The following is a 254728-nucleotide window of genomic DNA, read 5'->3' on the forward strand; positions in this document are numbered from 1 at the left end:
CCCGCCGTGCACGAGGAGGTAGCGAGAATTGCAGTGACTGTGAAGACTCTCTTAAGGATGAAGCGAAGCGATAACCAGCCCACCTGCTCCTCTGGTCACTTAGGTCAGAGACCCCATTCTGCTTCTTCCTTTTTGCTCTCACTCCAAAGACAAGTCACACGGTCTGCAAGATGAGAAAGGACCACAGTGGTTCCAAATACTCTGTGAAAATAAGCCAAACAGGCAAACAGGCCTTTCATTCTGGTCTGCAAGGGTTTTAACACACCAATTCTCAAATCCTGACATAAATCTTGCTCTACTGAGAAGTGACTATTGTGTATCCCAGAATTAAAATATTTCAGAGGAATGATCAGTGAATAAAACAAAGTGCCAGGAAGACCTCTTATGTAACTCGAATGAAATGAAATCAGTCCCTTTGGAAGTGACTTGGATCTTGGCAAGGACACTTGTCTGTTTTTCTGGTTAGTGATGAGGGACCCAGCGTTTCTAGAAAGAGATGAGAACCTTGCTTCTCTCTCACCAGTTCCTGGTCCTTGTGCCCCAAAACTGGGCTCTGCTTCAATAGACCAAGATGGCTCTGATCCCCCAACAAGTGAGGAGCTTTTTTATTAGTTCTTGATTGCTCTCCTGCATTTATATAACTCAAGCAAATAGCCTCAAGATGCATCTCTAGGTATGTAAGTAGGAAGATAGAGACTACAAGCCCTCTCCTAGAAATAGCCTTTTTTATTTAGTCATTGAGAAAAATTCTAGTAAGCTGGCACCATGCTAGCCTCTAGAAATAAAATGGTGAAAAGACACAGGACCTGCCTTCCAGGAGGAGGAGGAAATGGAAAAGCAAGACAAAAAAGAGGAAATCTTATAACCAGCATGGATTTTGATTCTTCAGTTAGTATCTTTTGGTTTGTTTTGTTTGAAGTTTTTTATGTTTTGAGAGCCTGGCACTGTGCTGGGCTCAAGAAAAAAAGAGTGTTAGGAAAACAAACAGGATCCATTTTCAGAAAGATCATAGTAATTATTGTTAATAGTAATATTGTTATTGTAACTTCCTAGGTTTCGTTTTGTTTTGTTACTTTTTTGTGGCAAAATATACATAATATAAAATTTACCATTTTAATCATTTTTAAGTATTCAGTTCAGTGGCATTAAGGACATTCACATTGTCCTACAACAATCTCCAGAATTTTTTCATCTTCCCCCAACCGAAACTCTGCACCCAGTAAACACTAACTCCCCACTCAACTCTCCCCAAAGCCCCTGGCAACCTCCATCCTACGTTTTTGTCTCTATGATTTTTACTGGCTTATTTCACTGAGCACAATGTCTTCAAGGTTCATCTGCGTTATAGCTTTTGTCACAATAGCATTCCTTTGTAAGGCTGAGTAATGTTCTATGATATGCATAGACCACATTGTGTTTGTCCATTCATCCATTGATGAACGCTCTGTCGCTTCTACCTTTCGGCTGCTGTGATTAATGCTACCCTGAGCACGAGTGTGAAGATATCTCTTCGTGTTCCTGCCTTCATTTCCTTTGGGTCTGTACCCAGATATAAAATCACTGGATCACATGGTGATTCTGTTTAATTTTGCGAGGGACCGCTGAACTGTTTTTCTGCGTGGCCGCATCATTTTACATATCCACTAGCAGTGCACAACGGATCCATTTTCTCCATATTCTCATCAACATATCTTGGTTTCTTTTTTTTTTTTCTTAAAATAATATCCATCTTCATGGTGTGAGGCGACATCTCATTGTGGTTTTGATTTGCATTTTCCTAATGATTAGTGATGCCGATCATCTTCTCGTATGCTTATTGGCCATTCGTCTGTCTTCTTTGGAGAAATATTTTTTTGGGTCTCTTGTTTTGTTTTGTTTTCTTTTGTTTTCTTTTGTTTTGTTTTGTTTTGTTTTGTTTTGTTTTTCATGACCGTATGCCGCTTTCACATTTTGTTCCAGGCACTCTAGCAAGCTCCACAGATACATAATTGCATTTAACCTCATCATAAGGGAATAAGGAGTTATTATCCCCATTTTACAGGGGAGGAAACGGAGGCTTTTCTCATCCCTGCAACCTAGGAAGGGACAGAGAGGGATCTGAGGTGGGCCTCGCTGGCCCCCTTAGCCTCACTGGCTCTCAGGCAGTGGGGACCTGAGAGGCATCCGGGAGGGGAAACCGAGTGCCTCCCTGCCCCGGGGGAGCTAGTCTCGGTGTCTCACACATTCTCTTTGTGCCTTTTGCAGCTCCTTTCTTCTCCTCTGTCTAAATGTCTTCTCCCTTCCTGCCAAAATCTGATAAATTCTTAGCACCTCGGTGAGTATGGCGCCTCCCCAGGAGCCTCCCCAGGAGGATTTTCATCTTCAAAGGCATGAACCAGAAGAGAAGTACCCAGAAAGACCCTCTGGAGTGTCTCCCCTGGGGGCCTGACTGGGAAAGCTAAACCTAACCTGGGCGAGCAGACCAGAGAAGGCAGGAGCCGGTGGGGGCACAGGCTGGCTCCAACCCCACCCCCACGGCCAGGAAGTTTACCCGACTGTTCACCAGTTCTTAATACAATGAATTCTTGGCATAGCTACAAAGTAACTGAGCACCTACTATGTGCCAGGCACTGTTCTAAACACCTTACACATATGTATTCACTCATCTAATCCTCCCAACCATCACTGGTCTCACTGAGAGATGAGGAAACTGACCCTCGGAGAAGTAAAGTAATAATAGGCTCAAACTCCCACAGCTGGTAAGTGGTCCAGGCAGCATTCAAGTGGTCTGTTCCAAAGCCTGCACTTAGCTCCTACTTCATACTGTCTCCAGTTTTATCCTAGAAGAATTTAGAGACAGAGATAGATAAATGATTGATAGATAGATGATAGATAGGCAGATAGATATGGACGGATGGACGGATGGATGGATGGATGGATGGATGGATGATAAATGGACAAGAGAAGGCAGGGAAAGGGGCTTTTTCTCCATTCCTGCCTGATTTTACATACTTGTGCAGTAGCTTTACTATCAAAATCAGCCTCTCTCTGGCTCCCCACTCAGTCCTGCCAAGGGAGGACGTTTCTATTGGCTATTTGTTTGCCCCTTCCCACCAACACCAATTCATTTTGTTCTTTCTACAACCCAGAGAGGCTGACCCCTTGACCAGGGTCCCCTTGATCTCTGGCTTTCCTTTGGGCACAGCGTAAGGAAGGCACCAGACAGTGTCCGAGAGTGAGAAGCATCCTATATGTTGGAAGTTTCTGCTTCCGTTCACGGCCGTGGATCCTGCCCTCTCACCTCCTCCATGGCTACAGCTTCTCCAACCCAAAAACTTCCTGGCATGCTTAGGGGAGGTTAGTGCCTCCAGCCTGCTAGCCGGAGCGCACCACGCATTGCATGTCTGTTCCTTGATTCTGCCCACACCTCTGTAATGCTGCTCCCTTCTCTTTATTCTTCTGGCTCTTCAGACTCTCTCAGGAGGTTCAGACAACAGCCGGTGAACAGGGCTGCTTTTGTTGGACCCTACACACACAGAGACATCTGTACACATATACATGCACACGTACATATATACATACACATACACATATATACATGCACCCGCACACATGCACATGCACACATATATATACACACATATATACACATAGACATACATACACATGCACACATACATATTCATATACCCACATACAACACATACATGCACGTAACACTTATATACACATGCACACACATATACACCTGCACAAATATTCACATGCACACATATACATATACACATACACGTATACACACAGGCTTATATACACGCACATACACACACATACACACCAAATACTGAGAGAACACAAGCCAAAGGGCTCACAGTATTTTTTCTGGGTAGCAGGTGGTTGTTTCTGTTTTTCCTTTATGCATTTCTGTTTTCTATGACTTTATTTTTGTAATGTTTTTTTCTCCCCCAAAAATGTTGATCTATTGGTGAGAAGAGAGAGCCAATGAGGGTGTATGGGATGTATATATTTAGGGGTCAGAAGGTTCTTCTTGTTTCCCCTGAAATCACAGCAGAAAGAAGGGGGTCCTCCTTGCCTTTGCAAAGACGCCTTCCCAGACCCTTTTGCGGCCATCACAGAGCACCAAGCCAGCCTCTTGTGACAAGGCCACCTTGAGGCCTTAAGCATAGGAAAGGCCCTCAGAGCCCTTCCATGTCCCCAAAATGGCCAGAAGTGGCAGCTAGCCCTCTGCCTTGGCCCTTGTCCCCAAGTAGCCTCTGCTCTCCTGTGGACTCCTGCTCACCTCCCAGGCCCCTTCCCCCATCTGTGGGAGGAGCCAAATATGAGGACAACCTGGACTTCCCAGGCAGCCTGGATGAAATCAGGAGTCAGGACAAGATCACCAGGCAAGAAGGGCGAAGGCCCCTTACCCAGGCAGGGGCCGGGCCCACAGAGCCCTCCAGCCCTCGCCGGAGCTGTGCATGAGAAAAATGCATTTCCCATGACCCAGGTCCTCACTTCCTTACTCTCACCATCACCCCACCCAACCCCACGTGTGCTCAGCTCTATTCTCTCTCAGGACCTGCGCTGAGACCCCAGACATTGTCAGGCAACGACAGCGGGTCAGATGGAACAGTGTTGCTGCTCCTACGGGCATTTACATCTTACATAAAGGAATCGCGGAAACGCAGCCCCAAAGAGAGCCTTCAGGGGAGGAATTTCAGGACGCAGTTGGCGCAGTCTGTAGAGACGCAGAGGGTGTCGGGCTCCCCTTGCACCAGACCATAATCAACTTTCTATTGCATTTCGAAGTAGGGTCAACTAGGGTTAGCTGGGTCACTGCTCCTGGCTGCTTTTGAGCAGCAGCTAATCTAACAAGGATCTAGCAACACCAGAGGGAAGATCCAGTTATTGAAATGTGAAATTTGGGTCCAAGCAAAGTAGTCCGCTTCTTCCTTCCCCTGCTCCCCTCTCCACTCCCAAGCTCTGCCAAGCCTCTGCAGGGGAAAGAGGGGAGAGGAGGAGGGTAAAAGGTCCCTGACCTAGAGTTTAAAAAATCCTGTGCTCTGCACCTAGCTGTGTCTTCATTTGCTGTGTGATGTTAAGCAAGACACTAAACTTCTCTGAGCCTTGTGCCGTGGCTGGTAACATGAAGAGGTTGGATTCGATGGTTCTAAGGTCACCTCCAGCTCCAGTATGTTATGATCCCTCTCCTCCCTTCCCTCTTCCTCCTCCTCCCTCACACATACACATACACCCCTGCCCCAAAGAATGCATATCATCAAGACAAGGGCAGAGAGTTTGGCTCGGCTCAGTCCAGAGGCTTCTGGGAACTGCAGTGAGCTTGCAACTCACATTTGGTCAACCGTGGCCAGCTGTCATAGGGACTGAAAGAGCTTCTCTTCCCAGGTCAGCAAAAGGTCCAGGCCTAGATAAAAGGCCTGCTCCCTGCACAGCTAGCTGAGCCGCTCAGCCCGCATCCAGGATTAACCAAGGTTCCTCCCTGGCTCTCTGGTTTCAAAACAAAACTTTGAAAGGGAACTGCATTCAGTGGAAAATCCCCCAGTAACAAGGCCCCTGGGAGCATTATGGGAACACCATCTGTCAAGCATTGCTTTGCACAACCTGTGACCAAAACAGCCTTTTAATGTCAATACCAATCATGATAATCGCACCTCGTGTATTTAGACAGTGCCGCTGACCTTTCAAAGCCCTTCATCTGGGCTCAATTTGGTCTTGTGCAACTTTCTGAAGTATGCAGAGCGAGGGACTTTTAAATTAGTTAGTCCTGTGTTAGAGATGAGGCAATTGAAGCCCCAAAAATAACAGAGGTGGAAAGAGAGGCATTCGAAGCTGGAACTAAGTCCCCTAAGCGAAGTTCAGTGAGTTTCCCCCACACCAATGCATCCCAACTGCCATCTGTGGATGCTGCCCAGCTGACCACCCCACAACCATCACAACCATCACGACAAGCATGGTACTGTTAGAGGTCTTGGATGTAACCCCAAACAAGTACCTGTTAGTTTCCTGAGTGATGCACAGGTTCGAGGACCACTACCCAGCACACTGTGTTCACAGACTCTGGGAATCCTGCAATCTCCAAGCTAAAAGGACCATTTGAGCTCAGTGAACATGATCACCTACTCAGTGAAAATTGCCACCCTGCAGCCCCACTAGGTGCTTAGCATATAGATGCTGCTGTAGTGGCAGAGACCGTGAATAGTAACAGCTTAAATGGAGGAGCGATTAATTCTACCTCACATCACAATTCGGATGTAAACAGTACGGAGCTGATAGGGCAGCTCCTTGGGGTCGGGGACACAGGACTCTTTTCTGCTCTGGGATTTTTAGGGTGTGTTGCAGTTCACCGCCCCCCGCCCCCGCCCAAGTAGGCAGACTTCAAGATGGAGGTTAGCACACAGGGTCCACACCTGCAGATTGAGCAAAGGGAGGAGTCAGGCTGCAACGTGGTCATGGCCAAGGCCTTGGTCAACCCCTTGTGAAGTCCTGAAGCTGCAATGTCCTCTTACAGTTGTCCAAGTTGAGGTGAGGGTTTTATACACATGCAGAGAGAGACTGGTCATTGGATACTGACTCCAGGAAGGAGTGTGACCTTGAACCAGAAGACTCTCTTCAGTTGGAAGCAATTCTCAGCAAGGGCTGATAGCTGAGGGTTAGCAGCTGTGGGAATAAGTCCTTCATTCTTGAAAGGTAATCTGAGCAGGACAGCACAGCATCCACTATGAGGCTATTAGCAGTTGAACCGTGTCTTCCCCTCACCCCCCACCCCACAAAAAAAAAATCTTATATCAAAATCCTAACCCCCAGTATTTCAGAATGGGACCTTATTTGAAAATAGAGTCATTGCAGATGTAATTAGTTAAGTTTAAATGAGGTCATACTAGAGTAGAGTGGGTGCCTCACACAAAGGAAAAATCTGACATAGAAGCACACGTAGGGAGAATATCATGAAGGCAAAAGGTGCTCAGGGTGACTCTGCTACAGGCCAAAAGATGCCAGGGAATGCCAGCAAACCACCAGAAGCTGGGGGAGATGCACGGAACAGAGTCTCTCTCACCGAGGAACAAACTCTGCCAACACCGCGATTTTAGACTTCCGGCCTCCAGAACGGTGAGACATAAATTTCTGTTGTTGAAGCCGCCCAGTTTGTGGCCCTTTGTTACATGAATAAGTAGTTCTGAAATGAGAATAAATTATTTTAATAAATTATCTATTCCCCTGCTATCCAGGGTCATCGATGAAAGACTATATGTGAATTCACATTTTAAACTGCAAAGCACCGTACAATTACTCGCTGTTATTCATTTATATATCTTGGTATACCTTTGCTCATCTTATGAGATTTTTAAGGCAAAAATCCCATAGGTAGGGACCGTGTCTACTTGAATATCTGAAAAGCACCTGGAAGTCTGCTGACCCTTGGAAATGTTAAACAACTCTAAGTTGAGAGTGAATGAACACATTTATTTCTCTCAAGCAGAGGATATGGATTTTATAAGGAAAATAAATACGTTCAAAAAAATTACTCAATTTCTTAACTCACGCTCCCAATTGTCTTTTGGAAAAACTGTGGATGGCATTTAGGGTGATTAACAAATAAGAAATAATTTATGTGAGTGTCTGTGCGTCGCTTCCTAAAGGAGCTGTTAAAAACACGACTGAATAGCATGTGTTTTTCCATTCTCTGGAAAGCAAGAAATATAGCGCTGTTTTTACTCAAACTTTTTCAAAACAAGTCACCTTTGGTGATGGAAAATGTTGCCCTAAGGAGAGAAAGTTTCAGAAAAATTACGAGTGAGTGAAAAAAAACAGAGCTCCAAATAGAAACCCTGTTTAATGAGAACAAGAGCCCCGGCCAGCCGGCCCGGATCCGTCTGCAGCCGGTGCCATTCCGCTGTCTGTCGTCAGCTCGGCACCAGCAGCGGGCAGACTTGGGTTCAGATCCAGCTGTGACTGTCAGGGGAGTAGCCCGGGATATCCCACCCCCCTCTAAGCCTCTGTCTCCTCGTCTGTAAAATAGGAATGAGAAGTTTTCCTCGCAGTCTTCCGAGAAGCGTAAATGAAGTTACGTATTTAAAGCACCCGCTATGTTGTAAACTTTGAATAAATCATTTGTCTGGTTGTGCTGGACATGTATAATCCCACCAACACATTATTAGACTGTCCTGTAAAGCGTCATCTTGGTCTAAGAACCACTCTTTTCCTAGATGCCTACTAAAATATTTCGGTCCCCAAAACTGAGACGTTAGGCCTCTCATCCTGGGATCTAACAGAACAAGGATTGGATAAAGAAAGGTAAAATTATTTTGTTTTCTCATTTTTATTTACGGTTCAAAAAACAATGCCAAATGTAAAAGAAAGATGAGAAGGAACCCTACTAACTACAGAATATCAGTGCTTGAGGCGTGTGAGGTGGGTAAAGTGGGGAGAAGGAGGAGGTAGGGGAAGTAGACTGGGAGCAATGGGAAAAGAGAATTTCAACTTTATCTGTCATTTTAAAGTTTCATTCATATAAAAAACATTTGAGGAAAGTAAAATGTTAGTGGCAATTCAGAATGGCGGGTACAGGGATGTTTGTTATATTCTTTGTACTTTTCTGCATTTTTCACCATCAGAATTATTTCCAACTGAACAAGTTCTTCATTATAACCATAATAAAATTTTTAATGGAAAGAACTTCGCCATATCCTGGCTAACCTAACAATTGATGTCATTTACATCCTGTTTCATTTTCTTGCATTTAAACATGGGCACAGTTATTTTACAAAGTATAATGTGCAATCCATTCCCACTTAGGGATATCCAAGGAAGCCAGTATACCAGCCCCAGGGGATGTTTTCTCGGGCAGTTTGCTTAACCCACATAATAGGGCAGAAACTAGATTGTTCACATTACAAGCAGTCTGGCACCTATTTTATGTCAACTGTGGCCAACTTCAGGAATTGTTGTTTTTAAACAGCCTGGTCTTTGAGTTTGCAAGTTCTGTATCATAACATACCATCTACCTGCTTCAGCTTTTCATCAGTCATTGATTCATCCATTCTTTCCAGATGTCTTTTGAGCACCCCTCTGTACCCAGCCCTGTGCTAGGTACATGACTCGGGTCAGGCGGCCACCCTCAAATAACTCAGGGACAAATGTGAGAGAGGAACAGGTAAGTGGCTCTGCCAGGCTATGCCAGGTGAATGAGGTGTGATGATGGAGAGAAGCAGAGGGACACCGAGGAGGCTGGGGGAAAGGGACAACTCCTCAGCAGAGGTGACAACTGGAAAAAGCCTTGAAGGAAAAGTAAGAGTTTGCTAACATTCAAAACTTAGGCGATTATTTTATGTTATTAAATCCAGATATTTTGGCTTCTCTTTCAATAATCTGAAGATCTGACAGTATTGGGGAAGAGTCTCACCAGGCGAAAATCAGCCAGACCTGAGCAGAGGGCTATGTGCCCAAGCAGAGGAGAGTGTGAGGCGAAGGGGTGCTTTGGCCAATCTCCATCACATTCAGCCGACACCATGTGGTCTGGGGCCCTCACATGCTCCGCTGGTTGTTCTCAACCTTGGGGGGATGGGTGCCCTGGCTCCTCCAGGCAGAGGAGCCTGGATTCAGAAAGGTTTCAGCCCAGAACCTTCTAGGATGGACACAGATTTCAAACTGCACCCTCCAAGAACAAGTCCAGGTCCCCTCTCTAGACCAGAGAAGTCCCACAAGGGAGGAAGATATCAGGCACCAAGGAAGAAAGGTCGGGAGACAGTTTAGGAGGACAGATAATCTAGTTCTCTTTAGGTAATACCTCCTAGCTCACTTCCTTCCCTGTGGCCTCACAGAGAGGTGTTCCTGGGTCAATGAAGGGAGAGAAGAGGCGGCTAGTTGAGACATTCCCAGGCCCAGAGTGAGCTGAAATGGGATGACAGCTGAGAAGGGTAATCAAGACATGCCTTGATCTATTATTGATAAAAAGCCTGCAGAATGTCTGAAATGTTCATAACTCAAACTCAACAGTATGATATATTTTTCGTGGTGGTTACTGTGCAGTGCTAACTATGTACCAGACCTCATTCTAGCGCTTACCACTGAATCCTTATATTAGTCCTAGGTGGCTTTATAACTCATGTTTTAGAGGTGAGAAAGCAAAGCTGTGACTTGTCCAGGGTCATGCAGCTTCTGCAAGGCGGAACTGGTTGTCTGACTCAGAGACCAATGGTTTTTCCATTAACCATAGTCATCTGCCTCCAACTTCTGGGAACCTATCCTAAGAAGATAATTTCAAACTTAGAAAAAAGTTCATTATATACAAAATTATTTGCCCAGGACTATGTAAACTGTTAGAAAAACAGATACAGCCTAAGTATCTAATAGTCCACAGCAAGGGCTCTCAACAGACATCTTTCACATGAATGAAATGAAATCATTAAAGAAATTATGGGCCACCTGCCTTGGTGGAGTATTAGACTCCCTTTACTAAGTGCACTTAAGAAGAGTTTGTGATAATATCTTGCGTGGTTGTTATAATATTGTAGGAACAATTCAGGCACACAATTATACATATTATATGATCGCAATTATGTTCAAAAACATTTTACGTAGACAAAAAGAATGTAAGAGAATATCACATAAGGGCTTACAGTGATTGTATCTGACTGTTAGTTTTATACTAATGAGGATTTAATTTTTTCCTCTAGATTTTCAACTGTAAGTATGAATCACTTTTATAATAAAGAGACAACATTTTATTTTTTTAAAAATCCTGACTTTCGGTATTCTAGTCTCAGGCAAGGAGGACGTAAAACTGGAACATACTAGGGAAAATTGAAAACTGGCCCTGCCAAATGGCCAGCCCAACAGGCAGGTGCCGGAAAAAAGAGACAGCCGCTTTGGGACAAAGGCTCAAAGAAGAAAGCAGAGTGGACAACAGGAATGTCTGTAAGGTAGAAGGATGTTTTGGGGGGCAAGGGTGGTGTAGAAAGGGCCTGGAGGGAGACAGGAGCAGGCAGCCACAATAACACATATGGAGTCAATAGACAGGAGTTTACTTATCTCACTTAACCCTCGTTACGAGTGTGTACGTTCACTTACTTCAGTTTTAGAGGTTAAGAAAATAACCGATTTCAAACCATTTTAGAGGTGAAAACACCTGCAAATTGACTGGTATTGGAGAGTTCCAAAACTAACAGTGTATCACAAATTCTGGGACACTTTTTAAAAGTATGATAACATCACTTGGCCAAGTCCCTCACCTCGGCTAGCAAAGTGGCTGGGCTAAGATGCAAACCTTCTTGTAACCACTGTGACACATGATCTTTGTGAGTTACAGTATAGGGCTCAGAGTTTGGGGGACATCTCTAATCTTCTAGGTTGATGTCATGAAGGAGATCTTGCCTGCCCACAGACCCCCACCCCCAATCCTCCCCAAATCCAGCACCCCAAGCCTGATCTCACCAGTAATCTAGAGTTTTTATTGTATAATTATTTATCCCATGCCCACATGATAGGTTCATAGTTATGAAATATTAGAGTTGGAATATATTTTAGAGATGACCTGGTTCAACTCCCTCTTCGACAGATAAGGAAATTGACACCAGAGGAGTTAAGAAACTTGCCCAACGTCACACAGCTAGAGTGGTGCCTCTAGTTTTAACTGCTAGGACTAGAACCTGAATGCTTTGGCTTCGAGCCCACTTTCCATTTTTCCGTCTCTATGCTTCATTCTCCCAAGTTCCATTTTATTCTTCTAAGAAAAAGAATTATTAGTCCCAAATGGGAGAGAAGTGAGCTCTTTTTTGTCACCTCAAGATTTTATTTCCAATATTCAAGGGATTATTGCTAACGACAATAAGTAATATTAAGTTCTGAAAGCAACCCCATATAAAATTTAAAAAATCTATTTCTCAGAAACTGGCTTCGAAGTCATTTTTCAGGAATTAGAAAAAAATAATAATAATAATAAAACAAAGACTAGAAGCAGGGCAGGAAAACCACAATTGATCCAAACAGAACACATGTTAAGGTCCAGAGCTCAGCCAAAGGAGGCAGAAATAGCCAATTTCTTCCAATTACCCCCATTTTCCATCCTCTAATCTAGATGAAGGCTGTCATTTTATTGGCTTGTCAATTTTGGGAAACTTAAGCCATTCTTCATAGTTTCAATTATCTCCCAGCCCCAGCACTCCAGCTGGAGGCAAGCACGTGGTCCGGCTAACTCGCTGTCCCCTGCGGGGCGCCTCTGTTTTCATTTCACTGCCCAAGGAGCTGCTCATTTCTCTATGTGGTCCCTTTTCATTTTCTGACTTCCTTAAAGTCCACACTCATCCCACCACTCCGGGACTTGGAAGTCAACCCGAAGTTGAGTTTTAAGCCCAGCAGGGCCATCAAAACAACCCAGATAGCCTTATATATTTGAGCTCTCTGAACCTCAGTTTCCCAGTCAATAAAAGGATAATAAAATTACGTATGACTTTTGCGAAAAATGAACAAGATTCTATGTCTAGAATAACCAGCACAGACTAAGCATTCACTCAATAAATGCTGGCTTTATTCCTCCACACCTTGCACGTCATTCATGTCAATCATCCTTTCATTTTAGGATACTTCATAGTAAACATTCAAAATACCACAAAGGATTCCAGGTACTTTAAGATTTAGAGCAGCGGTCCCCAACTTTTTTGGCACCAGAGACCAGTGTCCCTCTGAGAATCTAATGCCTGATGATTTGAGGTGAAGCTAGCGCTGGGGAGCGGCTGCAAATACAGATGAAGCTTCACCTGCTCACCCACTGCTCACCTCCTGCTGTGTGGCCCTGTTCCTAAAAGGCCATGGACCCGTACCAGTCTGCGGCCCAGGGGTTGGGGACCCCTGCCTTAGAGGACACAAAGGGGAAAGAGTTATAAAAAAATAAATGGAAAAATAGTTTTCCCTTGAAGAAAATCAGAATTGGTAATTCTAAGAAACATGACTGGAGATGGAGTTGGATGAGAAATCAACTAAAGGCACTGAGAAGCCCCGCAGAAAGAAAGCTGTGTCCCCTTGCTTAACCAAGCATTTTTTTTTTTGACCTTATTTAGTCACAGAAACTTTTGTCAAAAAGTAATATTTATTTATTCCCAATCAACCTACGTTCTCTTAATACGCTTTTGAAACTGTTAATTATTTTAAGAGTATTAATAGCTATGACTGGTCAAGCTGACCCTGATGTGTTAGGTGTTTGTATGGCTTCATCCGGGGTCACACGTGAGAGCCATTGTTGGCCCTATGAGGCAACGGTCTCTGAGGAGTTGCCCTAACATCACACAGGCGAATCTCTACCCAAGTCTCCCCAGCTCTGAAGTCCATGTCCTTTCCCCCATACCATACACCCTCCCAATTTTGTCATATTTCTATCTCCCTCATCCCAACCTGAGCTGCCACTAATCTTCCTCTCAAAGGTCCACCAAGTCAAACATTTTACCAAAACTCCAGCTTATGTCAAACATTTTACCAAAACTCCCGGACCCAGCTTATGTAGACAGTTTGCCTTTAGTGGGCAAATACACACTGTGAAACTCAACAGGACACTGTCCCGACTTCACCCACCCCTGAACCCTTCCTTCACAGAGCATCTCCTAGGATGTGCCTCCAGAAACGCTTCCTCAGAGCCTCTGTTAGAAGTCACAGTGGAGGAGGAATTCTGGTTGTTTGAGCATAGTCGCATCCTGATTTTCATGAATATGTGACTGCGGTGGAAGTCAGGGACTAGGTTGCCACCCAGCCCTATTTCTAGTCACAGGTAGGTCCCTGAGCAAATCCTCAAGCCTCCTTTCTAGACTTCTGATGGGCCAGCTATGAAATGAGCAGGATATACTAGATAGCTAATCTTTGGGGTTCCCAAAGAGCACTTAGGCAATGAGATAATCTGGGTTTATTGTTTCAGAGAGACTTAGGTTCTAAAGTCCAACTGCTTAAGTTGGAATTCTGGCTCTGCTTCTTGCTGTGTGACCTCGGGCTAGTTACTTAACCTCTCGGTTCCTCTGTTTCTTCATCTGTCAAATGGCGATAAATCAGAGAACCTAATTTGAAGGGTAGAGTGATTAGAACACTGCCTGGCGCCTTTCAAGTACTTGAGAAATGTTAGTTAACATTATTATTAGCAATAGCCTTGTTGCAAAGTGCTGCCCAAGAGCTTACGAATCCCAAAATACCCTGGTTCCTGGACAGAGCTGACCCCTCACCCACAAAGCTCATTTTCTCCTCCCCTTCTCTCTCCCCTTCTCCTCTCTACTCCCTTCTCTCTGCCCCCATCCACCTGCCACCTTCTCAGCCTCAGACTCTGAATCCCTCAAAGAGGAGTCTCCGGGGAGCCTAAATGGAAGCTGCCTACCTGCGGGTAGTGAGGCCAGCCTCTCAGAGCTGAACCTGGCTCAGGGTGACCAGTGAAGCCATACAAGGTCAGGGGCAGCAACAGAGTCACTCAAGAAACTGGACAGGTCACCAGCTTCTTCACTGACCCCTGGAGCGCTGCCTGTCCCCAAGCCTCAGGGCCTCTGGGGCCATTGTGAGGGAGATGTCCCGTAAAGATCCTGGCTGCCCAGAGATGCCCCCAGAGGGGGCTCACACCAATAGGGAACTTCAATGCTGCATCTGGACCCTGGAGAAGCTGGCCTCAGGAAGAGGGGTTAAAGTTAGGGGCAGGGCCAATGGTTAACACACTAGGATTTCTACCATGAGCTGGACTCATTATAATGTTACACAATGATGAAGAGCAAGCACTGGAAAGGGAAACAGGTGAGCTCAAACATGGCCACACGCTATGCCACCCTACATGTCCCCATGTCACCTAGCCCCTCCATGCCTTGACTCACTGAATGGATCAAACGAAATGAAACATGGAAAGCCCTTAGAAGATATGATAAACTCACAATACATCTTAACGATTGCTATCAACAATTATTTGTTTATTCCTCTGAGATAGAAATTACTACCATTTGTATTTTCCTGATGAGAAAACTGAGGTTCGCAGAGCTTGTAAGTTTTTGGAGCTGGATTTAAATGTAGCTCTACCCCCCAACATCCACACCATTGCAGTCACCCCCTGCCCTGGGGTTTAGGACTGCTCCTCTCTAGCATGATTTTCTCTGGTGGAGACAAAGCTATAAAGTTTGCCCTGTCAGTCGGTATCTGGGATGTACCAGGCACTGACTACAGGGTCAGAGATACAGTGTGAAGCAGAAGACACCATGTCTACCCTTGTGGAGCATATGGTCTGAGACACACAGATCAAATCGACAGGCACAACAGAGTACAATACCAACGTGAGACAAATGCTCTAAAGCTTATTCCATCTGATATGGTAGTCACCGGCCATGTGGCTATTTTAATTCAACTTTGAATTAATTAAAATTAAAGAAAATGAATAATCGAGTTCTTCGGTCACATGAGCCAAGTGCCCAACAACCAATGTGGCTCATGCCGACCATGTGCTGCTCAGCACAAAGAGAAAACATTTTTCTTCTATCATCACAGAATCTTCTATTTGGAGAGCTTTTCTTAAGAGGATAGGAACCAGAACTGTGAGGTCTGGGGGTTTAGACACTAAGAGGCTTCCCTGAGGAAGTGGCATTTGAGCGGAAACTGAAAGATGAAGGGAAGGCAAGAAAATACACTAGATAGGGGAAATGGCCCCCGTAAAGCTGGTGCTGGGAGCGAGCCACGTGCCTGGGACACGGAAAGAGGGAGTGTCATGGTTAAGAGCAGAGTCTCCAAGGGGCTGGCTGCCTGAGTTTAAATCCCAGCCCCAGCTCTTCCCAGCTGTGTGTTATTGGACAAGTTACTTGACTTCTCTGTGCCTCACTTTCCTCACTTGTAAAGAGAGGACAATAATAGTACCTTCCCCTCAGGGCTGTCATGAGGATTGAAAGAACCCGGTACAGGTTTAGCACTATATGTGTGTTTGCTGTTATTATTCCTAGCACAAGATGAGGTTGGAAAGGTAGACAGGAGCCGGGCCATGCAGGCCTTGTGGGCCATGGAAAGAGGGTTGGTCTGTATCTTAAAACCAATGGGAAGCCTGAAAGGTTTTAAACACAGAGGGCAGAGGGTGGCTGTGGACAATGGAGAATCACAGGCATCTGAAGGTGCCGGCAGCCTCCACTCAACACCAGCCAGGCACTGGAACGGGGACAATGGACCCAATATTGCCAGGTGGTCCAATCCTCCAAAAGAGTCTGGAAGTACAGATTTTTTTTTTTTTAAATAAAATCTTCTAGCATGTTAAAGGCCACTTATTCTCACATTTTTAAATATCTTGAGAGACAAACCGGCTATCTGCTAGTACTTCTGGTCTACCCCACAACTCCCCATACCTCAATAAAGCAAGTTCATAACTACACCCACATCATCTGATGAGCCAGGTGGTTCCAGGAAGAAACCAATAGATTTCCTAGAACAAAAGCGGGACATCAAAATGGTCACCAAATTACATCTAAACCAAATTGCTACACAACTGGGCTGGAGGCCTTCAGGGCCTGAGTAAAAGGGTCTCATGATAGAACTATGCACAAGCTGCACAAACTTGTTATTTTTATTTGTAAACGTTCTGGTAGTAAAAAAAAAAAAATATGTATGAAAACCAATATTCTCTTCAGTCTGAGGTTGTTAAATGAATGTATTCTCAGCCTCTCCAAGGAGTCAGTCGTTTCTTTCACCTAAAAAATATAGAGAACAGGTGTTCGTTTGGGAGGTCTGTGGTTCGTGTCATTTCCTGGTGCCAGGTTATAAAACCAAACCACTTAGTTAGGACATGGTATTGGATAGGAACAACAGAGGAAAAACTGATTTGGTGACTAAAAACGCTTGAATGAAAACGCTAGGCCTGAGTAGAATCAGGTATTCTAGGATCTCATTCTTGAAATCTTAATCTTCATTAACCACTGCTTTTTCATAAAGTTTTTGCTTCCAAAAATATTTAATACCTGATATATGCTAGGAACCGGGACATAGAGCCCTCGGCCCTGACCTCAGGTAACTTACAGCCATCTAGTCGGTGATTACTGTCACCCCAGATTAAAGAAGAGGCTCGGCCAAGCACTTGTTCTAAGTGGTAAAATATTCATAATAATGAAAATAAAGAAAAATCTGATTGGCTTTAGCATCTTATTGAACCTTTCCTTCCCTGTCCAGTTCCCCAATCAGGAAGGCAAGGTGGCCATTGGGTTTCTTAGGGAAGATTTTATGAATACTCGGGAAAAGCAGAAACTGCCTCTGAAAAGAGGTTTCTAGTCCTTCCTCCAAGGGTCAAGCTTGAGAATCATCAATTTAGAAACACTATGTTGCTCTCTAAAAAGAAAGGGAATTCTTTTGGGTGAAATGTGCCAGTTTGGGCTGATGCTGAAAGGAGCCGGAGACGGGAGCTGAGGCTGCAGGCTCCCAGCAAAAGTCCAACAACTTTTCCATCTTCCCCCATCATTCCACTCCTTCTGCAAGTAACCGATGGAAGGACAGGTTATGGGGTGGATTATGGTGCCCCTATGTCTCAGCCGGCTTTGAAAGCAGAAGGGATGAAAGGGTCATGATACCAAGACACGCACAAAATGTTTCCAGATCTTAGATCAGGGACCTCTAAACCCAGCTAGGGCAGAGATATTAACCCGCAGTCTGTAGAAGGAATTTAGGGGCGCTCCTTTAACTTGAATGAGAAAAAATTTTATCTTGATTTTCATTAACCCCTAACTGAAATGAGATGTGTCTTTCTATTATGAGAGGAGGCAACAAACCACAATGGGAGTAGCAGTACCTGTGACTTTGCCACAGATTGTAATCACAGACATTCTCATATCACATTTCATTTGTGGCAGAAACCTTGAAAGAGCATTTATGTGCATCAGTACTTCAAAGCCATGGTAGTTCTTAGACTTGCCGCTGGATATTGTTATTTGATGCATTGATTAAAAGGTAATGATATTACTATATCACTAATCCACTTTTTAATGCTATTCGAGGCATAAAAAGATTAATGGCCGTTGGAGTAAGGGATGCGGGCGTGGTTGAAGCAGTGATTGCTTGAATTTAAAAGGCATGAATTAAAGCGGCAAAGGAATGAAGTAGAGGAAAGGCATTTTTATCTAGGGAACAGCACTTGGAAAAGCATATGCTTTTCAGAAACTGTAACTGCCAAGGCCTCTTAACCTGGGGAGAGTCGAGGGAATTGAGGTGTTGAGAGTGTGGCTAGAAGCCCATTCACCCTAGACCTCGCCATCGTAATAGGGCCCCAAATTCAGGCTTCTAAATTTAGGAAACATCCTAAATCGTTGTTTCCTAATCAGCAAATGAGACTGTATGACCGTTGAACTTTTCATGCATGTGTTCCAACTGTTAACCAAGACATTTAAAGTACACCACCGTTTTCCCAACCCTATTTTGACATGGCTTTGTTTTTTCTTCAAGGCACCTCTCTCAACTTCTGAAGGAGTGAAGTTGACCAAAAGGGACGGATTTACAGGAGGTGGGAAAGAAGATGAGATCAGCAAAGTAAACAAGAGCCAGATCATGAAATTATAGGGCTTTTTTTTTTGAAAGATTTTTAATGTCATGCAAGTGACAGAATAAGTATAATGCTCACTTGTTGATTTCCCTGCCAACATTCATCCCCTTTCTCCTAGGATCAGTAGCTCAGATTTCAAATCACCTCTCTACAACTCTTAGAGGTAGGGGGAAGGGCATATGACCCAGATCTGGCCAATCAGAGAAGAGACTTACCCGAGTCACAGTGATTGGTTTAGAGGTAAGCCTATCACACTAATCCCATCCTTGTAACTTCATAGGGATTGTTTCAGGGATTGTTATTGGTCCAATCAGAGCGAATGAATCTTGGGATTTGTGTTAATGCTATTGGTGAAAGAGTGTCTTTTTTAGACTGGATTGGACCTGGAAGGTTTAAGCCTAGAGAAAGAGTTGTAAGGTAGTTGTCTTGCTACCATACAAAACCTGAGAATGAAGCCAAAAATGGGAAAGCGGAGTAAAGAGATGGAGAAAGATAGAGTCCTGGAGATAATACTGCACCTCTGGGTAAAGTTGGGCTAGATCGATCCTTGACTTTTCAGTTAAATAAACTAATATATTTTCGTGCTTGTTGAATTGGGTTTTCTGGAACTTGCCATCAAAAGAACTCTAATGGATACAGACAGATCTGGTTTTTAAATGGGCATGTTGTCTGCTGGCAGAACGATCAAGAGGATCCTACAGTGGAGACAGAAAGACCTAGAACTTTCCCTAGGTAAAGCTGCAATAACAGACAACCCCGAGCTGTCGAGTGCCTGGAACAACAAAGACTTGTTTCTCACTCGCATTGCCTGTTGGCTGCAGGCTGACTCTGGCTCTTGCTGAGTGAATTTTGAATAAGCTACATGAGAACTGGGTCTTACCTTCTCGATTCCAGGATCCAAGCTGGGGAGCAGCTCCCATCTCAGTCTCATGGCAGAAAGCAATAGCACAGTAACAGAGCCACATGATGGTTCTTAGAGCTTCTGCTCAATGGCGGTTCTGTCACATGTGCCAACATCCCATTGGCCAAAGCTAGTCTATGGCCAAGCCCGACATAAATGAACGCACTGAGAGCTGTGTGGCAAGACACAGGGACATATTGTCCTCTTACGAGAAAAGCGGTGACTAACTGAAACGATAATAGGATCCACTGCCAAGGCTTTGGAGGTGATTTGGTTCAAGTACCTCATTAGACGAATGGGGAAACTGAGACCAGGATCAGTGAAGTAACTTCCTCACAGTCACACGAGTCGCCAGGGGCAGAGCAAGAGCGAGGACCTGAGAATCCTGGTTCCCAGTCCGAAGCTTTTCCTTGCAGCTCCACCTTGGCAGGTGTGGAGAGATTGTTCACGGTCCTCAGTGTGTCCCCATTCATTCACTCACACAGGACATTTACCAGCACAGGGAGCTGGGCGATCGATAGGGCAGAAGAGAAAATTCTCCAGAATTATTATTGGAGCTTGTTTCTCCCAGGCATCCAGTGAAAACAGAATGTTGGCTTGGGGTGATCAAGTAGAGCCTTGGAAATAAGCACAAGAAATTAGGATTCTGCAATATTTGGGGGACTTTTATAGACTTAGATTTGGAATAGGGGGTTTGGGGTTCCTTCCTTTTATTCTGATATTTTTGCCAGCTTTTAATCTGGCCAAGGAGAACAAAAAGTAATGGCTATGAAATACCTAGAAGGTGTCAGACACTCAGAGATTTGATATATGTGTAAATAACCTTTATTACATGAGTTTTCCTGGGTAATTAGGAATTTTTAAACCCGTACCTTTTCTTACAGCACTCCTGAGAATACGCAAAATATAGGAGAAGCCCTGTTATCACATGGCACTACAATCTAGACTTTTGATCGGCCAAACGTTCTCTATAACATATTTCGAGCGCTAAGTACATAAACTAATTATAGACGCTAAGAATTTCAGAGAAGTCACAGTCTGAAAAACTCATTCACATGGGTACGTCCTGGACTGATCTCCCAGATCTGGGCATTTGGGTTTGTGTTCAGCACCCCCACTCCCACCCCCAGTGTCCTCAGATTCTACTGGACCCAGTGACCTGCATCCCGTCCCAAAAGCACTTCTAACAGAGATTCCCTCAGAGGAATGAGGGGGGGGGGGCCTATGTACCCCAGGCTGACCATTATAGCCAGGTGGGAATCTTCTCCAGTCTTTCTAGCTGAACCTCTAAGTCACTGGTCCAGAAAGAGAGGGTGGACTAGGCAGCCAGTAATGGCTACTAGCTGAGGGAAATGGATGAATTCTACACCTTTCGCTAGCCCTTACCACAACATCCTGCCTCTCTTCCTACCCTCTCCCCTCTGGCTCTACTGCCGCTATTTTCCTTTCTCCCAGAGTCAATTCTCTGAGGGTCTCTCTTCACTGGATTTCTTCATTACCTAGTTCATTAGATCTCATATCCAACCCTCAAGGAAAGCTCCATGATAGTATTACCTCCATTATGCAGATGAGAAATGTGAGACTCAGGAAGAAAACTGATCAATTTTAGCCATACGATTGTGGAACCAGGATTCGAAACCACGTCTGCCAGACTCCAAAGCTGCAGATGCTGAAATTCGTTCATTCACAAATATAGCAAAAACACCTACCGTCGCCAAGTCCTGCGTGAAACGAGAAATAAATGGTGGACAAGACCCAGTCCTCATGCAGCTAATTCAAAATTTACTCAACAAATATCATCTGAACTCCCATTGTGTGCCTGGGCCATAGTAGTTTATAAACTACTAGCAAATGGAGACAGATTCACATGCAACTAACAGTGCAGTTTGCTAAGTCTACAATAGGGTTGTTGAGAACAGGGAGAGGAAAGCCACATTTTCTACCACTTGTACTAGGGTTGGAAAACCTTAGAATAAGCCTACCCAGCCTCTCTCTCCAATTCTAATCATTCCCTTACTTAACAGCTCATCAAAAACAGAGACCTGCTGGGATTTAGGATATACTGGCCTTTGGCCTATTCTTTGCAGTTATAGAAAAATGTATTGGAGCAGTGCCTTAGGCCAGAATCAATTTCCGTCCAAGAAGCCAGGCAGTGTACTCGGAGCTCAGTAATGGGAGGGCGTGGGGAGAAAGTCTGAGATGGTTCTGGAGAAGTCCAGAGATGGCTCTGCAGTCAATTACTGATGGTGAGTGAAAAATGAGGTCAGCTCCCTGACAGCAAGGCCCGAGAGAGGCAGCGAAATACCACAGATCCCCCATACTCTATGGCCCAGAGGACGAGGCATCTAAAAATAGACACACAATAACACTGAATATGCTGTGGATTTCACAACTGCTGGCCCAGCACAAAATGCTTGGCTTTGGCCAAGTCAGGATGCAATGAAAACCAGCCGGGAAGCTAAGCATGACCAAGATCAACATTCACCAGGACAACAGCAACCCCTCCGTCCATCAGACCTTGACCATGAAGCTAAATTACCCACTGCCCTTGCGTCCTGGTTCGACCTGCTCTGCAACTTTACAGAAAACTTGCCTTGCATGCCAGGGACTTTCTGAGACCTTTCATTTCAGGGACACTGAGGCAGAGGAACGTGTGGAAGTCTGCCCTGAGAACTAGAAAATGAGTGAAAAAAATGTCCATGATTTCAGTTTAAAGGGAAACACAACTGCAAGTGTGGGATGTGAGAGGAATGGGATAAGAAAACATTTTAAAGAGAAAATAATTACAAACACATGAGAGGGAGAAAGGGCATGGCCCGGGCTAGAAATGTGTAAGAAAATAAAATGAAAACAAAAAAAGATTTGGCAGTATATTTGTGGGTTTAAAACCAAATTTAAAGTTGACAATTCTACTCTGCTGGCAACTATTTTTATAATTGATGAGATATTACTTACTGAGTAGGTAGCATATGCCAGAAGCTGCTCTCAACCTTTAACGTGTATTATTTCATCTAATCCGCACACCAATCTGGGGGGCAGATACTAAGATTATTCCCATTTTTCAGATAAGGAAAGCGATTTTAAAGCTGGAGCAGACTTAAACAATTAGCTTCGCCAGTGGTTCCTGAGCTGACTTGTACATCGGAATTATCTAGGAAATCCTGCAGAATCTGGGACATTCTTCTGGATACCACGACCCCCCCCCTAGCAGAATGGGGATTAGAGTGGGTGCAAGAATCTGTGCTTACCAAGCACCCAAATGAGTCTCACGTACAGCCTTGTTTGGAATCCACTTGCCAATCCAACTGACTCCTTTGTTTTCCAGACCCCAAAACAGAAGCCCGGAGAGTTCCAGTAACATGTCCGATGGAACCAGCCTGCTGTCAGCAGAACCAAGCCTAGAACCCATAGCTTGTAATATGGTGCTCTTGCCATTGTTTCATTCATTCCTCACTGGAATCCTAAATGGGAAAATAGGTGGTTTCTTCCTCTCCCACGAAATCACTAGATTTGTCATCGCATTCACCCAGCTCTTGCCCAAACCCTCCAGCTGAGCTCAGTGCAATGAAACAAAGTTTGGCTGAGCACCTACTATGAGGTACAAACTGTCTTTGGTGCTAGGAACCCCATGGTGAACAAGACTGTCATGGGACCTTGCCCTCAGAGAGCTGACAGTGTGCTGAGAAGAACACCTTTGAAAATGTAACCAGCTTCCCGAATGAACTAGAACTATCAGAAAGCAATTTTGTTTTTTTCATCACTGTCCCTTCAAACCTGCTCCATTTTCCTGCTCCCTGGAAATCTTAGGTATCTTAGATGGATCCTATAGCTGTTCTGGCTACTCAGGTTTTAAAGAATAGCCTTATGTTTGGGGTAATTTGTAAAGCCCCATTTGGTCCAACAGCAAAGCTACAATCCTTCATTCATCAAGTTAAAATTTTTTCCCACCCTCAGCTTGGGACTGGCTCAGGTCCAGGGGCTGCAGTGGGGACAGGGATTGTATGGGCTCCTTTGCTAATTCTTGTCCTTCTCTCCAACTTACTGTGCTTCTTGAGGCTTCTCTGGGGCCAGGGTTTAGAGCCCGGATAGCAAGAAGCAGAGATGAGAGAGGTAAAGAAGGCAAGAAGGTCTTACAGAGCTAGGGTCGTCTGTACTATTCAAATGTCCTCAGTCGTGGCAGATGTCCAAATGCTGGTCCCCTCTCCCATGAGGGCTTCCTCTCTCCACTCCCTTCTGCTAGGGATGGAACTGGCCTCCTGAGTTCCCTGATGTGGGCCATGGCTCTCCCAGCTGTCTCCTCAAGCCTTCACTTCCCACCATCTATCCTATTCAGACATTCTCTGTTACGGTTGCTTTGTGCCTCATAGGGGATCTCATGGATGGAGACCCCTCTCAAAATGACTCTCAAGTCTGGCTCCCCTCTCATACCAGCAGAATCCTTCTTCTTCTCTTTCTCATCAAGGCAGCTCCAAGTGACCTTTCTCTTTAGACCCTCCAGGCATGAACCATGCACCAGTCACTAAGGCCCTTCCTTCGGTGCCAGGGATTTTTCCAGATGATTCTCAGAAGTCCTCTTCATTTGGCTTGGAGGAAAGGGAGAGAAGCATGCCCCTCCCTTTCCTCACTCCAACTACTAGCTCTCTAATCTCTCTCAGTTGATTCTCCCCATACCCCGCTGTATGTCCTCCATGTGGGTGATGAGTTAAGAATTTTTTTTAAATAAAAACTGATTTCTCAATCTCTTAGCATGTACCACACAGATGGTCTCAACCCTTGGGTACTTCGCCAGGACACGAAAAGTCCAATGTAACATCCTGTTTCACAAGAAATTACAAACTCGGAGTGCAGAGAGAACATACAGCAAGGGTGTTTGGGACTAGCCCACTCTAGTTTACTAAAATCTTTCTCTCACAGCCCTCTGGTAAGGTACCAAGCTCCTCCTCCTCTAGGCCTCAGTGGTGACCAGCTTGCCACAGGGCAAATGAGTAGCTCTTTGCTATACCTCATGACTGACCCATCTCTCTCCTCCCAAACAGCTGTTACTTTGCATTGTATAGTATATATTTAACTTTATACTACTTTTGTAATTACATTTAAAATCATGGATTATAAACTCTTATGAAGGTAGTCTTGGACATCTCTGGAATGATGACAACGATGATGATGATGATGGACGACAGTGATGATGTCAGTTATCAAAGATGACGGTGATTAGGGGTACAGGAGCAAAGAGAAATGATTGGCCCTTACCTCCCCATCTTTTCTAACTATTAATGTACTGTCCAGCCTTCTAGATGTGACTTGAAAATCTAGCACTCCATCAATACCATTCCAAAGACACGAAATACGTCATTACCTTCTATGTGTAAAGAGCACATGGCAGCAGCCAGCCTCCGAGGCAGCCCCAGCGAGCCTCCCTTTCTGGTGCTCGTACCTTTGCACGGTCCACTTCCACATCAAGTAGGGCCACCTGCGTTACCAAGAGAATGTTCTGGAAATGATGGTGCGTGACTTCTGAGGCGAGGTCATTTAAATATAAAAACTGCAATTTCCACCTTGCTCTCTCTTTGAACATTCATTCACTCAGTAGAAAGCCAGCTGCTATGTTGTGAGGATACTCACACAGCCTTCCGGAGAGGTCCACGTGGTGAGGAGCTGAGGCACGTGCAGGAGTCATCTGAGAACTGAATCCTCCAGCTTCGATTCAGCCTTCAGGTAACCTCACGAGAGACCCTGAACCAGAATGAAAGTCCCTTAGCACCCAAGGTAAGCGGCTCCTGAATTCCTTACTTATAGAAACTGTGCAAGTTAATAAATGTCCTTTGTTGCTTCATACCAAATTGTTGGGGTAGTTTGCGATATGGCAATAGATAGCTAATATGATGGTTAAATGGACTGGCTCTGGAATTATAGTGCCTGGGTTCAAATCTCATCTGGATCACTCGTTACTATGTGTGGACAAATTACTTAATGTCTCTGAGCCTCAGTTTCCTCGTCTGAAAAATGAGGAAACAACAATACTTGCTTCATACTCTTGTGAGATTAAATAAATTACATGAGAGGTGCCGTAGGGCACTAAGCACAGGGTCTGGCATAAACAAGGCACCAAACAAACATGAGTTTGTGTTAAGCCCCTCAGAACCTTTCCCAATGTCCTACATAAGATGAGCCCTTTCTGCTCTGAATTCTGAGAGTACTTTGCCCTTGTTTTCCAAAAACAGAAAGGGAATGAGAATGGAGTTGTCATTATCTGAGCAGGAGTCACCATACTGGGGGACTTAACATGTATCATCACATCTGACCTTTGTAAAGTCCTATGGGTGTAACGGAGTTGCTGCTTAGGTATTTAAGTCATGTTTAACCTAATATTTTGACATCTGTGTCTTGTCCAGCATTGATAGGCCTGGCCTGCCAGAAAGCTATTTGTATGAGGGACCCAGGAGCCCCCTAGGAAATACGCCACCTCAAGGGAGCAAAGACCCTTAACATGGGTTGGCCAATTAAAGATGACCATAAATTCTTTGACACTCCATGCATGGGGAGGCAGGATCTACTTCACTTTCCCTGGATCTCAGCTGGACTGTAGCTGTTTTGAGAAACAGAGTATGGTGAAAGTGACCCTATGCCAACTCTGGGTCTAGCCTTTGAAGAAGACTCATGACTTCTTTAGTCTCTTGGGGATGCCAGATCAGACTCTCCATCAGACAAATGCCACCAAGTCATTCTAGTCAAGACCAGCATCAGAACTGTCCAGAAGAGCCCCTGCCTGGATTCCTGGGCACAAATTTGTGAGATATAATAAATGTTGTTGTTGTAAGCCACTGAATTCTGAGGCAGTTTACTATGCAGCAGAAGATACATCTGGCACAGACAGGGATTCCCAGAGTACCTATGAATAGAATTCACGGAGTCTATAAATATGTAGGGGAAGATTTACATCTTTATTTTTACTAACCTATAGCTGAAATACAGTATATATATATTTTTAATTTAGATTATAGGCAGCAAACCACAGTACTATTAGCTGCATCTATGACTTTGACACTGAGAAGGGATTTATAGGCTTTCTCAAACTGCGTTCGTGCGTGTACTCCACACACACACACACACACACACACACACACACACACACACAGAGCTTAAGAAAAGAAAGCTGAAAGAGAGTGCAGCACACAGGAGAGGCCCAAAGGCAGTGGGTCAGTGGTATCAGTGTTGGCGGGGGAGGACAATTCTGAGCATGAGATTCCAGTCCCAAACTGTCTCTGACTCGTGCCTGAGTCCCAGAAACAAGGCGGCTGCATGAACAATGGTCAAAGGATCTGTTTTACTAAAATAACTGTGAGACCTTGAGAGTCCAAAGTGACATTGATACAGCAGCTCAAACAGAAGCAGACAACTCAACAATAGCCAGAGAGAACAGGAGACCGTGGCAAACATCTCCAAGTAGCTGAAAGGACCCTGCACGCATGTTTGATTTTTTTTTGGAGGGGGGTGGAGGAGGAGGAAGCTATTCAGAAATAGTTGGGGATAACTCTGAACTGGTCTGTAGTACCACACAAAACAAGGGAGGAAAGAGTAGAGAAATATTATTTTGGACAACTTGGTGAAAATATTTTCCTCCCACGTTGGAATGTCTTGGAAAACATAGGTTGTGTGACATAGGCCAATTAATCACCCCTTTGCCAGGGCCCAAGGAGGTTCAGTAACTGAGTAGATGAGATTAAGAAGGTAAGTGGCAGAACCAGGATTCAAACTCACGTCTGCCTGACTCCAGAGTCCATGGCATTTCCATGAAGTTGGTACAGTCTCACCACCCGTCTGTCCTTCTCAAGGTTGCTTGGTCTTCTTAATGCATCTCGAGTCCCCAAACATCTGTGTCTCTGCTCATGTTGTTACCCATGCTGACTTTCCTTCCCGAGTTCTTCCTAGCCCCCACTCCCACTCCTGAAAATCCCCTTTATTGAAGCTTTTTTTGTTCACTATCCTCCAGTAAAGGTTGAAGGATGAAGGAACCATTTCTCCCAGCATTCCTTTCATACCAAAAATAACCCTTGACACATAATCCCTCATTCATCATAGATTTTATCACGTTGTGAGATTTGACCTGTTTAATCTCCCTGACTAGATTAATAACAGAATTATTATTAATAATAATACCACGATTCACTGAACAGTTACTAGATACTATTCCAAAGACCTAACATTTAGATCATTTAACAATAAGATGGGTAGTACTATTATCCCTATTTTACAGACATGGAAGCTAAAACACAGAGAGTTGGTTCGACTTGCTCAAGGATACGCAACTACTAGAGGGCAGATCTGGGGTTTGAACCTACATCTGTCTGAATCTGTCATAAGAGATCATGCCTTATCATTCATTCTCTGGACCTGACACAGGGTCCAGCCCTCAGTGTGTGCTCAGTAAATCATCATTCACTGAACGATGGGCTAAACACATCATCCCTATCCGTACACTGCTGCACCCCCGGCTCCAGTTCCTGTGTCTGGAGCACGGGCAGATGCCCACTAATATTTGTTGGTTGACTGACTGACTGACTGGGTGAATAAGTTTATTTTCAGCTCTGATGCCCTGAGATGGTGGGGCAGGAATATAGAAATGAAATTTTCCTCTTTGGTAAGAGTTATCACAACTCTTGATTCTGAAGTATCGACTCTTCTGAGGCCATCACCACCAACAATCACTTTTAATAGCCTAACAGAACCCAAACCCTGGCAAGTTGTTGCTTGGACTGACTCCCCGATATATTAGGGAGTCCAGTGAGTGAATCAAGGAGGAACTGACTGTGTAGTCTGTGAAGTGTCGGGCTAGAGTTATTTCCCAAGCCAGACTCAGAGGCCTGGTCTTGAAGCAAGCCAAAATTCATTTAAAAAAAAAAACCCAGACTTTGTATCCTTGGGCCACTACTTCAGTAAAACAATAATGAGTTGAAAGAATAACTACTTCTATGCCATTATTTATGAACCCTGGCTCAGCTGGGCAGCTTCAGTGTAAAACTTTCTAGATGTCACATGTGACAGGGAAAGATGAGGTGTGACTATAGAGAGAAAAGAAGGCCCATTTAGTTCCCCTGGTTTGCTGGAGGTGTGGGTCCCAGCCAGAGCAACATGACAGCCCATTCTTCCTAACCTGGTATTAATCACCCAACCGAGGTCCCAGGAGCACCTTTCACCTGCCAGGTGCACTGCTAAAGTGGGCATAGGCTGAGGAAAGGCGAGGCCCAGAGGGGGGAAAAAAATATTGGAGTATGCAATTCAAAGTTATTTGGAAATAAAACAATATAGGCCATGAAGTTAAATTAACTAATAACCATAAAAGGCCCAGCCCAACACCTGGCATAAGAGTAAATGCAGAGTAGGTGTGAGTTCCCCTTCCTTCTGCTAATTACAGAGACATTAACCCTGTCGATCTCTGTTCTGAGAATGTGCCTAATACACTGCCTGCAGGAGAGAATGAGATTAGGACATGCTTCATTTAGGGTCCCAGTCAGGGCTAATATTCAGCCAGTATGCCCAGTAAGACTGCACTGGTTGTTTATAAGCATCCCTCCCAATTGGGTCATCCCTCTGCCTTCTAGGTATGACATATTTTGAATGTTACATCTGGTTCCAAGTATTTATTTAATATGTGTACACTGAGTGCCTACGACGTGCCAGAACCTGGTCAAACAGCAGTGGAAGGCTGGGTGAAAAAAAGGTTGGAAATGCCCTCTCTCCCTATGGAGCTTACATTCCAATGGGAGAGACAAATAAAATAAAGTAGCGTAACAGGTAGTTTGGAGATAAATGCTACGGAAAAAACGTAGGAAAGGCATAGCTAATGCGGGAATGCAATGTCAGACTTTTCACTGAAGTAACACACACAAGGAAAAGTGAGCAAATTGCAAGACTTCAGCCCAACAGATTTTCCCAAAGTGAACATACCTGTGAAACCGACACCCAGCTCAAGACACAGAGCACAATTGGCATCCGTAGGGTTCCGGCTGTCACAGTCAACGTCCCTGAGATGTGGGAGTCGCCAGGGCTGTCGACCAAATTATTTCCCGATCGCTGCCTCCTGGACGTGAGGTAAGATTGCACTTCTCTGCTCCCTGTTCGGTGCAGCCATTCATTTGCTCCGGCCTATGATGTGTGAGCAAAAATGATGAGCATCCCTCCTCCAGGGCCCTCCTCCACGGCCCCCATGAGGCCATGCTGGGTTATGGGATCTACCTTGCCACGGAGCCTCCATCGGTCTGGGTCCCAAGGGAATCTGATGAGCAGAGCACCCTTGCTAACCCCCAGTGAGTATATGGCATGAGGTCAAATAAATTTTCGCTGGGTAAGCCACTGAGATTTGGGGCTTGTTCATTACCTCAGCGTAACTAACCCATCCTGACTGCTAATGAAGGCGATGTCTCAGGAGAGACCTGAGGAGATAAAGGAGAGAATCTTCTGGAAACCTCAGGGAAGAACAAGCCGGAGACAGCAAATCCCAAGACCCTAAAACAGGAGTGTGTATGAGGTGTGAGAAACAGTGTCTTGGGATAGAATCCCCCAGAAGCAGGCCCTGAGACAACGGTTTGAATGTAAGGGATTTTTTTCAGCAGTCGATCTCAGAAACACTTAGAAGGGGGTGAGGAAGGGCGACAGGGAAGGGAGAGAAGTCCTGACAGGGAGGGCTCTTTCAAGAGCAATTATCCTTGGGGTTCGGTGCCACTGGGGACATCTGGCAGATGGCACAGACCATGCCTCCGAGCTGTTCCCCTGGGAGTGTGAAGAAGATGAGGTGTGTATCTGCCCACACTGGCTATTGGCTGAGGCTGCTCCCCAGGTGTTAACTCCCAGGCAAGCCAGAAGGCAGAGTTGTAAGTGCCTGTCCCCGCCAAGGTGCCTCAGGCATGAAGTGGGATGGGGAGGGATAGAGGCTGTGGGCAGGGCGCTGACAGCATCTGCTACAAATAACAAGGAGGCCAGTGTGACTGAGGAACCAACATATACACGCATAAAAGTCTAAATTACAGAAACCACCTAAAAACCATTGGCAAGATCTCCAGACTAAACAAATTAGCCAGGCTTACCCCTCCATCAGGACTATACGACCCCCTCCTACCTGTTATCCTGCCTCCAGCCCACCTGGATCGAATCCATTCTTCGTTCTCAACCAAAGTGGTCTATAAAACATGAGAATCTGATAATGACATATCCCTGCCCAAAATCCTTCAGTGGTTTTCCATCTCCGTCAGGATAAACTGTAAGCTCTTTGGTTGGCAGACAAGACCCTGCCCATCTAGACGACTCATCTCCTCCGCTCTCCATCTCAACATTGATGCTCCAGCAACAGCAGATGGTTGACCACCCCCCACTGCCCCTTGTCCTCTCAAAGCCCTACGCCTCTGCAAATGCCGCCCCCTCCACCTAGAGTCCTCCTATGTCTCTCCTCCATCTTCATTCGCCTAGTCAACTCTTATTCATTCAACAAATATTCATCCAGGGCATACTATAAATTATCAGACCGGGCCCCCTTGCACTCAGTGAAGATTATTAGGCGGAAAAGGGGAGTAAATGAACAAGAAAATCAAATAGTAGTAAAAGCAGTGAAGGAAAAAATAACACTGTTACATGACAGAGTGACGATGATGACAGGTGTGAAGCGTGGCAATTTTGATGGGTGGTCAGGGAGAGCCTCCTGAGGAAGTGGCATTTGAGGCAACCGGACAGAATAACAAGAGAGTGTCAGACACGTAAAAACTGAGGAAGAAGGATGACAAGTGCAAAGGCCCTGAGGCAGGAAGGAATTTGGAGTGACGGCATAACTGAAATAAGGTCAGCATGGTGGGACACAGCAAGTCAGGGGAAAAGGGAGGAGAGCTTGGAGGGCAGCGGCCAGGTCATCACGGGGGGTCTTGCCGGCCATAGGGCGGGTGCTGGACTCTCGCCTATGACCTTCAGTTCGGGTGGCACCTCCCGGTGTGTTCTTCTCTATCCCCCCGAGAATGGGGATGAAGGGATGAAGCAGCCACTTCTAGTAGTCTCCGTTTCATACCATAAATGACCCTTGACGCAGAGGTCCCAGCAGTTGGATCACTACAGGCATCTATTCTTTGACCTTGCTGCCTGGCTGCGTGACATTGGGGGAGTTATTCAACCTCTCCGTTGCTAGAATTTCTCCTTCAATTTGTGTCCTATTCCCTGAGTGGTATCGAGCTAACTCAGCCTTGCAGGTAAAATACGAGGACTAACAGAATTTTCTCCTACGAGCAAAGTGTTTTATGAGTCCTCCTGTGTACCACAGTCATCAAGAACATGGGTTTTGAAGTCAAGACAGACCTGATGTTGCATTCTGTTTTCATTGCTTTCTTGTGCAAATTATTTAATCTCCATTAGCCTTGGTCTTCTTAGTTGTAGAATGGTGCTAATAATTGTCCCTATTATGTAGTGTTTTGGGAATGATTTCATGGAGTAAGGCCTTTAATCACTTACCATAGTCTTCGTCCAAATTGAGGCTCAATACATAGTCTCTATAATTTTTGTAGCAATCCTTCCAACACTGCCTAAGCTTAACTACCTCATTGCTTCCTCTCCGAGAACGCTGAGATTGGCATTGCAAGAATCCCCAGACACCCTCGAAAGTTCATCCTCCAATCCCAATGCCATGAAAAGACAGGGGGTCCTAAACTAGGATTCGAATCCAGTCTCAGCCATTGACCAGCTTTCCAACTTCAAGCAAGTCTCCTCTGCCCTCTGGGTCTCACCACATGACTTAAGGCAACGGCTTTTTAGAGATGCCTGTGGTAGACAGAACAATGGTCCCCCAAAGACGTCCACATCCTAATCCCTGAAGCCTGTGACTATGTTACCTTACACGGCAAAAGGGACTTTGCAAATGTGAGGTTAAATATTTTGACATGGAGACATTATTCTGGGTTGTCTAGGTGAGTCCAATGTAACCATAGGGGTCCTTAAAAGAGTCAGAGAAGGAAGGCAATGATGAAAGTACCAGAATGATGCTACGTAAACCTGAAGATGCGACACTACTGGCTTTGAAGATGGAGGAAGCGGGGCGGGGCGTGAGCCGAGGCCTGTGAGTGGCCTCCGGACGCTGGAAAAGATGGGGAGACAGATTCTCCTCCAGAAGGAACACAGCTCTGCCAATATCCTGACTGTAGCCCAAGAAAACCAGTTTCAGACTGCGACTTCCAGAATTGTAATAAATCTGTGTTGTTTTAAGGCACTGAGTTCGTGGTCATTTGGTATAGCAGCTGCAGAAAAACGACGCAAACCCCTCGGTGCAAGTTCTTTAAGCAGCTTGTTTTCACGGCCGCAGCTAACACGGAAGGTGCGCGCCTAGGCAGGTCATCAGGCAGTTCAAGCTCTGGCAGAGGGGGGAAGTATCAACACAGGGCTTTACTGCCCAGGGGCCAAGGGTCACTGCACCTTCCTTAGACCAGAGCCAGATGTCACCGAAACTGAACCGGGAGCTTCAGAGTCACAGCTCCCCAGGACCCCCAGAGCCTGGAGAAGGTCAAGGAGTTACGATCTTTCCAACAAACACTCGTTACGCTTTCCACCCTTACTCAGAACCAAAAGATGTCATCCCAACCAGATCCATCGCGGCAAAACCAGACCGTCCGCAGGAATTTAGCACAGCCGTGGATATTTTGCATGAGAAGTGCTCAGGGGAAAAAAACAAGAGCCATTTGACAGCGTTTCGCCCGTTCTCCGTAATTACTCTGTGTTATTGTTGGGTTCATGCATTTTTCTTTTTTCTTCCATAAACAATGTGATTTGCCATTGCTTTTAAGAGACTTCCTTAGAGAAAGTGCAAAAAATAAAATAAAATAGAATAAAAATAAAATAAAATGAAATAAAATAAAATAAAATAGCGATTTTTCGGGCTCCCTTTCTATGGTTACAACCACTAAGCTTCGGATTTTTCTGAGGAAAAGTTCCATAGACATAAAGTTCTGCCATGAGGAGAACGCTCACCTGGCACCAGGAGAGTTGTTTTTGGAAGCCAGACAGGTCGCCAGGGGAACACCTGCTAAGGCAGGCCTGTCTTGTGCTCAGCAAAGGCTGAGGGTAGATGGAGAGAGAAAAGCAGCTTAGGCCATGGCAGGTGCGTAGGGCAGAAACGAGAGCCGTGGGCTGGGGCTGGGGCTGGGGCTGGGGCCGCCCTGGGCTTAATGGGACACACCTGTTGGAAACTGCCTACCAGGAGAGCCCTTGAGTCCGCTGGGCACTTTCTAAGACCGTGTGCTTTGAAAACGCACATGGAGACATAATGATAACAAAGGAGAAGAGAGTCTTTAAGGAGACAGGAGAGTGGTTGATGAAAGTGGGTAGACAAGGAAAAAGAAGAATGAGAAAGAGAAACTGTGGAAGGAAGGAAAAGGAAGGAAGGAAGGGAGGGAGGGAGGGAGGAAGGAAGGAAGGGAGGAAGGAAGGAAGGAAGGAAGGAAGAGAGGAAGGAAGGAAGGAAGGAAGGAAGGAAGGAAGGAAGGAAGGAAGGAAGGAAGGGAGGGAGGAAGAGAGGAGGAAGAAAGAGAGGAAGAAAGAAAGGAAGGAAGGGAGGGAGGGAGGAAGGAAGGAAGGCGGGAAGGGAGGGAGGGTGGGAGGAAGGAAGGAAGGAAGGAAGGAAGAGAGGAAGGAAGGAAGGAAGGAAGGAAGGAAGGAAGGGAGAGAGGAAGGAAGGAAGGAAGGAAGAGAGGAAGGAAGGAAGGAGGGAAGGAGGGAGGGAGGGAGGAAGGAAGGAGGGAGGGAAGGAAGGAAGGAGGGAGAGAGAGAGAGAGGGAGGGAAGGAAGGAGGGAGGGAGGAGGGAGGGAGGGAGGGAGGAAAGGAAGGAAGGAAGGAAGGAAGGAAGGAAGGAAGGAAGGAAGGAAGGAAGGAAGGAAGGAAGGAAAGAAGGAAGGTAGGTGTGTGTGTGTTAATGAGCTCACTGGGCACATTTAATAAGCTTGTACTTTTCATGGGTCTTGGCTGCAATCAGCCCTGGCTTGGAAGGATATCTGATGGCTCACTCATCTATCAGGAGGCCAGAGGCCTAGTCACTGAAAATATTCAGACACGAGGAAAGCAGAGTTGATGTAAAATCGGTGTGTTGTGGGTGCTGCCAGCAGTATAACCAGCAGTATCACGACCCCCTGCAACGCTGGATGCTCATAAACAACCTTGATTATCTCTGCACCTCAAAGGCTAAGAGCTCTAGGCTGGGAGTTTGTGACTGGCTGAGAACTAGAGGAGAGGGTGTTCCTGCCTTACCTACCCCCCGCCACCCTGCCCCAGATAGAAAGGGTCTTCCAATGACAGAGAGTCTGCTGTGAAATCTTTAGAAACCCAGGTAGAAATGTCAAGTACACATTTAACCAGAGCTGGTCCAGAGCTCAGGAGAGAGCTCTGGGCTGGAGATGAAACCTTGGGGTCCTCAGCCTATGGAGGTGACCTGCCAAGCCCGGGAACAGGTGGCTTCGCCCAGGAAGAGAGAAAAGAGCAAGGCAAAAGGACTGCCTATGGCTACACCGAAGGGAGATAAGCCCACACAGTCCCAAGAGGGAGGCCAAGGGACTGAGAAGAAAACCAGAATCGTGATGTACCATGGATGCCGAGGGAGGAGATGGGCCCCTGTGGTGAACACAGCTGTGAGGTCAAGAGAGAAGAGGACAGAAAGATCTCGGATCTTGGAAACCAGCGAGGACTTCAGCAGGTACCATTCTGACAGCCCAGAAGGGAATTCAGATAGAGGGGCCTGAGGAGGGAAGAAAAGGACGCAGACACAGGTGGCTCCTTCTAGAAGTCTGCCTGCGGGATGGAGGCGCGAGGCAGGCGGGGCGCTGGAGGGCTTCTTTTTCTCTTTGGTTTTTCCTAAACCCAGAAGAGAACCAAGGAACGCTCTCAAAAGCAACGGCAAATTACATTGTCTGTGGAGGAAAAACGATAAACGCAGGAACCCAACAATAACACACAGTAATTACGGAGAACGGGTGAAACACTGTCAGATCCATGTTGGTTTTCCCTAAACCAAGAGAAGGACACGTTCAAGACTGGACCGGATAGAGCCAGGGAGCGAAGAGGCTGACGATACAGGAGATGAGGGGGAGGACGAGGAGCGTCTCATTCTGGGCGGTGGGGTTATTCATTCAACAAACATTATTGGGCACTTAGCTACGTGCCCAGGCACGATGCCACTGTGGTACAGAACACGGCCTCTAGAATGTTCAGTCATTGAGTCTGCCTCTGACTGGCCAAGTGACCTCGGCCAAGTCACGTAAACTTTCTGAGCCTCAATTCCCTCAGCTGTAGAATGCGACTAATAACATACTTCACATGCTCATTGCGGGGAAAAAATAAGTTAAGCACAAAAACGACAATGTTGGCATTTAATAAGCCCTCGTCATGTGCTGAATATTTAGTTGTTTCAAACAGGTGGGTGAATCCAGTCCCTGCGCTCCACCTTAGCCAGACACAGACGTAGAGAATAACCTTTTACTGTATTTTCTTCTAGGATTTGTTTTCTCTGCATGCATTAGCCCCTATAATGTAGACGTGAATGTTGATTTTCAACAAATCTTTATCAAGTGCCTACTTAAAATGCCCTAAGTGCTTTAATCCTGACAAATAACTAACTCTGTGAGGTAGGCACTGTTATAGTCATCTCTATTTACAAATGAGGAACTGAAGCAATAAAAAGTAACTTGCCCTGAGTCACACACCCAGGCAATCCAGCTCCAGAGCTTGTCCCCACGAGCTCCAAAAAATCCAAGCATAATAATAGGAAGTAAGGTAAGAGGTCCACAGCCGACAGATGCAGGAACAGGCTGGAAAATGGGACGCATGGGAGGAGGCTTCTAAACAGGGCTCACCTGCCCAGAGTTTATACTTCTGTGGCTGGCTTTTGGGTGAGTCTGATAGAATTAGAGGCCAGTGGAGATGCACATACACCGAACCACTAGAAATACCATTCATCTCTTAATGCCAAGTTAGACTCTTAATGGTCTCTTAGGACATACTCTCATTGCCCTTGACTTCCAGGGCACCTGTTCAGATGACTCCAGTGGAAAAAGACTCTTCCCGAAGTCAGTGGGGGACCTCAGGACTCCACTGGGGTTTCTAAAGAATAACGAGTCATGTTCAGGGTTGCTGAGCCGAGCCAAAAATGGTTTTTGCCTGCTGACTTCACTTTCTACCTCTGCCAAGGGGCACCCCGAGGCTGCCACAGAACTGCACCAAGCCATTTCTGGAAGGAATTTCCACCAAGGGAAAAAAAAAGGAAAAAGAGGCTCTGTATGCTATTACAAAATGCAGAGACAAGCAAACCACGAATGTGTGGTGTTTGTAACTTTAATTGTTTCTTTGGGATTAAAGCATTCACCCCGACAAGGGCAGAAGCAGAATGTAATGCTAGATTCCTAACTACTTGAGATGGTTTGACATGCGGCCATAAGAGAGCTGTTTTAAGGCGTTTTCCCCATGCTGGATTCACTTAGGGAGATTTGAGCCCCCACAAAAGAAACTTTCCAGCTGTGCACACATCCCCTATCCCCTGTCCTCCTCATCCCCCACCCCTGCTCCTCTGCTTCTGGTTTCTTCCTTATGTAAGCCTATTTGGGGTTCTTGGTTAATTTATTCCAATTCTCTCCTGACTGGATCACAGAACCTTAGAGCTGGAAGGGGCCATCAGGAAAAACTGGGCCAAGCTTCTCGTGCAGATCACAGCTACTCCTGAGCAGTCTGGACCAGACCCTTCAGCTCCTAGTCCTAGTCCTTTCTCCGGCCTCTGCACTACACTGCTCTCTGCTGGCCGTGGAGGAAAATGGCTTTCCAGGTCTGCATCTAGTTTTCAAGACTGTGTTGAGGCTCTGGCACCTCCTCAAGGCAGATTTCTCTGCAGAGTGGCTCCAGAGATTGAGGCTCTAGACTGCGTCTCTCTCAGCGAATCCCACTCGCATTCTCTTGCGCCTTTCCCTACAGTGCTGGTCAACTATAGGAAGTCTCATTTCACAAGCCTCACATTTTCAACTCCCTGCCTTATTATCAATTTTTAAATACTTACTGAGCCCCTTACTATCTGTTGATGGACACTGTTCTAAGCACCTTAGCTGTAGTAACTATTTTAAACGTCACACAACCCTCTGAAGTAGGTGTTATCATTCACTAGCATCGACCCCATTTATAATGGGAAACCGAGGCACAGAGCACTTCTGTAGCTTTCTCTGCGTCAGACAGTGGAACGTGGAATGGCTGGGACTTGAATGCAGACAGACAGTCTGGCTCCAGAACCCAATTTCTTAACCACCAGGATTATACACACAGTACAAGTATATAGAGTGATTTCCATCCTTAGACATTAGGGGATGCTAATTTTGTCACTATAGAAAAGGGAGAGTGTGTGTGTGTGTGTGTGTGTGTGTGTGTGTGTGTGTGTGGACAGAGAACGTTCTTTAGAGACAGACACAAGTGAGTCTGAATCGCGATCCTACCACTTACTGTGTGATCTCAGGGCAAATTAAGGAAACTTTCTTAGCTGAAGTGACTGATCAGCAAATCAGAGACAGCTGTTCTTACGCCCTAGGCTAGTCCCCGCGATTGAGATAATAAATGTGTTCAACCTGACACATGACATAAAACACAAGACACACAGTTATGGGTGGCTGCTACTGTATATGTTAATGACTAAGCATGCAACACTGGACTGAGCTGCTCTGAGGGTCAGTACCTTCCCTGCTGAACTGGCTGGACGTGGGAAGGATAAAGGCCCATAGGACTCTAAGCTTCTACTAACAAAAGATTCCTATTGAAAAAACCCTTTATCATTATACATTTTTAATGGAGTTAATTAAAGAAAGAGTACACAAATTACAAAGTGTTCATGTCACATAAAAATACACTCCTAGGTCTCTTAAATGCTGGTGTTCTTGGTATATTTTAATGGTGCACACTGAAATATGAAGAAATTATGCCTGTGAGCCCCAAATCAGACACTAGATGGCGCTAAATTCTCACTTCAAGTGGCATCTCTAGTTTCTACAGCCACTAGTCCCACTGAGGAGCGGCTACTCCCCAGCTGAAAGTTCAAAAGTCTGAACTACTTTAGATTTGTTACTGGTGCATCCAGGCATCTTCTGAAAGTAAACAGCCTTCAGTTGAGGTTTTACTAGATGTCGGCCCAGACCGGCAACTATCCCCAATAACAAATCTAACAAACCACTGGCGCTGCCCCAATAAGAAAGAAAATAACACTATCAGACAGATGAGAGACAGAAGTCATCCTTGCCCCCCAGGGACTTGCCCATCTGCTCATCCTTTTTTTCTCAGGCCACCTGCTGCCCACAGGAAGCTCCCAAAGAATCATATATGATGATAAAGGCAAAGAAATGTGGAGCTGGAGGAGAACTTGGAGATTATTTTATCACCTACCTCATCTCACTTTACAGATAAAAGGAGAAAGAGGCCCAGAGGGATAAGGTGAATCATCCAAGGCAACACAGGCAAGCCGACTAGGACCAGGACAAGCTTCCTGATCCCAGGTCCTTCCCTGCCTGCCTGCTGTCCTCACAACTCCACAGTGGGGGTGCCCTGCAGGAGAGCACACGGAGACCACACCTGTGAATGAGAAAGAAAGACCTACCCTCTTGAGTTTCTCAGAGTGACTCCATGCGACAGTAAGCACCTTAACACCAATGCGGGGGCAGCTACACACGATTGGTAACAGGCATTTCAACAGAACATTACCAGGTATTTAAACACAGATGGGCTATTGCCCAACAGGTGTTGCTCGTGGGTGTTCGAGACCAACATGTTCAGTTTGGCCAACGTACCACACCCTTCCCACCCAGGACGGAGTTCAGGGCCTGCAGAAACTCAGCTGCCCTGATCCTTTTCTCCCTCCTGGGCATTTCAGACCTTCGCTTAGGTCTAGGGTGGAGCCAAAACAAATAGTGGGGCAGAAGAGAAGGAATAAGGCCGTCTCCTCCTTAACGTTAGTTTGTGAGTTTGGGGAGCAACTTCCTCTCTCTGAGACCCAGTCCTATAAAGTAAGGGAGTTAGATTGGAATCCCTTTCGGCCTCAGCTCTCTACGGGCACACCACATGGCTATTTAGCTATCTATTATTATGAAAACAATTAATCATGTTTAAATATATAGCACTTCATGAAGTATATGGAGGTCACATTTTGTTTTCTGATCAGTGCTATTTTAAACGATAAAAGTGTGAGTTTTTCTCTATGTGTTACTTCCCCCTTTATAAAAATTAATTGCAAAATATTTCTGACATACGAAAAGTTATCAAGAATATGGAATGGATATATATGTGATAAGTAAATATAGAAATATTTATTGTGCTATCTAAGCAGTAGAGATATGAGCTTGTTGGACAATTCTTCCAATTTTTTTTGTTTAAATTTTCATAATTAAATGTCTAGAGGATAAAAAAAAAAAGGATAAAGAATAATATCATGAACACCCAGGTAGCCCCACTTAGCCTAAGAAATCAAACAACTGAATTTGGATAGTCTGTCACCTAGTAATTTCTCGATACTTTTACTATCATAGATATTATTTTGCATGGTTTCTTAATTTTATGTGCATGTTTTCATACCATTTTCTTTAGCAGCTCGTTTCTTTTCACTCTTCATCGATACATAGGATTTTGATTGATTTATTTTCATTGTTGCTTTGAGGTCCATGGTATGAACAAGGGACAATGTAGTTATTGATCAGGTTGTCAGATTTTTTAGGTATTTACATTTTTTTTTATCATACGCAGTGCTGCCATGCCTATTCTTTATACGGCTTCATGTCACCTTATATACATATGAAAGGCGGTACAGTGGTGTAAAATTCTGTGCGGCCTCTGGGGCTTCAGGCACAGCTGGATCCAGATAATTATACTATGTCATCAGGAACCTGTCTCATGCCATCTCCTGGCTCTGCTCTCTTCTATGCTGGCTTTATTCTTAGTGGTCTCTCCACAGGTGGTGGCCCCTCGTGGCTCTGGGCTTCTATCAAACCAACTTGGCAGCCCCCGGGGACTAAGAGCACCCCTTTTGGGAAAGTTCTGGCAGCAGTCAATGGACCAAGTTAGGGCATGTGTTCAGCATGAACAAGTCAAACGGAGAGATGGTGTTTCTCACTGGCCAATCAGAGGTCCTGTGCTCATTCCAGTCAGTCTCATCAGAGCCAGATCAAGAGTGGGGAAGGGGTGATTCTCTAAAGGAAAATAAAGGACTGGATGCTGGGCAGCCAACAGCAGCAAAGGTCCAGGACCTCATCAGCCCCACCCAGATGTACCCCTCTACCATGGCACGGTTCACACTGCACCTGACTTCAGTGCCACTTACGTATCTGTGTCCCCTGTGTCTCCAAGGAGAGGAGTCCTCGCCTTTCGTCCCTCAGAGCAGATGCACCTCAGTGCCCGGTTCATAATAAACAGCTGCTGTGGGATCAGCACCCTGACCGAACACAGCCTGAGGGGCCAGGGAGTAGGGCAGTCAACCCTTTGCCTCAGTGGTTTTCACCTCCACCCACCCGCCATGGACCCAACCCGAGAGGCAAGAGGACGGACATTTCCACCACTCCTCGCCCTCCTTTCAGCAAGATGGAGACCCCAAAAGGCACGCTCCAGTTCGAAAGTCTGTATGTACGCAGACAGCTGCTCTGTTTGCACATCCGGGTGCTGCCTAATTTTTATATATGATGGGGCAAGGTTTAGGAATGTGTTCAGCCTTCTGTGACTATACTAGGAATGGGTGTGCATTTTAATAGGGTGGATTGGACAGTATATGACTTATATGTCAATAAAGCCATTATTTCTCTTCAAGGACTACCAGGCCTTATATGGTGTGATTCCATTTATTTGAAATTCAAAAATGGGCAAAAGTGGCCTGTGGCGACAGCAGTCAGGAGAGTGGTGACCTTGGGGGACTGTTGACTGCAGGGTGCAGGAAGCCTCTGGAAGGCTGAAAGTGTTGCATATATCTTAATCTGGTGGTTAGTTCATGGTATAACGCGTGTAGAAATTCATTCAGCTTATACTTCAGACATGTATGCCTTTACAACACACGAGATATATTTCAATAAAAAGTAAATCCCAAAAGTGCTAGGTGTTTTTAAGTGAAGAAGAGAAACCAGTCCTAGAGAACTTCAGAGCACATGTTTTTAACTTAGACAATCGGACTCTAAATCTTGCTGTACCACTTCCTAGTCTGACTAGTGAGTACTTGGAACCAGTTATTTAAATTTTCTGCCTCAGTTTCTCTATCTGTAAAATAAAGATAATAATAATAGTACCTTCGCTCCTATAGTCATGCGAATGAGTTTATCCTTGCAAAACCTTTGCAACGATGGTGGCTGGCACACAGTAACTGCTCAATAAACATTGTTTCTATTGTTACCAATGTGGGCCAAGCACAGTGAGATCTCTATGGATAAAGCGATAAAAGACACACAGCCCTGCCACCCACAGAGTGCACCATCCTGTGGGAAGACAGACAAGCAAGCAGCCATAATATAGAGGGAGGAGCGTTGTCACACCAAAAAGCCTGGAGGATGGAAACTATGGTTCAGGTAGGGGAAGGCAGGCAACTCTGAGTAGGAGGAAGACGAGGGTGCGAAGGCACTGAGGTGACCAAGCAAGAGGTACCTGTGGAATGGTTCAGCTGGTCAGTGCGGCTATGAGCAGGATCCGCGGAAGATGAGGCCGGCTGGCAGGGAGACAGAGCAGCCAGGAAGTTGCTTCTCAACCACACCATGGACCTGGGATTTTCTCCTGAAGCTGAAGGGGAGACACTTAAGGGCTCAACAGGAAAGGGACACAGGCAGATCTCTTTTGAGAAAGATCATGCTGATCACCTGTGTGGAATTCCCTGAATGGGAGCCGGGGAGGCTAGAGACAGGGAGGCCAGTTAGGAGCTGGTCTTCTCCCTCCAGACACATACTGCAATTTGTACATTTAGCTCTGTTTCTTTCGATATTTACTGCTGGTCTCCTCCCACCTGGACCAGGAGCATCATGAAGGCGGGAACCATGCCTGCCTTGTTCTTAGTCATTTCTCAGATGTCAGGCAGAGTGTTGTTCTCTGAATATCATGAACCACGTTTTGGTACAGTTAACAGGCAGGGGATACAGAGAGGGGAGGCTGCTGCTGGAACTCAAGCACCATCTAGTGATGAAGTGGAGAGAAGGCTAGAAGTGGGATGGGGCGGCTGCATCAGGGCTTCGGCCCGGATGAATGTGCAGAGGCAGGAAAAGGGAGAGGCGGGGAGACAGGGAGTGACTCCTGAGCTTCCGGCTCAAGCAATGAGGGGAGCAAGGGTTCCACGTAGTCTGTGGAAAATGATGACTTCGGTTTGGAACCCTGTGAGATGTCTGATGGGGTGTGTGCGTGGGTCCAGATGTTCCTGGAAAAACAGATCAGTAGCTCAGAGGCACGCTTCAAGGAAGATATAGGGTTATTTCAAAATATTTAACTACAGGCAAAGCATGGGTGCCCACCCATTAGAACTGATGCTGGCCATGAGGCTGGAGCTGGGCGCTGGAGGTCTTTGTTGTGCCGGGATGTTAACCTATTAGTCACTGGACTGTGAGGCGGTCTAGAGGCCCCCAGGGAAGCACTCGGGGGACTCAAGGCTACAGCTATTTACCAAGCGGCACATCAAGTATTTCAATCTTTTAACCTCTGGCTGCGTACAAGCAAGCCCTGGAGCTCATACTACATGCCAGATGCTGTGCTAAACTAAACGCTCTCCACCCATGATCTCATTCAACCCTTACAACCACCCTGTGAGGCATCGTCATAGCAACACCACCACCACCGCCACCACCAGCACCAGAACCAGCACCACCACCCTCACGTCATTCCATTCTAATCCATCATAAGTAACACAGGAAGTGGCAGAGCAGTCTTCTCACCAGTGTGCTGATAGTTTCGCCTGGGAAATTTCACTGCGGCCTCCGACCATGGTGCTAAATCATCTGCCATTGAATCAACACCTTCAATAACTTGTGCACATTCCCCATTCAAAGGGCATGACAACCTCATTTCCTGAAGGTTCCCATCACTCGTGGAAGCATTCCAAGGGACTTCCTGCAGGCCTTTGCAAACCTGTTCTAACCACCCCCCCACTCAACCCTGGCAGAACTGGCCACTCTCTCCTCTGTGCCCCATTTCACCTGGCTGTAGGACAAGTATCCTGTCACGTACATCTTGAATTCACTGATGCTTAGCAAAACACCTATGGGCTCAAAAAAGGTTCATTGAATGAATGACTATACACATGAACAAGACTGAATTGTGATTGCTATTTGGGGTAAGATCCAGCTCCAACTGCCCCAGCATCAGGAACGTGAGTTTATAATGCATTCCTTTTATTTTCACCACTTAAAATTTATATTCGATTATGTCTCTGACCCTCGTAGATGTTTTCTATTCTAGTATTGAGAATCTATTAAACCGCTCCACAGTCTGAGATTACAGATCGCAGAAATGATGGCAAGAAGAAGAGCAAGAATATGCCTGACGCAACCAGACAACCTAAGAAACCAAGAGAATTTAACTGTCTTCATGCATGGGGGTTTATGCTGCTCAACCCCCTCCCCAAATGAGGGCAAAACTAGCTATTAAAACATATATATCAACTCTTAGACTTTAGAATAAAAATACAAATGATTTCTAACACTTATTAAAGGGCTCTCATCCTGATTTTGGAAAAACATCATGCTCAGAGTTATGCAGCCTTGAAGATGATGCCTCAGGGACCTAGAATGATTGACGGAGCAAGTTCAGAGATGAGGGGCCCTCCGGCCAGAAAGGAGAGCATGAAACTACATATGCACTCAGGTCCTGGCCTCTCTCTGCTCCTTGGGTAGGAGAGAAAAAGCTCCTGCAGCCTCAGGCTCTGAAACAGAGGATGGCAAGGGCGGCGGAGGTCACTGTGGCCCTGCAATGGTCCCGGTGGAAGGGGAAGGAGGCTGTCCCAGGTACAAAGAGGGACTGGGCTCAAATCTCAGCCCTGCCACTTCCTAGCTAATGATCTTATATGATGCTTCTCAGCCTGCTGCCTTTCTGTAAAATGGAAAATGAGAACGCCTACCTCCCAGGAATGTCAGGAAGAATAAACAGAGGCCTATGAAGTACTTAGCAAGGTGCTCAATGGACGCCACTTTACAGGTGGAGGGTAACCTGGGAAGTAAAGGAAACATGCCCAAGTTTGCAATGGAACAGTCACTAAGACGGTCTGAGACAGTGATTCTCAAACCTGGCTGCACATGAGCAGCAGCCAGGGTGCCAGCCCTCCTTATATCCACTCAATCCAAATCCACGTGGGTGGGCCCAAGCACTTCTTTAAAGCTCCCCCAAAGATTCTGATAGGTACTCATGGTTGAGACCCTCTGCTGCAACTAACAAGAGTTGAGGTTAAGCGATGACCTATAAACAAACCTACTAACAGTCAGTCGAAAGTATGCCCCTAGGACCAGGAGTGAGGCCATCTTGGTTTTAGAACTGAAAAAAAATAGTCTGAAAATTGAAAATTTACCTATCTTGTTAATCCTGAATACTTCACGTTAATAAAACATATCATAATTACTAAATTCTCAGGAAGTACACACTCTGGAAAAGTCGTAACAAAGCTCAAGTGTTTATTAAGAATTAAAAATACTGTAAATAAGCCATACAGTTCATTTCACAGTAAACTAAACAAACTTTTTTAATCTTTTCATTTTTTTGTTGTTGTTGTTTTCTTTTTTGAAGGGTAAGACAGCCATTAAAGAACAGTACAGCTCAGAGGGAGAGGGAAACAGCAAACTACAGAAAATGCACACGTCCCTCACAGATGGGGGTCGGCTCTGACAGCAGACCTCTTCGTGGACGTCACGGTTAAACGGAAAGACTCGGCCTCCATTCCCCAGGGAGACAGCCGCCTTTGGGGACAGCCCCCATAATCCACTTCCTGAAAGAATCCGAGGACACCCCTTTCAGGGATTCTAAACCTATGTGTTATTTAGGGATCCTACCAAGAGGTGACACACGTCGGCCACGGGGGACTCTGTGGGGTGTTGTGCCTTCGCGTTCAGAACCCTCTGGATTCTTTGCATAGTTGGTTATCTTTGAGATCAGTGGGATGACTCAGGAAAGAAAAAGACACCCACACCAGGGAGGCGACTGTCAGGCAGCTGCATCTTTTCAACTAAAAACACAAGGGGCTTGTCCCTGTCCCTATTCAGAGCTGGTATATTTTTGAGTCTTAACCAGTTTAAAAGTGGAAGACAACGAGTGACATCTCATGAAAACTGCAGCCAGAAGTATAAAAAATAATAAAATTAATTTTTCCCAAAGACAATTAGAAAGAATAATGCCTCCTACACCCCCAGGGTTTTTTGACTTGAAATCTGCCAGCCAGCCGGGCTTTTTTTTGAGGTTAATCTGCTTCTGTTAATCCTCGGCTGAAGCCAGTGCGGTTCTTCTCTGACACTACAGACATCCTGCTGAAAGGCACCTCTGATTCGCAGGGGCTGGGCCTTCAGGAAACCGACCGAAAGGAGAAGCAGAAACCTTGAGAAACCGGTGGTGTGTGGTAACAATGGTAAATAAATTAACCGGGCATGAGAACACAAAATACCTCGGTGTTCCAAGTGGTGTCCACTGCTCTTGACGAGGAACGAGGACGTGGAGGGGGGGGGGGGCGCGACCGCCAGGGAGAAAACAACACATTTTTTTGGTCATGAGAGATTGAACTTTCAATCCGCACCCTGCACGCGCAAATCATTTAGACTTTTTCGTGAATTTTCTCAACTTTCACAAACAACCTATCCAGGTCATTTCTCAGGTCATCGAGCAAACCCTTGGCTGATTCCAGGTTGTTCTCGTTGGTTTCTATTTTCACTGAGTAGGCCACCAAGCTGTCCACGGCAGTCCTGAGCATTTTCAAGTCCGACTCCACCTGGCTGACTGAGGATGTGAGGTGGTCTAGAGAGGAGAGTCTGTCCAGGACGTCCTGAGGCGGCGGGCGGGCCGCCTGGGCTGGGTCCCGGCGCAGCAGCGCGTGCACCTGCTCCTGAACCTCCCGGAGCGCGTCCACGGCGCCGGGGAGCTCGCCCACGCTCCTCTTCAGCTCCTCCACGTCGCCGGAGAGCGCGAGCTGCGCCTCCCCCAGGCTCCGCACGGTGCCGGCCAGGCCGCCGCGGTCCTCCGCCGCGGCGCCCAGGCCGTCCAGGCGCTCCTGCACGGCGGCCAGGCGCCGCTCGCACTCGTCGCCCTTGGCCAGCAGGGCCTCCAGGCTCTCGCTGTGCCGCGCGGACGCCGCCCGCGCGGCCTCGACGCCGCCTTCCACAGCCTGCAGCCGGGAGTCCAAGCCCTGGCTCTTCCTCTGCAGCTCGTCCAGGGCGTCGGCGTTTCCGAGGGCGTCGGCGCCCGGCCCGAGGGGCTGGGCCTTCAGCGGGCGCAGCTCCGCCTCCAGCCTGCGCAGCTCCTCGGGCAGGCGCGCCGCCGCCTCCTCGGCGCGCAGCGCCCTCTCCGCCAGCGCCTGCAGCGTCAGGCGCTCCGCCTCGGCCGCCTCCTTGAACTTCTGCTGCTCCTGTTTGAGGCTCACCAGCTCTTTGACCTCCGTGTAGACATCAGACTCCATGGTCTGCAGAGTGCTTCTCAGGGCCTCTATGTCCTTTTCTTTGGACTTCACAGAGGTTTGCATCTCCTTCACAGCTTCCTTCAAGGCTTTCAGATCCTGCTTGTACCCCTCGGAGCCTTCCAGAGAGGCGACCTTCGCCTTCACGTCATTTATCTCCTTCTGACTCCTCTTCTGGACCTCAGTGAAGATGGCGATGTTGTCGTTGATGGACTTGGTGAGCTCCGTCAGCCTTTCCTCCACTGTGTTCTCCAGGGACGTGAAGTCCCGCTCCCGGGCGTCCTTCACCACATGGATGCCATCCGACAGGTCTTTGAGAATCTCATTCTGGAGTTTTTGCAGAACTTCACTGATCCGGTTGATCTCCGTTTCTCCTTGTTTCACAACTTTCTCTGTGAGCTCTTGTTTGTGTTGGGAGCTTCTCAAGATGGACTCAAAAGTCCCAAATGTGGCTTGCAGAGACTGTACCTGCAACCAAAATCCAGATGTTATTGCTGAGGAGAGCTGATGAGTTCTATACACATACACAAAACTTTTTTTTTTGGTCTGCCCAGCCTCCAGATCCCTCCCCTTCTAGAATGGCACCACAATTTTCCTTGGGAGAACCATCCTTCCACAATCCATGTGGTCTGGGAGACTAACCTGAGGGCCCCTCCAAGTGCTCCAGGGATGGTTTGTAACCCAAGCCTGACCAATCAGCACCTTCCATCCACCTTGCCCCTCAACCTGCAGCCAGAGTGCTTAGCCCAGAGATGGGCATGTGACCTAAGGCAGGCCAAAAAGTCAATTCCAGAACTTCTGTGACATCTACTGGGAAAGGAAACCTCTCTTTCTTCTGGGATTGCTAGCTACAGGGTAAGGGAAGCACGAAGCTGCTCAGACCAGTGAATGAACACCAGTCTAAGAATCAAGACAGAACAGAAGGAAGCAGAAATGAAAGACAGCACGATCAAAATCTGAAGACACAATCTGATCCCCGGATACAGCTATACCTGAAGGAATCTGCTTTTCGACTTTCTGGTTTGAGCCAATGAGGTCTCTCTCTCCCGCCCTTCCTCCCTCTCTCTTTAAGCCTTTGTGAGCTGAATTTCTAGCTTTTGCAATTGAGAGAGTCTCACAAGTTTTCATAGGTAAAAAGCTGAGGCACCTGAGAGACACTGGACCGAGAGGCAAGAAACAAGGGCTCGTTCAGGTGGCCCTGAACAAGTCACTGTCCTCACCTGCAAAATGAGAGCAGTGGACCATATGAGCCCTTAGAATTCTCTGGCTTTGCGTATACATTATGATCCTGTTGGCCATTACACATTCATTCTAAACAAATTCTACCCAAAACAAGGTCTGTCCTGGGAACTACCCCAGGGAGCTGGGTTAATGTACTGAGAGACTAACAGTACAACGACTAATGACCTGGGCTTTATCCTGATGTGACACATGGTGTCTCTTAGAATGCTTTCTTGCAGAAAGAAAAGAAAGAAATGATTGAATCTATCAAGTCTCTCTCATTACCAATTCACAGAAAACAAACGAGAGAAACAGCAAGAGAAGGCGATCAGCCAAATCCACAATGTGGAAAATTCTACAGGACAAATAACCAGGATCTTCAACAATTAAATGGCATTTTAAAAAAGGAAAGACAGGAACTATTACAAATTAGAGGAAATTAAGGTGATTTATCAATCAGATGTAATGTGTGGACCTGAATGAATCCTGATTCAAATAAGGCACTGTAAAAGAGACATATTTTTGAGAGAATCAGGAAAATCTGATTATGGACTGGGTATTAGAAGATAATCAAGAATTATTGTTAACTTGGTTGATATACTGTGTTTTGTGAAAAGAAGCAAGGAAAGAAAAGAACTCTTACCTAGATTAATCCTAAAATACTTTAGGTGAACTAATATGTTAGTCAGGATGAATTTTAAAATTAGTTCCTAGTTCACTATCCACTGGGTCTGCCAGGCAACACAAGCCCTTCAGAGGGCCTAAAACTGAACTAGGAAGCCCTGCGCCCACTTATGCCTGCTGAATCTTCCAACTAAGGACAAGCCAGCCTCTCTGCCTATGCTATGGCCATTCAGAAGTCCTGGGCCATCTTCCAGTACCGAGAGTATCTGGAGAACACAAGAAACCAGGTTGGCACCCAACAGGGTAGTGGAGTAGAGTGCTTCAGAGTCAAACTTATCTGACTCCAGACCCAAAAAACAGGATGGGTGGTGATGGGCTGAAACAAGAATAGAAAAAGTGGATAATTATTGAAACTGGGATTCCCTATATTGACATCTTCTTTTGTTTATACTTCAACATTTCCATGATAAAAAGTTAAAAAATAAAATAATGTGGGCTCTAAAACCAGATTGCCTACGTCCATATCCTAGCTTGGACATTTCCTAGCTGTGTGATTGTGGGCAAGTTACTTAACCTAACTGTGCCTTGGTTTCCTTAGCTGCAGGATGGGAACAAAAATAGTACCTGACTCACGGAATTGTCTTTTGAGGATTGAGTTAATATATGTAAAGTGCTGAAACTGTGCCTAACACATAGTAAATGATCAATAAATTCTAACTGTCATCTTCATCATTGTTTAATATTTCTTCTTAAGTAGCTCAGAAGTCTGGAGATTCCTAGACCATCCTCGGCCCAGTGCCAAAGGAAAAAACACTGCAAGACATGTGGGCTCTGGTTCCAGCCCCGTCAATAACCAGCTCCCTGAGCACAAATAAGTCACACTCACTTTCCAAGTCCCAAGCTCCTTGTCTATTAACAAACAGGTTTCTAAAGTCTCTTCTGGCTTCCACCAGTCTGATTTTAAGACAAATTAGACTGTTTCTCAGGTACTCCAGAATATTAGACAATTTCCCTGCCCAACAAAATATAACCTGAGTCATAAAAAACACTGGAGAGAATTCACCTCTGAAACTAGGTTATGTAATCACACTGCTTACCTATTCTAAGCATAGCGCTCAGAATAGGGGTATGACCAGGTGAGCAGAGTACCTGCAACATGGCAGGCATTCATCGGTGTTTTCTGAATGAATCAAAGAATAAAAGAATTAACAGAGCAAAGCCTGATGAAGAGCAAGCTGGTCCATTTCCCCACTCATCCCTGTCACTCCTAACTGAGGCTGACTCAACAAATGACTAGGAAGGGGACTAGATCAGAAATTATGAAGACAAACCAATCAACCTCCAACAGTATGAAAAGAACACAAAAATCATCCCCACATTGATGCTGTTATGAGTTGTTCAAACATCTTCTTTATAATTAATATACAATGGATGCTTCTGTTCTCCTAATAAATGTGAGATGCCCACTATATTGTGGGTGTTAGGCAAGACACCAGGGATAGAATAACTAGAAGGAGTCCCTGCCTTCAAGGAGCTTACAGCCTTGGGAGTGGGGGAGGGGTTGTGGTAACAACATTCAACAGGGCACTTACTGTATACCAATAATTATGCAAAGTACTTGAGACATCTCATTACATCCTTGTAATAATCTCATGAGTTGGTGGCTCCCATTGACTTCCATTTTACAGATGAGTAGACTGAGAAGTGTTGGAGCTGAGCATCAAAATCCCAGAATATGTGATTTCAGAACCTGAGCTCTTAACCTCTATGTGAAATTCTCAAGCAGAGGCATATTCAAAGTGCACTGAGTGACTGGAGGAGATGCTGCCTAAACCCAAAGCCCTGACTCCTGGTCCAGAGTGAAGATGGGAAAACAAAGAAATACGACCGGAGAACCCATTCTTCTACAAGTAGCAACTAACCTCATTAAACTGTCCCCACTAGGCCTAAGCTTACTCCTACAATCACTTTAGGCCACCCTGGATCTGCCAGGGCAACTGGGCCCTTCAGCTCTGCCACTTCGGATCTGTATGTGACCATGAACAAGTAACACAACTGCTCCACGATCGGCTGACCCATCTGTGAAATGGTACTAATAAATGGTACCTGCCTCCGAGGGTGACTGTGAAGCACTTAATAGAATGCCTGGCATTAATATGTGAATATTAATTATGAATAACACTGTAAGCATGATACTAATTATGAATAACAGTGAATACTAATTATGAATAATAATGCTGTTAATATATGTCTCTGCTAAGAACCAAACCCCACCCCCGGATCAAGCCTCACATCGTGTGAGAAAGGGGTTCAAACTTAGGTTGTCGGAGGACCCATCACTCCTCAACACAAAATAACTTATTTACTGTCTATCCAGAACTACAGACAGAAGTGGCCACACACTGCGGCAAATCCTAATACTGTTCTGGGCATGTTGTGAGTTCCAAGTCGATGAAGAAGCGTCAATTGAACACCTACTACATACCAGGCAAGGCATGGGAAAGATAACAAAATGAACGGATGAGTGGTCAGAAGTGTTCTAGGAGTTAACTGAGGTTTAAATCCTAGCCCTGCCATCTACTAGTTGTGTAACTGTGCAAAGTTAGGGGAACCAGATCCCACACAGTCAAAAATCCACTGAACTTCTGACTCCCCAAAAATTTAACTACTAAGCCTTACTGACAACACGGTCAATTACTACATGTTTTCTATGTTATACATAGTACAGACTTGTATTCGCACAGTAAAGTAAGCTAGAAAAAAGAAATTGTTATTAAGAAAATCATAAGGTAAAATACATTTACAGTACTGTATGTATTTACCGAAATAAAACCTACATATAAGTGGACCCATGTTGTTCAAGGGTCAACTGCGCTGAGCTCTTGGGGTTGCTGTGAAACAGATGAAGGCACAATAACTATGAAGCACTGAATAATAACTTGAGTACACTAGTAAATTAAAAGGTCACTAATGAAATAGTGCTCATTACTTCAATAGTTTACAGCTGGGTGGATTCTCAAAAATCTAAACGGGGCCCTCCCCTCTGTGTAGAGAAAACTGAGCCCCAAAGAGGAACAGCGTACGCTGTGCATAGCTGTGATGGAGGAGTGGGGGGCCAGAAAGGAGGAAATAAGAGGGACAGGGAGGAAGCAAAGAGAATAAAGGGAAATGTCTTCAAACTGGATTCAGGACCGCCCCCGTTTGGGCCTCAGTCTCAATGGCCCCTCTCACAACTTCCTGAACGTTACTCTATCACAGGCAGGGTAGCCACTTGCCTTCCCTTAAACATGCTCAAGATAGTCCCCTGCCTGTGTGTTCTTCACTCCTTCTCGCCACAGTTATCCATCTCAACTAGATCTCAACTGACTCTACCCTGGCCACCAGGATACAAGCCTAGGCCAACACCACACCCTCTCTTCTAGACAGTTCCCCAGTATCCCCCAACGAAACCTACTTACGTGCAGCTTCACAAATACAATTTGTGTCTTTTCCACCTTCATACCCTCCACACGGCCTACGCAGAGCCGTATGACTATCGGACTTCAATAAATATTATGATTGATTAGTAAGTGGGTAGATCATTGGGAGGAAAATGGGAACCTCGTGATTACACTCCAGCAGTATGTCTATTTTTTAAGGATGATTTAACATTCAAGACAGGCAAAGCAGCGCTGCCCACTGAATTCTCTTTCAAAAGTCACCTCCCAAGGCCTGCCACACTGAGCAGGCTGACTCATTGCTCCACCAGTCTTAAGAGGAAATTCCTAGTCCTACATACTCCAGAGAAACTTGGCAGTACCGGCAGCATGCTGGGAAAGGAGGCAGCAGTTCCGGGCTCCTAAGTCGTGGCGGGATTTTTTGTTTCAATCAGGCAATGAACTTTCATTGAGCAATGACATTAGTGGAGGATGGAGGAGGAGGAATAAGATTTGAGGGAGTTGCACTTGGTGTGGAAAAAAAAAAAAAAAAAAACGCAGAAAGGTAGAAGCTAAGCAACTGTGTTGAAAGTTGGGTTCGTCCACACCTGAAATAGGACCCTGTGGACCACAAACTGGCCAGTGGCCTAGACATTCTCATCCAGTCCGCCACTCGCCAGCTAGAGTCTTTATCAATTCACTTAATCTCTCTAACTCTCGATTTTCTGGTCTGGAAGATGGAGTCAAAATTGCCAGTCCCACCTCCCTCCCAGGGTTGCTACGAGAATTAGATAATAAGTAAACCCTCTAAACACCACATAAATGTGCCTAGTGGTCTTATTCACCAATATGACCTAGTATTGGGGGCCTTTCCTCTAAGGCCAGAGTGCAGATTCAAAGGCCTGCCTGGGTACACTGGTCCAAAAGACACGGGGGCCTAGAGATATGTAATATTTCATTTAAATTTCACAAATCCTCAGGCCGCGGGTCTATTAAAAACTGGCTCAGATGTCTCCCACTGGGACAGGCGAGGTGCGTGCGGCCTTGCCAGAGGCTTCCAGGGATGCGCTGGCTTCCCTTCCAACCTCCTTTCACACAACTCTGTCCATTCAGCGGTTCCTAATGCAAGAAGAATGGGCTCCCTGGAGCCTGCCGGCTTCCTTACAGGTCACCGCTAATGTCCTGTGACAGGCCCTTGGCCCATCCTCGCGGCGGTCCATCCGTCCCTCGGGGCCGATTCCTACGCGGCCATTAACAAAGAGGGTCTGGGGACCGCCTCACAACTAGGGGGCCCCTGGGGGCGTCCGGGGAACTGGCCGTGGAGGGCCTGGGCCAGACGAGGGGTCCGGCTCGGAGGGCACGAAGGAGCACGAGGCGGCCCGGCTGTGGGTGCGGGAGCGGCCGCCGGGTGGATGGGGGGGCGGTGAAGGGGTCGGGGGTACCCACCTTCTGCTCCACGCCCTGCAAGCCCTGACCCAGCTCCTCCCGCTGCCGAGAGAAGTCCTGGTGGCTGCGCCGGACCTGCTGGACCTCCTCCAGGACGTGGTGGACACACCAGCCCGAGAAGGCGGCCGCCGCCACCAGGGCGAGGTAGAAGAGAAAGTTGAGCGCCCGGCCGAGCCTGCGCGAGCAGGACGCCGAGGACGAGGCGGCGGCGGCGGCGGCGGCCGCGGACTTGCCGCCGCGGTGGCCGCCCTTGCCGTGCGCCTGGTTCTGCGGATGCTGCGGCGGGTGCTGCTGCGGGTGCGGCGCGGGCGGCGGCGGCGGCTGCTGCTGCTGCGGCGCGGGCGGCGGCTTCTTCGCCACGTCATCCGCGCCGCCCGACGGGTGGGCGCCCTTCTCCGAGGGGCTCGCGGCGCCGTGGCCGCCCTTGGAGCCCCTTTGTTTGGCCGAGGGCATGGCGGGCGCGGCGGCGGGCGAGGCCGCGGGCTGCGAGGCGAGCGAGCGGGGCGCGCGGCCGCGGAACTTCCTCGGGTCCCCGCGGGGCTGGGCGAGCGGCACACGCGGGCGCTGCTGGCGTCGGAGCGGCCGGGAGAGAGCGGGTGGGCGGGCGGCGAGGAAGGAGGCCGGGCGAGGGAGGAAGGAGGAGGGGGCCTGCCTCCGCCGCCGCCGCCGCTCCCGCCGCCGCGGCGCCGACCCCGCCCCCCGGGAAGGGAGGCCGGGCGAGCAGAGCCGGGAGAGCCTGCCACGCACGCGGGGGCCGGCGGGCGGCCCCTCCCCCTGCCGCCACGACCCCAAGGGGGGCGGGCCGAGGGGCGGGGGTGGCCCTGCGGGGTGTCGGGGGCGGGGCGGGGCCAGGCGGGATCCACGCGGGCCGGGTGTGGGCGGCCGGTGACCGAGCGGGGGCCGGGGGGTGAGGGGTGGCAGAACGGGGTCCACGGGGGCCCGGGCAGGCGGCAGAAGTGGCGGAGGTGGAGAGGGCTGCTGGGCGGGTCCACAGAGGCGGGGTCCTGCGGCCGAGGTGGCCAAAGGGTGGGTCGACCCGGGCCGAGACTGGAGACTGAGCAGGGACCCCGGGGATAGGCGGCCGAGGTGGGGGTGGCCAGGCTGGTGGGAGGGAAGAGGGCAGAGGATGACACGGTGCAGTGGACCAAGTGCGAGCCCTCTTCCTTTCTTGACCCGTGCGGAGAGAGGAAATGAAGAGCGAGCACCCCAGGAGTCCTGCCCCTGGGAGTGGGAGTAGGGGGCGGGAACGGATCCCGGATTTCTAGCGGGGAGTTGGGGAATCCCCTCCTCCCCAACCCCACCTTCCAAGCCCGCCACGGGGCTGGGCCTCGGCTCTTTACTTGGGTTTGAAGGCGGAGGCCGAAAGGGCTGTGTAAAATCCAGCCAACCCCAGAGTTATGTTTGGGACAGTTAAGCAAAGATTCTTGGACTGCGTGAAGTCTGCTCAAGGAAACACGTTTACCGAGAGCCCCAGTTAGCCCAGTCGCTCCACTGTCGACGCTGTTTACTTTTTTTCCAAAGCCCTTTTGACTCCATTCTCTCTTTGAGGGTCCCACAGTCTGTCCACAGCCCCTTCTAAGGACAGGCTCTGTGCCGTGTGCTGGGAAACCAGCAGCCGCGCAGACTCGGAGGCGGATAGGATTATCGCCCCTACTTTAGTAGACAAAAATATATAATACCACGACTGTGCTTACCTGTGTTCTTAAAACCTCACAAAAACCTTGTAAGGTAGGAATTATTTCCCTATTTTACAGGAAGGAAACTGAGGCTGAGCCTCCGCCCCAAATAATTGGCTCAAGGTCAAACACAGCCATGACTTGAACCTCCTGCTGCTGCTTCCAGAGCCTGTGCCCCTTAATCAATTCAGAGTGGGAAGGAAATGGGGGCCCAGAGGAAATTAAGCAACTTGCCCATTCTCACTAAGGCTAGTTGGTGCTGGGGCAGGAGCCGATCTCACTCCCCCTGAACCTGGTGTCTGGCAATGCACTGTAGAAACACTTTCTTCTGCCTATTCTCCCAATTGTTTTTAAAAAATATCCCCTTGCCCTTACAGCCTAGCTCAAATGTCACCTCTTTCATGATGCCTTCCCTATAACACCACCTGATACCTTTCATGGGACTTAGAGACAGCAAATAATTACAATGAGAATCACCACACACACACACACACACACACACACACACACACACATTTAAAATAGAGAAACTTTGCTTATGGCCTACTGTGTGCCAGATAGATATCTGCAAAGTATTAGAGTTTCCCATCCTTGAGGACAGGAAGCAACCATTACTTATATTTATCTGTAGCTCACCATATAAGGTGCTTCTAAAAATCTCTAGTGAATGAACACATGCGTGCCTGCCCTCAAGGGGCTGCGGTACGTTTGGAGAAATATGCAGAAACATTTTGAGGGCTAAATTATGTGGTTGAAAATATAACTGTAAAGGGAACTTAGAAAGCAAACCACTGGGCTGTACATGGGGAAGTCTAGGGCAAAAAATTATTGAGCAAAGCCTCCAAGACTAGATTTGCATAGGAGGAGAGCAGGGAGGATATTTCTGTGGCGGAAATGGGGTGCACCCAGGACACCTGTCTGACATGACAGGTGTATGCTTCAGTGTGGGAAAGAAAGAGATGAGCTTGCAGAAATGGGTCCAGATTGCAGAAGTGTGTAGAAGCCAGCCAGTCACTATTAGTGTAGGATGCCAGAGTAAATTATAGCAAGTTCTAGGAATATAATTATTTGTCCTACACACAGGCAGGAACATCCCCACTCCAGCTAAATACCAGGAGCTGTGGTAGGAAACTCCTAATTCAACAGGGCACACAACTCTGACCCAGTGGAGGGAGGCTTTGGGGAGAGGAGATGGCAGAGATAAAAAAGAACACTAACTCACCAGAAGGTGCTAGAAAACCCTTGTTTAAAAACTTCAGCTAAGTTCCGATTGTGTTTAAAAGCTCTAGTGCACACACACACAAAAAGCTACCCTCAAGCAGTCATCTGTGTTAGGGCAGAGACAGTGATAACTTGCAAAGCACCTTTGGGGGCCTAGCCAATCTCTGGCCTGGGAGGCAGGTGCCCTGCATTTTTAGCCTTAGTTCTGCCATTGAACTAACTATGGCCTTGAAAAATGTACTTAACCTCCTTTCAAGATCACGTCTCTGAAGACCTTTCTTACCACTAATCTATTCCTTAGAGAAAATAGTCATCTGATTGTTATTAGAAATAAATATTAAAAATGTTTAAGTTGATTTAGACTGTAGGCTTCTGAGCCCTGGGAGAGGAGAGGAGACAGGAAGGGGACCGTTACTATTTTCAGTATGTCCCCCTCCTTTTCCTCTAGGAGGTAGTGAAGTATGTTGGTTAAGACAGAGGGCCTGGAATAGACTGACTTGGCTTCAAATTCAGCTCCATGACTGAGTGGAGAGTGTGACTCCTCTGAACCAGGGTCTTCCTCTGTGAGATGGGAGTAAGAAGAACTTCTTCATTAGGTTGTTGCGAGGATTTAATGAGGGGCATCATGATACTGGGCATGTAGCAGCGTTCAGTGAATAATGGGTAGCTAACACAATTTGCAGAGTCAACTGAGTGAAAGTATAGCCACACAGACCTTCTATGTCTAGATTTCAACGATTTTCTTTCATCATTATTTCTTGGAGCTCCCAGCACCATATGTGGCTTATAGACCACAGGCTCTGATGTGTTTAACTTTGAAAAAGCAGGCAGTGTTTTCCTCTGAAGCCTGGTTGCACTGTGGTGTTTGGCTGAGGAGGCTGGTAAGTCATGAAAGTGCATCTTCTAGAGCAGGAAGGCACCAGTAGGTCTTCATGGAGGTTTCCGTTCTTCTACCCCATTTTCTTGAGTCAGCACAGCCTGTAGTTAGAGGAAATTTCCCTTCTTTTCCTACTGTTTTATCTTGTCTCTTTTCCTGTTCGTTCTCCTTAGAATGTGTTGGATGGTCAGGACTGTGTAAAGAGGAGGAGCTGAAGACATCTTTCCTTTCCCCGGCCCATGTGCAAACCCGCTTCTGAACGCCAGTGGACTACATGGATCATAAATTACAAGGTAGAACTCTGAAAGCCTGCAGACTTCTTGGTTTTCTGCATTCCCATTAGAATGCCTAAATAGGAAGCCCCTAGTACAGCTGATTGCCTGTTTTCTGTTCCAGGTTGACAGGACCCCCAGGGACAAGGCATGAGCCTGAATGCACTGCAAACAGGTGTGTGTTAGAGATGGGTGCCTCCTTTGTAGTTTGGCTCTGAAGAGCTAGGACCACCCCTCCCAACCTCAGCAATTCAACCTCCCAGGAGTTCCCCAGCTCCAAATCCTGTAGCTCCATGGAGTAGAGGAATCATTACTTAGAGCTCCTAGCACCATATGGAGCTTCTAGACCACAGGCTTCACCTCACTGGGTCCCAGTTTTTATGGAAGATTACTATAGTCCTACCTTCTAGAGGCAATGTGAAGGTTAAATTGATGTTCTCCGTCACATCCGCTCACGCATAGTCTTCCTTATCCCAGCACATGCTGATAACATCCATTTAGTTGCTCAGGAATTATCCTTCGCTTCTCTCTTTCTCTCACCACGCACTATACCCAGTGCAATATATTAGCAACTCTTACTGTCTTTACCTTCATAATGTATCCAGCATTTTCCTCTTCCTGTGACCTGCACCACTACCCCACTGATCCAAGTCACCACCAAGTTGTACTTGGGTTATTGAAATAACATTGTACGGGCCTCCCTGCTTAAGCACTCACTGCCTTGTGGTCTGTTTTCAACACACTAGCCAGAGCAATCCCTGGAAATGTGTCAGATCATGTCATGCCTTTTTCTGAAACCCTCCAATGACTTTCCAAGTCAGTGAGAGTAAAAGGCAACGTTTTTATTATGACCTCCACAGCCCCCATGATCTAACCCCACGCTGCTCTCTCTGATCTCATCCTCTCTTACTCACCCTCTGATCACCGCCATCCAGCCACAGAGGCCTCCTTACTCTCCTCAATATGCCAGGTATGTTTCTACCTTGGACTCTTTGCAATTTTGTTCTCTGCGCCTGATGAACTTTACCCCCAGGTTTCCACATTGAAGTGTCCCGCACTCACTCAACTCAAATGTCACCTCTAAGTGTGCTCGTCCTCGACCATCCATCTTCTATAAATAAGAACTCGAGACAGTGTCCTCTTTCCCTGCTTTATTTTTCTCTATAATGTTCATTTTTCTCTGACGTAACTACATATTTGCTTATTTATTATTGCCTGTCTCTTCTCATTAGACTATAAGTTGCATGAGTGGGGAATTTATTTAGCTCACGCTTATATCCCCTGGTACCTAGAACAATGTCTGGCACAAAGTAAGAAGCTCAATGAATGTTATGAATTTCACATTATTAAAATCCCTCTACTCTGCGTAGAGCCTTCTCTTTCGCAAGACAACCACAACGAAGGAGAGGGGAGGGGAGGAGCCCAGTGAGGAATGACCTCATAGAACTTCAATATCATGATGATGGGACTGATGATGATGGCAATGGTGATGATGATGGCAATGACGATGGGGATGGGGATGACAAAGGGTGATTGCTAACACTGTTAAGCCACAGGGGAGCTATAATATCACAGTAAGTTGACATTTACTGATCACTTACTGTGTGCCAGGCACTGTGCCAGGAGCCGAACGTGGATAACCACCTCCCATCGTCAGTGAGCCTTTGATGTAGGCACCACAGTAGTACTGATCCAGTTTACCGACAAGGGTGGACAACTTGAGAATGGGAGGAATCAGGTTGGAGTCCAGGAGGGTGAACCTAGAACTCACACTCAGCTAGCACACAAATGGACAGACAGATGAAAAGACAAAGTTTAATGTGCTGAAGTTGCTTATCTAAGACCAGTCTTCCTTCTGATAAAATCGGGACTCTTAATAAACATCATGAATCTCAAACTGGGGAGGTTGGGCATGGCCATATCACAACCTGACACTAGTAGTTCAACTCCACAACTGCTCCCTCTCACCATGCTGCTGACAGACATATGTGTCACCCCTTAGGGGTGTTGTAGTTTGATCAGTCGATCAATTGATTGATAGATAGATATGGATGTAGATTGATATAGGTATAGATAATGAGAACCACTGCATTAACATAAAACTTCTTCCCTTTTTATTATTATTATTTATGCCTACAGCACCTGGTCTTTCTAGGTGGTCTCCCATCCAACCAACCAGGCCCAACCCTGCTTTAGCTTCCGAGATCAGACATCAGGCTTGTTCAGGGTGGCATTGCTGTAGACCAGAGACTATGGCTCCACTGCGGTGTGAACCCAAGACCTTCTGCATATAAAGCAACATGCTCACCACTACACTGTGGAACCACATCCCATAAAGTTTAAAACCCCTTCATAACCTGGCCTGTGCTTCTCTCTCTAGCCTCATTTTTCCTTCAAATTCCTTCCTACTCTATAACCAGATTAAGCTTTCTTAGAGGTGCCCTAATTTGCCATATTCTCTGAGGAACTGAGCTTCTTTGACCCTTTTCCTGCACCCACCTTCATCCTGGCTGAGTGCTCCCCCCAGCTCCCAGATGGGTCATACACTTACCATGAGGTGTTGTAATTGCCCATTTACTTAACTGTCATCCACACGAGAGCTTTCAGGGCAGAGACTGAAACCTGCTCCTTTTCTTATCCCCAGTTTGGCTGGACTGTAGAAAGCAATCAATACATTGATGGATGGATAATTGGATAGATATGGCAGTACATAACTTACAGAGTGCTAGGCTTCTGATTCTCAGCATCCCACACTGTCAGGGTATACTCTTCAGGGGGTGGGGTGTTGGGAAAATATCAAAATTTTGAAAGTTTAGTAGAAGTAGGCATTATATCAAAATGCAATGTGTTATGATAGGTTCAGGTAGCATCTATAAATGTATGTTGTTAATTTAACCAAAAAGATGTGTGGATATGATGGGTTCCTAAGCGATCGGGGTGGAGAAGTTGCTTTAAAACCCTACTCCCCAGAGATCATTTTCATCCTGTCCCAGCCTTGTTCAAGAATCTCCCGTATCTCCTTGTTAGAATCCAACCACAATGAAAGGAGTGTGTGTGGGAAGAGGCTGTGGGAACTATGCCTCCTCTCCCCTCTAGGATCCTATTCAACTTACCTCTCCCTGCCCTACAGCCACCTGCGAGCCTTTGTTCTTTATTCACGCTCTTCTCCCCAGCTGTCCAACCTGGAAGTCCTAACCTCCTCCTCCTTCTCTAAGAAAATCTGGTTCCTGAGCACCTGTCCCCACTGCCCTCCCACCCGTTGGTGCCTCCATCATTTTGGTTCCTCAGCATGAGGAAGAATGGTAAGGATACAGACTGGGTTTGATCCTTTCTAGAAAACTAACTAGGTTAGTGTGGTTCTGGAAAGTTACCTAAATTCTCTAGTCCTCAATCTTCACATTTATAGAGTAGCACGAATACTTTGTAAGGCTCATAGAAAGTAATGAATGTGAAAAAGACCATTATAACTGAAAGTTACATATGCGTAATTATTATTAACATGTGTCAACTAAATAAACACAACCTCTCTATAATTCAGAGCCTATCTGGATATTTTCGGCTATAGAAAAAACTAAAATAGTATTTATAAACTTAAACTATGGCTTATAGTACCACTGGCCCAGGGCTGTTGCGAGGTTTCAGTGAAATAATATCAGTAAAGCACCCTGCAAGCTCTGTTTCAACAGGATGGAGATTATTGTGTAATTAGTTTAATATCTTATCCCCACTAGGCTGTGGACCTCTAGAGGGCAAAAACCTGTCTGCCTTGTTCATGGCGCTATCCTCAGTACTTATTAGTGGGTGGATAATTGACACTGAGAAAATATTTCCTTCTATCCATGCATTGAACAAAATTGATCATCTGACCTAGGCAAGGGGACTAGAACAGTGAACAGAGAGTTCAAAATCCCTACCTCTGTGGAGCTCTCACACCAGCAAGGGAGACGAGGCAAGAGCACATTAGTTAATACTGTGTGCTAGATGAGCTAAGGGGGAAAAGTAAGGTGGGAAAAGGAAAACAGGAAGGCTGTGGGATGGGAAGGTAGGTTGCAATTTTAGATTAGGTGGTCAAGGAGACCTCACTAAGAAAGTGACATTTGCATAAAGACCCGGAGGAAATGAAGGAGCCAACCCTCAAATATCTGGAAGAAGCATCTTCCAGGGGGAGAAAAGAGAGGATGTAAAGGCCCTGGGTGCATCTGAGGAGCAGAGAGGAGGCCAGTGTAGCTGGGGTGAGTGAGCAATTCATCCAAGTATTTATGAAGCCCCCACTATTTATTGAATAAATGATTAAATCAAAACAATGCTGGGCACATAGTGAATTCCCAGTACATGTCGCTGTTTTTATCATTGTCGTTATCACTGTTCTCTCTGGATCTCACCCACTACCACCACCCAGTGCCCAAACCAAGACCTGGCACCTCGTAAGAGCTCAGGGGCAGCTTGGTGGGCTGAGTTCACTGTCCTGTGTGGACTGGTGCCCCTAGCTATTAACACCTGGTCATCCCTCTAAGTTTAGCTGCACCGGAGACTTATTGTTTCCTTACTTTGGCCTTTGTTCTGAAAATCCTTAGGTCTTTAAGTGATACCAGAATTGTATGTAAATGTCGTATTACCTCACTTTGGTGGAATTCCTCAGCTTTCAAAACGATAAAGCAGGTAAGTCCAGCAGTTCAGATTCTGTGACTTCATATCGGTTCTGGGCCCCTATTTTTATAGGGGCCCCTTAGAGAAAGGGGTGCCTGGGCTCTAGGCCCAGCATCTTATTTATTTATTTATTTACTTGCTTTTATTTTTTAGGCGGGCAACCGTTGGTTGACCTCACAGATTGCAAGTACCTTGTCAGCTTACAATCCCTTATTTTTTTTATTTTAATTTTTTTACACCTATAGCCCCTGGTCTTCTTAGGTAGTCTCCCATCCCAGTGCTAACCAGGCCCGACCCTGCTTAGCTTCCGAGATCAGATGAGATCGGGCTTGTTCAGGGTGGCATGGCCGTATACTTTGGGCCAGCATCTTCCTGGGCTTTAGAGACCCGCTCTTTACAACTCAGATTATCCTCTGAAAAGGTTTCTGCTTGGAAGAGGGTGGATGAGAGCGAGAGAATTTAGGAACTCACCAGGAAACTTTCAAACACAGTGAGCATCACAGTAATTCAGGAAACTTCTCCAGTATGTAGAAGAGACTGAGAGTAACTAATGATCCAATAAGAGCCTCTGCCAACCTGGAGATTTAAAGTCTCTTAGAAAGGAGGTGTCTTAACGACACAGGATTCTCGTACTTTTCTCAGAGTGAGGAGGTCATGTTGTTACCATCTAATTTAAGCCCCTCTTGTTTCAATAAACCTCAGTCCCCTTGTTCTTTCTTCAAGTGAAAAAAATGCCATCCCTCCCTTGATCTATTTCTCTGATGTCTAACGAAGGCAAAGCAGGCAAGAACCACTCAGGAAGCTTTCGATCCAGTTGCCACGTGACTCTACATGCCCTCATCCCCTTTGCAGCTCAAGCCCATCCATCCCTCATCCAGGGGCTTCCAAGACACCCGTCCTACAGCCTGGGCTTTTTGGCTGTGAACAGTGTACGAAGCGGAAGGGTCCTTCTTTGACTGTCCCTGTGTTCTCTTCCATTGTTTCCGAACATACCCTCCCCTGAGGGCAGGCTGGCCTCTCTCTCTTTCCTCTCTAGTACCATGCAAGTTCTGTCTTCCAGAATGAATGATCTCTCTCCTCTACACAACCAAATGCTGCTCTTCCAGCAAGAGAGCACTGGCTTTGGAGTAAGAAAGACTTTCTCACTTTACGGAAAAATAAGGCTGGGGCCCAGAGAGTTAGCAATTGGCCTAAAGTCACACACCTCATCCCTATCAAGACTCAGGGTTTAAGACCACATGTGTCTGATTCCAAACCCCTTTCTCTTTCCACCTTACTGCTTCTTGGATGGGTGACCTCCAAGGAATACGAATTAGCGCCCAATCCTAAAATAAATTTTGGCGCCAACTTTTAATATAGGGCAGCATGGAAAACCTATTTTAAATGAGTACTTACTATGCAGAGGCCAGTTCCAAAGTAGTTGTCAAACAGAACTGATATCAATAAATATTTATGAGCTCACTGAATGAATATCAATGATATGAAATTAAGGCAGGTGCATCTTCTGAGAAGTAATGGCATTTTCCATCCCGAGAAAGGAGATTCTTTGCTCTATAAACAGATTTACATGAGAATTTTTTAAAAAATGACTCCGCCTGTGTTATTTTCACAACAGCTGTCCTTGGTTTACAGGCTAAGCTGCCCAGGGGCTGGGATTATCTTTGCTACTGAGCCGAGGCAGCCTGTAGTGAAGCCAGATTTTGCCTTTGCCAAGCGTATGAGGTCCAGGGCTTTGTGAAGTTCAAAGCGTCTCTCCATTTCTCTAAGGAAAAAGGATTCCTTTCGAAAAAGGTACAACCTCTTTGAAGGTGTCTGAACCTTCTGAGCTTGACGGATAATGTAGACCTCTTCCTGTTTCTCATCCTGACATGTTTGCGTGTTTGCTGTAGAAATGTCTTGCATTAGTTCATCCCAAGGGCAGCCATGAGGCAGGCCTGGCAAGAACCAAAGGCTCATTCAAGAGGAAGAAAGGAGAATTAATTAAGGTGTCAGGTGCTGAGCCAGGCATTTTATCCTTGATTTCCTTATGAATCATCACAGCTCTATTAGGTAAATAGTATTAAGTCTGTTTAGGATAGAAAAATAAGTCTGAGAGAGGACCAGGGATCTGCCCCAGTACCACAGCCTGCAGGTGGCAAAATGGAACTGAAACCTACATTGGCCTGAGTCCAAAGACCATGTTCTTTCTACTCTGCGCTCAGAGGCTTCCTGGACCAACAACTAAATTCATCTTGGCATTGACACCTCTCTCAGTCTGCTCCCTACTTATCTGACGAACTTTGTTCCCTCCACTTTTCTACATCCGCAGTGCCCAGGGAACTTTTAACAAAAGGATGTTCACTGGCACTAAATCGAACCTGGTAATGGCAGGCTGCGGCCGTGGGTACTTCTTTAAAGCTCCCAGTCAACAGAAATGTTCAAGAATCACTACAATACGTGGACCCTTTATCCTGCACAGACTCTACCTCCCATTAGTGCCTTGTATCTCCCTCCTTCCCCATCATTTCCCAGGCCATTTCCTTAAACTGAGCAATTCCAGTTGCCCTTCGGCAACCTCCTACCTCACCTCTCCATCAATCAAAATTCTCTCGGTCTCCTTTACGAATCAGTGGAGAAGGGAAGACTTCAATAAGTGTTAAATGTTTGGAAAAAATGACCAGTTTAGATGCTCAGCCCACCCACGTACTATGACAAATTACAAAGGAATTAAACCATTGAACACGAAAGTTTCAAGCCTAGGCGAATAGGAAATAAATTTTTTAAATGAAAGGGGGAAAAGCATGGAAGAAAAAGTTTTTATTAAAAAGGGAAAGTATATCAGATTTAACTACATGAAAATTTAAAGTTACTATTTTGAAGAATAAGAAAAGAATATAGGAAAAATGTCTGTTATAAATATGAGAAGCAAATGTTAATGTATTAATATCTTAAAAGGCCATACAGATAAGGGTAAATGCTCTGAAGACTGGAACCCTATCTTGTTTGCTTTTGTATTTTCTGTGCCAATAGATGCTTAAGCCTATAACAGCAACTTAATTAATGTTTGTTAAACAAAGTGATATTTTTAAAAGCCTTGACACTCCAGGAGATACAGAATCAAAAGACATGAAAATAACTCACAAAAGAGAAAATACAGTTATTTAACTCGTAGAAACATATTGCTGCTCTCACTTGTGATATACAAAATAGAAATATTTTAAATGCCAATGGGTTATTTTGTCTATAAAATCAGTTGAGATTACAAATATTTATATAACATATAATGCCACGTAGGTGGGATAAAACAGCTCCTTCATGCTGTCATAGACTCAGCCAGTTCGGAGACTAGCAGAAATGGGGACCAGGTTCTGATAGTATCGAGATGGTTACTGTAATGGGAATTATTGGGTTTGTCCCACCACCAACTCCCCTTCCCCACTTCTGGCAGACCCCACAGTCCTCAGGCAGTGCATCCACTCTCATCCAAGGGGAAAGTACACGAGTTAAGGCTGGTCGCGCCTGCACTGGGATTTTCCAAACCAGAGCTGGGTGGAGGCAAAGCCCTCCTTTTTCTTCGGTTATGAATCAGCAAGAATGTGATTCTGGAAAATACCATCAGCCATATCTCTTGAAATCTGGAGACAGAAAAAAAAAATTGCTTGGTTTGCCAAGAGAATCCTGTTGGCACTAGATTCCCCGCTTCCCATCATTCCTGAGGTCATTTTCTGTGTCCCTACTCTGCGCGCACGTTGATGACTTGAGTCACTCATCATCCCCTTCCCTGAGTGAACACCAGAATGGACTCCTTCTGGCTTGCAGGAGCCTATTGTTAAATTTTCAGGAACTTTAGAAACCAGTTGTTAAATAGTTGGAGCTTAAAATTAGCCTTGGTAGAAGCCCTGACTCTGTGGCCATAGGGGAGTTTCTAGCCCAAAGAAATTTTTTTTAAACACCACAAATCAGGGCTTTTGTTTCCCCCTATGGTAAAGCATTTACCAGCACACCATTTTCCTTAAGGTCCCTGGGCTGGATTTCCATCACTAGCTATCTAAAGGGTTTTGGACAATGCAGCCAGAGATCCTGAGAGCACCTAAATCCTACCTGAGACTTTTATTATCTCTGGTTTACAAATGAAACCTCCACGGACAGACCCCAAGGAAGGCATACTCCAAGGTGGGAGGGACTTTATTTCTAGCCAAGCTTTAGACTGCACCTTAAAACAGAACTAGGATGCATGAAACTGTTCTCCGGGGTCACCCGCTAGACACTTAAGGGGGCAGTCTTCTCCTCCGACCTGCATATTAAGTCAGACAATTTGCAAGGAAATGTGTACATGCATATCCATGAGTGCTCGATGAGGTGGAGCCACAGAAAGATCTCAAGAGAAAGTGCATTTGCCTCCAATGCCAGCAAGGAGCCCTGGCAGAGGTGAGGGAGGGTCCCGGGCCTACTTGCCACATGGGAGAAAAGGAAGCCAAGGGAATGTCTTGGCATCTTCTAGGACTTCATGCTCTGGGTCAGCTTTCTCTCCACACTGCATTCAACAGACTGACAGGAAAAAGAGAAACTGTACCCATCTCCAGACTTCTTTCTGCCCAGGGACTCTGCCCATTGACCAAGATGACCCACCGAGTACCTGGGTCTCTGGTTACTCATATTTCTCTTCTTTCTCCTCCTCTTGGAAAAGAAACAAAAAAAAAAAAAAAAAAGAAGGGTGTAAGGGAAGAGTGTGGAGATAGGAGCCCTTCTTCTGATGCCCTTAGAATTCTTTTGACACACAAGTAGGAGCATTAAAACTGTCGATACCTTCTACATCAGTGATTCCATTTCCGGGAATGGTTTCTAAAGAAACAACACAACATAAAAGAAGAGGTTTATGCAGAGACTTGTTTAGTACTGAGTTATTTAGAATAGGAAAAAAAAAAAAACCCTGGAATCCACTCAAATGTCTAACAATAGGAGAATGATTAAGAAAATTACATACATGAATTAATTTATCCTAGTCATTAAAAACGTTTTGAAGGATTATACTAAGATAGGGGAAAATCCTATATTAACTAGATAAAAAAAAATTAAGATTTAAGTTTTATATTCAGAAAGGAAAATAAGGTGAACTAAACTAGGCATTGACTGAAAACTGGAAAGGTATACTCCAAAATGTGAACTGTGGTTTTCTTATTTGGGTGGTGAAACTATTGATGGTTTTTAGTTCTGCTTTTCTTCATATTTTCCAAATCATGTTCAATAAACTTACATGAGATACGACTTATTGAGTATTACTCAGTATTTATTAGGTTTTAATGCTAAGCACTTTTCATAGATTATTTTATTTAATTCTCCCAGCAACCCTATGAGGTGGGTCCTTAAAACAGAACCAGCTTACAAATAAAGGAAACTGAGGCTCAGAGAACTTAGGTAACTTACCCAAAGTCACGCAGCTGCTAGCCAGGATTTACAGCCTGGTCTGTTTGATTTCAGAGCCAAAGCACATTATCTAACCCACCCTCCCCAATAAGAGAAGAAAACAGACAAATAATTTACATGTATACACAATTTACGTATATATATATATATATATATATATATATATATATATATCAAACTATATAACTGCATACCTATAAACTTCCTTTAAGCATTAGATCCATTCTTCAAGGCTAGTTCCAGGCTTACCTCTTTCATGAAAACTTCTACCTCTTGTCCCTAAACTCTTGTGCTGTTTGCTCCCTTCATTGACTCTTTTGCTGTCCTATGTTAATCTTTTAAAAGCTATCTTTTCATATATACAGGATGTATACACAAATGGAGAAAAACAGAAAGCCTGGGGCAGAAAGGCCATCTTCTCCTTATTCTGGTTCTTTTCTCCTTCTGGTCCTTTCCTTCCTTTTCCATCCGAGATGTCAGGGGCAATCTCTCTGCACCACAAGATAAAAAGAGCTAGAGACTCCCAAATTCGTGTCTTAAGGGAAGTCGGAAAGCCTTGCCCATGATTTCTGCTTACTTTCTTAAGTTTCTTACATTCTTATGGCCGCTTCTGCCTCCAACTCCTGCGTGCACCGAACTAGTTGGTTCAGGATACGGTCTCACCTTTCTGTCTTCGACCAAGATGGAAGCCCAGCCTCTTCCTTGGTTTCTACAGAAAACCCACACTACAAAGCACTCTGAAAGTGTAGACTCTGTCGGAGATATCGAAGGGCAAGGAGAGATTTACACTGTTGAAACTCCAACAACTTCCATGTGACTGTTAACAACCCCGTGCGCACAAAACAAAAGCCTTTAGCTACAGGCCTTGAAGATGTATTATTTATTAGCTGTTTTGCTCTGAATATCTTACCAGATCCTTTCCTCCTCCCTCCCCTTTGCCTTCTTACCCTACCTTCATCCCACACCCAGCTCCAAGCTCTTCTCTCTATTATGCACAGCTATTCAGTTCTCTCAAGCCCCAAACCTCCAGACTGGCTCCTGACCCTTGCAGGTGCTGAGCTGAACAAAAGGACCTTTCATCCAAACCTAATCCACTCTTCTTACCAGGCAGTTGTGCTGGTGGATAGCTAACATTTTATGCTCCTCTATTACACTTCAATCTATGAATTTAATTGAGACCCTGCTTTGTGCCAGATGCTGAAGATACACAAAATTGGAAAAATACACGAGCAACAATCCTTAAGAACTAAATCATTAAGTCCTTTAAGAACTCATAGCTTATAGAACAAGTAAGCCCCATACCAGGTCATTGGTGCTACAATAGAGCTCGGGACAAAGGGCCATGGGACTAGAGGGGATGAAGCAGGTTGTAGATTGGGGGCCCTTTAAGATTCAAGGGCCACCAGACAAGCAGGAGTCTTGAGTTCTGAGTTCCTTTCTCTAGCTTTAAGTTCAGCTGGTGCCTCCACATTTCCCTTCTAAAAGCTTCTCTTTGGCTGTGGTTGCTAGGATTCTTTCCATTGCATTACAGGATGCACAGCGTTTAGGACGGACACTAACCACAATAGCCCGAACTTGACAGTAACCCCAATGTGAAATGTGCAGAAGATTAGCTCTGCATTAGCTCTGCACCACCCTGCAGGGGACCATGAGCACTGCAAGACCATTTGGTGGTTTGAGCAACAGAGGATATTGAGGGTTCTCCAAAGAAAGTCAGCATGTGCTAAGATGCTCAATAAAGTTCATTTTTAACCTAAGCTTCCTGTTTTCTGTCTCATCCCCCTTTCAAAACCAAATGCAAACCAGAGCTCTTCTTTCAGATTCTTTAAAAATATATGGGGGCAGGGAGAAGGCTGGCGATCTCTGTTATCACAAAGGATGTTGCCAGTCTTGACACTAGTTTCAACAGTTCCTTTACAAAATACTGTGACTATGCTTTATTTAGCTCTAGCTTGAATTTTTGAGCATGGAACAATTGGTTGTCAAGACACCCAAACTGCTTGTCATAGAAGTTCCAATATTTGTGGAACACATGTTACATGCTAGTTATTGTGTTAAATATAATATAACATCAAATTTTATCCTCAAAATGAACCTACGAGGTAAATGATATGTCAGATTTAAAAAAAAAAGAAAGAAAGAAAGAAAGAAAATTAAAGCTTTGAGAATTGCTCCAGACCCCACAGCTGGTAAGCAGAAGAGCTGGAGTTTGCACCAGGTTCATTTGAGTCTAAATTTGTATTATCTCTCAAAAGCAATAATCTTTGGAAATAAAATGTCAAAACGATTTTGAGGTCTTTTCCTAGTAACTTGAGACTGGAAACCAAATATTTTCTCTTTTAAGAATGTAATTGGGATTTGCTTTAACCCTAGTATAATACACTACTAATAAGTTTGAAGTTCAAATTGTAATTATTGTTTTATTCTGGGTTGAGATACCTCAAATTGGTCTTTTTGATTATAAAAGAGATATGGTAATTATAAAATTTAAAACTTTATCAAGTGGAAAGTGAAATATGTGTCAACAGCCTACAAAAAATTTGAATAGACACTTCACAAAAGGAGATCTACAGATGGCAAAGAAGTACATGGAAAGTGTACATCATTAATTACTAAAGAAATGAAAAGTTTAAACCACCCATTAGAAGAGCTAAAGTTAAAAAGTCTAATCATGCCAGATACTGGCAAGGATATAGAGAAACTGGAACGCTCATACAGTGCTTGTGGGTCCTACAATAACTTCAGAAACCAATTTTTGCGGTTTCTTAAAAAATTAAACATACGCCTACCATGTGATCCAGCCTTTCTACTCATAGATATTTGTAAAAGAGAAATAAAAGCATATGCAAATACAAGGCTGGTACATAAATGTTCCTAGCTTTATTTGTAATAGCCCAAAACTAATAACAATTCAAATGTCCCTCAAGAGATGAGTGAAAAGTAAACAGCGATACATCCATACAGCATAATGATATTCAGCAATTCGAAGGAATTAACAACTGATATACTTAACAACATGAATCTCAAGTTAATTTTTCTAAACAACAGAAGCAAGACCAAAAATAAAACATATTGTATGATTCCATTTATGTAACATTCTGGAAGATGCAAACTTTTAGTGGCAGAAAGCAAATCAGTGGTTGCCTGGGGACGGGGGACAGAGAAGGAAGATCGAGAGGGATCACGAAGAAATGTGAGGAGACGTGATGACGGGTTTATTCACTATTGTGATTGTGGTGATGGTTTCATAGGTGCACATATATGTCAAAACGTGTTACATTGTACTCTACGACTATGTGCAGCTTATTGTGTGACAATTATACTTCAATAAAACTATTAAATACACGAAGTCAATAGCCCAAAACCCTCTTTCGAAATTACCACTCATATCGCTTTTATGATCCTCTTACATTTGCACAACGAGGATCATATTATACACTATTCTGCAACTCGCTTTTTTCGTTTGGACATTTTTTTTTATGTGAGTACACACAAAACTACCTCATCCCTTTAAATGGCTTCCTAGTACTCCAGTTATGTGAATGTTTTGTGATATTTAATAGGTTAACATTCGGTGCCTTCTAGTTTTCGCTAGAGAATTTTTTAAACCAATATAGTTACTTCCATAGCTAAGAGCACCTGATTTAGAAACTTCTGCTCAAGAAAACAGTCTCTCGCTGGGGCTTTCTCCTAGTCTATCCTTTCTCCATCCCCCCAGCCAGCAACCAAGCTGTTCTGGCCTACTTGCTCCACCTACTGGGCCATGCTGGAAACTGCCAAGCTTTATTATTTTCCCTAGTGTGTGGGACCCCTTGACTCCAGTTGGCCCTTCTCAAATCCATCTTGCCCCTGGATGCCAGAGTGATCTTTCCAAACACAGATATGATTTCTTCACTCTCCTCATGAAAACTTATCACCTAAAATAAACCCCGAGGCCCTTATCGAAGTACATAAAGTATTAATTCTCTGGCCCGTGCCCAGCTCTCCAACCTTCGTTTTGGTAATTTCCCTACCGGTTACTTTGTATTCCAGAAATACATGACCAGTCGTAGCCCTCTAAACACACAATGACATTTCATTAATCTATATCTTGATACCTTCCATTTGCTCTCCCCGGAGTGTTACTCTATCCTCTCCTATTCCATGTTTGCCTGGTAAACTCCTATTCAGCCTTCAAAACCCTATGTAAAAATCTCCTCTGCGTTCTTATCTGTTCCCCGCACATGGAATTCATTACTCCTTCCTGCCATGCCTTACATAAACATCCAATACCACACCTAGAACAGTTGATCGTAATTACCTGTTTATATGTATGACTCTCACCGCACTGGCTCCTCTGCTAAACTCCTTCACTAAACTTCGTCACTAAACTTGAGAGCCTGGCAAGTATCTTGGTCATTGTTGTACCCCTCGCATCTTCCACAGTGCCCTGAACGCAGGAACGTGAGACTTAGTAAACAGACCCGAAATAAATTGAACTGTCCACATCTGCAGCCTAAAGGAAATGGTGCCAGGTGCTTATTTTTCTCATACTTGCAGGGCCTGTCAAAGTTAGGGTGCTGTTGGTCATGACACAAAGTCCAGAGACTGAGAACAGTCAGAAGGACCCTACGCTTTTTAATCTTTACCAAATACATTGTCAAGTGATATCCACCACTTGGTCAAGCTTGAAGATCACTTGAACTATCTCGAACGTGGCTTTCCTCATTCAGTGGTTGGGAAACAAAGAGCAATTTGTTTGCTGAATTAATTTTTGGGTTTGGTTTGTCGTTTCCAGTCTTGTCCCTTTGGCGGTCACGAGGAAACTGTTCCAGCGAATGGCATTTCCTGACTTTTTCCTTATTTCCCCTGGAGAGATATTGTGAGGCCATCACAACCTTCTTTCTATTTCATTTGGGATCCAAAGGAAAATATTTCATTCCTCATTCCATCTACAAATTTTTATTAAATTTTTATAAGTTTTTATTATTTCAGGCATCATTCTAGGCACTTAGGATACATAAGTGAATAAAACAATAATCTCTTCCCCTCAGAGAGCTTAATTCTAATGGAGGAAGAAAGGCAATCCTAATAAGCATGATAAATAAGCACATTTCATAGTATATGAGAAGGAAAAAAAGAGTTGAGCAGCTTAGGGTGTTCTGTCTACAATGATATGCATATCGAAATGTGGAAGCAAACAGATATCGCTGGGCTTATGGGAGATGATGGGCTTAAACATTGAGGCCCATCGAAAATTGGATTTTTGTCCCTCCGAGCTGAAATCATGTAAATGAAAGTGAAGCAGTCACCTTGGCATGCTTTCCTTAAGAACAATGGTTGTCATCCCATAGTCCCATCTGTTCCCTTGGCAGGGAAAAATTAATTACAAGAAGATAGCAGAGTCCAGGTTCCAACTGGGGATTTTCCCGGGGGGTCTTTACGACTCTATGTTCTTACTCGTGCATCATTCTGTTACATTCACCCCAGACGGTTGTCTTCTTACTCTCAGACATGACAGTCAGAAAGCTGCAGCTCACGGTACATCCCCAAGACAGGATTCGGGAGGAACACACCCAACTGCTATGCATAGGCTCTATCCACAGGGAGAGGCCACCAGCACAACCCCAGAACAACCAGCAGCGTCTCTCGCCTGAATTCCTGCCTCTGCCTCCCAACTGGTCTCCCTGCTTCCTTCTTGCCCTATTATATTATCCTCACAGTAACCAGGATGATTCTTTTAAAACATCTGTCACATCCTGTCACTTCTCTTCAGCTGCTTCTCATCACTTACAGGCCCAGTGCAATCTGGCCCAAATTAGCTCCGAGCTCACATCCCACCCTATTCCCCTTCCCCACCACATGCCAGCCGCCCCGGCTCCCTGACGTTTCCTTAAGTATACAAGCATGTTCCCACCTCATTCACACAAAGACATACGTCCTTTCAAAGCCTCTTCCTCTCCACTCCTCTTCTGATTCGTATAATATCCTTACGAAAGCTCGGCTTCCATTTCCTCTTTTCAGTCCCTTGAAGAAAAAAAATATAGAGGTTTTCGTTTTGTTTTTTTTTTAAAGTCATGTCCGTTAGTAATCTGATTAGTGCCAAAGTTCTTGAGCTGTGCCCTGACAGAACTGTGTCCAGGAGAAACTGATAAAAGATCTCGTGAGGCTCTAAGCATGAGCAACCGAGAGTGTGTACAGGGTCGGGGGGGCAAAGCGAAGCTCCCACCTCTGCACTGAGCCCAGCACAAGGCTCAGAAGCTTTGGAAGCATCCAGAGGTTGTGTGTTCAGCATGGACCTTGGCCGTCTCATGGCTTACCGTAGCAGAAATGTCCAAGCATCTCCGTGAGCAGTGGATCTGGATCCACAGGAATCTGAGTAGGAGAGGTGAAACAGGGCTAATGCTATGCAGTGTTGATAAGCTCAGAGGCACCTGTGACCGCTCGGGAACAACTGGGGAATGCTTTAAGGAAGACGCACTTCCGGCAATACAGCTGGTAGGTGCCTGGGCTATCGTAATTTCAGTGTAAAAAGGAAATGTGGCCTCGTTTTCCACTCATAAATTTGTGAGGGCTGGGACTTTTGGGTTATACTTGGGGGGAGGGGGGGGGAAGCATGAGTTGGGAATCAGAGTTCGATATAAAAATGAACCAGGTAAATCAACTTTCAAAGTCATGGAGAAGGTGGAGTCTTTAGTTAATGTACCCCCAACATTTTGCATCTACTTTCTCATTTTCCTTTCCTTAAATTAGTTTTTCCCTCGTTTTTTTCATTGTAACTAATTGGTATTTCAAAGATATCATCATTTGAATAGTGTTTTGTGAGTCGCCTAAGGAACTTTAAGTTCCTTGTGTGTGGCTAGGTATTCTTGCAAAGCATTCCCTGAAAATTCTTGCAACACATTTGTTTATAAACAGAAACTGTTCAACAGTTAGTTGCTTTGTTTGTTTGTTTGCTTAAGCACTGATATCTACTATGAATAGAATGGTCTCGGTTAAACTATTTTCTATGGCCCAGAAATTTCTGCTTTTGGAGAAGAACAATTTCAGGGAAGGAAAGGGCTCCAAAGGATGGGCTCAAGGGTGACCCTTGTCTGTTTGGAAAACGGCATCAATCTTCTCCAGGAAAGTGCTTGTTGGAGGGTAGCCATGACAAAGACCATTAATTCTGACCTTTGATGTCTGAGGGATTAAGAGCATTTTGTGCTCTTTCAGCATTTGGAGATTATCTCTTCCGATTGCCCCAACCTGCCTCAAATGAAATATTACCCACTTAATAGAAATAGCAAATTAGCAAAATATATGCACAGGTGTGTGTGTGTGTGTGTGTGTGTGTGTGTGTGTGTGTGTGTGGAACCAGTTTTGTTCATTTAACCAAAATTCTTTGAACATCTGCTATGGCCAAAACAGTGCTAGAAGAGCTACAGGTGGAATGATGGGGGGATGGGGGGAGGGGGAACAGGGATGCTAACAAAAGTAAGTTGAACTTGAACTGGACCTTCAAGACACTAAAAATTCAGAAGGGAAAACAAACATGAATAGAAACAGATTCAAAAAAGATGCTCTAAGTAACACTTGAGGTCACTCTCACAACTGAGATTTTATTATTCTGTTTATTTATTCAACAAATATGTATTCAGGTCACCTAAGGGAGATTGAAAGAGGACCAAGGATAGGACAGAGAAGGTTAATTACTTCCAAATGTGGAGCTATAGGAGGTTATAATGCAAATGGCATTGAAGATGACTCTTAAATGGTGAGCAGAAATTTGGGAGGTAAATCTGTGGGAACAATGGCAATGCAAGAAAAGGGCAGTGTGTAAGTAAACGCGTGGCCACAAATTCAGGGACCAACGGGTGGTTTAGTATCTCTAAAGCTTAAGTAGGGTTTGTGGTCATTTTAAAACATGTCTACAAATTTTTCGAAGCCCCTGCCACGATGGGTAGAGTTTAGTTCCCCTCCCTTTGAATAGCACAGCTTCCAACTAATAGAATGCGGTGGAAATGGCACTGTGACTTCTGAAGCCAGGTTAGAAAAGGCAACGGATCTATGCGGCATGTGTGCTTTGGGAGCTCACATGCGGGAAGTGCAGCTACTCTAAAGCCACGAGTCTGTAGAGACCACCTGGGGAGGGCACACAGAGAGATAAAGAGATGCCCCAGGAGCTCGGCTATTCGAGTCTTCCTAGCATCAACCACCAGACCCAGGCGAGTGTGTGAACTTGCCAGCGATGCTTACCCTCCGCCTTCAAGTCTCCTAGCTGAGGTCCCAGACATCGTAGAGAGAGATAAGCCTTCCCTACTGAGTCCTGTTCAAATTTCTGATACCCTAGAATCTGCGAGCGTAATGAAAGGTTGTTTGAGGCCACTACGAGACTGGGTGTGGGAATGCCAAGGGCAAAAGACTGGAGCCTGCCGAGGAAATGGGCCATTATTCGGGAGCTGGGCCCTCCTTCCTCTCCAGCGTCATAGGCCCCCTCTAGTGCACATCCCCTACCCCAACTAGAGAGCTTTAATGGAGAGAGCCTAGCAAGGGAGAATACACAGACCGCAGTCTCCGCCTCGGCCTTTTTATGCATCGGGAAACGGAGCAACCGGCTGACCCCCGAGGAGCCTTCCAGAACCCTTCTCCCATCCACCTTCCCTACCAGGTTCCGTCCCCTTCCTGGGCATTATTTTTTTCCGTAGCAGTTATTGCTACCTAAAATCATGGTATATATATATGTGTGAATCGTGTACCCATGTCTTCTCTCCTAAATCGTAGGTTCCCTGAGGCCTGGCCCTTGACCTTCTTGTATCTCTAGTGCTTAGGATAGCCCTTGACACGTGGTAATTGCTCAAAAATGTATGTCACATATTTATTATATATTACACATGGTATAAGTCATATGTTATAATTATATCATATGATTATATATGATAAATGAAGGTATACAAAAGTCTATATTATTTTATATTTATTTATGGTTATTACACAGTCATGTGCTGTATAATGACATTTTGGTCACCGACAGACTGCGTGTATGGTGGAGGCATAACATACAGCCTAGGTGTGTAGTAGGCTATACCATCTATTTGCGTAAGTTCACTCTACGATGTTCACACAACACCACCATCACCTAAGGGTGCATTTCTCAAAACGTATCCCTGTCAAGTGGCATACGACTATATATTACATAGTAAATGAATATGTTCCATATTGATGTTATATATTATATATAACAAATAAAGATATGTATTATTATTTTTATTTATAATAAATAAAGGTAAGGACAAATGCCTCAAATCTAAATAACAGCTTCCTTCTCACTCTCATAAAGTCCAAATGGGTATTCCTGCCCAACAGGCAGCCGGGAACCTGGTTCCTTCCAACTTGTGACTTGCATCTTCTCGGGCCTCCACGTTATCTGCACATGGTCCATGGATTGGGAAGTGGTGTTTCAGGGCCAGTCTGGAAGGTGGCACGCATCACCCCCCTCTCACTCTGCTGACTAGAGTCCAGTCACGTGTTAATACCTAACCATGAGGGAGGTGGTGCACCAGGCGGAGAAGGAAATGAGTGTAAGTGACTAGTCAGTCTCTGGTACATATTCATGTGTAGCTGCCTTCCATTGTATTTTTCACAGGGTTTCCAAGCAATTAGGCATTATCGTTCTCATTTTATAGATAGGATAACTCAGACTTTGAAAGGTTAGGCAGCTTGCCTAAAATCGTATAGCGGATAGGTGCTAAGGACGTAATTCAAATTGAGATTTATTTTAATAAATCCACCCTCTTTTATGCAATTTATGTTGATTTCTCCCACTCCTCCTACCACAGCACAAAGGAAATGCTTAGATTGTAATGTGTCTTCATAAATAGTTCTATTGTTTGAAACACTGCCTAATTAACAACTGGTTTTCACAAAGTTCTGGGTAGTCCTGACTAATCCTTCATCTTTCTTGGTTTCCCGGGGGTTTATTTCAGCTTATCTTAGCCCCATAAAGTCTGTCTTGATTTTTCTCAAGAACCTCTGCTGTCAGCTCCCATGTAGCTTTTGAGCTTCTTTAAAGGGACAATGTGATCTGTTTCCAGTTTAAACAGAGATAAGGGAATATATTTCCTTAATTTTCATAATTAGTTCTCTGATCCCTCTGACTACCTTGTATATTTCCTGGTTTTCAAGCAAAGCCAAAAAAAAAAAAAGTTATATTTAACGTTATCAGAGTAAATTTTCCCTTCTCTTCCCTTCCCCTGTCTGGCTGTGGTCTTAGGGGCTTGTATCTGATGCTAAATCACCCAGCCTTTCTTACTAACTGGCTGTACAGTTTAGTTAATGGGTGGCCCTGGAGGTAGATAGGATGGTAGGAAGAAGGGAGAAGCCCCACTCTCCCATCCCTCCTTCTCCTCTCATCCTTTATCCTTGAGAAAACCTCTCCAGTGGTGGCTTATTTCTTCTCCTACTTATCAGCGCCTCCTTCTGTGGTCTCAGAGTCTGCTGGGCAGTCGCGCTTTGTCCTTTTGTTCCTTTATCTCTAGGGATGGGAGTAGCTAACCACAGATTCTATTATCTGGGCTGTTTCACCATCCTGTAATAGGACTTCTAGAGTTTCCTATCTGTGTATATTTTCTTCTCCCTATTGAATTCCCTCGATTGAACTATGTGGAACAAAATCTTGTTTTTCTGAATGGATCCAGATGTACCAGCCTAATGAGTAGAGAACAGTAATATTCATATTGGTATGTCAGTACTGGATGGTCTGTGGGGCTCAATCATTAGCCAAGTAAGTGGCTCCTGTACCACCAACTTGTTGGATTAAAACTTGTTCCTCGGCAGAATTTTAAACTGTCATATGTCATAGACCTTTAAGTTGCTCTGAACCAGTTGAAACTGTAAATATTAAATCAATACATAAGAAAAGTATAATACTAGTAGCTATAGTTTATGCTAATGTTTCTAGCACTCTGCTCAACTCCTTATGTATATTATCTCCTTTAATTCACCAACAAATTGTGAGGTATTTGTTCTAGTCAAGATTCGTAGTGGCAAATAATAGACACCTACTTTAAATAGACACCTACTTTAAAAAGACATACTAGAATATTCCTGGGTATAGTTCACAAAATTGAGAGGGAGGCTGAAGAACAAGGTTCCAGAAAGAACTACAGGAAGCCAGGCATAGCTAAGACCATGCCATAAGGATGATCCGCTAAGGACACCATGTACTGGACCCCACCACTGCAGGTCTGTGAATCATCTCTACGTGCTGCTGGCGGGCAGCCTCTACTAGGACATGCTTAGGTCCCACGTCCATGGCCCAGCTGTCAGGATCCGGGAAAAGAGTATGACCACCCCGTTTTCAGCTTCGACAGTAAAGCATTGATGCGATGATCATGTCATCCCCCACTTTGGCTTGTATATTAAATGTTAACGATGAAACTCTCATTTGAGAAGCTGGACCACCAAAATGACAAATGGCCTCTGCAACATCATTATCTCCATTTTACACTTGTAAAGTAAGGGCTTATGTATAATGAGTGGTAGAACCTGGCTATGAGCCCTCTGGTCTGTATGAATCCAAAGAAACACCCTCTTTCCACCATACCACATTTGCCCTTTGTATACAGTGAGTTTCTACCTTCATTGACTTGTTCTTGGAAAACTTCGATCTACATAAACTTTTAAATTAAAAAATCAAAAAAGATTTTATAAATTTGCAAGCATAATCAAGGTTGCCGTCCTTTAAATAAGCAATTCAGCTTGAGCGTTACAATTCGCTTGTGCACAATTACACTCTCTTTACCCAGCCTTTCGGGACTCGCTGAGCACGCACACACGCAGGTGTGCTTGTGGCACGAACAGTGCCATGGCCATGGCCGGGAATCCCTCTCAGGAAGTCGGCCACAGATGGCTTGCTGTTGCTTTTTACTCCGGATTTTCTCATAGCAGAATTTCCTTCTTTTCCTTTTCTCCGACTGCTTCCCATATACATGAGGAACACACCAACAGCTTCATAGCTTAGTTGGCAGCATTGTATTCTCCTTGCTTTCTGGAAGGCACAGCCACCCCCGTGCCTGATCCAAGCGCCCGTCCAGAGTCATGGAATGTGATTATAAATACTTTAGGCACGTAGTTGACATAGTGCTGGTATGCTTGTTGACATGTTGTTATGGAAATCAGATAATTATGCCAACAGGTAATACTTTGCGTGTGACTCTGTGTGTGTGTGTGTGTAGAAGCCATGAAGTAAGTGCTGGTATCTATTTTTAACCTGCCAATTCACTGAGTCACTCAATATCCCTTTGGTCACTCATAAACTCTCAGTGCCCTAATAAACTGTAGGGGCTAAAAAAATAATGATACTTTTCCTTCTACCTTCTAAGTTCTTCTAGCTGGGCTAATAATCAAATTAACAGAAACAGATTAACAGGAGAAAATCAAAATTTTAATACGTGCGCATGGGAATTTCACATAAGCATGAAAATTCCACAGACAACGAGGTAAACATTGGGTATACGTGACACTTTGGACAAAGAAGAAAAGGGGGATGGGGATAGGGTAATAGATTTCAGAAGAATAGGCAATTTGCGGTAATCGAGGAAGAGTGGTGCGCGCACGCGCGCGCGCACACACACACACACACACACACACACACACGGCAGGCAAATTTTTGCTAGGCAACTCAGAAACAATGGGACACAGTGGGCATCTCACTAACAGGTCCCCTGCCCAAGAGCCCTCCTATTTTTCATACTTAATTCAAATTAGGCTAAGGCGAACATCCTAAGATTTCCTTTCTGAAGCAGGATTTTTTTGTCTGAATCTCGGGCAGAAAAGGCGGAAGGGTCAAAGTTTTTTCTGAGTCTAGTTTCTTAATATAACAGCTTAAAATCAATATCTCAAAAGGCAACTTCAGGGTGACAAAACTTTGGTTCCCTTCAATGCCTTCCACTAGAACCCACAGGAACGCAGCTGAAGGTTACTGTGTGGGCATCTGAATGCTCAGGGCTCTCAATTTTTCATCCTCAAAAGGTATTATACTGATTTAAGTCCCACACCATTTTGGGAAAATGCCTGTTCAGTTTATCACCAAAGGAAAGAAACCCTTAGAAGTCACAGATTGGGGCAAAGCATGTTTTTTAAATGAAAGTAAATGCCATGCACTTCGACTAAGAATCGGGCTTGAAGGGAACTATGCAAAAAGTAAAGATTATTCTTTCCCTAATGTAGGGAGGAGGAAAAGAACTAAATGTTAAGTCAAGCTACGTTCAGAGACTGCACTATGCTGATCAGCCCTGGCAGCCAGACCTTGGGACACCTGCTGGGATTGCCAACAACCCATTTCCCCACACCGTGAGGGGAAAACAAACAAACAAACAAACAAACAAAAGCAGTCTTTAAGTGGCACACTCCACAAAATAAAGTCGTTCACTCTCTATGGCTAAAACCATGGGGAACCTATGGATCACAGGCTGGGAATTGCCAGCAGGCCTGTCTTGCTACATATTCTTACCTTTCCACACAACATACCCTTATCCTTACTCACTGTAAGTCCATATCAAAGGAAAAGAGGTAAATGAAGTCTTTAAACTATAACTCACAGTAACTAAAGAATGACATATAAACTGGATTCCTCTAACACTCAGGGTCCCTCTCAGTGTCTTTGCTCTGTCTCTCTCACTGTCCTTGTCTCTCTATTGTCCCTGTCCCTCTGAGTCTCTCTAAGGCTTTTTCACTTGCTGCCTTTGAGAGACCGTTCTCTGTCTGTGACCCCTCCTCTAATAAACATTCCTCTGATTCTAACTTTGGTGTATGTTTGAATGCTTGCCTATGCTTTGCCAAGAGCCCTCTTCTCTCTCAGTGCAGGGCCTGAGTCCACCCCCCATTCAGAGAAATTTGCCCTGTTCTGCATCGCCCTTACCCAGGGTAAATAATTTTGACATACCATAGAATTTTAAATTACATTTTTAAAAGAATAAGAGCCTTTTGCAAATCTATTTCTTTCTAGAATTTATATGAAGAGCTCTATTTGTTATCATGACTTTCAAAAAGATGAATAACAGAGAGATGGGAAAGTTATTTGTTGTGCAGTTTACATCACTAAGGTGTATTAGGAGAACACACAATGATAAGAGTGGTATTAGTGACATCTGAATGGAAAATTCTCACTATGAAACATCTTCCAACTTACCTCCTAAACAATTTGGAGGGTAACTTTGTAATCCTTTTCTATGCATTTCATGTATACAGAACGCATATATGTGCTCTCAAGTGCAAATTCTCTCACAAATATAGATGGTATCACCATATAACCATTGTTCTACAACTCATGTTTTTATGTTGAACATGCTATCTGAAAACTCAAGTTTAATTTTTTGCTTTTTCTTTATGTCTTCTAAATTTCACCTCTTATATTAGAAGCTCTTCCCCCACAGATTATTCTAATTGAGTCTTAAAGTGAAGGTCTAAATGTTCAGCCATGGTTGAAAAGGGCTCTGAAGGCATCTAGCAAAAGACTACCTGATGGCCCAGAGGTGAAGTAAAGAGCATGACTGTCTTGGCCAGAGCTCTGAGCTGTCACCTCTTTGGCTTCTCCTAGGTGCTCCCCTTTTAAGCGTCAATTCTCCGTGGCTCCTCCCACTTCCTGCCCAGAGTTGCCTTCACTCTATTTTGTTTTCCTCACTCTATTTTGCTTTCCAGGGGACAACAGTGGTTTCCAGGTAAGTGAAGGGGGCCCATGGAGGCTGAAGGGAAGGCACTAAGAATGCTTTCCTCTTAGCGTGGGAGGGGTCAGGGTCTGGGGATGTGCCCTATTATGAGTATACAAGCAATTGGCATGAAAATTAACCAATTTTATACTAATTCAGTGTAGTGGAATCAAAGGAAAAAAATGGTTTTGGTGCTTGGGAAACTCGATCAAGCTGCAACATATTGATGAACTGTCAAAACTGGTCAATAACCTAAATCTGTGTTCTACATAAGACCACAAGAAAAAAAAAATGACAAAATCTTCCAAGAAGGTGTGGTTAAATTTTGAACATTCAGTGACTAATTATTTGGTTTGTATATTATCCAAATTATTTTTCTTCCTTCTACTTTCTATTGTCTTTTCTCCCCTTACTGAATTTTAACCCTTCCTAGCACCTTAAGATGGACAGGGGAGAGAAAAACAAATGGGATGCCATTTAATCAATTTTTCTGCTTATAGTAGCATCATATCTTATGTGAGGGGTTAGGTTCTAATGGGAGGGCATAAGGCCAAAATCATGTGCAATCAAAATTGTCCTTCAAAGTTCTTTCAATAGGCCACAAGACCTGGGATACACCCAGTGTTTTTGTTTGTTTTTGCTTTTTATTTTTTCATTTGTTTTTGCTTACTGCATTGTAACAGATATACATTTCTTCAACTGAACACTAGATAAAATCATTGCTTTGCATTGGGGAACAAGTTAAGGGAGAATAAGTACCTTTAAACACTAGACTCATAATCTGTGTGGTGAGCTCAGGACCAGCTACATTATTGGTGAGGTCCAGTGCAACATAAAAATGCAGGGCTCTTTGTTAAAAATTATTAAGAATTTCAAAATGGCGGCAGCAGAGCATTAAACCAAGTGTGGGGCTCTTCCAAGTTTAGGATCTCGTGCGACTGCACGGGTTGCATGTGCATGAGGCCAGTCCTGTGAAAGAAGCTTGGAACACTATTAGAAACTTGGAAACTAAATCAACTTAGGAAAAGAAGCCTCACAGGTCTCATAGAGATGATGGGGGGCCAAATCACTGCCAGGGTTTAAATTATTCTTTGTGTTCCCCACACCCTGTCTCTTCTGAGTACTATAGTTGAATTTGCATTAGGCACAAGGTGCAGCTCCACTATACAAGTTAAATGGTTGAGAGGTTGCAAACCCATATTAAAATCAGTTTGAATTTTCTGATTTTTTTTCAAGGATTCATTGTATTTTAAAACTCATATGTAAAAAGAAAATTAGTATTTATATTTCTTTACTGAGTTAAAATTTTGATCTGGCTTTAGTTATTTGTCTAAAGCAATAGATTGGATTGTTTGTTGCATAATTTATGTGGGGAAAACAGACTGCATTACCATGAATTCTCTGTTTCCCCCCTCAAAAAAAGTTAGGAAAATTAGGTATGATAATAAAAAGCTAATCAGTTTACTTACTAAAGAGGTTACCTTTTCAGACTTTTTTTTTTTTTTTGGAAGGTCATGAACATAATCTGAGGAGTAAGGAGGATTTTATTCTATTTCTGCCTAAGCTCTCTGAGCAAGAATGTGATACAAAACTCATTTTTTAAGGGAACTGCCTAATTTTATACAGCCCTATATTTCTTCAAAGTGCTTTTATATCCAAGCCAGGCTGAAAGCAGTTGGTCAGGTAACTGACTAAAAGGTTTCCAGATAGCAAGTTATTTAATGTCAAAGTGACAGAAGATTGTGTTTCCAGGATATTTTCTGTCCCTGGCTTGGGTCTCTGATGTTACCCTACCTCTTCCTCCTCAAGGTTCTCAAATCGGCACACATTGAAACTTGACTCACCTGCTTTGACAAAAATTGCTTCCTTGTGGCTTTGAGAGTTGCATATTTGAGCTTTTAAAATAAGTACCATGCCCAGGGTCAAAGAGTTGGTCACCTGGCAGACTGGACAACTCTCTTGACTCACGCTCACCCCAGCGCCAAGTTATGTAATAGAGCAAAATAATATTTAACAAGCTCCTACAAAGCTAACAAAGGAAACAAAGCTACATGTGTCATTGTCACAGTGTCCAGAAATTTGAGGGATATTTTTGGTTAATCTTTCTATTGCGGAGATTTTAGGGTGTGGATGGCAGTTGTGAGGTGGTTGTTATTTGGCAAGAATCGAAGTTGGAGGCATCTGTCATCCTGACTTCAACATACTGTATAAACAAGGGCATGAAAGTACCTGGAAAGAACCTGGTGGCAACAGCATTTTCTCTTTAATCTCTTGATTTATATCAAGCCGTAAATTATGGGAGACGGGAGGAGAGAGTGGCATAAGGAGACATAAATAAAAATTTATACAGATCGCCAGCTAAGTTTAGAGAAGTTCGCTAAATTGTTTCAATAACTAACGCTAATTGAGTGCTTACTGTGTGCAGCTCTAAAGACTTCACGAGCTTTATCTCATTTCATCCTCACAATAACCCAATGAGAGAGTTATCACTGTTATCTCATTGACCAAGGTATCATGAGTAGTAAATGTCAGAGCCGGGGTTTGAACCCAAGACGAGTCCATATTGTAACACTGAATTATTCCATCTAGGACAATTGGCTTTCTACCCTCCTTTAAAATGTTGCTTGTCTGGTTTCATTTCCAGAAGCAATTTTGCCACCACAATCTAGATGTCAGTTCAGCGCTGAATAGAAATCCTTCCTCCTATAAAAAATTCACTTACATCCCTGCATCAAACTATCTCCTAAATAACACCAATGGTATAGAGCGGCTTTCCTGTGTGAGAGTTGGCCGGGGTATTTCTGCACACCCTGAAGCACGCCCACAGCAAGAGCTGAGCAGGAGGCCTGACCGCACAGAGCCCATCCTTGCACTGCTTATTTACATTAACCAATGTCGAAACTTCTCCCGGACAGAAAGTTAGGTGCTGCCAAGAACCCTAGAGGAAGTAAGATGTTTTATCTTTCGCATGCACAGGAGGTTGGTTAGTTGTCAGAGAGCCTGGATGGGTGGGACTCGCAGGAGTTAATCTTCTGGTCCAGCCGTATGCAAATCTGGACCCGTGTTGATGTGGAAGTGCAGACAGAAACGTGGGTGACACGCTTGGTTGCGGACGTGCATGGGAACGCACTTGCCACGTTGTCGGTTGGGTTGTCCTCTCTATGTGTGGATGGTGTGATAGTGAGCACCCGTCCAGTTTGAATGGCCCCGTCTAGATGAAGGGTGTTCGGGTGGTAAAAGTTCCACCCGCGGCCGGGGAGCTTGCAGCAATGTCCACCCTAGTGCGCCCGGGGCAGCCCATGGGGGTTAGTCCAGCGGTTCACAAACGGATCCGTGGGCTGCTGGGTCGGGTCCCCTGCGCCCTGGCTCCGCCCCTCCTGCCGCTCCCCGCCGGCTCCGCCCCCATCATTCCCCGCCCCCAGCTCCCCGATGGCCCCGCCTCCAACGCTGGGCGCCCCTGGCCGCAAGGCTGCCCCAGTTCCGTAAACACTTCTCTCCCCTCCCCTAGCAGTCCTCGGGCCGCACCACTCCCGGCCCGCGGGGGGGAGCTTTCCCTCTCGCACTGAAAACACCTTCGATCCAAGCTCTCTCCGGCTTCTTTCATCCTAATATGAGAGAACATGTTCTGTAGTAGGTCAAATCTGCCAGATCTGCTAGGGGAGCCCGAAGCGCCTTGGATTCCCCTGTCCCCCGTGCTGTCTTCCCCCCACTCGCTGGTTACGCGATGGTCACGTCGTGGCTGCTACCTTTGAGTCCCTCCCCGGCCCTTTAAATACCGCGTGGGGAGCCGGGGAGGCTGGGGGTGGTTGGACTGGGGAGTTTTGGAGGTTCTAGTGCTGTGCTGGGTGAGGGGACACCCAGGGAGCCTTGACCCAGGCTCGCCCAGTCGCCCTTCTCCTCCGGTCGTCTCCGCGCCGCGTCCGGTGCGTATCCATCCCGGGGGAGGGGGTCGCCGGCCCTGAAGTGATGGGCCAGGGTCGGCGGACGGGGACCCGTCGCCTCGGGGCAGCCCAAGAGCCTCCCTCGCTTGCCTCACAGCAAAACTCCGCACTGGGACGCCGGGGCCAGCGGCGAGAGGGCCCCGTTTCCTGCTCCCCCAATCCCCTTGCTTGACCTCGAACCGCCGTCCCGCGTGGGAGCAGGGCGCGGGCGCCGAGCTGCCACGGCGGGTGTCGGGGTGGCCGCGGGCTTGGGGCCCTGGAGGCGGCGGGGTCGCGGCCGCTGGGCCGCTGTTTACATCCCGCTGGGCCCGTGCCAGCGACCGCTCTGCGAGCGGCTTCCCACCATCCGGCCTCCAGGAGGGTCACCTCCTCGCCTGCGACCCCCGGCCCCGCTGGAGTGAGCGAAGCGAACCGCGGTGAGGGCCGGGCGGGGCCCGAAGCGTGTGTTTGGGTTTGTTGCCCGGGTTTCCTCGGCACTCGGCTGGACCTCCGCTGTCCCCTCCCCCAAGGGTTTGTTTTGACAGGAAACGTGCTGCTGGAGGGGAGAGGCTGCGGGAGGACGTGGGCGGGGTGGGGGTGCAGACTCCGGTGCGGCCCCTCGACGTTACCCCTCAGGGGAAAGCGGCGGGAAGTGCCAGTGAGGCCCGGATCCAACCCCTGGCCTCTCAGGGATGGCTCGTGTTTTCCAAAGCTGCCCCTCTGGGTGGCACCACTGGGGTTAACAGCGCTGATTTGAGGTGGCACGTGGACGAACGTGGTTATGTGTTTTCGTTAGTGTTAGGAAAAGCTGCTAGTAAACGAGAGATTTCACAATGCTACAAAGTTTCCTTTAAAAAAATAAATGTACTTAAATGCAAAAATCTGGTAAAGATAAAAAAAGAAGTGATTGATAAACTAGTGTATGGCTTAGGATGGCAATATGGAAAGAGATGTGAAGAGTGGTATTCAAATGACAAGTTTGGGAAACATTATCTAGGATGGTGGTTATGTTACTTTCACCTTGAAGAAACTAGAAAAATTGTCCTTGTCCCCAGTTGGCTCATCAGTCCCCAAGATCCCGCGGTCTTATGATCTTGTCCCACCCAGAGACATTGCTCTTCGCTGCCTACCAGCCATAATGAGGTTAGGACAGTGGTTCTCCCTTTAGGAAGCTCCCTGCTTTGCCTTTCCCTCTTGCCTCTAGGGATTTCATACATCACCCTGGCACCCGGAGAGGTGGCCTGACTTGAAGTGGCCCAGAGCTAAAGATACCTAGTCATGTGTGGAAGCAGCTTCAATGCCATTTTGTGAGGAGTTGACGACTCCAGAGGGAGAAGCACAGGTACTTAAAACAGGCCAGTTAGAGGTAGGGGGAGATGTGTTTTCAAGTGTGAAAAGTGCCTAGAAATGCTTCTTGATGCTGTCATGTGTAGTGCGAACATCTGCTTTTTAAAACAATGGCTGGTTTGTTGACTTTTATCTAGCTCTTCGTTGGCTCTAATTTGATGAAGACCAGTATTCTCTAACTGAATGGAGCAGGCACCTATCTCTCTGCTCTGTGGTTTTTGCTTTGTAGCAGATAAACAGCTTTTTAGCACTGCCTTTTGAAACTGGTTGTAAAGCAGCATTTTGAAAAAGATGCAGATTTTCCACACCACTGCATTTTTCTTCAGAGCCCCAGTCTTACTGCCAGGCCTCCTTTCCGTTTACTACACATACATCAATGCTTGTCCTGGCACCTTACCTTGATTGGGTCTTCAAAGATGATGCCTACATGTTTCTTGAAATTTCTGTTTTCCATGACATAACCTTAGCTGGATGGGTTCCATCCCTCAGGGCACTGCTGAATAATCCAAATAACTCACTTTAATTTTTATTTTTTTTGACTTGCACTAGTTATAAGCAGATAACCCTTTTGATATTTGGGTTTTAACTAGGAATTTTGCAGTGCTTCCTGATAGAGGATTTTCAGTCACTCTTGTGGAGCGATTGGAAGTTATTTTGGACAATAGACTCTTTAAGCGATGCCCTTCACGGTATAGTCCTTGAGCAGCAGGCACCCCGAGGTAAGGTCAGCTTGCTGCTACATGTGCAAATGTTCACGTGGTGGCGATGGGTTGATCAATTTGTCAGGGTGGGAATGGAAAGAATGAGCACTGCATTTTCTCCAGCCATCCCAGAGTGGTAGAAAACATGGGCTTTAGGGATCCGCTACCTGGATTTGAGTCATGCCTCTGCTGCTGCTGTGAATCCTTGGGCAAGTAATTTAACTTTTCTGAGCGTCAAGTTCTTATTTATAAAATGAGGATAATAATGATACCTTAGCTAGCAAGGTTGTAATGAATTTCAAGGAGATAAAACATTTAAAGCGCTTATCATGGGGTCTGGGTCGTAATAAGCACTTAATAACCATTAGCTTGAGTTGTTATTTGCTATCAGTGGGCTTTAAGAGGGCGGAAAGACACAATATAAATGTTTCTTTAATCGCCGGAATTGTGAATCTTTGCTAGTTTGAATTATTGATGTCTGAGAAATAGGTTGAGGTAGGTACAGAGAATTAAAGAGTGGAGATAGAGCTCCTCCTTGCAAGCACCTTAAAATTTAGTGGGAAGACAAACAATCGTAGTACTTTGAATGACTGTATAATGAGAATATGAGTAATGTGAATGAAGCAGAAGAGAAAGAAAACCTAAGTTGTCTTATGAATAGGTATGTGGCTTATTTTGTTCATCAATGATAATCATTGAACTCTATTCCAGGAAGGGTTCTAAGCTCTAGATGACTAAATTAGGGGAGCGAGTGGGGGATATTAGGGAAAGTGGCTTGGAAGTTGTAACATTTCAAATCTGAACAACAAGGAGCCAATCATGTGATCGAGGAGAACATCCTAAGAGGAGAGAATAACAAGGTACAAGTACTCCAAAGTAGGCAGTTTTGCATGTCTGAGGAACCCAAAGAAGGCCGGTGTGTCTGGAGCAGAAGGGTTAAGGGGAGAGTGGTACAGGATGAGATGGGCAGAGTCCGGATCAGAGGGACTGTCAACCACTGCCAGGAGACTTAGGACAAGGGAAACCACCTGGAGAAGAACTAAAAGGGATAGATTTTTTCTTTTCGGAAGGGCTCTGGACTATTTCCTCTTTTATTTTCTAGGCACTGTTCAAGAACATTGAGACAAGTTTGACTGTCCAGAAGAACTTTTGTAATAGAGTGGCATCTAAGCTATCACAGTGATGGGAACAATCAGAATCTAAAAACTGCAGGAGACTGCACTACTCCAAATTAGACTTGAAGTTTCAGTTCAGTACTTAAATCTCTTTTAGCCTTTTGCTCAGAAATAATTCCAAATCTACAGAAAAAGTTGCAAGCACAGTACAAAAAACTCCCTATCGTCTACCTTTTACTCTTAGTCACCCATTAACAGTTTGTTCAGTATGCTTTATTGTTTTCTCTTTCATTTGAATCATTTGTGCGAAAGTTGCAAACGTAATGGCCCTTTATTCCTAAATACATAGTCACAGTACACTTATCAACTTCAGGAAATTGAATATATAATGCAGAAGTAGATTCAAGTATTGTTACAATGTTCTCAATTGACCCAATAATGTCCATTTTCCCCTCCAGCACAGGATCCAGTCTAGGATCATATATTGCACTTAGTTGTCAAGTCTCTTGCCATCTGGAATATATCTTAGCCTTTCATTGTTTTTATGACGTTGACATTTTTGGAGTTCATAACTTCTTTTAGTGAGAATAAAATAATAGTTGACAATCTGTCAAGCACTTACTAAGAGTTTAATGCTTGACATAGACTATTTTAATTAATCTTCATGAGAATTCTATTAGGTAGATACTATTATTATCTCCATTTTAAAACAATAAATTCCCTGTCTCCAGTCAGTACATAGCGAGAATCAGGATCAGGAGCCCAGTCCAGCTGTCTCCAGAGCCAGTGTTCTTACTGCTTCCGTGACGTGTGCATTGCCACTGGTGGATCTTTGCCATCCTGAACCAGTGTAGGACCATTTGCAGATAAGAGTTTGCCGTAGAAAGGAAATAAAGTTGGCAGTCTGAACACAGATTGAAGAATCAACTAGCAAATTAAAAGCCTATCTTCCCTCCATCTGCGGTGGGACAGAGGACCAGCCCCTTCATTCTCTGCTCTCTAAAATGTCAGTGGTCATAATGCCATTCATTCATCCACTTATTCATTCAGCAATAAATATTTAAGTGTCTGTTGTATCCCCATTGTTGGTCTTGGAAGTAATCGTATAATATTGCATTTATTATTATTAAATATGGAACACTACAGTGAAAATGTGATTACTCTCTTTGAATAGTGACCCACTGTAGTGTTGGAGGCTTTCCTTGGTGTTATCTTCTGTCTTCACCTTTGATTTTACCTTTGGCCAGTGAGTAAATCCTCCAGGTAGGATGAGTTGTGGTCTTCCTGAAAAGTTGTATGGTTTGCTTGTGAGTCACAGCGGAAAAGGTCAAGTAGATCTAAGTTTGTCAGTTTGAGAAGCATTATGTTTCTTAAAGAATCAGCCTGGTTTCATTATCATTGTTCTAAGAGAGAATCCAAAATAGTTTTAAAAGCAGTTTAATTGCATTCAGTGTCTTTTGAGTCAAGTAGCTCTGTCCCCAAATGACTTACATGGAAACCCAAGACCAAGAAAAGTAAGAACAGATGTGAAGGAACTTGCAGAAGACCATTTACACCAGTATGGGCCATTTGCTTTCAGCTTTTATATTTCAAACAAGTGCAAGAGTTCTGTCCTAGGTTAACTGCCAGCCTTGTTTATCTGTAGGGAAACATGCTTTTATCATCACAGGATAAAACTGTTCTTCTCTCTAGTTTTTAATGCCTGAAATGATGATAACAAGAAAAGCAAATAATACTAATACTAGTGAACATCTGTGTCCCGTTTACTCTGTATCAGACACTGTTCCAAGGCTACGTACATTGACTAAATGAAATGTCACTCCAACACTATGAATTAGGTATTGTATGCCTATATAAAGAAACAAGCAATTTTGTAATAAAGTAATAATGGGCATTTTGGCTTCAAAGAAAAGTATCTGCCCAGATGCACTAAAGCCCCATTTGCTATGGAGGCTTCTGCCAACTAAACAAGAGTTTCTAAACCGTTTTAAGCTTTTGAGTTTTCTGTAGCATCCATGGGCCAGAAACTCTACCTTCAGTGAATTGTTGGGGAAAAAAATGTAGTTGCACATTATTAACCATTCCTGCCATTTAATTTTTCAGAACATGTAGCGATGCCTCATGGAACTCTGAGTTTATAGCATTTTAGCAATTCCTAGCAGAAAGGGACCTTATAACTGGTCCTGCCTGCTCAGAAAAATGAGGTGAAGAGAACAGATGTGATGTGCACAAAGTCACATAAATGGCAGACCCAGGCTTCAGACTCTGGACTTCTAACTTCTAACCTAGGTCTTTTATTTTTTAAATCATTGTACTTTGCTGCCTTGTTAAACAATTGAAAAACCTGTGAGGTATGCTGTTCAGCTGGAGTAGGAAACTAAATGGACAGTTCATAAATTCTAATAGATGAATTTATGGTTAAATAAATCCAATGGAGTAATGTATGAATTAATCTAGTTCATAAATTTCCATGGGTGGAAAGCCTTTATTCAGCTTTACTTGGAAAAACAGCCAAGTGAAGAGAAATTAAGAGCAGAACATACATAGCGCAGTTGTTACAGTAGAGTAAAAGGTAATAGAGTGGAAACAAAATTTAAGATATTCAACTAAGAGTGTGATAAAGACTAGGGAATAGTGAGTCTTAAACCTAATAAGGTAGATTTAGGTGGTGGGTTCTCTGCTCCAGTGTTTGAACTTTGGACCTGTCAATGTGTAGTGATATCAGTTTGCAAATGTTCTGGTTGAAGCTGTACCAAATGAGAGAGTCAATGATTCCGATTCAGCTGACACCGAATGAATACTTGTCACATTCTTGACACAAGCAGTGGATGAGACACAGTCCCTGCCTTATTATGGAGAGTTGGAAGTAGCCATGGGAGGAAAATCACTATACAAGGGACTAAGCAGTGTCGTGGAGTGTCGTGGAGACACAGGAGATGTGCCATGGATGTACAAAGAAGAGTGTCCTTAGCTCTGGCCAGAGGGTAGAGGGAGGGCTTCCCGGAGAAGTCGCATTTGCATGAAATGCCATCAGTGAGGAGTAAAATATTGGCAAAGAGGGAAAGCGAGAGAAAAGGGCAAGCATTCTATTTAGGATTTGGAGTTTGGTGAAAGTGAAAGGATTAGAATAGACCCTTTTCTTTGGTCCTCCGCATCCTCCCCTATTTCCCCCCCCAGCACATGGGAGTTAAAGCTCAAATAGAATCTAGTTTGTAGGGGGTAAAGGAGGTTATTTCACCTCTGAGGATGCAAAGGGTTCAGGGCTATTTTACGGCCTGTGTTCATGGTGGTTGGCCTTTGAACTCTAGGATAAGGTGAATGTCCCTACCTGGTAGCTTCCCGGCAGCTACACTCAACTTCTTGTCCTTCAATCTGTAGTGGCAGCCTTCAAGTTAGTGGTTTTCTGTTTGAAAAAGTGGTGGGCCAAGCAAGGGTGCATTTTCTGAGTGGCAGGACTGAAGAAGTTTGTTTAGATAAGGCCAGGTACAGGTGCCCTTGGGTTTTCAACTGTTTATAAGTCCCTTCCCGGGCCTTCCTTGTCTCTACTACCCAAGGGATAAAAAGTGGCACTATATCTCTCAAAAGGCTGGATTCCCCCTTAGTCCCAACCTTGTCTGCCTCTCCTTTCTCATACCTCCTCAGGAAGGCCTTGTTTTTTTTTCCCTTTTCTTGTTTTCTGGCGTCTGGCACACACCGTTTTTGGTAACTGAAGTTGAGAGCTGTGAGATTAGAGCCTCGTTTGTTTTGTTCACTATTACTCTTCTCAGTGCCTGGTACACAGTAGGCACTCAATAAATATGAAAGGAATCATTGAAGAAACTGCAGGTCTTTCCAGGCATACTATTGTGTTTTCTCATTCTGGCAGCTTTCAAAGCTCTGAGCACCTCATTGCATCGGCTGGTTCAGGTTCGAAGAGACTCAGTGAACTCTTGCTACCATTACTCTCCATTCACTATTTGAGATGCCTTTCTGCTCGGTCCCAGGTTTCCCCTCAGTGTCAGCCGACACCATACTCCTATCAAGGCCAGCTTTCTCACGGGCCTGGCTGAGGCTCCTGGGCTCATCAGGCCTGGGCCACCTGTGTGCAGGATGGCCTTTCTAGGGGGTGATCGGTTCCAGCTGCCCCGCCCTGCCCTGCCCTGCGAAGCAATCTGGTGTCCCAGAAACAACAGTGAATGAAGTCAGAGGACTAGTTTTATGGCCTAGTAAGTCCCCTTGGCCCTTGGAGACTGTTTCCCCCACTACCTATGAATTGGGACCTTTCGTGCCTGGTAGTGGGTGCTTCTTAAATTGCCAAGTACAAAGCAAATACCAAGATCTTCATATTATGGCAGTTCACTGGAAGATGGAGAACCTACAGATTTGCCAGCCAGAGATTTTAATTGGCCTTCTTCTTTCCCCAAGAGGCTCACAGACAACTAACAGGGCTGATTTCAAAAATATTTTATTTAAAATAGATGTAGGAACAATAATAATAATAGCTAACATTCGAGCACTGTACTAAGCGCTTTAATAAGATGAATTCTATTTCATCTTCAAGCAACCCTATGAGATTAGTGTTTCACCCCAGCTTTACCGATGAGATAGGTAGTTCAGTGACTTCCTCAAGGTCACATGACAAAAGACCAAATGAGCTTCTAACTTAGGCAGTCTGACCACAGAGTCTCACACTCTTACCTTCCCATGTTTGAGTAACCCAGGAGGAGGACAGTGTGTTCAACACATTGTTTTTTGAGGATCTGTTATTTCCCAGAGTCCACGTTCACACTGAATATGTCCCGAGTAAGCTCACCCCGTGGCTGTGGAATCTCTTTTCTGGAAGGCAGTCTTGAGGGCCTAGTGATAGCCTAGCTTGGATGCTATGGGAAGCATGAGGTAATCTGGGGACCTCCCCAGTGCTGTGACACATGCGGCATGGCTGTCTACACTGGAGGAAGCATCAGCCCCACTGATGGAAGTACCACAGAATGTTGACGCAGGGTCTGTTTGTCTGTGCAGGTACTATCTCTTGACCCACACTCAAGTGACAGAAAATGCCCTTCAACGGTGAGAAGCAGTGTGTGGGTGAGGACCAGCCAAGTGATTCAGACTCTTCCCGGTTTTCCGAAAGCATGGCTTCGCTCAGTGACTACGAGTGCTCCAGGCAGAGCTTTACAAGTGACTCCTCCAGCAAATCCAGCTCTCCTGCTTGTAAGCCGACAGGGGAGCAGAGCTGGGGCGGGGGGGGGGGGGGTTTGTGCATGGTTCTAGATATGTGTTTTGGATTTGAAAACTCCGAAATGACTGAGATTAGAGTACGAACTTCCCCTCCTCTCTAGATGGACCGGACTAGCACTGCAGGGGCACTGCAGCTGCCCTGCACACACCCTCAGGAGTAAATAGCCACCAACGTTTACAACCTGCCCATTTTTATTTTTATCACTGTCTCTGATCTGCTTTGGTGTGACTATAAATCAACCCTACCTGTCTCTCTCAAGTAGTGGAAAGCCACTCCTTCTTGAGATCATTTCTTGGGCCACATTAAAGGATGAATTCAAATTAGTGTGTTCTGATTATTTCTGATTTACATGAAAGGAAACTTGCCTCAATTCCAGGGTCAGGCGGGAAGTGAAATAATCTTAAGAGTTTCCTGCCCAATTTCAAAAACTGTTGTGCAAATCACCCTAGAAAAGGCCCCATAAGAATTACTACATTCAGGGTATGAGAAAGTTAAAAGAGTGGCCCCAGTGACGGGAGACACCTTTTTTCCTTTTTTTGTGTGTGGAACTAGAGATGTGTATAGCAGGTGTGTTTGTCTCTTTTTTAAAGCTTTTTAATTGGCAGATTGTATAGAAAATGTAACACTTAAACTGACAAAGCAAATACAGAAAAAAAACAATGTTTAATATAATCAGATGCTCACTTCAGAAAAGTTTATTTGTATTTATTTTAAGTCCTCATTTTTAAAAATCGAAAAGTTGGGAAGTATAGAGAAAAGACAGTATTGCCTATATCACCCAAAGATGACAGATGGCAACACTTTGTCATATCTTCATTTTTTCACATAGACATATGTGTGTATATGTGTGTGGACTCTTTTCACTTAGTATTATCACTAAAACATTTACTCATGATAATGTATTTTTAAAATATTGTTTTTATGACTACTTACTACTTCAAGTGACAGCACCATAAATTTGTTTAACCATTTATTTGTCATTGGACATTTACTTTGTTTCCTTTTTTTTTTTTTTTTTTTTTGCTGTTACAAATAGTGGTTTATGAATCCCTTGTTGCATAAAGCCTTTTCAGGAATTCCTTAGATGAAATTGGATTATTGAACCAAAGGGTATGGACATTTTTAAGGAGGTTTTTTTCTTTTTTCTTTCTTTTTTTAAGGAGGTTCTTAATGGGATAGGGAATGGCAAAAGAATTTACTAGCTGACCCCTAGCTTACTGTTGCTTTTTTTTACTCTTTATACTATTTACAGGGCTGATGCCTCTCAAAGGGTACCTAGGAATCCTGAAGAAGGGTTTCACTGATTCTGCGTATCCCATCATGCGCTCTACCACCACCACTTCCTCCTTAAAATTATTTTAGGTAGCAAAGTATTGCTAGTGAGTCCTGTTGTTTGAAGTAACAATTTTTAATTAATAGAAGCTGAGAGTTCCAACAGTGATTTCAAAAGGACATGATTTATTTGACTAATTTTTTAGAATAATCTTTAGAAATAAGCAGAATAATAATTTACTACCTACCGAAAAGTAGATTATACAGCTTATTTTATTTTAATTATCTACATTTATTGAGTCTTACTGTGTTCTTTTCCTAAATTATCTTATTTAATCACCTCAGGACAGCCCTGTCAAATCAAATGATAACTACAGTTTGGAAAAACTTAGGACCACATCTAAGCGTTATATTATACTGCCTATGCTTTTAGAAATTATAGTTTTAAAAAATCAGTTATTTCATATTGAATCTGCTCAAATTAATGAGTTATGAATTACAGAATAAAAAGTAGTCTTATTAATTTTCAATATATGACATGTAATAAGTACAAATATAATAGGCACTAAAAAATTGAAGTGATTTAATTTTTAAAAATTAATTTGTGATCGCCTGTATGAATAAGATTATTTCAAAAACATTTGAAAATTTAATATCAATACAGTAACTGAAGCTATCAAAATTTCTTAAAAGTTCTGAAGTCTTCAGTATTAAGATAGAAGAATTCACCTATTTTCATATATAGTCTTCTTACTTGTAAAACCCTGAAAATACGTGTTGAAATAACTTACACTTGGTCTGCGTCAGGAGGTTTTGCTGAATGACAGCTTCCTTCTACATTAACTGCCTTGTTTTTCTTTCAGCAACTAGTCCTCCCAGGATTGTCACGTTTGATGAAGTGATGGCTGCAGCGAGGAACTTAGCAGACATGACTCTCGCTCATGAAATTGCTGTCAATGAGAACTTCCAGTTGAAACAAGATGCCCTCCCTGAGAACAGGTAACCTAGAGGTGTTCGTTGTACATAAACTGTGCTGCAGGTTGTGTGTGCGCGCGCACATGTGTGTGCATACACGCACACATTCACACTGATTCCTGGAAGTTCTCATGTAATAGCCACTGGAAGTAAACATTTTTGATTCCCTAACAAGTCTTATACTTGTTCTTAAAACAATTCCTCTAGGGTACGTGTTACTCATGATCTTTAGGAGTCAGCTTATCTGTCACTCCCTGAGGGAAGCTTTTCCTGACACTCGTGAGCCCACTATATACATTATATCCCCTTGCTAAAGACCCCTTACCTCTCCTTTGTTAAGATACATTGGAATTTTTATGTTCCATGTCTGTCTTTCCCACTTGACCAAAAGCACTATTAAGGGAGGAACTAGTTCTATATCGTTTGCTCCATCCTATTGCCTAGCAGAGTACCTGACATATAATACAGACTCAAGAAATATTTGCGCATTGACTTATTAAAGAATAATATTCAAGTTGTGAAAGATAAAGAAATGTAGCTGAGTTGTCAAAGTGCTAAGACTAGGTGATCCAGAAGCCTCTGGAGGTAGGAATCAGCTGCATAGGCACCCCTGGTTAACCTTATTCCCAAGGGATCTCTAGTCACAGCCACAGTCTTATGTCCTCCCTCACCCTCTCTTGCTTCAGTGGCTGGGACAGAGAGGAGAAAAGGTTTGTGGCTATTACTACAGGTAAATCATCTTTAGAGGTAAAGATGGCTCATGAATGATGGCACTGAATCTTCAACCTCACAGTGCCGTTTATAAACCCAGAGGCATTCTCTCTATCAGTTAAGAGAACTTATAATATTTGATTCCATTCAGAATGTTTTTGTTTGTTTGAAAACAGGAAAATAGTAAATATAAAAAATTTGTTTAATTGAAATGTGGATCATAATCCTTCTGCTCCTAGAGATGTTGTTCATAACAGTCCTTGACATTTTTTGAGCTTACTGGCCAAAGTAGGTGTATCTGTTTGGTTGTCCATTATAACTGCATGTCATTATGCTCATTTATACCAACTCTGCAGCCACACCCTTAGGCCAGGCCACCGTCATCTCCCAGTCCTAACTAGTTGCCCCTTCTCTATTCTTAGTTCTTCCACATCCACACGATAGCCATAGAGCTCTTTCTAAAGGGTAAATCAGATGAGATCATTTCTTTGCTTAAAATCCTTCAATGGTGTTTTAGTCCACTTAGAATACAAATATAAGCTCCTTAGTGTGACCCGCAAGGCCCTCCCTCGCCAGCCTGTCACTTACTCCTTTCCCTCGCTCCTGTTGCGCTTCAGCCACACTGGCTTCCTTGCTCATCTCAGGGTGTACCAGCTGGATCCTGTCCCAGGGACTTTGTCATTCTTTCTCTTTTCAGTATTCTTCCCCAAGATCCTCACTGGCTGCTTTCTTTTCCCTGTTCAAGTCTCAGTTCAAAGGTCACTGTCTCAGAGAAGCGGTCTTCAGCCACTCGGCAAAATCATTGCCCTCTCCATCACTGTCTACCACATTGTCTGACTCTTTCTTCCTCGTAGCTCTGCAGCTGTCTTATTCATTTTTAATGTTTTGGGGTTTTTGTTTGTTTGTTTGTTTTTTGGTTTTTTGTTTTTTTTTTTTGGCCTTTCTGTCTCTGCTAACATATATGCTTTCTGAGAGCAGAGACTTTCTTTTCATTATAATATCCCAAGGTCCACCACATATTGAATGGTAATAAATAAAGAAACACAATAAATAAGTATTTATTGACTGGCTAATAAAAATGGATATTCGTGTGTTTTATGAAGTATAGCAAAAGACAGTTGGGAGACATTTGCAACTTTAAATTCAAAAGTTGCAAATATAGACCCTAGTGAAGCTACTTTAGGATCAGACAGACCCCGGGGTTTGAATCCTGATCTGCTGAGACCATATCTGAGCCTCACATTCCCCAGCGATGGGATGGGGACTACAGTACACACTTCAGATGCACACGCATCGACATACAAGTGCCTTGCACATAAATACTTTGATACTATGAATAATGTGGATTCTGTTATGTTCATTTTCTCCCATAGCTAGAAAATGCAAGCAAGGGGAGCAACATGCAGAGTTAGGACACACAGAGTTATTACCTGTGTTTGAAAATGAAATAGCATATTATGAGCTGGTGATTTTTAGGTGACTTTCCACAATGGCCAAGTTGTTACTTTTTAAAATATGGATGACTCATATTTTACCAAATATTTTCTTTGGGGAAAAATCTTATAAAAATAAGTCAGATTTCTACTACCCAGTTGGAGTGCTTATAAATGATTTAATTGATCTCATCCCTCCACCCCACCTCCAGAAAATCGAAGGTGTCAGAAGTATCTTTTGGCCTTTAGGAAAACTTACATTTAAATTCAGATGTCCCTGCGGGAGCTATAAAGCTGTTTCAGTTCATTCCTGATTGGTCCATTCAAGCCAAGTACATGAGGCTTGTAAAGTCAAGAGCAAAAGTCCATCCCAGCAATGTTTGCCTTTGTAATTGTTCTGTAGTTGCTCAAGAGAGTCTCAAACATTGGAAATGGCATTTATGCTGAACAAGTTTAAGCATTTAAATTTGCTGAGTGGAATATAGTCTTCGCAGTTATAGAAACAGTTTCAACGCATTCTTCAGAAAGCTAATTTTCATTTCTCATAGCATTGTTGTATATTTAGCTATTTGTACTTTAAAAAGAAAAATGAGGAGATGCGCATAGCTATCACATTATTAATTCACACACCGTGCATTTGTCGAATGCTCAGTATATGCTAGGTGCTAGGTGTAGTGGCAGGTGCCTCACAGAAGTGGTGGCCTCTACCTGGGAAAGGTCGATAGCCCTGTGAGGAGATCAAGAATGGTAAGTAGTCCCAGTACAGAGGAACACGTGCTTTTTTCAAAGCTGTTACAGAATGGTGTAGGAGTTCAGTAGAGATGTGTGTATTTTAATGTCCACCTATTTTAGGGCATTGACATAAGGGGTGAAGCAAGGTGGCACCTATTCTATTGTGAGCTCTTCCTAGGGAGGCTTCTATTTCCGCAGTTTCATCTGGCTAACTTTAAATGGGACATCCAAGCTGAACTTGGCAGGCTTTCAGATACATGTCTCCTTGGGGCCAATCTGTTCCGTTCTGTGCCACGAAATTTCAGCTGTTGAGGAAAGAGCAACTTGGCCATCTCGTCTCAAAAATCTGTAACAAGTCTAAGAATGTGTGTAGAAGAGTAGCTAGGTAAACTAGGGTATCTCCTTAGGACAGAATTTTATGCACTTATTGAAAGCTATAGGAAGGAAGCATTTAAAAATCTAAGAGAAATGCTTAGGACAGAATATTAAATAAAACAAATATATAATATTGTACATACTGGATATTCTATGTTAGAACAATACGTTAAACAAGGGAAATCATGGAGTTATGGGCAATTTGTTTTCTGTCTTCTGTAGTTTCTAAGATTTCTACCACGAACATATTTCTTTTATAAACAGAGAAAATAATGTTTATTTTGAAAAACAATCCATTTCACTCCTGTAGCTTGGCCCGCCGTGTGAAGCACATTGTCCACCAGGCCTTCTGGGATGTCTTGGAATCAGAACTGAATGCTGAGCCTCCAGAGTATGAACATGCCATCAAACTGTTTGAAGAAATCAGAGAGGTGAGTTGACCTTGTCTGTATGAATTAGTAATTGTTTTCCCCCAAAGACTGTTTTCATGTCCTCCAAAGAATATTAGAGACCCTTTCTGAAAAACTGAGCTAGTTCAGTCACAGGGAGGGATTTTTCCTGCCCCTGCTGGAGTGGGGCAGAGGCTGGGAAAATAGGGCAGTGGAGGAAACTCAGAGTGCTGCTCAGCGCATGTAATACTGGTTGTAGAAGTCAGGAGCACACACTGGCATTAACCTGGCTTAACAGTGGCCTCTCCCTCTTTAAGTCTCATTTTCCTAAGTGTTTAACAGGGTAGTTGTAAGAATTAAATTAAATGACAGTTATAGTTGTAGCTAACCTCTACAAGACACCTGCTCTGGGCCAAGCATGAGATTATTCATTTATCCTTACTGTAATGCTGGGAGGTAGTTACACCTGTTATTTTACATAAAGGAACTGAGTTCCCTGACTCATGCAGGGTCACACAGCTTTGAGGGATGGAGAGGGATTTGACCTGAGGCATTCTGGCTCAGAGCCTGTGCTCCTGACCACACGCTATGTGTATAAGTACAATGTCTATTACTTATTGAATACTCAATATAGGTTGCTTATAGAATATATAATAAATACTTTATACGTAAAACATATTATACTAAAGAAGCCGATGGGGTGATTCTGTTTGCTCTTCTTTAAAGGCTTCTTTTGAAGCCATGATCTGCAACTTGTTCTTTCTTTGCACGGTTTCTGTAAACTTCTTGAAGTTCTTTCAGTAATATTGTTTCCTTGCCAATTGCATTCATTCCAACAGTATCAATAATTTTCCATGAATAGGGTGGGGACTTTAATTCAGAAGCTAGATCTTCCTTTTTAGGGTTGAGACACTGGAGTGCTCTGATCCACCAGTGTCAGTGTAAACTGTGGCATCCAGGGGATTAAAATATAAACAGAGAACTTGGTCATCTAGACATTGAAATAAAAATGACAACCTTTATTCATGTAATATTGCTGTTGATTTTTCCTTCCTTTCCCTGTGCAGATTCTTCTCTCTTTTCTGACTCCTGGTGGTAACCGGCTTCGCAACCAGATCTGTGAAGTTTTGGACACAGACCTCATTAGGCAGCAGGCTGAGCACAGTGCTGTGGACATCCAAGGCCTGGCCAACTATGTCATCAGTACGATGGGAAAGCTGTGTGCCCCCGTGCGAGATGATGATATCAGAGAGTTAAAGTCCACTGGCAACATCGTGGAGGTGCTGAGGTTAGCACTTTTGTTGCTTATATTTTCTAGAATATCTCTAAGTTCACTCAGAAGGGAAATGCGGAGATTGAGGAACACAGAATAATAACTGGTCTCTCAGAAGAATCCTTGGCCTAGAAGAAAATCAAATAAGCAAGGAGTCAATCATTTACTGTACACGTAGGGTTTTTAGATAGAGTGATCTAATGGTTGTTAGTTGGCATGTGCTGGGTATGGGGGATGTAGAGATGAAAAAGAGACAGTTCCTGACTCCAGGGAGTCTACAGTCTAATGGGGAGACAGGCCTGGAACAAGGATTTAGAATCATGGTAAGTACTGTGCAAGGGGAAGTGGAAGGGATGAATAGAGCCTCCAACAGGGTGACCTAGTCAAGGATCTAGAAAGACTTTGTTATGGTAATGCTAGCTACTATAACACATAACCCTGAATTCTCGGTGATTTAACCAATGAAAGTTTGCTTCTCATTCATATCACAGTTCAAGCCAGGGGTTCTTGGTCAGACAACCTTCCACATGTCATTCAAGGACTCAGGCTCCTTCTCTCCTTAGCTCCACCTTTGCCCAGGTCCTCACAGTTCTTTAAATCCAGCTGGTGGGCAGGGAAGGCATATGCAATGTTTAACCACCTTCGCCCCGAAATGACACATTTCACTGATTATAACGAGTCCCATGGTCCCACCTAGATTGAAGGGGGCCTGGGAAATGTGCTTGCTGTCTGTAAACACATTTCCCAGCCTCGAATCTGCCCACCGGAAAGGGAGTGTGGAGCTTTGCTTGTCAGCCAGCCATCTCTGCCACAGCTTCCCCGACGAAGTGAGGTGAAATCATGCCAGTCTAATCATGACAATCCCAGAAGGAGGAGCCTGCAACACTTTTTGCCATTGAAGGGAACTTTTCTTTTTTGAGGGGAGGTGGGGCGGGGAATACGGCCCCTGTGAGAATTAAGTTTCATGTAATAGCATTGGAAAGGGAGGGGAAAGAAGCTGCATGTAGCAGGTAACTTACTTTATGACCTTGGACATTGATAATGTCTCAGCCACTGTTCCCCATCTGTAAAAAGGGCTTTATGTGTCCTTAGAGGATTTTGCTCAGCTCTGGCAGATTGCAGCTCTTCTGTTGCAGAATCCTCGCTTCTAGTTGTCTTAGTACCCATGCGAGATACCAAATATGTGGTATCCATCTTGGTTTTTTTATTGAGCACCTACTGGATGCCACAGTCCCTTACATTTTACATTCGTTATCTCATCGACTTCACAAAATCCCTCCAAGGTTGACCTTGTCCTCTCCTTAGACAGGTGAGGGGACTGAGGCTTAGAGAGATTGAATAATTTGTGCCTGGCCACAGAGCAGATCGGTTGCAAAGCTGAATTTGAGCCCAGGGCTGCCCATCTCTTAAAGGAAGTATTTTTCCCCTGTGCCTCACTGCCCTGTCCATTTTCTTGGTTTTTTTTTTGTTTGTTTGTTTTTGTTTTTTTTCTTATTCCCTTAGGAACAGAAACCATATACACTATGTTCAGACTCCTTAAAATTTCAGGGGCTTTCAAATGGAAATTTCTTCTCCAATCTTTTTTGTTAAGACTTATTGTGTATACTTCTTGGTGTCTTTCTATCAGTTCCTGAGGGGGTGTGATGGCTCAGCTGGAGGCATTATATTTGCTAAAGCAAATAGTCCTTTGAGAGCTGTGGAGGAATACATTTGGAATGCATATGCAGTGTCTTATCTGAAAAGTGGCCTTGCCACATGGCAATTGGAATTTTAGAACCATTTTGGGGTTTGTTTTTTTTTAACCTGAAAAATAGGTAAAAGTTAATGAATTTCAGCGTAATTTCTTAATTATTTCTCTGTTTCAATTCTAAAATTTTTAGACAAATATTTCATGTCCTGGACCTCATGAAAATGGACATGGTCAATTTTACAATTAGAAGTCTTAGACCACATCTTCAACGCCAGCTGGTGGATTATGAGAGAACCAAGTTTCAGGAAATTTTAGAAGAAACTCCAAGTAAGTATGATATATTGTGTATTTACATTGAAATCAGGTGAATATATGATATTTTTTATTTTTGACATTTTATGTAGTGTCACTAAAGGATTTCGGTCTTTCCATTGAATATTTTTTTAATTTCTAAGATTGACATCACAAACTCATAGCCATTTACTATATCCCAGGAACTGTGCTCAGTAGTATTCATTTCTTCATGCATTAAAAACAATGCAATATTTATTAAGCACCTGCTGGGTCCCATACGCTACTTAGATGCTGTGGATACTGCAGTGAACAAAACAGAATAAAATTGTGACCCCCAAGTAGTTGACATTCTAGTAGACAGACAAACAAATAAATATATGTTGTCAGCTGTGTTATTAAGTGCTAAGAAGAAAAGTAAGATAAAGGGACAGACAGTAAGGGGACAGGAGTAAGAGCAGAAAGTGTTTTTTTTTTTTTTTTTTTTTTTTTTTTTTTTTTTTTTAAGATGAGGTTGCCTGGGAAGGCCTCGCTAAGAAGTAACATTTGAGCAGAGTTTGCAAAGGAAAGAGGAAGGGGCTTGTGAAGTAGCTGCAAACACAAAGGCCCTGAAACAGAAACTTACTTCTGAAGTTAGACAAACACGAGGCAGACAGTGTGGCTGGGATAGACTAGGCAAGGGGAGATGGTTGGAGATGAGGCCAAGAGGTAAACAGGTCATATAGAGCCTCGTTAGGAAATGAGAGGAATTAAAAGTTTATTCCAAATGTGGCAGGAATTCATTGGAGAGTTTTGAGCAGGGGTGCAATATCTGATTTTCATTTTTAAAGACTATTCTGGCTTTTGGTTAAGAGAATAGATTATATGGAACAAAGAGGGAAGCCTGTGGGATTACAGTTGCTTAGGCAAGAAATGTTGGCGGTTTGGTCAAGTGATAGTGGTGAAAGTGGTAAGAAGAGGTCATACGCCAGATGTAGTTTGAAAGTGGGATACGATTTTTTGGTAGTTGGATGACGGAAAAAATGAGTTGATGGTGATTCAGGAGCTTTAATTAAGCTCTGTAGGATCCGAGGATCCATGGGAGGGAAGTAGCAGCCAGCCAGTCCCCACTGTCCTAACAGCTGGAGCTCTTTCAACTTTAGTATGGGCCTCTCTTTTATAATAGTAGGGAATGCTAGCTACATTTTATTTGAGCACTTATTAAGTGCCAGGTTCTTAACTGTGTGCCAGACACTAAGTTTATTAGCTCATTCAGCCCTGTGAGGCTGGTCCTGTTATCATCCACTACTTATAAATGAAGACGTTAAGGTGAAGGTACTTACCCTAGGTGACTGCTAGTAAGTGGTACAGCCTGGATAACCCAGATACGTCTCTGTGCCAAAGCGCGTGCCTTCAAACACTAACACTGCCTGTCTTCCGACAAGATGTTGATCGTTTTGGGGGATTGGCAGAGGGAGCACAGGCATCGGGTGGCATATAAAACTAGATGACTTCTGAGGATCCTTCTACAACAAAAAGCCATGATTTCAGGGCTATGTTGTTTCAGTGCCAATAGGAGAGAGGGATTAAGAGGTGAAGCCCTACATAGAACCCAAGTCTGAAACCTAAACTATGGTAACTTTGTTCCTAGCATTTTCCTGAGACTTAGTAGTTGGTTTCACTTGTTTGCCTATGTGTGTATGTATACACATGTGCAAATGTCTCCATGTTTTGAATTAAGACAGCTTGGAATCTTGACCAAATTCCTTAATGTAGGTTTGAATTAGGGTTTTAATTATCCCAAATGATTTGTTTCTCTCCTTAAAACCCAGGCTTAGTGACCTGTAATTCATTTGCACCTTTCACATTGACTTGACTATTTCCAGAGATTTAAGAATAGAATAATCCAGCTGTGCAGAGAGGTCATGATTGTCCATCTCTAAATATGTTCCCAAAGAAATCAAGAGTCTAGGAAGCAGAGTGTATGTCAATTGTTAATTATATCCTAAGTCTCTCAGCTAAAAGTCAGCCACTGTATCCTGCTATCAAAATAAGAGTCTCACAGTATCGCACAGAAAGACAAAAGTGTTGGATTTTTGTGTGTACGTGATTTTTATAAAATAATTATTGGAAAATTAATATAGAGAAATACTCTGGATTTCTGAATTGGCTCCAAGAAGGATTTTACTTTGCTAACAGATATTTTGTATACACAATTGCCTTATTTAAAATACACCCAGGAGAGCCTTAAGCAACGATTGGGTGCATGTATTAAAGAGCAAAAAGGTAATCACATTAGATCCAACAACTAACTTACCTGTGGAAAGAGGAACAGCTTATTCCTGGGAAGCCATACCACGAGTAATTTTTAAGATACACAGAAAGGAAAAAGGTTTTATTTATTTAGATATCTTATATCTGATAAAATGTTCTCATGAACTTTATTTCATGTGGTCCTTTCAAAATTTGTATGGTACATAAAGAGTTTTAAAAAATACATCAAACTGCATTATGATGGTCTTTGCTTGTCACACAAGGCATTTGGAATATATTTATGGAACATTTTCAAGATGAGCAAACTGATGCTCAGCCATGACCTGCCCCAAAGACAGAAACACATAGCTAATAAGTAGTGGAGCCAGGACTGTAAGCCAGGTCTCCCACAGCCAAGCCAAGATTCAACGAAGTGGCTGCTTTGACAAGTTTCTTCGGATTTTTCAGTTTTGTGTTATATCAGCTGGGATATGTTGCAATCAACAGAAACCATCTGTGGCTGACTTAGCCAAAAAGGAAGAGAATGGAAACATGGAGGCAGTTCACAGAAAAGCTAACATATCCACCTAGAGCAAGGCCAGAAACCAGGAGAGTGTCAGGAAAATGAGGGAAAGCTCCTGGGCTTCAGAGTCAGGGTGGTTTATGTGTACTTAAAAACAGGCCATTCTCGAACACTGTAGTCACCATACAGAGACCCAGGAAAGTGTCTGATGGGCGTAGGACTCAGTCTAACCCCTGGTCAAAGGCTCCTCATTGATATTCATGAAAGAAATCATGAATGAGGGAAAATGGTTTTCTCAAAGAAAATCAGTAGCAAAAGAAGGGGAGATGAGGTGTTGCTAGGCGTAAAAGAACAGATGTCATGGACAAGGGAACTATATTCTTCTCACTGAAGAGTGGGGTAGTTGGCCTGAATATTTTCCAGAATATTGAACATAGAGGCCATCTAAAGCCTTGCACAACAATAGGAGTTCCCAGTGATGTATTCTGCATCCTTCTCCTAGTTTATGTGAATGGTGCCTGCTCAGAATTACACAGGCCAAGAGTGAGCCTGGCCATCCCCCAAATCCAGGATGTAGAATCATCGCCTTTTTAGGGGGCACTCAGATTTCATACTTAGGTACCATATTAGAAGTCAGCAGAGATGGGAATTGTACTCCTTGGTGAATCCATATGGGGATACCTTTGATGCATGCATCTCAGAAAGCTCAAATACTTAACTGGCAGAGTTTACAGAACAATCCTGTGACTGAATTCTTATAGCACTAAATAGCATAATGAAAGGCTTTTACATATGTACAAATTTACATGTGTGTTTAATGTTGATAAAGCTTTATGTGACTTCACCCTGAGTTTACTAGGTTTTTGTTTTAGAGTCAGTGACTGAGTTTGCCAATCCATAGCCCATATCTTTTTCTTGTACACTTTATTGAAGTATGCTATGCATGAAATAAAATGTGCCAACTTAAGGTGTATGGTTCTGTGAGTTTTGACAAAAGAGAGTGCCCATGTAACCACTACTACAGACAAGATATAAAGCATTTCTGTCACCCCAAGGAGAATCTTCATGCCTTTTGCAATTAATCTCCCCCCCTCAAAATTAAACACTAATACAGTTTTTATCACTGTAGATTAGTTTTGTCTCTTTTAGAACTTATTAAATGGGATCATACTCCATGTTCACTTTTCTCTCTAGCTTCTTTCAGTCAATATAAGGTATTTGAGTTTCACCCACGTCGTTGTACATATTAACTGTTTGTATTACTGAGAAGTATTCTATTAAACCACATACGGTGATTATACCACACTTTATCCATTTACCCGTTGATGGATATTTGCATCATTTCTGATTTTAGGCTACAATGAATAAAGCTGCTGGGAACATTTGTGTGCCGGTGTTCGTGTATGTGTATGTGTTTTCATTTCTCTTGGGTAAACATCTAGGAGTGGAATGGCTAGGTCACGTGTTAAATTTATGGCTAACTTTATAAGAAACCGCCAGTGATTTTCGAACATAGTTGTGCCATTTTATACTCATCATCAAAGTATGAGAGTTCTAATTGCTTTACATTTTCACCAACACTAGGTACTATCAGTCTTTTTAATTTTATCTTTTATAGAGGGTATGAAAGTAGTATCTCATTGTGGATTTAATAGACATTTTCCTGATGAATAGTGATATTAAGCATCTTTTCATATGCTAAATGGCCATCTATTTACCTTCTTACATTGTCTATTCAAATCTTTTCCCCATTTTTTTTTTTTTAATGCCTACAGCATCTGGTATCCTAAGTGGTCTCTCATCCAAGTACAAACCAGGCCCGACCCTGCTTAGCTTCTGAGATCAGGCTTGTTCAGGGTAGCATAGCTGTAGACCTTTTCCCCATTTTTAAATTGAGCTGCCTTGCTGTCGAATTGAAGAGCTCTTTATACATTCTGGAAGCAAGTCCCTTGTCGGATCTACATGTGTGAAAATTTCTCCCCCTCTGTGGTTTGCCTTTTTCATTTTTTCTAACACTATCCTTTGTAGAGGAAAAGTTTTTAAATCTTATGAAGTCTAAATATCAAATTTTCCTTTTATGGTTTTTGCATTTAGTAAACTATCTACAAAATATTTGCACATCCCTAGGTCATGAAGAATTTTTTGGATGTTTTCTTCCAGAAGTTTTATAGTTTTAGGCTTATGAACCATTTCAAAGTAACGTATTTCAAGGTTCACATTTTTCCTTACATATCTCTAATTCTCACACCAGTTGTTGAAAAAGAGTTACCTTTTTCTTCATTGAATTGCTTTGGCACCTTCACTGAAAATCAGTTGACCATACATTTGTGGGTCTATTCTGTCAGAAGTTTTATTTTTTTTTATTGAGATAATTTACGTGCCATGAAATTAATTTTTAAAAGTATATAATTGAGTGGTTTTTAGTATATTCACAAGGTTATGCAACTCTCACCGATATTTAATTCCAGAAGATTTTCATCACCCCCAAAAGAAATCCCATCCATACCTATTAGTAATATCTCCCCGTTCTTCCCTTGACAACCACTGATCTTTCTATCTCAGTGGATTTGCCAGTTTGGGACATTTCATATCAATGGAATTATACAATATGTGGCTTTTTGTGTCTGGCTTCTTTCACTAAGTATAATGATTTTAAGATTTACCCATGTCGTAGCACATATCAATACTTCATTCCTTTTTATTGGATTATTTATCCTTTTCCATTGCTCTATGTATCCACTCTTAGCCATCACCACACTCTCCTGAAATCAGGCATGTCAGTCCTCCAGCTTCGTTCTGTATTTTCAAATTTGTTTTGCCTATTTTAGGTCCTTTGAATTTCCATATGCATTTTTAATAAGCTTATCAGTGTTTGCAAAAAAGGCCAGCTGGGATGGCGATTGGAATTATGTTGAATTTATATCTTAATAATATCGAGTCCATTATTCTATGAGCTAGATATTTCCACTTACATATCTTTATTTCAGCAATATATTTTAGTTTTGGTGTACCAGTCTTGTACTTATTTTGTTTAATTTTATTTATTTTATATTTTTGATGCTGTTATAAATGGTATTTTTGTGAAATTTTTATATTCTAGTATATGGAAATATAATTAATTTTTGAATATTGACTGCATCCTGAGACCTTGCTCAATTATTCTCATAGCTTTCTGGAGTATTCCTTAGGCTTTTTTATATGTACAGTCATGTTGCCTATGAGATAGTGTTACTTCTTTTCAGAAAAATCTGCATGCCTTTTATCTCTTTTTCTTGCCTTGCTGCACTAAGAGGCCATTTTTGCCTTTCTAGGGGAAGAATATTCACTAGATATGATATTAGCTGCAGCTGTTCACAGATGTCTTTTTTTGGGGTGGAGGATTGAGGACATTTTCATTAGTTTGCTGATAGTTTTTTTCTAAATGGGTCACATGTTAAATTTGGTCACATGCTTTTACTGCATATACCGAAGTGATCATGATTTTTTTTTTCTCCTCCTACTATGTAATAGTGAATTACAGTGATGGATGTTTTTTCTAATGTTAAACCAACCTCACAATCCTAGGTACTTGTCCCACCCCTTGGTCCTGGCATATTATTTTTACCTTATTACCTTGCTTATGCTTTCTTAAGGATTTTTGCATCTGTATTTATGAAAGATGTTGCTCTATAATTTTCTTATGTCTTTGCTTGATTTTGGTATTGGGGCAAAGCTGGCCTCTTCAAATGAATTGGAAAGTGTTCCCTCCTCTGCTTTCTCAAAGAGTGTGCAAAGAGCTCCCTGTGTCTTTCAGTTCAATTTGCATGAACTATGTACATTAGTACATATTTTACTGGATGAGAGTGAGAAAGGAAGGATAAATACAGGCATATAGGACCAAATCAATTTGTCAGTCTGAAGGAGACTATTTGAGCCAACCCTTAAGCCCGTGGTTGCCTCCAGAGACGGTGAATTAAATAGGAAACCCATTGAGTCTCTTACGCTACTATATAGATGGCAGAGGCTTTCAGAACACCTACTATGTGACAAATACTACTGAAAAAGTAAATATCCGATTAGTTTCCAAAGCAAATGGGTCTACCGAGACAAAGCCAAACATTTCACACATCTATTAAGTTACGCTATGAGCTAAGTCAAAGGAAAGAGAAATAAATATATTGGACTCTCAGAGGTCTCACTAGTGAGATGAAAATGAGATAAAGGCACATGAAATGTTTAATGACTATTTTTGAAAAATAGAGAAGCTGTTTTTCAGTTCAGCTGTTTAAGAGAAATGACAGCCAGATCAAAAATTCAAGGGCAGGTGCTCTGAGAAGGGAGAGAGAAGGATGGATCCAGACAATCGAGAAAGGCTTCTCATGAGGAGAAGGATTTGGGCGGGGCCACTAATGACTGACAGGATTTGGATTTAGAGAACCAGAGATCATTTCAGAGTGGGTTAGACCAATCCTCCTTGGCAGGAACATGTACTGATGGAGAATAAAGTCAGATGCAGCCCTCTTGGGCCCTGCACTGCGCTGGGCAATTCTTAGACAAACACACCTGTAAAGCCATTGCCTGTTGTGTTTCTCCGCTGTGTCGGCCAGGAGCTTCTTGAGCGCAGGGACTATTTACTCATCTGTGTTTCCCCAGCACTTGGTGCAGTACCTGGAGTATAGTGTGCGCTGTTACCATTGAATGAATAAGTGAATAGAACGTCTCTTATTACTGTCCATGTGAAAAACTGAGGGTACAGTTGCCTCACGGGGTTGACCTTGCTTTTGGAGCCACGTACAGCAGTTAATGAACTAGCTCATGGAAGTGAAATCTCAGCAGATCCATTAGAGAAAAGCCGATGTTTCTCTCTAAACCGGTGCTCTTTCTGCTTTACCAGTCATGCTGCATTCTGGCTACATATTCGGATCACTTGGGGTGTTTGAACACAGACGCCTGAGCCCCACTCCAGACTGATTAAGTCAGAATCTTGTGGGGCTGTGCCCGAGATCGTTCTTTTTTATCTTTTTAAAACTCCCCAGGTGATTCTATAATCAGCCAGGACTGAAAACCACTATGCTACACTGTTGCTTTTGAGATAACAAAACGGGTTTCTAAAAATTCTAAAAGTATCGGCTGTAAATGATTAAGCTTGTAGTATAAATGCTTATTACTGCCACATTGTAATTATATCCATGATGATTTCCACACACTCTCTCTGTTGGATATCTTTTAAATAAAAGACTGCAAGTCTTACATCTTATAAACAGAACTAGAAGAACCCAAGAACATTTGCCAACTGAGGAGAAATAAAATTGTGAAATTTGGAGGGTAGTGTTGCTTTAGTGGGACAAACAGAGCTATGCATGATTACTATTGTTTAAGTGCTGGGTCTGAGGAAGAATTTCAGGGAGACTATTCTTTATTTCGTTCTCTGGCTCTTTTTAAAAATCTGCACCTGTGTTCAGTCTGCATTTTTTTTTTTTTTTGCAATTGCCACCTTATAAATTTTACCAAATACCTAATTTTATAAGAAATGTGGTATAAAAAGCAATTTATTTCCAGTGAGAAACCTTAGTACTGAGTCTACAGAAACGTGTGCACAGCAGCATGCACACGTGTTTTGGGAAAGGCATAGCTCTAATTAGACACTCACACAGGACCAGGACCCCAAAATATTTAATAATCAATGCCTTTATTCTAAATACCTTCTCTGCACAAAACTCAAAGTCATGTGTGAGATAGCCTGTCTATCCAGTATTCAATGCCATGTGCTACCACTCTCTTCCCCCTAGTTCTTTATGAACTAGCAAAACAGATTTTCTTGTAACATCTAGAATGTGCCAGAAAATTCTCTCACCTTTATGGGTCCTTGTATGGGCTGTTCTCCTGTCCTGGGGTGACAGCTGTTTCCTCTGTCTGCCTCGTATCTTCAAGTGTCACTTGTGGAGCTCTTCCTCCGAGGTTGTGTCCTGGACAACCTCTACTCTGTCCACTCCCACCGTACCTTCTCGTATTCATTGTCTGCTGCTGTAACTGTTAGTTTACAGGTCTGTCTCCCCTTCTGGACTAAGCTCCTTGACATATGGCTGTCTTTTCATTCATGCCCAACACCTAACACCATGTCTGTCACATAGAATACACAAAGGAAAGGGTCCATCAGCTGTAGGACTAATATGTGGACTTTTCACTTGTAGGTGCTCTTGATCAAACTACAGAATGGATAAAAGAATCTGTAAATGAAGAATTACTCTCTCTTTCTGAGACTGCTTTAACTCCTGGGGCCGAAAACAACTCCAAGCCCAGCCTGAGGCCTACACTGGTGCTAAATAACAGTTATTTGAAACTGTTGCAGTGGGATTATCAGAAAAAAGAATTACCAGAGGTGAGTGATTTTTTTTTTTGTCTCTGAAGTTTTCCGCTATTCTAATTCTTAAGTTCTAACTGTGAACCAGCTGGTCTCTCCGTGTTGCATGTGGTTAAATGATGTTACTGAAACCAGACAAAAATGAGAGTTTGGATATCAACACTGCTTGTTTTACATCTTCATGGTATTGAGTGTCCCTTTCTGTTTTTCCATTTTAAATGAATACGCTAGACACTGATGACAGATGGAGCACGTCTTCAGGAACTGACAGAAAAGCTGAATCAGTTGAAACTTATTGCCTGCCTGTCCCTAATCACCAACAGCATAGTGGGTGCTGTTACCGAAGGCCTGCCTGACCTCGCAAACAGGTTAAAAAGGGTTTCAGCTGTTCTCCTTGAAGGCATGAACAAAGGGTAAGTTCCAAGTGTTGGCATCTGCTCCCCATGTGTTAAGGCTCTGCATGCGTTTCAGAGAACGTGAATAACCTTGGACGTCTGGATGTGACATTCAGGACCGTGCTTTAGAGAAGCTTATCTTACACCTTCTTTTCTAGAATTTCTTTTAATATCTCCGACGGCTTAGATGTCCTTTCATAGGAAGGGAGACGGGAGAGGTCTTTTCCATGACAAGTGCCAGGCTGAGTGTAGTCTTTCCACTGAGGATGGGTGTGTGCAAAAGCTTTTCTTTGACAGTGCTGTGGAAAAAAACAAGCAAAACCCAGAAATCCACCAAGCTCCGTGTTTCAAATGCCCTGTTACAGAGGCTTTCCAAATGGAGTTGTTCTGACACCGTCTTTTTTTTTTGTAATGTTTACTAACTTTACAGGTCTGACCTGCTATGAGGTCTTTAGAAGTAGAGACCTCTCTGTCCTGTAGAGATGTTACATGGGTCCAGTGAAGGTTTTGTTTTTGTAAAATTCGTTTCCCAGTATTGTACCTTTATTGAACATTAGAAGCCTATTGGGATTTTGCATTTAGATCATCCATCCAGTTGGGTGGGAATCCTGTCCAAGCCAGAAAATTCCTAATCTTTGTCAATGAGAAGATGTTTCCAGGGGTTTTCTGTAGGTTAGTGCCTCCTGCTAGTTCCTCCTTCAGGTGTTTTCAGGGACCAGTACTCTACTGCTCTCACCGAGGGAGAGGCACTTATCCTCCCATACTCCCGCCCTCTACTCAGAGAGCACCTAAATTACGGGATGAAATCCTAGAATATCAAGAGCCAAAAGGAGCCCGAGTGGTTACAGAATCTAAATTTACAATTTTGAGCTGAAGTTCTGAGAGAGAAGAGGATTTACCTTGGGCTGCACAGCAAGAAAAGGGCAAAGCGAGGCCTGAGCTCTGGTCCAGCTGTCTAAGGCCCTGCCCTTCCTACTGCTGTTTGTGGCAACCTGCCAGGCTCATTTATTTCGTCAGGACTCAAGACCTATAATGAAAAGAAACCTCTGGTTTTGCAACTGGCCTTTCCTTAGCGTTTCCCCACATTGGGTAACCATTACTTTACAGAAAAACTTTTTAAGCCTTTAGAGAACCCCCAGTGCTGCTTAAGTATTAATGTAAACCATATAGCAACGTGATTACTAAGAGGACAGGCTTTCGGGTCGAAATCCAGGTTTTAAATCCCGGCTCTGCTATTGACTTCGTATGTACATACCCTAGAAAGAGTTTCTGAATCATCCTGAGCCTCACTTCCTCACTTGCAAAAAGGGAATAACATTTGTGCCTGCCTTGGAGCTGTGAGACCTCAAGGTGATTTGCGTGAAACACTGTGCACTGGCACATAATTAAGTCGTCAATAAATGTTAGATTTTAATAACTATTCCTTTATTAAATCATTCTCTTTATAGTTATTCTGCCCATCTGGTGGTTTTATTGTTTTGTTTAATTCCCTTCCCCCCTACCTGTGTTAGGAAATGATTGTAGTCCTCAATTATTCTCATCATGGATGGGGTAATAACATTGATAATATAAATAAGCAGATGGTTTCAAATAGTTGGTAGACCCAGATGTCATTTACATTTGGTTCGATGATGCATTTTGAAAACTAGCAAGAATTTTTGCCTTCTTTCTTATGAATAGAAGAAGTTGGGTAAAAGTCAGGCGGTGAAAATTTTGTCATGAAGAATCTAACTTTTGGGTTCTACAACCCCAAAGGCACGTCCAATGTGGATTTATAACAAATTTCAGTGAAGGCAGAACACCAAGGACTTGTTTCTTACTGTTGTTCTTTTTCTTCCCATTAAGCATATACTACATGCCTGACAATCTGCCAAGAGTTAATATAGTCACAATCACATAACAAGTTTAGTGGTAGAGTCAGGATTTGAACCCAGGTCTATGTGATACCGTAGCTTATGCTGTAACCACTGCGTTACACTGCCTCCTCTCACTGGGCCTTTCTTTCATCCTTTAATTCCAATTTTGAACAGAGATATCTTAAGGCTTAAGGACCCTTTCTGGATAGTGAAATGCATTTTTCAGTTATTATTCCTCAATAGCGTGGACCCAACAAATGCACTTTCCAATTATTTGTTTTTCCTTGCCTATTACTAACCCACTGCTGATTACTTTTTACAATCTTCTGGATTCTGTTTATTTGCATTGTTAATCAGTTACTCGAAAGTAGAAATGAGGAAGAGCTTCTTATTTTTGATCATGGTATTTCAAAAGTTTTAGGTAATTTGTGGTATCGACCTCTAAATATTTCATTTCTTGTTTTTGATTGGTGTTATAAATTCAGTGCTGAGGCACAGATAAAAGAATTGATTTTATCTCATTTAAAAGCTACAAAGAAAAAAAAATCTATGAACAAATCCACTCAGACTAAAGCGTTTAAGAATAAATTGATCTCTTTCTTTTTCTTTCCGATAGCCCTACATGAAAATGGAATTGTAAACTTATTTTCAGGGACCACATTTTTCTATGTATGCTTTCCTATATAAACACCATGTACAGAATTAACTGTTTTAAGCATGTAAAAATCTGCTACAAATAAGAGTTAGTGGTTGGAAGGAGTTACTATTTTCTAAGTTCATTCTAACAGAAGTAATTGTTGTCTGTATAAGAAAAATTGATAGATATTTGAAATAAGTTGGTATATTAAAATATCAACAACAAAACTGAGGAACAAAAGCTCTCCCTGATGGGATTTTGTTTTATGTTTCGCAGGACCTTTAACTTGAAGGAAGTCCTGAATTCCATTGGTGTTCAGACTTGTGCTGAGGTGAACAAGACCCTGATGGAGAGAGGCTTACCAACCTTAAACACTGAGGTTCAAGCTAATCTTTTAGGTCAATTTTCAAGCATCGAAGAGGAGGACAATCCTATCCGGTCTTTGATTGGTGGGTCCTCATGTTTTTGTTGGTATCTGCCTCAAAACCGATTTGCTTTAATTTGCTGGCTTTGACTGATGTGTCAGTCAAAATTTAGTCTTAAACAGATAACCTGCTTCTTTTGGAGAATAAATAATTGGAAATATGAAAAAAGTATTAATATTCTCAAAGATTTGGGACTCTCTGTGTGTATATATAGTGGAGTAGGGGGGATTTCAAGGCCTTCTATCTTACTATCCAGCCAATAAATTTTTATGAAGAAAATAAAATGCCAGTAACGTTAGAATTCCAGATTCAATACAATCCAAACCAGGTGGCAGAATGTTCACGGAAAGTAGATATCAGTTCTGTTGTGAGCTAGCCTAAGCCCCCTGAGGCCCCTTTCTTGATAGGGCTTAAAGAGACAGTGGGGGAAAAAAAAAGGCAGTGGAACTGGGCAGCATGATGGGTGGGCTTTTTTGTACTTGACTTAGAAAGTGAATATCTGGTCGTCAGGGTGTGTTGATGAGTTGGGAAAATGGACAGTGTATCAGTTAGGACTTTTTCTGTTACCTGTGACAGAGAATCTAAACTTCTAAACTAGCTTAAGCAACAAGGGAATATATTTTCTCATATAACTGAAAAAGCCAGAGGGAGGGCTGGCTGCAGGTAGGTACCATTTCATAAGAGCTGAAACTGTGTCCCTGGTACTAGTTTCCCTACCTCCAGGCCCTCAGCACTGCCTTCCTCTGGGCTGGCTGTCTCGCGGTCTCTTCCCATCATAGCAAGACAGCTTTAGCTGAAGCCTACATCTTTCCATGTTTATGTCAAGCAAGAAAACTAGGAGTCGGCTTCCCTGTTAACTCAAATAATGACCCCAACGTTGAATCTAATTTGCTCCAGTTGGGCTGACTACAGGTCATGTCCCATTCTCAAATCAGTCATGGTGGCCGGAGGAGAAGGACCTTGGGCTCAAGATGTATGTTCAGCTCCTGGAGCCAGGGCAGGTCAGCTTTCTCTGTAACACCTGGTCTGAGAAGGGGAGCAATGGTTTCCTGCAAACAAAATGCAGTGCTGTATTCAAAAGAAGGGGTAGAAGTCACAAAGCAAGTGTCTACTGCAGCAGGTAAGGAATAAAGACTAGAAGGAGGAAGAGTGTAGAATTAGAACATACGTCCAATGTTCTAGGACTAATCCGCAGGTATTTGAACTTCCCTAAAATACAAATATGTGTTATTTGAGGCTCTCAAGTTCTTTTCTCCTCCTTATCTCTGGGGACAGGGAATGCCAGAGATCAAGACCACAGAGGCCACTTAATAGCTCAAGGCTTGAACCCCTCCCCCAGATAAGAGCAGTCTGGTGTGCAGCACTGCAGGCTGGTGAGAAGTGACAGCCGATAACAGTAACAAACACAGCATGACCAGAGCCGCCTGTGGCTGAGCCCTGTGCGGCATAACCTTCATTGCGGATGTGTGCCTGTCCTCACAGCCCAGTCTCCGGCTGAACGGCTGATACCTGGAGGATGGCGTTCCTCGGAGGCAGGGGGACAGACTGTCTGCTGTCTGCCACGTACCACTAGCTCACACTGGTGTGCAGGCCTCACGGGCACGGGGCGCATATGTGCGCTGCTGTGTCCTTGTATCACGTTGGGCCCGAAGATGACATTGAGTGAATATTTGTGGAAGGGACGAACGGGTGAAGACTTAGAGTGGTTAAGTGACTCTCCCTTGAGGTCACATAACGAGCCAGTCGCAGAGCAGGGGTTCTTACTGAGCCTGCCTGACTCCGGAGCTCGTATTCTTAACTGCTCCGGTGGGCACTGCAGTCAGAACTGGAGCCCCGCTGTTTGCTGGCGGGGCGCCCAGAGCATCCGGGTGCCCTCTGTGCCCTTGCTTTAGATAAGGGAAGTACTTTCAGTGGTAGGAGGGGGACAGAAGCTGGGGCTCAGGAGATGCCCCACCCGAGGTGGCCTCTTAGAATCCGGTAAAGTAACTTTTTTTCCATGCTATTTTCCTCAGTCCCACTTTCCTGTTCTTTTTTAAATTGAAAACATTTTTAAACGTCATTCAAATTATTGTTGCCTAGCAACTTGAATGACTCACTTGAGCAGCTCTCCTTGGACTCTGGAAGCCAAGTGCACGCCTTGGGCAGGGGCCCTGTTTGGCTGCTCCTAACTGGACAAATGCTTCTGTCACTTTCAGTCTTGGCTTAAAAACTGACTCATCCACAGAGGAGACAGAACCACTCGTCAGCATAATAACAGTTTTGAAAGAGTTGTATTCTTTAAAACAATCTCGCCTGAAACTGTTTGGACCATATTTGTGATGAAAAATAGACCTGGGCTCCGGAGAGTCTGGCAACCAGTCTAACGGGAAATTTAGGACACAATTGATTCTTAATTTTCTGCCCACGGAGGAGTTGGAATAAATTAAGCATTTAGAGTGCTAACCAGCATTCCCCGTGGTTTCCTCCCGGTCCCAGTACCCATGATCCGCCTTCTTTCATTCTTAGTTGATGCATTTTTTATTTACAATGCGAGTACAATGCCCACTGTGTTCTTAGCCTTTTAAAAAGACAAGTTTTCTTTCTTAGATAAGTTTTCTTTCAAACCTTCTTTTTTCAAATGCATACCAAAGCTAGGTAACAATTATTTATAGATTACTTACTGTGTAGATTATTTGCAGGCTTATAGCTATCTACGGTTTTAAATGTAATTTTTTAATTGTACAGAAATTACATACATGAATAACCTCTTCTTGTTGACAAATTTACGGATGAGGCATAAGTAAACTTTGATTGCCATCTCCAGCCCCCATTCCTGACTCCCACTGTTTTCCGTTTGGTATTGATCTTTACAAACCTTTTTCATTCCGTTTTCACTTTGATTCAGTCAGCATTTGTGATGTGCCTGCCACATGCTAGACTAGGGACATAGAGATAGCTGTCACCCTCAGAGAGCTCCATCTCATCAGGAGAGAGACACATTCTCGATTAACAGTACTATGGTGCGGTAGTCTGGCAGATATTGGGTAAAACCCCAGAAGGAGATAACTTTAGGCTTGGCGTTGAAGGATGCTCTGTCTTGGGGCAGAGAGGTAGCGAGATGGAAGAGCATTCTAGTAAGAGGAAACAGTTGTGGCTAAGACATGGACATGGAATATAGGGAACTTTCGAGTTCTAGGTGACATCTGGCAGGAATGTGTGACTTTTGGAAGAAGTGTTTGGAAATAAGAGTTTCATTAATGTCATAGTTGCCTGTATTTGATACAGTTTATTCTCCTCCATAAACCTTCTCAGTTTTCTGTTGCCAAGGCCAAAGAAAGTCCTTGGAACAGTATGGGCTGTAGCGGGTCTGGTTTGTCTGATACCACTTGTCTAATACTTCTGAGGCCTAAGTTATTTATGCATTTGCATGCTTTTGTGCAGTAGTCTCAAACACGTTGAAGCAAGGAAGCAGTAAGAGTAAAGATAGCAAACGGAAATGCCAGTCGAAATGGCCCTTCCTCAGTGTCTCCAGATTGTTGGCACGTGTGGAGTGAATATGTAATTTATTGTCCAAACCAGGACACTTTTGAGAGCATTCCTTTTAATTCTGTCAAGACAACCAGTGTAAACTTCAACCATCCTGGGAAAACCTGGCAGCGTGGTCGCCCTTGCCAGGTGGTAATTCGGGTCTCTTAAGTTTGCCAGATTGCTAGCGTTTTCAAGAGGAACCAGAAATTTGGATTTCTGTGTGAATTTCCCTGATTTTAAATGGTTTTATTTTTTAAAAAAACACAGTGTGGGCCAGACTCGCAGTGCCAGTTTGCAAACTCAGCTTTAGTGTACATAATTAAAATTATGGACATAAGTATTGTGTTTTTGTAAAAGATCCCCTGCTTTACCCCAAAAATGCTCTACATTTTTTATCAGTTAGCTATTACTGCAAAACAAGTCGCCTTCAAACACAGAACTTCAAAAAAAAAAAAAAGTAGCATTGCTCACAAGTCTGTGGGCAGCTGGTCTTGCTGGGCTCACACATGCATTTGTGGTCAGCCGTGGCTTGGGTCGGTAGCCCTGCTGATCTTGGCTGGGCTCTCTCAAGTGTTCAGGGGTCGGTCGGCTACAGGTTGATATACAATGGCCTGAGATAGAAGGGCTGGGCGTCCCTCGATGTTGTCTTTCATCAAGCCCAGGCTTGTTCACATGTTAGGTAGAAAGGACAGATGCAAACCATGCCTCTTGAGGCCTTGGCGTGGAACACACTGGCACATCCGCTGCATTCTCTACTGGCCAAAGCATGTCATAAGGCCAGCCCCAATTCAAGACATGGGGAAACAGAGTCCAACCTTTGATGTAAGAGCTGCAAAGCTACCTTGTGAAGGGCATGGATACAAAGAAGGTAAAGAATTGGGAATATTATTGTAATTCATGTACCATAATTACTATTCTCATTTAAAAAAATTATAGACTTTAATAATGGGACAGATAAAGATATCTTATTTCCCCCCCAGATAAACGAATCCAGCTCTACATGAAGAACCTACTCTGTCTTCCTAGCCCTCAAAAATGCATGCCTCCCGTGCCTGGAGGCCTTGCCGTCATTCAGCAGGAGCTGGAAGTGCTAGGCTGTCAATATGCAAACATCGTGAATCTCAACAAACAAGTGTATGGACCATTTTATGCAAATATACTTCGAAAGCTGCTCTTCAGTGAGGAAGCCATGGGGAAGGCAGAGGCTTCAGCTTCTGCTAACTAAAGCGACTGACATTGGATAAAAGCTTGGAAACCCAGCACTTAGGTACCAAGTCTGTTTCCATCAAAGGCATTGCAGATGTGGCACATTCTCAGTCCCGTCCGTCATGCAGTGTTAACCCGAATCTGTGTAACCCAGTAATATTAGCATTGCAGAAGACACGCACATCCATCCTATAGACTTTTTTCATGCATCATTTTCAAGTTCAGAAGATATGTTTTTCATGAACAGAAAGCAATTTGTAATTAATTTTATTACCTATATAATACTTACGTTTTCTTAAGCATTTATATCTGGCTTATCCATTCAACCCTTAAAGAGTTGTATTTTCTCACTTGTCACTCTCAAACCTAATGATTTTTAATTTTGGTACAACTTAAAGGGTTGAAAGTTACGAGAATAACTAAGCAGATGATGTTCTGAATATATGATATGAAGTAGGTAAAATCGTATTTTAAATGTACAACGAAATTTTGTTAATGTGTAATAGAAACTTACATAATGAATTCTAAAATTCCACAAATGTACCAGTTCACATTTTATAATTCCAATTGTCAGTATTTGCATAGAATATAAATTTATTAAATCTATTTAAAGCTATATGCAAATTTTAGATAAAACCTCCCTTGTTCATTTAGTGAAAGTAGAAACAAATCTCTTCTAAAATTTTATTCTGGAGATTGGTCCATTCTTGTAATTTATCCTGCTCTCAGAGAGAAACAATTTTGCACAAATCTCTTAGTGAATGTCTTAGCATTTCTCAGGCCATTGGTAAAGTTTATATAAGATTTTAATATTTTTACAAAAAGCAGGAATGGTTTGGTTTACTTGTAAGAAGGGAAGCTAATAAAACGAGATGCCCAGGAGATCCTCATTCTCTGTGAAGATCAAAAACAAATAGTTTAAATGTGGATTTTTTTAAACATTATAACTTGCTAAAAAATGCCTTCTGTGCTGATGAAATCCTTACCCCTCTATGACCACGGTGCTCTGCTAAGTATCAGTGCCATTTGACATTCTTGAGCATTAAAGCAAACTTGGCTCAGCTGGCAATAGCTGTCATTGGATTGGAGAGAAATCTGCCTGACCTGGAATCACATGCTTCTGAAGTGTTAAGGGAGGCACTACAGTTTGGGCAGACTCAGTCTACAAAGTGCTCTCTTCACCTACAACAGTTTTGATTGTTTTGTTTTCTAAAGACTCACTGAACCTTCGTAGGCTGGCGGGGAAGAGTGGGTCGGAAGTCAGAGGGACTCCTCCCTTCTCTCTCTCCCCCTTCTCACCACGACCTCCACCATTATGGTGCTACTCCTTTATTTGACAAAGTTCTCGGAGATGATTGCATGAATAAATTATCTTCAATCTTCACATTTTGGAGGGATCTGCCAAAATTTGAAGAAATTTTGAAAGCCAACTTTTTGCCCCCTCACAATGACCAATACGTAAAACAGCCATTCGGTCCACGTAAGTCGCCGTGCATACGTGGAAACTTCCTGAGAGCACGTTACTGGTCTTTCCCATTTCTTCCCCCGTCCTGTGCTTCCACGCTGCCCATGCTTTCCCACGCTTAGAAACCATAAAGGTGCTGAAGAGTTTTGTTTTCATTTTCTCTTAGTTTTCAACTATGTTCACTTTGGGGCTATGGGCAGCAGAGAGGGTCTGACATTAATGTGTTGTGTGATTTTTTTTTTTTTTTTGTCGCTTTCTGGGGTGAACTGTGTCCCTTAACCGGACGACCAGGTGCACTTTTTAATGATCAGATTGGAATCCAGCTGGTATTCTTACATACTTGATTATACTGCATTTGCCAGCAGGAAAACAATGTGCAAACATTTTTTAAAATACACTTAAAATGAAGGGCATTCTGCTTTTTTTTCCCCCCTTTTTTTAAGTGGCAAAGTAAATCTCAATGTCTCAAGTCTAGATTTAGGCAACTACATTTACTAGGATTTTAAAATCTTATCCCTTAGCATGCTGTTTATTTGGTTTTTACCTAAATGTTTACTTCTACTTTTAAGGTTTTCTTAACATGGTCTTGTTTTGTAATGCCAATTTTATTCAACAGCATACACACATTTTCATTCTTCTACTGCTTAAACATGTATTGTGTGCACTGTTAAATTTTAAACATTAAACATTATTTCAACATAGCTAGTGTCTCTGTCTTCTGAACCACCTTCAGGTAGCTCGGGGCTTGTTCTAGAATGATTTTTCTGCTGATCATCAGAGCCTTGACGACATCGGGTCACATTCATTCGGTCAGTCAACAAACGCCTCTTGACATCTACTATGTGCCGAGAAGTAGCCTAGGTGTTGTGACAGATAGATGACTAGACAGACACTGTCCTCAAGAAGTTTATTACCTAGTGAGAAGGACAAATTTGTGAACGATTACAAGAAAGTGTAAAAGGGCTGTACAACAGGTACACGTGGTGCTAGAAGAAAAATCATCAAACTCTTTCATGGAGGTCATTCTTAAGCTTGAACTTGAAGGATAGGCAGGAAATCGCCAAGAAGCTGGGACAGAGAAAGGCCAAGTGCACGGCAAGAACAGGCCCAGGGACCAGCGTATAGTAGAAGAAAGTGACGAGAGGTGAAACCAGAAAGGTAAAACAGTTCTGGGGTGTCGTGCTAAAATGTGTCGTCTTTGTCCTGAGAGAAACAAAGTCATTGACTCTTTTGAAACAGGAGAATGTTATGAATAAATTATCCTTTTGGAAAGTTCGCCCTGGCAAAGAACACTTGCGGTTGGTGCCGGAATATTCCTGTGTGTGTGTGCGCATAGGCATACAGGCACTTACATGTGGACATATGGCTCAAGCAGTAGAAATGGACTCTGGCTAACTGAAGCAGAAAGGAGTTTATTGAATAGATATTCAGTGCCTCACAGAATCTACTTGATCTGGGGAATCAGGCTTGAAAAATGGGTAGGAGCCAAGGCAATGCCAACTCCATCCACGCTGGATTCAGTGTGCGGATTCAGAGATTGACTTCTCGACTGTCCTTGCTTCTCTGCCTCATTTGCTCAAGATTTAGAGCCCCGGATACTAACATTCAGTTGGAAGACTCTAGGTCAAGTGCCCAGGCTCTAATTTGGAGGAGATAAAATGAGGTAAGAGTAGCTAACTCTTAAGACTCCCCTGGGGCTTTCTCCCAAATGGCTAAGGAGCAGGAAAACAAATCCCTTCTATTGTACATTCACAAGGGCTTTACAATTTGAACGTAGGGAATGTGTGAGGAGACCACCCAAGTCAAGCCCTGCCTGAGAATGACACTGAAAGATGATTCATGGATGGCATGGTCACGTGAAGCAGACCGACCTTCATTAGTATGTGAACAGCTGAACAAACAGTGCCCAAGTCACAGTGGCCTCAGCATAGCCTTATATCTCAAATTATAGTTCAAAGCAGGGAGAGGGTTAGTGAGGGTCGTGCTACTCCATTCAGCCCCCTTGTGACTCAGCTGTCCCCGACATCTTCCGTTTTCTCCACTCGCTCATAGATAGGGAAAGAAAAGGATTGCCCACCTCCGCTCATGGTCTATTCCAGAACCGAATCCTGTGGCTTCCTTCATCTAACTGCAAGTCAGGAGAAATGTACCCAGGAGAGAGAGGCTGACACAAATATTGATAATCGTTCAATGTCCTCGAATATGCCCCACGAACCTTCTTTTTCATAAAACTAAGTTTAAAATCATGTGTCTGCTCTGATTTTAGTAGTAGCTCCTCAGAGCGCTGTGTTGAGAGGATTTTGAAGCAAGATCCAGGCTCAGCAGAAGAGAATTCTGTGTCTGATTGGCCAAGTCTGCCATGGGCTTGGGGAGTCCACCTTTTGTACAACATATTTTTACTTCTGGTTTGACCCCTTTTTGAAACTAAAGTTCAGCCTGTTGTACTTCTGAGGATGTTAAGTCGCAAAACATTCCACTCCTTTAGTAAAAGTAACATGGGACTGAAAGTCATAAGACTTGAGTTTGAGTTCACTTTTATGATTTAATAGTTATATGAATTCAGCCAGTCTTTTAATCTCCTTGAATTTCCCAGAGGTTTTCTACCCTACCTACCTACCCTACTAACTTGTCTACCTCACGGAAATATTGTGAAAATCAAGTGAGGTAATGTGCTTGAACCCATCTGCAAATTCTAAAGCATAATGTAGCCAGAATACATTATAGTAATTGTAATTTATTAGTCCTAAATCTCTTTCAAGCTTCAAGAGGTTTTAGTATTGTGAGATGGGATGATTAAGTATTTAAGTACACAAGAACAAAAATTGTCATATCTCATCAGGACCATGGTTCATTAAGCCTAATATTGTCATTGGCAGAGAAACTCAAGGCTATGTAGAAAGCTGCAGTTATTGTCCTTGATGTCAACTTCAAAGGATAGTGACAAAACTCAACATGTTCTGATTTCCTTTTGATCAATTATAACTTTATTCTCCACAATTTAACCTAACCTTTCAGAGAGTATGTTTGTACTATCGACGTGTGCCCTCTTGTTCTCTGTTTTTGAAGTGAAGCTTTATCTTTTCCTTTCTAAGCTTACTCTGTTAGCCTCTTTCCGATTTCAAAGGAAAGGGACCTAGGGGTTTAGTGTGAAGGCTTTATGAAAAAGAAAGAAAACCCAGCAATCTGTCCCAGCAGCTGCTCTTACAGACTTGGTGGAAAACCTGGATGCAATTTTTTTTCTTTCAGAATATAATAAAATACAAATAGCCACCAACCACTGACCATATGGCGAGGACTACCTGAGGCACTTTATAGAAATGTTATCACATAACTGTGCAACACGCTGGCAGGCAGGCTCTACCATTTTTTTTTCATACGTGCAAAATGAGACTCGGAAAGGCTGAGGAGGTCATCCAAGGTCACAGAGCTGGTAAGTGCATTTGAACCCAAGGAGCTGAACCCTGGAATGTGTGCTCTTAACTATTGGCTGCACTGGTTTCCCTAGGCGATCCCATGAAAAGTATTTCTCATTGTCATGCTGCTATCAAGAGCTGACGTGGTGTTTACTTCTCTGCTTCTGCTTTGTGCGGCTGCCCTCCCTTCTGGTTCATCTCAACTAAAAACGTCCCAGGAGAGAGAATACAATTGGGTCTATTTGCCACTACTCAGTGTGGACATGCCTATCTCCCACTGTCCCTCACTGAGTAGGGGTCTCATGACGAGCCACCTTGGCTCCCTTAGATGGCTTGTCTCTGGCAGACTGCTGGCCCTACTGCTTTTGGCAGGATGATAATGTCACATGATACAAAGCAAGGCTTTTCGGAGAAAGGCCTGTGGGCATGGCAGGCGGCTAGAGGTTTTTTTTTGGACTAACTAGTCTTACTCAAAATGCAGAATGTTCTCTGATGAGAGATTTCCAATCACATTCCTCCTCACCTTGCTGTCTGTGAAATAAGAGACTTTAAGGACTCCCCCTTTGCCTTCGCCTTTTCAGACTGAAGAACGCTTATTCTTTCTCCAACATTGTTCTGGCCTTCTCTAGTTCTCGTATGAATTTACTTGAGTATAGAAGTCAGGATCATACATATTTTTTCCCAGCTTGAATGCATGAAGGTTTTGAAGAGAGGATAATCTTTTTCTTTTGTTTCTAGTGTCTTCAGGTTGAAGCCTCTCATAAGAAGGTGTAATTTTAAGGTGACATGAAGGCAAAAGATGGTCAGCCCTGGTGGGTTTTTCTAGCGTAATTTATAGAGACGTCCCTTGATGGTCGTATGGGAGAATCACGCTCTCCAGAACGTGGTATTATGTCATCTAAAGCCCTCATGCCACTGCTCAGACTGTTCTTCTCTGCTTGAAACGTCTTCTGCCACCCTCCCCCATCCTCCGCCCCCCACTCCGCTTTCAGTGTGGTGTTATAAGAATGATTAAAAGCAAGGGTTCTGGCATCAGATAACTATAAATTTAAATTCTAGCTCTGCCTGGCAAATTTTTTAACCCCTATGAGCCTTAGTCTTCTTACCTGTCAAGTGGGGATAATCATACTTAATCCCCAGGGGTTCATCGTTAAATCAGAGAATGCATATAAAGTGGGATTCTAAAGTCCGGCAAAGAGTAAACACTCAGGAAACTGATGCTCTACTATTTCCAGGCCCAGCTTAGACACCCCTGCTTTTTCCTTTTATTCTCCTTTAACCAGTGCCCCGCCGTTCTCCCCACTCCCCATGGCATTGGTCACTGTCTCATCTGGTTACCCAAACATTTCATATATAAGTGATGGGATAGCAGTCCACGATATCAACCATTTTCCCCTCTGAGATTTCCCTTCCCTAATTGCCCAGCTGTCAGTTCAAACCATCAGTCTCTTTGTACCAGGACTTCAGAAAAAGGATGTGACAGCAGAAGACAGAGAAATCAGGAGACTGTTTTGGGCTTTTCGGCTTTAAAAGTTCAGCCCCTTAGGAGATCAGAAAAGAATTCATGGATTTGACCTGGAGGTGCAAGTGCCAATAGGTCAGGGGCCAGGCAGGTTTAAGGAAGGTAGGACTGTGGCAATTGTGTTCGAAGGGCCCACACCACTCAGCATTAGCCAACTACTGCCATGTACGAATCAGGGACCATGGCTACCATATCCTCCTCTTTCCAAGACAAATTAAAAAAAATTTTTTTTAATTCGAATTTTAAAAAATGTGAAATATAATACCAAATTTATTATCTTTCACTGCATGTTTTTCTTCCAAATTATTTTTGCAACATAAATTTATTCAGGAACAAACAGTGAGTTAGAACATGGGCATTCGAAGACAGAGAAGACGGTTCTTGTTCTAGAAGCTTCCAGTCTGAAGGAGAGCTAAGACATATGAAGAGGTTATGGTAGTAAGAGATAAATCTTATGTTAGAGAGTGATTCTCAAAGTGTGATCACCTGGGAACTTATTAGAAATGCACACTTGCAGGCCCCATAACGAACCTACCGAATCAGAAAGTGGAGGTTGTTTTAACAAGCTCTCTAGGTGATGCAGGCTAAAGCTGGAGAACCACTTTGATAGCAGAAAGCCAGGAGGACTTTGGAACAGAAAGCCAACACATCTGAACCAACCTTGAGATCTCTGTCAAAAAATCACGTTACAGCCCCATCCAGGCTAGATGCTCAATAGGTTGGCCTCTGGTAATTCACAAGGATGATACAAAAGTGTATCTCTCTGCATAAGGCCTCCAAGAGCTGGAGGTGATTCTTCTTTCCCTTCTACTTTCACACATCAGCACTATACTTAGAAGATACAGGCACTAAAATTTATTTGAGGTAGTGAATTCAGAAATTAGGCTAACCTGGTGCAAGGCCTATACATTCATGATGAGAAAATGGCAAATGTATATTTCCGTAATTTACTGCAGTCATACATAAAATTTGCCATTTTAACCATTTTTAAGGATACCTTTCAGTGGTCTTAAGTACATTCACACTCTTGTGCAACTATCACCATTCATCTCCAGAACTTTTGCATCTTCCCAAATTGAAACTCCATACCCATTAAATAACTGTTGGTATCTTTTGCGTTGTTTCCCAGTGGGACTTTTTCCTATTGCTTTATGAGTTCATTTTAAATAAGGGAGACCAAGCCTTTGCCTTCTGCTATCTTGTTTTAAAAAAAAAAAAAGTCTATCCATGGTAATTTTAACATATCTGCTCAGAAAATTAAAAAATTTTCATCAAATCATAAAACTACCATTAGAATTATATTATGAAATCCATAAATTGTGTTGCCTTCAACACATTGTCGTGAATATATTCACTTACATCTTCTAAAGTTCATTAGCATTTAAATATTTCATACATACAGCAGTTACAATGTATTCTTTTATAAATGGCTTATCAGCTTTTTCAACAGCATTTATTGGATAGTCCATCTTCTACCGATTTAAAATGTTACCTGTTCATATTAAATTTCTTCACGTACTGATATCTGATATTTATTCCTAGATCTAACGTACAGTCCTTTTAGAATATAAGTTTTAATTGCTGTCCTATTATGTTCTACGTTGTAGGGAGTTAATACCTCCTCACTTAATGGTCATTTTACTAGTTGAATAATATTCTATCACATGCATGTACCATAACTTTTTTAAAACCAAATTCCCTACTACTAGGCATCTGGTAAGTTTCCTGTTTTTCCATACTATACAATCTGCAGTTTCAGACTAAATCGAATGAGTTATCTGTCTCAGCGGCTCAAGTTGCGCATATTATCCATTTAATCTTTTCTTTGAATTATTTTTAAATTGCAACCAATGTGCTCTATTGGTCTCAATTACCGAATAAGTGGAAAAGAACTTCGTCTCTGGGGTTTAGGATTACCCGGACGAGACTTCCATGAGACACCAGGGGGCGCAGTTTCCCGGCTTCGCATCCGCCACATCCGGGTTCCATCGCAGGTTCAGGTCCGGCGCATGCGGAACCTTTCTGTCGCACGTTCAATTAACCTGCGCGCGGGGACCATTTAGGCTTCCGCGCACCGCTCTCAAGCGGTGCTGCGTTTCGCAGCGACAGCGAAGGCGGGCGTGGCAGTTGTTTGCTTCTTCCTTCTTCGTGAGCAGCATGGACGTGCTGGCGGAGGAGTTTGGAAACCTGAGCGCGGAGCAGCTGGCTGCGCCGATCCCGACCGTAGAGGTGAGGGCCGGGCACGCGGGGAGCGGAAGGGGCCAGGATGCGGACCTTGGAGGCGGTGCCCCAAAAGCTGTCGCTACGGAGAAGGGCGGGCCGCGGCTCCTGCGCATGCTCGGGTCTCGGCTAGGGTTGTCCCTTCCCTGTCCCGCAGCCGCGTGCGCCTGAAAAGCCGGGATCTCTGGCGATCTGTCAGGAGCCACGCGGGCAGAGTAACCCCGCGATTAGCTCTGGGCTTGGACCCTTTATCGTGTTGGGGGGACATACTGCATCTCCGCGGTCTTATAGAGGGCACTGAGGCTCAGAGAATTTAGGCCACTTTCGTGAAGTCGCACAGTAGTGGTAAAACCAAATCGTCCCGACAACCCCACATCAGTAGTCTTGTCTTTTAACCTGGAATTCAAGTTTGAACTGCAGGCGTATTATAAACGCCCTGAAAATTTACTTTTTTTTTTTTTGCCTGGTTGTTGTGTAGGAAGTAGCCTTCCAGCTTTCAGTAGAGTACCAGGTGTTAGGGATCACTGCATTATGGTGAGCTAGCTGCCTGATGAACTTCAGCTGTTGACATAGTTTTGTTTCCTAGAAAGGCACACTTCTCTGGGCCTCAGAATCTTCACTGGCATGAAAGGATAACTGGAAAAATGAGGCTCGAAAAGAGTCAGGGGAGAGAGATTTCAGGTAGAGAGTGCAGGACACATGAAACCCGATAGGCAAGACCATCTGATATTTTTGAGGAACTAAAATTTAGTACTATAGTGAGGAAGAGAGCAGAGATGAAAGGAAGGATAGGTGGGAGTCCTGATTATGAAAGGTTTTGTAAATATCCGAAGGAGCAATGAGATGCTCTTGAAGGGTTTAAACAGGAAAGTGACTGACAGTGAACCTACTGGACTGTAGGAACCTCTTTATAATCAGTTTGCCAACTGATCCAGATCGAGTTACTGTTGTCAGCCCACCAGAATCAGTCTGTGAATGGCTGCTGATCGTCAGGCACTACTGAATTTTAACTTTTGAAAAGTTAATATTAAGAGCCAGCATTTACTGAGCATTTACTGTGTGCCAGGCTTTGTGTAAGCATAACATGCATTATGTCATTTAATTCTCTGAAATAAGTACTGTTTTCACCACATATTGCCAATGAAGACTGTTGAGGCCCAGAGAGTTTAACTAACCCAATGTCAGAGGGCTGGTAAGTGACTGATCTGGACTTTAGACTCTGGCAGGCTGACTCCAGAGTCTTCATCTTCATCCTTAACTGGTGACTGCACGGCTTCTCCAGAGAGCTGAAAGAATAAACCTAAAGGATTTATAGTTCTTGCCTGAATTTGCACAGTTGTGAAGGAACCAAAACCACAATTCCAGTCTTCTGATTCAGAAATGACGGTTTTCCTGGCCGTCTGCATCCAATCCACCATCCCATCATAAGAAAGGGCATACCTACTAAATATGCTCAAATCTGAAACTTCATTCCCACTCTTCTTCAAGTCTGGATTACTGTCATCTCTTACTTCCTAGGCTCCTAAGTTGTCTCATGCCTATCTATTTTTGCTCTGTGGTCAGAGCCATCAGTTTAAACATACGCAGATGATCATGTTACTCCGTTGGTTAAACTTCAGTCTTTGCCCATTGCTCTTAGGGCAAAATCTAAAGTGTTTACTCTGTTTTTAAGGCCTTCCTCAGTCTGGCCACTAATAACTATTCCAGCTTCTCCTCCTGGCCCCTCACTACCTGCCTCCTCCAAGATATTTCTATTCTTCCCAATCTTTCTCTCATTCCCTTTAGTAGAGAGATTTACCTGCAATAAAATGCAGGAGTACTAAGTTCCATTACATTAGTTTTGATATATTCGCAAATCACCACCACCTAATACAAGATGTAGAATCATTTCCATCACCCTGGAAAGTTCTTTTTTCTGTCTTTCCCGACCTTTTGATTTCTGTCATCATAGATTAGTTTTGCCTGACTCCCTCCCTCTCTTTCTAAGACATAATAATTTCATAGAGCTTTTTAGGTTCACAGCAAAATATGGAGGAAGGTACAGAGATTTCTCATATATCCCTTACCCTAACCTTCCTTTTATTCTTGAAAGAAGTTTTTACTTTCCCTCAGTTGTCTGCCCTGGCCACTCCTTCCTAGTCTCTTTTGCTAAATCTGCCTTCTGCTCCTCATCTCTAAACGTCAGAGTGCTTTTGATCTCCCTCTTGGAACTCTTCTCCATCGACACTCCTTAGGTGGTCTCACCCAATACATGGCTATAATTACCATCTATTTGCAGACCTCTCCCCAGCTTACATCACGAGGCCTTTCTCTTCACAAGATCAAGACTCCTGTTTATTGTTTATTTGACATCTCCACCTGAATGTCTAATGGATATCTCAAACTCAGCACGTCTTCTGATAGCCCCTCCGCACTTAACCTGACAGCCTCCCACTTCCTCATCTCTATAAATGGTAACTCTAAGGTGTCGTCTTGACTCCTCTTTCTCTAGGAGTTTCCATCTAATCTATTATCAAATCCTGTTGGCCTGAACGTCACATTGTGTCTCCTAGCTAAGTTTCTTACTACCTGTACTGTTATCAACCTGCAGTATCGTAATAAACTCCTAAGTGATCTCCCTGCTTCTAACCATGTCTTTTCTCAACTGAGCAGTTCAACCTTAAAATTTAAGCTCAGTTTTAAATTATCATGTCACTCTTTTGCTAAGAACCTTCCAATGCTACTCGCGTCACTCATAGTGAAAGTCAAAAATTTTACAGTTGCTGCAAGGCCTTACATGGTTCTTAGGCCCTTATTCAGAAACTATATTCTTACTTTAGGCCCAGTTCTACCCATTTGTCAGATTTCCCATTAACAAATTAGACTCTTCAAGAGTCGTATTGTGGTGGACTACTTACAGCCTCAGGAAGGTGCAAGTAGCAGGCCTGGGAACACAAGATGTGTAGCAGTTCACAGCAGTTTGGTGCAGGGTGCGAGCACCATATGCACTGTCCTCTGCCGCTGTGAAATGAGCTCTGACCATGTGCTAGTCGACAAACGGGAGTGAGAAAGAACTCGACAGACCTGGTTTCCCTACCAGACTAGAAATTACGTCTCCTTTCTCAAACTGGCAAACCCGCTAACTCCGGTAGTGTCATGCGAATAAAATAAAGATGAAGAGCTCTTGGAATCTTGAGTCATCAGGAAGAGATTAAGTGATAGTCTAAGAAATCAGGGGGATTTATGTATATTGGTATGCACGTATGCACATACATACCTATGTGATTTCTATAAAAGCGGTTCCCAGGTAAAAATTGTTCTTTTAGCTTTGATTTACTTTCTTTTGCTCTTTTAAAGTGAGTAATTCTTGGTGCATTAAAATAACTTAGACAAGTATTGTGGTTGCTAGCACAGAGTTCTGACACTCTTATTGTTTTGATTCACAGGAAAAATGGAGGCTGCTTCCAGCATTTTTAAAGGTAATAAACATTTAATAATCATTAGTTATTTTTCCAGTGAAGTCAAGAAATAAGACCTTTTTTAAGATTATGTTTTTATAACCAACATTTTCTATGTACAACTAGGTTTTAGAAATACAAGGAATCCCGCCAATGAGGTGCGGGTTGGGGGAGTGGTAATCTAATTTTAGAGATAGAAAGTAGTATACGTAGTAGCGTGGCACGTGAATAATACAAACCAAGTGCTGTCGGCAAAAGAGTGATGCCATAGGTGGTCAGGCCTCCCAATGAGGTGAGATAAAGTGCATCTTAAGAGGAAAGGACTGAACTCAGCTGAAAGGTGAGGTGTAGAGAGCATGGCTTGGTAAAGGTGCCCAAGAGCAGCCTCCACAGGGTCCATAGGAAACAGTGGCCTCTTTGGCTAGAACAGATGAGTGGATAGTCCAGAACTGCTGAATATAGGGTTAGTGCTGGGCATCAGTTTTAAAGAGCTTATGCTAAGAAGCAGGGAGGAACACTATGAGACACCTCTTGGTACCCACTAGGATGCTCTTGTCAACAAGGAAAATGATGACAAGTATTGATAAGGGTGTGGAGAGTCTGAAACGGTCATGCTGTACTGGCGGGAATGTGAAAAGTTGCAGCCGCTTTGGAAAACAGCTGGCAGTTCCTCAGTTGGTTAAACACAGAGTTACCTTATGACCCAGCAGTTCTATTCATAGGTATTTCCTCAAGAGAAATGAAGCCGTGTCCACGCAAAATTTGTTCACAGATATTCATAGTAGCATTGTTTCTAATAGCCCAAAGTGGAAACAACCCAAATGGGTATCAGCTGATGGATGGGGAAATAAAATATGGTCTGCAATGGAATATTATTTGGCGGTAAAAATAGTGCTGGAGCATAGTACAACACAGATAAATCTTGAAAGCGTTATGCTAAGCGAAAGAACGGAGACCTGAAAAATGAGTCGAGTTTTGTTTGACTTAGTTCTGTGGTGTAGGCAGAGTGGAGAGCACTGGGAGGTGATGCTGGGAAGCTGTCAGGGCCAGGTTTCTGACGAGGTTTGAACGCCTTTTTAAAGATTTTAGCTTTTTCTTTTTTTAATAGCAATAGGAAACTATTGAATTTCTAAGTAGAGGAGTGACCAAGAATGAAATAAAATGGTAGTAAGGTCCAGGTGAGTTTTTTATTGTCATTATAAATTGTTTTAAAGGAACTGTGCATGAGCAGAAGAGACAGGGTGGTGTTTATGATTCAAAAAAGAGGAGACCGTCGATGGTACACAGTACAAGAAGAGATGGAGAACTCAGTAGAGGCATAAGCCTGTGTTTATTTCATTCATTCGTTCGTTCATTTAAAGTTGGGATCCTCCTTTACTCAGACCACCTTGAAATCTCTGCGTCTAAGAACAAGAGTATGAAGATTTAAATACATAACTGAAGACAGGAATATAAAGCTCGTACGGCTGCCCGTGCTGTTGGCTGACATAATCAAGGCTCAGAGTGTTAGACTGGGAGACAGCAGAGAAGAGGGACAAATGCAAATCCCAGTCCTTAGTTTTGCACAAGTACCAAATGGGGTGTGCTTGACTTAACAGCATTTTTTGGGGGAAAATTACCTTTTGAGTTTTAGTCAATGAGCCAATGGTATAATACTCAGAATGAGGATGGTAGTAGCCCTCTATGGTGGTGAGACTGTCAAGAATGTTGTCAGTGAGTTCAGGGCGCCCTCAGTGAGGGAGGATATTGACAAACCAGAGCACGTCCAGGAGCAGGCCATCGGCTGCTGGAGGATCTGGAAGACATGGCATCTGAGAGAGAATGAAGGGCCTGTTCAACCTGGAAGTAAGATCGCAAATGAGATGCGATAACTAAATGGACTGTCTTAGAACAGACATTTTCTCCAGAGGAGACTATTAAGTCCATGGGGAGTGGAGACCTGAGGAAGGCAGACCTCAAATCACCCTATAAGGTTGAATTTTTCCTCCCAACAATCAGGACTGCTCAAAATGGGATGGTTGCTTTGTGAGCCAGTGAGATCCCTAATAAGGAAGTGTAATTAAAGCAAAGATTCTGTGATTATCTATCTGTCAGGAATGTTCCAGAAGTGTTAAACTAATTGTATTTGAAGATTAATGTAGAGAAAATGAACACGTATAGCCTTTTTACATCTTAAGGTTTTGGAGTCTGTGCGTTTATTATTTCCCCGTTTTTCGCAGCAGCGCACGGCGCTATCTGTGCTGTCATTGCTGACTTCACTGCTCGCTGGGACCTGATCTTAATTAAGTTCCCTGAGTTTCACTCTGCTTGCAGTTTCAAATACAATTTTATTTTTTTCCTCTCCTCATTCTTCTGTAAGTGATACAAAAGACCAGAGTTTGGATAATATGAAAGTCATAAAATTGCCCAGATAAGAGAGACAAAAAAAAGAAAAGAAAATAGGCATTGTTTGAGAGTTAAGAGATGATGCTTAATTGCTAAATTTTTTTTCCTGGCTTTTTTGACAATTCAAAATATGTAGAGAAAAATCCTGCCTTATTTATTAGCTTATGGGAAGTCATTAGGTATATTCAGATACTCATATCTTGAATTCCAAAAGTCAGGATGCTTCTCAATAAGAATAAGATTTGAGGACCTTGTAGTAAGGTGGAGAAGAAATGCAATGAGGACACAGAAATATAAAGTTTTACTAAGCAAAATTCACAGATTTTTTTTCTCACTTTGGTTTTGAGAAAAATTTGATCATCCTGATTGTTGGAGGAAAAATTCAACCTTAGAGTCTATTACGTAATCTGCTATTTTGTTGCTAACAACCTGTTTCGCTTTTTCTGTTTAGGTGAAAGGCCTCGTGAAACAGCACATAGATTCATTTAACTACTTCATTAACGTAGAGGTAAGCATCAGAACTTAGAAATAGACGCAGCTAAGAATTAGTTAGAAGCCAGTCTTTCCTGATATTACTCTTTCCACTGCAGATAAAGAAGATCATGAAAGCCAATGAAAAGGTTACAAGTGATGCCGACCCCATGTGGTACTTAAAGTAAGGAATTGACTACTCTTGATTTGTTCTTTCGATTATATCTAACATTTGTTTAGAGTGGATAGAGTTGCTGTCAAACTCTTTAAAATAATTCTTTATGTTAATAAGTTAATTGTCAAGATCAAGTGCTCAGTTTTTAATTTACTAATTAAAAAAAATTTTACTAATTTTAAATTTTAATTTATTAATTTTTTAAATTTACTAATTTGATTTAATTTTTAACTTATCTAATCCTATCAAGTAGAGTTATGATTGAGATGTTACTGAAACTTTTTGGGTTTTTTAATTTTTTAAAACAATTTTAGACTTAGAGAAAAATTACAAAAATGGTAGAAAGGGTTCCCATGTTATCCTTTGCCCAGTTTCTGCCAATCTTAACATCTTACACAACCATAGCACAGTTAGCAAAACTAGGAAATTGTCTTTGATACAATACTATCAATAATCCACAGACCTTCTTTAAAGTTTTCCCACTGACGTTCTGGCCCGGGATTCAATTCAGGGCCCCAGCAGCGCTCAGTGGCCCTCCAGTAGGTGGCAGGCTGTCTTGGTCTTTCGTGACCTTGAGACTTGACGAATTCTGGTCAGCTCTTTTTTAGAAGGTCCTTCGATTTGGGTTTGGATGATATTTATCCATGATTAAATTGGGTTATGCATTTTTTGGCAAGAATAGCACAGAAGTGATGTTTTGTGCCATTCTTACCGCATCACATTCAGTGGGTACAGACACCGATGTATTTTATTACTGGCAATTTTAATTTTGTTATTTGATTAAGGTGGTATCTTCCAGGTTTCCCCATCGTAAAGTTCCTATTTTTCATTTTGTAGTTAATAAGTATCTTATGGGGAGATCCTTTGAGACTATGCAAATATCTATTTCTTATCTCTTATCATATTTTAGCATACATTATTGGGTAGTTCTGGCCTCTAACAGTTACCCAATGGTCCCTATTTCCATCATTCCTTCTACATTACTACTGAAATTTACTTTAAGCTTTTTTTTCTCTTCATTTATTTGTAGTTTTATTTATATCAATATAAACTCATAGATGTTTATTTTATTCTGTGGATCATAATCCATTGCTATCATTTATTTTTCAAATTGTCTCGGCTTTGGCCATGGATAGTGTCTTCAAGGTGACTCCCATGTCCTTTCAGTATGCCCCTGTTAATTTTTAAGTACCTTGAGATGTGATTAATCTACTATTTTCCCTGTCCCAGCCTCAAATCAACCATTTCTCCAAGGAGCCCTGCTCCCTTTTTTTGGAGAATAGTATTTAGAAACCAAGATATGGATACTAAATACTCCAAAGGAAATGTATATATGTTAACATATGCATACACCTACAACTATGTTTCTGTATCCTATCCATTTTTATGTGTATTAAAAACCATGCCTACTGATATTTATTCTAATCCAACTCTATAAGACACATTCTAACCACCTCTTTTTCCTTATTTGTAACTTCTGTTCCTGACGTTGGGAAATCTGGCTGTCATTATCCACACGATATTTACTTATTTTTTTGAATCTTGGAATATACATAAAATAGCTTCAGAATTCTCAACTCATACCTCTGTGAGAATAAAATTTACTAATTAGGGTATAATATTTATACACTCCTTTTTTGTCTTTATTTGTACAGTGTCCAATCAAAATACTGTTTCCCAGAGTTATTTATTCTGCCCCCGCCCCCCTTTTCAGTGCAGTTATATTATTCATTTGTAACACAGTAAGGTTTGGATTCCCCCCACACCCTCACATCCTGGTTGATGTTAATTAGAAATTTATTTTTGGATATGTGAAACATTATTATAGTGGTAAGAGTTAGACCTATAGAAAAAAAAAGGATATTCAGGAAATTGTCACTCTCCTGCCAGTTCCTTCTACTGTGTTCCCAGGCACTCCCTGCAGGTGACCGATCTCATGGGTCTCTGTTTCTCCTTCTTCTGTTTCTTTTGCACGGATGAGCTTATGTATTTTTTCCCCTCATATCCTCTTTTTATATGAATGATAGCATGCCACTACAGATCCTCCTTTGCGCTTTCCTTTTTTTCATTAAGTATCATTTTTATCTCCAGCATTTTTATAAAGAGATTTACACTGCATCTTAAAAGCTACTCTGATAGTATTTTCCCTCCTTTGTAAAAGCTGCCTGTACTATCACTTCAAGAAGATCTCCAATCTTAAATTTTTTGTATGTTTATTCTTAGCAAGATAAACATTTGTCAAAGCATAATCCTTGTATTTGGGAGGAAGATGTTTGTATGTTCTTTGGAGAAGTATAATTGATAATGGAATAATTTGCTTTTCAGATATCTTAATATCTATGTCGGCCTTCCCGATGTTGAAGAAAGCTTCAATGTAACTAGACCAGTGTCCCCTCATGAGGTAATTGTCAATCTTATTTTAATTGGGTTTGTGTGCTTTAGCTCAGAGAGTCTTCCCTTAATGTATACTCTTAAAAGATGATTTAAAAACAGGAAAAAAATTTATGAGATAGATAACCAAAATAAATGAGCGCTTATAAATATTATACTAGGAAACAATTCTGTACTATGTAGTTTGTCGTGTGATCCTAATTAATTTGCATTGTTATATGACCGTGTTCTATTTTTGTTGTTTCTGAACATTTCAGCGGTCTCGTCCCATCCCCTCACCAGCCAGTGTGCCTGGCATGGTGCAGTTTATTGCAGAGGTTACTTGCATAGAACATGTTTTGAAGGTCAGCAGGCTTTGTGTCAGGTGTGGAGAACAAGGACTTGGGAGCGTGAGGTCTAGAGATTGATGAGATGAAAATTTAAATACCATGATTGTAACAGAAATACAGACAGAGGGCTATAAAACAGGCCTGTGTATTGGTTTTTAACAGATTCTAGATTTGTCTTCAAATTCTTCCACTTAGTGTTCATAATTGGGAATTAATTCAGAGAGTAGAATGATCTTCGTAGATTTATCTGGTTTGTTGATTTAAAGCTAAAAGAGCAATCAGGGAAGATAGGCCGGGAAGCTTTATTAAACAAGGTGTTAGAGTATACGGTTATTGTCGAGGGAAGGTTAAACAGGAAGTATGATCAAGTAACCACACGTTTCATATTGGTAAGTTCTGGTGTTACTTAATCACCGAGTATTGATCGAACATTTATCTTGCACCTCAACTTTGAGAGATATAAAAGAAATGAGACACGTGTCCTTCCTCAAATTGTTTATGCTCTCGTGGAAAGATTAAAACAACAAAACCCATGCGACAGACACCAGGGGCTGCACACTTGAACGTCTGGAAGGATCAGGCAGGTGAGGCGAATATGTGGAGTTGCTCTAAATAGGAAGCGATGAGGACTGTGGGATGTTGGAAGGTTTCTGCCCACTCCCCCCACCCGCCTCCTAGCCCCGCCACGCACACATTCCCTTTTGCTAGAACTTGCCACACTTTCGAGAACTGGGCAGCCAATTAGCAATTCCCAAGTCACTTCTAAACTATATCACTGAGTTCAGGGAAAGGAGAAGTGGCTCAAGAAGGCTGAGGCTACAGTTGTCATAATTATTCTTTCTGATGTTGAAGAAAGCAGAGGTATTATTGCAATTAGAGAGGACACGAAGATTTCCTGGAGGGAGTTTGTCTCTTGGAGAGATGGGAGTGGGAGAGGGGGTAGGTGGCCAGTCTTGGGACCCACAGCAGGACACACGGGGTACAGCTACTGCAGATTCCACCTGCAGTCATACTCCAGTGGTAAGAGAGAGGACAAGGGGGACAGAGGATGCCCACGGAGGGAGTTCGGGGCCTGTGGAGAGGGTGCCAATTTTTACCATGTCTGTCAAATTTCATCTCCACTTTAAGTGATGAGTGTGTTAAAACTCATGAATGCTTGCCTATCATGGGCATTACATTAGTTTTATTAATAAAAATGAGATAATATTTATATAGTACTCTGTACCAGGTAGCATTCTTAAAATATGTATTTATGCTCTTGGGAATTAAAATTATTCTTATCCTCATTTTACATTGGAGGAGATGGAGATGCAAAAAGGTTATTTAAAACTTAAGTGGCAGAACTGGTATTCGAACCCTGGTAATGACCATACTCTGAACTGCCATGCCATCATGCCTTTGATCTGGCCTGAGGAGGCTCGATTTAATAAAATGTAAGATAAGTAATTTTTATTGGTCAATAATAGGAATATCCAATATTTTAAAATCCTAGGCACTGTTGTAAAAGCTCGAAAAAGCTTAAATTTAACTACCTTTGGTTCACTAGAAGCCAGAGAGAGGGTTCAGCACCATGAATTACATAGTTCACGTTTAGAGAAATTCTTTTTGCGACTATAAGCCACATGCTAACCATCAATATGTTGAGGAAGTCATAGGAAGATTCTGATGGGTTTCCTGTTTCCGATCATGGCTCAGGCAAGGGCATCATTTAGCAAGTCATTGTCATGTAAAACTAATGTGCACACCAACAATTTCTAAAGTTTCTCAGATGATTCCAGGAATCATTAGAATGCTGTGATAAATGATTCATGCTATGCCATGTCACTTAGTAAGGAATTGTGTGATATAGTTTTGTTTATTTAGAGGATAAAAGGAAGAATAGTTTAAATTTTTCGTTTGTGTGTGTACATACTTTGTTAACTATTTTCAATAAGCCAGCCTCATTGATTACCTTCCATGGACCCAGTTTGCTTCAAAGATATAGGAGCAGAATGCTGATGGCTTTAGGTCAGTGCAAAAAATGTCAGTACCAGATTTATCTCATTTCTGGGCTGGCAGGGGCAGGAATGGTGTGGCGATGTCTAGGTTAATCACTGGCATCATTCCCCTTAGGGGAGAGGCAGGCTCATCACTCCCAGTGCCCTGAGGCAGCACATGGAACAGCTAAGTGTTCCGCAGACAGATCAAAGGTCAGCGTGAGCCATACTTCTAGAGAAGGAGCTTTTGAGGCTGTTGGAACCCTTTGGTTTCCAGAGAGGTGGAACAGCAACTGTCTGATTTTTTTCCAGTGCCGTTTGCGGGACATGACGTACTCTGCCCCCATTACAGTGGATATTGAATATACCCGAGGCAGCCAGAGGATCATCCGCAATGCTTTACCCATTGGCAGGTGAGAACATCATCAGTTATAGGAGCCACACCACCGGCATTTCAGCCCTGTGAGGTGACCTGTGCCCCATTTCCTCATCGGGAGATGGTGGGAAGTGGTACCTTGTTTATGGACTTGTGTTCTGGATCCAGTGAGGCAGCTCTTGTAAAGCATTTAAACAGTGTCTGGCTACTTGTGGTGGTGATTATTTTTTAATTGTGAAATCTTTTATCTGAAGTTGAGGACAGTGCTTCCACTTCCTGTAAGCCCAGACTGTTAAGGAAACATGGGGAAAGACGACATCTCAGTGGCCTTTCACGGGATGGTCTGTTTGGTGTAGTCACGTGTGTTTTAAGTTTGAGTTTCCTGGCAGTTTAACTGTTTCCCGTATCGCAGTATTTATATGAAATGAGGATAATTCTGTCCCTACCTTCCTGTTATGGTTTCTTTTTTAACCTACGACTTACTAAGAAGAATGTTTTAAAATTCCCAAATCGGTGCTGTGCATCACTTCCGGGGGCTTCATGGAGAGCGATTTATTTTCGCACGTTTCCCAAGTGTCGGGCCGCCAGGGCTGTTCTGGTTCTGCTGCGTCGTCCTCCGCGCGTTTCTTCATGTCGAGTTGGTGAAACGTGTTGCGTGGATGTTCTGTATCTTCACAGGTTTTTTTATTTCTTTGTTCTCAGTTACCAGGAGAGATGTGTTAAAATGTCCCCCTCGGATGGTGGATTTATCTTTTCCTCCTTATGTTTTTACGTATTTTTGTTTTTTGAAGTTACGATATTAGGTTTATAGAAGTTTAGAGTTTTAGGTCTTCCCGGTGAATTGAACCTTTTATTGTTATGCATTTATCTCCCTTTTGTAATATTTTTTGCCTTAAAATTTATAATAAAATTTATTTTACTATAGCCACATCAGCTTCCTTTTTATTATTTTTCTGGCATTCTATGTTCTAAATTCTTTTTAATCATTTGATGTTCTTATGTTCTAGATAAACTTCATATGGCTAGATATTTTAAAAATTTGCCTGAGAATTAGTTCATTTACATATATTATGGTAATGGTATATTTGGATACTGATATATATTCTTGACAACTTATTTTGTACTTTTAGTCTATCTAGTTTTTCATATGTTTCAGTTTTTTCTCTTCTTGCCTTTCGGATTATTGGAAGTTTTTCTTTTTTTTTTTTTTTCTTACTGTCTCCTAACTGATTGAAAGTCAGTTATAGTATTTCTCATTTTTTATGTTTACTTCAGAAATTATGCATACTTAACAAAGTTCGAAAATAATCAGTATCTTTCTTCTCCTGGGAAGAACGAGGACCTTAGAAAGCTTTAACTTGGATCAGATCAGCCGCCCTGACTTAGGTGCTTTTGTTGTGCCAAATTTTAATTCTGCTGCCATTTCTGACTTTCACTAAAGCCTGTGTCCAAAGTTTAAGGAAGCAGAGATTGGAGTTTTATTATCTGTAGTAGCACCGTGTGCCTAAGGAGATCCTTCATTTGTTTCACTTGGCTGTTTCTGTAATTACCATTCTGCCTTTTCTGATATGCCAAAGAGGAATGCAGACCCCTTAGTGATGTGTGTATACAGTGCACAATTCATAGTCTTTTTACCTTTTTTGCCAGTGATTATCTTTACGTAATATTTCCTTTTGTTTTATTTTAAACAGAATGCCCATAATGCTGCGTAGTTCAAACTGTGTTCTTACAGGGAAGACGCCTGCAGAGTTTGCCAAGCTGAATGAATGTCCTTTAGATCCAGGTATGTGCGATTCCTTAGATTTGTACTCCACTTCTTGTTTTGTTTTTCTGTTGTTTAACATTTTTCCATAAAACAATACCAGCCTATCTGCTTTCTAGTGAACTTTGATAAAACATTGTTTACAAACATCCAGAAATTTGGCTCCAACTTCATTCTATTAGACTTTATTTCTCAAAGATATAGTTTCCTCTTTTATTTCAGATTAAAAACTTTTTTACTCCCAAGTTCTGATTTATTGCTGTGGTTTGTCGATCTTTTCTTTGTCTTTTGCTTAGTGGTTATGCTCTTTTAGTGGTTATGCTCATTAATCTCATAAACTTACTTGTTAGCTGGTCTGAAAAGACTCATACATCTGATTTTTAGCTGTTTTAAATGCAGTAAAGAGGCAAAAAAGAAGTCTTATGTTTAAATTATTAAAAATGATATTTTTGTACCTGTTTTTAGGCAGTTTCTTTTATAAAGTTTCAGGCTTAGCACTTAATAGGAAGTTTTTTTTTAATTCCTTGACTCATGTTTCACATTGATTTAATTTACAGTTGCTTTAATCTTATTCCTTTAAAGTTGCATTGATGTGGAATCACGGAAGGTTTTAGAAAGAGATTAACAAAGAACATGACTTTTAGATTACAACAAAATGTTGTATAAGTCAAATATATTGCCCTCTTTTTGCTTATATTCTGAAGGTAAAATGAAGTCTCACTTTATTCTATTCTGTGCAAAAATGTATATGTGATAATGTTATGAGCTTTATTGGGCATATAGTATTATGGCCCAGTACTAAAACCTAGTCTTAGTCTACCATTATCACTGATTTGTTAAAAAATTTCAGTTTATGTTGAAGATCGTCAGCTATTTTTCTGCTTAAGAAATCTGAAGACTATTTTATGTAACAAGTTCTTTTCATTCACCTCATATATGTCAGGTGCTAATGATGCATTTCCTGTTCTCGAGAAGTTTATTATCTTGCGCCTCACATGTATAAAATCATATACCAACACCGTCATCAATTCCTAAAACAGTGTCAGCAATCCACTTTGAATTAAGTGACGGCCTGCGCTGTGAAGCCCCGGACGAGACCCTCTAAGTCAGGAGGTTGCTCAAACACAGTGTGGGAAGACTAGGTGGTGAAGCTTCTCTTGTTTCCTTGGGCAGGTGGCTACTTCATCGTCAAGGGAGTAGAAAAAGTTATTCTTATCCAAGAGCAGCTGTCTAAGAACAGGATCATTGTGGAGGCTGACAGAAAAGGGACAGTTGGCGCTTCAGTCACCAGGTACGGAGCAGAGACGGTGTTCTTGAGAAACAGTAATAATGCCATTAATATCAGATGGCTATCTTTTGATATGGAAATACCCAGCTATTTCTCTGGATAATAAGCAGTGAAATATTTAAACTGTCCGTGTTCAATTTATTGTGTAAGCATAGAGTATTGGTTTAAAATTTGATGAAAGTGTGAGACGTTGTCTGAAAGGCCACTCATTATTTTATTTATGTAGAATCTTATGTTAATAGAAAAACACTTCAGTTTTTCGTGTTCCTTTTCCATTTTGACCATTTCCATATGTATTCCTAATTATTATTAGGAATTAGGTTATTACTGATTGTTCCTATTGATATAATCAGAGACTATTTTATACTTAACATTTAATTAACTAATTTCATGGAATTAACATCTTTTTGTTGGTTTTTTAAACCAGCTTCTTTCACAGTGTACTCACAATTCTACAACAGCATCCCTTATGTTATATCTGTAACTTCTTTTCTCTGGTTTATTATCATATGTAATTTGAAATTTGGAGGCTAACGAGTTCTGGGAATGAAAAAAATTGTGACATAGTTAAGATGTCAGTATGTAATAGAGTTTTTCTTCTGGCAACCTATAACGATCTGCTTAACTCAGAGATTTTGCATTTTCCTTTCTGATAGAGAGGCCACTAACAATAATGGCCATTTATCGAACAGTTACTAGGATCCAGGCAGGGTACTAGGTGCTTTACATAGTAATTTGTCAGCTGAATCCTCCGGGATAAGTGGCATTATCTCCCTTTCACAGCTGAGTAACAGGCCTTGAGGACAGGTCACATCATTCATCAGAGGTAGCCAGCATTTGATCCCAGATCTAATAATTCTACAAGACATGTTTTCCCACTGTATGCAACTTTTGGAGCCAGAGCAATCAAGCTTTGAATCCCACAGTTTTTGTGTATTAGCTGCGAGGCTCTTGGGTGAATGTTATATAGCTTCTCTGAGCTTTGGTTTTCTCATATGTGATTCAGAGATAGCACTTCAGAGCAAGTGTTAGTACGTAGGATATTAGAGCTAATTTTAGTAGATTGGGTAACAGTATAGGTGATCAGTATGTGTTACTGTTATGTTTGATGAAAGCTTAGAAATGTTTTTAAATTCATTAGGAATTTTATAGCTAATAGTAATATCAATAGAAGATTGCCTTTGACCTCACTGTATACCAAAACTATAAGTATGTTTTATTGGATGATTGGCATACAGATTCATTTCTTTATAGTTTTCTCATGATTCAGGCTCATTTCGAAAAGGTGTTTCTCTTTAAGTGTATAAAATTGATTATCAATATATGCCTCACACTGGATCCAAGCAGTTCGGGTGAAATCAAAATGAAGTAGGTCAAAATGACTTGGTGAATGACACTCATTCACTCGTGACACTTCCACCACAATCTCAAGCTAAAGAAACATTCATAGTGTTTTAAAATGTTCAAGGAGGTGGCAAGGGCAGGAGAAGGGTCGTGCATCTTTAAAAGGCAGCTATTAGGAAGGACTTGCTGATTGTTATTGATCAGTTGAACCTTATTGATGAACATTGCTACTGTATATTACTTACTTGAAACTTAAGTAGGGGTGCAGTTTAACCAATTTGTATTTCCTTTTAGCTCTACCCATGAGAAAAAAAGCAGAACCAATATGGCTGTGAAACAAGGAAGATTTTATCTGAGGCATAATACTTTGTCAGAGGATATACCCATTGTTATTATATTTAAGGTAAGGCTGCAGGTATCTACTGAAAGTTATAAAGAATTCTTTCTCTGGTTTATTTTCATATGTAATTAGAAATTTGAAGCATAAGGGGTTCTAAGAATAGAAAGATTTATGACATAGTTGAGTTGTCAGTCATGTAATCTATTTTAAGTTGAAAGCTAGTAAGAACAGAGTTCAGATGTTTTAAAAAATAATCTATTTTTTAATAGATGATAAAAGTTTTAAAGGTCCAAAGGGTGTATATAGTGATAAATAAGCCTCTCATACACCTGTACCTAACGGCATAGTTCTCCTACCCAAAGATTCAACTTGCTACTAGTTTCTTGTGTGTTTTTCTAGAGCTAGTCTGTGCATATACAAGCACATTAGTATATAGAAGGGTTTAATTGTTTTACTTTTTACTTACATATATCGTACATCTTTTCACACTTAGCTTTTTTTCTTTTTGTAACATATCTTTGAGATAGTGTCATATTAATTCAAACAGAGCTACTACATTCTTTTTGACAAACCATTTCATTTAAGGGTGTACTTTTATTTAGTCATTCCCCCATTACTAGAAATATATATTTCTTGCTGATACAAAACTGCTGGAATGCATGTTACACATGGGCAAGGATATCTGTAGACTAACTTCCTAGTAGTGGAATTTCCCAGATCAGAATATGGACCAAGTTCAGTATTCTCTTTTATGGAGTTGTGGATTCTGGCGAGTTTCTACATAAACACAAATCTTCAACCTACAACGAATTTTTCTTTAAGCTTTTTCACAAATTATTGGCTTGGAACCCAAAAGACATTTTCCCAAAGAAATAATGTTAAATGTTATCATCTTCTCAGATAATGGTGTAATGACCCATTTAATGTGCTGAGACTTAAATATTATGCCCATCTATGAACAGTTAAATTATGATATTAGTTATTAAACAAAACAAAAATGGTTAATGACATAGCACAGTTGATCCTCAGCATTCACAGATTCTGTATTTTCCAATTCTCCTACTTGATAAAATTTGTTTCCAACTGCAAATCAATATTTGTGGTGCTTTTAAAATTATTCATGGACATGCATACGCACAGAGCAGTAAAAAATTCAAGTTACCAAACAGGCACATTCCCACCTGAGGTCAACCAGGACAACTCTCTGCTTTGTCATCTCAGCTCTCATACTGTAAACAAGTGCCTTTTTCGTGGTCTATTTAGTGCCATGTTTTTTGCAGTTTTGTGCCTTTTGTTGGGGATTTCGGGATTTAAAATGACCCCGTAGTTCTGATCTAATATTCCTAAGCAAGAAGGCTGTGATGCACTTATGGAGAAAATGTGTGTGTTAGATAAGGTTTGTTCAGGTATGAATTACACAGTGCTGGTGGCTGTGAATCAGCTCTTTATGTAATATATTACAAGACAATATATTGTGACTTTTTACATATATATGTATGTGTGTGTGTGTGTGTATAAAACAAGAACCTAACTCTGTTTTCTCTAGGATCAATGCTTCAGTATTCATTAATTTGGTTTGTCAGATACTTTGTAGGAGGTGGATAATGATAATCAACTGTATATGGATATTAAATGAATCTTAATGACTAGGTCGATTGAAATAAAGAACTCAGATTATCTGAGGAAATACTGAAGAGATTCTGAGTACTTCAGATAATTTTAGAGGTTGAAAATAATCATTTAGTTACATTTCAGAGTTAAATATTTCTGTTCAACAGTTTTTATGATAGTGGAAATATTTTGGGGATTGCAGTCAAACAGGAAGAGATCCTCTGAGGTGGAATTAACTAAGCTGGTTAAAAAGGAAGACGTTTGGATATAAGCCTCAGAGGAGTAAAAAAGTAGGAGTTGAACTGTACTGTTTAAGTTGTAACCAGGCGACACTATAGGAATTGGGGGGAAGTAGACCCCCTCACATGAGAGTGGTGTTGGGGGGTAGGGAGTATGTACGCCCTTTGTCCATAGGTATTAAATGGATGTTGCCAAGTCAGGTTCTTTAACTCAGGAAATAGCCACATTTTAAATGCAGTTATGCGAAGGAGGTTATAGGGAAAAAATTTTGTTTAGTATAGTGTAATGTGCTATTGAGTTCTCTAAATGAGGCGGTGCCATTTTTCTTTATGATGATGATTACCATTATATGGAGAAGAGGGGCACAGAGAGAATTCTTAAATACACTTTTGATTTACCTTTCTTCAAGGTTTATATTTTTTAAGCACAGAAGTAATTTTGACTTTGCTTGTAGAGATCCCACAGTACCCACCCAGTGTGGTGTCTTGTATACATAGTGGAGTTTAGTAAAGAAAATTTTATCTAAGGCTGTAGAGTGACATGTCCAGCAGAGGGCAGTATGCTCCCATGCATCAAAAGGACTGTTCTCAAAGTTGTTGATTGCTTGAAGACGCACAGGACTGCCTTCCTTAGATCAGAACTTATAAATTAATTATAATACATATAATCTTTTTTTTTTTACAGTAGAGAAGAACACTCTATTAGCAGGGAAAGTACACTTCTAGACATGGAAGTGGGCTCAAAACAAAAAAGCCATGTAATCTTTTGTCACATAAAAAGTGTGTCAGATACACTTGTTAAAACCAGAAAACCTTTATTAACTGCTTTTTGGGGGGTTAGGTGACAAAAGTTTTATAAGACAGTTTCTTCCGTAAAATGTATTTAAGGTTTATGTTGTATACTTGTATATAGCCGACTCAAATTCTTTTTATAATGGGCTGTTCATTACAATGTGCAATTTTATATAATCAGTAGTTGAGATTTCAAAATTTCTCCTTTTCTGATTATAAAACAGTCCTTTGCCTTGTAAAAATTTAGAAAGCCACCGAAAAGTATAACTACATTTTCAGATATATTTTTTCAGACCCTTTTTCTTTTGTAATATACACATCACTTTTATTTTTTCACTTAACCATGAATTATGAATAGTTTTCCATGTCTATAAATATGAATCTACATCATTTCTTTTAGTAGTTATTATATAGAAAATTGCATGTGTGTGATGTAGTCTATTTAATCAGTTTTCTAGAGTGGGACATTTAGGTGCCATTTTTTCCCCCCAAGTTTTCACTCTTAATGCACAACCCTGGGTGCGTGTCCTTACACATACATGTTTGTGCATGTTACTGATTATTTGGAGACTTACTTCCTGGGAATGGAATTACATCTTTTAAAAATCTGGTATATGTTGCCACATTTTTTTCCTGAACTGTATCCATTACATTCTAATCAACATTGTATAAGAATTAAAGTAAATATTTTTAAATTTTCAGTTTTAACTTTTCAGTTTAAATATTCAGTTCAAATTTCAGTCACTTTTTTGGGTCTCCCACTGTAGGGACGTTTTAATAATTTGATGGAAAGTTACTTGATAACTACTATTTAGACTTTTTATCTGGGAGCCAGCATAGAGTATTGGATAGCTTAGAATCAGATAGGTTTAGGTTGAAATCCAACTTCTGCACTTATTAGCTATGTGACCTTGGGCACATTTCCCAATTTCCTCGAGTTTTGGATAATTCATCTGAAAAGTGAGAATTTCATCTAAGAGGGTAGTTGTGAAGAGCAAATGGTATCTTTTTTTGAAAAGTAAGACTGCTTGAAAAGCATATGCTCTTTTTCTTTCCTTAGTTCTCCTTACACATTCAATGTCAGAAGCCCAGGAAAATAAACTGGGATACCAGAAAAGTCACATCATTTCTCTTGCGTTGTGTGGCCCTAACACTGTCCTTGACAGTCATTAGGACTTGATAGTTGTTGATTGTAACCAACAATTGGCTAAAAGTGACAGAAACAGCAGGGTTTGCAGAGTCCATGCTGAGTCTGAATATGACGGATAAAGCTTTTAAGACCCAGATCAGCTTTATTTATGGACTCGACTCACTACAAAGGTTCTCCTGCCCATGAATCTCCCCCACTTTATATTTTGTATTCCCAAGTATTCAGCCCTTGTGCTGTGATGGCATCTGCAGTCTGAAAGTTTTTGCGGAGAAGATCAGATTTCAAGGGCGCTGGGCATTGTTTCTTGGAAGCCATCTTATGTTGAAATTTTTGATCTTTAAAGAAAAAAAATTACAAAGTTAAAGAGGGCCATCACAGTTCTTTTATTATCTGTTAGGACTGCTTTTGATAGTAAGTCTACTTCTGTCTGCTTTAAAGGAAAATAAGAGATTTCTGAATATTAAATGTTTTAAGAAGTTTTCCCCTTTCTCTCCTTCACATAATATATTTCAATGTGTCACCATTTTCCTGTGTATCATTCTCTTCTGCTCATTAGTATTCTTTCTGTCTTTAAAAGTCACACTTAGTGGATATTCAAGGAGGCCTTCATGCTATTTTTTAAAGAACGTGTCTCCTTATTTTTGTTCTTATTGCCGATTGCTAGACTGGGTGACTTTCTGCTGAAATGTATTGTCTCTGCTATTTTTTCATAAGGTTATTACATAGCATTCACTTTTGACTTAAATTAGTTGGGTGAAATGATTTCAGATATCTAGAGTACAAAGAGCCCATATAAAGCTAGTTTTCAGATGTCTAAATTATGTCTGTAAAGCAAAATGATTGGGCATTTTGCTCTCGTTTCCATAGCAATATGTCATTTATTTGTAGCTGTGACTTCTAATAGCTAAATAGTCATAATAAAGTGAGTTCGGTCTTTGGAGCTAGAGCGCTTTTGATGATGACCTGACTTAGTTATAACCCTTATTTCGGTGCATTTCAGATATAGGAAGAGTTTAGTCCTTTTAGAGGAAAGCTTTGCCACTGATCGTTCTCTCTGCACATATGGTGATATTTACCTTGCGCTTGGCATATCTTTGCTTTGTAGCTTAGAAATATTCGCAGGGAGGGCCTAAGCAGTCTCTTTAGATCCATGTTAGGCCACTCGAGAATTTTATGCAATTACAAAATTACTGCTTAGATTCAGCATCAGGGCAACTTGAGGGGGCAATCCCTAGGTTAAATGAGGATGACCTTTTATTAATAATCAAGTATACAGTCTTTTCCAGTTGGAGATTACCGAAGTAAAAATTAATTATTAAAATCATCTAGATGTCCTTTAATTCAGATAATTTAGAGGTTAACATGTCTAAAGAAAGGGGGCTGATCCTTGTAGCTGTAGAATTCTGTCTCAGTGAGAAAGACCGTTTCCTGCTGTACCACTTTGCATGCCTCATTTGGTGTCTGTCCCACATAGATCTTTTTTTAGTGTTTGGGCTTTCCTCTGAAAATTGAAGTCAGTTTGTCACAGAGTTGTATATTAAAGATTTTAAATATAAAATTACATGTAAATTAGTTGCCTTAGTACTGTTTCTTCTGTATTTCGATTGCGTTGAAACTCATATAACACTATTTTGAGAGGTCGACAGGTAAAAATTAACTTACAATCTAATTAACTTTTCATAGAGAAATAGTCTCCTGATATTTGTGACCAGCTACTTGCAGACCTAGGAAAAAGTGTAGATGTTTCTACATACATGCCATCGCCATCAGAGTAGATGCAACTCAGCGTGCTTAATCGAAGGATAATCTAGTTTTCTTTCCTTCATTTAAAAATTAGGACTAATAACTTTTTAGGATTATTTTCCTTTAGTCTTTAAAGGCTACATGTTTTAATGAACATGTGTAACATTTAAATAGTGGAGTTTATGTCTAGTGTCCATTTTAATAAATATGTCATGTCGATTGAGATAAAAATATGCAAAAATTAAAAAACAAAAAGAGAGATTTGTATCCCGAGAATGTCTTTGTTCACTAAACAGAACAGTTTTGAACAAAACAACTTATACACTTAAATTTTTTTTTCAAGTTTAGTGGATTTAATTCCAGAAGTGCTAAGTAACAGATTATAGCACAGTTCCTGTTGGCGAAGGGTTTGAGAGTTGCCTGACTATGTGGTTCTGGCTCAGAGTCTTTCATGAGTCAGGATGTCAGCCAGGGCTGCAGTCATCTGAAGGCCGGATTGGAGCTGCAAGGTCTGCTTCCATGATGGCTCACCCTCATGGCAGTTGGCCTTTGGTAAGAGGCCATAGTTCCTTACCCTTGGCCCCTTCCATAGACTGCCTCAGTGTTTTTATGATGTGGCAGCTGGCTTCCCTGAGAAGCACACTGTTGAGAGAGAAAAAGCAGGAAGCTACAGTGCCTTTTATGACCAAGACTCAAGTCATACACTGTCACTTCCACTGTTTTTCTGTAGATGTGAGTTATTAAATTTAGAATACACTCAAGGGGAGGAGAATTAGTCTTCACCCTTTGAAGGACGTGTCAAAGAACTGGCGAACATTTTTTCAACCACCACAGTTAGCCTAAAAGAGACATAGCATGTATTTAGCTCCCCCCCAAAACTTTAAAACTTTCAACAAGTTTACGTCTGATCCTAAAGTATCCAAGTGAAGTTTGCCGAATACAGGTCGAAATTCAAATGTAGAATTGTAGAATTTTGAGCTGCAAGGGACCCAATTGTGTCCTCATGTTATAGAAGTTAAAAAACTGAGGTGGAAGAGGTGACGTGACGGTAGTGGTTTTAGGGTCTGTTGTTGACATTGCGTCAGGACGGACACCTCAAAGAGGTGCCCTTTCCGCTTACTCAGGGCGAAATTCTTAAAGGAACTTGGGATGCAATTTAGCCTTTCTCTCTCTCTCCCGTGTGGAGAACTGAGAACCAGAGCATCAAAGCCTAATGAGGCAATTATCCCCGGTTCTGTTTTCTCTGCATAGCTAAAGGAAGAATTTTAATGCAAACATAACTTTTCCCCTAACTTCTAAGAAGCAGATTATTTCTCTGCCAAGTGAGGGTTACTGCGATTATGCTCTATTTCTTGGTATGGCAGAATTCCAGGCAAATGTGCGAAGGAGCGAGCCTTAGCACCATATGGAATCTACAAAGACCTGCATTGCCGGCTGCCACCTTGAAACACTTAAGATAAGTGGGTTTCTTAAACCTGTTAAGTGTGTTCTTAGTTTTTAAAAGATCCCTTTTAAAACCTGCTTAAAGTAATAGTTTGATATCTCTAGAATAGTGGTGAGGTAAAACATCCCTTAGGAAAAATTCTTTTAGCTTGAATGTGAATGATTCAACAGTTCTCAGAAAAATTAATCTTTTGACAAATCTAATTGGGGTTCTGTTTATTTTCACCAATACACACTTTCCGATTTACTGCTCTCTGGCCGTTTTGTTTCATTCTTTCTTTTTTCCAGTTTGCCTTTGGAATTGTCACCAGGGTCTCCAATATACCTCGCCGCTTCCTTTCTTCACGATGAAACTCATAGGAAATTTACAAATTTGAGAAGATAGTACACATGTAAAAAGTGCTTGAGAATGTTTATTTTCTTCTTCCTAATCAAAATTTCTGTTTCAGGTTCTTCTGCAGCTTGGGCTATGGCTGCCAATGCCAGATGGCACCGTTTCTGAGAAAAGAGCGAGCTTTTGCTTAGAAGTAATACCCACAAACAATGCCAAATTAGCATAAGCAAATGTCAGTGAGTTAACACAAAGCCAACACTCTTTCTATCTTTTCTTTCCTTCCTAGGCCATGGGTGTTGAGAGTGACCAGGAAATTGTACAGATGATTGGAACAGAGGAGCACGTGATGGCTGCATTCGGGCCCAGTTTGGAAGAGTGCCAGAAAGCTCAGATTTTCACACAGATGCAGGTGTGTCTTTTCATGCCCTTTGCTGTGAAAGGGTATTGCACATTTAATTCTGCCCATTGATAATGTATCGGATGTAACGACTTTGGGGTATAGGTTTGAAAAGAGCGTTGGGGAGATGGGAGGAATGGCGGAGAAGCTTCCATGACTCATTTTTTGGGGATTGGAGGATGGAGTGTGCCTGGACAAATCACCAGCCTGCGGTGTCTAACTTACGAGGGGATATGTGGCTGGGAGGCTTTTTTCTGATATGATAGCGAGTACTCTCCTTTTCTTTATTCGCCTGAATGATATATATTTTTTAAAACTATGGGAACTCTAGTGTAGGTTTTTTTTTTTTTCCCTGCACTTCTCCTTTTTACTCCCTGCTTCCGATGGCTCCGGCATCCAGTTGTATGTGGTCTCTGTTCCTTTTCCTGAATTCCCGGCGTATTAGCAAGAGGGCCACTGCAGAGCCTCCACCGACCTGCTCAGGCACTCCCAGCTGGAACCAGAGGTTTTAGGACAAGACTCAAAGATGAAAATAGGGAGCTACATGTATATGCCTCAGCTATACAACAGCCTTACTTAGGATTTTTAGTCTCACGTTTGTAAAGTGCTTTGCTAAGTGGAAATCAGTGATGACATTCTTCATAGCCATCATGAGAGGTGGGATTCCCTACTATAGAATAGAAGCACAATAGAGTTCTTATTTATCCATATGTGCATTGTCTGTTCTGTGGGTTACTTACAATAAGGTAGAAATTCCAGGCTACTCTTTTCTTGTCACCTAGGATGCTTGTAGAAATAGCATTTTCCCACTTACATCGTTAGCGTGTGTTCTAAAAAATCAGACCTGTCTTGATATTTTCATGCACTGAGCTAAACATTTGGGAAGGTTATTGTCATATGCAAGTTTATATATAATTTCAAAGCACAAATCAGTAGGGATTATTCTCATCACTGCCTTCCTTTTTTTCTGCAGTTAATTAGTAGTTGACCATAGTTACTGGGTAGGCAGCATCAGGGAAAGCCATTTCATTCTATTTTCATTCTATTTTTGGTCTTTACTGAAAGTAAAATATTTGGGGAGCAAGAATCTTGTTACACACTGAAATTATATTGACCAGGGGTTCTGAGAACATAAAGAGAAAAATGTTAAGAAATACCCAGGAATTGGCTCAATTTGGGGAGACACACTATCCTTTAAAGCTGTGTAATGCCCTGGAAGAGCAATTTACCTGAATGATACCCCAGGGGATTCAGTGAAATCTGTTATTCATTTTGTTACAAACATCATCATCATTGGTCACATTACCCTTACATCGTCAAGCTCTTTGAGCAGTGGCTAAACAGTGGGTTATAAAAACCACTCATTTATTTCTCTTAAATAGGTACCGACAGAAAATTTTAGCTAACTAAATTAGAGATGTTCAGTTAAAAGATGAGAGGGAATATATAGTTAGTTAATGTAGGAAAGACAAATATTCTGACCATGAGAAAAACAAACAGGAAGTTTGGTTTATACTCTGTATACTGGATTAAAGCATAGATTAATTATTCACAACTAATAAAAGGTTACAGAGGCCCACATAATCCAAAATGATTGATAAGCTCAACATATATTATGAGTTAGGGCAAGGTGAATATTTTATGTTTTTTTAAATGAAAATGTAACAAATACACTTAAATAATAGAACTTTTGATGACATGGCATTTTAGCAGGTTGCTTGAAACCAGTGTTTTGTTTTTTAATGCCTTCCTTTTCGGTCTCTCCTCATTTCTGCTAACAAAGCCTTTTTGCTGTATATTGGTCATGTGCCTTTTATGTCATCATTGCCAAGGGCCTGCTCTGTAGAGAAGAAATCATTCATTACCATTTTGGGAGGATAGAGTGTACTAGGGGTGACATCTTGGCTTATTGTGAACAGTGTGGGCTCTTACACTGTGAAAACCTGACAACATTATTAGGTTTTTTAAGAAAAAGGTCACTTTCTGCTACATCCGATGGGATAGCAGGCTTCCTTGTGTTCCTCTCTTTCTTTCTTTAAGAAGTGGAGAATCTCTAGCCTCTTTCCCAAGGAAACTAGAAGACCAAAATTCAGTGACGACAGCTTTCTCTATAATCAGAGTCCTTGTCATTTTTGCTTATAGTGTTATGTATGGGTAGGTGTTTAATAAAATCTCTCACATGAGGTCATTAAACATAATTATAAAATATTCTGTTTTGTTTTTTTTTATAGGCATTAAAATATATAGGGAACAAAGTAAGAAGGCAAAGAATGTGGGGTGGCGGACCAAAGAAAACCAAAATAGAAGAAGCAAGAGAGCTCCTGGCTTCCACCATTCTCACCCACGTCCCAGTGAGTAACATCGTCACAACTATGACTGGCAAAGATCGTGGGGTCCGTGTGTTTCTGTTAAAAGGTGTTGAAAGCTAGCTTACCCCATTTTAGCGTAGTTCCTTAGAAAAGAGAGACTCTCAAAGGGGACTAGACTGCACCACTGGAGATAATCTTCCGTCATCAGTAGTTTATTTGTACTCGAAGAAAGTTAGCTGTACTTGTACTGCCATTGTCAGGTTTTTATTTTCTCATGGTTTGTCTCTCGATCTAAAATTATAGTTTTTTTTTATATTCATACATATGTTAACACTGCTACTAGATTTCATGGCTTCAAAGGATAGAGATGGCGTCTTAGATGTTTTTTTTTTTTTTTAATTGAAGTGTATCTATCTGACAGACTGCTTTATATTAGTTTCAGGCGTACTACAACATAATGATTTGATATTGCATATATTACAAAATGATAGCCGTAGTAAATCTAGATAATATTCATCACCATACATAGTTGCAGATTTTTTCTTGTAATGAGAATTTTTCAAATTTAATCTCTTAGCAACTTTCAAATATGCAATACAGTATTATTAACTATAGTCGCCATGCTGTACATTACATCCTAGTGACTTATTTCTTTCATAACTGGAAGTTTGTACCTTTTACTCCTTTGTCTTAGATGTTTTTAAATAGGTTAAAACAAGTTTACAGTGCCTTGGATACTTTTCTTTTATTGTGATAGAATATACATAATAGAATTTACCATTTTTAAGTGTATAGTTGTGTGGCATTAAGTAAATTCTCACTGTGGTGTTACTACAATGGATACTTTTTAATATACTGGATGAGTTCATGTCTAGACTTTGAATTTTAGAGTTTACATTATTAAGTCTCCTTCACTTACAGAGAAGATGCTCAGGTCCAGACAAGGTAGATGATTAGCCTTGTCACCCAGTTGGTTAGTGGTCAGAAAGACAGAAATAGAGATAGAACCCACCTTCTGACCTTTGAACCAGTGCTTAATAATTTATTTTTTATTAACTTATCACTAAACAGATCAGCCATGTTGGCAAGAGTCATCCTTCCCCCACTCCCATTTAGTATGTATGCTATACTTTCTACATTACAGAATTATTTGGTAGCCTATCTTGTTAACCAAGTAGTCTGGTTTATGATGAGCCACAATGTGTACTCTTCATGAATGATCTAATTCAGAGGCTGCAAACTCACTTTCACGGGCTGGTTATAAATAATGGGAATTTGAGGGATCTGTGGAAGTGGCCAGCAACCACCTTAACACATTCTGATTCAATTTTCTTGTTTTGAAACATCTTGTTAGCCAAATAAAACCTCTGATTCTGCCCTTTCGCTGCCATTTATTAGTGCGCCCTTGATCTAATTCCAAGAATTAGAAAAGTCTTAATGTTAAAGCTGGGTCTGAACTGAATTTTGAACTTGGGTGATTGGAAAAACAGTTTAAAACTCAAAATGCCAAAAATGAGTAATGGAAACAATAAGGGCTCTGGTTTCAAATCCTGGTTTCTTACTTCCTGGCTGATAGACTTTGGCAAATCTTAACTTTTCTGAGCTTCCGTTTTCTCACCTGTGCCATGAAGCTAATGCCACTTCCTCCCAGGGTTGTTGCGAGGACGCGGCGATGCGATGCCTGTGAAGCTGCACGGTTCCCCAGCTCCCCTGCGTGGCCACCGAGTGTCTCTCAGGGGCCTCGCTTATCGTTGTGTAACTAGAGAACTCTGGTCCACTAAAGAGCCTTAGCTCATAGAATGCTGGCTATGCTGACAGGTATTTATTTAAGTCGATAAAGTTAGACATTGGCACTTGAATGTAATTGCAATGGGCCTAAACTACCATTTTTAAAGTTGTACATAATCCTGCGAGGTGTAAAGTCAAAATAGGTAGACTAGAAAAAGACCTTCATTTTCCAGAATGGTTTGGGACAGGATTTATCTAAGTGTAATATTAGAGACGATTTTAGGTGATACAGGGACATTTAATTTAAATAATTATGCGCTTTTTAGAAGAAATACAACTAGCACATCAAATCCCTTTTAATGATATTTGGGATCTTGCAGTATTGTATAGAATGAAACTTACTTAAAAATAAGTTTAAAAGCTGAACAAAAGTAATAAGTAAATAATGTAAGCATTAAGATATGACAGTAATCATGGTGGTGGAACTCGAACAACTTGGATTTGAGGAGCAGCGGTTTGGATATGTCCTCACAGACGGGGAAAGGTGGGCGGGACACTCAGCATTCCCCAGCACTTGTGCTGGAGGGTGACCTGCAGGGGCTTTGGCTTGGCACCCTGACCTGGCAGTCCTCAGAAACATGGTTCTTAAAGGGCATTTTTCAGACTAGTTATCATCAGCATCACCTGGGAACTTACTAGAAATTCTTGAACTCTACCTCAGACCTACTGAACCCGACATTCTGTGGGTGGGGCCCAGCAATCTAATTAGCAAGCCCTCCAGAGATTCTGATCCACACTGGAGTTTGGAAACCACTGCTCTAAGTCTCCCTAAGATGCCCAAGACCTCTCTTCTCTCCAAGGTCCATATTAAAAGGACTCCAGAGTTTTGTTGACAGCAGTTGTGTTTCAGTGTTCCAAGCTCATTTGGTGGGTCTTCTTTCTCTCCCTCTTTCAGATAATCCACAGGTTAACATCCCACAAAGGACTGTCTGAACTATTGGCACTGCACCAGAAAGTGATGTCAGCCAGTAGATTAGAAGGCTCTTCTACTAATTAACTCATTTGTCCAATTTAGACCCAGGTTTTTTGTTTACTTTTCAGCATATCGCAGTTAAAAGGTGGGGAGAATGAGTTAGGGTTGCTGATGTTCTTTTAAATCATTATCTGTCATAATGATAAACTCTATAGGTTCTCATTGAGATTTTACTCGGTGATTAAGGAAAGTAAAGCGTATCTTATGGGTCTTCTATAGAAAAACCTATAAAATATTCCTTAAAATTGGCTGAAGCTTAGCTCGCACACTCAGAACTCACTATTTTGGATGTAGATAAAGGATTTACCTAGTTTCTTAAGATTTTTGTCTCCCCAAGCAAACCAATACAATTATTATGAACCTGATTGGGCCAGGTTCATTCATATGGATTTCAGGATTTGTACTAGAGAAGATTGAATAGAACGTTTGTGGTGGGTTCATTCACCAGTCCATTCATTCATCTAGTAGCTCTCTGAGTGCCAGATAATGCTTTGGTACTATTCCTGGTATCTGTTGCTGCAAAACATGTTCAGAACTTAATGGCTTATGATACTGCTTATTGCTCTCTTGATTCTGTGGTTCGACTGGGCTCAACAGTCAGGGAAAGGGTTTCTTATCTTGAGTCTCATGAAGTCACAGATGGACAGCAGCTGAAGCTGGAGTCATTCGAAGGCTCTCCTGGGCTGGACATCCAAGATGGCTTCTTCACTCTTATCTCTGGCTCCCCATTGCTTTTCCATTCCCAGTGGAGTGTCCTGGACTTCTCACAAAGCGCTTTAGGACTCTAAGAGAAATGAAGTGGAAACTGCTAGTTTACAGGTCAACACGAAGGGGGTGATGGATTCCATCTCTTACTGAAGGAGAGATGTGAAACATATGGGGAGGGAAGGAGTCGATGGTGATCATCTTTGAAGAAAAGCTACCTTAGCTACCGAGTACAGATGAAAAGTCATCATCTCATCTCTCAGAAAGTTTATAGACTAGTTGGATTTCTTCGACTAGAGAGAATCATAACAATTAATTATTTTCTTATTTAAATTTTATAACATTGGTTCTTTTCTTGAGGTACCTTAAATTTTAACGTGCATTATCTCAACAATTTTCTCTGATTTCTGATTACAGGTTAAAGAATTCAATTTCCGAGCCAAGTGTATCTATACTGCAGTGATGGTGCGAAGAGTAATTCTGGCCCAAGGAGATAATAAAGTTGATGACAGAGACTATTATGGAAACAAGCGATTGGAGTTGGCAGGACAGGTGATTAAATTATTTTATGTGGGAAATCTTATTTTCTTTAATAAAAATTAATTTGATTTTAATTTTAGATAGGAAAAGACAGTTTAATACAGATTGTATATATTCGAAGTATAAATATTTCACACATGACTTTTAAGAATTTCTTTAACTATGAAAACTATCTTAATTCTTTAAATATATTACTAGTATGTTACCTATATATCTTTTGTTGAGACGTTTATCTTCATTCTATGTAATGTAAGTGAAGTAAGTCATTACTTATGACTGTAAGTAATATCATTTATTCAGTTAACAAATATTTTTAAACTCTTATATATGCCAGGCAGAGTCATAGGAACTGTGTGTACAGGGGGAATAAAACAGACAAACGTCCCTTTTCTCTTAGTCCTTATAGTCTAGTGAGAGAGAGAGAGACAATAAACAGTTTCCTTACTTTTTTGGTGACATAGAAGAAGTGGGTTAGTGAAGACGCCTCTAATCTCATTTTAAGTCTCAAGTGATAAATTACATCTTATTTTGAGAATACATACACCTTTCAGCTGGGTAGCAAGTATCTAAAAGTATTAGAAACTTCACGTTTTAGTATTTAAATCAGAAAGTGCATTTAAATCAAAGAGCTAGAATATAGACCTGGCCACTTTTGATATTTTCTCTTTATCTGAGGCTTTAAAGAAGTCCCGTGGTGCGGTAGTGTAGTCTCTGTTGCTGTCCCGCTTGGGGCTCACTGCGTTTTTAAATCTGTGAATTTATGTCTTTCGCTAAATTTGAGAAATTGTCGGGCTTTAATTCTTCAGCTATCTTTTTTTTCCTTTGGACTCAACTTATACAGTTAGACCCTTTGATATTGAGACTCTGTTAATTTTTAATTTTATTTTATTCTTCAGATTGCATAATTTGATTAGTTTACTTTCAGATTTTCTTCTTCGTCAGTTCTAATATGCTGTTGCACTTATCCTGTTAATTTTTAGTTTACATATTGTATCTTTCAATTCTAGAAATTTTATTTGGATACTTGGGTATTTTTTTATACCTTCTGTTTTTTTTTGTTGTTGTTGTTTTTTTACTGAGACTTCTTATTTGTTTATTCATCACAATCATATTTTCATTTAAGTTCTTGAATTTTAATAACTGCTTTAGAGTCTTGGTCTGCTAATTCTAACATGTCAGTCTTTTTTTTTTTTTTTAACGCCTACAGCACCTGGCATTGCTAGGTGGTCTCCCATCTAAGTACTAACCAGGCCCGACCCTGCTGAACTTCTGAGAACATGTCAGTCATTTTAAGATCAGCCTATTGATTTGTTTTTCTCTTGCATATGGGTCATGTTTTCCTGTTCCTTCAAATGTCTCATAATCTTGGATTGTATTCAAATGGACATTGTGGATGATGAGTTGTAGAAACTCTAGATTCTGTTTTATTCCTTTCGAGTGTTCTGGTTTTTGTTTTAAGGCAGTTAACTTGGCTATAAACCTCTGAATCCTGTCTTTTTACAAACAGCTGAAACATTCTGTTTAGTTCTTTTGCTCATAGCTGGGGTGTAAGATATTCCATTTGCCATTCTCATGGTTATTTGGCTTACCAATTTAAACAAGCATTTTTAGCTTTTTAAAAAACAATGTTATATTTCAAATAAATAATAAAATTAATAATAAAATTAAACATAAAGTAGCAGATGTTAAAATAAAATCAATGCTTTCAAAAATAACATTAACATAGTAAAAAGAATTTGAAACAATACCAAGAAAGTTTACAATGGAAATTAGTCTTTCTTCCCCCCGTGACCTGCCTTCCCACCTAACCCAGTTCCCTAGTTCCTCTCCCCAGTAAGTCATTTTTCCCTTTCTCTCCTCTGTCCTTCCAGAGATATCTTACGCATATGCAAATATCTTTATTAACTGGTACTATTGGAAACTCTTGCAGACATTCAGACCACTATGTGAATTTGTGCTGTTTTGTGGGCCTCTTTGAGGTTCTTTGTCAGGGGCAAGTTTGGAGTCAGATTTTGCAATTTTAGAAGAAATCTTATAAAGGAGCAATTTGTCCTCAGTATGAAACATACTCAAAGCAGTATGTCTGTGAATGCTGCTGGGCCAGTACTGCCCAGTCCTCTTTTTAAAGGGGACTTAATCAGTTAAATGTGTGTGTTGCTACAGAAATTGCCGTATACCTGCTTCTGTGTACGTGCTTTTCAGTTATGCAAAAATTTCATGCATACAAGACTGTGTATATCACATGTGTGTGTTTGTGTGATAAGACTCATAGAACAAATATTTACGTGTCCCAACTCAAGCGTGAACATAGCACTAGTTTGTTTGAATCCTCCGTGTGCCTTCTCTGATCCTTAGCTGCCCCTCCCATACATCTGTTCTGCAACATGCCCACCTATTCACCTAGTGGAAAGCAATCTCAACACATTCCTGAGCATTCACTGTGAGGTTAGGCGAGGCCCAGGTCCACTAACCAGGAGCATCCCTCCACAGGCCTGAGCTTCAGACGTGGGTTTCAAGGTTTCTAAAGCATGAATTCTTACTCGGATCCCAGTATGAAAACAGATAAAAGTTGGTCCTCTCAGGTTTTGACAGGATGGAAGGGCTTGTTTCTCTGCCTACTTGCCCTTCCCCTGAAACCCCTCTGTGGCAACCATAAACACAGTTGACTACTCTGTAGAAAGAAGTGTGAAATCCAGCAAGGCTGGCAGGGTCCTTGATGCTCTTGCCCTGTGCACATTTTCAGCGTGCCGTCATACCAAGGCGAGCCACTTACGTCTTCCCAAACACACCATGATGCTCTTTTATCTTTCCATGCCTTTGAGTTATACTTAAGTTGCCCCGCCTTCATCTCCCCTTCACCCTCTCCCTAATGAGGAGCTCCCACCCATTTGTCATTCTCTGAGTCACCCTCCCAGAAACCGTCTATGAACCCTCGAAGTAGTTAGTTGCTCAGTCTTCCAGATGCCAAGAGCACTCAGGTCTTCATTTGCTGAGTTAGTGTGTAATTCTTTACCTCCATGCTTCTTCCCCATTTAGTCTGTAAGCTCACTGAGGGCAGGAATCATGTCTATTCACCTCTCTGTCCCCAGATAAAGTACTCTGCAATGGAGATACAGTGGTGACCGAGACCTTATGAGGCACCTGTTCTCAAGAGTGCTTTTTGGTAGGGGGAACAGACAATGCACAAGTAAGCTGTTAATAAATGTGATGATATCAGTAGTCATAGTGTTTAAAGAAAACCAAAAGTAGCCTGTTAGAGAGAGAGTTGGGGTGTTTATGGGGATAGAGTGTTAGGATGGTGAGGAAAGATCTCTGAAAAAGCGATATACTTTAAGCTGTCTTCAGGCATCCCAGATAAGACTCGAGTGAGGAGAAGCCAGTCTCACGCAACCTTGGGAACTGCGTTCCAGCAGAGACCCGAGCAGGCGCATGCCTCCCCAGGCAGTTCTGGTGCTGGAGGAGCTGGGAGAGGATCAGTGTGTCTGGAGTGAGTCAGGTGCTGAGAGATGACGTCGGAGGAGTAACCTGTAGGCCATGGAAGGGGTTTGGATTCAGTTTTACATGCAGTGGAAACCCAGTGGAGAGTTTTAATCAGGGAAGTCACACAACCTGGTTTTCAGTTGAGAAATATCTGATTTAGAGATAAACAGGCCAGGAATGGACCAGTTAGGAGGCTATGGCAGTATTTCAGATGACAGATGATGGTAATTCGAATGATAACGGCAGTTACCGCCACAACTAAAAATATAAAAACTAGAATTAAAAAATTATAACAATTTTATATTTGGGGGAAAAGTTTAAGTCTACATACTTGGGAAGTTCTGTTTGCTTAACGGCTGATGCTAGGAGGTGGGTTTTGGCTGCCTTCGGAATGAGCACAGTTCAGGGCATTATGGGTGTCCCCACCACCATCAGTCCCAATTTTGTCATTTTTTAATTGGAAAAAATCAAGCTGTTAAATTATTCCATCAAAAAAAAAAGTTGGTTTAGAGCAGTAAGGAATGGAGTTGGGAGAGGGGAGAGGAGAAACAATCCTATAGCTTAAAAAATTAAAAAGACGGTTCCCATGTGCAAGAAAACATCACTCCGTGAACAATGTAAGGACATAAAAGGCATTGTGTTGGCAAAATTGTGTCAAAACAATAGTTGCTAATTTCATACCCCATGGGACAAGGGAGCACAAATGTGCTCTGGCTTTAGATAACAGCTGTAGCCGCCGCCAAGCCGGTCCACGGAGCTTCCTGTCAGTCCTGCTGCCACCTGAGGGCTGGCCGGCCGGCCGCCAGTAGAGGTGTCAGCAAAACCTACCGGTTTCAGGCTTAATCTTTGCACCTACCTTTTCTTTTTCAGTAATGTGTTCATTATTTTCCGAGTATTACTCCATTCTTTGTCCGCAGATTTTTTGTTTCTAATGCAGCTTGCTTTGTATGGGTGAGATATGGAACGGCACCCAAATCCGGCACCCTGGAAAGCCAGGGATTTCTACCCTGTGACAAAAGAATGCCGTCTTGGCTTCAGAGATTGCCTAATCCCAGCTGTTCTGATAATGTAATTAAGGCTGCCTAATGTCTTTAATTTTGCAACCAGTTTGTGTGAAAAGGAGAATTTGGCACTCTGAAGGCTTAAACACTAAATAGCAATCTCAAGATGCCTAATTAGAATTCTCTGACATTAAGCTAATTGGTGAAACTGTATTTCAGCAGCTTAACTTCTTTATTAATTTTTTTTTTTTTTTTTTAGCATTCTCATTGAAAATCAATTGATGAGCTGTCAGCATTTTTTCCTTAAATATAACTTGCTCTTTAACGCTCCTGTCTTAAGCAGGCTGAAAGGCCTCAACTCGGGGCGCGAGGCAGTGAATCTTAGCACCAGCATTCCATCCCTTTTAATCATTTCACTCTTGACCTAAATAATGTGGCTCGTTATGTGACTTGGCCTTGTAGCGTCTCGCTCCTATTTGAACTGGAGAACATTACTTCTCTTAAATCAAAAATTTCGGTGTGGAAAATGTATTGATGAGGCAGGAGTTCTGTCGAGTGTGCCCTTACTTTTTACTTGTTCAGTACCAGGGGTGTTTCCTTGTGTTTGAATCGGGGCGAGGGGTGGGGGGAGGTTACAGTAGACTCAGCTGGGATCCAAAAAAAAAAAACCTTTGTCATAATTTGAGACACAAAAGTCTAAGTGTAAGAGACTAATTAAAATAGAGCTGAGCTTTTGTGGTTTAGGTTAAGGGCATTCGCTTCTGTTCAGGATGCTTATTCAAGTTCCTTTTGCCAGTTTCCACAGGAAGTTACTGAAATGGGCTTCTTCATCCCGCTCACCCTGCTGCACCTGCTTTCATTCCCATGGTCTTTCTTTCCATGAGCGAAGCCGCTGGGTCTGAGTGGAAGAAAGGATTAAGCTCTCAGAGGAGGAAGTTTTCTTTTTAAAACACTTCTGACATAGTAAATTCAAGTCAGGATCCTGGCTTCCTATCTGCAGAGTTGATTTTCGTAGAAAAGTAGAAGGACGAATCTAACTTATGGGGGGAAAGCATACCATCACATTCCACTTAGGAAGTTCTTTTATCAGTAGTGGCTAGAAGGGAAGACTCATTTCCTTTGAATATCTTCATTTAGATTAAAAAAACAACCTGTGGGTAACAAACATTCAAGAATACAGTCAGTATGGAATCTGGAAAATCTTTAGCTTACAAAATTTCACAGAATTTTTCTTTAAATAGTGTATATATAATACTCCCCTTAGTATTATTTTAATGTTTTGTTAGATAACTTAGATCACAAATATACCAAAATTTTTTTTCTATAAAGAAAATAAAATACAAAGGAAAAAAATGAACACAATTAATTTTGCAGGGGACTTTAAGTACTTATTATATTTATCATTGAAGAAGTATGCCTGCTATTTACTTATAATAAGCTACCTATTTAGTTTTGCAAACTTTATACGGTGGCTTGGTTATCTATTGCTGCATTGCATGCCGTCCCAAAACAGTGGCTTAAAACAACAACCATTTCATTATATCTGACAATTTTGTGGGTCAGGAATTCAAGCAGGACTCCGCTATCTGATTCTTCTATTTCACGTGGTGTGTTGATGGAGGACATTGTTCTGCAGGAGGGTGATGGGGACAGCTGGGCCTGTCTAGGACCTGATCTTTCCAGTGTTGTACCCTCACAGTGGCCCACGACTCCGAGTGTTTCTCGTGAGCAAGACAAACTGCATAGCCTTAATGACCTAGTCTTAAAAGTCCCAGCTTCACTTGCTTTACTTTATTGGACAAAGCAGTCAGAACCTCTGTCCAGATTTGAGGCAGTGGGGAGTTACGGGCCACAACTCAATATGTACTTTAAGAGGTTGGCCAGAAATTTGGGCAAAGTATGTATACGTAATTTGGGAGTTTTCTTCCTGTAGTTCTCTCCTTTCTGTGAATTCCTCTCACTTTCCGGCTACTGTAGTGCCTCAGATCATTTTCCTCTGGCTTCATTCCAGTAAAACCGTGGGTCTCTCTGAGTTTTCACTTCCCAATGTAGTTTGGACCCTTCTTGCCAATATTTCCCATCCTTAGTTGAAAAACTTTAAAAATAGAAAATGCACTCAGTGCCGTTCACTTTTGACAAGTGTCAGCTTTCCTCCCATTTCTGCCTGCTTTTGGATGCTCATCAGTACCTTCAAATAGTTTTAACATTTGTCCAGAGCATATTGCTATCAGCAGGTGTGTCTCATCTGATAGGAGCTACTCCACCAGTTCTGGAAACAGCCATCCTAATCTGTGTTTATGATTCTTCCTATTGATTGTTTTCCATGGTTACACTGTTTTAGATTTGTCACTGTGGTTTAATATCATTTCACTTTTTAAATACATTTTTTAACATTAAAAATAAAAATGTTACATATATATAATTTGTAAAGGGTACAAATAAAATCAACACTCTCAAATCCACTACCCAACTTAGGTAATTCTTAACAATTGGCTGTTATTAACAACATTCCTTACTCTGTTCTTCTCATTCCCCCACCGCCTTGAATTTGTATTCTTACTATTTTCTTTTTTAGTACGTTATTTAATTTTAAGATATTTTATTACAATGTAAATCTTGCTTTTTTGAGTTTTATAAAAATAGATTCATACCATATACATTTTTCTGCAACTTTTTTCTTCAATCAGCTTCGTTTTGAGATTCATCTATATTGCTGCATGTCACTGAGATTCACTTTCATTTTTTATTATATTCCATCGTGTAAGGATATGATATATATAATAAATATTAGGTATTAGATCAAGGCCTTTATATGATTTCTCTTTAAAAAAAATATTGATATTCTTTTTCATATCTCCTGGAAAGAGTATGCAAGAGTATCTACAAATAAAATTGCTTAGCCATGGAGTCATCTTCATCTTAACAGGAGAAGGTCAAACCAATTCCTCGAGTGCATTGCACTGTGTGTGAGTTTCTGATGAGCTCCATCCTGTAACTTAGTAACAGACTTTAAAATTTTTGTCTATCTAGTGGATGTAAAACATCATCTCTTTGTGGTCTTAATTTGCATTGTCTTCATTTCTAAGGAGGTAGAGCCCCTTTTTCACATGCTTATTGACTCTTCTTGATTTTCCTTCTTTGAGATGCCATTTGAGTTGTTTTCATTTTCCTTACTGATTTCAAGATTTTTTGGTATATTTTGGATCCTAATTTTTTGTCAGTTATATGTGTTGCTGATACCTTCTCCCAATCTGGATTCTGTTCTTCTTCTTCTTCTTCTTCCTCTTCTTCCTCTTCTTCCTCTTCTTCCTCTTCTTCTTCTTCTTCTTCCTCCTCTTCTCCTCTTCCTCCTCTTCCTCCTCTCTCTTCGCCTCCTTTCATTCCTCCTCTTCCTCTCTTCCTCCTCTCTTCCCTCCTCTTCCTCCTCCTCTCTTCCTCCTCCTCTCTCTCCTCTTCCTCCTCTCTTCCTCCTCCTCTTCCTCCTCCGTCTTCTTCTCCTTCTGCCTTCCTCCTTCCCTTCCTCCTCCTTCCTCCCCCTTCCTCCCCCTTCCTTCCTATCCTTCTTCCTCCTTCTTCCTGTCTCTCCTCTTTATGGGACCTTTTAATGTCTAGAAGATTGTTATTTTAATTGTGGTCAATTTGTCAACCCTTTCTTTCTTTCTTTTTTTTTTTGATAGTGTTCTTTTATATTTTAAACTTACGCCTTTGGTACTTGTTTAGTCACCTGGAATGGATTTTTGTATGTGGAATGAAGTAAGGAATCTAATTTTATTTGTTTTTCAAATGAATAACAAGTTGCCCCAGCACCATTTGTTATATAGTCTTTCATTTCCTCACTGATATGATGTGCCATCTCTATCACTTAACAACTTTTAGTATATGTGTGCGTGTGTTTCTGGACTTTCTTTTACCCATCGGTCAGTTTGTCTATGCGTTCGTCAGTCCATTCACCTTTTCAGTAGTGTCTTGGCTATTTTAGAGTCTTAGCTTTGTCATATAAAATTAAAATTAGTCTGTCAATTTTCATTAAAAATCTTTAAGCAGATAAAATTTCAAACATACAAAAATAGAATTAGCTGTTAAAATAATAAATAATAAATATTTAAACTAGAATTAGCTAATAAAATTGGCTCCCACGTACTCATCACCCAGCTCCAGCTGTCATCAACAGAAGTCAGTCTGGTTTGGTCTGCCCCCTCCTCACCTGTCCCCCGCTCCTGCCATTCCACACATCGGGTTGTTTAAACAAATCTGAGCCATCAGATCATTTCAGTATATCAGATCTCAAGTCACATTCTGAAAATACTTTAAAATGTATCTAAAAGATAGGACTTTTAAAAAATTATACCACCATGTTTTCACACCTAAAATTTTAAAAGAATAATTGCTTAATACCATCAGAGATCCATCACGTATTCAAATTTCCATGATTTCCTTATAAATACTGTTTACAGTATGATTGTTCAGGTAGGATCCAAACATGTCTCATATTGCATTTGGTTGAATGTCTTTTAAGTTCCTTTTGATCTGTAGGTTCTCCCTCTGTGTGTGTATATACGTATGTATGTTTGAGAAAAACTGGAGCTTTTGTCCTGAAGAATTTCCCACTTTCTGGCTTCCCACATAATGGTATCCTCATTGTGTCTTTTATGTAACATATATGTTCCTATATATTCCTCTGTCCTCTAAATTACTAGTAAAACAGTAGTAAAATTCAGAGGCTAGATCCTATGTAAGGCTTTTTTTTTCTTTCTGAAGAATATATCTCATTATATCTAGTTTTTGTCACTGGAATCGATCACTGGGTCGAGGTGTTTGGGGCCCAGATTCATCCATTGTTAAGTTCCCCCGTCAGCTTTTTCCCGATGGTTTTATTTAGCTTATGATGATGATCATTCATTTATCCATTATTTAATTAGGACATTCAAAATAATGATGTTCTAATAGTTTCATTCTTTCTACATTGCTGGAATTTGTCAACAAAAAATATTTTCATTAGCATCTCTTTGGTTGCCCTGAAGTATAATTTATGTGGGAAAAGACAGGATAAATCCTTGCCAATTTATTTTTTTTTTTTACAAGTTTGCAGAATATTGTGTTAGTTCTCTAGTTTCTTCAATAGGTTAGTAGTGAATGGTTTTTCTTTCCTGTCACTATAAACTTAGCAATTTTAACATTCTTACTTAAATTTTAGAATTACTTTCTCTTTTTTAAAAAAGCTGGGTAGTTTTTTTTTTTTTTAAGAGTGCATTTGAGTTTATAGATCAATTTGGGGAGAATTGATATCTAAAAATATTATTGATTGTGTTATATATTGATTATATAATGATCGATATCTAATAATAATAATAACTGAGTCTTATCCATGAACATAGTATATCTCTTCTACTGAGATTCTCTTTCATTTCTCTTGTATTTTTAATACAGTTGCTTTTTCTATATGAGCCTTGTATCTTGCAAGCTTGCTAAACTCACTTATTAATTCTGTTAGAGTTTGTGTTTTTAAGATTCTTTGGGATTTTCTATATAGACAAACATTATATGTAAGTAGTGACATATTTTACTTCTTTTCTTCAATTTGTCTGTCTGTATGTGTGTGTGCATGTGTATGTATATGTATATGTATTCCCGCCCCTCCCCCCCCCCCGCCATTGCCCTGAATGGTACCCCCAATACAGTGTTGAATAGGAGTGGTAAAAAATGAGGATTCTCTCCTTTTCCCCAATTTTATAAAGAAAAGCTTTCAGTTTCCTGCCCTTGCTTTGTATCAGTACAAAGTATCTGGCCCTTATTTGTATCAGTACAGGATCTTTCGCCAAAGTAGGGAAAGATGGTTTTGGCTTCTTCCCTTGTATCTGGCCTTGTACCTTTTCCTGGAATCAGTGGCCAGAGGGTTTGCTGGCCTTCTTCTAGCAGCAGACTGCTGTTGCTCATTACCAGGTGCAAGGCTTGTGGTGAGTGCTGAGGGAGCGTCTCTTCTACCCTCAGACAGACAGCTTCGCTTCTACCCCTCTCTCAGTGCAGGTTACCTTTGCCTGGGACTATTGGCTGGAGGGTTTCCTGACCCTTCTCCAGAGACTTAATGATTTTGCTTCACGTGAGAGAAAGTCTAGGAAAGTAGATAGGGTTTTGTTGCTTGTTCCAACAAAGGTGTCTTTTTTCTCAGGTCTTACTTTCTCAGGCTTTACGCCAATCTTTTGTGAGTACTCATGGAAAAGAACTCGTGAGCGTGTGTGTATCCATCCTTAAGAAGTCCTTAAAATTTTAACCGATTTCCTTTTTTATGGCACACATCTACAGTCATGTGTCCCATCTCCCCTTGGAGAGGCTTGTCACCATTTGCAGTTCAGTTTACCTGGTTGTCTTGCAAACATACCTCTCTGTAAAAGTCAAGAACTTTGTAGTTTTGTGGATCATTCATCTTTTTTTTTTAATTATGAGAGTTGGAGGGATGGTGTCTTTGTGGCTTTCTGCATCCTAAGTGGAAATGAACTTAGAAATCTTTCTTAAGATCTGCACTCTCTTTCCAAATCCTAGTCTTTCTCCCACCTCTGCTATTCATCTATTTCATGAAATCATTGATTAATCTTGTTTCCCAATAATCTTAGCGTAGGGGTCAAACACTTCGTTTTTTTTTTTTTTTTTTTTTTTCCCTAGTATAGGCTGAACTATCTTGTTTCACACTGTATTTTGGTCTCTGTTGTATCATTTTCTGCTTATGGCTTGTGGCATGCAGGCACCGATCTGAGGATTGGTGTGAGTCTGTGGTCCAGTTTTCACTGGTCTGTAGAATAATGAGTAAGGATGAATGGCATGAGTTTCATCCAGCAAATTGTATTTAATTTTTTGTTATTCTTCTGAGGTTATTTGCTTTGCCATTCTTTGATGTTAAACGTCCTTTGCGAAATGAGATCATGTCAGAGTTATTGGTGGGTATTATTTTATAACCTTTTTATGGAGAAATATACAGGTAGAAAAATGCATAAAATATAAATTTCAGCTCAACAAATTGTTGTGGAATAAATAGCTTTGTAAATAACACTCAGGACGAGTGCTCCTAACTGAGATAATTCTTTCCCTCCAAGGTGTAATCCCTAGCCTGATTTGTATGGCAGGTACGTCCTTGCTTTTCTCTAGTATTTTGCCACCTATTTATACCTTATTAAACAATATAACTTAGTTGTGTTGGTTTTTGAACCTTATTTAAATGGAATCTTATCATATATAATACTTTGTGTCTGGCTTCTTTCCCTCAATACTTTGTTTTTAAGATTTAGCCATGATTTTGTGGTTAGTTATTTTTTGTTCATTTTTTTTTGCTTGATAGTGTTCTATTATTTGAGTATGCCGTAATTTTTTTGGCTAAATATTATTTGGATGGTTTCTAGTTTTTAGCTGATGCAAATAATGCTGCTATGGACATCTTACATATGTGTCCTAATGCACATCAAGGTACATTTCTGTAGGGCAGTGATTCTTGAGGTACCCTTCTCCCACCAAGCAGCACAGGCATCTCCTGGGAACTTGTTAGAAATGAAAATTCTTGGGCTATACCCTAATCTATTAAGGCAAATACTATAAAAGTAAGGCCAGCAATTTGTTTCTTAACAATCCCTCAGTGTGATTACTCTATGCTAAAGTTTGAGACCCACTGCTACAGGGGATATACTTAGGACAGGAACTGCTGGGGCGTAGGGATGGGTAGATAATGGCAAACTGTTTCGTTAGTGGTTGTACCAGTTTACATTTTTACCAGTGATATAGGAAGGTCCAAATGCCACCCATCTTTGGTGTTGTCAAACTTTTTAATGATGGTGCTTCTCTCCCTCCACTCTTTTTAAAAATAATCTTTATTTGTAAATTTAAAAGTTAGGTCACTGGTCAGTGAAATCTCAAAATCTAAGAGTGGCCTAAATTAATTGACTTTGAATGCAGGGGTTATGTCATGACTTTTATCCCCATACCTGGCATAGTGGTATGCATATAGAAAAGTACATTTTATCCAACTGAATTACTTTTTTTGTTTTAAGCGTTTTCTTCATTTTTTTCTACAAATTTTAATAAAGACCTAAAATCTATTAAATAAGCTAATAATGCATTTTGAAAGTTCACCATATACTTTTTTTTTCTTTAGCTTTTATCTCTTCTTTTTGAAGATTTGTTCAAAAAATTTAATTCTGAAATGAAGAAGATTGCAGACCAGGTGATTCCTAAGCAAAGAGCAGCCCAGTTTGATGTTGTGAAACACATGCGTCAAGACCAGATTACCAACGGCATGGTGAACGCCATTTCTACCGTAAGTCTTCAATCGTCCGCTTAGAGTTGTGTGACTTAGCTGTAAATCTATTCAGTGGAAAGGAAATTTAAAGTACTTTGGGCTCTAAGTAAAAAATATATACACATATAAATATATATAGAAATATATATATATTTTTAAAGGATGCTTACAGTTCACAGATTTTCTACTTTGAATGATAGTCTGCAGTTTAAATGTTCTCAGTAGGAATTTTATTACTATATGACCTGTGAAATTATAGATCCTGTTATATGAAGCAATAAGAAAATATACTTACATAAAGGAAAAATCTTTTAGTTTCACCAGTAATAGGCTTTTTTTTTTTTTTTTTTTTTTTTTTATGGATACTTCCCCCATTTTTTTCTGTTAACATATTGGACACATTACAAGTAGATTTATCAATGACAGCTTTTGTCCAAAATGGTACAAAATGTTTCATTTTGTTATAGTTTTATATGCCACAAAAGGCTATCAGCTATTCCTCACATAGAGATAAATTCAGGCCTCAGCAGCTGCTGTGTATTCAGGGCCTGGCTATTCATAAAGGGTTATCAGATAGGGTTTTGCTTCCTTTCTTAAAGCATAACTACAGGTCTATCTGATAAAGTCTGGTTCACGTTTTATTTGCCAGACATGAAATTAACTTCATGGCTGGGATTTTGCCCCAACAAAAGAATAGTGTAGCGTCACATGTAGATTCCCGTAACAATGAAGGAGTTAGTGGCCGACTTGCTGCAATACTTGACTTTAGAAGTTTGCAGTGAGCCTGTGTGAGCAGCCCTCACAGTGACAGCTGTGTCCAGACTTGAGGGGAACCAGGCCTCCGTGCCTTCTTAGGCATTAAACGCTCGTGGCTCAAACTTATCTGAAAGTAGATCCCTGCATATTTGAAGAGAAGCTTCCAGAGAACACTTGAACACACTTTTGTTAGAATTACTTTTCCTTGCTTTCTGACCCATGATTTTCAGATCGTAATGGCTGTGTTGAGTAGTTCGTTTGCTCCTGCGTGATAGCTTTACCTTTTGGAGAAGACTGCTAATTAGAAAAATCCATACTAGGCCTTGTTGCAGGTGTACCCCACACTGTAGGCAACCAGAAAAAGATCACCTTCTAAAATTCTGAGTATAGCCATTATTAGTAGGATATTTTCAACAAATAAATGCCCTCAGAGAAGCAGTTTTAGACCCCTTATCTGTTCCTCCTTTCTCCCCTCGTAATACTCCCGTAGGATACTGGGACACACTCTCTCGCTGAATGTGTTGGCTTCACCCTCCATCTACTTCCCATTTGCCAATAGCTGCTGCTTTGTCTGTGCCGAATATTAATTTACCTAACTTTTATTCTCCGGGCATAAGTCAGTGTATGCGGTTCATTCTTATTCAAAGCATAAAAGGAGTTAACAGGAGAAAAGCAATATAAAAAGTTAACTTGTGGGGGAAATGTGTTTGCTCTGTTTCTTTGCTTTGTAATGGATAGAGTTTCTCCCTAGAATTTAGCTCTTTTCCACATTATCAAAACTTAAATTTCTGAGGTGATAGACCTTCACTGTTACAATGATTAAACTTTACTTTGTGAGGAAGTTCCCCCAAAGTCGCATATTTTAATTCAAACATATCACTTCATCTGATTCTCAAATTCCAGTAATTTCTCTATAATGAGGGTTTTTAACCTGGAATCCATGAGTTTCTCCCCTGAAATTAAATATAAAAATTTGTGTTCATAATCCTATGTCATAATCCTATTTTTCTATTTTGTGTTCATAATCCTATTTTTCTCAAGAGAACAGTGTGGCTTTCATCAGATTCTCAAAAGATGAAGAACCATTGCTTAGCAGTTGTAATTTTTTAACTTTTGAATCAGAAAGATCATATCATTTTTTGAGATTTTATTTTCTACTTTGCTTTTTTATACATACTATTTTCTACTGTTAATTCATGTTACTATGAATTGAAAATTTAACAATTCCTGACCTCAATCTTTAAATTATCCTTGAGAATATTTGACATGTGTAATTAATACAACTATAAAATATTTACTATAATACAATTTACTTAATACATTGGAGATAACAGTAACTTTAATGTTCAAGAATTATGTGAATTTATTTTAAGATTGAAATGATAGCCACAGAGCATATATAATATTTCTTAATATGAAAATTTGTGCAGTTTTTAGCCTTGATTAAGGAGCCTACAGTATATTCGCTATCTCTAATAACTGCTGTTAGTAATTTTTCTGTTTCTGTATTTTCCTATAATTGAGACGAATTTTGGAAGACATTCAAATAACAGCACATTCCAGCATGAAATTATATCTTCACGCTTCAAGTTGATTTTACCTTAAATGTGTATAGAAATTGCTGGTATTGTTTTGGTTAGCTTATTGATTCCAGTGGAAACCTCCACCTGAACAGGCTCGTTTCAGATATAATTAGTTCTTTAGAAAATAACTGCTTTGATGTGATGAGGTTGATACATCAAAGCATTCTAAGATGATCACTAGATGTGGGTAATATTCATTAAATTCCTAGAAAACCCCAGTGAGTGAGATGGCTAAATTTTAATTTTAATTGTGACATTTTGATATCTGAATATACATCATGGCTCGAGTTTTATAAGCATGCAGTTCCTATGATGAACTTCTCAAAATAACTGCAGAGTATCAGACAGTATATGAATGATTAGTGGTAGTCTGTGTCTTTCCTCTCTCAATAGGGAAATTGGTCTCTAAAGAGGTTTAAAATGGACCGCCAAGGTGTGACTCAAGTGTTGTCTCGCTTGTCATATATATCTGCACTGGGCATGATGACAAGGATCTCTTCCCAGTTCGAAAAAACAAGGAAAGTGAGTGGTCCTCGATCCCTCCAGCCATCTCAGTGGGGAATGCTCTGCCCTTCGGACACTCCTGAAGGAGAGGTAAGGTACCAGAGGAGTCTGTGCTCTGTCACAGGTACTACCCCTTGGTGCTGTTCTGCTTCTGTCCCTGTTCTTCCAGGCCATATTCTCTTTCAGGTTAGCCACTTATGTGGCAGAGAAATATTAATGCAGCTTGTCAGGACATCAGTATTATTCCAGAATCAGTACTAAATCAAATAGAAGCATTTGATTTGGTATCTCACCTTAATAGAAATATGGTCTAAATTTTCTGGCTGGTTTTAGTTAACCGAAGAATCAAATTATGCAATAGAGAGGGGATAAGAATGTGAAGGAAACTCGAGAGACCCATCACTTTTCCTTACGAGGAGTTCTTTGTAAGCAGCTCATTTTCTTCAGGTGTCCTTAGGGGACATCAGAGCTGCAGTTCCCACCGCCTAGGAGGGCCCAGACGGAGACCTAAAGTGGACTCGGACTCACTTATGTAGGAAATACAGGCAGTTACTGAAACACTCAGCAAAGGAGTTTAAATAGGTTTGCCTGCATAGCACCCGCTGCTTCCTGTGTTATGACCCTTTGTCCTTCGAATTAACCGTCATTGGTTTCATTTGATTTTATTCGTTCTTAATTGTAAACTTCCAAAGGAAAGAACCTTGTTGGGTTAACTGTTTTTTCCCAAGCTTCTAGCACAGAGCCTTGTTCAGAGTAGAAGCCTCATAAATATATGCCGAATGACTAAATACATTAATTACGACGAGATATAAGTTCCAAAGTGTAGAAATTATGACTCGGGAGAGGTGAAAAATAGTTCATGCAGAGTTAAGATTTTTAGAAATTATCTTAAAGCACGTGGAAATTCACATTAAAATTATGCAGCCTGTCAGATTTGCATAATTATACATCTTGAGCTTTGGAACACCATTTCCCAGAGATTGCTTCAGCTCACCTCAATAAAGTACCTATTTCGTGCATTGCTGTATTACATACTTGTTTATATTTTTGTTTTTGATTATTTTGGTTGTATATAAGTTTAAAATTATTTTTCATTTTGAAATAATTTTAGACATGTGAAGAAGGTTCAAAAATAGTACAAAGAATTTCCATAATCCTTCACCTAGATTTCCAAAATGTGACCATTTTAGGGAACCATGGCACAGCGATCAACCGCATGAAGTTAACTTTGATAATAGCACTATAACCTGTAGACCTTACTTGCATTTTGTCAGATGTCCCAATAAAGTCTTTTTTCTGATCCAGGATTACACATTGTTTTCAGCTGGCAAGTCTCCTTAGTCTCCATCTGGAGCAGTCCTTTAGTCTTTCTTTGCCTTTTATGACGAAGAAGCTTTATAGAGTACCAACCAGTTTTTTGTAGACTGTGTCTCATTTCAGACTAAAGTTTTATATTTTTATCTGTCCACATTTATCAGTGTTTTCCTTTACTATTTTTATACAATGTTATCTTAATGACTGTGGTGTTCTGTTGTCTGGGAATAACAATTAAATCATTTTCTTTGGGGGGATGGCATTTATGATGCCATCATTATTTGCCATTTTAAATAGTACTGTGCTATGCATTTTTGTGGCTAAATCTACATTTGTATCCTTGCTTGTTACCTTAAGGTAAATTCCTCTGAGTTAAAGGGTTATGTGCGTGTTAAAGGCTTTTGTGTGAATCGCTAAAGTGCCCTCTACAAGGATGCACTGCTCTATTTTGCCATCAGCAAAGTGGTAGACCATTTTTAGACACAAACTGTACTTTGTATTACTAGTGTTCATTCTTCGAATTGACTGTCTTTTGTTTTTAGGCATGTGGTTTGGTTAAAAACTTGGCCCTTATGACACATATCACGACTGACATGGAAGATGGACCCATTGTTAAATTAGCCAGTAACCTGGGAGTAGAAGATGTGAATTTATTATGTGGGGAAGAGCTCTCTTACCCAAATGTGTTTCTCGTCTTCCTCAATGGTGAGTGTGTTATGGAGACATGTTGATCTTAAACAGTCTTGGAGAGGGGAAGGGAATCTATTATTATTCATGTATTTAAAGCACAAATATACTTAATTCTGGGCCCAGGTTGACCTTAATTTAAAGGTAGGAAAGTGGTAACAGAGGCAGCTATTCCATTTGCTGGGGCATCCATCATGGGGACTGGCCGCTTTCTACACGTTCGCAACTACCGGCGTGTGCACAGTGGAATAAGGTTCAACGTGATATCTTTAAGTTCAAGTTAAATATGTGAGACATTCGGCACGAATGATCAGATCAGTCCTGACAGTACATTGACTTATATTCAACCACTTGATGATTGATCATCAACAGCCCGTGGCAAGAGGATCTCTTTCCTTCTACTCACAGACCCCTTCCCACCCCCTTCAGGAGCCTCCAGAGACTCATTACAAATGTGCCTCGTCCTTTCTACTAGAGATTTGGGTGTCTGTCCCCTGCCGGTGTGCTCCCTGTGCTCATCCTGGAGTTCCCATGCTCTTTCCTTCCTCCTGCTACAGGAGGCATTAATCCTTTACGGCAGGGTTCCCCAATCCCCAGGCTGCGGAGCGGTACTAGTCCATGGCCTGCCAGGAACCGGGCTGCACAGCAGGTGGTGAATGGACGGCGAACGAGTGAGTGAAGCTTCGTCTGTGTGTGCAGCCGCTCCCCAGCGCTAGCATCGCTGCCTCAGCTCCACCTCTGATCATCAGGCATTAGATTCTCATAGGAGCACCGGTCCCTGGTGCCAGAAAGGTTGAGGACCACTGCTTATTGCACAGACTGGTGTGTGGGAAAACAGGGCTGTTAACCAACTGGCCCATGTAGTATATCCTAGCAGCCGACACCGAGTGAGCTCTTTCCCTGCACTTTTCCCCTGGACCTCTCTGAACCCGCACCAACCCTGGTGAGCAAAGCCCACTCTCTTCACAGATGCTGATGACGACAAGAGCAGCTTAATAATAGTAGTTACTGGCTGCTAGGCAGAGCTCCGAGTGCTCTACAGGAGATCAACTCATTTAATTCCCACATCGGCTCTTTGGAAATACTAGAGCTAGTGTTCAAACCCGGGCGGTCTGGATCCTGGGCTTATGCCCCTAGCATGGTGCTGACACATGAAGAAAGTGAGACTCACTTTTGCAGGGTCCCTCACCCAGCACGTGGTAGGGCTGGCCCTAGGCTCGGGCGCCTCGGACTGGCCTTCACTGTCCATCCGTCGCGTTGCTGCCTTACAGCCGTGCGGACTGGCCGCTGGTGTTGACAGTGCTTTCAGATGACTTCCTCAGTGCTGCTTATCATTTTTTAGGGGTGGATATTTTAAATCTTATTAGATTTATTTTTTATTTCTGTTTTAAATATTCTTCTTTCTGTGCAGGTAACATACTGGGTGTTATTCGAGACCATAAGAAGCTAGTAAATACATTTCGACTGATGCGAAGAGCAGGATATATCAATGAATTTGTTTCCATCTCAACAAATCTTACAGATCGATGTGTCTATATTTCCTCTGATGGAGGAAGGCTGTGCAGGTATAAGTTGTTCAAAATGAGATTTTAAGAACCTCTGTTTACTTTTGAAAGAAATAGACTTTTTTACTTTTGAATCTGATTTAACCTCTCTCATTGTTAAGATAAATTTAATTCTGTTGGCAAACATTTCATGAATATGCATACTGGGTACCGAGGATTCAAAGATTAATGAGAATTTCTGCCCTCAGAGAGCTCAGTCTGCTGGCAGAGGCAGAAATAATTACTAATAACAACCAACTATGCTAGTCGTAAATGCTAGACATTATTTTAATAGATGTACTACATGTAAGGCTTTAACTGCATTCAACCCTGTAAGATCTGATTATTGTTTTCATTTAACAAATGAGGAACTGGGGTTTAGTGAAACTAAGTAACTCACCCAAAGCTAGATAGTGATGGAGTCTGCTTTTTACTCAGAGTCCTTAGAATTCATTTGACTCCATCAGTTTTGCCCACAACAACCTATTGCTATGAACTGAGTTTTGAAGGTTGAGTGGGATTGTGTTATTTGGATCTTGGAGGTATGAAGAAATAATAACATTAGACCCAGCAGAAAAGTGGATGCCTTTTATTCACTGAGCAGACATTAAGGGCTTATTATGTACAGGTGCTATCCAGAAAGTAGTGGTACGACAATGAATATAATATGGGATCTGGTCCTTTGGAGATATGCAGGGAAATCACCTGAAGACATTACCTGCTTCCTAAGCATTCACTTGTTTTACCTTTGTCACCCTTCATAGACCTCAGGTAGTGTGAGGGAATAGGTCAGTGAGTCAGCAATAGTCAGAGCAGTGGGAAGAGCTTGAGCGTGGCGGTCTGTCCATGCTCAGAGAGTGGACTGCCGTTGCTTGTGTCTGTCCAGCATCTGTTTCTCTTTCCAGTTGTGCTCCTCGTTTTTATGTGAGGACTGCTCCCTCTCTACTGGCAGTCTCTAGATCGTCAGGCATGTGACCCAGGCTCGGCCAGTGAGACTTTCTCCTCAGAGAATTTGAATCCCAAGTAGAATAACGCAGGGGGAGAAGTGGTTGGAACTGATTCATCCTGACAGCGACGTGAGAAACTGCCCGTGACTCCTCCCTTTCTGCATCCTTGGGACTGCCCTAGCCTCTTTTCTTTCTGAGGCTTACCATTTCACCTTTTTCCTTGATTCTCATCACTCTAGTAAATTTTTATGCTTTCAATAAATTCCTTTTTTAAAAAAGATTTTTAAAAGTATTTTTTAGTAAATTTCATTTTTTGCTTGAATTAGCCAGAATTGATTTCTTTACCATCAAAATCCTAACTGATGATATACTTGTTTTTGAATCCTAACTTCATTCTTATTGGCTTATGTGAATGAGTATATTGCTTAAGTCTCTGAGCCTTGGTTTCCTTGGCTGTAAAAATGTAAATAATAATAACGCCTCCCTAGCATTGTTCTGAGAACTAATTGATATAATAAGATGTGGTAAGTGCCTGTAGGGTAAGTGCATACAGCAGGTGCTTATCTATGGCCAACACGGTCCATTTAGGGGTGGCAAAAACAGTAACATTTTCTACATAACCCATTTTTAGGATTTTTCTCTTTCTTTACATCCATTGTAACCTGGCATCGGCTAAAAGAAAACTAATTCTTTTTTAGAAGTAATTTATAATGGCATAAAATAGATCTGGCAGGAAGAGTTAGTGGAATTTACTGAATAGAAGTAAAAACCGAGGTAGCTAAATGGGATCCCACCCCCAACTCCTGCTTCGTCGTCACTTCTGAGCCTCTAAACCTGAACTGAGCCTCGGCCCTTGATGGAGGCAGCTCTGTCCCTCGGCTCCCCTGCCAGAAGCCAGGATTTCAAAGTAGTGTTGATTTCCACAAAAAGTCCGCCCAGCTAATTTTCCAGCAACTGGCGTTTCCGTTTTGTTGTGCAGCTCCTCTTCTTCACTGTTTAAAAGTGCTCATCAGTCCTCGGCAAGTTATTTGGACTTTAGGGTAGGGTGCACAAGCGCCTGCAGGTTACGCGCTGCTCTCTGTAAGAGCCGCTTATCCAAACAGCAGCAGCCCTTGGCGTTTGGGTGCCGCATGCCATCCTTTGTGTTGGTGTTTCCTCGCGGTGGCGAATCCCCAGGGGCAGATTGCCACTGACAGTTACAGGTTAATCTGCCAGAGTGTGCAGACCAAAAGCTCTCTCTGCCTTACACCCGTCACATCGCTAAAAACCACAAGGTAATAAAGCTTTGTTCCCTGCAAACTTAATTGCCTTCTTTTTGGTTATGTGTAGCTTTAGGTAATCTGGTAGTGTAGCCCCGTGATGTTTATTCTTAATGGGACCACTCTATAAACAGCGCATATTCATCAGACCCTCACTACAAAATGGCATCATTATCCTCGGTGACAGTTCTTCTCTGCCTGCTGACTTCCTGGGTGGTAGATCACATATTCCCAGTATGATATAAGGAGATGCTTTTGATATGATGCATTTCTGTATTTTTTTAAAAATATGACATTAAAGATTTTTAGATCTTACCATTTTTGTGTTATCTTTTCATTCAAAACCAAGTATTTCCTAAGATACTTGCAGGAAGCAGTGAGTGTGTATACGTGTGTGTGTACACACATACAGATGTGGGCTGGCATGTATGTCTGTATCTGTACATGTACGAGAGAGAAATAGGCCTCTGCATACTCACACATTCAAAAACTACCTGGTGTCTTCAAGCAGTCCAGAAATGAGTTCGATGATGTTTATAAATTCCCTCATTTCACAATAGTAACCTTATGTGCTAACTTATTTTTTCTGTTGAACTGTGAATTTGTTTTTCCCATTCCAGACCCTATATAATTGTTAAGAAACAAAAGCCTGCAGTCACAAATAAGCATATGGAAGAGCTGGCTCAGGGGTACAGGTAAGTAGGCAAAAGCAAAACTTCTCGTTCTCCTTAGTGCTCATTTACATGATGAAATCAGCAGCAACATTTGCTGTGAGCTTTCAAGAATAGCATGTTTTCATTTTTAGTCTTTTAATTCATCCCCACCAAATATATCAGCCTGTTAAAAACCTATTTTTGTCTATGTGCCCTCGCTTGGATATTGTAAAATATTTATCAACTTACATCATGAGGATTAGAGAGTCATGATGTAAATTAGTTCACTAATTAGGTATCTCTGTAAGAGAAGGACTTTCAGCAATATGTTGATACAGACATTGCGGGTCTGTCATCATATAAAGTTTCTAAAGTAAAAGAAGGTATTGTTAGAAGTGGAGACCAGATCGACAATCACTGATGTTATACTCTTTTTATTTCAGTGACTTGTGATCACTGTATGGTCCGAGAATAACATATTTCAAGTGTCCCAATGTAGCGAAGCTCTCTAGGAGAAAACGGTTCTATGGGCCTAATGAAAACCAGTATCTTCCATTGTCACATATAAAATACTGCAGTAAAATGCTTTTTAATAATGCACGTTTCACCAATATTTTCCCAGGAATTTTGAAGATTTCTTACATGAGAGTCTGGTTGAATATTTAGATGTAAATGAAGAAAATGACTGTAACATCGCACTCTATGAGCATACAATTAATAAGTAAGTAGGGTCCATAACAACCATAAGTAAAACCTGTTCTGATTATAGAGACTGTCTTCTCTTCATTCCATCTTTAATTCTTCTCTTGTGTACTTGCTTAGTAGTTACTGTTAGAAGTAGACTGTTTTATAATAAGGCATAACTCATCATTTATCCCAGTGTAAGAGTCACTGCTAACAAGTCATTTTTAGACTTAATTATCCTTCCTATTCATTTTATACTTAGTAGATATTTTTTAAAAGGATTTGCTGCTATAATTTTAATATTTGACTACTGCCAAAATTTAATTAATGAATCAGGATGCTTAAAAGATGTACTGCTCTCTTCTAGAGAGGATTTTTATCAGTGGACATCTGAATTCTTATTGTCAATTTGGAAATTCCCTACATAGTGTGTTGTAAAGATACCTCTAAATTTATGTGCAATGTAAACCTGAAATGGTAATATGTTTACAGTGTTTCTTCTAGAACAGTGATATTTTTCAAAGCTTCTGTGTTCCATTAGGAATACATTAGAGGAAATTTATGTAACTTGCTGTCTGATGGTAGTGACCGATGTACTGCTTCCCCGAAATTGCAATTTTTGAAGTTATATTGTTAAGTAGGGAGTTTAATACACCACCTGATAACTATTTATGTCTCAAATCAAGAAAGTACTTTTGTTTCCTGCTACCAGATGAAATATACCACTTTATTTTTGTCTCATTGTAAGTTAGTATATACTTTCAGTTAGAATTTTAATTCCTTAAAGGTATGAACCTCTCAAAATATAATTTTTATGCCCTTCATTCCAAGACTGACTGAGGATAAAGAATTCTTATATAGTAACCCCCTAAACAACAATTCCATCCTTGAACCAAAAACCTCAGCTTCAGCCTGATTCCTCCCTCCTGTATACTCACATCTGCTCCCTTAGCATATCACATGTACCTTCAAAACATACCTGGAACTTGAGCTCTTTTCACCACCTCCACCTGTCACCTTAGTCCAGGGTATTGCCATTGTGTGCCTGGATTCTTGAAAAAGGCATATGAATTTTTTTACACTTGTCCTCATACAGTCTGTTTTTAATAGGTCAGAGTGGTCTTCTTATCACTTCTCAAACCCCTCAGTAGCTTCCGTCTCCCTGGGTAGTCCTTACAGAGGCCTTCGACTTCCTACTCAGTCTGCCCGCCCTGCTTTACATGTGCAGCCTTCTCCCTTACCTCCCCTTCCTTGCTCTGTTTGCACCACACCGGCCTCTTCTTCAAACAGCCTTTTGCCTCACACCTCTGCACTGGCTGCTCCCTCTTCCCGGAGCACTGTCTCACACAGCTTCCTCTTCCCGGAGCACTCTCTCACATAGCTCCTTCTTCCCAGAGCACTCTCTCACATACCTGCGTGGCTCCCTCCACCTCCTCCAGGCCTTTGCTCAGCTGTCACCTTCTCATTGAGTTTTCCTGACCACCCTATTTAAAATCATTTCCCCTCTTCTGCCCGCCCCTTTTCACGGCTTTATTTTTATTACCTTACAATAAAATCTGTAAAATGTATATATTTTTTATTTATCTGTGTATTGTCTGTTTTTTGCCACTAAAAGCTTCATAAAGGCAGGGATTTTTCTGTTTTGTTCACTACTATAAATGAATATAACTATCAGTATCACCAAGTTATCACACACATGAAAGTCATTTTAAAAATAGGAAAAAAATTATATCATTTGATTTAAACAGATGATGTTTAAAAAGTATAGTTATAGATATAAATATATCATTTCGCTTGCTTTTTATTACATGTTTGACTACACATAAGTAGTCTATTTGTCCCCCAGTGATGAATATTTAGGTTGTTTCCAATTTTTCCACTATTACAAGCCATAGGTTACTTAGTCTTAATTTGAGCTAAATTTACACATGGTGAAGAGGAAGTCTCCTAATGCCTGTTTAGGGTAGAAACATAATTTTGAATAGTCATACTTCTTTCCTTTTTGTAAAATCAGAATCCAGAGTGGATTTTCAGTCAATAATTATTAGATAATATATGATCTCATATAAATTGTCATGAAAAAGAAGAAACTTAGATGTTTACCTTCATCATTTTCACCTTACCCCAATGTTGAAAAGTAGTTTTTATTTACATAGAGAATGTCAAATTGGCCAATATTTAAACAAAACAGTTACTTAAAAGAAACTCTTGTATTCTAGGTTATAAAATATCACTGAAAGCTGTTTTCTTAAAAAAAAAAAAAAAAAAGGAAGAAAGGAAAGAAGAAAACAGAGAGAGAGAGAGAGAGAGAGAGAGAGAAAGAACAAAACCTAGAGTCCTTTTTCTCTCTCCTGACAAAGGCCTAAACGCTCAGATAATTGGGGTCCTGCTAAGTCATAACATCAAAACTGTTCTTTGGACCGAGAACTATGTGGACAGCATCCTCTGTAATCAAACTAGAGACATAATTCAGTACATGCGTATTAAAAAAATGGATAGGTAATTGTATATTGCAACCAATTTTCCGTGATGGGTTGGGTTATCTTGCAAATCAGTTCTCTTCACAGGTACTGTAAACCATTTAAATTATTAAAGTTATGCTTCAGAAACACTTGAGGAAAGTGCTCTTTCTCATTAAAATATCAGAGTTGCTTTATCATTTTGCCAAAGCTGAGTTTTCTGAAAAAATATGTTATGAAATATATTTTTCGTAACCAAGATTCTGACACCTGGTAGGTGAAGTCTTACTTTGTGTTCGGTATCTATTGTTGTGTTGTCCAATAAAAATATAATGCAAGCTACCTATGTAACTTTAAATATTCTAGTAGCCACATTAAAAAAGTAAAAAGCATGAAATTGCTTTTAGTAATTTTATTCAATAATATTATTTAATATCAACATGTAATCAGTATAAAAATATCGAGATACCTTGCATTTTCTTCTTACTGAGTCTTCAGAATCTAGCATACACTTGTAGCACATCTCAATTTGGATGCTAAATTTTTATCAGAAATATTTGACCTGATTTCATAGCATTTTCAGTTGAAAAAGTAGATTCACAAGTTAAGTTGTTACAGTTATAACTAGAAGGTTTAAAATGACTGAACTGAGTTGTTTAAATTTGAGTTTTAAAATGTAAGATAATTAAATTAAGTAAAATAATAAATTCAATTTCTCAGTCATATTAGTTTCACTTTTCAAGTGCTCAGTAGCTACATTTAGCTAGTGTTTATGGTGTTGGTGCCCATAAGTCTATAGTAAATATTCTTAAAGGAGATGTATTCCTCTCTTTAAAATGGCGACACAACTTTATCAGTATTAGTTGGAAAAGTGAGGAAAACAAATTACTGATTTTGTGGACGTTTTTAATACTGCATTTCTATAAGCTCAATATAGTAATTTTTTGATAAGTGCTATTATTAGTATATAATAGTGCCTTTTATCTTTCATATAGGAATTCCATACTGTCTCCCTTTCCTGTATTTCTATAAATAATAGAAGTTTCTATCGTGGAAAAATATAATTTTTGTTTTATTGTACTTATCAGTTTTGTTAATATCAAATTTTATCATTATTGAAGTTTTGTTATTATTTATTATATGTTATATATATTTACATAAAATTACATAAATTTTAATACCTAGGTCCCCTGAGATATCTTCTGGGACCAAGATATTAGTATTTTTATACGCTTTCAGATTATTTATTTGAGTACTCGTTGGCTGAGATGTCTAATTCTTAATTAACCTGATAGAGATACCACCCATTTGGAGATCGAACCCTTCACTCTTCTCGGCGTTTGTGCTGGCCTCATCCCGTACCCTCATCATAACCAGTCCCCGAGAAACACATATCAGTGTGCCATGGGAAAACAAGCCATGGGTAAGGTTTTCTTCTTGAACCTGGTTCTAAATACTGGGACAGATAATAAATGCCACAGAATTATGAAGGAGTAACTATAAAAAGAAAAGCCTTATAAAATATAAGTTGTTAACCTGGAAAGATGAAAGAAAGAGCAGAAAAACTGAAGGTTAAGGGAGGAGAGGGAAAGGAAATAAAGATAAAAATGCACAGTGTGTACTAGAATGTACTTACTAATTGTCTGGATGACAGTCATCGAACCCATGATATTCTTGCAATTGTTCCTGTAGCTCTTGAAACATCCAATTCATGTCACACCAATTTCTGAAGTCATTTTCCTTTCTTCTTTCTATTTTCCCTTTAATCCATCCATTCATTAACCTGTACATCCATTCATAACATTTATTGAGCATCAAATATACACCAGACAATGGGGCTGGAACTTGAACGTATAGAGATGAGAGAGCCCTGTTCTCAAGGAGTTTACAGTCTAGTAGGAGAGGCCAGCAAATAAAATGGTAATGTAGTGTGGTAAATGCTATAATAGACGGACAGCCAGGATTTAGAGGAACAAGAGCAGAAAGGTCACTTAAGGTTAGAGAATAAGTTGTTTCTAAAGAATAGAACTGAACCGAGTCTTGAAAACACTAGTGTTTCTCACAGGTATGGAAACAATAAACAAGTATTGCATGGGAACGTCTCGATGCTTATATATGGCTGTTTAGTACAGCAGAGGTAGGAGAAGTGCAGTATATTAAGGAGTTTGGATTTCATCATAGAGAGAAAACAAGGGAAGAAAGTTTTGCTTACAAACTTTGAAATATTTTTAAAAATTATTTAAATCCTAATAAGTTTAATAAATTTTATTTGCATATATGTCTGTGACAAATATGACTTACCGCTCTCTGATTTGAAGTATGATTTCATTGGGAAAAAAAAAATACTATAAAAGGTCTTTGCATTGCCTTTGGGCAACCATCAGAATGCAGTCAGCTTCTCAGTTACCAAGAATCCGCTGCAGTTGACCATAGCTTGACAATTAAGGAATTTTATTTCTCATTACGGATGAAGAGTATATATTTCTTTCCGAGTTTTTATATTGCCCCTCGGTTGGCCACGAAGAAATAAGAAGCATGTCGTCCTGTCACCATTTACCTGAATGATATAATGCCCGGACGGTTCAGAATAATTCCCAGTGGGAAAGTCCAAACAGCGGCTCATCAATTTAGCCTTTCCCATTCACCCTCAGCAGCAGTGTAGGCCGATTTCCCGCTTGTGCCTCTGACTTGCTAACAAGTGAAATATACAGTACTGAACCCTGTGTGTCATGAAAGGGCTATCATTTCTATTGGGTTTACCAAACCATTTTGTTTCATGATGTGAATCTCGGCTGAAACAATACACCTTTTGTGTAGAACCTTCACCAGAATTAACGGAAGACTAATCACTTCATCGCTAATGCCACTCTTTAGTGTGTGTGTTCAAAGATTGAAATAGAAAGGTCTACATCTATCTCCACTCAGCAAAATTTTTTTTAAAGAAGAGACTTGAAGGAAAGCAGTAATATTTTTATTTTTTTTAACTCTCCTCCATACCTCCCAAAGAAGCTTTTATTTTGTGTCCATCAGTATCTGAAATGTTCAGTTAGTTGCCACACACAGTTAAGCAGGATCAGTGTGTACAGAAAGCCAATTCAGTGTCTGTAGAGTTCTTTTGTAGTTTTCTGTGTGAAGGTTTTTTTTCTCGTTTTGTTTTGAGTGTCATTTGCAATTCATTGTCTGTGTTTTCTGAGGTTGGTGTATTCAGCTGCTCTGACCCTGGGTCCCGCACATTTAGCTCCTTGGTTACAATCCTCTGACGTTACTGCTGACGCCGGGAGGACAAAAGCCACTGAATATCTTAAAGTAATAAAAAAAAAAAAAAAAAAGGCTTTGTTACTGTTTGTTATTATAAAACACCTGACTGGAAAGAAAAGCAGAGAGATAAAAGTTCATTTAAAGTTGGCACATAACATCGCCATATTTCTCTTTGGACACTCAAATAGCTGCAGAAGTCTTGAGTGAGGTCTGTGTGGAAAATCACAACAGAAACAGAGCGGGCAGAGGGAGAGAACCCACCGCAGAAGCCCAGATCTGTAAAGCAGGCCTAGCACTTTGGACTTCTTGTCATTTAATTCCATGAAGTCTTGACAGCTGGCAACTCCAAGTCCCACTATCTCATTTTAAAAATGAGCTGAAGACTCTGTGCTCTTCATCCATTAGTCTGTGTGGCAAGTAGAAGATAGTAGCCCAGAATTAATTCATCGGATATCCTAGCCAACCTGGAAAACTTGCCGTCTGCCTTTCACCATCAGCTTCTCCTATTCAAGAGTAAAGAAATGAGTGAAAGTCATTTACTGTCACTATGAAGAAGACCACAGAGACCTAAAGCCTTACCTTATCCATGAGAAATGGCTGACTAATCCAACGTGAAACACCAGCGGTGGGTGTTTCTTAAATGTAAGGCTCTTTAGTAAAGTTCAGTATTCCACACAGCATCTTACTGTGCTACCGAGCAACACTCGCTTCTGTGCCCATGGTCCTGTGTGTTGTGACATGGTTCAGAGCAAGAAGTCAGGTGACCAGTGTGGAAATGGCGAGGTCTCTAGGTCACTCAGTGCTACAAGCGAAGGCTGTGTGTTGGCGTTGCATTGTATGTACTCTCCCTGGCACCAGACGCTGAGTTCACATGACTCACGCTTTCATACCCTGCCCATTTTATTAGTTGGCAATCCTCTAGTGTAACACTTTCTCCTGTTTAAAAGGATCTTTCAGTCACTATCAGCTCAGTTAATGAATATGCATCCCCTAGCCCTGGCTTCTTCTCACCATCCTTTCCCCTTCAACTTCAAATTGCTGGGACATTTTTTTTTTTTAAACTCAGGAGCTAGTGTAGCTTCTGTTTTTTGTTTGTTTTTTGTTTTGTTTTGTTTTGTTTTCAATAGATTCCATTCCCAAGCAGATAGTTCCTGCTCTCGTATTTCTCACTTTACAGTAGGAGGGGCTTTACTAGAAATAGGCTGGAGAATTTTGAGATACTAAAACATATAATATACAAAAAACTTTGTTTTATTCTGTATCTTCTCCTCTTCCACTTTCTGTTTGACATTTTTTAAATGAATATTCTTTATTTGGGGGTACAAAGAGAAAAGATGTATTGGCCAAATCGTCCCTGACCATTCTTATTTTGGAATTTTGCTATTGGTTCAAAAAAAACCCTAAAATCATTTAAACTATTTTAGATGTAAGCTTATGTGATAGTTCTTGTGACTAGAATATTAATAATGAATACTCATGGAGGATAAATTAAAGTAAAGTTCAGTATATAATTTAGAGTTGGCGGTAAAATGGGTGATATTGCAGGGCGATAGAGTAGATATTTTTATTAGTACTAATATTGTTAATAATCATAATGAACGTTGCCACTTATTTAATACCCAAATGATTTGCATACATTTCTTTTAATTATTAAATAATGCTGTCACATATAATACATACCTTTTTTGTTTCTGGCAAGGAAACTTGAATCTCAGTTTGGTTGAGTAGCTTATAAAAGGTTATGTCTTCCATGGAATGCTATCTATAATACTTACTAAAATTCTTCTCAACTGAAGCTAACTTCTTTCCTTATTTTTTCCTCTTCACTGTGGATCATGATCAGGGTGCCATCGCTGCTAGACTGTACATATAAGCTCCTTGAAGACAGGAACTGTGTCTGTTGCTTATTACTGTATCCTTTATGTCTATCAGAATACCAGCTTAGTAGGTAGAGTATAGTCAGTACTTAATAAATGTTTCAACAATGAAGGAATGAATCTGTGAGCACATTAAAATTATTAGGAAATCAGGTACAGGTTTTTTAAAAGAGTCTTTGAAATAAAAAAACTAAGTTGGAAAGCTTATACAACCTGATGTTAAGACTTACTATAAAGCCACAGTAATGAAGACATAAAGATCAATGGAATAGAATCAAGAATCCAGATATAAATCTACACATTTACAGTGATTTTCGATGAATGTGTCAGGACAATTCAGGAGAAAGGAAAATAAAATGCCTCTGTGTATAGAGAGAAACTGAACATCTTCTCCTGCCTCATGCCATACATAGTATTAACACAATATGGATCTTAACCCTAAAGTAAGAGCTAAAACTACAAGTTTTAGAAGGAAATTGGTGAAAATCTTCATGACCTTGAATGACCTAAGATTTGTTAGATAGAACACAAAAATAATACACTGTAAAAAAGAAAAAAACAAATGATCTTTTTCAAAATTAAGAGGCCTTTAATCCTCATAATGGGAAAAAGTATTTGTACTCCATATAGCTGATAAAGGATTTGTATCCAATATATAGGAAGAACTCTTTAATAATAAGACAATGCAGTTCGAAGATGGGGAAAAACAAAGCAAAACCCAGACATTTCGTAAAGAGTATTAGAAATGACCAATAAGCTCATGAAAATATGTTCAATTTTTAGTCATCAGGTAACTGTAAAACTGAGATACCACTAGTCACTCTAACATTAGAGTGACTAAAATAAAAAAGAATGACATGCTCAGTGTTGATGAGTATGTGGAGCAACTAGAATGTTCATACTCTTCTGGTGAGAATGTAAAATGATATAATCAGTTCGGAAAATTCTTAAGCAGTGTTTTCAAGTTAACCATAACTGCCCAGGATTTTCACTCCTATGTTTTTACTCAAGAGAAATCAACACACAAAGACAGGTGCATGAGTGTTCATAGCAGCGTTATTCACGGTAGCCTGTAACTAACTGGAAGCAACACAAATCCATCAGTAGTGGGTGACTGGATAAACAAGAGTACTTAGTACTCAGCAATGAAAAGGAATGAACTGTGATACATGCAACCTCGTGGAGGAATCTCAGAATCGTTATGCTAAATGAAAGAAGCAGCACAAGACTGTACATACTGGATGATTCCATTTACGTAAAATTCTAGAAAATGCAAACTGATCTATAATGATCAAGAACAGATCAGTGGTCGCCTGGGGCCTGGGATAGAGGGAGGGCTCTCTGGGGAGTGTTGGAAAAGCATCTGGATCTTGACTGTGGTGTTCTTTTCACAAATGTATATATCTGTCAGAGCTCATCAGTTTGTATACTTTGAAGTTTTTTATATTTAATAATGTTGATTAAATAAAGAAAATAAGGCAAATGAAGACAAAAGTAGTTAAATGTATAAAGATTCATTTTTTAAAATTCAGTATATATTTTCTAAGCTATGTACATTCTTACCTTTTTTCATTTCATCTTAAAATGAAAAACTTCACATTTTAACCTACATTTATATACCTTGCAAGTGCCAACTTGTGACTGCTAAGAAAGTTGTGAAATATGACTTTGTAAAAACAATTATATCCTAGTAGTAAGAATATGAAATCGTTGGAGACCGTAGTTACAGTAAAATGGGACAGTAGAAGAATTCATCTTATAGATATTCTTATTGTGTTATTATATATATATATATATATATGCAATGCTCTTTTTAAAGAAGTTTAAAATTGTAATAGAGGTATCCTAGTTTGAACATGTGCTATACCCAGACTAGTCTTACAATTTAATTTCTGCATGACATTTTCTCAAAAAGAGCTTGCTTATTGGCAAAATAGTCATTCATAATTTTTCTAAAAACTATGGGGCAAGATGGCATTTTGAAGTTTTATAATATAAAAGTCATAGTTTATAATTCATGTTTGGACTGATACACTTATAGTGCTGCTAAAAATGGATGTATGTGTGTACTCCTTCAGGTTCTTTTAAAAGTAAAGAAAATTTCGGATGAGATCATAAGCATCAGACGTTTGCTCAGCCACTTTGCTCTTCATTCAATGCTCGTTCAATGGCCGAGAATTATGTTCAGGGCCTGGTAGCACAATTTACAGCAGGTTCCAATCTCTTTCACCATTGTTTAGAGGTGCAGCCATTATGCTCTCCTGCTGCATAGTAATGCTTGTCTCAGGTTTCAGAAGACATGCTTGGCAACCTGGTGGGACATTGCCTGAACCCTTGTCTCAAGCTGGGTGAAGTATACAATTGGAGCTGAAATCTCAACATAAATTTTAAATGATTTCATATAAAAAGACAAACTTATTGTCAGTGAACTTCACCATGGTCCGAGCAGAGTGATTTTATTTCTAAAAGAGTAAGTGATCTATTACCAGGTGTCCTGCCCAGTTTATTAGTTGGCACTAAAATTACATAAATTAAGTTGTAATTTATAGTGTAAACTCAACAAAAAGTTCGTGAGGTCCAGCTTAGCTGTTGTTTTTTAGCTGAATCTTGATAAATTTTCTGGAGGTTTAAGCACAAATACATACTATCGTGAAGAGTATAATGTGATTCTTCAGTTTTATTTACTTGACATTTATCGAGCATCTGTAGTGAGCCCAGGGCTGTGTTAGGTGCTCGCTCCTTTAGTACCCTACAGATTTCGATATTTCTTTCAATAGTAGTCGTCAGGGAATACCGTATCATTTTTGCTGCCTGAATAGGTTATTTTTATCTCTAAATTGAGATCACCATTGATTTAATGACATGAGTACAGAGAAAAAGGTAAAGGAAATAAATATTGAGTTTCGATGTCTGCTCCCCTTAGAGCTTAACTCCATCAAATGGTACATAGAGATCTTGGGGTGTGTGAGTGTTATGGGTGTACCACTCTGGAAGCTTGTGCAAGAGAGACTTAAAGCTACCTTCTTAGCCACTCGGGGAAAAGAAGAGATACCTGGGAGAAGTTAAAGAGGCCCAGTGGCCCACACTCAAGCTCAGCCATAGGACTGATGTGTATTTTCCATTTTTAATGTCTCTGAGTAGGAGCAAACCTAGGAGAGCAAAAGCCTCTTTTTCAGGCAGGTTCACAAACCCTGATGAACCCCTGTAGGGAAAAGGGAGAGGGGGTAACATTCTGATTTCATTTCCAGTTGACAGTAAAACCCTTTCGAGGTCTAATCAGATAGAAAGCCTGAGTGCTGAGGAGGGAAGAGCCCAGCCCTGCGTGGACAGGGCCTGGGATTCCTTAGGGAAATGCCTTTCCCCATTTCATCTCCACTATTGGCCACAGAGTAGGTGTTTGTTTACTGCTAAATAAATGAAGAATTAGGCAAATGAATAAATTTATTCTTCTCAGCTTTCACTTTCCTCTTCATTCTGTTCCCTCCCTTTTCTCCTGCTCACTTTTTCATTTAGAATTTTTGTAATTGTCGATTTCTTTTATAAAATGTATCTGTTTCTACCACAGCATAAAAGCTCCTTACCTGTCATCACTGGGTGCCGTTCTCCATACCTTTGCCTAGAAACTAGAAATGTGCCTGGTACATAGGAGAACCAAATGCAAAACTGTTGACTTATGAAATTAACCGGTAGAGACTGAAATTCCTTAAATGGATCGATTGCGTAAATCCAAAAAGTTGAAATTTATTAGATTAATATACCTTGAGTGTGATATTTTTTCTTTGTAGGATTTATAATATTTCTGAGAAAAAATTATGAGGGTGTTGCTTTTGAAATGTTTGACCTAAAGATTGTCTTCATTTTAATCGGTGAAATTAATGTGTTTATCACTGTATTCATTGCTAGTTGAGTATGTGACGTAATAGAATGTCGCCGTTTGTTTTCTCCAATGTCAACGAAGGTACCATCGGTTACAACCAACGCAACAGAATCGACACGCTCATGTACCTCCTGGCGTATCCACAGAAACCCATGGTGAAAACAAAGACCATCGAGTTGATAGACTTTGAGAAACTGCCAGCTGGACAGAATGCGACAGTGGCTGTGATGAGCTATAGTGGCTATGATATCGAAGATGCTCTCGTTTTAAACAAGGCCTCTTTGGACAGAGGTAAGTGAGTTTTCAAAGCCCCGACACCAAGAGTGCTTCATGCAGAATTAGATACAGGGATGATCAATGTAAAAAATCACTTGATGTCAAATTGTTAGTGTCAGGTCGCGTGATTTGAGTTTTATAATGTACAAACGAGGGGCAGTTAGGTTTTGGTATTGATTTTAAAAAAATGAATATTAGGTAGAGGTAATTTAGTAAATATATTTTTAAGGAATCTTTTTTTGTTGTTTTACTTTATTGACTTGAGATAATTCCTCAACAGAAAACATGTAAGAATTTATTTTCCAGAAGGAAATAACAATAAATGAAATGTTTTCTGCATATGTCTAGTTATATAGTCAACAACAACACTGTTTAAGAGGACAGTAGCAACATTTGTATGTAAAAGGCTATTTTTTAAATTGTATAACTCAACCCCATGTTACACCTTTTCATTAGCAAAATGATAAAAGTTAAAAATACATGTACATGAACCCTGCCTTATAGTTTTTATGCTTTTCTTTCTGTTTTTTTGACAGTTTACTTTTGCAGTTCAGCACTTCATGGTTTATTAGCCATCACTTGATCTGAAGTCTGACTTCTCTCTTCATAATCTCTGTTTCTCTTCTTCCTCTCTGGCATACCCACTCTGCCTTCCCCTTCACTCTTTGAAGTTGCTAGGCAGCCATAATAGTACTCCTAGACATGTGTCTTTGGCATTAATGTTGGCTGCACTTAATTTATGCCTCTTTTTTTCCTCCAAATGACAACAGCCATGCTTTAAAACTAGATGTTTTCCTTTCTGATTAACTGGTAACGTTTATGTGGAAATCTGAAGACTTTGTGATATCTGTCAGAAACTCCGCAACACAATTTAATGATCTGAGTTTGCCGTCCACTAGATTTTAAGCTACCACCTGTAAATAAAAGGTCCACTTACACTTCGAAAAAAAAACACTTCTTGATTTCATGCAGTTCAGATTCACACTGTACTCCAGCATGTAGCAGTTAATGGCCATTGTACGAAATTTGAAGATCATGTAATGTTTCCAAAGCAGCTGGCTCTTGGAGCCGAGTTGATTACGGCCATACACAATTTACTAGGAGCCATAATGGCGAAGACCTTTCTCTAAGACACACAAACGTCTTCATGTATCATCCAGTTATAGAAATGTGTTGCTCGATCACCTTCCCATTTAAAAAATTAGAGCACTAAGATTTTATTTAGAAATCCACTTTTTCCTGATTGATTTTCAAAATTTACATTCTTAGATTTCTTGTAAGTGTTCTGCTTTTGCAGGAGAATCATTAAGTGAAGGATTTTACAGCCATGCATTTATTTCATTGGTAATAGCTAGAATATGATCCTGAGACATTTTCTTATTTAAACAAATTCTTGACATGGCTCAGTACATCCTGGGGAGATTAGTGAGAGAATCCAGTTTAAAATAACTGCTTGGCCAAAGCGGAGTGGGAGGTGGGGGGGGGGGTGGAGAAATACAGCTACAGAATCTTTGGAAATGGAATTTAGTGTTGAAGGGGTGACAGCTCTTTGGGGCAACTACACTGATGAATCTTTTTGTGAGATTCAGTGTTTGAACTCTTTGCTCCATCTATTTTGCTCATATTGATTAATGTTTAGTGTATAGTTGATCTCAGGCCTTTTCCCTCATCTACTAGATAAATGTGATCTAAAAATGTAATCAAAGTAAACTCTAATCTTAAGGGCAGAGGCAAACTGTCTCTCCCATTTAAATCATTTCATTGTTTATTTTCATTTTCTCTTCTCTCTGGAGAAAAAATAATTTTTTCGTTTGCTTGTTTGGGACTTCCTCTGATTTGCAAAATCAGAAAAAGTAAAACTTTCCAGAGAAGGTTAGCGGGAGTTATACACCAAAGGATGCATAGGAAGAATCCTGGCTGATCAGTGGACTTGGTCTGTCTCAGCTCTGCCACCAGCTTGCAGGGTGACCTTGGCCGCTTAATGTCTTCAGACTTCACTTACAGCACCTGTAAGATCGAGGTGTCAAGCCAGGTGATCGCTAAGGCCCTTTCCAAGTCTCACATTCTGTGGCTCTGTGCTCTAGAAGAATCACAGTGACACTTAAGTTTCTCTCACCTTCCTTCAACGTAATGAAATACAAATATTCCATGCCGAAAATGGTTGTAGAGATTCCAGTGTTTACAGACGGTAGGTAGGGGAGGCGCCCTGAGCCAGTTCTTCAGGTTAGCAGGTTGTTATTTGGTTTAGCCACTCCCAGATTATCCAAGTTCAGAGCAGTTTGTGGGGTATTTTCAGGGGTGGCGGGGAGGATGAGGGGTGGAGGGAATAGAGTTGGGGTGGGTTGTTGAATAACACAAATCTGTGTTTTCTCATCGTTTTCTACTGTTCGTGGTTCTCATACCCATTTTGGTTTCATTATAGGCTTTGGGCGTTGCCTCGTATATAAAAATGCTAAATGTACGTTGAAACGATATACCAACCAGACTTTTGATAAAGTGATGGGGCCAATGTTGGACGCTGCCACAAGGAAACCCATCTGGCGACATGAAATTTTGGATGCAGATGGCATTTGTTCTCCAGGTAAAGGCCTCAAAAACTTCCAGTGTGTGCTTTCTTAAGTTTTAAGTTATTCAATTATATATCTTAATATTTGGTAAACAGTGCAGAAAAAATAACAACCTATAAAACTACTAACCTCACTCAACCGGTATGGTTATTGTGGGTGAACTTCATTCCAGTCTTTTTATATATATGTTTTTACATGGGAGTAATCTCTTCTAAATATACTTTTCTAGTTATTATTTTGAATAACAGCCACTTTACAGAAATACTTATAATGAGGTCACGTTCCTGAATCCACACTGGTATTTCATCATTTGTGCACTTAGCTTACTGACTGACTTGAAAATCTTCACCCCCTAAAAAGTACGACTTCACTGTAATAATGGATTTGTAATGAATTTCGTTGATGCAGCCCACAGCCCCTGCCCTTAGGAGTCTCGTGGGCTTGTATAGGAGACACACCGATCAAAGGAGCACACTTAAACACAACGTCTAATTTCAGACAAGTTAAGGGTCGTATAAGGAGCTATGAGGCCATCCTGTAGCAAGAGGATTTGACTAGCCAGGAGGATTGGGATAGCCTTCCCCCAGAAGTGAGCTGGCCTCCGAAGGGTACATGGAAGCAGCTGATGAGGAGGGAAGAGGAGCATGTTCTGAGCAGCGGGAAGCACTGTGCAGGTGTCCCGCAGCCTGACGGTTAGAGGATCCGAAAGAAGGCCAGCGGGCTACGACAAGGAGAGTGCTGGGCAGTGGGTGAACGTGAGTCTAGAGAGAAAGAGAGGGGGAGGGGGAGGGGAGCAGGGGCCTTGTAGCCTTGTGACCGTTTTCATTATGATCCTAAAAGCAATGATAGAATCAGATACGCGGTTCAAAGTTATCATTCTGATTATAGTATGGAGAAAGGAGTAGAAGGGAAGTCAAAATAGAGGGGAACCAACTGGGGGCTCTCACAGCAGACCAGGCGGCAGGAGCTGCTGTGGGTGGAGAGAAGCGCTGGGCTGGGGAGATGCTCAGGACTCAGGACCCGAACGCAGCCTGATGGTGCCGGGGTGGTGAGTGCGGCGTCCGCTGTGCTGCCCGAGCCACGCAGCGCGTGGCTTCCTCTCCTTCTTGCCACCTTCGTTTCTTAGAGAATTTCTTTCACGTTAGCCCAGGTCATGTGGCTGGGAAAATAAGTACTGTGACAGTACTATAGTAGTTGGTCTTCGAGCTTACCATGAAAAGATGCAAAGCAAAGGTGAGAACCGCAGGAAAAGCAAAGAAATCTTTTGATTCTCTCATTGCCAAAGTTAAGTTGGCAGTGGCTTATTCCAGTTCGAAATAACTATTAATAAAAGTAAGGGGCCCAAATCCATCCTAACACCCTAAGAGGTATATAAAATTGCCACCTACTGACAGGACGTTTCTCTCGTTAATGTGGCCCCCTAAATCAGTTTCTTAATTTAATACACATTGTGATCTGAATCTATGATTTTTTTTATAAAAGGCCTTGCAAAATTACAAACGGACCCTGTTGAACTCTGATTCCCACTATATGGACTCATTTTTATTTTCTCCCATGTCTAGACTTCATGGGCCAAGTCTAATCACAGTTTTATGCCTGAATAATCTTCGCATGCCACACAGATGGTATAACCATTTGTCTAACACCCTTCTCTCTTTCTTAGGTGAGAAAGTGGAAAACAAACAAGTGCTCGTAAATAAGTCCATGCCCACAGTAACTCAGATCCCTTTGGAAGGAAGTAACGTGCCACAGCAGCCACAGTACAAAGATGTGCCCATCACGTATGTATTGGCCGTGGCTTGGAAATACGCAGAAAGATGTTTTAAAAAAAGAAGAAGGACTAGGGGGAATTAGAAGCTGGCTCTTGGAAGGCTGGAGAGGTAGAAATAGCCGTTTGGGGTACCAGTAGTTGTCATGAGGACAGCACAGCCTGGAAGATCAAACTGAGCTGTGGAATCACGGAGACCTTCCAACCTGTGTTTGAGTGGTGGGCAAATAGGCAGGGGTCCCAGGTAGAGGAAAGGGTGAAATGAAGGGTAAACGGGTTTGGTGGACTGCTGCACCTTGCTGGGGTTAGGTTGCTGAAGGTTTGGGAATTCATTCCATAGGGAGCGAGGTGCTCAGATTGTGTGTTTAACCCATGTCCTGTTTGCCCCGAGAATACTCGCCCGCGGCGCTTGGCGGCTGCAGCATTCACCCTGAGATAACTTGCTGATTAGAGTCCTACCCACCACAGTTTGCTAGAAAATATCTCTTATTATTACCTTGGCATCACTAGTATATCCGTAGTCTTTGGAAACAAATGATATTATTCTGTTTATAGCATTCTGTTTTTAGTAGTGGTATTTCCATTTCTAAAATATAGTATTGCTCGGTCGGCGAAAATGTCAAATCCTAGAAAATGTGGCATTCCTGTGCGTGATGTTAAATGAACACAGGCAGCAAGCTGCACTTTTTTTTCTAAATGGGAAAAAGGTTTAAAAATAAAATATGACAAAGCATGCTGGCCACTGTGGCATTCCCAATATTCTAGAATACGTCTGGGCTGTAGTACTGGTTATGTTGTGTGTTATCTTACCTAGATAAAGCACTTAACCTCCACTGGCCTCAGTTTTTTCATCTATACAATGAAAGAGACTCATTAATCTCCAGATTCCCTCTGAGCTCCAAAACATAATGAAATGTGGGATTTAGTGAGAGAGTCACAGGCTAATGACAGCAACCGCACTACGATGGCAAAACAAAACTAGAAGTAACAAGATATCCAGCCAAGCCGAGGTGAACGAGGTCAGCAGTTCATGATGTCGCAGGACGGGGTGACATGGAGGACCGATTCCCAGGCTGTGGAAGGCAGTTTAACAAATCCTCTCACCACACAGTGGTGAGGCCTGCGCTGTGCCCGCCGCTGTGCCCAATGCCAGAGATTAGAGCTGAAATAAGCTGTGAGCCTCGCCTGCAAGGAGTCACATCTAGTTGGCAAAGACCTGTTTAAAAAATATGTGCAGTAATTACCATGATCACAATCGCTTAATTGAGAACTTTTACTGTGCCATTTACTGCTCTTGGCATTGTACATGTGTTAGCTCAGTTCATCTTACACCACCCCATGAGCTCTGTTCTCGTGGAAGCCTCATTCGAAAGGCATGGCTACTGAGGCGCAGCTAGTTTAGGTAGTTGACCGAGGTCGCACAGCTACCAGCTGCAGAGCCGGGATTTGAACTCATGCAGTCTGGCGACACAGCCCCACTCCTGACCACCGTGCTAACTGCGGCGGTGTCCTGGGTGCCATGGATTTGTCGCTAGAGCGAGAGCCCAGAGAGGAAAGTGGGACCTTCCACCTGGGAGAGGGGTCAGGACCCTTGTACTGAGTCCTACAAAATGAAAGGCGATTTTAGAATCACCGTGGTGGTTGTGCTGGCTGCTTTTCTTCCTGTCCTGAAGGAGGACGTCTCTTTTCTTATGCAAAGCCCATCCCTCCTCCTCCTGGGTTCCATTTCATCCTCTCCCTTGGGACCTTGCTCTGTCATTTTGTCTTCTGTCCTCCCGTATTTTCAACCATGTTCTACTGACTCCTTCCTCACAGGCTAGAAAATATGCCCGATACTTATCTTTAAAAGACAATAAAACCTTTTTCTGGATTTCATGTTCCTTTCTAGCTGCCACTCCACTTTTGAGCGCAAAGCTCCTTGGAAGAGGAGTCTGTAATCTCTGCTTCCACTTCTTACCTTCCGCTGCTCCCTGAGCCCTCTGAACCTCTTTGACCTCCTACCTCTCCATCCCACCGAAACGATTCTGGAAGAGGTCACCAGAGACAGCCCGGTCATTCATTTCACTCAAGAAATAGTTCTGGAGCACTAACAATATGCCAGGAATTGTTCTTAGTGCATGCGCTAGCACAGGGAACAAAACAGGCAGAAATCCCCGCCCTTGTGGAGCTCACACCTGGGTGCGGAGAGGCAGCTAGTAAACAAATCGCAAAACCCACCAGTGGTCGGTGGTCGGTGGTCGGAATGGCCAAATTCAGTGGACTCTTTAGTCCTAATCTTGCAAGCCGAGATTTTGTCTCTTTTGTTCACCGTGTACTTGTAATGCCTGGCACTGTGCCTGGTAATAAGTAAATAGTAGTCAGATGGAGGGATGGATTTCATATGACCTTCCTGGAACATTCGACACCACTGATATCGCTCTTTCCTCGAATTCGTGGTACTGCTCTTGCCTGGCCCTCCTACCAGTCTCATTACTCATCCTCGGCCTCCCTTCCTCCCTCAGGCCTTTCCTGATCTTCATAGCCCTGATACCTTCACTGCTCTGCCCTTCTTGGTCTCTTTTCCTTTATCTGATTGTGAGTTCCTTTGGGCAGGAGCCATGTCCACCTAGTCTCTGTATGTACGGCTTACAAGGACCTGACACAGAGTGGACTTTTAATAAATGTTAATTGTATGAAAAACAGATAAGAGACAAAGTGTGTGAAAAAATTAATAACAGGAAAGCTTACTAGATAAAAATAGTACTTAAAAAGTGCTGTTACTTAAAAAGGACTTGGAGTCAAGTCTGACAGGTGTCAACTCAAATCCCAGATCTACTTTGTGTGAGTCGTGTGTCCTGGGCAGGTTTTTAACCTCTCTAAGCATCAGTTTTCCTTGTCTATAATAAGGCAATAACAGTACGTGCATAACATTTGCGGTGAAGATTAAATTGTATCATGTCTGTCTCATAATAAATGCTTAGTAAACGTTAGCCATTTTAAACAAGGACTGTAAGGGGAAATTGTAACATTTGGATTTAGTGTTGAAAATGAGAGCCGTTTTTTTAGAGCCCCAAATGGGAATGTCAAAATACCTGTGATAGGTAGTGGATGAAATATGGCCTGGGGTGATAGGGTCACAAAGCGCAGTTTGAAAACTGTTTTAGCGACTTTCTCTTACCATTAGCTACAAAGGGGCAACAGATTCATATATTGAGAAAGTGATGATATCTTCAAATGCCGAAGATGCTTTTCTGATCAAAATGCTGCTGAGACAGACAAGGCGTCCAGAAATTGGAGACAAATTCAGCAGTCGTCATGGGCAGAAAGGTAAATTGTTTCATTTCTCAACTTGTTTATAAAACTAGATATACTTAAGTATTTATTAACCACAGGTATAAGAAATGTTTATAACTTTCCCCCATTAAAAAGTTCAGCATGTTTGAAAAATTATTACGCTGTTATCAAAATTATTCTTGTTTCATTTTTCAGATTATTTTAATGGCATTTAGAAATATACCATAAAATTGCCTCTGTATTCTATTTCTTTCATTCTCCTGCAACTGTTCAAAATGATAAATACATTATACAGTCTAGGTGATAATGTACTGAAGTACAGGTAGCTGTTCAAAAAACAGTAATCCCTATTTTTTATGAAAGGTACATATTTAAACTACTGTGTGTTCTTTCAGGTCATAGTATCATAAGATGTTAGCAGAAGATACCTCAGAACTATCTGTCCTTTATTAATAGATGAAAAAGTTCAGGTCCTGCGTGTTAAGCGGCCAGTCGAGGATACCCAGCTGGTTGTTTGCTGGGCTGGTGTTGGAACCCAGGTCTCCTAACTCCAGTGCATTGCTTGGTCCACTACACAGTGACCCCTCTCCCAGATGGTGTTTCTCCATCTGGGCCCACTGGCAAGCCTCACTCTTTCCGTGGAGGGTTACACTGAGTTTTCATCCATCTGTGGTTTGGTTTTGTTTTATCTTCAGAAGACATAGCACTATGCCATTGTTGATTAACTCATGATTGACCGGGGGTGAGGTGGGGGGCTGTTCTTTTAGTCAGTATGCATGTTGTTTAAAAGTGGAAAGGTACTCTTGGAGTTTGAGTTGTGAGTCTGCCACTTGCTTGTTTTAAGAACAGCAGCAGCAGCTAACACTTCTGTGGCACAGACCGTGTGCCTGGGAGTGTTCCCAGCACTTTACACATACTAACTTCTTTGCTACTTGTACCGTCCTGGAAGGTAGCTACTATTATCCGCATTTTACAGATGAGGAAACAGAGGCAAAGAATGATTGGTCGCTTGCCCGAGGTCTCTAGACAGTGACAGAGCTGGTTTTTGAATCCTGGCAGCCTGGCTCTAGAGTCCAGGCTCTATCACTAAGTCCTGTGCTATCCTGACTGTTAAGCAGTTAGCATTGTGCCTGTCACATGGTATGTACTGAAGAAAGGATAACAGTGGTCATTAACAGTGGCTGTTATTCATTCTGCTTTTCAACCCTGAATCTCACCTTCGCTTAAAAATTACTAGTGTGACATCTTGTTCTTAATTGATTGGTTAAAGATAACTACACATTGTATTCTTGGTAGTTTTAACTGTTTATTTGCTAAGCAAATATAGCAAATGTTTGTTTGGTCAAATCAATCCAGCCTTAATCGTCATTCCATCAGTGAAAATTTTTCAGACTAAGATACTGTTTCATCAAAAGCATTTTTAGTTCGGTTGGCAGGTGCAAGATTGTTTAGCCTGTCAATATTTTATAAGAAACAATTGGTTCCATCTATAAATGTGAATTTGACACCTCTATTTCATGCAGTTTTGTAAGATGCTAACTCTTAATACCTTTTGAGTGTTTTTAAACATAGCTTTTTAAACAAGTTCTAGTGTTTTCTGCTGCTTACCTACCAGTGACAATCAAATTCTCTGTATTGACTATTTCTCTCTTGGTCTTGACAATTTCTAAGATGTACTCCTAAGTCATTTTGGGATAACTATAACCTTGTTTACAACCTCTTGACTTATTACTTGGAAAAGAGCAAACCAGAATTCTCTTCTTACAAAATGTTGACACGCGGAGCTTTGCAAGAAGGCACACCATATGAGAACATCCCCATTCTGAATCATTTCACAAACTTCACAAACTTCAAGTATCCCAAATCTTTGTGCTTTATTCCATAAGAGTATTGTGTGAAGCCTTGAAGGCTGGCATACATCTCAGTGGTTATCCACTGTGTTCTGACTCCACTAAACTTTCTGAAGACAGGGACCATGTCCTCATATTCTCATAAAGCCTATTAGAGCCTTTCTCATGGTGGAAACATAATAGATACTTGATAATGGTTGACTATATGAATAAATCGAAGTCGGAGAAGTAAAAGGGACAGATTCTATACTCTTGATACATTGATTTTATACAAATTTTAATCTATGCATTATGTGTGAGTACATATAGTGGAGACAAAGCTGTAGTTTTGAAAATAAAACACACTTGATTAGTAAGCTCCTGTAAATATAGACCTCTGGGTAAAATGTCAGTAAATCTTCGTGCTATAGCATTTTTCAGCCTTAATATGGTAGGGATAACGTTCATTAACAGAAGTGGTTTCCAAATTGCAGTCACCTAAAACAGCAGATTTTAGAGATCTGTGCGATCTTCGGGGGCTTCGGCTTGTACATCTCTACATAAATCCGAAAGAAGTCCTCCTGGATTTAGGTGACCTTTCACTCGTAGTGAGAATTTATCTTGCTAGTTTTCCTTTTCCAGATGGCTTTTAATCCAAGAGTGAAAACCTTCTGATTAGTCTAGATTCCCTTGATAGTTCCTTCTTTTACAGCTTCATCAGATTTATTGAAAAGATTGGGGAAAAAAATAGCGTAAACTTTTAATAGTAATGGAAGGAATGACATTCTTAATTGAATATAATTTTATTTCTTTTAAGTATAATATTTATCAAATAATAAATGCACATAGTTTAAGAAGGTCTAAAAAGGGGATTTTGTACTAAAAAACATCAGTGTCTATCTACCTTCCAATTTTGCTTCCTGGAAGCAATTTCTTCTTGTTTTTACCTTCATATTTCTAAATAATATTCTTAAATGGCCATATATTCATTCACCCATTTTAGATATTGACTTCCTATTATCTGATAGATAGTAGGACCTAACATTTTGTTACCTCTCTTCCCCGCTCTTCACCTCTACTCCCTGCATAGATTTATCATAATTTTGGGTTACTTATTTAGATTGCATTGTTATAACTACATAAATGTTGCTCACTTCCAAACCAAGCAATTGAATGCATTTCTTTTGTTATATAACCTTATTTTTTTTCTGCAGTTATTCTCATTTTTCTATTTGCTTAACTTTCCTTATTACCATGCTTTTATACCATCAACAGCCTCTTGGCACAAATATCCACATCGTCAGTCTGTTAGGACCACTTTTTCCCCCAAAAGATCGCCTTTATAGTGCTCCCACTCTTCCTGTTCCAAACTTTGGTGGTGGTTCTCTGAGCCAGTGTGTTAAGAACTTGTAATAGATGAGCTGAGACATTGATCTCTGCAGCCCTCAGGAGTGCTGGGAAGAGCCGGGGTGAGCAGTCGCCTATCAGGGGCTCTAGAAATATTTCCAAAACAGGTTATAAAGAACTCTGTTAATTTGCTAGGGCTGCCGTAATAAAATACCACACACTGGGTGTTTTAAACAAGAGATTTATTTTCTCACAGCCCTGAGGCTGAAGATGGGGTGCTGGCAAGTTCGGTCTCTCCTTGGCTTTCGGATGGCAGCCGCCTCCTGTCCTCACATGGTCTTTTCTCTATGCTGGAGTGCACCCTGGTGTCCCTCCCTCTTACCAGGGACACCAGTCAAATTGGATTGGGGCCTACCGCAGTGACCTCATTTAACTTTAATTACCTCGTTAAAGGCCCTGTCTCCAAATATAGTCAAATTCGGAGATGTCCAGGGAATCCAGTTGTCAACATAGGAATTTGGGGGGGGGGCGCAGTCCATGACACGTGCTAAGCCTGCTGAATGGTAGTCATTATGAAATTTCCATGTGGGCCCCTGTTTCTTGGCTCTTCCGATGTCACTTTTCTCCCCTACCCCCTTAGTAGGGTAGTCCATTCATTAAATCATAATCATGTGTGTTTGAACATATTCTGTTCTTATACTTGATACCTTCTATTCCCTTGGATTTTAATGGCTCTGCTACATTAACTAGATTCTTTGTTGCTTACGTGAATCGTACCATCATTTTTCCTGATCTTTTTGTGCTGTGCTCTGTTTTTTTCTCGCCTTCCCTCCTTCCCTCCTTCCTTCTTTCTTTCCTTCCTTTCTTCCTTCCTTCCCCAGTGTACCCCTAACCCCTAGAAGCTTTTCCTATTTTCTATTCTTGGAATTCTGAAATTTCGTAGACCTTTTAACATTTCTTGTGCTAGGAAATAGTCCTGAATCCTGGAAGTTCAAGTTCCTTTAATTCTTAGACATTTTCTTATATTATTTTGTTGATAATTTCTTTCCATTATTTTTTCCTGTACTCTTATGGGTTTTTTTCTTTTCTTTCCTTTTTTTTTTTCTTTTTTTTTTTTGGCGAGGCAACCCTTGGTTGACCTCACAGCTTACAGTTTCTTATTTGTTTGTTTGTTTGTTTGTTTGTTTGTTTGTTTTTTGAGCCTAGACCACCTGGTTTTCCTAGGTAGTCTCGCATCCAAATACTGACCAGACTCAACCCTGCTTAGCTTCCGAGATCAGACAGGATCGGGCTCGTTCAGCGTGGCATGGCCATAGATGTTGGATCTTCCAGACTGATGCTCCAGCTTTCTTCTCTTTTCTCCCCCACTGTCCATTTCTTTCTTTTCTTATTTTTCTTTCTAGGGATTTGGTTGACTTTATTTTCCAGATTTATTGTCTTTGACCTTTCATATTTTTTATTTCTAATTCAATTTTTAAACCTAATTCATACTCTTTCTTTAAGAAGCATATATTTTTAATTTTCTTTCAGTTTTAGCTTTAGGTTTTGGGGGGGGTCTTTTTTCTTTTTTGTTTTCTCTTGTTCTTAATTTTGTCTCTATTTTTCGCGATGTTTCTTTCCCTCCTGTGTGTTTTAGGGTCTGGGTTGTTGTTGTCGTTGTTGTCGGAAGCTTTCCTCTGATGCCTGGTTCTTCCTTGAACAATAAAAAGCAATTGATGAAATGAGTCAGACCAAGAAAGAGAAATATGATTTCACTGATATGCAGAATCTAAGGAACAAAAAGAACAGATTGAAAACAGACCCACAAATGTAGGGGACAATTGGGCGTTGGCCAGAGGAGAGGGTGGTAGAGGGGCTGGGAGAAAGCAGTAAAGGTTTAAGAAGTACAAATTAGTAGTCGATAAATAGTCACGGGGATGGGGAGCCCGGCACAGGGAGTGCAGTCAGCAGTAAGGTGATGGCTGTGTGTAGAGCCAGAGGGAAGATAGAGTAATCAGGGGGATCATTTCATAAACTGTATAAATGCCTAACCAATGTACTGTATTCTTGAAACTAAAATAAATAAATAAATAAATTTGAAAGCTCTGCATCCCAAGTATAGAACTCGTTGGCTAGTAGAAGTTTTTGTAGGGTTAGCAGGCAGTGAACTGTTTTACTGCTGATGCCATTCAGTTTCTATCTAAGATCTTTCTAACTCCTACCTGAGGAGTAGAGCTGGGAGTGAGGGTGGCGGTAGTGTTTAAGGCTATCACCTGACCTGGAAGCCAGGTAGAGACAGGGGGCTGCGGCCCACTGTTCAGTGCACAGACCTTCATTTATTCTTCATCAGGCGGTACCTTACCCCACTGTGCTGTGCTTGCTACCCTTGGGTCTTAGGTCATTGTCATTCAGTTTCTTAAGTAAGGGTTGGAGAAGAAGGGTGATTTCCTGGCTATATAGGGTGAGGAATAGAAACTCGGAATCTGATTTCTTCTTAAGCAGACATTATTTCTTCAAGTATTTGTTAAGTATATTTTGCATGTCCGATACTATTCTAGACCCTGGTGGTAAGCAGTGAACAAAACAGACAGAATTCCAGCCTTTCTGGGGCTTACATTCTTGTGAGCAAGAGAGAGAATGGCTGAGAAGTGTCGAGATGAAAAAAAGATCAGGAGGTGAATAGGAAGCACATTGGAGGGGAGGAGCGTGGTTGGTGGTTGAAATTTTAGGTAAAGTGGTTGAGGTACACCCTCCTTGAAAGGATGACCTTTGGGCGAAGACCCGAGATGAGTAAGGGAGCAGACCGGCTCCGGCTGAAGAGCATCGGAGGAAAAGGGAAGGAAGGCCCCAGGCTGGAGTGCCGGAGGACCAGGCAGGTGGCCAGCGTGGCCGGAGCCGAGTGAGTGAGCCATGAGTAGTTAGAGCTGAGGCTGTGTGTGAACCTCTTTGGGTGGGAGGGACAGCCGCTGGAGGAGTCTGAGCAGATCAGAATATGATCCGACTTCTTCTGGCTACTATGTTGAAAATAGACTGTGGGGGGCGGGCAAGAGAGGGAGCAACTAAAATGCAGTTGGAATAATTCAGGGGAGAGTTGGTGGTGAGTGGGAAAAGCATCATAATAGGGAGATGGCAAGAAGGGGTCAGTCTAGACACGTTTTAAAGGTGGAGCCCACCGGAGTTACTGATGGAGGGGGTGTTTTTGAGTCCATCTTCCTGTTTTCGGCCGCACTCCTCATCCCACTTTTCACAGTACCGTGTCCCTATTTCCCCAGCTCTCCCAGCAGTGGGGGTGAGGGCTGAGTCAGTGCGCTTTTCCCAGAATCCTCTTCACGGGCTTAGGTTTCCCTTTCTCTGTCTGTTAAGCCACTTACTATTCTTTCCTGTACTCGTCAGCTTTCAAAACCACATAATTATCTTTTGCCCATTCTTTTTTCTTATAGGTTTAGACCTTGATTTTTTTTCAACTCATGTTAGTGAGATTTGGAGGAGGAGTTGAGATAAACATGTGTTTCATCCCATGTTTACTGGAAATCTCTATGTCTATTGTTAGAAAATGTTCAACACAAGAACGCCTAGTGTGCTCAATTTTTTTTCCATTACAATTTATAGAACTGAAGTTAAAATTATTTTTGATAAAAAGCGAGAATGATGTTTAGAGCACAATCTTTTGTCTGTTGACCAGAGCTTTGCCTCTAAGGCTTCTTGCTTTTATTGGCTATTTTAATCATTTCCGTGATTGAAAACTAACTTAAAAAATGTTTAAAACCCACACACTTAAAATAAATTCTAACAGTCATCACAAAGGCATGAATCACTTTGAAAATTCTTAATCATCTGAGAATGACTCGTCTGCTTTCTGGGTGGTCATTGTAACTAAGGTGTACCGTTCGATCCTTTCTTTGAATGTCGTACATCTGAAGCCAGGGACATGATAGTAGCAGAATGAATCTAGATTTCGAAGTTCTTAACATTAATAAATAAAATTATAAAGATTCAAAAATAGCAGTGATTTTGCTAAAATCCTTGTACATGTTGTTGTTAAATATTCAGAATACCTTGTTGGTTGACTTAAGTATATTTTATGTTCACTGAGGAGAGGAAGCAGGCCCTACTAATCTATTTAACCCCAAAGTACCCAGCACAGCACTTTAATATAATATGGTATCTGCTCAGTATGTTTGTGAAATAATTTATTAAACACAATAAATGTACAGACATAACAAACCAAAATCAACTCTCCCCCAAATTAGTGTAATTTATTCTTCCTTGTAAATATATATATATATATATATATATTTTTTTTTTTTTTTTATGGGATGTCTCATCTTTATCCATATGGAGTAGGAGTTTCATCACCCAGGACTCATAGCTCTCTAATCCTGATTTGAGTAAAGACCCGAGAGAAGTAAAGGAGCGGATCACACAAGCCCACTGAAGCTTTTCCAAGAAAAATACCTGAATACACTCCCTCCCATATGTGCACCCTGGGCACCAATGAGAATCTGCCTCGACAGCCCTAGAGAAGACATTTGGTCTATTTAAATCACTGCTGTAGGCTCAAAACTGCATTGGGCTCACTGGGAGATAGAAAGGAAATTCAACATTTGACTAATGCCTATGAGGAGGAGGCTTTATACCTGGAGCAAAAACATGAACACAAAGGATTATTTATAGTTAAATACAAAATTACATGGAAAGACCATTCACAGCAGAGAAGTTTAGAGTTTACTGCAGATAGGAATAAAATCTTAGAGTTTGAAAGACCTTTTTGAAGTCTTGTCTAATCCAGCTTCCCGGGAAGAGAATGCCTTTGGCAGATGACTTTCCATGAGGGGAGGCCTCGCCCCTCTGCCTTCTGAGGCAGCCCGTTGCGTAGAGCCATGGTTCCGATGGTCGCGTTGAGCCTGCGTGCACCGTTAGTCCTGCCCCTCCTGTAGGTGTACTGAGGGGACACAGTCCCCTTTTCATTACGGCCACCCTCTGGTCAGCACTTAAAGAAAGCCTCAGGCTGAGAAAGATACAGCAGAGAGATGAATGACGGTCATGAGCCCTAAGTGAGCTGCTCTCTCCCTTTATGCCTTGGTCCTCTCCTCTTTGACATGGAGACAGTTTCCTAGGAGTCGTCGCTGGGATTAAACAAAATCACGTGTATAAAGCAGCGAGCACAGTACCTGGTGCACAGCCAGCAGGTGGTAAAGGTGAGCTGCTGCCGTTAGGTCTGCGCTGTGTCTTCTCTTGCAGGATAGGCAGGAAGGGGATGCTTCAGAAGCTGTGTGGGATGTAGACCGGGACGCCTGCGATGGGGTGGGTCCTGCGAAAGAAGAACGGGTGGACAGCGGAGAAGAGCGCATCAGAGGGACTTGCTGGCGCGGGACCGAGGAGCAGAGGAGGGGCAGGTGCCGCGTGGCTGCTGCAAGCCCGGTGGATGGGGCGCTGTCCCAGAGCAGCGTCGTGTCGCACCTGCACCAGGCCCTGTTCCAGATGCGAGAAACAGTGGCAAACAAGGCGGACAGGGTCTGCGCTCTCCAGGAGTCTGTGTTCTCTTGGGGAAGGAAGCAGATAGAAAAGAAATAAACAAAAATACGATCAGGATACTTTAAAATAGTGATTAGTGCTGTACATGAAAGGTAATATGAACGCGTGACTAGTTTAGGGGTGAGGGATGGGGTAGTTTAGACTGAGGATCGGGAACAGCCTCTTGGAGAAAGTGACATTTGAGCTGAGACCTACAGGATGAGAAGGAGCCAGCCAAGCAAAAGTCTGGGAGAATCAAGTTCAAAATGAGCTTGGTGTGTTCAGGAAACAGAAAAAAAGGCCAGGCTGGCCAGTCATACGCCTGAAGAGAAGAGGACCACGGTATGAAATATGGTAAGAGAAACAGGATAGGGGCACATCCTACAGGGCCTGTGGTCCAAGAAAGGAGAAGCAGTTTAGACTTTATTCTAAGTTTGCTGGGAGCCAATAGGCCTGTTGGATGGTGAATATAAGCAAAGGAGTGATACAGTCTGAGATACCATGTTAAGAGATCACCATGGGTTACATATGGAAAACATTCGAGAGGGAGCCAATGAGGGAAGCAGGGAGACTGGTGCAGAGGTCCAGGTGAGAGGACGGTGCCTCGGGCTAGGGTAATAGCAGTGGAAAAAGTGGAGAGAGGTGTTGCATTCTGGATACACTCTGGAGATGGAGCCAACAGGACTTGTGATAGATGTTGGGGAGGAAAAGGCAGGAACTGAGGATGGGGTTCCTGGCCTGGGCAGCTGGCTGGTGATGTAGGGAGCATCGGGGAAGGACTTGGTTTTTGGAGTTAGGCAGGGCCAGGGGTTGAGAGTTTAGCCTCAGGTTGGAGAGGCCAGTTAGACTTCACGTGAGGATGCTGAGCAGGCAGGTAGATACAGAGTGAGGCCCTCCACCGAGAAGCTTGGACTAGAGATAAAACTTGGGTCATCTGCATATAAATACATAACATTTTACCTTTTGTGTGTGAATAATTTACAAGCATTTTCATATTTATTCCATCCTTTAACCTTTACAGTTCTAGTTAGCATTGCTATTCCTACCATCTAGAACCAAGAAATCGAAGCCCAGCAGGGTGAGTAGCTTTGCCTATCACAGTTTAGTGCTGGCGGAAGCAGGATTTGAATCCAGGTTTCTATTCTAAGTGTGTTGCCTATTCTGTTAAGTCAGGTTATAGTAGCGTTCTCTTCTGATACCCGTTACCACCCCAGGACTGCTGCATTCCCTGAGATTTCCACTTGGATAAGATGGAGCCTTTTCCTGAGACAACAGTAATGTTTCTTGTATCTTTTCTGTGTCTCCTCCTTAAGGTGGTCATCTTCTTTAAATTTATCCAGTCTTCCTGGATAAATAACTTTGCATAGCACTTCTCAGCCACTGATCCAGAGTAAATACTATTCCCCAGATACCTCGTTCCAGAAATGCCAGCCAAATCCTCATATTAAGATGTACTCCTAACCAAGAGCCGTATTTTCAGGTGTCTCTTTCCTTGTAAAATCAACTCACTGTAAAACACTGTCCCCATTCCATTCTTTAATTGGTCCTCTGGTCAGGTTTTAGTAGTCTTAGTTAAAATTAAAAATCCATCAAGAATGTAAGCAGATATAAAAGGAAGTGAATCTTCGAGCCCTCAAGTTTGACCATCCTCCCGATTCCCCTGGCTCGCTGTGACAGAGCCAGAAAAGGAGGGATGACAGCGAGCTGCTGTGGGACGAGCAGGCGCAGCCGGCGTGGCTCGCAGGGTCTCCAAGGAGCCACGCGACAACCCAGCCCTTGGTGCGGATCAGACCTGAAAGCTGAATGTTGGCAAGTAAAATGTGAATGAAATAGAGAAAATAGTCTGCAACATTTAAGCTATTTGTGGTTCTCATGAAATGAGCTGATTAAAATTTCACAGTGTTGTGAGTTTTCAGGGTTATGTGTGTCACGCTGTGATTCCTGCAGTGATTTGTTTCTGTTTTGGTCTGAACACACACCAGAGTAAGACTGGTGTCAGTTGAACTTCGTCGCCACCCTTTGACATGTCGAGTTGTTTGGAAATACTATTTGTTTCTTTGTAGCATCCTCTGCAAGCTAACACGGGTGTTCTCTCTGAGAAAATATAAAGATGGTTTGATTTAGTGTATCTTTATGCCCACCCCCCCACCCCCATCTAGAGCATTAAATTTGTTATTCAGAAAGCAGTGCGGCCCTGCAGATTGCCTGGTTTTTGCCTTTCGTTGTTAGAAAGGCAAAGCTGTTGTTAGAGATTCTTTTTGTACACACACGGTGTGTAGATTGAGTTTCTGCACTTAATATCTCTTAAAATATGTTCTCTAACAATCAGAGGAAACTGGAAATTTTACTTTCACAGAACATGAGTGTCTGTCTTGCTCAAGCCAGAACACTTCAAAGGTGGTAGGATAATTAGTAGCTAAATGAAACAGATGTGAAGAGGAAACTACACAGCAGTAGTTTATGTCGTAAAGGGGCTCGGGAAGGTTGGGGAGGACAGAATGAGTGAAGTAGAGCAGGAGAATCAGTTCTACGTACTTGAGGATCAGTATCAGTGCTGTGTGACAAGCAAAGACTGAATGTCACTGATCAGGAAAGGCCCACTGGACAAGGGAAAGTGTTTGATCAGTAGCTGTTAAAAAAGTGACAGACCCAGTAAGTAGCATTGCCTTCTGTGACCTCAGGAATGGAGGGTGACCGAGCAGAGAGCATTAACTGTGCAGGAAAGAGACCACATTTCATAAAGAAGAGAGTGTCTCAACATAAAGACGACCCCAGCTTAGAAACAGGCAGGATTCACTCACAGTGCACATTTAGGTAAGGGAATTCCAATTCAGTCTTATAATGAGAAATTCAAAGTTTAATAAAGTACAGTCCTCCTTTGGGGCTTTGTGAGAGCCATTATGTACCTCACCAGTGAATGTGCAGTGAATCAGCCCCCCGCCCCTGCCAAGAGCTGGGCCTTTGCTCAGGAATCTCTAGAACAGTCCATCCTTCAGTGGAATGCAAAATACTGGAAACGGTGAGATGGTTTAGTAATAACTTTCCGTATATCAAAGTTGTGAATTTATTTACAAAGGAAGAAAGTTTTTTAGTTTTAATTTCAATTGAGGAGAAATGTTAAAACCCTAAAGTCTTAATCTCACTTGAAAGTATTCTGAACATCTAGATACTTTAGAGCAACGGTCCTCAACCTTTTTGGCACCAGGGACCAGTGCTCCTATGAGAATCTAATACCTGATGATCTGAGGTGGAGCTGAGGCAGTGATGCTAGCGCTGGGGAGCGGCTGCAGATACAGATGAAGCTTCACTGGCTCACCACTCACTTTCTGCTGTGTGGCCCTGTTCCTAACAGGCCGCACGGATGGTACCAGTCCCTGGCCCTGGGAAGTTGAGGACCCGTGCCTTAGAGTGAAGCCATGACTTATATGATAGATGCGCGGTCATGGTCCGTGGAGGGAAATACAGCACAATGTGACCTGGGATGTTCTTCGTGTTTTATCTTCATATTATTTCTTGATCAGTTTATAGAGAGTAAAAAAAAAAAAAAAAAAAATAGGAAGAGACATCCACATATAATGCTGATTAGAGTCATGTTTGGAATGAGACTATTTGTCAAAATCAAAAAAACTTATGTAAGCCTCTCAAACTTTGGTATAAGTTCTATATGAAAGTAACTCATCAAAGGCTAACATCTTTATCTCAAACCTTGCTTCTTCTGATTGATTAGTGCATTTATAGAAGGATAAGCAGATTTCCTGCCTTTTTTTTTTTTTTAAATTCTTTAACAAAAATTATCTGTCAGCCTAAGGAATTCTCAAGTTTCATTTCAGTGCTCATGCAAACCAAATTATTATATATACTTATTTTTGCCGCCATTCACAATGAGGGGGGGGAAAGTGGACTCCTTTGATGTGGGGTGGGGAGGCAATATATCACTTCCCTGAAAGAACATTTCTCAGTCTCTCATGTGAAAAAGGATTAGCACCTCCAACAAAGGTCCTGCAGATCACAGAATCGGGCAGCAGCAGCACCAAACAGTATTCCTGAGAGGAGGAAGAACTCTATTTGAGCAAGAGTGTTTGTCTTGGCAAACAGAAGCTTTTTTAATAACCGCAAATCTGAGGTAATGGCCTACACTCCTTGGCATCTCCTCATAACTCCTCAGACAACTAACTAGTTTAACTAGGGCGAAGTCAACCTTTGTTTTAAAGTGGAAGTCTAGTCCCTCCAAAATGCAGGTTTTCCATGGAACGCTTCAGTGTCTCTTCGTATGTATTTACAGATAAAATTGTTTGGAAGATTCATCTTCGACCTGCTCTTGTTCAACAAAACTTCCATTATAAGGTCACTCGCTTCCACTTTGCATTAATAAAAGTTATTCAACAACCTGCTGAATTAATTTATTAAAATTTTGATTGAATGTTTATAGAAGAAAACCTTCCCTGACTTTCCAACACATTAAAAAAAATCCTTTTATAGTAGGTACAAAGCGTCTGGGGGAAGTAAGAAAATGTTAGTTAATGTGTGGCAAAAAGCTGAGAAGGACGTTTGTTTAACAGAGTTTGGGTTAAAACTTTGCTTTTTCCAGACCTTCATCTATTTCCTTTTTCTAGATTATGTTTTCTAAAATTGAGAGACTGAAAATGAAAAGGCTCTGGTCGAAAGTAATAATAGTGACACCTTGTACGCATGTAGCACTTGAGACCATCTAAAATCCTCTCTGCCAGACCGGAGCTTCAAAGCCGGATGGCTTTGGCTCCCTACTTGGCTTGATCCTGCTTGAATAAAAGATTCCTAGTGGGAGGGGAGAAGGGGGCCCATGGAACTAACCATGTGAGCCCCAAGAGAAGGTGTACGATGCCCAACGACCCTTCAGAGTTTGGGTCCAAAAAAAAATTCTGGTAGCTGTTACTTCAGTGTTAGAAACCAGGATTATTTTGTCTATGTAGACACTTTTATCATAAGGAGATTTTATTTAATTTACTATTTTAAGAACAAATGTTGATCTTCAGTAGCTAACCAGTAACCCTCTGACCTTTCAGTAAACATCCAACTAAAGCTTTGAAATTAGGGTGTTTAGTGTTTTATGGCCCAGAATAAAAATCTCCAGTTCTGTTTCCAAATAGTGTAACCTCAACACATTTTATTAAGCTCTTGACACATTCAGCCGTGTGTATTTTGTAAAGTTCCTATGGTTATTGTTTTACAATAGCTGCTTCCAGAACCATTGTAAGGGTTTCAATTAATCAGCCCTTTGTGTGCTTCAGACTATGCAAATTTATCACATCAAACCATTCAACTGCTCATGGGAAAGCCCTATAAAAACTGTATTGTCTTCTAGCGCCTCCTCTCATTTAGAGTGATGTTTTAATAAGAAAGCTAATCAAGTTTTCTTATGCATTATTTATCTGTTAACATGTAAGGAAGAGCCGAATTAAAATTATGTCAACTGGGATATGGCAAGTGCTGTGATAGATCTGGAAAGGGTTCAACAACAGAACAAAGCTAATATGATTCAACAGTTTTCGTCCCCTCCCCTCCCCCTTGGGATTATTTAAGGTGGTGATGAGAAAAATAAAAGGTTAATTCAATCACTGAAAAGGGGGAAAGGAAGAAAGGAGTAACCACCTGTGTTAGCCTTCCCTTTTTGATTTAGAGATTTACATTTCTGAATATATAAAGGCTTATGGAGATGAGTTTATTCAAAGCAAAAACATTTCTTAATCTGAACAGTCAAACTTGAAAGCATTCCTGCTGCTTTTTTGGCCCCATTTACCACTGTATTCATCAGCAGTAAACTATTCTGTGCTAGAAACCCGAAGCGCAAGTCCTGTGAAGTTCTAGATGTATTAGGAAACACTGTCCTGATGGCGTGAGATGATCTGCACGGCCCAGCCCTGCGGAGTGAGCTGCTCCAGCCTCTTCAGCCAGAGTCAGTGCGACCGCACTTGCTTCTGCCATCCCCGAAGCTGGTCTCCTTCACTTTGCTAGTTTGCTTCCTGCTAAGCATAATTAGGTTCGTTATATAATGATAATTCCTTGTATTTAGATGCTACGTTTCTCTAAGGACTTTAAAGTACCTCTCAGACATTAGTACCTCTCATCTGTCCTAAAACAGCTGCCTCATGAGGTAGGCGCTAATTATTCCCAGCACAAAGACCAAACTACTAAGGCTCACCTGCAGGTGGTGCTTCTTCCCCAGGTAACGCTATCTCAGATGAACAGCACAGAGTCAAATTAAGGTCACCCGGTTCCTTGATCTCCTGCCCTGCATAGGTCTGAGAGTCCAAGAGGTGACGAGCCCATTACAGATGACAGCCCCCCGCCCCCATTTACGAACCTCATTAAAACCAGACGGTCCATCATCACTTCTTTACCAGACACCAACCTCTTCTTACACTGTGACTGATGGAGAAAAATCGCAGCATCGTTTCACCCTTCGGTGAGTGCACAGTGTTCATCTGCACAGGATAAATAGCCTCGTCTAACAGGTACCTGCAGAAAATAGCATCCGAATGTGGCGAGCTGAATTGTATAAATGTTTTAGTTTTCAGCATTCAGTCAGGTTAATCCGTGTGGGACTCCTCTCAAGTGGAGTCCCTGAACCTCTTCACATGTCCCCAGCCTCCATCACAGCGCTTGTCACACAGCACATGCTTGGTAATTGAGGGAAGTGACTCTCGCTTTCCTCACTCAGAAAAAAAGAGTAGGAATATACATCAGCCTCAGAGTGGGACACGTAATCCCAAAGTGGTTATACGTGGAAGGTAGACTTGCTTAATAAAAATTGTAAAAAAGTTAAACAGTAGAGCAGAGTATGACATTAAAATGAAACCTGGCTGTCGATAAAATAGAAAACCATGCACTTGTCAGTTCTCAACACATCGAATCACAGCAAAAACAGCTCTTGAATTAAAAATGTTATAATTGTCTTCCGCAGTTGCTGCTTGCTTTCCTGTCTTGATACGATAGTAGATCGCTTCAGTTTTTCCTTACCTTTTTTTTTACATTCTTCTATTTTTTTTTTCTACTTGGATTGAGACAGGACCATTACACTAAAACTAGTTTTAAAAAAAAAATGACTTTTGAACAAGTCAGTTGCTGTTTATAATTAGAAATACTTTCTAAGAAGGATTCATCAGATCATCTGGACTTTTGCTGGGTAAACCTATTCTTAAGATGATTTATATGTTGTTCTGCTAGGCCATGGAAATAGAAATAACAAATTGGTGTAAGAGTCTCCAGTGTCTGGGCATGACACAAAGGGGACTGTGACAGTGGGTCCCCAGATTTGCCTTTGCCGAATGGCTTGGGAGTCAGACTTGTGGTTTCTTTAGACTTCCTAAATTCTCATCTTTACAGCTTGAAATTAAGGTTGGTGGAGATGGAATAAATATTGTATTCACTAGGTATCTGTAGAACCTTTCTGCTCTAACTTTCTGTGTTCCCGTTTTTCCTTATTATCTATTTTTACTTGTTAGAAGTTGCATAGAGTAGTCTGTGGCCTTAATTCCCACTGGTCCCTGTAAGTGCATGAAATGTTCCTGAGCCTGTTGAGCTGGTGTATTTGCATCTCACTGCCAGGAGGCTGTGCTGTATGCAGCGGGGTTGGGACACCAGCAGCATGAGCCAGGGGATGAAATTTTATTTTAAAATCTGAAATGCTGTGTAAGCATTTAAGGTATGAATCAGTAATTGTTTCGCAACAGCTCCCATTAGATATGGTTTATTTGTAGTCCATCGTCTTTGCAGGGATCCAGGGGAGTATTAGTTAACACGCTGCAGCGTACTGCATATCATTTACATTTTTAAGCCAGCGTTAAAGGAAAGCAGCCATAACTTTCAAGAGTTCTAAATATGGGAAGAGATTTTATGCCTCTGTTCCTGGAAAAAACAAGTTACAATGTTCATTTGAAAGTAAGAAACCTTCCTGCTTTGATTAAGGATTTAAATAATTCCGAAACAGAGAAATACCTTTTCTTAAAAGAAAAAAAGAAAAAGTCTGTTCTGAGATTAACTCTCTTCTCCCCCTAGTGAATTCAGTAAAATGCAAACTTTTAAAAATCATCTGTCTAATTTGAGATTCGAGATCATCAAATTCTGTCTAAATATTTTGTTTTAACTTCTAAGCTCATTATGGTTTCTTTGTGTTAACTTGTATTAAAATCCGTCAGCTATGACTGGTCTCATAAGCACAGTCAGCGGACCAGAATAAGTTAATTATTTACTTGTGTCACTAGTGCTCTTCATCTAATGAAATGCACAGCTGTGTTAGATCTGCAGTTGGATGTGTAGCTTCCATTGTTCTGCAAGTCAGCAGAGGGTAGAAGCCGCAATGATGGAGAGCCCTCAGTTCTTTTCTGCTGTTCTGGCTTTCTGTGTCGATTTCATGGATCTTTTATCATTCACTTTCACACAAAACAAACAACACAGGGCTGTCTGCTATGGGAACCATCTTGGCATATAAAAGGGTTTTCAGAGCCTAAAGTAATTTTAAGTTCGCTAAGATTTAATTTTTGGCTTACAGGTGCCCCTGATTCAGATGTGGCCAAAGCAGCTCCCCTCGTGGAATGAAAAAATCTGAAAGTTATCTATCTGTATTTTTAAATGCAGTGTCAGAAAAGGGCCGATGAGAAAATAACTTCCCAAAGAGGAAGCGCTATATTAAATATTAATCAGATTTTAAGCAGTGTTCTCAGAGATTCGGATCTCAGAGGAAGGAGCATTGCTTTCATTTCAAGGACAAAATAAAGTTGCATTTGCTTGATTAAATGCGTGGACTAAAACTGGAAATGCAGAATGCAGATCGCCTCTTTATTGTCCATGCGTGTGCGCGCGCGCGCGTCTGTGCTTCCCTGTGGGTTTCTGCACCTCCTGCCCCGCACTCCCACCGGCTCCTGGCGGAGGTGGGCAGGCGGCTTCCCCCTGCGCAGGCGCCGGACCCCCTGCGCACTGTGCTCAAGGGTGCTGAGCTTTTTCCTCTGGTTTTGTCTAAGGGGCAGAGCTGAGCCCTCCATCTCCTCACCAGCCAAACTGATGTTCTTACCCGAGCTCGTCCCACGACCGGCCTCTCTAGGAATTGCCGTTTTTAACATTTTGTTCACTTCGTAACGAAGTCGTTGTCGGTGTACCTTGATTTACAATTTGATCTCTCTCCGAATAGATTTCCCAGTAGCCCTGGTGTTTTGTCAGATAGTTTCAGTGTGGACAAGATGGAGTTTTGGAGGGAAGAAAGAAGGGTCACACACTCTGCCTGACTCCGATTCTAATACATTGTCACTCAATTTGGAATAACATGAACTGAATGTTTCTGTTCTTTGTGTAGGCAAGCATACTTTCTTTATAATAAACAGGGCAATTTCAGCCAAAAAGCCAATTAAAGTACCTACCTACATGGGCCAGAATTCAACTCCACAAACCTAATTACCATATTTTTGGCAGCCACTAGAAATCGGAATATTAGTAACTAATGTTAAATAGGCAAATGGCATTCTTTTTCTTCAGACATTAGCTCTTGGTGATTATAATTACCTCCCACATTTTTATTTTAAAATAATTTGAGTCATGTAGAAATCAAACTGAGGAATGAAGTTTTGAGAGCAGTTTCTCTTCAATAGGTGCAGGTAATTGATAACTTTATATACAAGGGAAGAGGAATTTTATCTTACTAAATATAAAAGCATTTTTTTTCTTAGTCCAATACCATCATACACAAGCTTTTCAACTCTAAATTATATAGATCGTAGTTAACAATCTAAATTATACCCTTACTCCTCCTTCCAAGAAAAAGTAATCAGAGGAGTCACAAACTATTTAAGGAACAAAATTCCATACAGGTTAAAATGCTGTTAAGGGAGTAATAAAGTACAGTTAATTCAAGAGACTATCAGTAGTGTATATTGAATTGGTAGGTTTTTGTCTTTGGTTTTCATTTTTAGAATTCCATTTCTGATCCTAGCCCTTTTTCCAAGCATAATTCGGCATTTAATTTCCTTGTTCGACTTTACAACTTCACAGTTCACTTGTCTAACATGTTGTGAGCTATCGGAATTAAAACTCCTTAGGGCAGTTTAGGCTCAGCCAGTGGAGCCCTGGCAGAAATCGGCCAGCGCTTCGCGCCAGTAGGTAGACCCGTTAGCACATCAGCCACACACGAGTACTTGTCACAGGCTTTTAAAACCACAGGTGAAACACACCCCTCATTCAATCAGTTCTGTGTTTAGTGGTCAGAGAACCTGGATTCCTGTGATGCGGGTACAGTGTGTAGCAGATCTGACTAGGCGACAGTGAGATTGGTGCTGACTCGAAGTTTCGGGGACATGGGCGGGCCAGGACCCAGTGCAGTCGCTGCTCTTCCATCTCAGCGGCGTAGGAGGTTGGGCAGGCAGCCTCACAGCACCGTCGTCGTCAGGCCAGCAGGCCAGCCCGCAGGCTGCAGCGTCTTCCTGCGAGGACAGCCGTTTGAAACTGTTCGTCCAGCAGGACTGTTGGAAATTGCTTTTGTTGCTCTCGATAGAGACCACGGGGAAGGTTTGAGAGCAGTGGAAATAGAGCAGCGGGCAGATCCCAGTTAAGTGCTGTATTCTTCCTTTCTGCCCATTTGCTCTTACATGCATGAAATCTTCTTTCCCTCAGGTGTTTGTGGCTTGATTGTCCCTCAAGAAGACATGCCATTTTGTGATTCTGGCATCTGTCCGGACATCATCATGAACCCACATGGCTTCCCATCGCGAATGACGGTCAGTACGTTTTTCAGAGGTGCTGCTTTTAAGGAAGAAAGCAGGGAGCTGGTTTGTGGATAGTGGAGGCAGTGAGACCCTGAAACTGATTTTTAGAAAGGGCCCTTTGACCCCTATCCAAACAAAAAGGTTCCTCGCCCCTGACAATGTGGGGCTGCTCTCCTCTGTGGGGGGAACACAGGGCAGGTCTGCCCTTCCCTCTAGAACAGTCTTCTGATTGATAAACTCCCCCTCAGCAAAAGGAACCCCCTTGTGTTGAACCTCGTGCCTCTCCCGTTCTTTGGTTATTGTCTTGTGTTGCTGGCTCTGCCTCTCACCAGCTGTATGACTTGGAAAGTCGCTTGACCTCTGGGTACTTCAGTCCCCTCGCATGTAGAGTCAGGGACATAGTAGTGCCTATCGCATAGGCACTAAGGGGTAAACTTAGATCACACATGTCATGCTTTTCCAACAGTCTGTATCACACAGTAAGAAAGCGATAAATGTTTGCTGCTATTAATTTATCACTCTTTTTAACAGTATTACTCACATAATCTCTTGGAGAAATAGGCCAGAGCTAAGTAAACAGGAAGGTACTCACTTAATTCGTTCACATCCCACAGGTGGGGAAGTTAATTGAGCTGCTGGCCGGCAAGGCAGGCGTGTTGGACGGCAGATTCCACTACGGCACCGCGTTTGGGGGCAGCAAGGTGAAGGACGTGTGTGAAGACCTTGTCCGCCACGGTTACAACTACCTGGGGAAAGACTATGTTACATCTGGCATCACGGGGTAAGTAAGTGTGTGTTTAGACATTTTAAATAAAAATATGATTTGGTTAGGGTAAGAGGGAAGAGCTCTTAAGGTTACAGCTTTACTCCTTTAAGAAATCTGATACAAGAAAATCCAGATTCATGGTGAAGATATTAGCTAATGCGATGGTGATGACCATTTTGCGATATATAAGTCTATCAAATCAACATGTCGTATATCTTAAACTTGCATAATGTTGTATGTCAGTTATATCTCAATAAAACTGGTGGGTGAGAGAAAATCCAAATTTAGAAAACTGATAAATTAAGGAGTGCTGTTTTACTGGTGAGACTATTTTAAAAGCAGAAAAGATTTCAATTACTAAAATAGGATTGTATATAATGCGAATCCTTTAATTGTTTAACTTTCTCTGCATCAGTATGATGAATATCGATAATGAATGCTCTGACAAGACCTGAGGCCTAACAATTGCACATTCATTTACTAAAGATGACTTAAAAACCTGACATGTGATAGAGACTAAATAGTATGGAAACAGTAAACAAAATGGATGATTGACCTATGGATCTGACTGTTGAGGTTTGTAACTAGACATTAAAAAAATAACAGGCAAAAGTTAACTCAGCAGAGCCTACCCTGACTACTTAATTGAAAACCACAATCCAGTATTGCCCATTTCCTCCTTAATTTTTCTCTGTAGCATTCATCATTATCAAATATACTATGTAATAACACTATATAATATTATCATCTGTCTCCCTAACTAAGATAAAAAAGTTTCTGTCAAAGTGCTTAAATATTTATTGTTTTAAAATTCTTACTACAGTTTTTTGTAAGATTCACTGAGTCAGTTATAACATTTACTAGGCACCAGTTATGTGCCAGGCACGGTCATTAGTGCTGGAGACAAAGTGCTTACCTTGCAGAGTTTACTTCATGCAGGGAAGACAGGCAGTAATCAGAGAAATAATAAGTGTATCCTATAATACCAAATGGTGATAAGTGCTCTGAAGAAATTAAAACCAAAGTGAGAGCTGAGTTGGTGCTTGGGCCCGCGGTGCTGGGCTGGGAGGAGGACTCCTTCAGATAAGCCCATCAGGGAAGGTCTCTCTGAGGAGCCGAAATGTTTGACAAAGCCATGCGAACACCTGCTGGAAAAATGTTTTAGGCAGATGGTAGTAAGGGCAAAGGCCCCAAGGCAGGCAGGTTGCTGCATTAGAGGAGCAATGAAGAGGCCAGTGTTGCTAGAATAGAGTGAGCACATGGAAGAGGGACTAAGAAATGAGTCAGATGTGGCCAAGAACTATGTTATATTAGGCCTTATGGCTGTGATATAAAATCTGGGTGTTACAGATTCGGAATATAATAGGAAGCCATTAGTGGGAATTTAGAGCAGAAGAATGGCCTGCTATGATTTACATTTTAGAGGGAATCCCTCTGGCTTATTATGTGAAGAACAGATTGCTGAGGGAGAAGAGTGGAAGCAAGAAGACCAGCTAGAAAATTATCTTTGGTGGTCCAGGCGAGAAAGGGTGATGGCCTGACTAGGGCGGCAGCGGCGAAGGAGGGACCGTCCTACACACGCTGTTTCACAACCTGTCGAAATTTTTTATTTCTTAATTAACCATTGTATCTTTTAATGTATCCATGGTACTTTTATGTATTCAGATCTAGCCTTTTCATTTACTGCAGACTGAAAATCATTCTCTTCCACTGAGTCAAAAACACGTTCGTAACTAAATCTGGACCTGCCAGTGATGAGTCCTAGAAAAGTCTCTTGTCAGCCCAAATGTAGTTTCTTAACCCGAAACTCGGACCTTTTTTCCAGCGAGCCCTTGGAGGCGTACATCTATTTTGGGCCCGTGTACTATCAGAAGCTGAAACACATGGTGCTAGACAAGATGCACGCCCGGGCCCGGGGACCGCGCGCCGTCCTCACCAGGTAAGAGCAAAGCGCTTACGAGGACCCCGGTTCAGTCTGCCCTGCGGGCCCCGACGGAGCAGCAAGCAGATTCGACAGTTTCTCCTCCTCTGCAATGTGAAACTGAGGCGTTAGACATCGAAAAAGTCATGTCTGATTAACGTGAAAAAATAGCAGCCGGTTAAAAATCACTTCGTAGGCACAAGAGCAGATCCACCGTAGGTCTTGACGGTACTCTCCTCACGTAACCGTTTACTTACTGGGTACCAGTTTGCAGATATGGCCCTGTTCAGAACAGTTCTCTGTAAGAATGCAGCTGCACTTCCACACCCACACACACATCAATACACAGAAAACACATCCATACATTACTTGGTAGCCTAAGCTACACTGTCATCTTTTAAACTTCTGCGATTGGAGCGTAAGGCGCCTGTAGTTGCCTGCTTACTCGCATAAGCTCCGGGAGCTTAGGGTCCACACATGCCCCCTCGCCAGCGTGCTCAGTTCCCCAGCCCGGTGTCTGTGTCGATGAATGGGTTTAGTTGTTGGGAAAGGGAATTACAAATGCTGAGTTTTACCTGTTCTTAGTACTGCATTTTCCAGTTGGAGAAGCATAGTCTAGGGCAGTGGTTCTCTACCAGGGGCGATTTTGCCTCCCTGCGGACATTCGACAATGTCTGAAAACATTTTGGAATATCACAACTGAGGGGTAGGGAGGAAGCTGCTGACATCTGGTGGGTGGAGGCCAGGAATGCTGCTGCACATCCTGCAATGCACGGGACAGCCCCCAGCTCAAAGAACTAGCTCAGTATGGCACTGGTGCCGAGGTTGAGGAACCCCGGGCCAGGGGAGGGAACACAGGCCTTCACGTCAGATTGACGTGGATGTGAACGCATCTTCATCATGTAGCACCTGGACAGCTCACTAAGTTGTCTCAGCTTCACTTTTTCTCACATATGAAGCGGAGATGATAATACCCACTCTTCAGTGGGCTGGTGGATGTCAGATGTTTGAATAGCAGACTGCATACAGTGCTGCTCCATGGGAGATACTCCATCAATATCCGGTTCCCTGCCCACTTTCTCCGAGCACTGCTTGGATCTTACAGTACAGGGAGGAGGCGGGAGAGGTGTAGATGACTCAATCCCTTGACCATGTAAAACTGAGCAGATGCACATGCCTAATGAAATGATAGACATATGTGTGTTTAAATCGCAGAAGAGAGAAGAGAGGCTGAGATCCTCAAGACAGTAATGACTTCAGCCGTGAGACCCTACTTGGGTTAGGTGTATCTCTCCCCAAATGTCAAAGCAGTTATTTCCTATTTTTTTGCTTCGTTGTGTGAAAGTTATTACTTTAGAATTACTTTTGTGTATTCCCTGTGAAGACTGCCTGGAGTGCATTTGTCTGTAGTCATTTATCTCAGCTGGTGAAAATCCAAGTTTTGGCTTCTGCCCACACGTGATCTGACCACCTTCACTTGTCCAGTGACCACAGGTGAAGGAACCTCCCCTACCCCTGGGCGGCTGTGCCAGCAGATAAAAACACATGCATGTCATACTCAGTTACGAAGTTTCCACCACAGTGTGTTCATTTAGACCTACTTATAAGTTTTTCATATGTGGATTTTCTTTCAACAAGTAATCCACAGCTTAAATTGATTTCACATTGTAATTATCAATAACAAAAACTATAATTTCAGCCTGTGCTGGCATACACATGTTTACCTGCCTAATTCTTTGGGAAACTGGCAGCAACAACAACAGAGATTAAAAGATGCTGTGGAATAAAGCAAACAAGAGTTCAGTGGTCCACCCTGCTCAGACTAGGTCTAAGGAGTGTCACTCCCAAATCAGCCAACCAGAGAGCGCCCCCTCCCTCCTCCTTTCCCTGCCTCCCTCTCTCTTAGTAACTTGTGTCCTCAGTACCTAGGTGGGGATGCCTAAGTTATTTCAGAATCCCCTGATTTTACCTACTCCTATGGGTCCTAGATTCTTAACCCTTTAATGTATTCTCAAGCCCAGCAGATACATAAGCCCCAGGGGGACCATTCATCCTTCCAGATGACTCCTAATCTGTTCCGAATCCTATAAAAATCCACTTGCTTCTCTCCATGTCTAATTTATTTCGTAGTAAAGCTTCTCCCTCAAGCCCTGGCAGTAACTACTGGGCGACCCAGTTTCTCCCATAGTCCATTCTGCTTAGATTTTCCTGCTTTTAAATGTCAGAAGAACTGGGACATCTCTGAAAATACTTAAAAGGCATTCTTCTCTGATTTGAAGACTGTATGTCCTAATGATAATGATAGTGGTGGTAATAGTAATGCTGGCCTTTTATATGCTTATGTACTAAGTATTATGTCATATAATATTATCTGATTATTCTTTCCACTTAAAATAGCAACCAACTACTAGTAGTACATCTCTTCTTATTTAAGGTTCTTTGGGGTAGATATTTTTATACAGAGCATGCTCAAAGTCTCACTGTCTAATAAGTGATTTGAATCCAGGTGAGCCTTCCGAAACTTCATGTGCTTAGCCAACACGTGATGCCACCTCTTTGTTTGTGTGATATAATCACATGTTCGTCTAACTTGTTTCAAAGGCAGCCCACCGAAGGTCGATCTCGTGATGGTGGTTTGCGTCTTGGAGAAATGGAACGTGACTGTTTAATTGGTTATGGAGCCAGTATGCTTTTACTAGAGCGGCTGATGATTTCAAGTGACGCCTTCGAGGTGGATGTCTGTGGGCAGTGTGGACTTCTGGGGTATTCTGGCTGGTAAGTGGATACCACATGTCTTGCCTCTTAAATCACAGCTCAAGAACTGACCCCGGATTGTACACACGTGTTCTCCAGCCTCCCCTTCCGCGCGTTCCTGGCACTGGGGATTCTCTGTGTACGTGTTTACTTTGTCTGCCTAATGTTCTGCTTTCCACACTGCTGGGGTTTAAACTACCAAGGAGTAAGGACTTTATCCTGTTTTTAATATTATCTCAAGTACCTTTTATAACACCGTTCACCTATAAAAATTATATCAGAGTCATTGTTAAATGTGATCATTACAGCATATTGAAAGTAGAAACGTTTTGGAGAAGATCGTGTTGAATGCCTTCATTCGACATTACACACAAAGAGCCATTTATGTTGTCCCAGGTCTTATAGCAAATTGGTGACGGAGCTGGGACCAGGACTGGGTCCCCTCTTGTCTATACCCTCTCTGCATATTGAGCTGCTTTTCCACTTGGACTGTTGATTCCATGATGGCCGAGACCACGTCTGTCTCAGTCATTCCCTCAGCAAATGTCTGGTGAGAATCTACTAGGTGCCAGACGCTGTTCTGGGCCCCGGGAATACAGTGGTGGGTAAAACGATGAACGGCTGCATGCTGGGAGTTCATCTTCTACTCCCTTATCATCACATTCTGTCTCGTTTACCCCTGGTCCTCCAGCCTGGGACCTGGTAGATGCATGATAAAAGTAATTGCTAAATGATACTAACCCTGCATATGGAAGAATGCCAGTAGGTAAATTATGTAATCCATAAAGTTTGTCATTTCTGTGTAGGGTTCAATGTACAAAGTTGAGCTTAAAAGATGATGCTACATATTTTTTGTTTGTGTTTGTCTAGTTAGAGCACTTTTCCTCCTCGTAGTGGTTCCACTCTGTGGCCGAAGAACAGCGATCCGCTTCGGGTTGGTCATGCTCTAGAGCCCTGAATACCCCCGTGGGCGGAGGGCCTGTGGATGCCCTGTCTCTGCTCCCTCTCCAGTCAGAGAGCAGGTCTAACGAGGTCTAAGGCAAATGCCATGGGGGTGGGACGCAACCTTGACTCCTTCCTCACCCCTCACCTGCCCGCTCAGAGCCCCTGTCCTTAGGGCCAAGCGTCCCCAAAAGGATGGAGTTAGGCCCAGGTGAGCACTCACTGCCAGACTTCGAGGGATACGTGAGCCATGTTTTCCCCACCGAGGCCCCCTCTGTCCAGAGTCCCGACTTCTTGCTGCCAGTTTCTTGGTCTAATAAAGCAAATCAAGAGTCAGAGTGAGTGGGCTTCTTAGAACACAAGTATATGCCTTGCTAGTTAAATGTCAAAACATTTTAGCCAATTTTATGGGTTTGGGGGTGGGGGTGGTGTGTGTGTGTGTGTGTGTGTGTGTGTGTGTGTGTGTGTGTGTGTGTGTGTGTGTAGAAGAGTTGATGAGACCTATCTGTGAAGAAATCATCTCATTTTAAAAACGAACGCAAGAGGTGGCCATCTGCAGTTCATTTCTTTCATAAGGTTGCAGAGATGGGGTTACATTATTCTGAGCATAAATTTGGCTCTTTCTAATGTCAATGACATTGGGGGGGGCAGTTCAATTCTGAAATGTCTGTTCGTCTTTTGAAATGCATGTTGAGTTTTTTTTTTATTGTCCTGATTGTGTAAAAACAACAACAGAAAGTGTGTAATAGGAAGATTCCTGGCCCTAGTTCCACTATGCTTAAATCTTCAGATTTGGCACAAGGATTTTTAAGTAATTTACTTTGAAAAGATGATACAGAAGAGTCATTTTATTAACAACAGGGATCACGAAACTTCAGAACCAAGTCTCCTTTCCTTCTCCATCCTCCCTGCGTTTTCTCTTGTGGGAGTGGGGAGGGGTAGGGAGGGGGAGAAGTCGACTGAATTCACTCGTACCCTTTGAGAACCTTCCCCTCTCTTCGGCCGAACACGCAGGGAGACTAATTCAAGCAGTAATCTAGCTCAACATTATTCTGTTCAGTTCTTATCTTCTTTCCTACTTCGTTTCTATCTCGTTTAGAGATCATCTGAGGGCAGCGCCTGGTTTTGAAGCTCGTGCGTTCAGTGCGTATTGTATCTGAAATCCTTTGAAAGAGAACTACGTCAGGTGACACGGTTAAGGGTAATTACACAGACCTGGGTATACCGCACATCTGACTCTGAGTGGCCTGTGCATAGCCTTGTTGCCAACAGAAAAAATCCTCCCCCAGCCTAGTAGTCGGGCAGCCTCCTGGTGCTGCTTTCAGGCAGGAGAGCATAATGATGCCGTCGTTTTCCCGTTACCTGACGTGCGCCGGGCTGTGTGGGAGGGAGCACGGGCGTTTGTTGGAGGAAGTCGCTCTTTAATGAACAGCACAATGGAGGCCGAGTAATTAGAGCAGCTCAGAACCTTGAAACTGGCCTTTTGTCACTGATTTGCACATTAGTAAGGCATTGCTATGGGGATGTTTACAGCAAGACTGTTGTTCTGCAGAAGACATGAAGGGCATAAGTCACAAAAGAGAGGTCCAGAAGGAAAACTGCAGAGAAAAGAAAACCCCTATTAAGATAATTAGCTCATAGTGGATATTTTACTGGACAATCATTTCTCGTGTGAAGCCACAGCCGCCTCTTTTTGCTGGCTTTGCCCTGAAAAAATTGGTTTATTTTATTGTTGTTTGGGTCAGGTTTCTTCCTTGGAAGTTGTTCAGACATGGGGTAAGGTAATTGATATATTTTTATTTATATGTGTGTGCTTGTGTGTGTATATATTTATTTATATGTCTGGATGTATATGCATATGTGTGTATGTAAATATATACACATTGGAACATTTTAAATGATGGAGAAATATTTAATGATAAAGAATATGAGTGGACTTTCTGGATTATGGATCAGCACACATGGAAATTTGAAATAGGTTAGCCTGGATTGAAGTCACAGGGTAATGCACTAGACAGGAGAATCAGCAAGAAGTTGCTTCAGTTAAATACATGAACGTGATTCCTGAATAAATTAGATCAACCTAGGCACATTAAACACATAATTCTTAAACTATGATCGTCAAAGAAATCTTTAGGAAAAGGTCACTTGCCTTGTTTATATTATTACTGTTGATGTAATCAGCTAAGCCCTCTGCAGTCCCCTGGTGGGGACCCAAGCACCGTCCGTGATGGCTCAACCTCTTCCCATCCTCTTCTCCTCAGGAAGTTTGTATCTACATAGTCACTCACCACCACGTTCAGGTTTTCTTTTCTAAGATAATGAAAGTCTTATTTTACTGATTGCAGAAATGATCCCTGCTCTCTTTATAAAATGCTCAGAGTTATAAAAAAAATTAAGAAAAATGCAAGCAAGCATATTAATTCTCACCACCCAGAAATGACCACTGTTAACATTTTAGTTACTCTTTTGGGGACATCTGTTTGCCAATAGTTCTGTACTTTTTTTTTTTTTAATCATGAACACTTTGAGATTCTGCTAATAGAAAAACACAAAGATACCAAAAAAAAAAAAATCTTGTTACATATGATTTTGGGGGCTTCATACATTTACTAACACCCATCCAAGGACCCCTGTGGGACCATGCTGTTTAGCAAACCGCTTTTTTCACCTTACGGTGTGTCCTGGACACCTTTACATTGCAATAAACATGGGTCCACATCATCCCGTTTAATGGCTCTTCAGCATTCTTCCGCCTAAATGTCCTGTAATTACAGAACCCGTTGCCTCTTGGACGTGTGAGCAGTCCCCTGCTTTGTGCTGTTCATAGTGTGATCATGAACATTCTTGTGTACATATCTTTGCCACTTTCGTGATCACTTAATCAAATAATACGTGTGTTTTACACTGTTTACACGTATCGCCTTACTGCCCCTCAGAATGGCCTCATCTCCATCCACTTCCTGTCGGCACTGGGTCTTCTAAGCCTCGGTTCTATTCCTCTTACGCACATTTCCCTGTTAACTGGGAAGACTGAGTCTTCTACCCCTTAATTGCAGGATTTCTTCTGGGTCCCTATTGTCTCCACTGCCCCAGACCCTCGACATGCAGGATGAGGTCCTGTTTTGGTCTGAAACCTGAGAGAGTAGGTCACTTCCCAGGGACCCAGCTTCAGTTGTAGCCATTGATTAAGCTCTATGTTCGGGTCACTGGCTCCTCCTGAAGGAAGAGAAAATCCTAGCTGGAGTAGGAGGCATGTTGGTTAGGAAGGCGGGCTGCTGTAAGAACCGGATGGGAATATATGCTCACACGCGAGCGCCTTCGCTTTGCACAAGGGCCAGAACGTTGTAAGTGCAGTAACATCCAATATTTACAGAAATAACCAAGCTCGAAGAGCCGTGGAAAAAGAAGTAGCGTTTGGTTGGACGCCACCTTTCTGTGTGAAAGTCTCACCTTTCCCATCACACTTCGAGTATCTCAGTGACAAAAATCAAATGGTAAATATGTAGCATGTAGTAGGTGCTTATCAAATACATAGAGACTGAGCAAATCTGTTTAAAATGCTTTCAACTACGAAGAAATCTAAATCTAACTTTCAGATGGTTCAGATTTCTGGGCTTATTCAGAACGAGTAGAAAGGCAGATGTTTTGCATTTTTAAGACAAAGGTCTAGAAGTGTTGTAGTAACTGATTAAAAAATTGTGTGCTTTTAAAACGGGTTTTAAAACAAGTGGTACTTGTCTTGGTTTGTTTTTTTTTGCTTCTGTGGGGACACGCGTACATATTCGATAATGTGACAACGCTGAGGAACAGAAAACCAACTAGGGAGAGCGGTGATAGAATCGTGTGAAATGGCGAGGCACTTCCTGCGCGCAGGCCTTCACTTCCGGGTCGCCGTCCCCCTAACACGTGCCCACTTGGGTTTCAGGTGCCATTACTGCAAGTCGTCGTGTCACGTGTCTTCCCTCCGCATCCCGTACGCCTGCAAGCTGCTCTTCCAGGAACTGCAGTCCATGAACATCATCCCCAGGTTGAAGCTGTCCAAGTACAACGAGTAAGGGAGGTAAGGTGGTTATTTACGAGAACAATCAGTATGTCCAGCAGAAAACAGAAGGGATCGAGGACCACTTCTGCTCCTGTGAATAATTCTTTCGAATGTTTTCTCGAAAAAAAAAAAAATTGATGGAGAGGCGTTTTATGCACTGGAACACTGACCAAACAACCTCGATCCGTGAGCCTCAGGCCTTGGGAGAGATGCCAGCGGTATGGACTGTAATACAGTCTCTGATTCATATACTGAACTTGATTCACAAATGGACGTAACCTAAAAGTAAATAAACTTTTATTCATGTTCTGGTATCTTGCAGTTTACTTGTTAGAAAAACATTCCTCAAAAAGAATGTTTGGGGTTAAATAAACCTCAGGAGTCTTATGCAAGTTAAAGGATACGAAGAATCTGTTTGAATCGGTTGACTCGGCCTTTGCCTTTGTCAAGGGGGCTGATCTGGGCAGTTTGCGAAGCTGAGAGAACTGCGTACTGTGACGGGGTAAATTTTCCCAGAAATTGAATCTTGCCTGTATACACCCAAACTTTTTAATTTTAAGCTTGGTGAAAGATAATAAACATATTCTTACCATCTTAAGCAAGTTTGCCAAGGGTGTCGCTTTGTCTTATGGACCTAATAGCTACTATTTTGAACCTCCATGATCATGTTGTGCAGTAATATTTGTTGAATATCTGAAAATAATTCTGTGGATGTTTTGTAATTTTTCTGTCCCTTCCATTCCTGCCAGGGTGTTAGCTGTTCATTTTCTTTTTAACCCGACAGCCTTTTTCACCCATTTCTAATTTGTTCTCAATTGCTGTGCCCCAAAGCCAGATAAATACTCGTGTCAAGGATCCTTTATAAAATAAGTCAGAAAAGCTGTGAGTAATGGTCTAAGGCTGCATTCCTAGCATGTCACATTGAGCATGTTTCATAGAATATTAATAGGTATTATACATCAACAGGTATCAAATTTCAGTGTCAAATAAGGTTGAGAAACTGAGTGTAACCAAGTTACACATACCAAGGACGTTTTCAGAGCCTTCGCGAGCAGCCGTGTTCCGGGAGTGTCCACAAGAGGGACGTTCCGGGAAACAGGCCAGTCCTTGACTTGAGAACCCAACATCGACATCACTAGGTTTTCTTCACAATGCAAAGCTCTCACCCAGTGCGAAAGTCTTACGGGCGTCACAGTCAAAGCGAGACGAAGGAGACACTGGGAGGGAGCCTTCCTCAGCCGTCACCGTGGTCTCCGGTCGCCTCGGGCACTCGGGCGTATCACAGGGCACAGGGGTCTGGCTGCGCACGTCGTTGGTTATGTCTGTCCTTCCTTCCTTTCGTCTGGCTTTGTAGTCCTCAAAATTGAGGACGCCTAAAGATTACTGTACTGGATTCAATGTGCAAAACATACGTACTGTACTTTGTGGGCCGATTAAGGAGTTTTCTAGGGTGATTTTGACCGGTTCCCGTTATGTGACAACTCCGCTTATCAACTCCATCGAAGCCGTAATTGCCCCGCAGTGTGTGGCGAGCCATGTCAGTGACCGCTCGCAGGGTCAGTCCAGGAAGAGCCGGCAGTGTGCTGCTTACGGGAGGACTGTGTCGTTTATCCGTCGGCACCTGCCATGTGTGAGGCACTTGTACTAAGGACAGAAGGAGAGCAGGACATGGCCTATGCCAGCAGAGGAGGCCGGGACATCAGCTGGTCACAGAGCACCATCCTGCAATGTGCAAAGGGTGACTGACCTCCACTGTACAGGGCGAGCTCCCGGGGCAGAATGGTCAGCTGTGCTCTAGGGAGTTGGAAGCATGTCACAGCACGATTATTCCATTTACACGGCCGAAGAAACTGAGGCACCACGTGACTCAGTGACACATCCCCCCACCCCCCACCCAGCACCCCACCGCCAGCCAGTGAATAGCGTGAGCCTCAGGACCAGGCCTTCTGACTCATCTGTGGTTCTGTTTTTCAGTTACCAAATACGACAATTTTTATTCAAATGCTAGTGATCATTTTGAGAGGAGTTGCCTGCCTAGCCTTCCAAAAAATTCTCAGTTACCTAAGTTAGCAAAGATTTAAGAAAGTGTGGGTTTCAAACTGGGATAGCCATGGAGGAAAAAATTGTGTCAGGTTGACATTTCAAAAACTAGCAGATACTCCATTTAAATAGCCGTTTGACTCTGGGAAATACTGTAATTAAAAAGAGGCCAGAATTGGTAAGTTAGTCCTACTATAGTTTTATTTTTTAAAGTTATTTGTAAATTCCTTGTTTTAAAAACTACCAATTAGATTTCCATTTCCAGTAACGGTAGAGTAAACTTGCGCAGACCACCCTCAAAGCGCTTTTCTCCTCCAGGTTTTGCCAGGTCAGAAGCGGCACAGGGATGGGAGGCTACAAAGCCACACCAAAGCCACCAGGAGGCTGCAGCCCTAACCTGAGCTTTGGCAGAGCCCAAGAGCTAGAGAGACAGCACTGTGGGCTCAGAGTTGTGGAGACACCAGGACCAGAAAAGCCAAGGTCTTAAGTAGAAAGAGAGCCCCTTGAGGGGGGCCCGCCTCCATTCCATCAGACTGTTCTGGCCATGACAGAATACCACAGCCAGGGTGGCTTAAACAACAGAAATTTTCTCACAGTTCGGGACAGTCTAAGTCCAAGGTTAAGGTGCTGACAAGGTTGGTTGCTGGCACGGACTCTGTTCCTTCCTGGCTGTGGACAGACGCCCCTTGCTCTGTCCTCACATGGCCCTCCCTCGGCGTGTGCCAGGAGAGAGAGCCTCTGGAATCTCTTCCTCGCCTTGAAAGGACATCAGTCCTATCACATTAGGACCTTGCGACCTCATTTCACATTAATGACCTCCTTAAAGGCCCCGTCCCCAAATACTGTCACTTTAGGAGGTGGGATTTCAGTGTATGAAATTTTAGAGGGACGCACTTCATACTGTATATAATACCCCTCAAGGCATCACTGAGCTTCCTTCAGAAGAGAGTTTGGACCCAGTGCAGAAACTAGGGTTTTGCAAAAGCCGTTTGCGAAAGCCGCCCCGTTTCACGATGATAGGGAGGAAGGAGGGTGGTGAGATTCAAGAACACTTCCTCTGAGCATCCATTTACCAGCGAGATCAAAGTGAGGCCTGTCTTCGGCACAGGAGTCCCGGAATAGTTTCATGAAGCCCACAGAACCAGTTCTCAAAAACACTTCCATGTGGTGAGAGCCAAGTAAAGGATTTTTTTTTTTTTTTTAAACAAAAAGACCTTGATTGGGTGCTACATAATGGGATAGTTTTCAGCTGCTTCAGAGCATTTTGGGCTAACACCTTTATTTGCAGTAATGAGTCACATGAGAATGAGCGCATTAGGGCTGGTGGCTGGGCCCATCCACTTCTCAGCCAGTCTGAGTAATAGAGAAGCCGGTTGCTGTAAATTCCTTTGCAGAATGGATGGTCAGAAAAGTGACTGTAAAAGTAGCACCTCTTTACCATCCACATTTACTCCACATGTGTCTTGAAAACAGTTATTTCATTTGCTGACCAAAAGTTGGAGTTTTTACTGCATCAGCCCCACAGGGTCAGGGTTGTAAGAAATTAAAGTCGAGCTTTCAAGAGGCCGTTTTAAATGGAAAAAAAAAACGCGTGGTGGCAGTCCAGAGGTTTGTGCCGCTCGTTGCCAGAGCCAAGCTGCCCACTCAGGTTCCAGACGCAGGCTCCGGAAACAATGAAGAGATTTGCTTCAAATCAAATTTATTGTGATAAGGATGTCGTGGCAGAAAATTTCGGAACAGCCCGAAACCCACATTTTCCCTCACAAGTCTAACATCACGGACTGTGGTCAAAGGAGTTGAAGTATTTTTTTCAAGTCCAGGTAACACCCCTAGTTTCATGCATAATGAATTTTAAGTCCGGTTCACTCCCCGTCGTGCACATTAACGGAGGCAAGTGGCGATGTGAATAAAGTAAAACACGACGCATCGGATGCTAGGATGAAGTTTACGTTCACATTTCTAATATAACTTGAGTGGAGGTTTGGTGAGTTCACTCTACTCTAATAGCAACTCCTGTGGAAGCCTTGAAGAAACTGGAAGAGGAGTACGCTTCGTGGTTAGGTAGTGATGACGGCTCTTTGGAGAGGGCAGGGCAGCCTGACAACTGGAATGCTTCTAGGCCAGCGGCTCTCAAAGTGTGGTCGCCGAAGCAGCAGCATCAGCATTACCTGCGAACTTGCTAGAGATTTGGGGGGAACCCAGCAGTGTGTGTTTTAACAAGCCCTCCACGTTGTCCCAATGCAACTAAAAGTTGAGCTTTACTGTTTAAACCACTTGAAGAGCTCTGGATTTCCCTTCCCTCCCCCTTAGAACCAGCTTTTGGATTTTTAGGGGTACCAAAGGACCCACCCCTTGGAAACTAGCCCCCCACTTTTCTCTCTTTCTTGCCTATGTGATTTCCCCTTAAGCAGCAACTGGTATTGGACTGTTCCTCCGGGAGCTCCCGCCCACTTTCCCAGCCTCTTCCACCTCTGAGCAGAGGAAACGGGCAGTAAAGGCCAGATTCGTACAGGAATCCAGAATGTCTCCAGACATTTCCAAATGTCCCTCAGGACAAAATCACCCCCAGTTGAAAACCACCGATACGAGATGGTTTAACTACAAAACAAATGAGAACAATTTCAAATTGTAGTTGTATGGATTTGTCCTCGGTAAAATGACAGCCAGTGTGCTCCTGGATAATCACGTAATTATCCAGATTATCATGTAGAATCATCCTCATACTAACAAACCTTAACATAAGCCTCAAAGCCCTTGTGCTTCCTTCCATGTACCAGTTATAAACTGATGTCAGTTACGTTGGTCGTTAAATAAGTTCCATCCCTGTTGTACATGTGCTTTCATATAACCGGTGATGATGTTATAGACATCAAAAAATAAGGTTAGTTATAACCTCCATTCTTATTCACGTTTGCCCACAGCTTGATTTGTTTTAGACCTAGCCAATTTGGGGTTTTTGTCAAAAACACATGCTGATTTTCATCATTTACCCAACAATTCCCTCAGCTTTTTGTCTGCCTGCCTGCCTACCAGGCAGCAGAAACTGTTCAGCTCACAGTCTAACCCAGCACCAAAAACTCTGCTCCCCTTTGTGTGGTCCTGTGCAAGGAAATGGAGCCACACGTCCTAGGGGAGCCTCTCCCAGCGAGCTCAAGTACCGCCTGCAATTTACGAGGACTGCAATCGGGCCGGGTCTCCAGAGCAGAAACCCCAGCAGTGCAACTGTCTTTCCAAGTTACTGGAAAATTTCCTTCATCGTTACTCTGAGTCTCGCATGTCCAAAATAGGTCTACAATCTGTCAGGGCCTGAGATATATAAACCTTGGGCCAGCAAGTAAAACAGGAAGCTGTTGGTGATGCATTACCTGCTCTGCCAGCAGGGAGAGTTACTCTCATTACCTTACTCAGTGTCAGGTGTTACAAAAATCTAGGAGAAAATGTTTGTAGAGATTGAGAGAGGCACAGTTCTGAACAGATGTTGTAGGGACCTTTTAAAGTCAGGGATGCAAATGCATGCACATGTGCTTCTATTCCGTGTCTGGTTCCCCTTGGCATCTCCCTAATCAATCCTGGCAGTCTACCCGCTAAACCTGATTTTGGCCTCAGACCCTCGAACACCAGGCTCAAAAGCCATAACCTGTCATCAGCGGGGAGGCAGGAGCGTGCCGTGGTCAGGAGCAAGGGCTGCAGTCGAACTGCCGGCCTTCGAATCCTAGCTCTGCCACCAACACGCTCTGTGATCTTGGGAAATTATTTTGCCTCGGTTTTTTTTCATCTGTAAAAATGAGGTAATAATACCTACTCATAGGGCTAATTGAATCAATTCATGTGACCCACATAAGTGCTCAGTAAGTATCAGCTCTCAATATGACGATTTGGCTGTGGCTTCCATATGGAACCTATTTGCCGTCTCTGTATGACAGCTTTCCTTCTCTTAAGTCCGTTTCACCTATGTGACTCGTCACATGTGTGGGGCAGCCTGTCATGCCGACAAATCGAGAGTTTGATCCTTGTAGTCATTTGAATGTGCCCCTCACTTTTATTCAGACACTCCCAAATGTGTGTTTTTGGTTCCAGTGGAGACTGGGTCGAAGGGTGTGGTTGACTAAAAGCGAAGCCACTTCCACTCTCAGAAAACAAACGGCTTCAAGTATTTACCTAGCACGGGGTTAGGAGTGCAGTCTTTCACGTGGGAAAGAAATTCAAGACGCGCATATGGCGTTGTTGGCCTTCCCATCCGGGATCCCCACTCCAACGAGTTACCAGATTTGATGCATATATTTTTATTCAGCTGCGTGCATTGAACTCAGCATTAACGTCCCCCGCGTAAGAATCCGATGACCTGCATTAGAAAGAATTCGTGTATGAAGGAATCTTTGGCTTACGTGCAAAGGAAAAAGTCTCCCCTGGAAAAATGCAGGCCTTACACATTTAGCAGGCCCTCGTGTCCACAGAAACAGTCATTGGCAATTAGGCAACTGCCAAAAGATCAGAGGCAGGAGCCCGCACTTGAAACGGAGGCGGCACATGGAGATCACGGCCTTCTATCTCTGAGTTATGGGCGGCCGAGGTTGCCTCCCCCTGGGCCCAATCTGCTCTGAGCTTTTCCTGCTGTGGACAGAGGCCCCCGGGACTTTTACGCACCCCAGTTTTCATGCAGCTTACTGATCCCTTTTTCACATGAATGGAAAGCGCCTTTGATTTTGAGTTCTCACGTCTGTTTTGTGTAACACTTAACTGATGTGCCAGAACCATTCTGTACCTTAAAGGGAGTCTCACACTGGGGTTATTAAAATCGGTCCTTCTGTGAAGAGTCACTTTGCTCACTTAAAGGATAACCACCCTGCCTTTCTTAATGATGCTCATCTCGTTAAACCTGGATTAGGGAAAAGAGGGGCAGGCAGACCAGCGGTTGGAACCCGGCCAGAGCCTATTGATGAATTGGTCCAGCCACACGAGAGGCTTCAAAGAAATATTATCTGCTGATCAGCTGAGCTGAAGCCTCTGAGCCTTCCAGCCCGGCTCTTCTTTGGGAATCCTGCTTCAAAGCGTTAATTCCAGTTAGGATCCTAATAGAGACCTTGAACTCGTGGGTCCACTTCATTTGATCAGATGACAGGGTGGCCGTTTCATTATCTGTGGAACTCCCCATCCCTGGAGAGGTTCGAACCATTGATCTATTCGCCCAACGTTCTCTTTCTTCTAGGCGGAGGGCATTCTACTAAGTCCTGGGAATGCAGTCATGAGTTAGATGCCCCGGGTTGGAAGGGAAGACGGAAGCTACAACACAAGGAGTCGGGAGGCTGCCATTCACGTGTGTACCTGGCAAATTCAAGTACGTCCTCAGCACGGGAAAGAGAAGGAAGGGCAGCATTTAAACAAGGCAGACAGCTCTGCTCTCAGCTGCAGCCCTTGCTCTTGACCACAGCACGCTCCTGCCTCCCAGCTGCTAGGTTATGGCTTTTGAGCCTGGTGTCAAAATCTAGATTAAGTAGAAGATAATCTTCTGTCTCCTCATGCCTCTCTCTCATGGTAAGAATCTCTGCTCTAATGTGAGTCTCTAGAGTTAAAAAGACTGTAGATATGTCTGGAATTTTTTTGTTTGTTTTGTACATTATGGACCCTAAATTTAAGATCTTGTTCCTTTAAGTGCTCAACCAAAGAAACAGCCAACTGTCCCAATGCAGAGTGGCTTAAGTTGTCTTCAAGAGTGATTTTGACGTTACGGAGTTTCCCCTTTAAACGCGGGCTCTGGAAGGTAATGCCCCAGTGAAATCAGGTTCCTCTGTCGTACAGCAGAAGGGGAAGCCCGCCGTGGCGTCTCAGAGGGGAGAGCCTGAGCAGTCAGAGCAAATTTCCCAGAGGAGGCGGCTGCCAGAGCTGACCTGAAGAGTGAGGGGACAGTAACCAATGGAAGGGCAGTCCGGGGTGACACTGGAGCGGGGGAGGAGGAGGAGAAGGGCATGATGAGGACGCTGGAGGGAGTAAAGAAGGAGAAGTGACAGGACTTCGTAAGTGACAGAGAGAAAGGAATCAGGGAGCTCTGAAGTAATGACGTGGACAGTCAACTGGGTAGCGAACCGCCAAGGTGAGGAGCCACCGGCAGAAAGCCGGGGACGGGAGCGGGGATGCATTCCTTCTGGAACATACCGAGCTGGGCGCCTAAGGGACACCCGAGCCAGCAGCGTGCCCAGCGATAAGAGGCAGAGCTCCCAGGGCAGGTTTGGAAGCCACTGGCGATTGTAGGTCTGGGCATGGGGTGACCCCCTCCCCGGAGAAATGCTGCAAAGACACCAGCACCCGCAATTCAGTTCAGGGCTGCAAGGTTTTCTCACTTGCATCAATCCTGTGTGGTGTCTCCACAGCAGAACTCCCGGTTCCTGTTCTCAGCAACACTGGTGATCACCAGCCATCCCACAACGTAAGCACGACGGTCTCGGTAGCGGTACCAAGGGCGCCGCTGCTGGAGAGAGCTTTGTGGGCCCTGTCTGTCTATTCGGCGTGTCCCGCTGGGGAGGAACAGCCAACCGCAGCTTGTGCGGTGATTCGGACTCGTTCCCTGGGAGGTTTCCACTGACAGTTTACCAAGTTAGGTTCATTCATTTCATTTGATTTGGGTTTCCAGGAAGGATTTTTTTATTTCATTTTATGTTACGATTAAGTTGCTTCTATCCTTGCGTTCTCCACCCTATCCACTTCCTTCTGTAGGTAACATTTACATTCTTTATGTTTATTTACATGTTATTGTTTTGTAAATGTACGCATATGTCCTCTTCTTGGAAAAGCAGAGGCATCTACATATACTTCTCCACCTTGATTCTTTTCACCCAGCATTATATCCATGAGACCCTTGCATAGCACCATAAAGAATAAATGGACCTTTCTGTCATTGGGATCAGATAGTACATACCACTTTGTAGCCTGTCAATTGTCACTTGATACCCCAAGTGCTCCTTTCCCTCTTTCCCCTAAAGCTTTGGAAACAATCAAATGCACACCAACTTTGGGGGAGGGTCCTCATGACAGTATTTCTGAGGCTTCTGGTTCCATCCATCGATTAAAAACTACATATATGTAGTCTGCTAATTTTGGGTTAAATCATATTAGAGTTTCAATTTATTTCGTAAATAATAAAAACAACATTTTAAATCATTTCCATTTGAATCTGTGAAAGAATGACATTTGCCATATTTTAGCCAGAATGTATATGCAGCTTGATGATGAATGACTTGAGAACACTACGTGAGGGTTCCCCTCAGTCTTTTCTTGCTTTGTTTACTCAATCAGAGAATCCTAGGTTTTAATAGTTCTGAATGTTCATTGTGGAACGTGTTTCTATCGCTGCCTCAAATCATGTCAAAACCAAGCAGCTTCAAACAGCAGTTAATCTCCCATGATGCTGTGGGTCAGGAACACAGGCAGAGCTTAGCCGGGCAGCTCTTCAGCTCCGCGCCAGGTCAGCGGGGCCGTCTCAGCTGCATTCAGCTGGCGGCTGGGCCGAGCGGGGCTGGAAGGCTTCACTCACATGTCTGGCGCCTCAGCTGGAGTGTCTGAAATGACTGATGGCCCTGCTCACTCCCTCTTCCTGTGGCTCCTCAGCAGGGGTCCAGATGGTTTACAAAGGCAGCTCTGCTCCAAGGGTGAGTCTTTCAAAAGGACCAAGCCGCAGTACTTATCACGGACAACCTTATCATTTGCTAATGTCCCATTGGTCAAAACACATCACAAAGTCCAAAGTCAATGCGAGAAGAGACCACCCAGGTGTGTGAACACCAGGGGGCATGATTGGGAGCCAGCAGCAAAATGGTCTGTCCAGGACTTTCGCGTTCAGTCAAGCCTGTTTTCAGCTCTGTGTTAGACTCTAGGTTTATGAACAGGTCATACTCAACAGGTGGAAGAGTAAGTGTTTCCATTTGGGGTGCTGTGATAAATGCACCCCTGGTGCAGTCTTGAGATTTCACCCTGGAAAGTATTTCCTCATTTCCATTGCAACGTTTGGACGTGGCTTTTTAAAGTGCCCTGATCACCGATTTATTCTGATAAGAAAATAAAGGATTGGGAGGGACTTGAACTTAGCATTTAAGTCATCCGCAGCAGTTTGTCCTTCTTAAGAAGTCTTGCCACCTACTCTTACTAGAAACAGCCACGGAATATCGGCCCTGAAGTGATGATACTTGCTATTTCACTGAGTTGCCTCTTTTGTGCAAGGCACTTAAAATCATTGAAATGGTCCTAACTGGCATCATCCACATCATGCAAAATGTTTTATCTGCCATTTAAAAAATTCATAATAATAGTAGCATCAGGAACGGTGGTCAGGTGTCTTTAGCTTTATCTGTTTAGTTCAGTTTTTTATGATCAGAGTATTCTCATGTACTCTCTGCAACTAAAGCACAAATTAACAGAGAAGAGACGACTTGCATGAGCCTTTCCCCTCCACAGCAAGCGTACGTCGGCGTGGAAAACCCCGTCCCATCCTCGTTCGCACTTCACACGGGTGTCTGAGATTGGGCCATAGCCCCAGTTCTCACTATTTCCTCCCGCGCTGAGTCCGACTCTTACCACTGTCTGTTCTGTGTGATTCCAGCGCCGTGCTGACCATTAGGGTCAACTCCTTGTTAGAGGTTCTCTTTCTCACCTTTTCATCACTACTGGTCCCAGCACACTCTGAACTCTGTCCTGTCAAATCATCGCAAGTAAGATCTAAACTGTTCATCAAGTGGAAAAATATCTCGTCTCGTGTGCCAGGGTTTTCACTAATAAAGAAACCCAGTTTCAATATGCAGTACACTTGTACCGCAGGTAGGTACCACGATGCACCTTGAGCAGAACCACGGTCTGTATGGTAGAGGCTTTGTCCAGCTGGGTAGGGGTGTATCTCTGAGCATGTTCACCTGAGAGCAATGGCTGCTTCGGATTGTGCACCATCGATAATATGCACCATCCAACAGGTCATTTGAAAAAGGAAAGCTGCCAGATGCTCACTCCACTTTTTTTTTTTTTTTTTTTTTAAGAAACCAATCTTAATAGTATGGATGGTTTCAGGAGCTTTTTCTCAGGTGATATGACTCATTCCCTGAGGGCAGCTACAGGGGAAGTTAAGAGTGAAGCTTCAGGAGGCAGAAGTTCAAAACTCAGCTCTGCCACTTCTTAGCTACACACATGGACCCCTGGATAGGAAAAAGGGTCATCCAGTCGGTGGACCACATTTCGAGAACTGCCTGCAGCATGACTTGGTGGAAAGGTCCTTGGTACAGTTTGGAGTAGCAGTGGGGAGTAAGGCTTACTCCCAACGTTCATAAACTTCTAAAATGTGTGGCCATAACAATGTTAAACTATCGAATAAATAAAGCATGCTTTCTTTAATCATTCTGCCAGGTACAGGCCCTGAGAGAGAAGACATGCGAGATTACGATTTGGGGTGTAACCAGAAGTTAAAATTGGGTATTTTGGCTCCAAAATGCTGAGAACAATAGAGTGCCCCCCCCCACCGCATTTCCTAAGTCAAGGAGCTAGAACCCCAATGCAGGGCATACCGGGGTTGTGAAATCAGTTCTTTCAGCATCAGGAATCACCCACGTCTAGTCTACACAAGGAAGGTGGTTGAAGAGGCCAGAGGGAGAGGCATTGGATTGTCATAGGGTTTTCCCTTCCCCCAACCTATGAAGGATAGTGGGGTAGGGAGATTCTTCCCTCCCCTCAACCCAAAAGAGAGAGACTCCAAGGGGATAGTCAAGTTCTGATGCCAGCCCTCCTTCAGGGTGAGAACGCTGACTTCTTGTAGCCCCACGAGATAGAAGAGAATGAGGGAGAGAGCTCTCCGGGTCCTTCTATAAGGGCACTAATCCCATTCTTGAGGGCTCCATCTTCATGAACTAATCACTCCACAAAGTCTCCACCTCCTAATATCACATTGGGTGTTAGAATTTCAACATGTGATGGGGGGAGAGGGGGACACAATTATTCAGTATGTAACAGTAGAGCAAACTTCTACCCTGAAATCTGAAGAGACAGGCAAATCTAGAGACACATCTGAGATCTGCTTACCTGGAGCAGAAGCTGCTAGGTAAGCAGATCAAATGGGAAATTTTAAATGATAATTTTTATGAATTTCTGGAGGGTGAGCATGGACTATCCTGACAGTGATAAACTTATGGAGCCTTTAGTTTTTAAGGGGCCTTCGAACTTTGGTGGGCTTTACCTCCAGTAATCCCATTAGGTTATCACAGTGAAGGTACCAGAAAAATCCCCTCATGGTTCTGGCAGTGACAGAGGGAGAGTAATCATTGTGAAATACACCCAGAGTTTTCTTCATAACAAAGATCTACTCCCTAGGGAAAAACATGATACCAGAGCCTTATCTCACCTGGAGAAAAGGCATCTCTACCACCCCCCAGCACCCTTTATCCCCTCTAACCTCCTGTCTCACTTCAGGGTGGTGGGGAAGGGGATGGTCTTTGCCAATAAAGAATCACTTGTGAAGGCCACAGGCCAGAGACACAGCTTACTAGAACACTGAAATTTACTCATAAGGCCATAGCACACTGTCCCTCCCCACACTTTAGCACCTCTCCAACAGGGCTCCAGCACAATAACAGTGGCATGTAGGTGAGAGAGCTGTAAGACACAGACTTCCATCTCACAGGAGTACTTAGGGAAGCCCAAAGTCAAGAGAGTAGACAAATACAAGAACACTAGAGGAATTCCAATACCCTCACACCTATGGCTACAGCAAATGTCAAACACAGTCCAACTTCTAACCAGATTAACAAAATCCCCATACTAAAGGTTCAGTTCCTGTTACTCAATACAGCATGTCTTGGCATTCAACAAACAAAAATTACAAGGCACTTTAAAGGCAATTAAAAAAAAACACAGTCTGAAGGGAAATATCAGGACCAGACTCGGACATGACACAGAGATGTTGGAATTATCAGACAGGGACTTTAAAATAACTATGATTCATATGTGAAGACCCTTAATGGGAAAAGTAACAACAGGCAAGAAGAGATGGGAAATGTAAGAAGAGAGATGGAAATTCTAAGGAAGAATCAAGAGGAAATGCTAAGAATAAAAAATAGTATGACATAAATGAAGATTGCCTTTGATGGGCTCGTAAGTATAGATTCACCAAGGCCAGAGAAAGAATCAGTGAGCTTGAATAGGTCAATAGAAACTTCCCAAATAGAATTGCAAAAACAAAACAAATGAAAACCAGAACAGAACATCTGATAACTATGGAACAATCTTACAATTTAAAAATATATAGCATACATATAATTGGATTATCAGAGAAAATATAGATTAAAAAGCAAAAGAAATATTTGAAGTAATAATGGCCAAGAACTTTCCTAAATTAATGACAGAAACCAAACCACAGATCCAGGAAGCTTGGAGAATACCAAGCAGAATAAATACCAAAAACCTAGGCACATCATACTCAGATCACAGAAAATCAACGACAGAGAAAGAATCTTGGAAGAATCCAGAGGGGAAAACAAGATCTTACCTACAGAGGATAAGAATTACAATGGGCTTCTCATCAGGAAGGAAGCAAGCAAGAAGAAACTAGAATGAAATATTTAAAATGTTGAAAGAAAAAAGCCATCAACTTACAATTCTACATCCAGCAAAATTATCTTTCAATACTGAAGAGGAAATAGAACTTCTCAGACAAATAAAAACTGAGGGAATTTATTGCTGGCAGACCCACCCTATATGAAATGTTAAAAGATCTTCCAGTAGAAGGAAATTATATAGGACAGAAACTTGCATTCGCATAAAGAAAACATGAAATTAGAGAGGAATGAAGATAAAATCTTTTATTTTTATTTTTCTTAATTGAAAAAATAACTTTAATAATAAAGATTTATTGGGTGATTATAGCACATGGATAATTGAAATAAATGACAGCAATGTCATAAGGGAATGAGTGAGAGAATATGGAGTACTCTGTTATAATGCACTACACATGAAGTGATTTATTTGAAGGTGGACTTAGATTAGTTAGAAATATATTTTCGAAACTCTAAGGCAACCAGGAAAAAAAGTTTAAAAGTAAATATAATTGATATCCTAAAAGAGGAAATAAAATGGGACCGTACGAAATATTTATTTACAATCAGAGAAGGCAGAAGAAAAAGAGAAAATGAAACAAAAAATAAGAACACAGTAACAAACATGGTAGATATTAAGCCAAGATATTGATACCAGTAATCAATTTTAATGTGAATTGTCTAAATATATGAATTAAAAGGCAACTTGTCACAGAAACGCTAGAAAAACTAAAAAAAAAAATCATAATTATATAATTAACTAAAAGTCGGCGATAGAAGGGTAGGAACTAATAGAGGTAGGAGGAGGTAGAAGCATACTAATGTTTTTATTGCATGTAGTCAAGAGTCAATAATTGCTATTTGAAGAAAAAGAAGATTAATTATATAAAATTAAACCACTAAAATAATTTTAAAAACAGTAAATCATTAAAATAACTAAAAACAAACTAAAAACCTTCCAAATTATCAGGAAATGCATGCACAGCATGAAATACAGAAACACAAATCACATAATAAAAATATTTTTAAAGGACTAGAAAGTACATGTTGTAATATAAAAGACTATTTAAAAATACCAGATCTAAATTCATGGCAGGAGATTACTCAGGTTAGATCACAAAGCAAAACTCAGGTCATTGAAGTAATAAGCAGACACAAAACATGATAACCAATAAAGTTTAAAACAGATATGGGGCAAAACGGTATGACTAATAAGTAGAAGGAATGTTTTTAGAATAAAAACAAGAACCTAGTCAAGAAAAAGGGAGAAAGCACAAAAATAATAAAATACTAAAGAATAATATAAAAATAACCTCATTAAAAACTGAAATAATTGTCTTATTTGTTCAATTTTAAAATGAAATAAGATCATTTTCCAGAAAAATATAAATGAACTAACCATTATACATTTTCTAAATTTCCAAAATTTTAAGGAACTCTAATGCTTTAAAAATATTTTCTGGAAAACCGAAGAACATAGTTCTGTAAGTTCATGCATTGAGGTACATCCTTTATTCCTCAAATAGACAGCAATAATGGACAAAATTAAAGACAGCAAGGTTTAAAAACAAACAATCTGCACGCAAGACAGTAACACATCGTGAGAACCTCAGCTAAAGAAACTGGCAAACTGGCCTCAGAACCTGCCATGGCAGCTGGGAGTTGATCTTTTGCAGAGTCAGCTGGGTCTACACGTGTTCATGTGCCTCCAGGTTCATCACCAGAAACCAGAGGCTGCACCAGAGCTCCTCTGTCTGTTGAAAGCCTGAAGAATCACTGCCAACTGCTTCCTGGGCAAGGTTTGCATGAAGCTGTGGTCCTAGGGAAGCAAAGAACACAGCACAGTTTATGACCAGGAAGTAAATCAAGCTGTCCGCTGACAGCTTGGCAGCATATTTGCCATTGATTAATATCATCATGGGGCAGGAACCCTGCATTGCCAAATAAGACCTGCTTCAGAACCAAGAGAACCGAGCGGAACCACTAGGATGAGTGAAGAAAGGGAGAGTGGGGGACGTGAAGACAAAACAGACATTTTCCAACAAAGACTAAAAGTTTATTACCCATTAAACGTATTCTTCAGCAAGAAGAAAAGAGAAAAGCTGTGGGATTCAAGACAGTGGTGAACACAAATTAATAACTCTGGATAAATTTAATTAACTGTAGACTGTAAAAGCCCTTAATTTTTTGTGTATAGAAAAGTGAGATAAATTATAGGAATCAATATTAGGTTGGGGTTATGTTCAAGGGGCACTTAAAGCATGTTAAGATTCTTGTTTTATGTGTGACTTTAGGCTTTTATATGAAGATTGTATGAAGAAGTATGTATGCTAAAACTACAAGGGCCACCATTCGAAGAATAGAAATACAGTCAGCACTGAGGGAGACGAATGAATATAGAAAGACTTATCGATTCAATAGAAATCAGGAAAGAAAATAAATCAGAAAAAAATATGGTAAAATACTCACAAAAATAGATATTAAAAATAAGTCCGAATGCTCTATTCATCACGATAAAGGTACATAGGTCGGATCAGTTTCCTAAGGCTGCCATGACAAGTCACCATAAAGTTGGTAGCTTAAAACAATTGAAATTTATTCTCTCAGCGTTCGTGAGTCCAGAAGTCCAAAATCAAGGTATCAGCAGAACTGTGCTCCCTCTGAAGAGTCTGGGGGAGAATCCTTTCTGGTATCTTTCAGCTTCTGGTGGCTTCAGGCATTCCCTTGGCTTGTGGCTACATCTGCAAAGACCCTTTGTTCAAATGAGGTTACATTCACAGGCTCTGAGGAGCCTGTGGCATGTTAGGAGGACATGTCAGGAAATAGACATGTCTTTTTAGGGGTCACCATTTAACCCACTAAACAGAAAGAGAAACTATCAAATTGGGTTTTAAAAATCCAGCTATACACCAACTACAAATGATATACCTAAAAGTAAATCACATATAATGATTGAAAAGCAAGGGAAATAAAAATATATACCAAAGAAATGCTTATCAAAAAAAGTCAATATAGCAATGTTAAAGCAGACAGCTATAACTTACATTTTATATTATTTTCAATGTCTTTTGATGAAGTTATTAATTTTAAAGAGGAATTTATCACTGTTTTCTTTTATAGTTAATCTTTGTGTATCCTCTTTAAATATTCTTATCTACCCTCAAATTAGAAGAATATTCACCTATGTTTCCTATCTAAATTTGAAAATTTTGCTTTTGACATGTAAGTTTGTGATCCAAGTTAATTATTTGTATAGTGTGAGATAGAGATCAATTCCATTTTTTCAATATAAACAACTTTTTTTTCAGATTTATTTACAGAATAGTACCTCTTTTCACCACCGATCTGCCATGACAGATAAATGAGTCTGTTTCTGGGATCTCTATTCTATTCAGAGTTCAAATCATTTATTCCTGCTTTAATACCATGATATCTTGATGACCACAACTTCATAATAAATCCAAATAGCTTGTAAGACAAGTCTCTCCTCCTTATTTTTTTTTAAAGAAGGTATGGACTCCTTTGGGCCTTTTATTCTTTTATATCAATTAAGAGATAATAAATATCTAAATAGTCAAATCTATTATGTTTTTGAATAGGAAGATAATAACATAAAGATGCCAGTTCTCCCCCCAAATGATCTATAGATTCAGTGCAATTCCAATCACAGTTCCAATAGGATGTTCATGGAACTTGATAAGCTAATTCTAAAATACACGTTCTCTTTGATCCAGTGATTCTATTTCTGGTAGTGTATCTTACATATGCTTGCACATGTAGGCAAAGTGAATGTACAACAAAATCCACTGTGTCATTGTTCATACTAGAAAAAAAGATTAGAAACAATCTAATATCAATGAAGATGGGATTGATTAAATAAATTATGGAACATCCACATGAAGAAATACCATAAAGACCAACTCCATTACATATAACATGAGCTCCAAAATAGATTAAGTAAAAAAAAAAAAAAAAAAAAGTAGAATAATTAAGCTGTACTTTTAAATTATTAACTTTAATTATCAGTATCACTAATACTTAGTGAACATTTATGATGAGACGGACACTCTTCTAAGTGGCAGAGCCTGGCTGAGATGGTTGTACCCCGATGGAGTGTCAGAGGCGGCATTGCCAGGCAACCGCCACAGCCAGAGGGAAGAGCAGTGCAGTGGAGGCAGCGCGCACTTGTATGTAGCTCGGAGAATTCATCCCTGTGTTCAGGAAGAGCGTGTCAGGCAAGAAGACGCCATGAAGCTGGTGTGGGCATCCCTAGTCCCTGTCCTACCCGATGAGCACACGGCCGCGGGAGAGGGATATCAACACCGAAACAGTTCCTAAAAGACATCGACCAAGCGTCTCGAAAGAGGACAGGATCTGACGAAAGAAACGCCATGAGAAATTTTTTATTTGGATCCTTTTGATTGCAAGTAGCAGAAATCAAACTCAAACTGCCGTAAGCAAAAAAGTCGAATGTGTGGGCTCCGGTATCTGAAAAGTTTGAGAGAAGATTCGGTTTCAGGCAAAGGCATCACTGGGACTCTCTCCCTTCGTTTCCTGGCTCTGCTTCCATCCATGCAGGACCCAGTCTCAGGGAGACTCGCCTCCTGGGTGGCCTCCACAGACCCCGCATGTCACCCCTCCAGTTCAAGTTGTCATTGGCAAGAATCCTAATAAAAGGTCAGGCTATGTCTGGGTCACGTGCCCACCCCCTGGAGTGGGAGTGGGGTCCATTCCATGTAGTTCAACCACATAGACCGAAGTAGATGGTATTAAAGAAAAAAAAATGGCACTGTTTTTAATAGAATGAGTGTGATTAGATGGATGCTGAGCAGGCAAATCCTACAGATGTCTTTTAACTGGGTTTAAAAACTCTGGAATGGCTATTTTTTGGAATGTTTAATTTAAGATGAGGATTTGGAAGACTCTACCAAATATAAAGATATTTACCACTCTGCTGAATAAAGGTCCTTGGAGTTAGTGCAGCTGAGCTGCCTTTTATTGCTTCCACCCCATGCGACAGTAGAGGAGGGTTCCCTAAATTGGAAGGTGGTAGAGGAAGAGGCATGGTAGCCTTGTCTTTTATTTTTGCCTTTACCTTGCATCTATACCTGAGTATGGAAACGATGTCTTATCTTTGCTCTATTCCTAGCACTTAGTCCAGTGCCTGGTAAGTGTGATTTAGGTAAGTATCTGATGATCAGTGAATAAACTGATGAATAAAATATAATTTCTAAAAGTATCTTTTGCCCCTTGAGTTTGTATCCTGGTTCCTAATAACCACCCAGGCCATTCATGTTTTGATGACTCATTTCAACATTATGTTACAGATTCTTCATTCTTCCAAAAAGGTTGAACCCTCACTTTTTATCCAGGTACATAGCTGCTTAGTTTAAAAACTTTATTTCTCAGCCTTTTTTATAGCTAAGTATGATCATCTGACTTAGTTTTGGAAAATAGGAATTACACAGAGGTGTCCTATGACAACTCCCAGGAAATTTCTGCGGTCACTAGCCCCCAAAGGTGGTCCCCACCACCTCACCTCCTGGATATACATGCCATTCTTCCCATCAGAGATGGAGCCTATCCACCACTCCCCCCCACCCCCATCTTGGGCGAGCCCTGCGACTGCTTTGACTAATAGAATGCAGTAGGAGAGACATTCAGGGACTTCCGAGCTCAGGCCTTAAGAGAACTGGAGCTTTTATTTCCTTCCTCTTGGGATATTCATGCTCAGAATGTGCCTTTTTGAACACACCTTCCCTGCTATGAGGGAGCCCAAGCAGCTGTGAGGAAAAACCCTCACAAAAGAGAACTGAAGCTTCAAGCGATTGCCCCAGCTGAGCTAGCTAACAGCCAACCACGTGGCTGAGGTCACAATGCTGGCCAGCACCTTGTAAAGCAGAAAAACTGTGTGATATACTCCCAGAATCACAACATGCAATATAGTAAGTTGTTGTGTTATGCCACTGCAGGCTTTCTGAATCAGAATCCCCAAGGGACAGGACTTGCCAGTGTGTACTGGTGACAAGTTCTCTGGCTGATTTCGCTGCGCAACAAATGTTTAAGAAAGATTGTTCTACAAGTTAGAAGGTGAGAAACCAAACCGCTATCCTTTTAAAATCTCTGCATATATCTTTTTGCATTTTCTGACTATAAATGACTATTGTAGGAAGAAATAAATTAAGCCCAGGTGGTTCCAGAGTGAGCTGGGGGTCCCTTCCTCCCACAAAAGCTCCAGGCACTGCTCAGAGTACTTACCTAGGCATTTGATCGTTCTTGATTCTCCCTCTCTGAACCAAGACAACTTAAGGTAAACATGGTCTTATGGGACTATTTATTCTCACACCTCACAAAGCTATGTAGGAGGTGCTCAAGCAATGTCTGTTGAAGTACTTAACTAATTAGCAAATGAATGATTAACAAACATAAGATTGGGGCTCATGTCTTTCCTATAAAGTAAGATCCATGAAGATAAGAATATTGTTTATTGTGTGTTTCTTTGTTTATTGTGAGCCTTCCCTACAGAATGTAAACTCCAGGAGGTGGAGGGGAGAGGAGGCAGTTTGTCAATCCCATTCACCTCTGGACCTCTCTGCCTAGAGCAGAGTCTGGCACATGACTGGTTGATCACACATTAGCAGAAGAAAAGAAAAGGAGAGAGGGAGGGAGGGAGGGAGGGAGGAAGGAAGGAAGGAAGGAAGGAAGGAAGGAAGGAAGGAAGGAAGGAAGGAAGGAAGGAAGGAAGGAAGGAAGGAAAGGAGGGGACAGAACAAATATCTTACTCAGCAGAGGCTTCTCTACTGAAGGTGATCCAGGCTTAGACTCACACATAATGCAGCTCTAAAGTATAATTGTAACTATGTTATGTCTTGGAGATTTTTAAAGAGGAAATGTTGTTCTTTCAATTCCTTTTTTTAAGAATCAGTTGAACAGGGCTCTGATTTTCACTCAGAATAAAGAACTTTTTGGTACTATGCAAGTACTACTGAAAAGTGGTGTAAAACCCATGTTCCGTGACTTCAGTGCACAAGGAAATCCAGCATCCTGTGCTCTTGTAAGTCTGTGTCTCCTACTACCAGTCAGGCCAGTGGATGGGCCATTCACAGTGGTCAATAAATGCTGTCCAGAGACAGGAGTAACAGCATTGAGCAAAGACAGGGTCCCAGCCTTCCTGAGGCTTGTGTTCTGGTGTGGAGAGGAAACAAACAGTTTTAGATGGTGACAAGTTCCATACAGAAAAGAAGACATCAGACGAGTAAATAATTACGGTAAGTGTTAGGATTGGGCAGTCCAGGCCACCGTGGAGACTGCTGCAGTGGAGGCGGGGCATGCCTGGTGATCAGAGGGACCATCCTGCACCTTCCCCTTCTCTGCTGTTCATTCGCCCATTCCAAGGGCTTCAGCAGTCACCCAGGTCTACACGAGCAGTGCCAACTCCAGGCTTTTGTGGCCCTACTTGCCTGTCGTTACTACTGGGCTACTGGGAAGGTCTATGAGCACTCTAAGTTACTTATCTCCTTTGCTGCCAAATCTTCCCTCTTCCTACCATCTCTGCCCCTCAGTTGGATGATCTCTGTGGATGGCACCAAATAGCCCAAGTCCGAAACCTGGACATCACCTTTCTCTGCTCCTCGCTGGCCATATCCAATCCACACCAAGGCTGGTGCGTGCAGCCTCCTCATTATCTTCAGACCTTGGTCATGGCTCCCTGCCCCCCACTGCCATGTCTGTGTTTCAGGCCATCGAGATCGCCCCCTCCAATGGCCTCCACCTTCCTGTGGTTGCACTTTGACCACACTGGTATCTCCAAAACACAAATCCAGTCCTAGATGCTCAAAACCCCTCCAGGGTAAATTTCTTATCATGCCCCTCCGGGTCTGATCCCTGCCTGACTCCCAAAGAAATCGCTCATCACTCCTTCCACCCTTTCTATGTGTACCTGCTGCAGGCGCCGGCCCCCAAACGTAGCACACATGCTCCCTTCTTTGCACTGTCTCACCTTCCACCCCCTCGCCTGGCTTAGTCGTCATTTCCCCGATTAGGCCTGCCTTGACAGTGGCCCCCCGGGGGGCAGTTTTGTGTCCCCTGTCCTGGTTCTCACAGCACACACCTGTTCCCTGACACAGACGTGTGCTACATTTGTTTTAGCGTTTGAGCTTCTGGAGAAGAAGAACTGGATTGTGCATTGTTTCGTCCGAGGGCAGGAGAACCACTCCGAACCCCGGTTGTCCTCCTCTCTAAAAGTGGGGACAATAATAGTAGTTATATGTTAGTTGTCCTGCGAAGATTAAATGAGATAATGTGTGAAAATACCTATCACAGTGGAAGCACGGTTAGTCGATATATTAGGGTAAATGGTAGCTATTACTATTATAGTTACTATTAGGATTAAATCTAACCAAACATTTTATTGACGTTTGAAATACAACCAGAAGAATGCACAAAATCATAGTGTACACTGCTCAATCAGTTTTTACAAACGAACACACCCTTGTCACCATCTAGCACTATCATAAAGCTCAAATGTGCCCTTCTCAGAGAGGCCCTCCGTGGCACTCATCACAGGACAAGCCATATCATCTAATTACTTATTTCATATATTATCTATCTCCACTCACTCTAATGTAAGCTCTGGGGCGGGCGGTGGAGAGTAGTTTTTTTTGTTTGTTTTTTTATTTTACTCTATTTTGTTCATTGCTGTGTCCCCAGCTCCTAGAAAAGTGCTGGGCATATAGTAGGTACACAATAAAATTTTGCTAAGGAATGAATAAGCGCTCGTTTTCATTTCTTTAAGTTCAGAGATGCTGAGGCACCATGATTACTGAGAACTACTCCCCTCCCAGGTGAGAGAGTGCAGGGCAGGGACTCATTGCACCCACCGTCGTCCCCTCCCTGAGCTGTGCGGGGCACGCGCTTGACACTGCATGGCCCACTTTCTCCTCGCTCCACACGGAGCCGAGCCCACCTCACCACCATTTGGTGTGTAAACAGTTAAAATAACAACAACAACAACAATAAACAGCCATAATAATGGTCTCCTCGGCCCTCTGGAGACCACCTGGGCCCCCAGCATCTCTCAAGGATTCTTCCTGGGACTTGACACACGCAAGAATGGCCACCAGAATCCCCCCGGTCAAGCTCTGGTCGGTCTTCTACCTCCGGAAAGGCCCCTGCAGCCCGCGAAGGAGGCTTCTATCATTCACCCTCTTCTCCTAAGAAGAAATTGAGGCTGCAAGAAGTGGACCCAGCCTCTCAAATCTGACTCTTAGAGTCTTTGCCGCCACGCACACCATG

General features: G+C 42.1%; 3 protein-coding genes, 3 long non-coding RNA genes and 1 pseudogene across 9 annotated transcripts; 2 read left to right on the top strand and 5 right to left on the bottom strand.

The window, feature by feature from the left end:
* Positions 1-16928: 16928 nt before the first annotated feature.
* LOC107505075 lies at positions 16929-39097 on the bottom strand. 2 transcript variants are annotated; one of them, XR_001595621.2, is made up of 5 exons: positions 39029-39097; positions 29349-29546; positions 25026-25136; positions 20958-24873; positions 16929-20020 (listed from the first exon to the last, which is right to left on the bottom strand). It is a non-coding gene; the product is annotated as an uncharacterized LOC107505075 (long non-coding RNA). The 2 variants fall into 2 exon arrangements; XR_001595620.2 differs by having other exon boundaries at positions 16929-24873.
* Positions 39098-45018: 5921 nt separating this feature from the next.
* On the bottom strand, positions 45019-54338 carry CKAP4 (cytoskeleton associated protein 4). The gene is made up of 2 exons (XM_016134940.2): positions 53728-54338; positions 45019-47488 (listed from the first exon to the last, which is right to left on the bottom strand). Exons 1-2 carry the CDS (start codon positions 54178-54180, stop codon positions 46166-46168), a joined length of 1776 nt encoding a protein of 591 aa, XP_015990426.2. The 5' UTR covers positions 54181-54338; the 3' UTR covers positions 45019-46165.
* An 8318-nt stretch (positions 54339-62656) lies between these two features.
* LOC118614772 lies at positions 62657-62775 on the bottom strand (annotated as a pseudogene).
* Positions 62776-70929: 8154 nt separating this feature from the next.
* Positions 70930-74244, bottom strand: LOC118613837. Its single transcript, XR_004955951.1, has 3 exons — positions 74123-74244; positions 73720-73829; positions 70930-72252 (listed from the first exon to the last, which is right to left on the bottom strand). It is a non-coding gene; the product is annotated as an uncharacterized LOC118613837 (long non-coding RNA).
* Positions 74245-86266: 12022 nt separating this feature from the next.
* On the top strand, positions 86267-123218 carry TCP11L2 (t-complex 11 like 2). The gene is made up of 10 exons (XM_016148082.2): positions 86267-86412; positions 94571-94762; positions 96926-97061; positions 100599-100719; positions 101745-101965; positions 103831-103967; positions 112857-113044; positions 113258-113439; positions 116191-116363; positions 120827-123218. Exons 2-10 carry the CDS (start codon positions 94606-94608, stop codon positions 121069-121071), a joined length of 1560 nt encoding a protein of 519 aa, XP_016003568.2. The 5' UTR covers positions 86267-86412; positions 94571-94605; the 3' UTR covers positions 121072-123218.
* On the bottom strand, positions 122750-128748 carry LOC118613762. Its single transcript, XR_004955805.1, has 2 exons — positions 127988-128748; positions 122750-124156 (listed from the first exon to the last, which is right to left on the bottom strand). It is a non-coding gene; the product is annotated as an uncharacterized LOC118613762 (long non-coding RNA).
* A 545-nt stretch (positions 128749-129293) lies between these two features.
* Positions 129294-241031, top strand: POLR3B (RNA polymerase III subunit B). 3 transcript variants are annotated; one of them, XM_036237416.1, is made up of 28 exons: positions 129294-129681; positions 133098-133130; positions 135946-136002; positions 136085-136149; positions 138466-138541; positions 141149-141249; positions 142904-142995; positions 144148-144265; positions 145901-146009; positions 153545-153667; positions 155887-156006; positions 159848-159982; positions 172586-172747; positions 175462-175662; positions 177429-177591; positions 178985-179138; positions 181944-182018; positions 182599-182697; positions 186415-186542; positions 194213-194422; positions 196830-196988; positions 198638-198755; positions 201906-202048; positions 221320-221423; positions 222026-222192; positions 224003-224116; positions 226700-226873; positions 239086-241031. In XM_036237416.1, exons 1-28 carry the CDS (start codon positions 129385-129387, stop codon positions 239102-239104), a joined length of 3516 nt encoding a protein of 1171 aa, XP_036093309.1. In that variant the 5' UTR covers positions 129294-129384; the 3' UTR covers positions 239105-241031. The 3 variants fall into 3 exon arrangements, with proteins under 3 accessions (XP_036093309.1, XP_016003564.2, XP_016003566.2); XM_016148078.2 differs by lacking the exon at positions 239086-241031 and adding an exon at positions 231723-232437; XM_016148080.2 differs by lacking the exons at positions 221320-221423; positions 222026-222192; positions 224003-224116; positions 226700-226873; positions 239086-241031 and adding an exon at positions 216961-221066.
* Positions 241032-254728: the final 13697 nt, after the last annotated feature.

This window comes from Rousettus aegyptiacus, unplaced genomic scaffold (assembly GCF_014176215.1).
Source record: "Rousettus aegyptiacus isolate mRouAeg1 unplaced genomic scaffold, mRouAeg1.p scaffold_m13_p_2, whole genome shotgun sequence".
NCBI lineage: Eukaryota > Metazoa > Chordata > Mammalia > Chiroptera > Pteropodidae > Rousettus > Rousettus aegyptiacus.

Bases quoted from the DNA above. Each gene is read 5' to 3' on its own strand.
- CKAP4 (XM_016134940.2), bottom strand. From the start codon at position 54,180: ATGCCCTCGGCCAAACAAAGGGGCTCCAAGGGCGGCCACGGCGCCGCG. The intron at 47,489-53,727 runs GTGGGTACCCCC...TTTTGGTTGCAG, and splicing joins TGCAGGGCGTGGAGCAGAAG to GTACAGTCTCTGCAAGCCAC.
- TCP11L2 (XM_016148082.2), top strand. From the start codon at position 94,606: ATGCCCTTCAACGGTGAGAAGCAGTGTGTGGGTGAGGACCAGCCAAGT. The intron at 97,062-100,598 runs GTAACCTAGAGG...TCACTCCTGTAG, and splicing joins GATGCCCTCCCTGAGAACAG to CTTGGCCCGCCGTGTGAAGC. The intron at 103,968-112,856 runs GTAAGTATGATA...TTTCACTTGTAG, and splicing joins AATTTTAGAAGAAACTCCAA to GTGCTCTTGATCAAACTACA.
- POLR3B (XM_016148078.2), top strand. From the start codon at position 129,385: ATGAGACACCAGGGGGCGCAGTTTCCCGGCTTCGCATCCGCCACATCC. The intron at 133,131-135,945 runs GTAATAAACATT...TTTTCTGTTTAG, and splicing joins TGCTTCCAGCATTTTTAAAG to GTGAAAGGCCTCGTGAAACA. The intron at 153,668-155,886 runs GTGTGTCTTTTC...TTTTTTTTATAG, and splicing joins AGATTTTCACACAGATGCAG to GCATTAAAATATATAGGGAA.